This window comes from Varanus komodoensis, unplaced genomic scaffold, assembly GCF_004798865.1.
Source record: "Varanus komodoensis strain SLA01 unplaced genomic scaffold, ASM479886v1 scaffold28, whole genome shotgun sequence".
Taxonomy (NCBI): domain Eukaryota; kingdom Metazoa; phylum Chordata; class Lepidosauria; order Squamata; family Varanidae; genus Varanus; species Varanus komodoensis.
In genome coordinates, this window is record NW_025335727.1 from 3703015 (window position 1) to 3936630 (window position 233616).

General features: G+C 44.0%; 6 protein-coding genes across 12 annotated transcripts; 3 read left to right on the plus strand and 3 right to left on the minus strand.

The window, feature by feature from the left end:
- The first annotated feature begins 28438 nt into the window (after nucleotides 1-28438).
- Nucleotides 28439-80278, plus strand: PEX5L (peroxisomal biogenesis factor 5 like). 3 transcript variants are annotated; one of them, XM_044434651.1, is made up of 13 exons: nucleotides 28439-28534; nucleotides 44160-44271; nucleotides 52188-52397; nucleotides 53000-53126; nucleotides 55391-55487; nucleotides 61466-61561; nucleotides 69277-69393; nucleotides 71147-71290; nucleotides 73114-73184; nucleotides 75572-75769; nucleotides 77069-77234; nucleotides 77628-77785; nucleotides 79690-80278. In XM_044434651.1, the coding sequence occupies exons 1-13, from the start codon at nucleotides 28454-28456 to the stop codon at nucleotides 79892-79894; spliced, it is 1782 nt and encodes a 593-aa protein (XP_044290586.1). In that variant the 5' UTR covers nucleotides 28439-28453; the 3' UTR covers nucleotides 79895-80278. The 3 variants fall into 3 exon arrangements, with proteins under 3 accessions (XP_044290586.1, XP_044290587.1, XP_044290588.1); XM_044434652.1 differs by having other exon boundaries at nucleotides 28439-28522; XM_044434653.1 differs by lacking the exon at nucleotides 52188-52397 and having other exon boundaries at nucleotides 28439-28522.
- A 9484-nt stretch (nucleotides 80279-89762) lies between these two features.
- Nucleotides 89763-180531, minus strand: USP13 (ubiquitin specific peptidase 13). 2 transcript variants are annotated; one of them, XM_044434655.1, is made up of 21 exons: nucleotides 180340-180531; nucleotides 169430-169555; nucleotides 156128-156188; nucleotides 137043-137164; nucleotides 134996-135138; nucleotides 133062-133246; nucleotides 125866-125960; nucleotides 124898-125085; nucleotides 122913-122984; nucleotides 119951-120044; nucleotides 112198-112323; nucleotides 107814-107967; nucleotides 106886-107060; nucleotides 106368-106456; nucleotides 104593-104715; nucleotides 103794-103820; nucleotides 101624-101767; nucleotides 100747-100913; nucleotides 98033-98195; nucleotides 95260-95344; nucleotides 89763-94498 (listed from the first exon to the last, which is right to left on the minus strand). In XM_044434655.1, exons 1-21 carry the CDS (start codon nucleotides 180493-180495, stop codon nucleotides 94405-94407), a joined length of 2589 nt encoding a protein of 862 aa, XP_044290590.1. In that variant the 5' UTR covers nucleotides 180496-180531; the 3' UTR covers nucleotides 89763-94404. The 2 variants fall into 2 exon arrangements, with proteins under 2 accessions (XP_044290590.1, XP_044290591.1); XM_044434656.1 differs by lacking the exon at nucleotides 103794-103820.
- A 5381-nt stretch (nucleotides 180532-185912) lies between these two features.
- On the minus strand, nucleotides 185913-192166 carry NDUFB5 (NADH:ubiquinone oxidoreductase subunit B5). The gene is made up of 6 exons (XM_044434584.1): nucleotides 191955-192166; nucleotides 189713-189798; nucleotides 188722-188788; nucleotides 187881-187942; nucleotides 187254-187360; nucleotides 185913-186127 (listed from the first exon to the last, which is right to left on the minus strand). The coding sequence occupies exons 1-6, from the start codon at nucleotides 192079-192081 to the stop codon at nucleotides 186007-186009; spliced, it is 570 nt and encodes a 189-aa protein (XP_044290519.1). The 5' UTR covers nucleotides 192082-192166; the 3' UTR covers nucleotides 185913-186006.
- Nucleotides 192167-193189: 1023 nt separating this feature from the next.
- Nucleotides 193190-197567, plus strand: MRPL47 (mitochondrial ribosomal protein L47). The gene is made up of 5 exons (XM_044434400.1): nucleotides 193190-193354; nucleotides 195296-195441; nucleotides 196085-196145; nucleotides 197327-197446; nucleotides 197549-197567. The coding sequence occupies exons 1-5, from the start codon at nucleotides 193269-193271 to the stop codon at nucleotides 197565-197567; spliced, it is 432 nt and encodes a 143-aa protein (XP_044290335.1). The 5' UTR covers nucleotides 193190-193268.
- A 4383-nt stretch (nucleotides 197568-201950) lies between these two features.
- Nucleotides 201951-216790, minus strand: ACTL6A (actin like 6A). 4 transcript variants are annotated; one of them, XM_044434608.1, is made up of 14 exons: nucleotides 216725-216790; nucleotides 212533-212609; nucleotides 211436-211610; nucleotides 210916-211016; nucleotides 209827-209924; nucleotides 209201-209295; nucleotides 208225-208331; nucleotides 207231-207320; nucleotides 206753-206814; nucleotides 205607-205721; nucleotides 205235-205315; nucleotides 204979-205074; nucleotides 203919-204005; nucleotides 201951-202438 (listed from the first exon to the last, which is right to left on the minus strand). In XM_044434608.1, exons 1-14 carry the CDS (start codon nucleotides 216762-216764, stop codon nucleotides 202358-202360), a joined length of 1305 nt encoding a protein of 434 aa, XP_044290543.1. In that variant the 5' UTR covers nucleotides 216765-216790; the 3' UTR covers nucleotides 201951-202357. The 4 variants fall into 4 exon arrangements, 3 of the variants coding, with proteins under 3 accessions (XP_044290543.1, XP_044290545.1, XP_044290544.1); XM_044434610.1 differs by lacking the exon at nucleotides 216725-216790 and adding an exon at nucleotides 214927-214945; XM_044434609.1 differs by lacking the exon at nucleotides 216725-216790 and adding an exon at nucleotides 214808-214917.
- Nucleotides 216791-217028: 238 nt separating this feature from the next.
- On the plus strand, nucleotides 217029-223276 carry NIFK (nucleolar protein interacting with the FHA domain of MKI67). Its single transcript, XM_044434645.1, has 6 exons — nucleotides 217029-217212; nucleotides 219295-219423; nucleotides 220577-220685; nucleotides 221300-221511; nucleotides 221897-221974; nucleotides 222726-223276. The coding sequence occupies exons 1-6, from the start codon at nucleotides 217084-217086 to the stop codon at nucleotides 222906-222908; spliced, it is 840 nt and encodes a 279-aa protein (XP_044290580.1). The 5' UTR covers nucleotides 217029-217083; the 3' UTR covers nucleotides 222909-223276.
- Nucleotides 223277-233616: the final 10340 nt, after the last annotated feature.

Here is a 233616-nt window from a genome sequence, read left to right on the forward strand (position 1 = left end):
ACACACACACACACACACACCCTCACATAAAGAGGAGGAAAGAAAGAAGGAATTGCAGAAAGGGCAAGAATGGAGCTGCCATTCAGTGGCAGTCCCATGTCTCCTAGAAACTGCAATGAAATCTTTATGTATTTATTTAGTTATTTATTACATTTACATACCATCCATTTCTCAGACATTCTTTTTTTCCAGGGAATCTTGGGGACTGCCATTTTGTAAGAAAGGCAATTATCCCTAACAGAAAATCCTCGTCATGTTTCTTAAACTGCAGCAACCAGAATTCTTTGGGGAAGTCAGAACTGTTAAACTGGTATAAAACTATGATAAGGTTATAGCATGTAGATATTTCTTTATGCCCTAAGTGTTTCCTTCCTGATTACTTAGAAGCAACGTTAATTGCGTGCCACCATGTAGATCCACAGCATTGCTTTATTTGCTTGTTTGTGTTCTCTTGGTATTTCTCCTAGTAAACTGAACAGTCCAACAAAGCTCAGTCTTGTGACAAAACTGTCAGAGTTCGGTCACCACACTGAGCAATCAAAGATAGCGAGGGGCAAAAGTTCTACGTAAAAAAATTGCCCTGGTTCCAGTCATCTGACCATGCAATGCTAAAGGGAGATGGCATCGAACTTGGCATCCTCTCTAGAACTGACTAGCAAAGATTCCCCATCTTGCTTTAATTCTTCAGAAAATCCTTTAACTCCCTGCGGTTCTGCTGCGTTTTGCTGCTGTTGCAACCTGCTTAGAGAATTCTGGTGAAGATTAGCAATGAGAAAAGAGATAAACCATGAATGTTCCTTACGTCCCCCGGTGACTCTCCTTTCAAGATAAACGTATTTCTGATGTGGGAAGCTCAGAAGCAAGGCAAAGCAGGAAAAAAGGTGGAAAAACAGGCTGATATGCTCTGCTACTTTTCCGGCTGCTTTTCCTGGATGCGTGGGCTTGGTGCCTCTCCCATATAGTGAGTGTGGGACCGTGCCCCAGGGCTGGTGGGGCTTCTGCCTCAGACACAGAACCGGGCTCTGAGGAGAAGGTCGGGCCCAGCCTGGCTGTGCAGAGGTGGCAGCTCAGTTCTGCTTGCCCTTCCTCGCCTGGGGATCAGGGCAGACTGCAGCATCGGAAGCTGATCCAGCTAGTCCTTCTCAGCGGGAAGGCAGACGTGCCTGCGTGTCGATTGGAGGCGTTGTCCCTGGCAAGGGAGTGGCAGCAGGGTGGGGGTCCTGTAGGCACTCGCGTCTCTGGGATGCCTCCTTGGGTCGATCATCAGTGAGGGAAGGCAGGGCAGATGTGCACAGGCTGCGGAGCAAACTTTCCTGGCAGGACAAATCCTGGATAGCATTTTTGTGCTTTGTTTGTTTTCTGTACCGCCCAACAGCTGAAGCTTCCCAATGGTTCACAGCAACATATTTCAAAACGATACAAAATATACTGATTAAAGCATATGAAAGATAATTAAAGTTAGCAATGCAAAATTTAAAGCCAAGTAGAAACAGAAAAACAAAACTATGCATTTAAAAGGCCCTGTTAACCCCTGCCTAACAACCAGCAGGTCCCAGTTACTAATTAAATGCCATGCAACAGAGACAGTTTTACCTGGAGTCAAAAGGATAGTAAAGTTGGCACCAGGTGGACCTCTGTGGGAAGCTTGTTTCTTAATGAAGGGGCCACCACTCAAAAGGCTCTTCTTCTTCTTGCCATCATCCAAGCCTCCCTCAGAGGTGGCAATTGGAGAAAGGCCCAGGACTTGGTGGTATAAGCAGGTTAAAAGAAATAGTCAACACAAACCGATTTGTGCAGCCTTACCCAGTAGCAGTTTCCTTGATAAATGGTGATTGTGATCTTGCTTTTGATGTGCAATCTGTTTTTAAGCAAGTCTCCTTTTTAAACAAGTCCAGGTGAGCCTTTCGATAAGGTGGTATCGTGCCCCACTCCATGCCTTTTCATATACCCTTGGAGCAGTTCAGGTTCTGCAAGGTTGAATCCAGGTTGAGTCTCCTGAAGGAAAGTGAGTTTACAGTATGTGGCAAATACTAAGTTATGCAATGCGCTCCCCAGAGAGGTCCGCCTGGCGCCGTCGTTATTTGTTTTTCGGCGCCAGGCGAAGACCTTTTTATTCAAGCAGCATTTTAAATGATAATATTATTGAATTTTATCGGGCCAGGGTGGCTTATTTTATATTGTATATTTGTATCTTATTTTAATGTATATATTTTAAAATGTTATTTATGATGTTTTAATTTATTGTTTTAAGCCGCCCCGAGGCTTCGGCGAATGGGGCGGCATAAAAATGTTTTAATAAATAAATAAATAATAAAATAAACACATCCCAGTTTGCACTGTGCTGGCCCAGTGCAGTGGTACTTCCTATGCTAGCCTTCCCCATCTGGCACCTGCTAGACATGTTATGCTACAGCTCCCATCATCCTCAGTCATACGAGCTAATCATATTTCAGGAGATGTAGACCAGTATAGCTGGAGGGGATCAGTTCAGAGGAAGTTTGTCTAAATCCCAGTTCAGAGCCTTGAGGTATGTGCTGAAATTTTCTTTTCTTGTGCACCCTTGATCCTTCCCTGCATTATATCTCAGTGAATCTTGTCTCCTCCTTAGCTATTGGTCCTGGCCGAAGTGATTCATAGTTAGCAGAGGCATCGATAGCCAGCTGAAGCAAAATGGATTATATAAAATTAATGGAAATATGCAAATTTGCTTAATTTGTATGGGTTTTACAGTTGATAGGATTTTTTTCTTCAGGCAGAATTTGCTTTGCCTTGGCAGTGCACAATATAATTTTTTAAAGATGTTGACACAGAGAATACTCAGCCCCTCTTAGGATCTACTCATGTGAATCTAGCCTATAGCAGTGCAGCATTTTCATTATTTCAGCACCTGAAACTGTATTTCTTTGTCACTCTGCAGTGGATTAGCATGTCCTTCACAGGCAAATGATGTCTTGCTGAGAACCTAAACTGGTGCAAAGAAAAAGAAGAGCAACTATTCATCATCCATTAGAAATCAACAACACTCTCATTAGGCATATATCAAGGAACTTGTTATTTTTATTGGTAGAACAAGGACTTCAAAGGCTTGGAGTTGTTCCCCAGCAATTTCAGGCTGGCAAGAAAACAGACTTGAAAAGAACATTCTGTGATGCACAGAGAAATGAGAACAAGCACCAAAACAGCCTCAAATAAATAACTTTTTATCGTGCAAGATTAGTAACTAAAGCAGAGCATTTGGCTCTGGAAATGAACCCTCCTCCCCCTCCCCCTCCTCCTCTTCCTCTGTGTGTGACTCTTTGATATACTAACTTTGCTAGGAATTCATCAATACAGCAGTGATTTCCACAACCATGTTGCAAGGAATCCTAGAGTTACTTGGAAGATTATCACAAGTCCGTCAGCCAGAAGGATAGCAATGGTGGACTTCCTGGAAGGACGGCTGGCCCACCTGTATTTGTCTCTTCCTTTAACATGCAGCCATTGGGTGCACACGGAAAACAAGAATTTTGCTGTCTCACCAAACCACTGAGGTCTACATTGTCTGGCAGTCGTACCCTGGGTTTCCAGAAACATTTCCTCACCTTAACTGGAGATTTCAGGAACTGAACTGGGACCTTCTTAATGCAAAGCATAGGTTCAACAGGTGAACTGCGGCTCATCCCCTTTATGCATCCAATGGGTCCTTTTGTGGCATAGGCAATTTTGTGCAAGGGTTCAGTGTGGCCAGTCCCAGCAGAGCTGAGTCCACAGAAGCAAGCACATCAGCGCTCACTCTGTGTGTGTGTGTGTGTGTGTGTGTGTGTGAGAGAGAGAGAGAGAGAGAGAGAGAGAGAGAGAGAGAGTGCGTGCCACTGCTGCTGGTGGTGGTAAGACCACAGGGAAGATTTAAACCTATATACCTGGAATGAGGAAGCTGGTTTGGCCTAAGGACCAAATTCAGGTTCGAAGAAGCTCCCAGGGCTTCCAGTGTCTGGCAGGGATGAAGCCAAACAAGACAGGACTGAAAGGGAGGGGCCAAAAATAGCTCTGTCTCAGCATCAGCTCGCTCAAAGTGTTTATTGTCAGTAGCTAAGCCTTGGGTGAGGCATTTCAAACTTTCAGAATGGGAGGAAAAGCTGCACAAAATATGGGCTTATGGAAAGAAAGGGGTGGAGCCAGGGAAAGGGGTGTGGCTCTCTGGGAAAATTGAGATCCCAGGAGAACTGGATTTGACCCATGAGCTCAAGGCCCCCTGTTCTACGTAACCATACAAGGGGTCTTCAAAAACTTTCCACACTTTTATATTTTATAAATATATTTTATATATGTTTGCTGATGGCATTAAAAAGGTGATATGATGCTGGGGAAAATGCATTGCAAAGGAAGGTGACTATGTAGAAAAGTATGCAATTTGTTTTTGAAATTCTTAATAAGTAGAGTTTTTAAAAGTGCGGAAACTTTCTGAAGAACCCTTGTATTTCCATTCTGCTCAGCTGATTGTCAGGAAATGTCACAGTGACATGGAGTCATGTCTCATGACTGCAACTAGGCTCTCTCTTCCCTATCTTAATCCAGTACCAGAGAAGCTAAATAGTATCTCGAAGAGGCTGTGAATGGTCCCGAAACAAGCAGCCAGCCCAGACTCGAATTCCAGCTCCAGTGTCAGAAGACCTTGGACTTGATGTTCATTACCTATTTAAACAATGTTTATATGGTTCGATCTCATAGATCTCTAGCCCTTTCCATAAGAAATACATGAAATACAATGTGAAAATCAATATAAAATAAAGCGCATGAAAAAGGTCACAGAAACAGGAAAACACAGAAGTGCAATTACACATCTTCAAGAGGCACCTAATGTTTGTCCTGGTTTCTGCCTTTCGAAGCACAGGCAAGAGGTGATTCCACTTCATTTGATGTTACGCCTTATGAAAACAGAACGAGAGCTTCTATTGGAAAAATAGTGTGGCCTTTGCATTTTGCAAAGACACACAGAGAACAATAGGAATGGTTCAGCTTGAGGTCTCACAATGCAAGGAACAGACAGGAGTGGAGTGTCCTGTGCCTGCCCGGGTGCTAATGAACAGTTTGTGGAAAGCACTATCCGTGCTAATGGGACTAAGAATATTTCTGTGTGAACTCTGTAAGTTAAGAAGCTCTAACAATAGCATGAAGCGTATCTGGGAAAAGGGGAGAGTGGCCTTCTGGCAGATGGGAAGTGCCAGCGTCAGATGTGTCAACAAGAGAGAAAGGTAACAGAGTCTTCTTTACAGGGAGCTCCTAATTAGAAAACATGGATGTGGCAAAAGCAGGTATTGCCCCAGGGGACAGTCCCAAATACATGGATATTAGCACGAGGGTAGTAGGGACAGGTGGAGCCCTCACCTCGGATAGGTGGATGGATAGGTGGATGGGCAGAGTCATCCCCTTTGTGGCCACCAGCTCTGATCGGAGCAGAGTGCTTTGAACCTGGGTGACCGGGTTTGAAATGACGCAGAACCAAATACACACCTGCCCGGTTGTTTTCAGCACTCAGCTGAGCAGCCTGTGTGTCTCTTCAAGCCTCATCTGCATGTCACTTCCCCTCCACTGCTGCTGAGCTAACTGGTGGGAAACCGGGGGAGGTTGCAGGTTCCCATGGAGGAATAATTTGTTTTAGGAATAGCATTCAGCACCATGGATAGCTCCTCCCTCTCTATGCAATGCAGTTAACCTCAGAGGGTTTTCTCGGAGTGCCTCCACCAGGGGAGGCTCAGAAGGTGGCATGAAGGGAAAGGGACAGCTCAGTGGTGGCCCCTGGATTTCACTCATTCATTCATTCATTCATTCATATACCACCAAGTACTTCGAGGGGCTCTCTAGAGGGACTTTTCACACACCAATCAAAAAAGCCATAATACAGAAATGTAACCAATTCAGAATACTGAAATCAATTAAACACTAAAAACCATCACTACAAGTATAAATAATAATAATATTTTAGCAATGATCAAGTCCGGGTGAGACAGGCAACCATTAATAATCTGATAAATCCCTTTAAAATTGATAAAATCATCCTTAAAATTTAATTGTTAAAATGGGTGAAGAAGAGAAATGTTTTTGCCTGGTGCTGAAATGAGAGCAGAGTTGTTCTCATTCAGCTAGGTGCAGATAGAGCCTCGTTGTACTTCTTCCTTGAGCCAAGGAAGGCAAATTCTGTTTCAAGGGAAGAGTGGTAGGTGGTATTTATTTGTACCCTGATGTAAATGTATGTAGTCAGGCTTAATGTGTCTACTACTAGCCTTTGGGCAAAATTTTGGGTCTTCAGCTGGTTAGCTACCCAGAGTTGCTTCTTAACAAGGAAGAAAATTATAATTATCCGCAGTAAGTAGTTCTGTTATAACTACCTGCACTCACTTGACCAACATGAATTTGGATGAATGGGAACAATGTCTTCTGCTGTAACAGAAAGACTTTCACGCTGAAAGCACAGGACGTGGCTACCAAGATACATTAATGAGGAATCTTATTGATGCTTCATGAGTGCTTGAAGAGAAGCAGGTCTGACAACTACTGTCGCTCTGCTTAACCTCCTACACTATAGATGATTATGCTGTGAACTCTAGAGAAGATTTTGAGTTTACCTTAACTGCATCGGACAAGGCATTGCCGGATTTGCCATTCTTGCTGCAGATTCTTCTAATTAGAGACATGGTTCATTTGAAGGATTTTCCATGTACTATAATCCAATTTGGAAATACAAGCAGTATTATTTATATTCCAGGAAGGCATTGCTGTAAAGGAGCTCTTTGTTAGGTTTGATTGCTGATTGAACATGTAGCTAGCAATACAAGACTGAAGGCACTTCGGATGTGATGCGTGCATTTCTCTTCCGTGGATGTCTGTTCAATCTGTTCCTGAGACTGCAATCCTGTACATGCTTAGGGAGTTTGCCTCATTGTAGACAGTAGGATTTACTCCTATGTAAACTTGCATCAGACTTTTCCATCTGTTTCCTAGACCAGCATTCCTCAGCATGGTGCTGCAGATGTTTTGGGCTAGGCTGATGAGGCTTGAAATCCAAAAAAATTCTAGAGTTCCAGGTTGGGTCCGGCTGCCCTAGATGGTCCAGCTTTTCTAATATTTCTCTCCTTTGATGCACCTAAGGAACTGTTGACACAACTAAGCATTCAGGATGGGTCAATCACATAGGGAAGGCATCTGTCATGCTCTGAGAATTGGTGTTGTAGATGCACTTGTTCAAATAAACAACAACAAGAAAATTAAAGATCCACAATAAAGGACATCCCATCCCATCATGGAGATACACCAAACTTGTACTGAAACCTTCCTTTTGGAGCATGTTTGGATCTTGCATTTGGAATATATGGGCCATCTGTTCAAGAGACCTACTTGGTGTAAGTTTCTCATCTTGATGAGATGTTTTGAGTACAGATCACTTAAATCAGCCTTCTCCCAAATGGGTGCTCTCCACACCTGTTCACTTGCAACTCAGATGTGATTTTAATTGTGATTTTAACAGTGGTATGGAAACCACTTAAGGGTTTTTAAATATTTAGCAGTATTGAAATAGTGCAAATAGTAAAAATAAAATTTTAAAATCACATATCATTCTCAGCCAGCTTACTGTAGTCCATCAAATCTGAAGCTCCAGATTGGAGAATACCAATTTATAGGCCCCAAGGCCCCAAGTGAGTACATTCTGCTCATTATGAGTGAAGGGCCTGGCCCATGTGCTGGGGTAGATAACTTGAACACAGAACAAACTAAAGCTTGTGAAGAGGTTGGCATGACCTCCTACGTAACTGGAGTGGAGCTTAAGCATTTTCAATCAAACAATCACTGACAACAGTAACAACAACAAGATAGCATTTGGACTTACTGACATCTTGGTTTTCAGACAGTCTGTACTTCAGCCCTAAACATGGAGGGGAAAGGAAAATCTGGAGGCACACATAGAAACATAAAACAGAGAGAGTCAGAAGGGTCCTCCTAGGCCATCTAGTCTGACCCCCAGCTCCAGCTGGCTCCACTTATGATGTGCCTACCATGTGCATTTCCATCCTAGCCTTGAACACCCTCATTGATGGGGCTTCAACCACCTCCCATGGAAGCCCATTCCACGCCCTCGGGGTCCTAACCATCAGGAAGTGCTTCCTGGCATCTAAATGGAACCTTGATTCCCTGAGCTTTGCTCCTTTGGAGCACGTCCTGCCTTCCTCTGCAGGGGTGAACAGGTCTCTACCCACCTCCGTGTGACACCCCCTCACATACCTGTATGTCGCCACCATATTATTTATTTATTTATTTATTTATTTATTTAGTAAACTTCTATGCCACCCCATTCACCGAAGACTCGGGGCGGCTTACAACAATAAATAAATACATATCATCATTTAAAAACAATATAATTGGAAACACCCTGGCCAAAGATATAAAATCAATAAATAAGCTAACAATTAAAATGCCGTTTAAATAAAAAGGTCTTGGCCTGGCACCGAAAAACATATAACGACGGCGCCAGGCAGACCTTTCTGAGGAGCGCATTCCATAGATTGGGTGCCACCGCAGAGAAGGCCCTCCTCCGGATACTTCCCCTTCTAATATCCTTCATGGAGGGTTCCCAGAAAAGGGCCTCTCCCGCTTTTCTCAAGGAGCGGGAGGGCACGTATAGACATAAGCACTCCTTTAGCATATCCCTTCGGAGTCTCCTCTTCTCCAAGCTGAAGAGACCCAGTTCCCTCAGTCTCGCCTCATACGGCATCCCCTGCAAACCGGCCACCAACCTTGTGGCCCTGCGCTGCACTGACTCTAACCTGGCTATATCCTTCCTGTAATGTGGAGCCCAGAACTGAACACAATACTCCAGTTGCAGGTGCACCAGAGTAGGGCATTTAGATTCACATGCATTAATTTGGTACAGATGCACCCAGTATTCCATTCTGACACACACTAGAAACACACACTAGAAAAATATAACCATAAAGGTGTACTAGTGAGAAGCAGACTTCAGAGGGGGACTCACCTTGCAGAAATCTTGCTTGAGTTTTCATCACTTTGTAAAACCTGGTGCTTTTCCTTATTGCTATGCAAGGTTCCCCCTCCCACTTTATACTGCTAGATTAGACATTTATCATCCATTATAATCTGACTGAATAGCGCACTGCTTTCTTGAACAGAAGCAGAACCTCAGTCTGCATTATTGCGTGGCACTTCAGCCTCTTGGCTTCTTTATCCTGATTTATTTACGATGACAGAATCACCAGAAACTTTAGTATCTCCATGTTTTTATCTGATTAGCTAAAATCAGGAGTAAAGGCACATGGGTGACAGCATTGGATGGGAACTAGAGAAACGAGAATTGGTGTGATTGTCTTTTATGGAGCATTTATCCATCAGAAAAACTTCAGGAACTTTGGTGAAAAAATGGATTTAGTGGCACTTGATGGCATTCTTGGAGCTTGTGAGTTGAAGTCACTTAGCAGGGGATGCATCGGCAGGGGCAACACAGTCCTGGCACCGCTCCAGGGTCATAGCTCTGAGAAGAACACACACACTTCACATGTTGAAAGTCCCAGTTTCAATCCTTGACATTTCCAGGTAAGGCTGGAAGAGACCCATTCCTGGAACCTTGGGGAGCCGTTGCTAGGGATGAAATAAATTCATTTCAGTTCATTGTCTGCTAGAATTGATATCATCTGCACATCTTACAACCAAAAGCATCCCTGAATGGAATGCTCAATAGAGGTCTGTACAGTTTTGGACATGTAATATGACTTTTGGAAGAGGGAAGTGTTTATATTTGAGAAAGGAGCATGAAAAAACAGGTATGTTTGTCAAATGCACACAAACATGCCTTAATCAATGGGAGAAAAATGAATACTTTTCAAAGTGTGTGATTGATGTGTACATTTGAAAAAATGTTATGCAAATAGCAATATATGAAGCTCATGATCTGATATAGACATAGATCAGGACGAGCTTCAATCTGAAATTGGGAGAGCCTTTTTGAATTCAGATTTTACTGACACTCATAGTTCCAACCATTCCCAATCCCTGCAGACCACCTTTCCCAATTTTGTTTCCTCTAGATGTTTTGAGCTACAGTGCCAAACATCCCCAGCCAGCATGACCAATACCTGGGAAATATGGAGATTGTAGTTCAGAACATCTGGAAGTCACCAGATCGGGAAAGGTTGATGCAAACAGTGCAGATCCATTGCAGATTGGCTTTACCCAGTTAAGGCAAATTCTTATGTTCCTAAGCATGGCAGTTCCCGATCCTAAAATTAGGCCAGTCCTCCTCTCCTCACTTATCATCTCATAGTGTTGACTGGTACATGCATACACCACCCAAATGGGGTAAGTCTTTTTAAGGCTGTGCTAAACAATGCCTAATGTAGAGACGTTCCTTTCTTCGCACTGCGAATGAATTGCTGAGGAATCTCACTCAGGAAGCGTGTTGTAGTCAGATAGCTTGCGCAGGCTGTGTGGTTGTGTGTGCATCACTGGGTCCCCTCCTGCCAACATGCACCATTGCCCAAGTCCAAGACAACAGGTGTGTATTTTGCAACTCGTACCAGTTTGTACACATGCCTAGAGAGCACATTTGGTAAGAAACCTCAGAGTGGGGGAGTGGGTTCGAGGCCGTCCTTGGAAGACAGTTCTACACCCGACCAGGCGATCTGAGCACCACGGGTTGCAACCTGTCACCCATATTTAAAATAGAGGCCTGGTCGCATTGCCCATTTGTCCACTGGTAGCAGAGAAGAGAAGCGCTGAGAGTTGCAGAATGTTGTGCAAATGCTATCAAATCAATACCGAAATGGTGGGGCAATACAATTTTACAAGTCTCCTCCCTCACATGAAACCCCAAATTTTGCATTCAAAAAGGCATATCTCAGCACCACGGGGCTGGGAAATAAGCTGGAAAATTCATCTAGAGCTGAGGGAGGATTCTCTGCTGTCTGCGGGAAGCGTACGCTTTCCAGATTTTAAAATGCGTCCTCCAAAGCACAGCCTGGCTGGCCTTATAATCATCCAGTCACTCAGAATGATGAGCATGTGGTGGAAACCTGACTCATTCTGCAGTCCTGTGTTCCAAGAAGCTTCTGTACTTATAACAAAGGCGTTGAAAATCGCCCGTGTTCTCACCGTAACTATATGACTGAAGTAGAACATAGCTCTGTGCAGAGTGCCTGTGGGGTCCATTGAGGTGGGGGATCGGGGGACTGATTGTCAGAAGATGCTCAGCTTTACTTGTCACATTATGGTGTAACGCAGCTACAGAATTACATAGCTCAAGCGTTTCAGTTACACATAAGCTAAATTGAATTTTGCAGGATTAAGTAGTTTACTTGTCATTCTGGATTATTGTCCTGACCGTTCATATGAAATTTAATTTTGACTTGTAGTTTAAAAAAAAAACCCTAAAAGTTATATGTATCTTATTTAAATGAGAATTTTAAGAAAAATGGGGAGAGGAAGGCCTATTGGTGGTTATGCAATACTGGATTTAGTCTTGCTTACCATTGTTGAGAATGGAATTTTTAATGCACACAGAACATAGAGTATTTTGTTCAATGCACAGTTTGTCATCATCTCTGCAGAAGGCAGTTCTGGACAAACTTAGCGGCTGCATCTACATGATCCCACCTGGAAGGGCAAAAGCTCCATTGAATTCCAGGAGGAGAAGATTGCTACCTAAACTCAGCCAAATCTCTGAGCATACCATATTCCCAGGACTATGTAGATTCTACTCTGTTTAATAGAGAAGAGACAATGAATATATAAAGAAATCAATCCCATGTCTTTGTATCATGTAGTCAATAGTAGTTATTAATCCTTAGTACTGCTAAGTCCCGAATAGCTAGGTGCTATTCAAAGCAAAAATTGGGAAGGATTTGCCCATAGGTTTAGAATGCTTGTTTACATACATGAAACCATAAGTTGGGATTCTGCTAATGCAAGATAATGAAATCCTAAGGCAGAGACCACTTTACCTAAGGAAAAGATGTGCTAACATCTGGAGATTATAGGATCGGAGCCCATCTACCTGGCCTACCTTGCTGTGGGCAGGGACAGTGATGGAGAGCCATAGGATCCTGTGGACCTTGGCCTTTCCCTTCCTGACCAGCCAGGACACACCTTTCAAGATCTCTGTGAGGGGGAGCAGGAGAGGGAAGGATGCAGTTTCAGAGCCTCCTTCCCAAGGTCACAGGAGTGCCTACAGCCCCAGGAGAGAGAAGCTGACAAATGTTCTTTGAGATGTTCTCCTCTAGTTCATTGCACTGTTCTTGTAAAGTACAGTCCTATGCATGTTTAGAAAAACGGCCTGTGCCACCAGCTGGGGCATTCTGGGAGTTCTAAACATGCTCTTCTTTTGGTGCAAGCATGCCTGGGACTGTGGTCTTCGTCTCCTATGAAGTCATAGCCATAGAAAGAAAACATTGCACCCTATTACTTCTTAATAACCATCATGAACTGCCTCTTGGCATTTTTAAGAGATAGTAGATATAAAAAGAGCAATAGCAAGTGTTGAAAATTGGAAACTGGCAAAAGTTAATAGAGAGATGTATTTAATAAGAGATCACATTAGCAAAATGATCGTGTGTGTTAATTTCCACTTCCAATTAAATCAAATTGATTTAACCCTTTGAAAAATTGAGGAATTCATCTGAATTTCTCTGTGTATCACAGAGAAGCAAGAATTTCATTCCATCAGCTGCAGACTGAACGTATCTTACTGTATGAGTTACAAATTACAGTTTTGCAATGGGCAAACAATCCATTCTAAATGAATACATACAGTTGAATTTTTAATGTCTTTTTTGCTTGCTTTAAATGGTACATTTTATGGGCCTGCTTGAAATTACTTTCTCCTGAGAGGAATCTTATGGCCGCTCAATAGCATTTGGAGTGACACAGAAAGCTGCCGGTTGCCTTTTCCACACCTGTAGGCAGCTATGAGCTCCAGTTCCAGTTATGGATCTTCCTTTCCTCATCCCCTGACCCCTCACAGGGGATGCAGAAAGTTTCCCCACAAATCCGACCTCATAAAAGAAGTTGAAAAAGAAGGAAAGGGACAAATTGATGAGCGGGAAGGGGAGAGGAGAAGCCGCACTAAGAGAAATCCTCTGGCTACTTCAGGCCCCTCCTGACTCACCGAAAGGTAAATCATCTGGAGCAGTCTTCCCCAATTTCATGCTTTCCAGGCACATTTGGACTGCAACACCCAGAATTCCCAGTCAGTGGCCCTGCTGGAAGGGAATTCTGGGAGTTGTGGTCCAAATGTCTCTGAAGGCCACCAGGTTGGGGAAGGCTGGTCTAAAGAGTCTCATAGACTCATAGCCATGTTTTGTATTTTCTTTTTCTCACCCTGCCTGACTCTTGCTTGCAAGGTACAGGAAATGTGGAGGAATCCGAGGACAGATTATTCTGTCTACCAGGAGTGCAAGGCACAGGACTGCACCTTAAATGTTTCCATGGTGCCAATTGTGAGCTGCCTTGAGAAAATATTTATCTGGAAGGCCAGCATATTCTTTCCTAAATATCAATAAATTTTTTTGCATGAAACCCAAGGAGGAATTAGTTCAGGGATGTCATGCTAAGCATGTTCCTTAGTAATGATAAGAGAAGCCATTTGGAACATTAGGAATTGTGGAACGCTTCTGGTGAACTCAGCATTTGCTTTAGAAACCCCAGGAAAGAATATTGAATGTGGGAATGCTGGCCATATTTTGTATTGGAAGATCCAGATGGGGAACAACTAGCAACAGAGTGAGCTCAAGAGAGAAAGAGAGATGGATAGATCCCAGGATGCTGAACAAAGAAAGGAATAGGCATGCTGTAGGTCTGAAAACCGTGCCATGTTATTACTGCAAGGCTGAAGCAGAAAAGCCTTAACGTGTCCCGCTGCTTTTATTTCGAAGGGAGGCAACATATAATGGCTGGTTATGCACAATCCATTCTGAATAGCCTACTCAACTGGAACAGCAAGTGTTGTATCAACTGCCCAGAGGATTTGAGGTGCTGTCAATCAGATGAAGGATGGGGCACAGAGGAGCTTAACCTGCTTTCTTTTCTGGTATAAACATGCCTTAGGAAGGATTCCCTTCACATCAAGCTTTGATGAACTCACATGCAGCTTGAGTCCTAGAAACAATTATGGACGGCCTCTTTGCACTTTAGAAAAAGCTAACAAATGTGGGAATGTAACAGATCAAGAGGACACTTTGCACCTTCAAGAGGGATCTTTCATGTGAGAGTACCATCAAATGAGCAATTCCCCACCTGAGCATCTGCATCTCTAAGATGGTTGTGGTTGCAACACTTGAACCTGTGAACCTTCACTCGTAGAGTTAGAAACATAGAAACAGAGCAAGTCAAAAGGGGCCTCCCGGGCCATCTAGTCTGACCCCCGACTACAGCTGACTCTGCTCATGACATGCCTACCATGTTTTAGGAAGAAGGTTGAGCATGAATTCAAAGAGCCTCAGGCAAAGCATCTTTTGGACAGTCCTTGTAAATAAAAGGGATAATCGCCCAGTATTTTATTAACAATATTTCTATTAAGCAGACGTTTTTGATGTTGCAAAAGTTGACAGTTCACACTTGAAAAAACCAGGAGGGCTCAATTTATGTTCCTATCCTGAAGTTCCCCCACCCTGACTCAAAGCTACAGCAGTCCCTTCCTAGAAGATTCCTGAATTTCACCCAGACCCAAATCTGGGATAGAAACCCTGATGCTGGCTGGGCCCAAAACATGTATGAGGCAGGTGCAGGACCTCCCATCTTCCCGCCTTCATAAAGAGTTAGATTCTGAAAATTCTGTTGGTTTGATGGCAACAATAGACAATGAAAACGATAGACCCATCTGCTGCACCAAGGTGTGCAAGTGGAGTGACATAGAAACCTGCAGGTTACCTTTTCCACACCTGTAGGCAGCTATGAGCTCAAAGGAGAATCCAGTTATGGATCTTCCCTCCCTCATCCCCTCACTCCTCACAGGTACTGCAGGTGCCAGGTGAGCCTTTCTGGGCAGGCCATTCCCACCCGCTGAAAATACATCATACAGAGTCAGGAGACCTTGCTGAAGTGGGTGAACTGAAGTGGGTGAGCTGTGGGTGAGCTGTTTTGTGGGGCAGAGAGGTTCCCAAAACCAGAGTGACTTTTCACGAGTGGGACTCCTGCCATAGTGCCAAAACTGAGAAGACTTTCTGCTTAAGTAGCTAGCGCCTCCCTTCCTGTGACAGGGGACCAGGAGGTGGGCTACCTAAGGTAATTTTAAGGGTCTGGGTAGGTACAGGGACAAGGGGATGATCCTTCAGGTAACTTGGCCCAGAGCTGGTTTGGACTTTCAGTGGTAATACTTGCATTATGAATTAGGTACTTCAACAAACTAGAGTCCAGTGCAGTTTGCATAACGCTGGTGTAATATAGCCTAGTTACTAATAAAAACATCTCATTGCCCAGAAATTTCTGAACCGCTTTCGGAGTTCTAGCTCCATGTCTGCAGGAGCTCCGAATAATTGCATGCCCTACCTATCCCAGAGGAAAGGGACATCCTGGAGGTGGAATGTTTGGAAACCAGGACTTTTCTCTCTTTGCACTGAGTTTTCAACCATTTCCCAATGCATAAAGAAATAGCTTATCACTCCAGGAAGACCATTAGTGCAGGAGTGGAAAGTGTGCCTGAGATCCCAGAGAATCCTGATAAAAGACAAAAGCCAGTCAAGAGTATGACATTTCTCGGTGTGAAAGTTGTCCTGTATTAAGTAGCCCTGAAGATTAAAGGCAGTCTGAGATCAAAGAAAGAGAACCTGATACACATCTTTCTTTCTTTTTTATGACAGACAGACATTGATTTGTTGACTGCCAGGGTCTCTCAGCTAATAACAAGTTTTTCTTCTATTCATTACACTTCCCAGAAACTGGTATCAATTTAAGCCTATTTGGTTGAGTATCAGTATCATGTTGTTGCCTGTATCTTAGCAGTTAAAAGGACACAATACATTATTGAATAAGCTTAAAGGAGTGCAAGCCAGGTTCCTTTTAGAATGTTAATATAATCCATAGCAATGCATTTGTAAAGGTTATTTTTAAAAATTGGAGCAGAGGGGTTAATGCTGGATGCATTTCTCTACAACTTCAGTTTTAACCAAATGGCTTGGTTTGGTTTCTCCATATTAGATCTTTGTTATTTAGAGTACGCACACACTAGTAACAATCCTGAAAGCTGGTAAATATGGACTTTCCATTTAAATTTGCTTAATTTGTTCATTAAAGAATTAAGGACACAATTAAGGCAGAAAAGAATCCTCCAATTCCCAGAATGTCTCAACCATATTACTTGGTAGCAAGAATTTATCTAAAGGAACACCTGTATCCATATATCCCTACCAGACCACTCAGTTCATCAGTGGAGGCTCTCCTTCATGACCCCTCCATAGGTGAGGAGGGAGTTGGCGAGGAAAGGGGCTTCTCGGTCATCACACCTCATCTTTGGAATTCTCTTCCAAGGGAGATGCAACTGGCACCTACTGCATCTTGCTTTGGGTGGCAAGTTAAGACCTTTTATTTAATATCTTTTTAGATTGTATTATTGGTTTGCTGCTGGTTTCTTGTTTTTTGTTTTGTTTTTTTGGTTGTTGTTATTGGTCCTACTGTGTTTATTTTCCTCCTTTTCCTATTTATATGGTTGCATTTATATTGTATTTTAATCTTAAGAAGATTAAAGTCTTCAAGAGGATTCTTCTGAAAAGTAGCAAGGAAAGCAAAGATCCAGCCTGTCTTCATGAAACAGGAAAGAAAGTTGCACCCAAATGGAAGAACTGTATAGGAACGTTGGACTTAGGCGGCTGAGCTCAGTGGCAGAGAGCTTTGTGTGCAAAAGGACGCCGCTCCAATTCTTGATATCTCCAGGCAGGGCTGACTTGGTATAAGGCATCTTCCCATGTTCCTGTTTAAAATTTGGTTTTGGACGTATGTCAAGTTTAAACAAACAAGCTTAGGCCAGCTGAAAAGCAATCCTAAGGTTTTAATTATAAATGCAAACACTCATGCAAAAGCTTGTCATTTAAACTGCTATTGTGAAATAGAGACCATATCAAAGAAGAACCCAACCTCTGCTTCTTCATTTACTCACTTCCTGTAAGTGAAGCTGTCAAAACACAAGCAAACTTGACATCTTCATTATTACTTCATTCACTTGCCAGAGTAGGTGGGAAGAAAGAGCTCAGTCCTTCCCACACCCACATTTCCTCTTCCCTTCATAACTTCTTCAAAAAGCAATTTCAAATGTAGGAAAGCCCATTTTCCCATCTGCCCAGTACATTTGCACCTTTTGAAGTCCTACATGCAGTACTTCTGCTTTATGCTGCTTCAGTAGCACTAAATTTAACATGGTATCCCCATTTCTGCTTTGGTAGAGAAAGGGAAAACAGAGCCCTCTAAAGCACTCCACAATGACCTCTTGGCAAATGTCATTGTATTGTGTGGCTGTGTTATGTGCCATCAATTCATCTCGGACTTATGGCAACCCTATGAATGAAAGCTATCCAAAATGTCCTGCCATGTCAGCTCCATTCCGCTCTTCCAAGTGTGAGGCTGTTGCTTCCTTTCTGGATTCAATCCATTTCATATTTGGCCTTCCCTTTCGTCTTCTGCTTTTGACTTTCCCTAGCTCAATTGTCTTCCCCAGAGAGTCTTGCCTTCTCATGATGTGCCCAAGTATGACCGCCTCAGTTTTGTCATTTTAGCATCTAGGGAAGGCCCTGGCTTGATTTGATGGATGACCCTCTTGTTTGCCTTTCTGCTCCCCCAGGGTATTCCCAAAGCTCTCCTCAGCACCACGCTTCGAACGCATCCATTTTCTTCCCTTCATCTTCCTTCACTGTCCAACTGTAAGACTATTATAAACAGATTCAATACTTTTTCCATGCAAACAATGCACAGGTGCTCCAAGATGCTTTAGTATGATTGAGCATGCAAGCAGACATACCAATTTCTATAAAAATGTCTCAGTTTTGGCCCTTCTGGGCAGCTGTAGTAATAAAATAAGGGGCAGAACAGAACAGAGTAGGGTTGGGTTGGGTTGGGAGTTTTGAGACTAGAGCTTCAGGAATCGCACAGGTCTTCTAACCATGCCTGTAGTTCAAAAGGATTGTAAATATGCAAAAGAAATGAATAAACATTGGTTTAATGTTTTGTTTTGTTTTTTTATCCAAATGAGAGGGATTTTGCTTTTTGTGATGAAGATGTTAGATTCTGGTGATGTGGAATTTGGGTTTTGTGCTCAATCTCTGTGGTGGAGCTTGGAATGCTGGACCTGACATTCCAGCAACATTCTTAGCTAGGTCTGCACAGCGTGTGGCCCAGCAAAGGAAATGTAGCCCTCTATTCAGGTATGGTAGAGTCTTAAGATTACTGTATTCTTCTTAGTCCTTGCTGGCAGAGTATCAGTGAGGCATGCAGGGAGAAATTCATTTCAAAGTTGAACCCAGACTGACTTGACTTTGTACATTTAAATCAATACATGAACGGAATATTAGCTATCTGTTAAAATTTGTTCTTCTCTGGTACTCTGATAAAATAATATGTCCAGAAAGGGCACCCACATTTGCATCTAATATAATGCAAATGTGCCTATTTGCATTATATTAGGAAACATGCTTGCAATCAATATACTTATTAAGCAAAGTTGTATACAAAAGTTTTGGCATCAGGACAAATGTGCACAAAAAATGCAAGGATTTTTATGTGAATTTAAAATCTTGCTCTTTTTTTCCCCGAAGTTCAGGTGAACCAAATCATGAAGTGATTGGAGGACTGGAAAAATGAGAAGCTACTCATAAGAGAACCCAAAATTGGCAGATTCTTACTTCCTTAGTATCAGCCACACGACGAACTGCATCTGCATTGGCTTGACAGTCATGGGCTGCTTTAAGCAAAATATATCTTTCCCAGGATTCTTCCTGATCTAAATGCCTCTGCCTCCCTTCCAGGGAAATCTTTAAGGGGATGGGGATTCCTTACCGAAAGGGAAATGCCCATTTGACAATATTCATATTCCTCTTGGCCTTGTTTCCTGTTGACATTAAAGTGCTCAAGACTGAAGAGCATGAATATTCATGGCAATGTAAATCCTTAAAGTCAAGTCCTTGCATATTCATGTTCACCAACCGAACATTTGGAATTGCACAATGGCTGACAGGGTACATATTCTCCCTAGTTTTGAACAGAAAGGTCCCCTGCATAGCTTATGAAGACTGATTCGTGACGTTAATTTGTGCAACAAATTTGCAACAAAACAATTTGCAATTCAAATCCCTTTCTTAAAATGTGCAGATAAGATTTTCACTGTCTTTTCCTGACTGCATCAAGTGCAGTAAAGATTTTAAAACATGGATTTTAATTTAAGGACCGGTACTTCGTAGCCATTCCAGGAAGCTGTCTAGTGGCATCCAGGGCGAAAAACATTTTAGATAGGAGATATTTGGGCTCTAATCTGATCTCCAGCACTAGTGTTCATGTTGAGCCATAGTGAGGTGGGGCTTGGTGGGCGCTGGCTCCGATGTTAATGGTGTACTGACTCTAGCGTAGTGAGCAAGCTTTTTCTCCCTTTGCACAAGCCACAGATGGTTCCTTTGCAAAAGTTTGTTATTCACCAAAGTATATCTAATAAACTCAGTCACCACAGAATGAATCTTGAGCATGCACAGAGCAGTTCATTGAACCCAATCTGGCAACTACTTCCAAGAACCCTCCTTAGGAGTATGTCTCAGCCCCATTCCTGCGAGAGGCTCCTTTTGGAAGTGGGCACAACTTTTCTCTGTATGCCACCCCTCTAGTTATCTAGGCTTCCTCATCCGATGCTGAATCATGGGGTCAAGAGCCATACCGGCTTCGTCTGGCTCTGAGAACTCCCTGACAGTTGTACATCATGGATATTATTATTATTATTATTATTATTATTATTATTATTATTATTATAACATTTCTATGCCGCCCCTTGCCGAAGCCTCGGGGCGGCTTACAACACAATAAAATACATTGAAATACAATAGAACATAATAAATTACCATTAAATACAAAAATACAAAAAATACATTGAGTTAATATTCCCAAAGCTTGCCTTGGTACCTGGAGAGAGTAGCCTTGAGATAAACTCCTCTGCTTCTCCCACTTCCAAGTTGGAAGCTCAGAATTCCCAGGACTGCTCCATCTCTTCCTCTTCTTTCTCTGACTCAGATCAGAGTCCAGATTGGTGTGACCTGGGAGTGTGCACCAAGAACAAAAGTCCCTCTTATTTCCCCACAGCTGAGTTCTAATCTAAACTTTTCAGGAGCTGGCCGTGGTCCTGAACTTATTCTGGGAGTATGGAAGCAGTTAAGTGCTGTGCTTAACTCCATTAAATTCCAGACTGCAACCCAGAGTGGCTACCTCACCCCACTGACATTGGAGCTACCAGGTTTCACTAAATCTAGGGCAGAGGGAAGAAAGGAGGGGGATGTTTGAATGTTTTACTTGGTTGTCATTTGTGGCCACTGCATTCTTCTGATCTCAGAAGCATGTGAGAGCAGGCAAGCTCAGGTGCTTGAGTGCTAAATGCCTGGTAGCGATTTTATATCGTGTGACAAGTTTGCAAGTGATGAATTACTTTTGCTCAATGAGGAGAGCTCTTGTATTGTCTCAAAACCTCAAATTAATATTCTGTTGCAGTAGCTTAATTAAATTCTCATTAACCAGTGCCATATTTCTTGCAAGTACTGTGACTTGGCCTGAATTTAGTTGCAAGCTGTAATATAGAAGCAACAGCTGCTGGAAAAGTGGTGCCCTGCTTCCCCTGTCAAGTCCTGCAGGAATGTTTTAGACCAGGGTGAGCAGAGAGTAGCTAGTGATCCATGGGTGAGATGCTATGGATTTTCTGGGGTCTGGGATTCTCGCAAGAAATGCTGGAACATAATCTGAAAGGCATAGCTTATTTTCTTCATTGAGAGAGTGCGATCTTGGGAATGCTTAAGACAGATTAGTTGATTTCCCCCCTCTAACTATTAAAAAACCTTAAGTATTCCCTCTTGCTTTATAAATTCAAAATACATCAATGGACTGTGAAGATCCTAGTAAAAATAAAATAAAAATAAAGTGGGGAAGAATGAAGTCTGATGAAAACTAGTTTACATGAAGCAGGTATTTCTCTGACACTCTCCGCCTGGCCCATAAGGGGCTCTCCCCATGTCCTTCACAAAAGAAGTAGCAAACGTATTTCAGAATTACAGCATTAAGCAGCACATTATGTGTCTAATTAGGTCATTCCATTCTTGATGTGCTTCCTATCAAAAGCACTGGGAGCTCCCAACAAGTATGATGATGGTAAAATAAATGGCATGTTTTTCACACAGAATAACATACACATTTTGTACACTGTTTAAACTGGAAATGGTGTTCAGAACTTGCTCATTGGCATGTGTAGACAAATGAGTACAGGCGAGGGCTGTTTGTTCACACACCTGTGCATAAAAGCTATTGTAGTCAATGAGATTTATGTATTGGTAAAGGTATTTTGAATAGGAGAGCCATGCCTTTGCTCTCCCTGTAAAACCACACTGAAAATAAAATATCACTTTCTTAGTTTCTCAGAGCAGCCACACACCTGCTTTTTGACTTATTCTAGTGTGACACTCTGCAACACACAAAAAGACAGATGTGAGGTGGATGTTTACAGGTGTTAGATAGAACGGAATCATCATATAGTTGGAAGGGGCCAGGTCCAACCCTCTGCTCAATGCAGGACTCAAGTCTCCCATTCAAATAGTAACCAGGCCTGACCCCACTTAGCTTCGGAGATTGAACAGGCTCAGGCACTTCAGACTATATGGAAGCTATTCACATTCTTTACACTGCCATAGGGGTGGTGGGGGTGTTCTTTGAGGTTTGCCATATGGAAATCTTAATAGAATAGGTACAATATCCCACTCTGAGTGGTGGAGAGTGCCATTTAAAGACAGAAAGTCCTCAACATGAACATGCAAAGCCATCTGTTTGGTTAGTCCATGCATGCCTGTAGGCCATTCAGTTTCTGTAGACGTTATAGACAGCCGGAGACCTTACTCTGTTGGAAGACATCCAGTAATAGGAAGTCCTACCTGTGGTCTTATACTTGCAGTGGGCCACTCACACATGCAGGCCATTGCTGCATGTGGGAACCAACCCTAAGGCAAGTGGGTATGTTATACATCTGATCATTTACATTGCTTGGATGCATTTAGTATTCGTTGTACTTCTTGTGTATGTATTTGGACGAAATGTTCCAAGTGGCGCTCATCTATTGAACCAGAACAATGCCCAGTGGAAGCAATACCTTCTTGTGTCCCTCCCATGCATGCACAGGTGCGTTGAATGCACCTTACTCTCATGTGTTTGGTGTAACTTCTAAAAGGGTGCCTACTGGCTACCTCTGTTTTCACACTCTGCATTTACATCTAATACAGATGCAAAGTGCTCCGTTATGCATCCCACAGCTCCACCATAAGTTAAGTGTGGTGAATTTATACATTTTGACTGAGACTGCATAACAAAGTACATGTTCACGGGCAATTGCATTTTTCTCCTGCAATGCTCCTGGATGAGGCTTTTATTGTCACATCACCCTGCCTCTTTAATGGAATATTATTTCGGGGTCTAAATGATGATGTCTTACACTCCTAACCCTCCTGTTTTCCACACCATGTCTTCATTTTTTTCCATACTCCAGAAAATCTGTTAAGAATTAAAAGTAGAAGAGTGTCCAGTGTCTTTGGATGGTTAGCACAAAGATCATCTGGAAGTAACCAGGTGGTTGCTTAATATAAGTACTGAACCTTCCCTTTCTAAGTCTTCAAACAACAAACAACCTATGGAATTTGCTACCTGAAACACCGTGATGGCCACCAATTTGGATGGCTTTAAAAGGGGGTTAAATTAATTCATGGAGGAACAAATCACCAATGGTCACTCATCAGGATGACTGTACACTACCTCCAGTATCAGAAGCACTATGTCTGCCTACATCAGTTGCAAGAAGAATGCTGCTTCACTGATACCTTACTTGTGGGTTTCCCATGAGCTGCTAGTTGGCCGCTACATGAAAAGGATGTTGGACAAGAGGAACCATTGGTCTGACCCATCCTGTCTCTTCTTATCCACTTATGTTAAAGACGGGCTGTAATTCAACCTAATTACATCCGTACAAAACACTTCACATGCATCTAAAGTTTTTAAAAACAGCTCTCCCCTTTCACTGGTACAAAGCAATTGGAAAGAAAATAGGTTTCTAATAATGGTTATGGTCTTGAAAACCTAGTCTTTCTGTTTCAGTTGATTAAAAAGGAAAGGAAAGCCAAGGAAAAGGACAAACATACAAGAAAGTGTGCAGTAACAAGTGTTCGATTGTGTCAAATGTCAAACAATCAGGTCATAACAATTGCTCCAGAAAGATATCCCAACATCCCTGTGGCATTGCCGAGGACAGGAACTGACATTTGTGAATACTGTAGCAAGCAGTTTGATGTTGCTGGGTGTGTAGCAGGATCTGTTGTGATTTTAGCCAAAATGTAGCTTGTGAATAAGCCAATACTCACAAAATGCTGGCTATGGAGCAATGTATCAGACAACAATTATATTACAGAATCCTTTATGTCAGTACTACATCAAGCATGACAATTTCAGCTCGAAGAAGTTCGCCCTGAAATTGCTCGCATAAAAGTACTGTTGGAATTCACAAGTTTTAATGGCTCTTGTAAATCCAGTACTTTGTATGCTATGATGTTTCTGGGGTTCTCCAGCATGACCATTTTAGTCAGAGGAATAATCTTCCTGGATGAAAACAGGAACATCAGAAATGGCTCTGGGTCTTAAAATGTATTCTCTGAAAACAGAGATTACTTTTGCCCTACCTCAGTGTACAAGAAACCTTCCCCAGTCTTTTTTTATGCATGACACTGTGCATTCTGCATGTTGGTTTCAGGATCTGGTTATTGCAGATCAAATTTGTATTTGTCAAGCTCATCTACCCCGTTCTCTATGGCATCACATGTATGAAAGAAATAATTTCTCCTGCTTTGCCAAGCAGTGATGAGCTATTCATTAGGAGAAACTGGCAAGTGTAAAATTAGCCATTCCAGAAAAAAACAAAAAAACAAAAACACCTCTTTCTTGAAGTGTTGAGTGCTAGGCTACTAAAGCAGTAATAGAAACAGGAAACTAAACCCCTTGCATATTGAACACCAAAGGCACCCAGAGCAAAAGCAAATGTGATCAACACCTTCTTCCATGATTATCCACATGGAAACCATTAGTTTATAACAACATTGTAACTCTCCTCTATAGTTTATCAGTTGTGCATTTTCGAAACCTTTCACTAATGCATGACAACTTAGTGCAGAGCCTCAGCCCCACAGCTTCCACAGATAGCCAAGCCCCCTTCACCTAGACCCACTCCCTTCCCCCCAACAACAGCTGTTCTGTCACTTCCTGTATTTGTGCAGTGCTAATTTACCTCTTCCTGAATGCTCAGAAACTCTTATTGGTATTAAGAGCCATAAGCTAAAATAAGCTGCGATCTTTGGCATTTGGTCTTTGTTTACTTGTTCCCTTCTCCTCTCCTACTAATTTCTTCACATCCTGCTCAGTCTGAGCAAACCACAGGTTGCCATTGCCATCCAAATTGCCATCCACAGCTCTTCCATGATGGTTTGACTTCAGCTTCTGCTGTTGAACGCTTCTGCATGTGACATTTTTCTCTACCCATGATTGATGGCCATTGGTGGGAAATATCATTCAGGATGCTTGTAAAGGCACAGCCCATTGGCTTACATCCTAAATAGGAAGGACTCTTTCTTCCTTTTCCATGATACTAGAACTCATGGTGACACCACAGAATTGCTTGGCCCTAGGTACAAGACAGACAAAAGCATCTTAGGGAAGAGAAAACATAGTAAAACTTCACTGGAGACATGTCCCATCAGTGGAAGCTGGTAGCTTCAGGTCAGGGTATCCACCTCAGTTTTAATCTGAACTTCTAAGGACCTATCCGTGGTGCTGAACCACATGGAATCCAGAGTGGCTATACCACCCCAGTGAATTCGGAAGGATAACTGTTTCAGTTTGCATATTGGTTCAAAAGTGTAAAATGGAAAAAATTTCTTCCCCATCCCTAATTGTTACTGCTTCTATCTTGGCCTCTGTTTGAAAAACTGAAGCAAACTAAAGCAGCAGGAATTACAGGAAATGAGTGCTTTTTGCTTTGGAGTTTTGTGCTATCATGATTGCAGCCACCCGATGGATTTATTATTGAGAAATTGAGCACTAATGCAAGTATCATGACTCTTTTCAGGCAGTAGGTGAGACCTTGAAGAAAAAGTGGCTCTGGCTTCAAAAATGTGAGCTGATCTTTGCCTTGGTGGGTTTCTGCCTCCTCCGCAAGACATTTTAAAAGCACTGCATGTATCCCAATGCATCCTTTCTAGCTGACCGAGCGTGCTTCATCCCCCCATTCAGCACAAAGATTCAGCATGCTGAAGCCGCATGCAGTTCAAAAGTATGTCCCACAGAGCACCCCAGAGGATGTAGCCACAGATTTATTGGCCAACTCATAAACGGAATAAGCACATATTTGGCCGGAGACTTTTGTTATGCTTAGCAACCAGATTCTGCTTCTCATCAGATAAAGCACCACAGCCTCCTTGCGAATACTGTTTACGCCAGTGCATTTTGAAGTTTGTTGGATGTTGAAGGGGTGTAACAGGACCAGCATGCTAACATGTTATGACACTCGGTACAAGCATGCATGGTAGGGTCATTGCTGGGCACTGAATGGAAATGGATATATTGAAATGTTGCTTGGGTTGCCAGTGTCTAATTTTTAAAATCTGTTGCTCTGTGGATGCATTTTACATATGGGAAATGAAATGTTATATTTGTGTTACTGGATTCATCTTGCTCTTGATGGAGTGAAACAAGCTTGCATTTATAAACTGATATGCAGGTGTCCGTATGAAACTTTTAGGTGCTGCTGTCTCCAAGACTGAATATTTAGGCCCTCAACTGGGCCTGATACTTTTTCCACACCTTATTAAATATCTGTTATTTTTCTATACCATAACTACAGGGGTAGGAGGAGAATCTTTTGAAAAATGGTTTATAGTCTTGAAGCTGTTATTTGTCTAGAACTGTGAGGACCACTAGCAGCTCTCCAACTTTTATACAGTGCAGTACAAGCAATGTATGAATACCGTGTGACCTCGTCAAGCTTTTCATCTGCAGGGTCTATTCTGAGACCTCTCACTCTTGGTTTGAGGCGGTCACTGCCAGTTCTGACCCACAGTGTTGCAACCAAGCCCCCTGAACTGTGGGAAAATTGTTAAATCATAAAATTCTCATATTCATATCCCCATGGAGCCCTTTCTGCCTACTGGCTCTTTGACCAGCTGAGCTACTAAAGGTGCAATTCTGTGCTTGCTTACACAGAGGAAAGGCCTCTTACTCCCAGCATGCCTCAGCCTATACAGTTGGGGAATGCTGGGAATGTAGGCTTTTTTCTGTCTAAGCATACATAGGATAGTTCCTTAAGAAATTATAATGTTCAGAATTGAAGTCCACTTCTGATGTATTATTTGCTGTTGTTTCTGATCCGAAGAGCTCTTTTGATGCCTCTCATGCCTACCATCCTTAAGATGGAGACAGATGCAATTTTTAAAATATGAATGAATGAATTTTCAATATTCTTTTTGAACCTTTTAAAGAGAAGTTATATATATTTTTAAGGAACCTTTAAAAAATACGTCTTCATGCTGTGAACAGGGCTAGCTGCCACTTGGGATGTTAAAAACAGTGAGAGTTTAAGGAAACATTTGCTCTTGAGAACTTGGGACCTAGTCTTCCCTAAAGGAACTCTTCAGCTCCTGCCATCCTTAATTTTAAAATACTATTTATTTTATAATTGCTTCTTCTTCTTCTAAGGCAGTGCGTCTTCTTACTGTGCTTTGTTTATGTGTCTAAGAAAGAACTCCTTAAATCATGTAAAGAGAAGAAGCTTCTCTGAGAATAAGTGCAATTTTTCGTTCAGTCCTACTTTGACACCCTTCCCTTTTTCATCAGTATATTTACTTGCTCTTAATAGCTAAATTTGGAGGAAAGGATGAAGAACAGCAATATCCTAATGAGCAGCTTCTACCTCTAAGAAATAGGAAGAACAGGTACCTTTAATAGGTACTGTTAACCTGGAAGTAAGGCCATTGAACTCAGAAGGACTTACTCCTAGGTAAATAGGTAAAAGATTGCAGCCAAAGAGAGTCTTGGACTCACAATGCAATATACCTGATGATCTGAGTTATCGCATGATAACTTGGCTGTTTGAAGCTTTCCTCAAAGTGGAATGTGGAAACAAAGGAGATTGTGGAAACAAAGCAACAATTTGATGACATGATGAATATATTCAAGTATTCTTACAGAGTATCAGAATTCACCTCAGGTCAACCGACAATGAAAGCGTTTGTCACGTTCTTTTCCAAATTGAAGCTAGAAAAATTATTTATGCCGGGTGTTTTAACCTCTGCGACAATTAATATCACACATGGTGCCCGGTCCTACAGCTTTAGCTTCAGTGTCAAGGCCTGCTATTCAGTTAGTGAGAACATAATGCATTTATGCTCAGCTCTAGAGTACTCAAAATGCTTTATCACCTTGATATTGTTGCAGTGCTCCTAACAACCTTGTAAGGTAGGTCAGCATGTTTTCCTTGCAGCCACCTTATACAGTAGGTCAGTATTAGCACCGTATTTCATATAAGTTTAAAGAGAGTGGTATGCAATATGTAAGGCACCTAAGCTGAGGCAAGTCTCAGACTGCAGGATTCCTTGATTTGTTTGCAACATGTGCCTACAAGCCTCTTTTCTGTCTAAAGGTGCGTAAGATGATGCCTTAAGTCTGTTAGCCACTGTTTATGTTGGGTAGCCCAACTGCTCACCCTGAGAAGCCATGCCTTATAAAATGGAGGTCTAAAACGGCAGTAGTCCAAAGATGCACAAACCTGCCAGCATCCACCAGTTTGGGAAACCCTCAGGTCCCTCCAGGAAGCAACGCATCACACCGAATGGCTCCTACAACCTAAAGATGTGGCATCGGGCATCATACCCACACGTATATCTTCACCACCACTATTAACAACTGTGCAAATATGTTTGTGGAGGGGGAGAGAGGTTGGAAATGGCAGAATTTGCAGGGTGTGTTTTCAGCAACAAAACGTCACTTCCACCACTTACTTGTGTTGATTTCTAGACTGTTTTAACTGCTGCTATTAATGATGGTGCTAATGATCATGATAATAATGGTATTTCTATATCTGTCGCAGGTATACTAAGTTTCCTCCTGACACAAGTCATTGTTGATTTCGCTATTGTAGGGGAAAAGCTCTAGGGCGGCAGATAAGGCTGTTGCCATGGTGATGAAGGAGATACCGAGGGAGGAGTCGGCCGAGGAAAAGCCCCTCCTTACTATCAAATCACAGGTGGGCAGAATGGTAGGATCTAAAGGAGGAAGCTGACATATGTCAATTTTCATGGAGGCCAACCATTCGCCATTCTAGATCTCGAACATTTAATAAGGGCCTTTTGCTTTCCAATTTTGTCCCCCCGCCTCAAAAAAAAAAAAAAAAATGAGGGCAGGGGGACTACTTAATTATGGCCATTCTTCCTCCCAAATTCCATTGAGGAAGTACTAAAGGATGCCATTACTGGTCAACAATGCCACAGCTGATGCGCTTCTAGTTTTCAGAAACTGTCATCAACTTGGGCCCATAGAAAATACTTGTGCAAATATCTCCCCCCAGTTCTTTTTAATATTTGTAAATGGGTTTATATGCTGCCTCTGGGGGCACATCCCAGATGATGTGGTTTATGAAATTATACAAATGATCTATAAAATGCATTATGTTGAAAGAATCCAAATACGTTTAAAACTCGTAATCTGTGATACAAGTAATCTATCATTTGTACTTCATAAAGTCATGCCATATATCGTATTTTGGGAAATGAATATATACATGACAGATGTTCCAAATAAAATGATTTGTGGAACTACAGTGTACATATGTCAGTTACCAGCAAAGCATCAAAAACTGATTGATACTGTCAAATGTGATTCATGTTATCCGTGCAGTATATATAAATGCATATTCATTGAAAAATTGTTGTTGGTAAACCATTTGTAGCTGCCCCTTTGGTGAATGAGTCTGTCACTTGGCCAAGCACATGCAGGCAGTGCTTTGAAAATACTCAAACTGGCCCACTGTGTTTCTGTCCCTTTCTCCCGTAGCCACAGGAGCATTCGATTTGCGTCCCTTGTGCATATTCCCAGGGGTTGTTCTGTCTGTAAATGATGCATCCACATATGTAGGACTGATTCCTACCCAGCTACGCTAGGTAGCACCCAGCTGGAATGGCCACCACCAAATGATACAGCTGTGGCAATACTACTTTTAGGTTACACTCCTGCATTTTGAATATTTTGTCTATATTATAGGCAAACACATAAAGAGATAAAATGCATCTCCTGCAAATAAAGCAAAATAAAAACCAAACACAACCCCAGAACAAACAGATCTATTCTATAGAAACTAAGTGGCTTTGTTTTAGCTGTGGCCAACACAAGAGGCTTTGACCTCATTTGGAAATAACACCAAATGGGTTTTGCATTACAGAAATGGCATTGGATCCATTGTCCCCTCTGTCCATTTCCACTGCAGCCGCAGGAGATTAAAATATTTCACTTCCATTTTTAACTAACTGCAGTTTAAGGTTAGATCTGCATCCAGACAAACTGTGGTTAGAGTTAGGATTAGGGTTAGGGTTAGGTTGAAATTTTTTATTTAAATAAAAACATACTACAAAAGTTACAAAAACAACTTGATTTGGTGAAACAAGTCAACTTCTTCATGAAGAAGCACTTTGTGGAACTGATTTATAAAACAGCAGCATCAATACATAATTAAGATCAGGTAATATTTAAGATGCAGACATAATGCTGAACTGCAGTGAATTGGAAATGGAAGCAGAACCTTCTTTCCAGTTGTCCCAAAGAAGGAGAGATTCGGAATGAGCCACAGTTTAGCTTTAAGTTAAACCAGACCTTTGTTTTTAGTTGAAATGACGTGCTATGGAGAGTGTAAATTGCACTCCTAATTGGACAAAGACGCAGTCCTGTGCATGTTTAGACAGAGAACAGTTTGCAATTCCTAACCTGGCTTGGGACTTGGATAACCAGGTACTTCATTTAGTCTGTGATGCTGGCCACATAAGCATATGAAGGTGCATTATAACCAGTCAGACCACTGGGCCCTTCAGTAATCTGAGGTCTCAGGCCACCGAAGTCTTTCTCAGTCCCACTTTCCCCCTGAAATCAATTCACCTGCGGGTTTGTCTGAGGCTATTTTCATGCAAAGGATGCCTTCTGCCTCTGAAATACAGTCTCTCCCTCCATTTCTGTGGAACTAAGTTCCATTGAATTCAGTACTTAATTTCCACATTATTATATTTCTTGGGGGAACTGAATGGAACAAAAATGTTTGAAAATAACGACGGCAGTAATTCATTATGATAATCTCTGTAGTAATCACCAGTTCTCAAACCATAACACACCGACTTGCAATTGCACTCCACTGAAGCAATACGGTTCCCTTAAAAGCAAATAAATTTAGAATGCTGCTAGTACTAGTCCAGTGGTTTTATTTATTTTTCAGCTTGTGCCGTAACTGAAGTTAGATGCATTCTAAGTTGATTTCCTGACTGGGGCCCTTGATTATAATAGGAGTCAAGATCTTAAAGGTGCAATCAAATTGAGACAATCAGCCTCTGAACTTCTGATTCCCAGAATCTAGGGCCCATAGCATGGCTTGCTCTCTATACTATTCAATTTGGCAGAATCCAACAGAAACATAAAAACGGAGAAACAGAGCGAGTCAGAAGGGGCCTCCTGGGCCATCTCGTCTGACCCCCGGCTCCAGCCAGCTCCACTCATGACATGCCCACCAGGTGCATGTCCAGCCTATCTTTGAACACCCTCGCCGATGGGGCTCATGAAGAATGGTGTTCATGAGCTGACTGCACCCACCATCGGCACAATGGGAACCTGGAGAATCCTTAACCAAATGAGGCAGCTCAGCAGAGCCAGTGGAAAGGAGCTTTGCTGACCTGATCCGGTCTGGAATTGATTGCGTCCACGTGGTTCTGGGGTTGCATGAGGAAGGGCTGGCGCAGGAGGTCCCTTGAGGGCAAAAGAAATAAAGGAAGCTTAATATCTGCATAAAATACTGCCTACCATGGCCAGGATGAGTGATGCCCTCTCTGAACATCTTACTTTTGAAATTCCAAACAAATTTCCTTCTTACTTCCACAGTTCCCACTCTTCTATACAGATTAACTTCAAATAAGCATGTGCAAATCACCAGAGCCTCAAACTACCCTGTAGACAGGCGAAATTGCATGCCAAAGTCTGGATGAATTTAACCCATCAATAACTACTAATATCACGGTGGTTGTCCATTTTATTTCTAGAACACCCAGTGGTGGAAGCTCTCTGAGCAATATACAGCAATTAATAAAATACAATATAAAATACGAATTAAGAGTAAAATGTACTAAAAGTTCACCAAGTTTTGGTTCACCAAAACCAAATTTTAACAACTGAAGCAGTTCAGAGAGGTTCATTCAGTTCAGCCAGCTGAAAGCAGTGGGCAGGTAGGTGTTTGGAGCTGTGAGATTCCACAGCCGAGAAGCCATCTGAGCCTGGTGCCAAAAGGCAAGTGACATCAGTGCCAGGCAAGCCTGAGTGTGGGGATCCTTCACCCACGTCCTTTTTGCCACCTCCCTGATGAAGTCACACCTTTAAAATTCCCCTGTCAGGTTTGCAGTGCTGCATTATATATACAAAAAGCTGAAATGTCCTGTGTCCAGGGAGCTTCACGCATGACTTTTTCCTCCATGGGTTCAGCTGAGAGGTGTCTGTCTTAATGCATCATCGCATGTGAAAAATGTCTGGGTTGTGTGTGTTTCTCTCTCTGTGTGTGTACACACTTTAGAAATCCATTATAAAAATGTGACTACTCAAAAACTGATAAAAGAGACACAGGTGTGATCTTCTTACATGACGTTCCATATGGAGGAACCCATGCAGGGAAAACTTTCTGTGTGAACCAGCTCCTTTGTTTGGTATACCCGATTTGGTGTTCGCATAGACAAATTGTGACATCTGATTCATAATGTGCTTTGTGCCCCTATTTGTATTGCTTGTCTGCAACGATTCACCAGTAACTAAGTGTGCTAAAGCTTTCCAAAGTCAAATGTTGTGTGTATGTTTGTCTATGTGCACTTTTTTCTCACTGTGGTTGAGTTGGCTTCATTCTTGTTATGTACCAGTTGGCTACACAAAGCCAAGAGGAGGCAAAATCACGTGGATGAGTGAGTATTTTTAATGATCATCTCTGCATTGTGTGCACCTGTTTGGCTATATCTTATCAAGCAATCCTTCTCACTTGCATCCCTGTTGTATAAATGTCTTCCTGACTTATAAGGACTGTGTCTGTGTGCACTTTTCATTGAGAACATTTTGCCTGGCACAATAGGATACCACAGGGAAAGCAGAAGAAGCTGGAATCCATAGGTACATGCCTTCTGCTGCATGGAAGACACCCAAGACATTATCCTGTGTCAGCCTTCTATGTTTTATTGGCAATGCACATAAGCAGTGATCACATTGGTGGACTTAACCATGGAGTGACTTCCTGTGTCACTATACTTTTCTTTGGAGTTGTGGTTGATAGGGAAATAGCCACACAATCTGAAGTGGGCTGCACTTCTATACGTTGTCTCTGTGCTGTAGGAGTTTGCCACAAGGAGACTGTCTTTCATTGATCTGGCCCACAGTGATCACTGCAGCCATCGAGGATTACTGAAAAACCACGGCCAGTTACATCGAATGCTCCCACCACAGCTTCTGATGTCATCCAAACCCAGCAAAGGTGGCTTGTTGGGGTTTAACAGGCCATGGCTTCTGGATGGTCTGCTAACCTAGCAAACCACCATTTCTGGGTTCAGACCTTACCACAACCCAAAGCTGGTGAAGGCAATTTGGGAAATGAGCCACCATGCAATTGGCACATGTGAAGATGGTTAAAAACCACCACCACCACCACCACCTGTGTGGTGTGAACCCACACGTTGTGTAAATTGAGCCTTAACATGATAGAACTGGAAGGAAGGTGCTTTAGTGCAGTTCTGTGCCCAAGCCAAGATTAATCGCCAACTAGTTTCATTGTGTTGATTGTGATTTATGCATAGGATAATACTGGTAGAAAGTAATGTGATTAGGTGACAGGATCTAAACAGTAAAAAATAGTGAGGACCTAGTAAGTAATAGAATTCCAGTTCTGCCAGTTCTAGAATGGCTCCTAGCACACAACTATAAAACACAATCAAAATATAAAATAGGTCAAGTATCATCATGTGTAAGAAAGAGGAGGCAATTTAAAAAATAGCAAAGTGAGGGCCAAATGGCACATGCTTTCAAGTGAATCCTTGCATTTAACATGCAGATGTTCAAAAATGCAAGTAGATCGGCTGGAGGAGCTGAATATTAGCAGGACTGAAGAAGACAAGAAGGGGGAATTTAACCCTTTCCTCTTTTGCACCAACTTGGAGAAATCTCCTCCCTTGGAGGGACTGTTTGTATTTGCAGAGAATCCCTGATTGGTGCCAATCTGGAATTTCCCTCCCACAGAAAAGCCAATATACAACTTCAGATTCTCTGATTTTGTAGCAAATATTGTCTTTTGTGTTAAGGTCAGAGCTGTGGTTGAATCTTAGGCAGGCGTTCTCCCCCAGCACACTGGGGAGAATAAATTGGAATGTTCTCCAGGACTTGTCCAATTAACGTAAGTGGAGGGAAGCGCGAGTGGGGATGGGAGGCACTGAAGAACTCCGTCCACTTGTAGTGGGGAGGGGGCACTTGTAGTGGGCACACCTTGCCAACTTGAGTCCCCAAAATGGTGCACGTTCTGCAGCTCCTGCTTTTAAAGCAGGGTGTGATTTGTGTTTTTTTTTTCTGTAAGGGCATGAAAATCTGCACAAAATAGCCATCATTTGAAGCCATCTTTTGTGCATTTTTCTGTCTTTTAAAAAATTGTGCAAATCACAGTCCTATTTCAGAGCAGAAGACCAGGTGCATTGGCTCAAGCTGGTGTCAGGGTTGTGTAGACTGAAAGCTGGGGAGCTGAGCTGAGCCAATCTGTCAGCATCCCCCCTACAGGGTCCTTGTTCAACCCTAAGCACAACTGAGCTCTCTGAAGAGTCAAGGGTTGGGCACCTGTCAGTAGCTCACAGGAAGGGCTTGTTGACAAGGGGCATCTGGAGTGGCTTCTCCTCTGCCTCACTGCATCCTGCTTGCTCACCCACCTCTCACTCTGGCCCAGCCATCCGTGGTGCTGAGAAGGACGAGCAGAAGATGCTGATGACCTTCTGGTCTCTTCCTCTCATGCAAGTGAGTGGCAGCAATGATGAGAGAACAAGTTGAGGAGCAATAGCAGCTGGTGACAAGATTGGTGAGAAGCCACATTCACTGAGGGAGGAAGGCCAAGGGCTTCCCACAAAGTAACCTTCCTTTCATCACACTGAGGCTTTCAGGAAACATTTTCTCAGTTGGATTGTATCAGTCGACTGAGTGTCCCTTCTCTAAACCATGAAAGTAAGCATGATGTCGATTTTTTTACAAAGAGAATGAAACACAGACCTAAACACTTAAAAGCAAATTAAGAAATTAGGACCTTAATAGGGTTACATCCCAAGATTGCATTCAGATGTGATGTCGATCTAATTTTGGAGTGAGAGCAAATAAGATAACAGTAATGCTGGCTCAGAAGGCAGTTAGAGGGATTAAATATCTGATTTCATCTCTAGCTTCTTGACTGCTGCTAAGAAACCCATATGAATCCTTCTGGGCTGTAGCTCAAATAAAGACTCATTTGTGCCTTTCTTTTCAGAATCCATCTATCCCAGAGTAACCAAATGCTCTGTAAACACAAATGTTTATTCACTGCATAAAAATATTTTATAAACATATTTTCCTTACATGTGTTCATGGCCTTGTAGGTTTTTAACTGCTTTTCTAAAAATTACACCAACCAACAAACTCAGCTTCTAGTGATACAAAGGCTACAGACATATCTATTTTCTTTATACTTAAATATTCTTATCTTTGCACTTCTGTTAGGCTAAGTGGGGGAAAGTGCTGTCTTTGCTATCAGGCACATGAGAGGATTCTGTTACCAAACAGTGAGGGGTTCAAAGAACAGGATGGAGCAGCTTCCAGCCATGTGGGACATTCTGTTCAATACATTGTCCAAGTTACGGGGTTATCTTTCCTTGCAAAGGAAGGAACAATCCCCTAAGATCAGAGCCAGCTTCCTTGACAAAATACCCTGCCAATACCCCTTTCCAACTGGGTGCTTACTTGATGGCGGTGGCGGTGGCTATGAGCCACCATTTTAAATTGTGATCAGACAATGGTGAAGCTGAGCCACTTCTTGGCTTTACTTGGGAGTAAGTGCAGCCCTGAGTCGCATCATTTCCAGCATGCTCCAAGACAGGGGAATGAGCTCCCTCTGCCCAGCATTTGCTTCCCAAAATTCTGCTCTATCCCCTGCAGGGAGATTGTTTTAAAGTCCTCCCCTGGAGTCGATAGAGTTTACTCGTAGTTCTTCCTTTTAATGCCCACGTTAGGAAGAAAGAATTTCAGGAACCAAATGGATGTGAAGGCTTAATCTTCCCCTCGGTCCCAATCTCAAGCTTGAGAAGAAAGCAGAAGGATCTGGGCTGGGGGAGGCTTGGCTGCATGCTCTGCAGTTGATGGAATGTGTAGTTTGATTTTTACTCCCAGTGTCTGGACAGTGTCAGACAGGGCATCATTCCCGGGCATTGCGGGAAATTCTGAGTGGCAGCCGTTAGCCGTCTGCTTCCCAGGATGACTAGGATTGGCATTAAAGCCTGTGGGCAGTGGGTCTCAGAGGGATAATTTGTCTTTCAGAGTGTGCAAGGCAGTGGAGTGCCATCGTCTACATGCTTATCCACGATCACTTTTGGTCAAAGACTTTTGTGGTAGTTTTAAAGCAAAGGCTGTGCGCATCTGGGGAAAGAAGCCCTTTATTCCACCACCACCTCCTTTAAGCTCTGCAGTGACACCTGCCCCTCTCTGGGCCACGGCTCTCAGAGAAAATATGGGGGAAAAGAAGAGGGAGAGAAAAATAGAGTTCCTTTGCGGGGTGGCGGGCCCCTTGTTTCTTTAATGCTCAGTCCAGACAGCACCTCATATATGGTAATTGGAGTAGCCAGTCATGCAACACCAAAAAAGAGGGTGCATATTTGCAAGGTATTTGCACATGCTAATTAAAATGTATCGATGCACATTTAGACATAGCACCCATAATTTAAATGGCAGTCCAATCCATCTGGCCTTAGCGGGTAAGACTGCTCAGGTGAGCCGCGTGCTTGCTCAGTTGGCTGTCTCAGAGCAGAGTGTTGGTGGGAACTTCAGAGCTCCTGCTGGTTTCCCATCTTAGGGTTCCTTATCTTTAAAAGAGACTTGGACCAGGCACCCTTCAAATAGAGAATCCCTTCAGCTGAAGGACTGCCTTCTGTAAAGTAGGACCCTGGACAACCCCGGTGGTGACCCTGTTGCCTGACTTGTTCACCAGAAAAAAACTGAGATGTTATCAAGTTCAAATCAGGAAACAGTGTGGCATAGCATTGTCCATGCTCATGATAATAGACTTAAGACTTTAGGATGAGGAGGGCAGCCTTGGAGGGTCCAATTTGCACCCTGGAACCCACTGGGAGGGTGCAGCCATCACCCACCACTGAAATTTTGGCAGCAATTCAGCAGGAAGAAAAGTGCATGTTCATTTTAAAACAAGACACAGGAGGGACACATGCTCTGATGCAGCATCGTAATCTGGAATCCCCAAGGGAGCTCAGCTGTAGATTAACAGTGTGTTAAAGCAGCTGTTTTGCTGCCACTCCTGGGGGGTGCCAGAATTCGGTGGCAGTGTGATGGGCATTTGGGGGTGGCAGGGCAGCGAAACAGAACAAAACCAGATGGATCGGTTGCGTGCAACTCTCATGTTGCCCATGCCTACACTATAATGCTCTAACTTAGAAAAGGACCTAGTGCACGTAGTTTTCTCCATCCACGCACTGTGCAAACCTGGATAGGCCTGGGGTTGTCACTGTATGAAAGGGAATGGTAAAGCTTTTGCAGATGCAAGTGTGCATTGAAACCTTTGCACTGTGTGCTTGTGCAGATTCTCTGCATCTAGGTGAAAACATTCCAGCTCCCCTGAACCTCCCTCAACAACCGAGAGTTTTGGATTCCCAGCTCACTTGGCTTGGATCTGTTCCTTACTCATGTGCAGCCTGTTTGCTTCTGCTCCGGTTATGAATAGCACAATGGGCAAATCACACAGGAAATTCTGTCTGGTGTCAGAGCACTGCATCTCTCTGGGGGCCAATTAGCTGAAGAAACAGGAATTTGCCTGTGACAGCTCCAGCTCCTGGTGCCTATTCCCCAGGAGATGGGAGACACGGGAGGGTAGACCAGATGGGCCTGCCTGGAGTTCCACAGTAAAACCGCTTTTGCTCCGGCTCACATAGAGGCTGCACATGCAAAAGCCATGCAGCTGCTTCAGTGAAGCAACAGCTTCCACACAGCAGGATCCTGCATTGGCTGGCAAGGTCTAAATAAAGCAAATTCCATCTGTATTAGTAGCTGTTTTAGTCTGTGCGCAAAAAATCCTTGAAGGTGATCTCAGCATAGCTACCTGTGTCTGCTTTGCTGGCATGTGAGGCTGAGGTTACAGAAAGGTCCCGTCTTCCCGTTTTCGACCAGATTCTGCAACCAGGGATTGCATCTCCCTGTCATTCACATGTATTTAAATACCCAGAGTGGTGTAGTGGTTAATGTGTTGGACTGGACTCTCTAGATCTGGGCTCCAGTTCTCCCTGGGTGACTTTGGGCCGGTCACTTACTCTCAGCCTAACTCACAGGGTTGTTGCAAGGATAAAATGCAGAGGAGGAAAACTTTATAAGCCACCTTGGATTCCTTGCGAAAGGAAAAAAAGTGGAATATAAATGCAGTGCAATGATGATGATTGAAGATGATGGTGGTGATTTGGGAACAGAAAGGAAGTGCAATTTTGTGCAGAGAATTTAGATACCCAACCACAGATTCTTCAAAATATGCTCTCTTCCTGGCACAAAATTGGAAGACAGCCTTCCTGAGTGTGGCTAGAAGAGTGTCTGAAAAACCATGCTGGATTGGATCAGGTCCAGTCCGGCATTCTGCTCGCGCAGTGGCCAACCAGCTGCACCAGGACACTCACATGCAGGATGCGCCCCTCCTGCTTGTGTGTCTGATGTACTTGGCCATACAGCTTCTGACACTGAAGCACTGAGCCTCCAGGACCAATTCCTCTTTGCTAGGAGAGCCTCCTAAAGCACTGGCCATTGAGGGTACAGGATACCGTGCTATTCTTGGCATGCTCTCTTGTCAGGTATCTTGTTCATCCCCATTTAAACTTCACTGTCCCTGCAAACAGCTGTTTGGTGGCTTGTGCTGCTGGTGAGAACTATTACTATTGAATGTATTAATTCAATGATTTTCCATTTATTTATTAATAAATTGTTGTTGTTGTTGTTGTTATTTCATTTTATGCCACCCAATAAGCAGAGCCCCCTGGGCAGTTTACAACAGTTCTTGAAAGCAGTTCAATAAAATACTATAAAATGCTATAAAATCTTATCAACAATTTAAGCAGAAACATTAAGAACATGTTAAAAAGCATGCAATGAAGAAGAGCCTTGTAAAAAATTCCTGGGATGGGCAGTCCCCTCAGGCCCATTTATCCTTAAAAGCCTCAGTATAAAGGACTGCATTAATCTAGGGCTGGCAAGGTTGGTGCTGGGGGTGCATCAGTGGGAGGTCTTTCCGCAGGTGGGGGAGGGAGCCTTGGAGAAGACCTCCCTCTTGCTGCCCTCCAAGCCTCCCTTAGAGCTGGCACTTCAGACAAAACATCTGTCCAGATGTTTTGTCTTGGTAGATTGCAGTTAGGAGAGATGCTCCAATCAATATTGTGGTCCAAGCCCCGTAAGGCTTTACAGGTCAAAACCAGCACCTTGAATTGGGCTCAGGTGTATGCAGACCACCAAGGCAAGCAGGCAAGAATTAGCCTCATATGCTACTGGCCCCGGTTATTAACCTCCTGCTCCTGCTGTTACTAATCACATAGGGTGCTGAGGTCGACCTCCCTTTCCTGCACAAGTCCACCCCATCATGCTGGGAACAAATCGGTGATAGAAAAAGTAGCAGGCGGCAGGGAGACATCCAGGGAGCAGCTGGATGTGGGCCAGCTGTAGAAGCCTCCTGCATTGCTGAGCCTGTCCCAGGCAGATCTAGGAACAGATGGCTCCTAAGAGCCTTTCGCACTCTTCAGCTCTGTGATCTCCTCCAAAGTGCCCTCCTGAGTGTCTTTACTCATCCACCTTCAAACCATTACGTACTGTTCCAAATTTATCCTGTCCCATGAATGCTAAATGGTAGCGATAAATGGTGTCTCTGCTCACGCACAGACCCTGGATCTTACAGCACATTCTTTTCTAACTCAGAATTTACTGAAATGTTTTTCAGATTTTCTGAATTTTGAAAATGCTTTGGGTTAGGTAGCAACTGAAATTGCTATTGTGCCATTGGCATGACCTGTCCATGCATTAATCGCAGACTTTTAAAATAAGTACTGGATGCCTATGAGGAGCTGCCTTGTGGGAGGATATAAAGCAATGCATTTGCTGGGTGTAGTCTTTTCAAACAATGCCTTACCTGGTTGTATAATTTCATGAAAGGAAACAACTTAATCGTATAGCTGTTCTTTGATTTCTGTCGGTTAATGGGTTGAATAATAAATGGGAAATGAAGTCAACAAATCAATGAAAACATTTAAATAGATTGAGAGGCCTCATTAAATCCTGAGACTATGTTAAGGGTTCTGATACAAGCATGTAGCTTCAGGCATTCAAAGTGTTCATTTCAAAGTATTTTAATTTTTCAACTTATTTAATTTCTATATTGCCCTGTAGCTGAAGCTCTTTGAGCAGTTTACAACAATGAATGAAATGACAGAATACAACACAACACAATACAAATAAGGTAAAACAGCAATGGAAGAATAATTTAAAATTAATTTAAAATGGCTGTAAAATATAGTAAAAATAAAGTAAAAAGACCCAGCAAGAACAATCACCAGGATAATTCCCTGCGCCCCCCCCCCCCCCCCAGATAGCCAAGGAGTTCTTAAAGCCCTCCACATAGAGGGCTGTCGTGTCCTGGCAGAGAAAAGATGGCAACTTTGGCACCAGGTGGGCTGTGGCAGGGAGGTTGTTCCAAAGATGGGGGAATAGTGAAATCTTCTAGTAGTAGAAAGATTTGTTTGCATATTTGCTAGATGTATATCCCACCATTTTTCTTACAAAGAACTCAAAGCAGCTTCCATCATTCTCCTCCTGCTTCTCTCAATCTTATCAGCACAACAACAACCCTGTGAGGTAGGTTGGGCTGAGAGTCTGCATCTGGCCCAGAGGCACCCAGCTGGCTCCATGGCTGAATGCAGACTCGAACCCAGATCGCTGGAGTCCCAGTCCCTTGCTCTTAACCACTATACCAGACTGGCTCTCTTTGCATGCACAGGGCATTTCCTGACACTGAAGTGAGCGATGCACCCCCATGGCTCGGATGAGCACACACTCCTGTATATGAACCAGAGCTGCTGATTCAGAACATAGTTGCAAGACCCAGTGCTGCAAAACATTCACTATCTTAGTCCAGACTCTTTATGAATCCATAATCTGGAACTTCCCTGCTTGTCCCTTCTCCCACTTGACCTCTCTGGGTGCTCTCACATCTGAGTGACAGACGCTTTCTCCAATCCAGCACTCTCATTCCCATGGCCCATGTCCAAGTAGGTGTGAGTCTGAGGACAGTTTGAGTTTGAAAGGGATGCTGAATTTAAGAAGAGTCATGCTGGCACAGACCAAGGCCAACATAGGCTATCACTGTGTTCACACAGTGGCTAACCAGTTGCCCTTGGAAACTCCGTAAGTAGGCCATGAGTGCCAGGACACCCTTCCACCTATGTTCCACAGCGTAAGCACTCATGCTTCTGATACTGGAGGTAGCATATATCCATAAGCACTAGTAGTCATGGATAGCCCTATTCTCCAGGAATTGCCGTCCAAATTGGTGGCCATCACTGCATTTTGTGGTAATGAAGTCCGTAGTTTAACCTTGCACCATATAAAGGAGTCTTTCCTTTTATTCTTCCTGAAGCTCCTACCAATGTGCACCTCTATCCATCCATGCATCCATCTCACAACTGAGCAGAAGACAGATTGGGATTGCTTGGTAGGTCTGGGTGATTTGGAGTAGATCAGCAGGGCCTGTGACTCCCAGTTCTTCAGCAGCAACAACATGCCTTCCCTCTGCCCTTTAAATTAGGCAGCTGATATGAAGAAAGCTGCAGGGAGAAGCAGATGTGGGCTTTGGTGTGGAAGGACTGGGAGTTCGGTTCTGCTATTGGAAACAAATTCTTGATCTGAGCTGTGTGAACAGAGGTCTCCTGTCCTTTAATGCCACTTGGTGTCTGACTTCCCTGGGCTATTATTTTGCACAGGACTCCAACTGGTCAACCTTGGGAGATTTATAAAACAAGCAAGCCAACACACACGCACACAACCTGCAGGGATATCTTGCAAACCTGACATCTGTCCACCCCTGCTCTATATTTGCCAGGCAGTTCTCTCCCTTGTACCTGATAGATCTTGTCTCCACTACGCATGTGTGTTGGTCTACACAACTTTCACTGTGGCTGCTCCTAAAGCATCCTAGTAACAGTTTGATGAAGGTGCTGAGGATCTTCTGTCAGACTAGCTCCATTCACAGAGAACCGGTTCCCAGGTGTGGAATTCCAAAACTCTTGCCTCATACAGTATCGAATGCATCTTGTACATAGTCCATTGAGTACTATGTTTTCCTCCCTTCACACATCCAAGGCAACAATTTCTTTGCAAAAAGTTCTTTATTCACCAAAGTATGCCCAATAGATGCAATCCCCACTGAATATATAGAACCACATAGAACAACTTCTAGAAAGCCTCCTTGTGCTTGTCTGGGCCCAATCCATTCTAAAGAGCCTGTCTGGAAATGAGCATTCCTCTTTTCTGTCTGGCTGTCCTCTGATTGGCTGGCCCTCCTCTTCTGATGCCGTATCATGGGGTCAAGAGTTATACCAAGTGCATCTGACGCAGAGCAACTCTCCCATGCCCCACCTGGCACCTGTGCATCTGGGCTGTTCCCAGAGCCTTCTGAGCACCTGGGAGAGTGGCCGTGAGACAGTTGCCTCTGCTTCCTTCAGTCTCACGTTCCCAAAGCGCCCCCCCCCCCACACACACACACACTTCATTCCCTGATTCAGAACCCAGAACAGCATGGCCCTGGCGTGTGTACCGACAACGGCCTCCCTCATTCCCAACAGAGTCTTCCTTTAAGAAGTCCAAGCAGTGGCAGCAGCCTCCAATAAATTTAGGGTGAACATCCAGTTGTATACTAATAGTGGACTTGCTACATCTTTTTGCAGATAACCTTCGCAAGATCCATGGATAAGTGTGATATGTATTCATTTATTGAATTATGCAATCTTTTTATGACTCTGTATGTGAAGCAAAAATATAGATGGGAAAGAAAAAGACAAAAGCAGGTTGAAAGAAAGGGCATTACAGAAACAAGATGGATGAGAACATTTTACAGTGGGATTGTACAAGGATATGCCAACTGCTGGTTGGATAAATCCAGAAGGATACAGATGCAAGCCTCAGGCTTGTGGGAATGCTGCCAGCACACTCAGCCCTTGCTGTTATTGATTGCATGTGTGTGTGTGTCTTGTGCAACAAACTGTACAAATCCTATTTGTGCCATTCATAGCCTTAGCAAAGGATTACTGGAAACAGATCCCCCGTTGGTCGCAGGGAGCTGGAGTAAAGGTCATTTGCCCCCACCCCAAATAGAGCAGCTCTTCCTAGTCTTGGGTCTACATATGTTATGGACCTAAAACTCCCATTATCCCTGACCTTCAGGGACCTAATGTCCCTGTAACAGGGAATGAGCTCTGCCAAAGTTGACAGCAAAAACCATCTGCTTGGCAGAGTACATGTGCCTTAGGGTTTTTTCCCACCTGTTCAGGACTTTTGGGGTGGCATCCAGACCCCTTTGTTACATTGTTCTGCTAGAATCTTTCCTTTTCCACAGGGGTCAGTTTGCCTCCTACAGCCCCTACAGCCACTGGTGAGACTAACCCCTGTCCCTCTGCAGTGCTGGCTCATTGCCCATTAGTTGATCTCTTGGGCCACTCAAAATGTTCCTACACTACACTGGTTCAGCTTCCGCATTCATGCAGCCAAGTGGTTCCAGTGCAGGGAAGAACCACTGGATTGTCTCTGGCCCTGTATCTTCTCTTGTCTTTTCCAGCCTGAGTTGGAGGACTTCCTGAAGTTTCTCCATCTAGATCCGTTTTCCCAACTTTTTACTCCCGCATGCGTTGGACTGCAAATCTGAAAAAGACTGGGAGTGGCAGTCCAATATATCTGGGGGGAGGGCACCACGCTGGAGAAGGCTCATCCAGACCCAAGGGCCTCTTACAATCCTGACTGACCATCACCAGGCAGAAAACTGTGAATAAATACAAAGGGGCGAATGTATCACCCAGCTACTGAAGCATTGCACTGCACAGAACTGCATATGATCTCCAACTCAGATTAAGACACACCTTTTGAAAAATGAATTGAAACCTGTCCTCCAAAGGAGGAAAATTCCATGCAACACTGAAATCCAAAGTCAAGTGTAGGTATTGCTTGATAGCATATGATTCTAATGTGCTGCCTCATAGCCAATGGCTAAATCCATCCTGGTTTGCATTTTAAAAGATGTTGTTAGAGTATTTATGCACGTCAAGCCATGCAGTGACATGTGCACACACCTCCTTTTGCTTTTCTGTCACCAGCTGGTGAACGAGCAACAAGAAAGCAGACCGCTTCTGAGCCCCTCCATTGATGACTTCCTTTGCGAAACCAAATCAGAAGCCATTGCACGACCCGTGACATCCAATACAGCAGGTAATGGAATGTTCTGCTGCTTTCCCAACCAAAGTTGCTCTCCAAACTTGTCTGCTGCTTGCCAGACCCTCAGAAGCTTAGGGCAGTAATGTGTGCTGTCTGTATTCCAGTGGGATCCACTCCAAGCCCGGAAGAAGTGATGATTCCTGCAGTTATGCTAGGAATGAGCACAAATATTTCTGGAACTAGGCAGGGCACTGGACATCCCAGCAGAGAACTCTGCTGGCCAGTCCCATTCCAGAAATGAGCGTTTCTGCTCATTCCTGGGGTTGCTATAGGAAGCCATGGTTTCAGTTGCCCTAGAGGTGAGCTCCACAAGTGCAGCAGGAGTATTAGATATTGCCCTTTCTGTGTAGCTACAACTGTCTAGCAAAATCCTGATAAAATGGATGCAGATTGTTTTAATTGGGTAGGGCTAACATGGCTTAATTGGTGGTCAAACTGCCCAAACAGAGGGGAGAATGAGGCACATGTCCAGCTTCTTTTGGACTTCCTTGGAGCCCTCTTTCCCCACTTTGATCCTGACATTATTCAGCCTTTCCACCATAGTCCCCTTTCACTTGTACCTTCCTCATTTGCTTTTTTGCCTCAACAGAACTGTCTCATTTCTGGGCATTTATTTACTGAAGGCACAATCCTATGTCTGTGTACACAGGGAAATGCTGGGAATTGCTGCCAGGGGAATGCTGGGAATTGTAGGATGCTTTTGTATGTGAACATACACAGGATTGCACGCTTAGCAGGTCTACTTGCAGCCACAACATCGTCCTGCAACCTCTTACTGGTTCCTTCTTCTAAAACCTCCAATCAGCTCCCTTCTCTCCCCAGTGACGTCTTACTGCCATAGACAAATCATTATTTCCAGAAATTTTGAAAACCCATTAGCATGCAATTCAACGGCCAGTAACAACAATAGCAGCAGCAGTAGGAAGAGGAGGATTGAAGGTCAGTGTAGGCATTTCAGTGGCTTTTTGCTAACTGGTTGAGGCACGTCAGTTAAGAAGCAAGTAGTTGTCCTTAGGATGCCTTGAAGTATTGGAGTTCTGTGCCATGGAACACTTCCCGCTCCTGGAAGATCTGCTGTTGGCAGCGCTTCTGGGCCGCCTGCATCACTTGCCTGACCCAGGAGGGCTGTTCTTCTGCTGAGTAAACGGCACTGCTGCCCTCCAGAATTCAGAGTAGCCTGAGGGGAAGGGTGGCCCCTGAGCAGCACGACCTTCGGGACCGCACAGTCAGCACGCTTGCCTGGAGCTGCCTGGCTGGGCTGGCTTCTCCAGCATGCGCCACCAGGGTCACTTCTGGATGAAAGAAGGCAGGGCCGCCCCAAGATGTCTGCCTTTGTGGCGCAAAGAACCGTTCCATGCAGAGAAGCTGGCAGGACTGATGCCAGAACAGCCTCCTACTGGAGGCAGCAGGCTCAGGTAGAGGCCACAGTGCAACCGGCGCGGCACATGGGTCTTCCCTCCCAGCATCTGCTGCCTGAAGTGGCCGCCTCGCTCTGCCTAATGGTAGGGCCAGTCCCAGGAAGGCCTCTGGATGCCCCTTCTAGTTGCAGGATGCAACTTTTGCTTGCAGAATATCCTCTGTCCAATTTATTTAATGATGCAATGGACTCTCCTCCTTTGTTCCAGTGGCACTCAAGGTAGCTAATGGCACTCAAGTCAAGCTCATTGCCCAGATCCCACTACAGAGATCAGAGAGACTGTAGAGCCAGGTCCTCCAGGTGCTTTTTGAAATCCCGGAGAGCCACTGCCAGCCATTGTGGATCAGAGATCATAGAATCATACGACTGGAAGGAGCCTAGCAGGCCACTGGTCCAACCGCCTGCTAAGTGCAGGGGTCAAGTCACCCACCCAGATTTCCACCAGGTCTGACCCTGCTTAGCTTCCACGATTGGGCAGAATCAGGCTATTTGGAGCTCACTGGACCAAAGGGACGACTTGGTATGAGGCATGCTTCCTATTTCTGTAAGACAGACCCCAGCGAATCCCTTGATTGCCATCCCTTGAAGGCCTGATAGAAACGTTTTCAAGGAGGCTGCCCTATGAAAGATGTTGGTTCATAAGCAACTTCAGTCCGTTGTGATGAACCATGAACCCTCAGGCAGCCTAGCAGGGGTTTCCTTCATGTCACCCACTGCCTATGAACTGCACATGCAAGAGACCAGACCTGGGGCAAAGCATGTGCTCTGTTAATGACTGCTGGCCCCATCTGCTCTTGATCAGGTGAGACAGCAAAGGTGCGACATTATCCAGAGTGTCAAGGAAGCGGAGAGAGAGCAATCTTTCTCCCTCTCTCCCGCAGTGAAAGTCATCCCCTGAAGCTGAATGTTGAAATTTTCACCCTTCAGATAGAGGAACGGTCAACACAGCCTGTTACTTATTATTTATTGTCTTAATAAATGTTGTCCCATGCTGTCAAGTTGTCTCCCACTTATGCCAACCCTGCGAATGGATGCCCTCCAAAACGCTCCATCTTTCATAGCCCTGCTCAGCTCCCGTAGACTCAAGGCTGAGGATGTTCCATTATGGAGTCAATCCATCTCATATTTGGATGGTTCCCCAGCACTTGTTACACGATCAGAAGTGCTGCTGCAAGATGCAGTGAAGACCACCAGCTCTGAGGGCTTTAAAAGGGGATGAGACTAATGCATAGAGGAAAAGGCTATTGGTGGCCACTATTCATTATGACTCTATGCTGCTTTCTCAGGGTCATTGTCCATTGTTGCAGTCCATTAGCACATCCATGGCTGTCCCATGGCACCTTCCCGCAGTTGTCATGAGTCCATGAAATCCTGAGCCACCCCACACAGCGGGCCCTAAGTGAGGATGTCAATGTCCCTCAAGACCAACAAGACAGCCAATGTCCCTCTCCGTCTCAGCCAGGACAGCCTCTGTCAACTCAGGCGTGAGCAGTGCATCAGCAGAATCCCCACTCTGTCCTCCTGGCGGAGCACAAGATGCAAACACACTAGACCCACACTCAGACAGACAGCAAGCCTAGAGAGATAGAATCGCTGTAGGCCATAGCAAACCCCACTCCTTGGCTTTCCAAGCTGCCCTGATGTAGTACTAAGTACCCCAGTGGGCACAGATGGGAGAGGATAACTCTTCCCTATTCACCTACCCAGATCTCGGAGATACATGCCAGATTGGCCACCTCAGTCACTAAGTCACAGATAAGACAATATTCTGCACAAATCTGGCACTGGAGACTAAAGGACGGGCTGATATATTCAGCTCAGCATTCTGTTCAGTGTCTATCCAGTCCAGCACAGCTCTTCATACATTCTTAGATATTTACTCATCCTGAACAAATACGGATGTTTTGGCAGAATCGAACTTATCTGCATGATGTTAGCACACAACTAATTAAACTGCTTTCATGGCCATCGCTGGAAAAACAGACTTTTGTGCTTTTGGTGTACAGCAAATACAAAAATTCCCTTGTGAAATCTAAGCGTTCCTTTGCCATACCACTGTCTTGCCCAGTATCTGGAAGGACAACAAGGAAGGCGATGCCATAAAACATTACGACATCATCTCTCCTCTGTCAGTCCCTCCCAGTTTTTCTAACTGTTTCGGGGGTCTGGGGGGCATCTGGAAGATGACGTTTATATCCTCTTTTCTGCTTAATAACAGTCAGTGCCTTTCATGAGCTTGCTGAAATCCTCTTGTGGGCCATGTATATGCCAAGTTGGCTAAGCTGCACTGACACAGATGTTTCAAGCAGCTGAAAGTTGAACTGGGTGAAGATAAACTTGTAGCATCGGCAAAGCCATTAGGTCAGCAGCCTTTGAATGCTGCCGAGAAGAATACCGTGCAGCCTTCTTTATCTGAATGGCGCGTGCCAAGGGAGCAATGAAATCACATCAGTGGCTTTTAGCCACACCGATCTGAAGTCCTGTGTCATTGTCAGTGCTGGGAGCACAAGTTGAAGCCTGCCTGCTCAGAAGCAAAGATGCATCGGAAGCAGAAGCGAGCTTAGTGCCAGTAATTGTGCCTAGAACTGAAATATTAAAATGGTGAGCTTCATATTTATAGAGTTTATTTGCATTAGGGTGACTGGGTACGGCCCTAATTTGGATCAGGACCAAGATGCACCAAGAGGGGAGGATTATTCCTTCCTTTCACCTATTTTGCCCTGTAATTGCACACTCATTCACACGCACACACGTGCATACAGGGTGTGTGCCAAGGAGGGAGAACTCTCTATTTTGAAAGGACAAAAGAACAAAATGGTGGTGGAACAAAGCTAGAACGGAAAAGGTGAAACTGTATGTCCAAATCACTCTTGTTGGTGCTAAGGAACTTCATTTGTTCACACCTCTTTTATATGTTACTAACTTTAAAGAGTCTTAAAAAGGATGATCATCCTCACCATAATCACAGCTACTACCACCTTTATACCTTTATTTATTTATTTAAAGCTTTTATCTATCATCCCGTTACCTTCCCGCTCTTCCTTTTGAAAGAACTCAAGGTGGCTTTCACAGTCCTCCTCCTCTCCATTTTATCCTGACAACAACAACCCTGTGAGGTAGGTTAGGCTGAGAGTCTGTGACTCACGCCAAGTCACCCAGTAAACTTCATGGCCAAGTGGGGAGCAGACCTGGATCTCCTGGGTCCCAGGACTGCATGAGCCCTACATCACACCGACGCTGCACTCTTACTTAGAAATGGGCAGCTCACAACCAGCACTGTCCGTCGCCCCAGGTGTGCTGAACATTAATGTTGTGAATCCAGGTCCCCAGTCCAGCACCGCTCTCTCGGGCAGAGTCTAAACTTTGGGGGGCTGTCCATGGTGCTGAACGCTGTCCCCGGAGGAGCTTTGCAACTGTGGGCAGCCCCTTTAAAGTTCTCACTAATGCTCAGAATGGGCAAAGTACTGCACTGGCCTTGGACCCACCAGCCTCCACAGGGTCCCTCTCCACCCATTGGACGCACCTTTCCATCCGAATGGGAATTCCTTCTCCCATAGCTTGGGCCATTCATTGCTGCATCTAAGCATGGCTAGAGCTGGGGCGAGGTCTGTTGCTGCGAACCTTGGCACATTGGCTGGGATGTGTGTCCCACAGTCAGTTCGCTTCTGTTAGATATTTGTGTTTGCAGTTACTGCAGTCAGTATGACAGCAGTAAACTCCCTTCCCCCTTGGAGCTTGGAGCACCAGCCTCCACTGATGGGATCTAGAAGAACCGTGCTTGCACACCGCCACCACGGCAGTGCTCAGATCTCCCTTACTGGGCTGGGGTCCTGGAGCCATTCTACTCGAGGGATACACCAGGGACACAGAACCCCAGGTTTGGCAGCCACATCTGGTCCTCCAGGAGTCCCTGACCACCCTCTTGGGGTCCTGGCAAGGCCATGCCCCTCTACCCCTTCTTCTTTTCCCCAGCTGCTGGTATTTTGGTGGTTGCCTGGCTTTCGTGCATTTTCCTTCAGCCTCCTTAAACTTAGTTACTGACAGTAAGAATCTGAAGTTAAAACCATACTCACGTTTTTGGTATTTTAAGTCCTTTCCATGTCGCCTTTGGCCATGCCCACCTTTGGAGTGTGGTCCGGAGAGCATCACCAAAATGGTGCTTGCAGTAAAAGGGCTTCTGCACCCACAACATACAAAATGGCAAATAAAATGAATGCCCATAAATAGAAGGCAGAATTTAATGAATCCTGAAATGATTCCTGCAGAGGTTTGGCACCAAGGGCAAGGCCAGCAAACTCTGATTACACACTTTAAACCCTTCCATTAAAATAATTGGGAGTTAAGAGAGCTTTTATCTGGTGTTAGATTTTTACCAAAGATATTGGCTGTGGCTTTTCTTTTAATTAAAAAATGCATGAAGGAAGTGCAGAGAAAGTGGCAGCAAAATCCATGATGAACATGTGCATAGATTCAAACTGCTATATTCACTAATTCTGTCATTTGTGCTGGCTGATTATCTATATCTGCATCTCCTGTTAATGCACTCCATCAAAAAAACAAACAAAGAATATGCATTGGTAGATTTAATTACACATAATGTTCCCAATGCTTTTTGCTATTTTTAAATAAAACTTTGAGTTTTCCTAACACTTTATGCTGAAGTTTTCCAATTCATGCTTAAATATATTCACTCTCCTCCTAATCTGTGACATAAAATCACAAAATAATTACAAGGGAAACTGTTCAGTGTCAGGGGTTTGGTATTATGGGGAACATATTCTGTGTGTGTGTTGACATCCAGAGTTCTTTGTCCAGGTCCTCCGTCCTTTACCCAATGCCTCTTCACCTGCCCTCCTTGAGGATTTGTAAGTGAAAGGAGGTGGGGCAGGTGGCTACTAAGGACAGGGCCTTTTCGGTGGAGGCACCCTGGTTACGGAATGCTTTCCCAAGAGAGGACCACCTGGGGATTACATTGTAGAGATTTCAGTTCCAGGTGAAGACCCTTTGAGGGCAAGTTCTAGGGCTTATACGGTACTGAACAGGACTCGCATCTCCAGTGGTGGAACGCCAAAAGCTGAACCCCCATGCCCTGCCCCCTCACAGCTGATGTGGAAAGACCCGCCTTCCTCCCTGAGGTTGCAAAGCAACCATGCAGAGGAGGGCCAAAGGACATGCCAGGGGGCTGGAAGGGAAGGGGGCTGCGGCCAATGTCTTAAGCTCTGTCCCCACAGTGTCGTCATCCTCCACAGCAATGACTCTAGAAGGCCAAAACCGGCTCCCTGAGAAAATGCAGGGCACAAGGCCAGTGCACCTTTCTCTGTGCACCGGATGCTCATAAGCCCCCAGGTTTGGAGACCTGCATGCATCAGCATCTGGGGGAGAGGACTGAGTCCTTATTTTACCAGACTTTTTAGTCCTATCATTTTAAAAACTCTGCTTTTGGGTCGCTGCAATGCTTCTGGCTTTTATGCTGGATTGTGGTGCTTTAGGCTGCAAAGGAAGCTCTGCCTGCTTGAATGGTTGGTTTCCCCGTGAAAACCAAGCGGTGCCGCCCTCACTGCACTGGCATGCCTGGAGAGGGCTGTCCCACAGGACCTTGCTGAATGCATGACCCTTCACTCTCCCTGTTGTGTGTGTGCCTGGTTTTTTAAACTCTTAGACAAATATTTTATTTAAGAAATACCAGGAAACCATGATAGAGTAACAAACTGTCAATGCACAAAGCATGTTTTACATTATTCATCACAGGTTCTGTACATAATTTAGGGTTATTGCCCCTGAACCTTGCAGTGTGCATTTTAAAGTCTCGTAGTATACATTTTACAATTGCTCTTAGTTATACTAATGGAAGTGCAAGCTTTTTTCTTGTTTTTAACCAAAAGCAGCTTGAAGAGTAATGCAATAGGTGGGGGAGAGCATTAATCTTGACCCCAAACTTGGCTGGTTTCCCAAAAGCAAATTATCCTTCTGGAGCTTCTACTAGCAATAGATGAGAAACATGAATCACACATGCTGGGTGTGCATGCTTTCTCCATCATCATCATCATCATCATCATCATCATCATCATCTCTGTATGATCCCATGGCTGGAGCTCTTTGAGCACTTTATAAGTTCTTTGGGGTAGGTAAGTGAGGACCCTCACTCACCACAAACTCAGTACAAATATTTTGAGTTTGAGAAGTTTGAGATGATCTGTTTGTTTTTCCACTTGATAAATAATGTTTAAAACTGTTCTGCATTGAGCAATATCAGAGCCCTGTACAATAAATTAAAACACAAACTACAGACAGTTACCAAAATCTTGACTCTTCCCCAGCTCACCACATGTCACATCTAGTTTGGCTCATGTTTTGACAGTTTAAGTAGTTGATTTGCACTCAAGTGCAACAAGAACTCGCCCACTTTCTTTTTAAAATACTGGAAATGTGACAGAGGCATGACAAAGCTGAGTGAATTGTTACAACAGTTGCTATCATGTTGGGCCTGTGATAGTTTTGTCAACAGGGTTGGATCTCTTGGATCTGAATGAACCTGTTTCCCAAACCCAAAGCAAAGCGAAAAAGCTGGAAAACTCCACAAGAGGGGAAAGCTTAAAGGCTTCAGCCCACAGAAAGAAGGCAGACAACCCAGACCTTATCAGCGTGGATGCTGAGCAGAAAATCCACCCTATCAGAGGACCTGAGAAGTCAGCACTGGATTTAGGTACTTGCTATCTCTGATCGCTGTCTATGAGCCAATGAAAATTCCCACTTGCCTTTGCTCTGTTGCCCCTCTTATTTTTATCAGGACTTAGTGGTCTTGCTCAGCCAGGGTTGAACCTGGAGGTAAACCTGGGCTATGAAAATAAAGATATGGATGTTCCTTTAGTGCTTATTAACATGCTGAACATCTCTTACCAAAGGGAGATAGTTAATGCATTTTCCTTTTAATAGTAATGTAGGAGTTGCTTTAGCATTTTCAGAGATGGTTCTACTCTAGGCTCCATCTCCTGTGGATTAGTCACTGCATCATGGAGTCTACAAGGAGCAGAGCCTTTTCTTTTGTAGCCCCAGTGTTCTGAAACTCTCCTGAGAGGGACTTGTTCTGCTGCCTCCCTTCATACAAAATGTATGGGTAATTCTTATACATTTTCTCTGGTGCCCACTGTAACACTGCACTATGACAAGAATGCCATACAGCTTGAACTGGCTTGTTTACAGCTACTGCAATTATTTCCTCCTCACCCTTGCTTGATTCTAGAGGGAAAAGAAAATATTTCTGAATTGCACTCGTCTAGCAAGGTCATTTCCTTTCCTCCTTCTCAGTTAATATTCAGGCCCAGCTGGAAAAATGGGATGATGTCAAGTTCCGTGGAGACAGAAGCAGCAAGGGCTTCCCAGCACCTGAGAGAAAATCATCGTCCTCTAGAGCGCCATCAAAAGAATTTTTATGGTAAATTGTATTTCTTGACTTCCTGTGGGCCAGGAATTATGGGAGTTGGCAGCCCAACCCATCTAGAGGGTACCAGACTGGGCAAGACTGCTTTACAGGCGCTCCTCGCTAGGCAAGGATGTTAAAGATCACCAGGAAAGGTGTCACAGAAGCTCCTGAAGTAAACAGACAGGCATGCTGGAAGCTAAGGAAAAGCAATGCTTTTATTAGAACGGCACTGCAGAAACACACGCGTGCGTGTCAGACTGCAAGAGAGATCCCTTAACACCCTTCCAGAAATGTATGCATGTCAGAAAGCATAGTACAAAAGGGTCGCCAAACACACAGTGCTTCTCCAAATTGCTTCCTCCTGTTTTCTCTTCTAAAGAAACCTTGCCACTAAGAGCAATAAGCAGCTTATCTCAAGCACAGAGGTTACAGCGCTGAGTCGGAGCAATGGGTGCAGCATTCAGGCAAAGACAACCCTCGGGCTTCTCTTCTCTGCTCCTCCTATACTGTTTAATGCCATTCTGACCTCATGTCTTCCCTGTCACTGACTCCTGGCACTGTGAGAAGCGATGTCCAAAATGCCGAAAGCTGTAATTATGGGTTGTTTTTGCTACTACTGCTGTTGTGATGCCTGTATCTCAGCATATAGTCCGATTTGCCATTTCATAAGCAATGCAAAACAATCATCATCATATTTTTATCCCACCTGTTTTCCTCTTGAGTGCAAGAGGCCTTCCTCACAACAACCCTGTGAGGTAGGCTAGGCTGAGAGTCACTGTCGGACCCAAACTCACCCAGTGAGCTCCAGGGCTGAGTGGGGACTGGAACCCAGATCTCCTGCATCCCAGTCCAGCACTCTAACCACTACCCCAGCCTGGCTCTATGAAATAATGAGAAAGTAAACTGAGGTGCATGGGCCAAAGTGCTTTTGCGAAAATGAGTTTCCACTTTTAAGGAGGTGGTTTTAATGGGACAATCATTTTATTATTATTTCATTATGATGGTTATTGCTGTTATATTCTGTGGAACACTGCTTTGGAGAGGCCATTGGGCACCCTGAAAGGCAGAATATAAATATGGGAAGACACCAACACCCCACTCCATTTTCATGGCACAAGCCGAGGAGCCAAGGGATGCCAAATCTCCATATTAGGGGACAGACTTCTCTATCCATTTCCTTTTCTCCCACATCTATATTTTTAAAGCTGAACATCTTTCTCAATTGCTTATGAATGACACTGTGATTTTTGATAAATTCTTACAAGCTGAAATGTTCTAGCTGATTTCAAAAGGCAGTTATTTCCAGCACAAAGAACGGCATGATATACCTGCATCTTAAAGATAAGGAGCTTCTCAGAGAAAAAGAAGCAGCAACTTCAATTTGGCACTAACATGGTTAAATACAGAGGGGTTCAAACCAAGACTGTTAGCAGCAAAATAGTCCAAGGCCAGAGCCTGGATGGATAGCATTGTCCACCTCTGTTTCTCCCATATTCAGTTTTTTCCAGTTTCAAGACTGTTTTGCAAAGTTCAGAACCTTCTTGTCAAAACTACACTGACATGAAATTCTCGGGTATCCCCAGCTTGCATGCACACCTGTGAACAAGTTTCACTTCCTTGTCACGATTCAGTTTCCTGGCCAGTTCCATGTGAGCAAATATCATGTGAGAATAGTTTCCTTTCTTCCCTTGGGAGCTCTCCGTGCATACGAAGTGGAGCCTCCACATTGCAAAGCATCCCTGCGAATCTTCAAAGGCAATTGAGAGGCGCCACGCTAAGTTGTGTTTATAGTCTTTGATTCTGTCTGCATTCAGGCACCACTATTCTTGCTGCTACTGTTACCCATTCTGCAGCCACCCCCTGGCCTGGTCATTATAATCCATTGTGCTGAAAATATATGAAATGGTCTTTTTTCACTGCTTTGCACCTTACAAGAATCAGTGGAAGCCAAATGCACAGGTGCATTTCTGCTTCTGCTTCTTGGAGGATGGAAAAGGGGGATTGGTGCATCTTCCCTATCAGGAAATACATCATGATCCTCACGAATATCTGGAGCCACATGCCTGGTATCAGGAGATGCATGAATTTGCCTTTTTTGCATTGCTAGAAGTTATAGGAAGCAGAGATGCAAAGGCATGTGTGCATCTGCTATTCAGTTCTGTGTGGCTGTGTGGAGGTTCTTGAGGCCTGTGTCTTGGAAGCAGGCGAGACTCAATATATTTACATCTCAAAGAGTATTTGGTTCACTCTCTGCTGCTGTGCTGCACTCTTTGTAGGTCTGCAGAGAACAGATCCCAGGTGGAGCTGGGCAGCACCAAAACTGCACTGGAATCTGATCCAGCTTCAGATATAGAATTAGCACCTGCATCAAAGGTAAGAGATCACCTTGGCCAAGAGTCATTTGGCCAAGTGCTCTGTAAGAGACAACTGAGAATTGCCTTCCTACTCATCTGCAAAAGACAGATATCGGGCGGGGCGGGGGGGGGGGGCTGAGCAGGTCTGGCAAGGACAGGACATTCTGCAGAGTGTTCAATTCATGGGGCCGCCATAAGATGGGGAAGACTTGATGGCATGGAACAACCACATAATTTAAAGTGTGTTGAAGAGTCCATGCAGAGTTCCCTGATTCTCCAAATGTGAGATGCTGTGCTAGCATGAACTCCCTTCATTCTCCACAGCTGTTTTCCTCCCAGGAGAGTTTTGGGACAAGGAACAAGCCTTCCCAGGGAAAGAAGGAAAAGCAAAGTGCAGGTTTGTTTCTTGGTGGGGAGAGAGAGTTTTCCCATCCTTCTCAAGCCCTGCTCTCTGCTTTAGGCTGCCTCCTCATCCCTGCTCGACACCAGATTGCAACATCGGTATTTTGACAAACAGCAGCGCATTTAAAACATAGCAATGGTTGAATTGCATACAAGGCATGCTAAAAGGTCAGTTAGCCATGTCCAGTACCAGTGACATCAACATAATACCCACACTGAGCAATGCATTCAGCAGTTCCCACTAAGTGACCAAACATCTAGTCCAAATCGAAGTAGCGATGGAAGTGGAAAAATAAAGCGGACAACACTGAACTGCTCTGTGCAGCAGTCCCAGGCCAGTGGGGCAGAATATGCGATTTCCCTGTGCAGCAGGGGTGGGCGACTTCAGGGGGTCTGGGCCACCCCCCCGGCTCTCCTCCCCCCCCCCCGCCCAACACTCTGCACAGCATCACACACTCCGTAGGGCACCCACAAGAAGAATGGCTCTGTTGCCAGCAACAATCAGCAGCCAAGTGCTATGGTGCTCTGCAAGGGTCAAGTTTAGCTCATGCTGAAGTTACCTCTGGCACTTTCATGGCTTCGCAGTGCTCACGCGGCCAGGCCTGAAGAAAGGCCATATTAAAATTTCTGTTGCTGCCGCTGTGCAGCCCATGTGACCGGTGTTGCCCGGCTGACGCAAGCCAAATATTCGACTAAGGAGCCCCTCTCTCCTGTTAGATGAGCCCCCCGCCAACTCTCTCGGGCCCTAAATATAACTCCAAAAGAGAAGACATCGCAGCAACAGCAAGGTACCTCGGAGAAGCATCCTCCATTCCCCATGGCAGGGCGGCCTCGTCCGTGCTCACAGAACGTTGGACTGCAACCACAGCACAAGGGTGCCTGCCACCCCGGGAGCCCAGAGGTGGGCCTTGACACCGCTAGTGAAATCCCAGTGCAGTGCCATTGGAGGCCGCATGGGGGACAAGCGACTTCCCTTGGAACAGGGAAGGATAGTTGGAGAGCATTCCCCTGCCAGCGAAATCTGGGAGGAGACCAGGCACTGTCATGCTGCTTTTGCTGTTATTATTTGTGTGCTTCAGCTTAAGCTCCAGAAGATCATTCAAGGAAATCTTTGGCCTGTCAAGAGGAAATAGATCAACAAACAAAGCAGCGGCAGTTGGAAAAATACGAGTTATTTCTACAACACTTTCTTGTCATAAATACTCTTCCTGGCAGACATTCCAGCAGATCAATATGGCAATAAAAATACTGTGCTAAAAAGCCAAAAACCAACTCAGAGGCAGGCACATATCCAAAGTGAGGCATTTTTTAACTCCCAGTACTTAAATAAATGGTTGTGCCCCGGTGTGCGTTGGTGGCTATTAATAACAAATTCAGCCAGCTTATCTCACATATCTCCAGGAGCTTTGGGCAGTCACGGCAACGCAGCAGCTGTCTCCAGGGGATGACACTCGGTTCATTGCTCTAAAGCAGGGCTGGACAGAAAATACACTTCAACTCCCAGCATTTCTGAATATTGGCAGTACTAACAGGGGCTACTGGAAGTAGAAATCCCAAACATCTGGAGGTCCACCTTCTGGCCTGATGAAAAAGAAACTTCAAAGCTTTTTTCTGGCCAGGGTGGTATGAAAATGTATTTTGAGGTCTAAGGCTATGATCCCATGTACTCCTACTTGGGTGAAAATCTCACTGAATGCAGTGGAACTTACTGAGTAATATACAGGATTGCACTGCTAAACCTCCAAAGGCCATTCTCTCCATCTTGCCTGGCCATTCTCTCCATCTTGCCTTTCCATCCATCCATCCATCCATCCATCCTTTCTTCACCTGTTCCATATCATCAGGGAGCAAAATTATACATGGTATGCTTCCACCATACCCATGTGTAGTAGTCAGCAACACATGACAGCAATGACTGTCTCCGTTCTTTGTCCCCAGGTTCATCTGTTAAAGGATGGAGTGACTCTGAATACACATGTGGCATTTGGGTGCCAAAACTAATAAATGCTGATAGGCCTAACTTCCATGATAGGCCAAACTTCTGTCCAGGTCCAGAAACATTTCTAGGATAAAGTTATCCTTGCTAAAATGTCCACCGCTCTTTTCTTGCAAACTATACACTGCAGTGGATCAGTGCATGCATTGGATGCTTTAGATCTCAGTACTTGGCATTTTCAATTGAAAAGGTCAGGTAGTGTGACTGGGTACAAGGCACTTGTTAAAGACATAAGAAGATCTTGCTGGATCAGGCTTTTTGAAAAAAGGTGCATTCACTAAGATATGTATCTTTTGTGGGTTGAGTGGACAAAAAAGCTTTATTTAAAGAGGAAATACCTTGCCAAAAAAACAAGCAAAGCAAAGCAAAAAGCAAAACAAAGCAAAGCATTGAAACATTGTGCAGAAGTGTATATTTTCCAAAACATGCACAATTTTTATTTAATACAGCAAAATCACTAGAAAAATGAGTAAGTTTTGAAAAAATACATACAAAGGTATATACATTTTGAAAAAAGTGTACAAAAATACATATTTTCATACATACACAAAAGTACATGTCCATTTTCATGCAGTCTCCAAAAAAAATCATTCCATATCTGATGCAAAAACTGAATGTCAGACATCTAAAAAGGAAAACTCAGAACCTGAATGAAATTAAGTTCAACACATTTGCCCATCCTGAGATGGTAGTTGTAATGCAAGAACATCTGGAGGTCCAGAAGGTCTCCAACTTGGTACCCTCCGGAAGTGTTAAATGGCAACTCCCAGCATGCCGCAGCCTTTCAGGAATGACTCACCCAGCAAGTGTTTGGCCGTGCCAAATCTAAGCTGGGGACCAGCTGCCTCTTTGGGACCGTGCGTGCAGCTTACCCATATTCAAAGCAGCCAGGCTGGTTGAAGAGACTATGAAGATGGCTCTTGCCTTCTCCCTGTAAAGAAGAGCTGCCAGCCCATCCCTGTAGCTCAGAAGTCCTAATTACTGGGCTTTATTCCATGTTCTGCTGTAGAACAGAAACCAAGTTCCGAAATCAATCTGTTAGGCTCTGAGACTAACAAGTACTCCTGTTCAGATGGCCATAAAGGCAACAGGTTGTGTGCTTAGGTGGCATGGTTCAGCCACAAAACCATATGACCCTTGATCACGCCTGCTGTCATCGTGTTCAGTTCGATGGGCTGCAGGCTGAGAAATACACCCTTTGTCTCCTCTGACAACTTCTCCTTTCAGCATCACTCTACACAAGACTAGACCGCATCACACACCACCAGCACCGTGAATCACAGTAGCTTCAGCCCTTAATTCTGATGCAACGGAAATTATATCCAGTATGACGATAGCTCACTGCAAGTGAATAATCCCAAGGATAATAATAATCAAAATTTAATGCTGGAAGTTGATGCGGTTGCCGTCTGCCGTTGGGCAGACATCTGGCTAATGAGTTTAACCTCAGACAAGTGTGAGGTCAAGAGCTTTTAGGCCACTGTGTGACTTTGCCTTGCCTTGAGCAGAGACATTTCATTTTGTAACTTCAGAAGGGTTGATATTATGAAAGGGTGCTTACAAATGTGAATTCTACTTCCCCGTGGGGAGAATAACAGGAAGGAGGCTGAACCAAAGAAGGAGCCCACCGATCATTATTCATAGGCTGCCACCAGACAGATCAGCCACCTGGCATGTCTTCATGCTGGGTTCTTGGGGCCCATGAGGTCCAGTGTCCCTGCAACAACTCTTTGCAGCCATCTGTTTGTCTGCCCTTCCTGATCTGTTGATGATGATGATGCTGTTGTTTCTCATGAAACGCAAACGGCACTTTTTGACTGGGAGGCTCACATGCTGCAAAGGAACTGTCTTCTCGCAACATCTTTATTTGGGTGTGTAAGAGTGCTTTGGTGTATTTGGCCCTCATGTCTGTCTTGTCCTTAGATTTGGGGCAAATGGCTTTCCTTTTAGACTCAGCACTTGGCTTTCTGGGAAGTGAGTGTTTTGTGGTTGGCCACGCTCCCCGCAACAGTCGTTTGACGATGGGCACCCCTCTCATGGAGGTCATTGTGTGAGCACACCTGCAACATTCTTCCAAAAATCAAAATGCTTCCACCACTTTGGCTGGCAGGTCAACAGTTTGGCACGTTGCAGCCACATCTGCCAAGAACTTTGCTGGGCGCTCAACCCTGTGAAACATGGAGGCAGAAAAGAATAACATTTTCTTGTCAACTCATTTAAGAAAAGTTATTGCAGCCAACCCACAAACACGGACATAGCGCTTACCCTTTTGCAGCATCATTCTAAGTGGCCATCGTCCAATGCATCTTGGGGATGGGCTGGCTATGGAAGAATAAGCCGTGCTCAACTTCCAGGCCACTGTGGGTAGCATGAATTTGTTAAAAAAATCCATCAAAAAGTGAGAGGGGGAAGAAGAGTTACAGAAAATTGTTCAGTGTTAGGTATTTATTTTGACATGCATTTTTTCCTTTTCAGCAAGGAGTGCAATGCATTGGCTACAATTCCAGAACCCATTATGCAGTGCATTGACAAAAAATGCTTTGCATGCCCAATTGGGAATCTGCTAATCTGTGGAGTTGCTCATACAGAGTCTGGAGATGTTCTTTTAATTCCTGTTTGCTTCTACATTGCAAGATCAAAATAGTGACTTGTACAGTTTGTATGGGGGTCAACCACAATCTGGGCCAGTTTCAGGGTGGGCATAGCTGGACACCTTCCGAGGACCCACCCACAGCATACAAGTGCCCCCTGCAGTTGTGCTGTTGCATAGTTGCCTCTTGCTCCAGCCCAGACAAGTTTTGGTCGTGAGAAGGTAGACACCATTGCCTACCCAGCAAGCAAATGGCCACAGTGATGAAGAAGTTGGAAGCCGTAACAGCTGGTGGCAATGCTGGTGAGGAGAAGGTGGAGTCGGTGGGAGAGGGCCCCACTGAGGGCGACTTAGCCCAGGGCCCTGAAGGACCTGCATTGCTGTAGCAGTCAAGTGGGTTTCATGGCAAAGGCTGAAGACCAGGCAGCTGTCTGTTGCGTGCCTTTGCACATTCCATCGGGAACTGGGCTTCATTGGGGGTGGCTTCCATTGAAAGCAGCCTGTGGTCTGGACAGTCGATCTTGTCCTACTATGGGCGTGGGATTTTCTTCTCTAATATAGAACCACAGCTGCATTTTTGGCATACTGGGAACAGGTGGGTGATGTTTTTGCATTGGATATGCCCATACTAGTAGACACCTCTGATGCAACGGAGGATTCATGGGAGAAATCCACGCTCTCAGAGAATGAGGCATCTTTTCCTGAGGCATTGCAGTCAGCTTCCTTCCAAGCACTAAGTATTCTAGAATGAAGATGCGTCGGGTGGTCTCCTCTAAGGTCAGGGGATTTCACTCTCGTGTAATCTAAGATCAACCTTTGAGAGGGAGATGAGCAGGTCTACCTTACCAACTGGAAATGAGACATGTATACTAAGAACTGAGACCAAGAGTGCAATGGCAAATTCATCCAAGTGCATTCATGTAAGAGTTCACACTTCTCCCCATTGTCCGTTTCTGTGAGCATCCACCACTTACTGTATTTTATTTTATTTTATTTTATTTTATTTTAGGCGCGATCTACCAAAGAGCAACGTTGGGGCAGTGCTCTCCTCACACGAAATCATTCCTTGGAGGAAGAATTTGAAAGAGCCAAAGCTGCTGTTGAGGTATTGTTTTGATGTTTGAAGTCTGCCCAAAAATCGTCTTAGTTAAGCAATCTCCTCCTGTGACAGGCCAGTGACTTTCAGATTAACTCAGTAAATCAATTAAAAATAGAAGCTAAGATAAAGAAGCAAGAGTGAATCCACTGTAGGATTAACACATTCATATTTTAAAGGAAGCATCTCACTGGGGGTTTACTTCCGGGTAGACAAGCTTAGGGGTGTTTCCAAAGGAGAGCTCGTAACACAAATGGTGTAAAGACACAGAAGTGTTCTTGCTGCGTTGTTTGACAAATGTTTCCTGAAAGATATTCGGGCAGAATCCAACACGGCTGCTACGCTTGCATGTCGAAGGTCTGTAGCACCCTGTCCGCTGGGTTTTCCAGGTCAAGCTCGCCGTGCATCACAGCAGCTTGCACCATTGGTAAGCGTAGTCCAGCACAGTGTCAAGGGCACAAGTGAAATGGCAGCACTGGATGCTGCCCTGCATCTGCATCTGCACCCATCTATTTATTAGATTTATATCCCACCTTTTTTCTGACAAAGAACTCAAAGCGGCTGCCATCATTCTTCTCCTGCTGCTCTCCATCTTATCCCCACAACAACAACCCTGTGAGGTTGGTTGGGCTGGGAGTCTGTGCCTGGCCCAAAGTCACTCGGTTGGCTCCATGGCTGAGCAGGCACTAGAACCCAGATCGCCTGAGTGCCAGACATGTGCTGTTAACCACTACACCACACTGGCTTTCTGTATGAAAGAACCATAGAGCAAATTCAAGTCATGTAAAAGCATATTTAGGGATAAAGGCGTCTGCCTTTGTCAGTAGCTGTGATGCATACCAAGAACAGCTTTTCCGATTGCTGGAAGATGAACATTCCTAAGAATGAAAAAGCAGATGCATGAGTAGAATCAGGCTTACAAATTAGCTTCTAGATGAAGGCCATATGGATGACATTCTGAGTCAGTAGATCCATCAGTTTTCCGTTCTGTCAAGCACCTCCGTGCCTTTTGTCTGTTCAGTTGGAAGCAATTGAAAGTTGGAGAGACTTACAACGGTCCACTTCAGAGAGGTTTTGTTTTGGTTTTTCGTAAGAATTTTAGATTTGCAGTTTTAGTATCTTGTTCTCAAATCCTTGTCATTCTTCTTACCTAACACGTACAGCATAGTTCGGTTTTTGTTTCTTCCTTCAGTTATATAAATCACATTGATGGAAGCCCATCTTGCTGAAAAAGAACAGAGTTTTAAGAGCACAGTAAAGTAAACACAACAAGCTGATTTTTATATCAGGAATGCAACAAGTTGCTTTTTATATCTATCTGTATCCATGTAGATTCAACAGAACTACAGAAGACCTAATCACAGGCATGCCTCTCTCTCTTGTCATACTATCAGACACCTACACAACTGTTAGAAAATATCAATTGTCATTTAGCTTGTAAAGCAGACTCGTCAACCAGCACCTTTTGAGGGCAGCAAATTAGGAAAGGCTGCACTAAAGATTTTGATGGTATTGATGCCTCTGAAATCATATTGTAGAACTTTCTCTATGTCACAATGAATAGAGCACCAAAAAGTTGCCTGGCAACCACTGGTTGAGCTGCTTCAGCTGCCGACCAATGAGGATGCCCACAGGCCTCTGAACACAGAAGGTTATGGGAGGGGCATGAAGGTGAAGGTCCTTTGCTCCGCCCACTCTGCAAATCAGCGGTCTCACTGCAGCACCGCAGAGGGGGAAAGGCGGCGGCTGTGGCCCCAGCAGGATGAGTTGTGTTTTGAGAGCACCAGCGTCCTCCCCTCTCCACCCGAAATACCTTCTCTGAGGTTGCCCTGATGACCCTGCAGAATCAGGCAGTTCATCCATCCATCCATCCATCCATTTATTTATATAAATATGTTATATCCCGCCCTTCACAATGTCACATTGTTCTTTCTGTGCCTGCTGGAAAGGGAGGATCCAAGGCAGATCCCGGATCCGAGGCTGGAGCTGTTTTCCAGCCTCTGATCTGGGAATCCAAAAACTCCTTCGGCCCTCTAGACACTGTCTAGATCTGTTAGCCCCTGTGTGGGGCAAGACAGGTGGAAGTGAAAACACAAGAAGCTTTGGGCAAAGGAAGGCGGGAGCCAGAGCTCGAGAATGACCCAGTTCGAGGCAACTAAGAAGGCTTTGGAAGAGAGAATGGCTTCAGTTACACTTGAGGAGAAGCATTCTTGAAAATTAGCACTCTAATTTTTAATTGATTAATCAGCCTTTTTCTCCAATCAATTGCGCAGCAGGTTTTTTAAAATAAAGTTTTGCTATAAGTATCTATAAAACCTACAAGAGATAAGTAGAATCTTGTCTCTCTCTCTTTCTCCCTATCTTAGAGAAAAAGATATCTCTCTACAGGCCAGTGACTTCAGGACTGCTGTCCCATAAAAATACAAATTTGCGCATGCATAGAGGGCCATAGGATTCTTTGGAGTCCCAGCTTCAGACTCCTGTGATCTCAGAACTCGGACTCCAAAGGCCAAGTTCTCATGCTGCCCCATTGCAGTTGTTTTGGAACAACCATGTCAGCTGATGGCCACCACCTCAAGGGCCTTCTTTCCCTTCCCCTTCCCCAAGAACTTCCTCCCAAGAGATATATTTCTGGTTCTCTTTGTTGTTTTAAAGACTATATAAAATATATTTGTTTATTTTGTGTTTTAATTCAAAGGGTTTGCTTAACTATGCTGCTTCTGTTACAGGTTCAATTCTCTGTTGTTCTTAACTTTAATTTATGATTTGTGAATTTGGTGCAGTGATACAGAATCATTTGTTTGACATTCAAAGCCACCTTGGGAAGACTGTATTCTACAAAGGTGACTAAGAGATGTAGCAAAGAAACAAAAGAATTGCATTGTTTGGGATCTCCCAGGACTGTTTGCAAATATATGGAAAACGTCCATTTTTAATTTATGCGGGGCATGGTGATGTCCAGTTTAATGCAATGGTACAGCTATAGATCATTGGCTCATTTGGACAGAAGCACATCTGTGAAGTCACCAAATCATTTTTAAATGGGTTTGCCGTTCTGCATTGGGGCAACCCCACACACAGCCTACAGGCCAAAAGTTTCCCTGCCTCCACCCCCTCTGCCCACTGCTGTGCCATCAAAACTCACGGAGACAAAGAAATTACTATTTTACCAAAGATTTTCAGCAGCAAACTGCTATGGAGGCCTAGAACTGCCAACTTCTGCTTCAGTTTTTCCTGAAATCAGTTTTGTCTAAAGCAAGCAAAATTTGCTGAACAGATTTGTCATTAGACCTCCATAGAGGTTTGTCGAAAAATTGGTTGTGGGATGCCATGGTTATGCTGCTGCCACCTCTGCTGATTTCACTGGCATAGCAGAGGCAGGTCTGTGGTCCATGGGCATAACAAGAGGGGCAAACCTGGCCCCAGGACCCCCTGAAATTGCCCACTTCTGCTCTAGTATAAAAGATGTGTCTGACTTTTAGAGCAACAGAGACTTGAGTAAAGCTGTTCAACATTTCTCAAGATTTATCTTCCTGTGTTGCTGGGGTTGTTAGTCATGAGGTCACATCCGACCCATCGTGGCCCCATGGACAACGTTCCTCCAGGCCTTCCTGTCCTTCACCATCCCCCGGAGTCCACCCAACCCCACAGCCACTGCCCCAGTGACTCCATCCAGCCACCTCATCCTCTGCCGTCCCCTCCTTCTTTTGCCCTCAGTTGTTCCCAGCATCAGGATCTTCTCCAGGGAGTCCTTCCTTCTCATTAGGTGGCCAAAGTATTTGAGTTTCATCTTCAGTATCTGGCCTTCTAAAGAGCAGTCAGGGTTGATCTCCTCTAGGACTGACCGGTTTGATCTCCCTGCAGTTCAAGGGAGTCGCAGGAGTTTCCTCCAGCACTACATTTTTCTCCTGAACGAGCATCACTGCCTTTTGGCTCCGCGGAAACACAGCGCACCTTCGTGCCTCTCTCCTCACCCTGGTCAGCACCCCATGCCCATGGACCCACGCTGCCCCCACAGAACCACAGTCCTGCCTCCAGCACAATCCAGGGCTGTGATGTGTTTCCGTCGATGTGCGTTACATAATGGGGAGAGTGGCAGGATGTGCTACAGCTCCTTTTTTCTCCTTTCTTCTCATTCCCACAGAGTAAATAGACAACCTCGGCAAATTTAATGGGCACATCCTGGCTTAGTCCCGATGGGCTCCCTCATTAGGGAAAATTATACATAGTCTGCTGTTCAGAACCAGGGTGAAGGTTACTGAGACTGCATTCTCCTTGCAGATTAATGTATTGTAAACAAATGGTGCTGCCTGAATCATAAATGAAGGAATAAGGTGTTATCGAGATAATTCATGTGGAGTGCCTCAAATGTGCTGTATAAATGCTAAGTATTTATTATTATTCCATAGACCCACAATTATTTTCTAGTCTAGATTTTGCGATATTGTGTATTTTTCCCAGACTGTTTAGAAATGGGGGTGCTGAGGGCAAAGCTTTTTCTTTCTGAATAAAACTCAGGCTTCGAAGATGTATGAAATGCTTACAGCTCTCCTAGTCAATTATGAGACATACCGCTGAACTCTCTTTTCTAATGGGATCCATACTCCAAAATACTTTGCCTAAAGAGATAATTAAAACAACTTCAAATCATAGTGAGTTGGGGCAGGGAAAAAGAAGCCACGATTCACAAAGAATGGAATTAAAAGACTGCTTAGGTAAATTTTTGACTAGGGTAAAAAGTGAAAAGAAGGCATGTTGGGTGTAATTGTTGATATTTTTAAAGAGGATTTTCTTTTCTTTTGTACCTAGTTGCAGGAGAAAAAATATCCCATTAAATTATCAGTGCAGGTAGAAAGGGCGGTTGAGGGGCTGAGAATATAAGCAGATGGAGTGGTGGAGGGAGGGTTCTATAGTCCAATCTTCCTCCCTCCTTCACAATTTTTTATAGTGGAGGGGAACTCCGGTCAATGTTGCCTTCCGCTGCAACCCTTCCATATTTTTCACCATTTCACCCCTTTCTTCTCTCCCTGAAAAATCTATCAAGAAGGAAAAGGAGGAATAGCTGTACAGTGTCTTTTGATTGGGGGCGTTCAGTCCAGAAGCAGAAACACCTGGTCCCCAAGAGTTCAGGCCTCCAAAGAGCCACCTTTTGAGAAGGTGCAGCAGCTTGTGAAGCACAGAGTCCCTTGTGAGGTGTCCACATGACAGTTTTGAACAGGTTGCATATCAGGGGTGCCCTGGGCAAGCTATTGGGGGCCACAGTCCAAAATGGGCTATGCCCAGATCCGAAGGGGGGAGTTGCCATCCAGCATATCTGGAGGCTGCCAGGTTGTGGAATTAGAGAGTCCTCTCAGACCCATCACTGCTCAGCAGGGATGCTAACTTCTCAGCAAGAAGCTCTCAGCAGCCATGCCCCTGTACTGGGTAGGACTGAAGGCAAAACAGGCAGGACCAAAATTGCCAAAAAAATACCTGGGTAAAGTTTCCCTGTAAAGGTTTTATTGTAAGTATCTTAGGAAAGGTATTTCAACTTTCTAAGATGGCAGGTTTGAGTGAAAACAGCCATGCAAAAACATCTGGAGAACATCAGAAGGCCAAATTAGTACCCCAGCTGGTCTGGATTGGGCCCATGAGCCTGAGGTTCCTCACCTGTGTATTTATTTCTTAATTCTCTGAAATGGATAGCTACATCTGTACAGCCCCAGTGTTCCTGTCTGCCTTGGTTCCTTCTTTTGGCCAATTGCTCTTAAACGTTGTTAGATATATTGCCCCCAAATGTGTTTGGATAGACAACTTTTGATTCTCTGTTGTGGCCGCTGTGGATCAGGATAGCATAAAGATCTGGGAAAACCATGAGCCACCCCATCTGACCACAGTCATCAAAGAACGCAACCCTGTGGCCTCTCGACAGCCTTAATCTTCAGCTCCGAGGTTTGCCCTGCCTCCTCACAGCTGATGTTGAAAGATAATGTGCCAGCGTCCTCTTCAAGGCCAGGAACACAACCTTGGGGGATGCAAAAGGAATGCTTTGGCGGGTGGGGAGGGGGCAAGAATGAGCGGACAAGAGATGAGGTATCCTGCAACCCCCTTCCCCCCCTCATGGAGATGCTCCAGCTAGATGGGCTACAAGACAATCTAGTAAAAATGCAGAGTGAATGGACAGGGAGGTGAAGATCCCTCCCTCTCTCTCTCTCCCCCACCCACAGGAAGGCTGCAAGCTCTGCCTTCAGGAGCTAAAGGGCATCATGTGCCAAAAGAGACCTTTGAGCACCATAATGGCTAATACATTCAGCAAAAGCAAAACCTTTTGTGAACCACAGCCCACTCCACCAGGCCGTTTTAACAATGCCAAGCTCATGCGGCTACCTTTCTTTCTTAACATATGATGAGGTGGTTAAGTGTGCAGTACCTCTTGTGCACTGAAAATCCAAGAGTGCATCCCTTACCTTCTCTGAAGCAGAAGCCACCAATCTCCTGGACTCTTAAGCAGACCCAGAATTTCGCGGAATTTGCTATGAATGCAAAACTTTAATGGCTAAACAGCTGATTTTAAATATCGACCCTGCTGATTATCCTTGGAGCTTCAGCTGAAAATTTGGAACAATCATGTTTATGAATCGGCTTTTTCATTTTGCATCTGGGAAAAGCAGAATGCTGCAAACCGAAGACACAATAACTTCACATTGTTCCCCAAAGAGCATGCATAAAATTCTTATTGCTTGGGCTTTATTAAGCAAAAGCTTGGGGGCATCTACCAGTTTTACTTGAAGACGCACTCTGGCAGCTCCCAGGAAGACTGCTATTGAGCGGCAGAGTCCAAGCCAAGAACGCCCTGCGCAGCCACCTCGGGAAGCTGGATTTGGTTTAGGTGATGTCAACACGTCCCAAATGCTGAGGCTGCACCAGTACATTTCTCACTATTGCTATTGGTGTAATTCTGTATTTCAGAAATGAAAACAGCTCAAGATGCATGTATTTGTTTTATTACTATTTAAGCGACTTATAGTCCACTTGATATAAGATTTGTAAGTGATTTAGATAAGAAATGGTTAATAATTTATCCCTCACTAAGGAATAAAGTGAGATATAAATGCAATATATTATCATCATCATCATCGTCGTCAATATAGATACCAATGTAAAAAATGCAGTCAGAATGTTACAGAAACAGCAAAAAGGAACAATGCAATTATATATGGGGAAGAGCATGCATAGGGAGGGCATCTTTAAGAAGGGGCTAAAGTTCCCTCCCCCACCACCACCGCCACCACCTCCAAATTGGACTGATCTATCTGAGCAACCTGTACCATGCGAGAGCTGTGTCCCCTCTCTACCCAGAGTTGTTTTGAGCTTTGAATATGAACAACACCTGCAACATGGTTCTGTAGGTAACAGGCAAAATGTCCAGCCATTTGTTTTTGCCGAGTTTGTATCCCACCTTTCCACCAAACGATGCTCAAAGAACTGAGTGGGAGATTCTTCTGACATGCATTAGGTTATCCTGTGAGAGAAGAGCACAGTATCCCTGGGCCAGGCCCTGACAACATGAATGCCATTTAATGTCCAAGTTCTGCTCTTCTGAGAAATAGTCAAAACAGGAAATTTTGAAATTAGGAAAACTTGTCAGAAGATACAATACAGTTGAGGGAAGTTTCTCTTCCTTTTTCTTTTAATTCTGTCTTTTTACCCCTTCCTGTCTTTCTTTTGCTTTCTCTTCTCCCTAGTCAGACACAGAGTTTTGGGATAAGATGCAAGCAGAATGGGAAGAAATGGCGCGCAGAAACTGGATTTCCGAAAGCCAAGAAGCACAAGGCCAAGCAACGGTCTCCATTAATGAGAAGGTATTATGGATGCTGTGGAGAAGGGAAACTTTGGTCATAGGTCCTCATGGCTGCTGGGAGCAACAGTGGACGCTTGACTAAGAGCTTGCCCTTTCTGGTAGCTGGCAGAAGGGCTGAAAACATCTCCAGTGCCATTCCAGTTTGAGTTGGTTTGCCTAGCTGGTTTAGCCAGCAAGATTTCGCATCTCTGCACAGGATTTCAGGATGTTCTTAGAGCAGGTGTGCAAGCAAGGGCAACTGCTTGGCTACCAAGGAAATCAGTGGCCCCATGGGGCTACCCACACGCTTCTCCCATCATGTGCAGCCAGGAAAAATGCACTTTGTACCACTGCAATGTGGTGCTCCATGCCCTGCTCCCCGCCTGTTGCAGAACTAAAACTCAGAAGATGAAGAAGCAGAGGGGAAGATGCATGTGATTCCTTTAGTAGCATGTGATTCCTTTAGTAGCATGCGATTCCTTTAGTAGCATGCGATTCCAAGTAGTGATGTGTGAGGAATCGATGGGATGGGAGGTTGCAAGTCTGAGAAATCCCAAGCCATCTGCACAGAAATCCCAAGCCAGTGGACAGATCTCAGTTTTGACAATCAGCCATGGTCTGTGTGTGTGTGTGTGTGCGCGCGCGCGCATTTTTAAGCTCAGGAAATGTGTGCAGATTATATCACTCCATATTTTCATGCATTTGCTGAGCTTTTGAAAAGAAATCTAAACAAAATTGGCACTGGTAAGTTCTTTCTGAAGTATGGAATGTGGCTAGCTAAGTACAAAGTTGTGAGAAGATGAAACCGACAAGGATATTTATGAGGGGAATATGCAGTGCCTGCAGTTGCATGAGTACCTTGCAAATGATTAAAAACAGCATGGGGCCATTTACACAGATTTAAAGATTCCGAGCCCATTTGTGCAAAAGCCCCGAGCTTTACAAAACTGCCTAAATGGCACGAAAGATATGCAGAGCTCATTTCTCAGCGTGTGCAACTATTTCACACACATTTTTGGAAGCAGGAAAAATAATCCAGCATGCGTTGCTTCTTATTGCCAGATCAGAATGCTGCAGAAGTCCACTGGGCTCAAACAAAATGGGTTTCCAAACATCACGCATTCCTAGTTCCAAGTTTATCCACTCAGTGTATTAGGAGCGCGGCCAGCATGTTTGAAGAAAAGATTAGTAAGAAGAAAGTGTGTCTATTCACCAATCCCCAGAAATACTGTTGAAAATAAGCTACTATGTGACCTTATATAGATAGGAAGGTCACCAATACCTGGGTCCAGTAGAGCATCTGCCAAGGGAGCATGACCCTTGCCAAGGAACCCCTGGAGCTGCTGCTCTTCTCCTCCACGGCAACTGCTTGCTCTCCTGCCTCTCCCACTCTGGACCAGGCAATGGTGGCGGCGAGAGGAAGGAGCAGCAGAGACCACTGCCTACTTGCTCTTTGGTTCTTTCTTCGTCAAGCAAACAAGTGGTGTCAGTGACTGGAAAGAGGGTGAGGAGCAGGAGCAGCTGGTGGGGAGAAGGTCAACTTCTTAAGGAGAGGCCACTGAGGGTATGTTACCCAAAGGCCCTCAAAAACATGGAGCTGCTCATGAAACCTTCGTGTGTAAGTAGCAGATAATGGGCAATTTAATTTGAGATAGCTTGAGGTGCAGGCCTACACTTGCTTTCTTGGAACAAGGCTCAGGACTTTCTTCTAAGTAGACATGATCAGGATTGTGCCATGAAAACCCCTTGGATCTGCATCTCACTTTCTGTTTCAGGGCTATTATTTCCACACAGAAAACCCTTTCAAAGACTGGCCTGGTGCTTTCGAGGAAGGACTGAAAAAGCTGAAGGAGGGGAACTTGCCCCTCACCATCCTCTACCTGGAAGCCGCTATTCTCCAAGATCCTCATGATGCCGAGGTATCTGCCCCGATTCTTATTCTGGGACTAGGAGGCATTCACTTGATATCATTTGTGAATAACTGAGAGATAATCTTTAGTAACCCTGAGTAATTCAATACATGGTTTGTGATATTTCCAGTATAATCAAGTTGTGGGCAATGTACCATCATATTGAAAGGAAGGATTTCACAGTTTGGGATAAACCAACTTTTTGCATTCAAAGCAAAGCCTACAATATCTATTCAATAACATCACATGTTTAGCTTTGAGATATTCTTGAACTCTAGATATTCTAAGACTCAAGAATTGTGGACTTGGGTGACTCTCATATTGGCATATTTCAAGGAAACCATAATAAATACTAACCAGAGTTTGTCAGTTGGAACAGTCCACAAAGTGGTTAATAATGATTTTTAGAAAACCTGAAGCCAAGCTAGGAAGGCTGCAAGCCTGGGCCTTGCTGAAGCTCATTCTTGTCCATAAACAAGGCTTCCCCAACTGGGTGCTCTTCCAATGTGTTAGACTACAACTCCCATCATGTTAAAGCCAAGCTTAAACAGGAGTTGTAGTCCAACCCATGTAGAGTAAGATGTGAATTAGCATGATATTGGGATTGGATCAGTCAAGTCCGAATTATATATAATTCATGGGGGGGGGGGGGTTCTTAGATGTGATTTGTTACAAGGTAACAGTCAAGGTTGCAATCTTAAATGGAGAATTAGAACCCTTGCTGGTCTTCTACTCAGAATGGTCTTCAAAGTTCTTCTCTCCCATATCTGTTCCTTAGCAGTGGTAATACAGATAAGGGTTAGCTGGCTGTTGGTCAGACCTCTACTCAGCATTATAGGTTTCAGACCTGCTTCTGCTTCTGGAACAAGACTAAGTTCAGGATTCAGGAATACACAGAACTAAGCACCACTTGTAGGTTAGTTTGAAGCTGGCTCAAAATGGCATCAGCTGGAATTAAGAGTAATGAGGGTTCTACCACTCCTCCAATTTTAGATGACATTTCAGCTTGCACCAGTCCAGCTCCTGTTTGCACTGTTGTGTCTTGGATCCCTCTGCAGAATTAGGTTGATGCAGGTGGATGGGAAGGAGAGCATAAGGAGGATGTGGGTTGCAAGGATCAATGCTATATGGAGCTGGTTTGTTATGAAAGCAGTGCCAAAGTGGAAGCCCTACATCATGTTAAGCAATGGTGCAAGCTCTCTGGCTACTCATTCCATGGACATGGGGTGTAGTGACCCCATTACATTTTAGGAACTGCTGGCCAGCAGGACGAAGAGTATTTCATCAACCAAGCATTTTTGGCCTGGCCTTTCCTTTCCAGAGGTGTGTGCTGGTCCCTCTGTGCTACAGGATGAAGAATAAATTGGTTTGCCCCAAGGAAGGCTTGAAGGTTTCGGAAGCAGCACTGCAGAATGTTTGAGGACCAGGCATCACATGGTGTCAGGAGAGGGATACAACCCCTCCCCAACCTGTGGAGACCATCAAGTGGCCCTGACTCAGTGGCCAAGCATTTGCTTTACACGCAGAAGGTCCCAGACTCAATCCCTGGCACCACCAGATAGAGAGGGCTGGAAAAACTGCCTGGAACCCTGGGAGAGCCACTCCTGGCCAGCTGACTGTGCCACATGGACACTGGGCAAACTGAGTCTATGTTGCTCTGTGCCCACAATCTTGTAAGGCTCCGGGGCACTTCCTGCTCTTGCTTTTCGATTTGTTTTGTTTATGGGACTCACTGCTGTCAAAGAGTTTTGCTGAAAACTCTTTATCCAGCTGCAGGATTCGTTCTGCCAACACACAGCAGTGTAATAAACCTACCTCTAACTATGTTGCAGGCTTGGCAGTTTCTCGGGATAACACAAGCAGAGAATGAAAATGAGCAGGGAGCCATTGTCGCCCTCCAAAGGTAGGCAGTATAAACTGCAGTGGATTCCCCGTTCGGTGCTGTGCATGGGATAACTGATTGGTTGCCCTCTTGGTTCCATGAAAGATAAGGAGAGCGTCTCAATAGAAGATAAAATAAGATCCAGACATTGTTTTGGTATCTTGTCCTTTACCGCACAGGGCTGCTTTCAAGTTCCTGTTTTAGACCAGGAGGCCAGATTCATCCCAGAGCACCATTAGGCAACTAGCAGTCCTGCAAATGTTTTGACCCCATCTTTCCAGCTCACACAGCCAGTGCTAAGGAGTGATGGCAGTTGTAGCGAAAACATCTGGAAAGCCACAAGTTGCCCACACCTGACTAGATATGGGGAGAGCTGTACAGCTTGGAAACTTGCTATTTACACTGTCACTTGATCCTACCAAGGTTGGCCATACCATGAAAAATGCGAAGCAATAGCTTCAGACAGCACCTTATAATGGAGTGCCATTTTCTGCTTCATCAAAAAAAGAACAGACACGGTTTCCAGAACACTGGTTTGCATACTGAATTCTCCCTTCCAGTTCAGAAATGTCTAATGCCACCCCAATGCATGATCCAAATCATTCTGATCTTGCTGAACACCTGTTGTTATTTAACATCATGTCTTTGGATGGATTTTCAGCTCCGTGGGATGTAATGTTGTTGAGGGGGCAGAATTCCTCTCCTGGGGTGCATACAATAGAAAGATCGTGCTGCTGCATTAGTGCCTCTAACCCTGCTCTGGTGTTCTTGCTCCTGTGCAGAGCACAGGTGTGGGACCACAAGAACTAACGTCGTCCCCACTGTACACGCAGTTCTCCCTCCATCTGGCACCTGGATACACAACGCAAACATCTAGGAAGTGGGAGTTAGTGGGTACGGCTTCACACATGAAGGCTTTCATGTAACCTGCAGCACTGCACAATCTGAGTATTGCAAATACCTACACCTGGCAAATGCCTGCACTGTAAATGCAGACACTCAGGGAAGGAGCTACTTGACATATACAACATCAGGGATGGGTCTCTTTGGTGCTGCTCTACCTGCAGTGAGACTTTATATGGGAGTAAAAGCACCAAAATAAGAGCTTCCATGGTGTGTCCGGCCAAGGAAGATCTCAGAAGCTGGGTGGCGAAGAAAAATCCGATGGATTTCCACTACTCCAAGAGCATGACTTGCGTACCCACCATCTCTCCTGGCCCCTTCACATCCATAATGCAAGCTGAATGAATTATGCAGTGTATGCAAGTTGGCTTTGATTGGCATAATTGCTATGTGGTGACATTTTTTGAAAAATTGGAGCCACCTCGGTGCAGAAAGAAGAATACTTTTTCTAGCTCTCACAGCCTGCAAGATCTGATTTAGTATGTTACTGTATCAGACAGGAACAAGCAGAGCTGGCCTTGTCCAGCAAACATGAACAAGGAACTCTGCAAACAAGAGAACTCTTTGGTATTCCTGGCACTTGCACAGCTTCTAAGAGTGTATCTCTTCATTAGAAGTGCTCCTTAACTGAGATGAACTTGCTCTGACAGCCACATGTTAAGTATATGCTGATCTTTGTTGCAGTGTAATCCAGTGTAAAGCCACAATAGCAGCAGATTAACACGAATGGCTCGTGTTGTAGGCCGACACATCTGCAGGGAACCAGACTGGAGGAGGCGGCCCTGTTCTAAGCCATGGCAGACAAAATCAATCCTGATCTTGCTGCCTCAAGGGAGGTAGCAGTGTGACACGAATCCCCTCACTGCTGCTGTGCCCACTCCCTGCTGCCCACCTAGTTTCTCCTGCCTCGAGTCTACTCCCAGCCTTGGGAACCCATGAGAGGTCGGTCAAACCCTTGGAATGGCTTGGGTGACCTTGCCCAGTACACCTGCACCAGGTGCTTGGTGTCTGCCCACCATGGTAAGTGCAAGGCACCCAGCAGGTTGCCCCTAATTTCTGGCAGCCATCCTTTGCAGCAAACATCCTGGTGGAAGAACAGCTGTGGGGCCCCCAAAGCAGCCCTGGAGGTATCAAGGCTTCCTGGCTGGGGCCCTCCTGAGCTTCCTGAATGGATGGACACATGCAAGGCCAACAGCTATTATGCAAAACTCTCTGCTGGCAATCAGGGCCGGATGTCTTTGGGAACAAGAAGGAATTGTTCAGTGGTGCTTAGTGGTTAGCAATGAGGCCAAATTCCTGTACACATTTACTTAATCTCAATGAACTCCGCAGCACTTACTACCGAGCCCACATGCACAGAATTGCATCAGCAGCTAAAACCGAAAAAATTAAATACATTCCTCGGCAGGCTTTGTTTGCATCTCCAGCATTGCATTCCAATCCACAGGCCTCTTGCCCTCACACAGAGAAGAATTCAGTTAACAGGTTTCCTTTATTCTGCTCAGGTGCTTAGAGCTTCAGCCAAACAACTTGAAGGCTTTGATGGCCTTGGCTGTCAGCTTCACAAACACTGGCCATCAGCAGGAGGCCTACGGAGCCCTGAGGAGCTGGATCATGCAGAATCCCAAATACAAGTACGATGTGCGGAGCAAGAAAGGATCCCCGGCCCTTACCAGGAGAACGTCCAAGACCACAGACGAAAGGTGACAGCAGTGGTCGGCATAATGGTGTTGGGAAGCTAGACTTGGGATGGGGAAGTCTAGGGAGCAGGGGACAACAGGATGGCGTTCAAGGTGGGTGAGTGCAAGGTCTTGCACTTGGGGCATAGGAATGGGTGTCATAAGTACAGGTTGGGGGACAAGAGGCTGGAGAGCAGCGCTTGTGAAAGGGACCTTGGGGTGCTGGTTGACTGCAGGCTAAACATGAGTCAGCAGTGTGATGCGGTGGTCAAGAGGCCGAACGCCACCCTTGGTTGCATAGCCAGAAGTGTGGCTTCTAGATCGAGAGAGGTATTACTACCACTCTGTACGATTCTGGTGTGCCTGCAACTGGAGTACTGTGTTCAGTTTTGGGCCCCTCATTACAGAAAGGATATAGCCAGGTTGGAGTGAGTGCAGCGCAGGGCCACAAGGTTGGTGGCCAGTTTGCAGGGGATGCTGTATGAGGCGAGACTGAGGGAACTGGGTCTTTTCAGCCTGGAGGAGATTCCGAGGGGATCTGTTGGTGATATATAGGTATGTGAGGGGGTGTCACACGGGTGGGTAGAGATCTGTTCTCCCCTGCAGTATGTCTTGACAGTTAGGACCCCTAGGATATGGAATGGGCTTCCTCGGGAGGTGGTTGAAGCCTCATCAGTGAGAGTGTTCAAGGATAGGCTGGACATGCATATGGTAGGCATGTCATGAGCCAGCTGGAGCCAGGGGTCAGACTAGATGATCCAGGAGACCCCTTCTGACTCGCTCTGTTTGTATGTTTCTAAGTACCAGCCCTCTGAGCTCACAACTAAATCATGTGCTCTTTGAAGAATGAAAACTAGGGGTAGGCCTGTACTGCTAGTTTGCAGCATTGAAGCCTCAAATTTCAGTTTACAGTGAAGGCTTCTGGCAGAATGCAGGAACTCCGGCTGAATGCCTGTGGTTTTACCATGCACATTGTAGACATGTTGTGAGTGGAGTCGGCTGGAGCCGGGGGTCAGACTAGATGGCCTGGGAGACCCCTTCTGACTTGCTCTGTTTCTAAGTCATGTGGGTGCACCCCCTCCCAGTCTTTTGAAAGAGATATATGGTGGTGGTGGTGGGGGGGGTGTGTTGGTCGTATCACAGAGGCTAGCCGATAGATGCCCAGAAAAAGTCCGCATGTCACTTGTTCCTGCCAGATTAGTACCGTCCTGTCAGGTTGGTTTTGGCAGAGTTTGGACAGGAAGATGTAGCTTGTTTGAGGACAGGAATGTTACTTCCACTCTCAAAATATTGCACTCTCTGCACTGCTCTGCTCTCTTTCAGTTCGTTGCTGGAAGAGGTGAAGGAACTATATCTGGAAGGAGCTCACCAGAATGGTGAGATGATAGACCCGGACCTGCAAACAGGGCTAGGTGTGCTCTTCCACCTGAGCGGGGAATTCAACAGAGCCATAGATGCATTCAGTGCTGCCCTCACTGTAAGGCCAGAGGTACGTTTTACATCTGTGCATTAACGATTTGCACTCTGCTCTCCTGCACGTTCTCATTTCTTTGAAAGCTGGCCTGCATGAAGAGCCTGCCACTCCAGTGGCAGCTATTAATACTTTAAAGCCTGAAATGGAAAAGTTAATTGTGAAGAGAATCCCATTTTCAAGTAGTTTTATTTCTGTCCACTTTCTGGCCAGCCTGCAAATGAATCAAAGTAATTTTTATAGGAAGCTATCCATAACTCTCGGTCATGTTCACAAGTTCTGTGTCAGTTAATTGGGAGGACAGTGACTTTACTTTTATACCAATCATTAATCTAAAGCTGTGGGCAGAAAATAGAAGGCTGTCTGCACAAGGATTGCGCTGGTACTAGGAAACTGTCATTGTGTTGCCAGGATTATTCATTGTGGAACCGTCTAGGTGCAACTTTAGCAAATGGGGATCGAAGTGAGGAAGCTGTTGAAGCCTACACCAGAGCTTTGGAGATCCAGCCGGGCTTCATCAGGTCCAGGTACAACCTAGGAATAAGCTGCATCAACCTAGGAGCATACAGGTGAGATGGATGGCTTCAGCATTTCGGCACACAAAAAAGCCCATTCTTCCCATCATTCTGCTGTACCAGGTTGGGCATTCAGGGACTTGGATCACCAAGTGCACACTTTTCCAAGGTGGTGGACTGCACAGCCCGTCATTCCCTCTCCACATGGTCAGTACAGCTCTCCATCCCCTTGTGAGAAGATCCGAACTGTGGTTTGGAGCAGGTCGGCTAGCTTGATCCAAATGATATTCCCTGAGCATAGAGCATTGTTGTCTTTCATGCAGAGTGAATGGCGGCTGGTTAAGGACAATATTTACTCCTCTGCCTATAGCAGGTGTGCAGAACGTTTCAGTCAAAGGGCCAAATCCCATTGCACAGAAGCTCTTGAGCTGCATTCCAGTGGTGAGATGGGCTCATGACGAAAGGGATGGTGTCAAAAATTACCAGTCTAACTTGGTTTTCAGCTCCTAATAACCCGAGGCGAGGCATATCAGTTAGTTAGAATTGGGGGTGTGGAGAAATGGGGAAAAGCCATGAAGCCACCTCATAATTGGCTTAGGGATGAGTTGTGAGCATCTCAGAAATCCTGTAGGGATGGACTGGCTCTCTGGAATGCTGGATCTGCTCCGGCTTTGCTCATCTGACTTATATCCTAACTGCTGCAATGCAAGCCATTTTGCTAGTTCCCAGTTGAATGTTGTCGTTTAGTCACAAAGTTGTGCCCGACCTATCACGACCCCATGGACAACATTCCTCCAGGCTCTACTGTCCTCCATCATCCCTCGGAGTCCACCCAAACCCACACCCACTACCCCAGTCACTCCATCCAGCCACCTCATCCTCTGCTGTCCCCTTGGCTTTTGCCATCAATTGTTCCCAGCATCAGGGTCTTCTCCAGTGAGTTGTTCCTTCTCATTAGGTGGCCAAAGTATTTGGGTTTTATCTTTAGTATCTGGCCTTCTAAAGATCAGCCAGGGTTGATATCCTTTGAAATTGACAGGTTTGATGGCCATGCAGTCCAAGGGACTCACAGGAGTCTCCGCCAGCACCACAATTCAAAGGCCTCAGTTCTTCGGCGCTCAGCCTTTCTTATGGTGCAGCTTTCACAGCCATACATTGCAACTGGGAAAACCATAGCCTTGACTATATGCACTTTTTCCCAGTTGAATACTTCTTTGTAAATGAGAACATTTCTAACCCTTTTTCTGGATATTTATAAAGATGGACCTGGTGAAACAGGGCAATGTGTGTCAGAGGTTCTGAAGATTGTAGATTACGCCCCACTTCTCTCTTCTGCCAGGTTTATTTCTGTAGATAAGACCACAAGAAGGCCCTTTCCAACAGATCTCCATGACATCTGCGTTTATGCAGAGAAGGGCTTGTCGTTAACTAAATAAGGGATTGGCAAGGTTTGGCCTTCCAGATGTTTTGGCTTATAACACTTGTCAGCTCCAGGCAGCAGATCCAGTGGTAGGGTGAGATGGGAGTTGTAGGCCAAACCATCTAGAAGGCCACAACTTGCCTGTCTCCCAAAGATAAACAAATGAGAGATGATTTGCCAGTGTACTTAATGGAAGTCTGCAGGTCAGACTGTGTCTCCAGGTAGTGGTGGAACCGAGTAAACCATGAGAAGTAGAGACCATCCCATCCCCTGGGAAGAATGAGCCCCTTTCCAAACAGTTCTGGGGTGGTGGTGTCATTTTTAGTGCATGCCATTGCTCTACAAAGTCTCTACACCAATAAATGACCTGGGTTTGCTCAGTCTGATGATGGTGGGCCAACTGTGATTAATTGTTCTTAAATGCATTCCAGCTGTAATGCAGAATCCTTTGAATGCCCAGGTTTATAAATCAGGGATTCTCACATGGCAGCAGTGTTGGTCTCAATTTTTACACCCATTCTTCTCTTCCACCCCATAGAGAGGCAGTCAGCAATTTCCTCACCGCTCTCAATTTGCAAAGAAAGAGTCGAAATCAGCAACACATTCCCCACCCTGCAATTTCAGGGAATATCTGGGCAGCTCTTCGGATTGCTTTGTCTATGATGGACCAGCCAGAACTTTTTCAAGCTGCTAATGTAGGTGACCTGGATGTTCTGCTAAAAGCTTTCAGCATTGAGCCCTAAACCACACACGCATGCTTTCTTCCTCACTTGCATAGACTTATGCGCATACACACAAGCCTTCCAAAAAAAGGAAACCATCTCATTCATTCTATACAGGAATAGAAATATCTTTAACTTCCCGATTTCAACAGAGACAACTTGGACACTTTCCAGCCGAAAAGGTTCTGTGGAATTCCACTCAACCTGCAGAAGAGAAGTTAAAAAGCACAACACTGTGTAAATATTGCTTTGCTCAAATATTCACAATAGATTCCAGGGAATAACAGCTACCAACCCGCACATGGACGTTGGATGAAATCACCTCCCTTGACTGTTCCTTGGGACGCGTGCCTGTGCAAAGAACACGTTACATATGGCGAAGAGCAGACAAGTGTCTGGCAACATCCCTAAGGTAGCCTTCCTCAATGTGCTAGAAGCATTGGACTACAATAACTATCATTCCCAGCCAGCAGTACTGTGCTGGCTAGGAAAGGGGGCTGTTGCAGTCCAGTACATGTATGTGGCGTCCAAGAGCTACTGCACCTACTGCGCTTGAAACCCAGTGCAGATGATGGGCGGCTCGCCCGAAAGTCCTCTTCCCACCAACACGGCCATCGCTATGTGCATGTCAGAGTGGCTGTGCTTTCACTATCAACAGACATAGCATGCAACCATCTCGAGCCTCCCATTAAATTAACTGGATTTTTATTCTGGAGTTTGATCCTGTGAAGCCTTCCAAGGCAGAAATCTCATGAGAAGATATGCAGGTCAAATCATAGATGCGTGTGTGTGTGGCTGTGCACGTGTGTGTGCGTGCGCGTGCAGGACTGCATTGTGCAAACATACGTTGCAATTTGCACTAGAGTTTTGGGTAGGTGGGAGTAGGGCTGGCCCTAAATGGGTGTACCTCCACCCATTCCTCCTTTCCAGATTCGCGTCTTGTCTTGCAAACCCCCAAACTCACTTAACTCTGAGAGCTGGTGTTTTGCTGCGCTTTTGCTTTCGACAGTTCGGCAGGACTGTGGTGGTAGGGCCCATGTGCTGTTACCTAGCAATGCTGGAATGTACTTGAAAGCACTTCTGAGAGGTCTCCCAAAGTGGCCAGAGAGTGTTTTATGCAGTTGCTAGGCAACTGCAACATACCCTTCTCCATCACAACTAATGAACAGATCTGGCATCACCAAACAGAAGTGCCAGGGGTGTCCGGCAGCTGGCTGCACTGTGCCCTGGACAGATGTCCACTGTGCCTGCCAAACACTGTTTTGAGCAGAGCGTATGAAGGTATATGCACTTTAATCAAGCTTTTCTGCTTTTATGTCTAAGGGGAAGCATGCCGGACTTTTAAGCCTTTTTTACTTGAGTGGCAAAAGAGGCATACAGGACCAAAGAAGGACCACTTGACACAAAGCAAAGCTTTCTTCTGGGCAACTGTTTAAAAATGCAAGTGGAAGGAATCAATTGCAGTCTGGTATGGAGGGGATATTGCGTAGCTGTTAACAGGAGGCAAATGTCAGCACTGAAAGAACGTACATCTGCTCCCTTTCCCTTCCACAAGAAAATGAACAGATGGGCACTGCCCCTGCATTAGCAAATAAGGGGGGAAAGCTTCAATTTTTGAGACAAGTTGCAAAAGCCCAGCCTCAGACTTACTGGTTGATGAATATGAGTCGCAATCTGCATATTCCATTGGTGCTTCAATTGGCCAGGAAGTGGATACTTAAGCCCCATTAAAATGAATACGCAGTATCAGGTGTGAGGACAGACTGCCACTGTTGATGTCAGTGGGGCTCACTCAGGGGATCTGCCAATCCACGGCACCCCAGGGCAAAAAAGTGCCTCGAGCATCCCTTGATTCGCATTAATTTCAGTGGCAGTAAACAAGTGTGTTCTAGACGTTTAGTTGAATAGGACATAATTCTTCAAGGATCACACACTGAAGAAGGATGTCCCCTATTTCATCCAACATGGCAGAACCTCATGCGTGCAAGATGGATTATTCAGAAATTCTTATTTTTTTGATCACCCGTGGTTTTTAATTTGCTAAAACCAACTATGAGCAAGAGCAATGACCAAAAAATGGCATGTTGTGTTTCACGTACGAGAATAAAGCACAGAGGACCGGTTGCCATTCGGGAGCCAGAACCTGCGATTCCTTGCTTGTCTCTTCTGGTTTAAAGCACAGTTTGTTATGTTGCTTTGGCTTGGAACAGTCTTCAATCCCATACCAATCGTTACTTTGTTGGTATGATGAATCTCTGGATTAAGAGTTCAGACTGGACATTTCCCAAATATAAAAATGTTCTTTTAATAATCCACCAGAGCTCTACCCATTAAGTGTTGCTTTGCGGTGAAAGTTTCTTCAAACACAGCCTCTGGCTAGTGAGTCCTTTCCTCTATTTATGTAAGTGTCATTGCTTATGTGGCCAAAGGGTATCATCTGTGCACAAGTGGAAAGTTTCAGTTGGCCTGGAGCAAGTCCAAGCTTTGCAAAAGTAAAAACGTTCTGGAAGTAGGGAGAATCCCAAACAGCCCCACAAGAATGGAGCATACAGAGCATCCACTGAAAGTAAACAATCCAGTAGTCATAAGCCAAGTATCTGCACAGCCAGTAATAAACCATGGATGAAAATGTGCCAATTCATCTTGCTGCTTTCTTTCTCTTTGCATCCATTGATACCAGTTTATCAATGTGTGCTTGGTGAAAAAAGCCATCTATGTCTATGGTTTGCAAACACACACCTCTGCTGCCTCATTTATGGCTCACAAAGTCAACACGCAACAGTTCATTGACACAATAGAAAACTGTCTGGAATAGCTTGCTATGGAATGCCAAAATGGTAGATCAGGGTAGGAGAAAATGGAGGCCCACGCATGCCTGGAGCCCAAGGACACACTCCAGCAAAGCATGTTCCTGAACCAGCCCCACTGAATTGGGCAGGAGTTGTGTAAGGGCTCAGCTGTCTGGATCAAGTGGGTTTGCTACCCTGGACAAGACTGGTCTGATCTAGCATGGTTTTTTGTAGGTTGTTCAGTTGCACGCAATATTCAACCCAGCACTTTAAGTAGAACATTTCTTTTAAGAACTATAAAGAAATGTTGGGGTCAGGCGATGATTTTCATCTGGACTATGGATGGAGGGTTAATCCTTCCCCCACTGTAGTCCCAGTAAAATTGCTCCTCCACAGCTGCCCAAGAGGGCAACTCTTGCAAAATCTCCCATTCTCAGCTTTCAGAATGCATACTAAAAGGGGCACTTTTAGCATAATGTGCAGGTAATGGGTCCATCTTACTCAGGATTGTGGAAGGTGAGGAGGAATTGGACCATCGTTCTGGGCAGCAGCCAGAGCATCCTATATAGGTTCACATTAATGGATCTCAGTTATGGCTACTTCCTGCGATTTGGCAGCCTAGTTAAAAGTAGCCTCACAATATCCACAGAGCCTTCTGTTCCTATAATTTCCAAGGCTCCTTTTGATTATTTCTTTATTGAGAAGCAGGTCAATTTCATAAGCTTTGGTTTCCTTTCTTCCCACTGAAGACACAATTTCTATGGTAGCTGAAATATATAAATTGATGTTTCTCTCTCTCTCTCCTTCCCTCCCTCTCTTTCCATATATATATTAAGAGTATTTTTTTTCTAATAGTAGTAAAACTTTGCAAACTATTTGAAGAAACACATAGCCTCAGGTATCAGTATATCGCATGCAGCCATATTTAACACCTAAATGTGTGCTACCAAGTATAATGCATGGGACAAGGCAAGTCCTTTTAATTGCAAGTAGATGCTATGCATGACTTAATGGTTTCTCCAAGCATTATGAGAACAAAATCAATATGCCAAGCAGTAGTTTGCTTTCATGAGATGGCTGGGCTTTGAAAGGTACGCCAAGTTGGATAAACCATCTTAAAATAAGGGATCTGAGTTGTGTGAGTTGGTTGATATAGAAAAGTCACGCAGATGCCAAGAAATACTCCTTGGCCCTATCCTGTCATTCAGAAGAATTAGGTGAACACCTCAGGTAGCAACCTTTGGAAGCCATTAAAGGATGGCCACCCTGCCCCATTACTAGTTTCTCTGCCGTATCAAGCAGTGCCATTTTGGATTTCCCATCTCAGGCATTAAATAGTCATGACTCCACCCACATCTGCAGAATCCTTGTTTTCTGCATGGCTTAGGAACTAGAGCAGAGACTAAAACTGCAGACATTACAGAGGTTGGGGGCAAAGACTGCCAAGAAGAAAGGAACCAAAAGTGGGATACATTAGCCATTACCAGTAGGGTTGGGGCTAGCTGGACCGGCAGCCCTTTGCCGACATAGAAAGGAGTAGCTGAGGATAAAGATAAAGGCCTGAGCAAACCACATTTGAACTGACCTTTAACAGCTGCTTCTTTTGCATCTGTTTGCAGATCATGTTTATGGACCTAGGAACACAGGATGTTGTTTTATACCGAGTCGGACATTGGTCCATCTGCCCCAGTCTTCTCAGCACTGGCCAGCAGCAGCTCTCCAGGGTGTAGAGTTCTTCCAGCCCTACCTGGACATACCAGGGCTTGAAGTTAGGAGCTTTACAGGCAGGGCAGTGCTGGGCCATGGCCATGGCCATGCAAATGAAGAAGCCACTTTATACCAGGCACAGCCATTTGTCCATCTACTCAGTACTGCCTTCCCTGGTTGGCAGCAATTCTCTAGGGTCTTGGGCAAAAAGCATCTTCCATACCATTGGCCGTGTATGTGACTCTTCCACAGGGAGCTGTGGCATCTCCCTTTACTGTCACTTGCTAGTTCCTACAAACTGAACAGGCATTAAAGGCACTTCAGCAGGCAGGATTACTTGTTTTTTGCTCAGTTGGCAACCCTGACTAAGCCAAAACAATAGAAAACTGGAAACATGGTCCCACTCATGGCTGGGGCCTTTGCGAGTCCACCTACTGCTCTTTGCTATGTAAGACTATAGAACACAGAGGCCCCCAGTAAATGTCATAGACCAAGCTAGCTCCATCTGCCAGAAGGGCAGCAGGGCAAGGATATTTATATGGAACAATAACACCTGTTACATTGGTCTGTGCAAAATAGATGTTTGGCTATATGTGCTCCTCTGTAAAAGTACCTGTCTTCACACCTGCTCTCTGCTCCTCTCCTTTAAAGCAGTCATGAGCAGTACATAGATAGGGATCTTCTGGTAATTGCCTGGGTGATGTGTGCTAGGTCAGCAAGGAAATAGCCCTTCTCCACATGGCTAGATTGTATATTTCACAGCGTCCATCTTTTGGAATTTTGCATTGGATTTCCTGAAATGAAGTAACTCAGATATACATTGGTGATTGCCTATGTGGTCCGCCCCAGTGGAGAAGTTGTGGGATGCAGAGGAAAAAGCCCCTTGGTCTCTTGAGATGCCATGTTGCATCTGGCACCTGACTGCAAGTGGGTGGATCTTAGCAGTCTAGCGAGGAAAGAAATGGAAAGGAATGGAACAGTTCCACTGGGCTGAAATATGTCCACCGCTTTTTTAAAGCATTCCCTTCAGTTTAATACATGGCAGCTATTCCTTCCAAACAGTTTTCACTTTCCCGAGTGTAGAAAGAGAGCCAGCTAAAGTGTTGGACTGGTTAGATCCAGGTTCTAGTCCACACTCAACCATGAATCTCACTGGGCAACTTTGGGCCAGCCACTGACTCTCAGCCTAGCCCACCTCACAGGGTTGTTTCTGTGAGGATAAATTGGGCTGGAGGAGGACTATGTAACGCATCTTGGGTTCCTCACAAGGGGAAAAACAGGATGGATATAAACACAATGTAATAACAACAGAACAAATAGCTTGTACAGATTGAGATACACAATAATGGTGCAAGTCTTGCCATGCAGAATAAGGGCCAGCAGTTAAAATGCTTCTAAGGCTTAAGCAGAAAGCTAAAATTGTGGTAATTTTGGCCTTATGGCACATGAACCACTTGTGCATGTAAGATTACCTCTGCAATGCAGGGAAAAGAAAGCAGCATGAGGTAGGGACCAGAGCAATGTTCCTCAACCTGGTTTTCTCCAGATGGTTTGGACTACAACTCTCAAGATTCCTGATTTCTGGGAGTTGGTCCTGGCAGGCACCAACCAGGCTGGGAAACATGGGGGCCAGAGGATCTTCCAAAATGTAACAAAGCATACAAATTTCATATTCATCAATTCAGCACTACAAAGGTAGCTTGCACTGTGTTCATACCTCAGAGAGGTTGAACTTTATAGTTCCCTCCAAAGAACAGGAGGGAACAGGTCTAAAAGTTTTGATAGCAATAAGAGGTCTAGCTGTTTCACTGATCCACAACCCCACTGAGATATTTTTTTGCAGGGGGGCAATGGAACCATGAAGGTTAACCTCACTTTGAGCACATGCTGGTCGTAGGGTCAATGCTTTGAGAATTGTAGGAGAACTGGCACGTTGATCGGTTGGAGGAGGAGGGCAGGCCAGGTACAAGGTTGTGTTCTCATGCAAAAATCCACACAGCAGAAGTGCTGAGCAGCCTTCCCCAGTCTGGCGCAGTCCTAAGGCTAGTTCTGCCTGCAATGGTTGGGGCAATCGGGACTGCAATCCAAACTATCTGGAAGACATGTGGTTGGGGAAGGCTTGTCCTGGAGGCTGTGCAGATCTGTTCTGAGGAATGTGAGGGGTTGCCATGCAGGCACGGAAACATGCAGGGAGGGAAAGGGACTGCACCTGAGGGTGAGGAAATACCATTTTTAATTGGTCTGAGCGTTTCGCCAAGAGTGTGCGCGCACGTGTGTGTACATATGTGTAGACACACACATGCACATGACTCTACTGCAGAGAAGGGACTGAGGTCAAGGTGCTCAAGAGCCTCTTCAGTACTCCTTTCACTGCTGTGCGAAGGAACAAGTGTGTGAGGGCAGGTTTGTGTATTCCTGTTCATCACTGCAGCATCAAGCACTGGCTTGCCCAGGGGAAGGTTCTACCACAGATCCAACACCATGGAGAGGACTTTAGCATCATCTTGAACAAAATATTCTCTACCACCACCATTGGAGGCAGTGCAGACGCTCAGCTGCAAGTCATGGATGGACTGGAGTGGCCATGGAAAGATGCCCTTGCATGTGAATCATCTCCCAGCCCTGCAAACACAAATCCATGCTTAGAGGCTTTGAAAAGACCTTGGCCTTAATATGCTTTCTTTTCCTCTGTTTGCATAATTTTCTAGACGTTCATCATGGGTGAACTGAATGTTGCATTTTATGTTAGCAGCTTTTTAAAATACCTGTACTCTTTATCAATTGTAAATTTAGGGGAAATGTTTATAAATATACATATATATTTTATATATCAAATATAAGGTATCTATATAAAACTAAGAGCATATAGTTTTGAACAGATTCTTATGCTGCCTCTGCTACATGATATTGAAAATTTGCAGTTGAATTTAGCATTATCAAGTTTGGAGACGTCTTTAAAGCCCAAATATATTAATATGAGGAAAAAATTTGGACAGCCTCCTCCCCCCACCTGGGGTGCGCCAGATGTTTTGAACTGACCACTGAGTATACTGGCTGGGACTGCAGGAAGTTGAATTCCTCAACATCTGGAGGACACCCAGCTGAGGAAGGAGGTTTTAGGGTCTGCCCCTTTTCACCTCTCAGTGGAGGGAATTTGCGAGGTGTAGAAAACAGCCCTGCAATTACTTACAGATTACTTGAGCTAATTACTGTACCAAGGAGTAAAGGAAGGAGATCTATGAACCCCAATTGACCTTATTTTCACCTTCTATTTAAAGCAGTCGGAGGACAGTCCTCTGCTGTAAGCCATCCTTTGCTTGAGAGGCTGCCTGGCCCAGGTCAGATAAAAAGACAGAGAAGCTTGGAGAACTTCGTGGAGAAGCACTTGGATAACAGACTGAATGAGCACAGCTTTCTCCTGCTCAGAGCCTTACCCATTAGGGTGGGATATATTGCCTTTTCATGGCTGGCATCCTCAAATGGAGCACTGCATGCCTGTTTTCCTGTAATCTCAAAGCATGGCTCGAGTTGCCAGAGGGGAGCCCAATCGCCAGGTTTCTCCTGAGACAGGTCACATCTTGCATCACCTTGCTAGCAGCTCCACCTTTTCAGATGGGCGCGATCTTTCTTCCCCAGGTGGAGGCAGCATTGCCAATGCCAATTATCAAGTCGTATCTCGCAGGATCACTTCCTTTCTTGCCAGTTTGCTACAGCTCGACTTCCACAGTGCATTTTAATCTGGTCTGCATGGCAGACTATCCCTGGGTTTATATTTATCTTCAGCTTCTCCCCTTAGGGCGTTACATGCACACTTCTCAGTGCTGACTCTGCCCAGTTTCTGAACAATAACCACCAGGATTACTTGATTAGTCTCTTTTGTACCTGAAGTGGGTATTCAACACAACTTACACTTTTAACAATCAAAATGAAATATTAAAAGAAACAGGACACAGAGCACATTTAATACATACTATTTTAGCTTTAGTAGGATGGAATTACTTGCTACATGCTGCTGAAAAGAATGGTTCTTTTCAGTTTTTCCCCATTATGTATGATTTGTCTCACTCATGAACTCAAAGCCTGTGTTTTTCCTGCTCCAGTAAACTGGGACAGGGAAAATACACACAACATATTACATCACAGAAGGCATAACCAACCCTTTACACTTAGGAGGAAGAATACAACATGGGAATAACAGTTTTGGCAGTTTTCCTGCACTGAGTGGAACTGGGCAAATTTGGAGGGTGTTCCTTGCTCCTGCCTCAACCAACCTTCCCTCATGGCCTCCTCCTACACACACATATACACAAAAACATTTGCATCTACCCCTCAAGGTGCTCTTGGCATCTCATGAAGGCAATATTCAGCAGGACATGAATGTCTCACTTTGATCAGGATGGGAAGCTGTCTGCTGTTTCTGTAAGCTGGCTGGGAGTGGTGGAGGTTACAGACCCAACCATCTGGAGAAGACTATCTTAAATGTGATAAGATTAAGCATATTTTTAAAGTAAGAACAATGGAATAGCTAAATGGAGAAAGAGTTCAGAACAAGATTTTTATCAAAACTTTGTCCAAAAGCTCCTGAATCCCAAATTATAAAGTATTTGAATATATGGTTGAGGTATAATATTGACATCCTCAGTCTCTGTTAGTGCCAAAATTTGTGAAGATGAAGACAGGTATGAGAATGTCTTCACCAAATTGGAATTTTAGAATATAAAAGAGAGTGCAAGTAATATGAAGCCCAGATCTGAATGTTTACATTCATTTTCAAAGGCTCAAAGCAAACCCAGACTGGGAAAATCTCTAAGCAAATTAGGGATTTAAAGTCAGTTTCCAAACAATAAATCTTGCCTTTATATATTTAGTGCATTATGAGCTGCATATAAAAAAACCCAGTTCTATAGTTTACTGAAGATTTAAAGTGACAATTTTGTGCTCCGCTCTTTAACGTAACTTATGCTTTTAACCTGGAACTGTATGGGTATTTAGTGTGTTTAATTTATAAGGCTGATAAAATTTGCAGAGCACCACAGTAAATGTATTTTTGTACGGTAATGGAAGCATGCCTTCCTTTGATTCTTTTTCCACTTATGAAATTGTATTTATTTTCCTGTATTTATATAAAATTGTGGAATTTTTAAATATGTCTTAAAATAAACTTTTGTCTGTGGCTTCAAGTTAATTGCTAGCTGGAGATTTATCTGACCGATTTCTGCTAAGGGTAAAGAGAGGATGGAGTTTTCTTAGTCCCCGAAGCAAATTTATTTTCATTTTTTTAAAGGGGCAGGTAAGATTTGCCGCTTTCCCAAATAATGCCAGGGTTTTACAGATGATCCAAGCATGTCAATTCATTTGAAAATAGTGACCACAAAAAAGGCACTCTGAACCAATCAATGTGAGCTTTTTTTAATTTAAAACAGTTGCAACAATACCTCATTCATATCCCTTCATGTGGCAGACAATTCCTCTCCAGAACATTAAAAGTATTTCAAGTGAGCAGTGCAAAACTCATCGAAACGTCAAATGCTTCCAAGATACAGTAGCTGACTTCAAGTGGTGAGAAAGGCCTTGCATATTGATCCAATCCAGTTTGAGAAGTAGGGAAGGGGAGATCAAAAGGCACATCTAGTTCTGTAATTCTGCATAGTCATTTAATGCCCCACAATTCATATAAACTAGGAAAACTGCAACAAAAGCGGAAAACTAAAGCTGGTGATCCAGTTCGGAATACTGCAATCGGCATCTAATGCTTTTGTCTTGAGAGTGTTTAACACAACAGGCCAATTCAGATGCTTTAAAACACATCACATTCAGTGATACTGGCGTAAGTGCAGGGGGACTATTTTCAAGCCCCACAATTCACCTGTGCTGCTGCTAGGAAGTGGTGTCGGTATGACAATATGATGCGACTCCTCCCATGGGGAGGATTTTAAAGCTTCTGAATCTTCATAAACTCATGCCATGAGCTAGTAATCTCATCAGTGCACTGAATGTGGAAAAGTTCTCCTGGAGTAAGCTACATATAGAGAGCCCCAACAGGATACAACAGGAATGAAGGATTTGACTCACAGGGTGGTCCTCCAGAAAAGATGTTCATAACCATCCAAGATGTAAATTTTATGCATAGGTCTGCTCCTTGTATTACTTCAACAAATTGCCCTCAGTGTACCAAATGTCAAACCATCATTACTCGGCTTCAGTTTATCACCAATTATTATGATATGGCTGGCAAATAAGAGGAACTCCACTTTATGCAATTGATATCAATTTTCATATCCAATAAACTTCCTCTGTTAGTCAAACATTAACTATACTTTCCATTCCAACCTGGCATCAGCCATATGGAGGAGGATGATTTTTAAAAAATGGACATCAATATTTTCAAAAGTTTGGAGGGTCTTCCTCCTCAGTTTGGACATGTAAAATAATTTCCATTTTTTTTTGTCAGCAAAGTGAATATTAAGCCTGGATTGCATAGGAACCCATGAGTCAAAGACCCGTTTGCTTTGGTACAGATGGTCTAGATTGGGGGGTGGGGGGGGGGTGAAGGAACATATCTGCCAAGTCATACATGCTTCAGATGCATATATATTCCTCCAAAATGTCAGCTAAACATATGATGCTCCAAGTCCCAAAAAGTGGGCAAGCACTGGAAACCAACTATTACCAGCAGTACAGAGTGGGATAAGGCTGAATATCCTCTGTGAGTAATGGGGTACAAGGGACCCTCACCTGGAGGAAAAGGACTACCAAAATTCCCATAATAAGGAAATCCAAAGCTCAGTCTCACTCCCCCCACAAACACCCCAATTCTCCATAATCCAGAGGGAAAGAACATTCCCAAGTGTTTAAACTCAGTCTAAAGTCACTCAAAGTCTTCACAAGGAAGGTATGTTGGACCACAACTCTCATCATCCCCAGTTAGACACATCTGGAAGGCACCAGGTTGAGGATGGTTGCCCTAAGCTGTCACCTCAGATGTGTATAAGGGCGGTGCCCTCATGGTAAGCATGAATATCTTGCCCATACCTGAGCAGCAGCTGCTGCTCCCCACGCACTATGCCAGTTCAGGTGGGGAGGGAAGGCATCTTAAAGGGAAGTCTTGCCTTCATCCTCAAAACCACTAACCTTCTGTCAGCTTTATTTATGATACAGCAAGATCATGATTCAAATAATAACAGGCAAAATGGGGCTCAAGTCAAGTTCACAGGCCTTGAGTGTACCATTCTGTCCTTAAAAAATGGAATGATCCATCAATACCCCTCTGAACAGTGTTCCAATGAAGGGGGAGTTGATCACGGGAGTAACCTGTACTCTTGTAAACACCCCATTTCATTTCCACGGGGCTTTTATTCAGAACACATTCCTAATGGATTGGGTCCAAGGTTTGTCTTCAACCAGATTGTAGGCCTTACCATGGCAAGTTCATTCCACCCCATATTCAGAACAGGAAGATACACATTAATCATACTGTGGTGAAGTTTGGGATTTGGAGGAAATGTGCTTGAACAAGCAGCATCAAGAGTCACTGAATGCTGCTGTATTCTGCTTCCTACCCTGCATTCTTTATGGTACTAAATCCCAAACACCACTTAGGCAAAATGGCGCCGCAATTTGCTCTAAAACAAATGCAGAAGTCAATGCAATGAGTACATGTCTGACAAATGACCCATCACCCTTCTTTCTCTCATTCACACAGCCGTTTTAGATAGCAGCATCCTATCTTAGTTTGCTGAGATCTCACTATTTTAATCTAAATACAGGAAGGCAGCCAATCAGATCTCACCTCCTTTGAAATAGCCTTTTAGGTCAAAAGGCCATTTTGCTTCAGTTTCCAAGGCAAAACAGATCTTAGTTAAATGAAATTAACTAAGAACACGGTAAGACAAACCCAGGTTCTATTTAAACTGTCAGATGAACTTTCCTGCAAGTCGTGCGTGCAAAGCAGAGGAGTGGAGGAGAAGCCAGAAGATTTTGATTGTGTGCATAATGATTGGGAAGCTGTAATTGAAGAAAGACCCAGACAAGGCTGTGAAACAGATCAGCGTTTTAATATGCAGCAGCAGTGCTTCGGTGAAGCCACAGTGTGTGTGAGCGCATGTGTCAGAGTGGAGGCTTGGACAGAAACTGCTCCTAAGGTAAAGGCTACAGATTCACCACTGACAGTACTTTTGTACTGGAATGCATTATTTTGTCTTTTCTGGCCACCTGATTTCAGGAATCTGACTTGATACACAAGGCCTTAAGTTGCAGCTTGTTTGTCTCCAGCGATACGAACTTCAAGTAAAAATAGTAACAACTCAGACCGATCTGTGCAGGAGCTGCCTACATCTCTCTCTCGCGCGCGCGCTCTCTCTCTCTCTCTTGCGCTCTCTCATGCACACACATGCACCCACTTTATAATGGCTCCTGAACTTCTGGCAAATGGAGCTTGCCAGAAGTTCAGAAAGACAGTCGGAGAAAGTAAAAACTGGAAGGGTCTTTTGGAAAGAGTGGCCTGGGAATGGAACATCTAAACTTTATTCAGGCTTGCTTGCTAACTGCTAATGCTAGCAGTTGAATTGGCTCCATCAAGTTAATTAGACATCCCCATATTAACTTTTGTAAGTCTCTATCAAGTGATTTAACAATGGCAAGAAAAGCAGGAGAAAAAATTTTCAGGGCCTTGAATTCACATAATAATGCAGAACAAGACTGAAACCCCTCCTAAGATGTTAATAAGTTCAGAAAGACAGTGGGAAGAAGTAAAAAAAGGAAGAGGTCTTTTGGAAAGAGTGGCCTGGGAATGGAATATCAGATGACCAGCTCCTTTGCAAATACTTACAGGTCAATATGATTTTAGAAATAAAATAGAAAGATCAGTCCATCAGCATTTTTACCAAGCTATATCCTCTACTCAAGAAAAGTTTTTTAAAAATGTAACAGCCTCTGCTAGAAAGCAGGGCAGTGCATTCTTGATTGCCAGAAAGTCATTTACTCCAGGACTGTCACTGTCAATGGATTTTTTAAGTTTCTACTTAAAGGGCCATTGCCCCCCTTTTAAAAATTTGTGAGAAGTGTTCAACAGGCACTCTTGAGTGGCATACAACTGAAAAAACAAACAGGTGTAAATTCAGTTCAGGAAACATATGGCCGAAATGGCTGTCCCATTGGAAAAGCTACTGACTGGCAGCCCCCTGTGAGCTCTAATGCCCACCCAAAGCTCTTGCACATAAGAACACTGATCGTGTGATGAGAGGTGCAGATGTACGCACACATACAGGTGTGTATACAGATCCACTGAAATGAACGAAAGAAGCACTTTCTTATATGAAGTGAACCATCAGCAACTGCTGGATCAAGGCATAGAAATACAAGATATGTTTTCAAACCAATCGAAGCACCAATTGAAAAAAAGAATATCCAGGTCTTCTATTTGGCAACACTACAAGCTCCCTTAGCTTGAGTAATTAACCTTAATTTCAAGCACTGACATTCACAAAATACCTTGGGCTATTACATTCTTTTTTGTGTAGATCTATTCATTTTTTTTTCTAACCGTAGAGATACAGAGCTCACAGCTAAGCAACTTTTCATGACAGCAAAAAGATCCTTCACCAAAACTTTAATCACTTCTATTGCAGTGAACTCCCCAGCCAAGGGCAGTGGCTGGCTACCATCCCCAATTCCAGAAGATTCATTCAGGGGCTTTCAAGCTGCAAGGTACGTATGAAGTGGGTTTGGGAGCAGCCTTCTGTTCTCCAAGTACTTGTTGTAAATTCCACCAGTAATCAGAACAGTCTTACGGTCTCCACAAAATGTGTATAAATTTTGAAATCCTACGATGCACTGTGATCTAACAGAAAATCTCTCCACTAAAGTTTAAGAAGGCATCAAATGACCAATCCTGATTTAAGCTATAAATGGTACCCAAATCTCTTCCTTTTTGCTTTGCTTTTTTTGGCAGTCCAAAGGCTTTGCTCATTTGAAACAATTTTTTTGGCAGAATAAAAAGGCTTATGGCTTCTTAAGGCCAAAGAACATAGCTGAGGCCTAACTTGGTATCCTGTGGTAAAAGTAAATATACCCCAACTCCCTGGGTGGTCGCTCGGAGGCACAGACTTTAAGGTCATTGTAGATTACCCACCTGAAGAGACAGAGAGAAAAGGAAGAAAGAGACAGTGAGCCCCACAAATCTTGACCCAATGCCCAATCCTAAGGGGTACTTCAAAAGGTTGCTCCTGGTCAGAATCCTATTCTTAGCATCCTGTTTTCTGCCAGGACAATTAGCAATTCTCACTTGCATCAGCGAGAATGCTCTGGGGATACTTGCGGGTAGCTCCTGGCTTACTGTTTAGCTCTGCTTACGCAAAGGTGCCATTGTGAGAACAGACCAGCTGTGCCATCCCCACATAGAGCTCCCAGTTCTCATGGGTAGCAACGGAACAGACGGCTTCATCTTGATACTGACACTGCAGTCATTTTACAATTGGATCTCAATGCCCCATGCTGAAATCCTAAGGTTTTCTGTCCTTCATCTGCATTTTCGGAGGAGTGGAGGGGCTGAATCTGGAGACCTGCTCGCACATGTTGCACCACATCCTGTTGAGATGTGCGGGCTGCTTCTGGCCAAAGGCCAGCATGAACTCCAGTGAACATGAACAGAACTGCCTTGTAGAAAGGAGCACGGCACAGTGGAAACAGCCGAGCGCAAAAGGCAGGAGCATGAAGGGAAGAAAAGACCGTGACAGAAGGTGGCTCCTGACCATTAAAAACGCGGTCCTTGTTGCCAGTCCCGCTCATTTTAAATGAACCTCGTTCCAAGGAATGCGGTTTGGACTAAGACTCACGAACTCTGGCCAACCCATGTGCATCATGTAAAACAGAACAAACATTAATGTCACTCACCTTCCCTCCTTTTTGAGATGACAAACATAATGGCCACTCATTGTAGATGTTCCCATGTGACTGATGAACCCAAAGAGTTCATATCCTGTGCAAGGAGATGCCAGAGATAATAAGGAAGGTTGTAAGAATTGTCTTTACTAAGCCAAATCTAGAAGTCAGATTTGCCTTATACCTTATACTGATTATTCATGTGTCATATTTCCAACCTGTCCTTTCTCCAAGGAGTTCAGAGTGATATAGATTTTAGATGTATATCAGTTTTGCTCCCCCCAACCAAAAAAAACTAGATTCAGGAATAAAACAGACGTTTGTAAAATGGCACAAAATTTGCTTCTACATCGTCACATGCGATAGTGCCACACATTTTTCATCAGACTCACCCCCCACCCCCAGAAGCTGCAACTCAGCATGGCTTCCTGACAGCTATACAACCTGCAAGCACATCGTGAAATACATACATGTGCACTTGTCACAAATGTTCTACTAGCTTTGATGCTATGAAGTGTTTGCCCTGAAGTAATAACATGAAGTGTTTTGATGCTACATATGAAGGCCACATTTGTCACAGTGCTCAGGACACTTAGTTTTTACTGAACTGCTGGCAGGAGATTCTCCAAATACACTTCTATATTCTGCTTATCCACACAGTTCCTTAAAAGCCTTGTGAAAAAAAAAGATGTATGTTACCCAAGAGGTCTCTGTTATATATTCCACCATTCAGCAATCTTAATTGCTGCCTAAGAGCACCATCCTGTGGTTAGTCTTAGAGTGTTCCTACAAAGATCATAGGGAACGTTCCTAATGACCTCAGGGTAAAAACTGCAGTGGTGAGTATCACAGCAAACATGAAAATGAAGGCAAATCCTCAATGTACCCAGGCAGAATCGAGAAATGCTTGCTCTCATAGGCACCTGTATCTGCAGCTGCTTTGTGTCTAGTCAGAACAATGTCCCACCTGGTCCTCTTGCAGGCTCTCTAGAATCTCAGGTAAAATCTGCTTTGCTATGCATTACTTCTGTAATGTGCACAAAAGTTTACCTTCAAGTACTCATTCCACTGGGTGCTGCACCCAGTCCTAATCCTAATCCTATATAACTATCCTAATGTCTGAAAAGGGGCAAAACAACAGCTTCCCCCATGAGGTCCTTTAAGGCACCAACACAGAGTAATACTTTTCTAGATTGCTCTGGGGCAAACCATGTCCTGCTCAAGTGACAACTTCTGGCACTGTCTGCAGAATCCTGAAATCAGTCATGACTGCTCTTCTCTCTTTTGCATTTTCCCTAATGCAGAGTTGCACCTGAGCATGTGTATCCAGACATTTGTGCTGGTCAAAATCCATTTGTTATACCTCTTCTTATACAGCCCTGCTGTGCCAGTTTTCCAGTTGCAAGAAGGCACAGGAGGGACTGAGAAGCGAAGGCCACCTTCTCTCTGAAAATCTAAATGCCAGAATCTATTTGGATAACTACACAAGGGACACATGATGCAGGTTTCTCTTTTTTTAATTAACTTTTAGATTTTCAGGGGAAGAGAGGCCATTGCAGTACTAGCTCTAACATAAGCCATTTTTCAAAGAACATGTTGAATCACTCTCTTAAGACATGGAGATACTACAGATGGAGCATTATTATGTCTTCCACCAGCCTTTGCTCTCCTACCCTTTTCCTTTAGTGTCAAGAGTACAGAAGAGTTCTCTAGTATTCAAAAGCAAATGCACTGGTCTATGGTTTTTTAGCTGGTCATAAGAAGAGCCCTTTTGGAACAGACAAGAGACTTATCTATTTTATTTTCCTGGGCTCCAAGATCACCGCAGACGATCCTGGGGATCCTGGGGAGGAAAGCTACGGCAAATCTGGACAACATACTAAAAAACAGAGACATCACCCTGCCAACAAAAGTGTGTATAGTTGAGGCTATGGTTTTCCCAGTTGCAATGTATGGCTGTGAAAGCTGGACCATAAGGAAGGCTGAGTGCTGAAGGATTGAGGCCTTTGAATTGTGGTGCTGAGGGAGACTCCTGCGAGTCCCTTGGACCGCAAGGCGATCAAACCAATCAGTTCTAGAGATCAACCCTGACTGCTCTTTAGAAGGCCAGATAGTGAAGATGAAACTCAAATACTTTGGCCACCTAATCAGAAGGAAGGACTCCCTGAAGAAGAGCCTAATGCTGAGAACAATAGATGGCAAAAGAAGAAGGGGATGGCAGAGGATGAGGTGGCCAGATGGAGTCACAGAAGCAGTCGGCGTGGGCTTAGGTGGACTCCGGGGGAGGTGGAGGACAGGAAGGCCTGAAGGAATGTTGTCCATGGGGTCGCGATGGGTCGAACATGACTTCGCGACTAACATCAACAACAATATGGCTGCCTGCAATAGTTGCCTACTCTTATTCAAGATGGGACTAATAACCTTCTCTGACAGTTAAAACATATCATATGCAACTCTCCATAGAGTTTGGTCTGCAAGATATAAAAACTGAGTGCAAGGAGGACAGCTTTTTTGTGGCGATGCCATAAGTTCAGAATACCCTCACACGAGGGAGGCCCACCACATGGCTATCAGTTTGTAGCCATGTTCTTTTTTGTTTGCAGTTTTACTGAATTTACTTTGCCAGCAATTGTTTTAAAATTCTTTGGTAACTGAACATTTTATACATAGCTGCATGTCACTTCCACTGCAAGTCAAGAAACAATTCATAAACATAGCAAATATACTGGGGGAAATGAGTAAGATATACACAGCAACTTATGCAGAGAATCCAGCAAAAACATACGTCCAGATCCATCTTTGATCCTGGGCCCTTCTGGATCAGATTCTTCGAGGATGTTGGCGTTCATGTGGTTTTCTATGTCCATGGCATCTGTAAGAGTTTCATTCTCCTCCTCTGCCTCTGGGTGGCTGAAGATCCAATCCAATGCATGTTCCAAGTTATTATTCTGTAAGACAAAGTAGTATACAAAAATAAAACAGCTAAGAGCATCCAGCATCTCTGCCACTATCATGGTTTGCACATCTTTTAATGAGCAGAAAGAGTAAAAACAATGCAGGGAAACATGATTTGATGGTCTAGCTTCTGCTGCTGATGCAGATATTTCCACCATAGCAGAGATGGAAGTCTGATGCTCAGATAAGCCACGGTGGAAAATATTTCAGACAACGGCAAACGGCAACAGGGCATCTGTACTGCATTGCAGCAACGTGGTTGCAAGCGTCCCGTGTCTGCTTGCAGGCCTTTGCCAGGAACATATTCAACAGCTGCCCACACAGTTCAGGCAGCACGTACAAGTGACGCGCCAAGCTAATGATACACTCCCTCACCTGGGCAGGTACCACCATGCACGCTTACCTGTCTGGAGGGCAGGTGTTCCATATTTTGCTATGCTGCCATGGACAACATAAGAATGGGCACTCAGTCACTTGTGGATCAAAAGGACAGAGAGGCACTGGGACACCATGAATGCAAACTAAAGGACTTTTGCATTAGCATTTGGAAGCAACAGCCCACTTCATCCACTTATCATTTATTTGTTATTTCAGATTTTCTTTTTTAACCTACTCTTCATTCTAAGATATCAGACTGCCATACAAGAGACATAAAGGCCACCATGAAAACATAAAACAGCCTAACAATGAGAAGAAATCAGAGGTGTAAAAAGCAGAGCATCCTAAAAGCAAGTCAACACCACACTTTTAAGTGCTTGGGCAAATAGATTTTTATTCTGGTATGGAAAGAAGAGCAGCAGCAACACCGGTTTGTGTCAATGGGGAGGGAGTGTTACGAATATGCGCCGATATTTTGTTTGGACATGGTGTGACTTTAAGCTCTTTCTCTGGGTATGTAATGCTGCCACCAGGAATTTAATTCCAATTTTATTAATTAACCTCTCCCACAGTACTGCTGCCAACCCCCATATGCCCTCATGCAGCAGCTCCACAGAGGCGTGGAGAAGACAGAACCTTGCTTGACTGCACAGCATATGTATCATGGAGCTGAGCAGACCCTGCCCCACACTGCTATTTTCGCAACCACAGTAATTACTCTGCTTCCTCCTTCCATCCCACAGAGCTGTTTCAGCAAAACACCACAGCTGGCAGTATCAAGAGGCATGGAGAGATCAATGAATTGGATCACTCTCTGCCTGTCCTCCTTCCAATGGAGCCCATCCATCATGGGCAATGCAGCTGCTTCAGTGCCAGACCTGGGCCTCGGTTCACTCTGAAACAGGCCCAATTATTCCACTCCATCCAAGCTGAACTGCCACACCCTCTCCAGCCCTCATCTGCACCCAATGAGGCAGATATTTTCATGTGTGTTCCAGGCCCAAATTACTTGAGTGTTAGCATCTATAAGCCTCCCGTTCAGTCCAAAATTTCTCAGACTGCAAGCTTCTGAATTTCCTTCCCTGACACCTCGAACTGAGGATAGCTCATCCCATCAACCTGCCTGCTAGTTCAGTCATGTTCAGCCTTAGCGAGAACAGCTGTAGCCACAGATGAGCCTCCCTGAAAAATGCTTGTCTACCAGCGTGTTGGTGCCCAGTTTACCCTCTGCAGGTCAGAAGAGATTAACTGCTCCGGCTAAGGTCTGAGTTCCATTTAAGAAGCCCAGGGGGCAAGATCAGCAGCCAGCAGGCATGGATTTGTCTTCTGCAGTTCTGCCTACCTGCCACAGAGGGTCAAGCGTGAGACACAAGAGGCTAAGCCAGCACGCCATCTGGATCAGAGATGTACCCAACTGCCTAGATGCCCCCTCACAGCAAACATTCAAGGCTTTGTGTCAGATGGGGATGGGAAGAGGTTCAATGAAGTTTCCCTCCTTCTGGGCTGGAGAATTTCCCTCCAGCTCCACTGCAAACCTCCCACTATGCATGACAGACAGCGCTCCCTGCAAGTGCCTTTTCTCTTCCTCCAAGACCTGAAAATGCAAACTGCACCCTTTGCTATTCCCTAAGGAACCATCTTAGCAAGATTGCAGACCATAATTCTGCAAATCTAGTTTGAAACTGCAAACTAAGAAATATTATTTGAGGGGTAAATCGAGGCACCGTTTTGCCTGTATTTGGTTTTCCATTTTCTATGCCTGCCTCCCCATTCTTCACCACATTGTTCCCCTTTACACACATACTTTCCTTTTTTCCTATGCCCGAAATGTTCTTTTCTCCAAAAACAGCCACCTTCTCCATTTTTAAAGACATTTCCTTGACTCCCAAGAGATCCCTGTTAAGCAATATTCTGTAGCCAACCAACATTTTCTCCTGACCTATACCTATAGCAGAACACAACATCAACTTAATTCTCCACAGCAAAACTAACTCAAGGTCTTTCTTCATCAAATTTACTGCTGCTGACAAAAGGCCCTGCACTGCACTGATTAATGACGTGCATTTATTATACCAGCTTGTGAATGTCATGTCTGAGGGTCTGGAGGTGGAAAATGTCTGTATCTGTGCCATAATCAGGCCCTAAATAATTTGCTGGACAACTCACCGTGGCCCGTAGTGCCTGAAGAGCTATATTCCGCTGGAAGCCCATAGAGGCAATGATGGCAACCATCTCTTCTGGTGGCTGATTGTCCAGCCCAGCAACACCTGGTCCACCTGCCCCAGGAAAAGCAGCTCCCCCGTAACCAGGGATGGCTAATGGCTCTGCAAAATCTAGAACAGAAGTGGCATTTTCAAAACTACGAAAACAGATTGGCTTGGCATTTCTAGCCAGTGCACTTCCTTTTAGGAAATACTGTTCCTCCTATGCACACACCATTAAAAGTGGGAAGTGGCCCTTTATGTAAACAAGCACAGTGTGGCAAATTTGAGCAATGCTGATGGGAAGGAGAATGTAGCAGACTAATGTACTTGCACCAGTCTACGGGCCTCCTGTTGACAGAGATCTGTCTAGTTATCTCTGGTGAACAGAAATGTTGTCTAGGTGATCAGAAGTTTGTGAACTAGAAGGCAGAGCGCTCTCTCTCTCTCTCTCTCTTCCTCTCTCTCTCTCTCTCTCTCTCAGGGAGCAATGAATCACAAATTAGCATGTGAACTAATACATATTTGGGGGAACTGTTGGAGAGAAGCAACAAGAGAGATTTGTTTTGGTTTATCTGGTTAGCCACTGAGAAAAACAGGATGCTGGATTAGATGAGGCCTTTGGTCTGATCTAGCTGGGCTTTTACATTATAGCTGGATTTGCAAGACTGCACACTACTGTGTACATTCCACATCTCTGATAAACCAACTTAGGACTGGGTTGCACAAGAAGTGATGAAGCTGAGGCTTGTTTCTAAATTAAGCAGAAGCATGAGAAGCACAGAACTGCTCTAGCGAGCAGTAAGTTCCTTGTTGCACGCACATCCACTGGAATTACAGACCTGGTTCTTCCATGTGCGCAATGATCCAGTTGAAAGCCACCTCGGCACCCATGTTGCCAGTATAGTAGACAGCTTTTCGGCACGCTTCCAGTGGAAAACCCATCTCGGCTAGCTGCATCACGGAGGATTCATCAATGTCTGGTGCTAAGAGAGGATATTCCAAATGTGAAAGCTGTAAAAGCTTATCCTCCATCAAGGGGCAAGGCCATTTCTGTCTTCTCTGTGCAATTTACATGGAACTGAGAATCTGCATAATGCTAGTACAGATTATTGTAAAAGGTCTGGAGGCAGCATCTATTAGAGACTCAAATTAGAACAAGGTCTAATTTCAAGAGAGAGAGACTGTGCACTTGATAATTCTGTATTCTTTCCTTTGACCACTGCACAAAACAGCACTCTGTATATTGAACTGACATTCAATTTTGCACTGGCTAAAAACAGTGGAAAAACTGGATTTTAACATTAAAAGGAAGATCTGTGCAGATTCTTACAAAGGTTTAGCATTTAGTTAGTGCCAGTGTTGGTCTGAAGAATACCAAAGTGTTTAACAAACATTATTCAGAAAATTCTGGTCCCACATCACTGAAAGGCAGGCTTGACAACAGTTGTTAGCTTCTAGTTGTTCTGAGCTAAGTCCTCTGCCACTCCCCATGCAAGACAAAAAGATGGTAAAAGTAGCTACAGTGTTTTTCTAGATTTGAAGGGGTGTTTACACAACTGACAGGAGGCTAGCAAAGAATCTATCACTCAGGATTAGCAAAAAGGGGAGCTAGTGGCAACAGCCCCAGTCTTTAGATATTCAAGGTCAGACAAGCTTGCAAACAGTATTACTCATAACCCACTTAAGTCTGCAATTATGTTTCTGGACAGAATCTGTCATAGGCACAGCATTCAAAGAACCTCAGCTTTTTAAAAGTTTCTAGTCCTTATGAGCATGAAGCAAGCCTTGAATGTGTGAGCCAAGCAAGATGTTCCTCCTCCCTCCTTCCCTTTTTCTTTTGTGTCATGACTTTTACATTGTAAGTCTAGGGAAAAGGATTATCTTGTGTTTTACAAAATGAAACAAAGGGCAAAATGATGAGAGCTTTCAGTTGAGAGCTTTCAGTACAGCCCTCAAGTACAAGAAGTCCCACTCCCTGGGCATCATCCTTTAGCAATGAAATGCATAACGGTTTTGGACAAACTGGCAAACAGAATACAGAATGAAGACTGGCATGTGGTCACGAGCACAGCAGTATGTCTATGTAGACCAGACACTGCTCCCACGTCTCGTTTACGGGTTCCTGTGGGCAGCTGGCTGGCCACTGTGTGAACAGACTCTGGACGAGAGAGACTCTGTTCCAGTGCAGTTATTTTTTTAGATGAGCTGCCTTTAATGCTCTGTATCTACAAAGATGGAAGCCCCTCCCTCACACAACAGAATTTCATATGCAACAACAGCCTAACATTGATAGCAATTACCCTTGCTACTACAAAGGTGTGCATTCCAAACTGATTTGATCCCAGGACTTGTTTAAAAAAAAGGCAAAGCAGAACTATTCCAAACTACCTGAGTCAGTTCTTTCTATTCTCATCTGACATGACAGACCAGAGGTCAGAAGAGACCAGTGCACAGATAACAGGTCTGCCAATGGCTTTTAGGCCAAAATGGCTAATCAGATCCCCTACATTCCGAGGCATTATGCCTCAGAAAACTAGCTCCTGGGAAGGAAACGGTGAAGAGGGCTGTCACCACCATGCCCTGTTTGTAGGCACTCCAGGACTATTTGGCTGGTGACAATCAGAAACAAAGTACTAGTCTCTTTTTTGCTCCTCTCATGCCAATTAATCTAATATATTGCCCACTGTTGAAATAAAGAAAGATGCCAAAGAAAATAAGCATTAACAGTTTTCAAAACAACTGTGGGAAAGGAAATTATTTCAGTGCTGAAGAGCGATCTCTGATACCTCTCCATACCATTACAAGTCCTTCATATAATCAAATACACACAATGCAATGGTATGTTGGAGGACATATAAAACCACAATACAATTAAAGCCCCCAAAGAAGAGCTTCCATGCATCTCTCTGCAGACATGGCACCACCCTGGATAGCAATAAATTATGCCTCTACAGCAGCCATTTTTAAAAAATCATACATGGTACCAATAAAATGAAAAAAGATACATACGCTCCATGAAATGGTTCATCATGCCATCTGGAAGTTAAGAAAGCAAAGTGAGGGAAGGTGAAGTGAGCCCTGGAATGGCATGAGAGGGGAAGCTGGCCAGTTCTGCATGGGGTGGGAACACTGGGTCCTATTACGGCTATAGGTCTGGGTCTTCCTCACACTTTAGAGGCGCCTGCTTCCTTGAGATCTGGAGGTAGAGTCCTTTGTTTTTGGCTAAACTGCCCAGCTTGCATTACGCACAGTCTACCTTTCTCTGCCCTTTTGCCACTCTACCCCCATTGCAGCTGGTCTCCTGGGGAGCTAGATGCCCCACACATGTATCCCCTCTGAATCAGGTCACATCTCAGTCCTGACGATTCCTCTTTGTGGCACAGCAGGGCTACTACACTGTCCCTGTGGAAGCAGTCTTCCTGACCCACGGCTCCCCTTCCCTCTCGCCAGCTCCTTCTCTTACTGCCAGGCTGCCTCGGCAGAGTTCAGTTACCACCCCTGCCCCAGTGGCCCACAGAACATGCCAAACACCCCACAAAGCAAGCTTGGCAAATGAATCTATCTGTGGATACCAGAGAATCAGGTCTAGCTCCCGCTCCAGGCCAACTCTGTTATGGACCAACAAACCCCTTGTGCAATGGTTTCTGTGCAAAGGACATGCCATGGATATGTGGAAGCTGATCATCCAAGAAGATGCTCCATGCCAATGAGCACAGAGCAACAGTGAGAAAGGAAAAAAGGAAGATCAACTAACAGTTGTGGTGGAGAATGGCGGGGAGGTAGAGATCCTCGTGGTAGCAGGCAATACCTTTGGGGTCATCAGGAATGATAATGGGTGGAGAGATGTCTGGAAGCTCCTCCTCTCCTGGTTGAAGGCCTGTAGCACGGAGGTGACTGATGTCTAGAAGATCTGGCATGTCTATGGAAACATCTGCAAGCACAGCAGGGAAAATAAACCTACTGAAACATAGCAAATGCATTACAGCAGAGGAGGGCCATTTCTGGCCTGCCAAATGTTTTGGCCTAGCATTCCCATCACTCTTGGCTATGCTAGTCAGGGCTGATGGGAGTTCTAGGTTGAAGCATCTGGAAGAGGTCTGCCCCACATTACAGGTACATTAAAGGATGCTTCCATAAACCGTTGCCCACAGCCTGTGCTTTACTGCTAAACAAAAGAAGTTTGGGAAATGCCCTTTCTAGCTTTTGTCTCAGGGGATGCTGGGATTCTCCATGAGAAGAAGAGCAGTAGTGTGCAAACCTTCCTGAAAGGCAGCTTGCACAACTCTAACACTCTTCCCCACAACATATGGGTGCACTGGAGTTTCTGGTTTTTCGAAGAGGGTGTGCCCCTTCATGCGGAATGACAGCAAGGCCTAACAGGCGTGGCTTTACTACAAATCAATGGAGCGCATACCCTACAATTTGTCCCCAAAACCTTGGGCAATGCACAGAGAAGCACGGGTGCCCATGGCAAAAGGGGAATCGGGTGCACTGAATGCCTGGCTCCAACCCCCTTTAAATGCAGGCACCCCTCATTATAGCCCAGCACATACTATGGCTCAAACAGCTTCTCATATGACCAAAGCAATCTTCACATGCTGCCATCAGCATAGTTTATTTAAATAAAGAATACCCAGTTTGTGCTTTCTTAATTTTACATCTATGGCAACGAGCAGCGGTTTCCAGCAAGGACCACTCCCAGCTGGCTGTAGGGCAGCAAGATATTCACATGTAGTCTGAGTTATGGAGAAATGAAGAGATTTCAAGTGGGAGGGGGTGGATTTATGGCAGGACAAGTCCATAATGACAAGAGGAGAAAGAGATGATAAAAACTCCTCAGAGGAATGGGAAATCTAGGGCTTGTCAGCAATAATGGAAAATTGGTTGGCATGGCATCTTGAGTCACCAGCTTTTATCACTGATGAGCAAACCCTTCACTTATATTGCTGCTGATGCTCAGCATTATCCTAGATGAACACATCAAATTGCTTGACTATCATTACACAGAGGCCAACAGGGTCAGTTTCCTCCCTAATGCCAATGACAAACAAAATTCCTTTACTAGGATGCCAGTGAAAACAGAGTTTTTGGTACTTCCCTTAAAAATCGAGGGGAAGAAGGAGTAAGAAAATACTCACCATAAAATCCCCTGAAAAATAAACCCAAATGCAACAGCAAGGTTAAGAAACACCTACCAGTTTCATACACATTTTACTGTTATGGCCCCCAACCAAGGAATCATGAGAAATGTAAAGGGAACAGGGAGAATTCAGAGAATGTGATCCCACCCCTTCACAATGCTACAATTCCCATGGTTCTCTAAGGGAAAGGGGCAAGTAAACCAGAATTAAAAATAGGTTGATTACTAACACTCCCGAATCCCTAATTTTCTAGGTCACATCTGATTTGCCATTCTCTTCCTCCAAAAGGAAGGGGAAGTTCCCTGGCTGTCTGAGGATCAAGATTCTTTTCAACTAACCCCTACCCACCTAAAAAAAATTATTGGAGTACATCCCCACATAAATAAGCTTACAAAAGGACCCCAAGCAATTCAACACGGAAGAGCATATTCACGCTACATACCAAGTTTTTTGGGTATCCAGTCAAGGCCAAACGTGAACTTCTTTATCTGCATTACAAGGTACTCAGGAAACGAAGCAAAGCGAGAGGTTCTAGAGAAAAAGCAATCTTACGTGAATGAAGCTCAGCTGCTGGAACTCAAGATCAAAAGTGAACATAACCATAGTCCTTTTAAAAGATCCAAAGAACTGTCCCTCTTGGATCAGATGCAGGATCCCTCTAGCCCAGCACTGTTTCCAATACAGGCCAGCAAGTTAACAAAAACTTTTGTTAACAGCCTGGGCAGTATAAAATGAAACAAACAAACAAACAAACAAGAGCTTCTGGAAAGTACACAAGTTGCTTTATAACATAAGACCTTTTCTGTTTATATTGTCAAACTACTCAGGAGGCTGCAGAGGAATACCTTGAGAAGGCCAAGCCCCAACCTGGCCCCTGCTATGACAGATCACATTCAATGCAGTGCGCTGCTCTACTCCCTCAGCCTGTAGGGCCGTGGCTTTGCTCACCCACGTACTCACTTAACGCCAGCAGACTTGGCTTGAAGGGCACTGCTCCAGAAGTCATTCACATTCTCTGGTTCAGAAAAGGCCTGCAGGCAAGCACTAAAAGGGATCCTGGCACGTACAAGCTCTGGAGGGGGTCTCCTGGCCAGTTCTGCTTCTCTCCTCTTCAGCTCGTAAGCAATCAACTCATCTAGCCAGAAGCAGAAGCAACAATGAAGAAACACCATATTTCAAGAAGCAGATTCACGTAAAGAACCAAACCACTTGGAAAATAAGCAAACGAACAACCAAAACAAAACAAAACCCTCACCCAAAGAACTGCTGCCCCTTTAAATGCAGACACCCCACATTATAGCTCAGCACATACTATGGCTCAAACAGCTTCTGATATGACCAAAGCAATCTTCACACCTTAGCATTAATTTGTTATTTTGAAATGCAGGAATTAAAATTAAGGATGGAGCTGCTTATAAATCCATGTTTAGAGTTAACCCTGGTAATAACAATGAACTGGAAATAAGGGGAGGTGATTAACATGATGAAGAGGGGCTACAGCTGCCTCTCCATTCTATCTTGAAGCTGGATTTTATCACAAATTGCTAAGAGTCCGTTGGATTTAAACAAACTGGAAAAGAGGAATTCTTAAATTTTGCAGAAACAAGGGAACACATATCCAGCAGCCAGAGTCTTAAAGTACAACAGTGGTTTTCAGACTGTCTTCCATGGGATACTGTTACTCATCTACCCCTGTAATGCAGACACTCAGGGGAATGCGGGTTCTGTTCAAGTCAGTCAGCTGCAACATGGATGAACTATGTGGACCCCTGAATCCTCTGTGCTACTTTGCGGTTCCACGGCATATGAGGTCTGACTCTAAGGAATTTAACCCAGAATTTTATTTGAATACTATGACCACCGAGTGCCATCTCTGTGCCTGCCCTACCTTTGTTCGTTGCAGCTTCCATCGCCACAGGTAACTGCATGAGATAGTCCACCCTCTGCGTGTATCGGACCTTCCTAGATTGGCAGCACTGTGTACGCTCTTCCACCAAGAATCGGAAGACATCACTTGGGTTTTCTGAACCAATACGGTTCCTCTGGAGGGAGAGATCAGTTCCAACAACTTGGGAAATCGTGGCAACACAGGAAGCCCTAAACCATGGGGAAAGACCCCAGGCGGTATCTGCGTGAAGTTCGGAGAGGGGTGATGCCTGCTTGGGGAGGAGCTGCAAGGAAGGAGCCATGCTAAAGCAGGTCCTACACCACTGAGCTAACAAGAAGAAAGGGGCCTTAACGAGCCAGGCAATTAAAGAAAGGCCCTCTCCAATACCTTTTTATTTAAACGTCATTTTAATTGTTCGCTTATTTATTGATTTTATATCTTTGGCCAGGACGTCTCCAATTATTTTTATTTATTTATTTTTATTTATTAAAACATTTTTATGCCGCCCCATTCGCCGAAGCCTCGGGGCGGCTTACAACAAAAAATTAAAATAACATTTTAAAATATATACAGTAAAATACAAATATATAATATAAACCATACAATATAAAACAAGCCGCCCTGGCCAAATAAAATTCAATAATATTAACATTTAAAATACCGCTTAAATAAAAAGGTCTTCGCCTGGCGCCGAAAAACAAATAACGACGGCGCCAGGTGGAATTATATTGTTTTTATATGTTTAATATGTATTTATTTATTGTTGTAAGCCGCCCCAAGGCTTCGGCGAATGGGGCGGCATAGAAGTTTACTAAATAAATAAATAAAAATTCATTGCCATAGCCTTCCCCAACCTGTTCCCCTGTAGATATGCTAGGCAATGAACAGTCAGCATCCTCCGGCAAGCACTGCCACTTCCACATGCACATTAACAGTTGCGTTAAAGACTCACAGTCATCAAGATTGGAACCTGTATTTTCATCCATTCATTCAGTTCTACTTCTCTGCCACCCCATAACCCAATGGTTCTCTGGGTGGCTTATAAATAAAAATTTGCAACACAAAATAAAGTATTTGTGTCCAAAAAAAGCCCTTCACATGGGACACAAGACAGACGAAATAAAACAACTGCCATCCCCAAGGGAAATATGCAGTTCCTCAGCATCCTTTGCTTTCTTTTCAATCCCTTCAATAGTAACATTAGCACTTCAGAGCAGTGCCTGAGTCGCACTGAGCACCAACACATCAACACTTCCACAAAACATGACCATAAATAAACTTTATGCATATACTTGGATAGAAGTTAAGCACTTGAAGCCTCGTTGATTTCAACTGGATAATTACACAGTGCTTAAGTTTCCCATACTGGAAAGAACAGTAAAAAGGCTTTAAATGGGCTGGAGTCCTGCCCTGTATTCACAGCATGTTTATATAAGAATGTTACATCTTGTAAACAGCCACTTTACTTTCAACATCAGAGGCTCTCTGTGTGTATGAATGATTGCAAGAGACCGAGGTGTATTATTTATTTAAAACATTTGTATGCCACCCAGTTGAGCCACAGCACCTCTGGGTGGCTCGCAATAATGAACTCAAGTGGATTTGAATTTCTGGAAATGCAAACATTTTGTCCCGACATTTGCTCCTAATTAAAAGGACACACAACTTGTTGGTCGGTGTGTAGGCAGATCAGTTTTTAACTTCACACACAGTAAGGGGAAGGGGGTTGGATATTACTCCAGTTACTGCCATGATCAACTGCAGTTTTGAAAAATCTGCAGTTTTGAAAAATCCTGTTATTATGCATTCCTAACCGTTAAGAATTTACAAAGCTCATTTCTGAAAAAGGAAAATGCAGGGGAGCAAAATACAGAGGGGCAGAGAAGATAAGCAGCCTTATGGACCTACACATTCATAGAAGGCATGCTGCCCAGTCTAGTTAAAATTAGAGCATTTCAGGATGCAGGCCACTGGGTGCTCCCCGCATCAGTCGCCTCCTGTCTTTTTTGCACACCCAGTCTAGTCCAAAGAGGATATATACCAAATCTTTGCTTTTTTCTTGCAATGTGCAGATTAGTTCTCTCACTGCTTTTGGACACCAACTTCCAGCAGAGACTACTTGTGTTGACAGGCAACCTGGCTCTGAAATTGGGTGACAGGACCTCTTTGGTGTGATGCCTCCAACTGCAAACATTTCAGCTACCCAAAGTAGAACAAAATGTAGTATTTTGCCTCTTCTCAGTGCAAAATAGAAAGTGGAGGGGCCAAGACACGAGGGAAAAGAATCATACAGATGAATGGTCTGTTTAAAGATCCCTACATGGAAGGATACTCAGAAGAAGGATGGGTTGCTATTGTTTTTTAAAGGTGAAGGTGATGAAGTTGCTCTCAAGTTTTAATGATTATCAAATCAGGTGGAGAACGCCAAATACATCAATGTCAGTGTCACATGGGCATGTGCTTACACTTCATCTCAGTAAAATAGCATCATTTATGAAAGATGAAAAGAAGGGGGTTAGAGATCTTTCCTTATAAGGAGAGGCTAAGGTGGAGATTTTATGAGGAATACCTTAGAGATTTATAACATTATGCAAGATATGGAAGAGGAAAAAATGTGACATTTTGTCTTCTCATAAGAATATGAAAGCAGGCATGCCAGATGCCAAATCAAAGGCCTGTCTGGTCCAGTATCCAGTTACCCACAGTGGCCAAACAGATGCTTTGCAACTCCTGCAAGCTGTATATGAATGTAATAGCATCCTCCTGCCTGAGTGGTTGGATCATGGCACCTGATAACTCAGAGGCATGTAGTACTAGAACTCGAGAGTCATCCAATAGTGACCTCAATAACTGCTTTTGGAGGGCGACATGAAGCAGCACACTTTGACTAATGGTGGGTGGAGCCAGGAGACTTCTGGATTTCACTGAGCCTTGCCCACTTCCTGTCTCCCCAGCCCAGCCCAGCCCAGCCCACAATGTAAGTATTGACTGCCACCAGATTTAGGACAGATGAAAAGCAACTACCGTTTTGCACAAAACAAGAACTTATGAAATTTGTTTCCACAAGATGTGGTCGTGTTTATTAGCTTAGACAGGTTTAAAAGGTAGATTAACCAAATTCCTGGAGGAGGAATTCTTCCTGCAGCTACTAACCAAGACTACAAAATGTAGCATCCAGGCTCAGAGCGTTAGGCAGTGGAGAGGGCTGCTATGTTTATTCTGCACTTGTGACTTTTCTGGAGGCAACTGCTGAAAGCTGGGCTGCTTAGATCCATTCATACTCTTATTATAAAAACTCTGCTGAACTTATTAGGACTCAGGAACATAACTGACCCAAAGAAGGCACTGAGATGGGCTAGGAATAGGCTCACGTTTTCTATGCCAACTTCCATCCCTCTATAAAGCAGGAACACTTAATATTTTAAGAGCAACCCATTAGCTAGTTTTGTGAATGAACAACTCTGGGACCACAGAGAGCAGATACTTAGATCTTTTGCCTGTGATGATCTTAGCCTTTGGTATCCATAACTATGATATATCTTCATACTACTGGATGCTTGCATGTCTCAGCTGGCAGTGCAGGCTCCAGGTTTTGGAGGAACTTTGGGGGTAAGGCTTGAAAACCTTTCTTAATGGGATCCCTCCCTGTTCACTGCCGCTGTCACCAGATGCTGCTTCTCTCATCTCTGCTACCATGTGCTTGTTTGACAAGCAGAGAGGCAGTGAGGAGGCAGGCCTGTGGCACCTGCTGGTCAGCCTTCTCACCTCCACCATTGTCAGGGTCAGAGTGGGAGGCCAGTAAATAAGAAGGCTGCTATGGTGGAAGAGAAGCAAGTCCAGGAGGCCTCCTGCTAGGATGCGGGCTCTGAGCAAGCGCCCAGGCACATTGACTGAGTACCACTGCTAGTTATTTTGAAGTATTATGCACTACATGCACGATTTGCCATCAAAGTCCATGCAACACGCCTTATTAAATAAGCAATCTCCTTCATCAATATGGAAAATTCAGTTATCAGACTCTTGCATTGATTTTCGTTCAATTTAGGCCATGACATTATAAAGGTAAAATATGATGATGCACTCAAGACTGTTCATCCAATTGATTTCTTCTTTTAAAAATGGATTGATTTAGTTAAGTTGGTCACTTGAAATGAGTCCAGCTAAATCGGCAGTGTTTTCTTGGTAAGGCTTAAAAGGTTTTTTCCTTTTCCTCTGTCTCCCCTGCTTCCAAATTTTCATTATAAGCCTGAAGAGTCAACGACACATCTTTCTTACTTAGGTACAACTGTAAAGGAATTGTTGAAACTACACTGACATGCAAAGAAAAGAATGGCAAACTTCTGCTTGTTTCCTAATGTAAAAGAAGGCAGAATGCTCTGCTCACCTCTATTAAGTTTATAAGGTGCAAGAAGAACTCTTGTGCATCTTGTTGCCGATTGGAGGAGAATTCAGGGTGCCCTTTGCTGACAAAGGCTTTGAACATGCGAGGAGAAATACCATTGTGCTGCGGCTAAAGACAGAAGCGAGAAGAAAATAGGTCAAATGCGTATGGTAATAAACGTTGGTTTCATTTCTATACCAGCCACTAGCCAAGCTCTCTGGGAGGCTCACAACACAATGGATGCAACCAGACAAATGTCTATTATCGTGGCCCTTTCCTCAATTTTCCCAGTAACCTTAAAAAGGGTCCTACTGTTCCCTTTTTATTAAGTTTGGGGGTACAAGGAGACAGAAGATCTGTCTGGCTGAGCTTGTATGACATAACTATCCATTATGGGTTGCTGCCTTCATGGGCTATTATGTTGTGTGAACCTGGACCAATTTTCCCAAGGCGGCTTGTTCCTGGGTAACAAACCACACCATGGGTTGTTTCAGGGATTGTTATATACACGAAAGCTTTTCGTGATGTCTGGGCCAGGGCATTGTGGAGACAGAGAACCAGCTACTGAGCCACTTGCAAGAGAGGCAAAGAGCCATGGGTGTCCTTTCCCAGGCAACCACCAGTGCCAGCTGCCCCAAAGGTACCAAAGCCGCACTTGGTGGCAGCTAGCACCAGTTCCTCATGAACATCCCTCCCAAAATTGCCTAGTCCATTCCTTGCAACAATACATCATTCACACCAGAACATCATTCACACCAGAACATCATTCATGCCAGATATACATAAGCACAGAGAACACCTTTGCCTGTGCATTCATTCATTGTGACAGTGTGGGAACATGTCCTGCAGAGAATTTACACAGAGGCTCTCAAGACTGAGGTTCACACCTGTGCAATATTTAGGGGGGTCCAAACTACACTTGAATTTAACTGAAATTCCAGTGCTCCTTTCCCACCACAATCCACACTACAAAAAGCCGTACTGAGTAGCACTTTGTTTTTCAGTGCAAATTACAATCGCAGGCCCTCCCCTGCTGTGGTCAGGGCCACAGCATAGGCGCGTGTGTTAAAAGTTGCCCCGCTCTTCATATTTGGGTCCAGATCAGAAGCCCATGTTGGAAGACTGCCCTGCACTCCAGGCAGTGAATATGTGTGCAAGGCACTGTACAACCTCCATCAACCCTTCTTTTTTTCCTACCATTCTCCTTCTCAATTTTCGGTCACAACCCCCAGTGAGGTGGCTGCAAGCACCGCATTTTGGTAAAGTTTGCTCTAAGGAACTTCTTCCTGATGCCAAACTAATCTACTGCACTGCAGATTACAGGGTGTATTTATACACACAGTGGGAGAAAATTCTGGGCATGCTTTCCACATCAACTGTTGCAAAACACTTTCGCTAAAAATAAGCTGGGCCAGATCATTCAATCTCTCAAGTGAATGCTTTAGACAGAAGGCACCCAGTGATGTCCAATGGTGGATGGATTCCAAAGATGCAAGAAATTAAAAGGCACAGCAGCTCTCTACACAGCATGTTACTGAGGGTAATGGGACCATTACCCATATAACAAACAAGTGTGCCTGTGCACAAGTCAGGCAAAACATTCTTTACGCAAATTTGCCCAAGATAAGACCGGAAGCAAAACCAAAGTAAATCATCCTTATTATTCTTGTTTCACAAGGGGAGAACTAAAGGTGAAAACTGATCACCTGATGGGTTTCCTGGATGAGCAGGACTTGAACCTTCCATGATCAGTAAGAAAGCTCCAGAGGGGTAAAGACAGACGGTTGCCAAAGCCTTTTGACAAGCAAGGGCCCTCACTGTGATGACAGGAGGCTGGACAAAAGTCAAAGAGGAGGCTGGACAACAGAAGTACCTTTGCTGTCAAGAAGCAAAAGCACCTTTGCTCTCCCTACATCTCAATCAGGTTTGCCCAGAGTGTTATTCTGAATTGATGCAGAATAAAAAGAGGGTATTTCTGTTCAGGTAGCCCAAGGGTTGAGAGGTACAATACTGCTTGTGGGCCCAACAAATATGAAAAATGAAGCTCCTGTTTAAGAGATGGACAGTAAAAAAGAAGCAGCGGCAGTGTGGCTTGTTTTGCTTCCAGAAATAATCTGAGCAGAGGCCACTGGGCTCCACAGCATGGCCCTCATTGGTTAAGAGCCTCTTGCCCTGCTCAGCCCACTCCTCGAAAACCCCAAATCAGTACTGCAGATTTTCCAAGTGTAAATAATTTGCCCAACGACTGCATCACTCACTGGCTTCCAGGCTATGCTCCAAAATGTTCTAAAATTTATTTGCTAACTGGGCTATTGCAAACACAGTCCAGATTCAACTCAGATTAGCAGCGGCAAAAATGGTTCTGCGTATCTGTTACATTTGCATACGGTCCAATAGCCAAAGATCTCTGGATGATTCCCAAAATAAAACACAAAGCCATATAGAATGCAAATATTACAAAACATACTATAAACATCTAAAAGGTTAACACAGAATAAAACAAATGTAAAATCCAGCGGCAGTGTGAAATCTAAAAAAGTACTAATGTATGAATGCAACTAAAACACCTGGGAGAATGGGAAGATCTTAATAGTCAAAGGGCTACAGCATAGCTGCCATGCAAGCCCTTGTGGGGAGTGAGTTCCACAACTGGAGGGCCACCACTGAAAAGACCCTTTCCTTTGTAGCCCCACACTTCACTGCATTTGCCGGGGCCACTCAGAGGAAGGCCTAGGAAGAACATGTTCAGGTCTGAGAAAGTATAAGGACTATACTTCAAGAAGCCTGACTCAGAACTCCGAATAGTAGCCCTTCACACAAATTCCAGAAACAGTCTGGAAGCCAGTGCAGGTTACGAAGCACTAGCATAGAATGATCCCATTCCTGTTAGCATTCTTGCTGCCACAGTTTGCACCAGCTGAAGTTTCTGAAACCATTTCAAGGCCTTCCCCATTTCTGCTGCCTTAAATTGAAGTAATCCAAACAAGATAATTCTAGAGCAAGTAGCTAGGCTATTTCTGCCCAGGCCAGGTCACAGTTGGTGCAGCAGCCAAGGCTGATCAAAAGTGCGCCGTGTCATGCAGTCCACTTGTGTCTCCCATGATGATGCTGGATCTGAGAGCACCCCCAGACCACCAACCTGATCCTTTCAGGAGAGTGGAGAGTGCAGAGTGCCTACAAGCAAAGCAGACAACTTAGGAGGAAAACCGAACTCCATCGTATCTGGACTGACTCTCCATTTACTGGTGGTGGAAAGTGACTGTATTCAGGACGGTCACCACCACGGCACATTAAAGCCCATTTAATTCAGGAGCTCACCCGTTATGCTTGGAAAGAACTCTGTGGGCCACGCTGGGTGTGCCGGTACGGCAGCAGATCCTGCAATCAACAGAAAGCTGTTCGCGCTTTCCTCCCTCAAGTTGTGGGAGGCTCCCAGCCACAGCAAAGATCCAGCACTACTATATGTTCAAAAAGTGTCTAAGTAATTCTGATCATTCCACATGTCTGTGTGGATGAATTCCTGGGACTCCAACTCCTAAGGGACAGCAACTGGCTTCCACCTGGTTAGGTAGAACGCTGACAGTCAAAGAAATGGAAAGGGGAGACACATGGGCTGAGGTAGTTTCTGAGCCTTTGCCCAGCTCCCTGGGAGACAGCAGCCATCTTTCAGTTCAATGTCGACTATATAATTATTGTGAAAACAAATGCAGTTCTAAACACAAGACACAACTAGACTTTTAGCACAGCAAGCAAAAGCTGTCTGCCTGTGTACACCAGTCCCTTGCGGGCTTGGGCAGGAGGGAGTTCCTGTATTTATCTTGCTTGAGGGATCCTGCAGTCAGATCATCTGCCTCTGAGTGAACAGAACGCCAGACTAGATGGACCATTAGTCTAATCCAGAATGGCTTTCCTTAGGCTTGTAAAGAGCACGTATGTCTCTTTAGCATCCTCCAGATGTACTTGGGGGACGCCAACATGAGGACAACTCCTTTCATAGATCTGTAACAGTGAAAGAGGATGTCAGTTCAGCTTCTCCCACTCTACCTGCCATCCATGCCACCATCATTTTGTGTGTGAGTGTGTATGAAAAGAGGAATACAGCTTTGTTTCGCTAGGCACAAATGGAGGATGGCATGTGGATAGCAGGCAGAGAGAGGGCAAAGAAAGAATGGTGGACAGGGCAAAGAAAGCTCTCCCCGGCTGGCTCCTGGCCTAGTCTGAGCCAGTCGCCCTTTATATGCTGGCAGAGGGACCTGACTGGCTCTCCATACAACTAACTTGTGCTAGTCATGTGGGTAAGCTTCAGTTCTCTCATCTTATCAGAGCCATCTTCTTGAGCAATCATTATCTATAAACTAGGACTATCAACTGATTAAAGGATTATTCAAAATTAATTCATTAGTGTGGCAATTGATCAATTATATTTAAATATCAGTATAATTGATTTATAATTATGCATATAGCAAAGCATCCACAGAAGACCTTTTTGACGTACTAAGAAAAGCCTGTGGCATTTTATAATTTAAGGAAGGAAGGAAGGAAGGAAGGAAGGAAGGAAGGAAGGAAGGAAGGACGGAAGGAAGGAAGGACAGACTGCTACTTCCCATTATTAAAAGGAAATACTACCTACAAAATGTGATCTTGAACCTTCCATTACAGAAGCCACACAATAGAAGCCAAATAAGCTCCAGAAAGACAGACAGACAGACAGAGCATCTTTTAAAATTACAATTAAAATCTGCTTTATTTGACTAAAGCCAGTCTTGGCCAATCACTCAACTCAGAAATTAGCTGAAACTGTTAATGGTTAAATTTGCAACCCTACTCTAAATATACCCCTCTGTTTACCCCAAGCAGTTCTTCCAGGAATTAAAATTCTTCTCCAGCTACAGCATCTCCTGTATCTATTACACACTGACCTTTCCTTTCCAAATTCACCACTTTAGAGGGAGAGGCCAGAAGTGGGGTAGAAGGTCTCTTTTAGGACTTCCCACATTTTAGGAAGATAAAAGATCTGCTGTGACACTAATGCTAACTAGACACGAGCTGAACTGTGTCAGACAGTGTCCTAGTAAACCAAGCTTATATAGTAGAGCAGACATAAATATCCTTTTCTCCTCTAGCCAGACAAAAGTATATATTCTTCATAATAGCTTAAAAAATTGCTTCCAAAACACAAGCTCTCCCCACCAAAGGAAAAACAAAGAAGGCTATGCCTCAGCCTTCCAGAGATACCAAAAAGAAGCCTGTACCAGACCCCTTGGCATGGTTCTAAAATGTTCCAGTATTATTAATGTATTACATTTATAAATACAATAAAGACCTAAGGGCACCTTTCTTTCAGTGTGAAACTCACAGTGGCTATGTGGTCCCCAAGTGATTTCCCCTCCAAACACAGACCAGCCCTAAACTCGCTTAGCTTCAGCAAGGTGGCTGCCTGAAGCACCTTCACAGCATTATACACTGTTTCTGTGTAAACTTGCTCTGCTCAGGACTTGGCAGCTCTTTAGATACATCATCAACAGCTGTTTCCACATTTTCTACCTTCAAGGAATTCTTTCCACACTGAGCCTTCTGCTGAGGAATCTCCACAGATTTGCTATGGTCTGCCTATGACCCACCAGCAGGCTTCAGGTGAGCAGCCAGTTGGCCACTGTGGGAGCGGAATACTGGATTCAATGGACACTTGGTCTGAAAAGGATGGCTATCCTTACGTTCTTATCTCTACAGCTTGTTCAAGAAGGCATGCTCGATTCAAGCAGTGTGCAAACCAGGCCTGTTGGGGCTCATCTCTAACCAGCTTGAGTGAGAGTCAAACGAAATGAGACTTTGGAGATCTGTGAGTGGATCTCCCAACACTTCCATTCTTTACTTGAAGGAGCTCCAGTTTCAACTAGAGCAGTGGTACCAGAGGTAAGAGTGGGGAAAACCCATTCCCGCTCATGCCATTTTGCTGATCTAAATGGTTCCCTTTTTGAAACTGCTATTAGTCCCATGGCAAGTATTAATCTGCTACATGACTAATAGCAGCCTCCAGCAAGCAAGGCAGAGGACTTCCAAGATGGAGATGTCTTGGTGCCGCCGATGAACAAGCATTGCTCAACTATTCGGCATTTCCCCCCAAAAATGACTTTGTTTCCTGGTAAAAAAAAAAGACAGAAGCAGCACTGAAAAATGACAGAGGGTTACAAATGGAAGTCAACATCTGGGCCTCCTGTAAATTCCATGAATGAGGCAGAAGAAATTGCACAATCCAAGTCTCATCTGGAAACACTAGCAAAATGGTATGGAGAGTGAAAGGACTAATGTTCATCCCTCAGTGCCTTACTCTAACCAAAACTGGAGCTCTAGATTTAAGGAAAATCACAGAAGTGGCAACCAGGGATCTTCCATGTTGTGTGTCTTTTGGCCATGAAAGTGAATTCTAGTAGGCCATGATTGTGGATGAACACTGTAAGGAAAGACCACCCTAACTTCACTGACCTTCTCGGGGCCGGAGGGACCTCCTGATAATTATCTGAGATTTCCTCAGTCAAGTTGGAAAGGGCTCTGCTATGCTCTGGCCTCACGGTTAAGCTGCAGTTTTCTATGCTCCCCTGCTCTCCCCTCCCCAGTCATGGTTGTGAACCTGCAAGGAGGATATCAGCAGCTACTACTTCCATTTTTAACTAACTGCAGTTTAGTGTTAAATCCAAATCCAAATGTGGTTACTGCTAATTCCACTTTGTTGGAACAATTGGAACTTATGGAGCTGTTGTTTTAATAAACCATACCTAACATTAACCACAGTTTAGGGCTCGGAGGCAATTCAACTCTCGGTAATTGAAAATGGAAATGTAAGTGTCCAATATCTCCTTTGTTGCAATGCTAGAGGAGAAGAGAGTGAAGGCATGAGCTCAAGGGTTATTCACATACTGCTAAACAACATTTTAGTGTTTTGTCTGATTCAAACCACCTGGTTTGCACATAACAATAACTCAAAGTGTTAATGAACCCAGTTTACCCATGATTTGTCTGAAAGTAATAGCACAAAACACAGGTTGTTTTTTTAATAGCTGAGTTGATTCCCTGCTCCTTCTTTTACTCCCTCCCTGTATCCCAAAGGCCTTTGCAGCACTGTCGTACTGCTGAATGGCTGATTTTGTTACCACTCCTGGCCACCTCCTGGCAAAACAATCCCTGATCAACCCATGGTTCTAGATAGAAATGTAACATGAACCCACAGTTAAAACAACCCAGAGTTCACAACAACAAATCATGGGTTCTTTTTCTCAGTTGTTTGTGAACCCATAGTTAACCAGTAGTTTTACGTTCACACATCACAATAACCCAGGATTCAGTAACCTATACTCAACCCATAGTCTAGGTTGCAGTTACATGTGAATATATGTGTTTAGCATGACATATATCTAACAACAAAAGGAAAAAACTTACCCATATGGTTTAAAAGCAGATCAAAATCTGAACCCTTAAAATAGAGCCACATGAAGGCATCCCACAAGGCCTTCCCAAGCCTCCTGTCTTACTGCTGTACTTGGATTACAGTGGCAGTTGACTAGAACTCTTCACTGGGGAGCCTAAAGGCATAGGCAGAGGTTTCCACAAGAGAGGCCCACTTCACCATTTTGCAGAACATGTGTCACAACAGATGCAATTTTCCAAAAGACAATCATCTTGATAAAACATCACAGGTATGGTCCTTTACAATTGTTCTCCTTCTACCTACTTCTCATGCTGCACATGCTGGGTCAAATACCTTGTGTTCTTCTTTCATCACCTGTTCAATGAGCTCGGATTTCACTGGTGGTTTAGAATACTGGCCTGAAAGAAGGCCATGTCCCAATTTAGCCCTGTAGTAGAGGGTGAGGGGGAATGAAGAAAGTGAGAGAAAGCAAACAAACCATGTCCCACCAGGTTAAGAGAAGGGAAAAAAAATCCAGCAGGCTATGGTTAGATCAACCTGCCTGTTAACTCACAGTCCCCATCACCACTGTGCTTCAAATAAGCTTCCCCCTCCACCTTTGACATCCTTATTTTGGGCAATATCAGTTTAAAACATCCAGACATCCTTTCTGGGGGTAACTAATATAATGTTTTATTTATTATCAACAATAATTACAACATTCCAGGGAAGTCTAGTGCAGGTTCCTGAGCTCAGAGTCACCTAATTTACATCCTTACTTATAATTTATTCATATTGTTGTCCTTAATACCAAGAATACTTCGTATATTTAATAAGAAGAAAGGACGGGCAACTTTGATTAGCATAGGCCCAGGCTGTGGCCCTCAGCCTTTCAAATGCCCTCTGAGAGTGACTAGTTCAGGCCTTCAGCAGAGTGATCCACTGCACCCCTGGCAGCTTGCTGGGCAGGAAGGGAAAGGACAGAAGGAGAGATGACGGGACAGAAGGAGAGATGACGGGGCTGGCCAGACCAGCTCCTTGATAGGCAAGAGGTCTCGCCATGGCTGTTTTAGACGCTTCCAGGAAATCCACCTTGGAAGCAACTCTCCAAACAGAAGGGGTTCTATGTAGTTTAGCATTTAGTGGGAAAAATGCTGCACTGCAGGGTGATGCACTACTGGAAGTATAGAGGTTATGATGTTACAGGAGATCCGGGTTGTAATTCCCACCTGGCCATGAAGCTTGGTTGGTGACTTTGGGCCCTCACCCTACCCTACCTCACGGCATCGTTGTTGTGAAGAGAAACATGGGGAGGGATTGTATAAGCTGCCTTGTTCCTTACAGGAAAAAGGATAGGATATACATATAATAAAGAAGAAAAGAGAAAGAAATCCCGGGGAATTGCCTCATGCCATTTTATTTCTCAGGAAGAAATGCTAAGAAATAAATTAACTCTGACCAGAGATGGTTAAAATGTTCTGAATTCACACATGAGCAATACCTGTATTGCCAAAACCTTAGGCTGGTAGCCATACAAGTTAAGTTGGCCAGGCCAAGCAGAAAATCAGCGATAGCAAAATGTTACAACGGATATATTTCCAGGATCAAACACAGCATATGCCTCAGAACACCAGTTGCTGAAGAACAACCCAAAAGGAGGCTATTGGCCTTTTCTCCTTGCTTGTGAGCCTCCCATGGGCATCTGGCAGGCCAAAATCAAAAACCAGATACTCAGCTAGGCAGTCCATAAGTCTGATCCAACAAAGCTTTTCTTGGGCTCTAACCAAAATTAACCTTCCAAGAAGGATCAAAGCCAAAGACAGGTGCTTCAGCAAGATAACCATGAATGAGCATTAAAGACACTGAGAAGTCCAGCAGAACCAAGAGGAATACACTGCCCTTCCAGTTCCCAGTGTCAACTGTCTACCAAGATGACTAAAGCATTCTCTGATAACCAAACCGGAAGTCACGTTGAAATAAGTTGATCTAGATAATTTGACTCATTCTCGAAACTGAGAAGCTACTCCGCGCTCCATTACCTCACCCCAGAATAGAATTTGGAGACTGGCTGGCTATTTTCAGGAAAGGTCGTTTTGGTTTGGTTTTTAAATAAAGTTCTTACCATTGTCACTTTTTGGCAACCTGAAATCAAACTTCACTATAAAGGGTTATTTACCACTACCTTTACCCACTCAGCCAGTCACTACCTGCCCCACCTCGGCTACCTGTTCTCAGGCTGTACAAACTGAAAAGTATCCATTGTGTATGGACAAGCAGGACCAAAGTTACATCCACCAGACCTGTATCTCCTATGGCATCCAAGCCGACTCAGATACAAGTATTTTTACCTTCAGAATGTCATGGAAGTTGGTCACAATGGCTATTGAGCAGTCCATCTTTTCTTCTCACAGGCTAGAGTATAAGAGACCTCTGACCACCTAAAAAACCCTTTGCTGGACAATTCTGCATGGCTGCAGCGGTGGCAAAAAAGTACAGTTTCTTTACCACCTCGTTGCCATGGGGAAGGCTTTACAGCTTTGTTCTCTTATTGACTCTTACATGAGACCAGTTTCCTATATCCTTGACCCAGTTGTCATTTGAGAAAATCAAGTCAAATTCAGATTCATTGCTCAGCCAATACATTACAAGGATCAGATAAAACACAATCACATACAACCAGAAGTTTTCAAACCTAAGTATGAATCAAATCAAAACAGCACATTACACCAATTACTGGCACAGTAGCATTAAGCCAGGATTCCAAGCCATGCTGCAACCATGGCTTATGATGCTGTCTAGTCGTAGGAGAGACAAGGGAGCACACCTGCTTCATTCATCATAAGCCTTCCTCATTCTCTTAGGCGTCCCACGTCTTTTAAAGTCCTTTAAAGTAGTTCTAAATATCTTAGGGTATTCACATTTTATTTTTCTTGTTCTCACAATGTGGTTTAACCTTGTATGTCTGGCATTGTATTTTATGCTGTGTCAGCACATTTATTAGTTTTACATGGTTGATTTTAGGGTGGTATTATTTCTAATATTCTCATTTTCTGTAAAATACCCAATTTTTCTGATGAGGATTTTGATAATTTCAATACATAAATAAATTCACTATGAATTTACTGTGTTGGTCAAACTAATTGCCAAACTAATTACAAAAGGAAATCTATCATTTATCTCATCTTCAAACCAAAAGAGAAAACCAATTTTTGTCAGGGTGCATCATAAAGGCTACCAAAAAAGCGAATAATATAGGCAGTTCACCCATTCAGGAAAATCTGAATTAACCCCTGGATAATATAAACTGTTCACTTACATCTGTGTGTTGAAATCTTGTGTTGGGTCCAAAGGGGAGTAGTCAAATATTCTCGGAAGGTTTCCCACGTACCTAGCCAGAGGAAATGGCAGGGGAAAAGATAAAACGTTCAAAGATTATGGACTGCTTCACATTGAAGTCTTTTGCTGAGGAAAGCTATCTTGAGACACCACCAATTGCATCTTGCAGTTGGCAGAACAAATGCCAGAACAGTCTCCTACACTGGCCAGGTGATCCCAAAGGATGTCCTTAGCCCAGCTTGGAATAAGCAGCTTTTCAGTGATGAGGAAGTCAGAGCAGATTGGTGTCTTGTTCTGGTCACCACACCTAAACTAGGTTTCTGTAGACCTGGAAAAGTTGCAGAAAGGGCAACCAAAATGATCAAGGAGCCTCTTAAAAGGAAAGGTTATGGTTTTGGGGAATATTTAGCTTAGAAAGTATGTGAATAAGAAGAGGTGAAGTAAAGAAGTTCAAAATTATGTGTTTAGGAATTGGATAGGGAGGCCTTTTTCTCCCATAATACTAGAATCTGAGGTCATTCCATACATCTGATTGGCGAGAAACTTGAGGACAGCTAAAAAGAAGTATTTTTCATGCACTGTACAGTTCAACTTTGGAATTCACCTCCACAAGAGGTAATAATGGTCACCAATCTGGCTTGCTTTAAAAAGGAACTGGACATACTGATAGAGGTGAAGGCTACTCACCCTGGTGTCTAAATGCTACCCCCAGCAGCAGATGCAGTATGTCTTGCCTGATCCTGCCTCATCTTGGCAGCTAAGCAGGGTCATGCCTGATTGAAATCTGGATGGGTGACTTAATGTTGTGAACCACCCAGAGAGCTTTGGCAATGGGCAGTATAGAAATGTAATGAATAATAGTGAGAAGAAAAAATCCAGTTGCTGGGGAACATGGGTGGGAGGTTGCTGTTGCAATCATATTCCACCTGTGGGCTTCTTGTGGACAACCAGTTGGCCACTGAGTTAGCAGAATGCTGGATGAGATGGTCTCTTGGACTGAACCAAGTGGCCCTTTCATGCTCCTACATTCTCACATCTTTTTGGTTTTGTGTTACTGTTGGCTATATAATATATTTTAACAATCTGTCTTACTATTTCTATTTTCTATCATCAACTATTTCTATTTTTAGCCATCTGCTGGGTGCTCCAGGTGCAATAATAAAAAAGCAACATGCAAATAATAAATTACTATTTCTTCTTCTTATGAGTTCTCAGAGAGTAGCACTCACAGCAGGAAGGGACTGTGTGAGACATTTGGAAGTGATGTGTAACAGTAGGACACTGGAAGCAAACTAATTGCAGGAAAATAGCCGTTGGGGATTCACTTTTGTTCAGTCTCTGCCCTGCTGAAGGATGGAGCAGCTCACCTGGAGCAGCCACACAGACCCTGTTGCCAGGCCAGAGAGTGGAGATAACACTTGGCAAGGGGTTAAAACAAAGCTTTTCATATCCATTTACTCCAAACAAGAGATTATCAGGGGATTCACAATGCTGCACACAGGAAATCTCAGCATGGTTATCCACTGAACAGAGAGCTGGCACAGAGTTGCCAAGGTGAAGGGAGAAGAAAGTGCCCCAGGAAGGTAGAATTAGTGTAGAAGAAAAGCTCACTTAAATATAAAAATAAAAATCTGCTTGAGGATGTACCTATTGGGGTCACAAGCAACATGCTTTTAAATGTACACCAAAAAAAGTAAAGTAAGAGCACAACAAATGCCTATTTTTCAACAGATAGGAATACTTATCAGAGTCCCAGTTAACAGCACAAACTCAATGAATTTCCCAGCATGTATGAACCTCCCCTTCATCCTATGTTTTTTTAAGAAAGCAAGTGAAATGCTACTCATAACTGAGTGAACAGAAATCCAAACACCAGTCTGCCCTCTTGCAGGCAAACAACTACCAAGTAAACGTACATGAAGACTTTGCAGTGATCCGCAACAAGTCCCCCCGGAAATAACTTACGCTCGCTGGAATTCAGGGATGCTGAAAATTGCCTGCAGGACAGTGTTGACATAGGAGCTATTCCCCAGATTTTTCATGCCAGTGTATCCTGGACCATACATTGGCTTTAGCTTCATGCCAGATTCCTGGATCACTTCCCATTCAGAGACTCGGGGTTTGATATCATTATCCCTCAGGCCATTCTCTATCTGAACGCAAGAGAGACTTTTAAGAAGAAGCATTTTTCCCTTTCCTTTCCTTTTTATTTGTTTGTTTGTTTTCAATTTGTATGCCATCCCATTAGCCATAGGCTCTCTGGGCCATAAAATCCATAATGTACGAACATAATATACAAGACAATATCCAACACAGCAAAATTCACAGTTCACAATAAAACCGATAAACAATAAAAATCCATGAGAAAAAGCTACTGAAATTAAGTAAAACAAAATAAGGAAGATAAAACATATAAATAAGATAAATATTTAAAGACCCTTTCAGAGCCAAGGACATGTTTAAAAAGTGGGGAAAAGAAGAAATCTTTTCTGATCATGACAATAGCATTCTCGGATGAAATAACATCCTTCAGCATGAAAAGAGCTCATTTTCCACTTCTCCAGATATAGATGTGGTGATGTCTCCCCCTGCTGAATCATCCAAGCAGCTGTCATCAGCAAACTGCGATCACAGCTCGAATCAGGCTGTACGGTTGTAGCACAAAAGGATGCTTTGAGAGGAGGCCTTTACTGTGCAAATGCCCTTCCCTGCTCACACAATGCGGGGAGGTGAAGCCCCTTCTAGCTAAGGCATTTGCCTGTTGCCTCTCTCTGCCATCATCCACTCCCACTTAATCCAAACCAAGCACCCAGTGAACTTTCCCAACTTTCAAGGTATTTACTCAGGAGTAGGGAGACACTGAGACACTCCCAGTCTCTGCTGGGCAAGCAGTCAGCCCTTCTTCCTTTCCCTCCCTCCATGCAATCACTTACTACATGCATTTGAAGCATATCTATTCCAAAATGTGCTAAGTGTTTGGCTATGTGAGGGTCCAAAACCGCCTCCTCTTCATCAAAGGAATAGACATCTGCAAAAATAAAAACAGAAGAAGAACTTCAAGAATGGTTAGCAATCACTATTATGTAATAAGACTAGCTATGGCGTACATTTTCATTGCTCACATGGAAGCCCAGTTATTAAGAAAATACAGTGATTCCGTAGAATTTGTTTGTTACCAAATTACAAGGCGTCATGGGCAACTGGGAGATACCGACTCTACGATACCATTCAGACATTACAGTTGTGAGGAGAGCCATTACCCTGGACAGAGCAGGGATGAGTGGGAGCTATGGACACACAAAACCGGCCTCAACCTCACAGCAAAGTCAGTAGGAGGGTTGTGGCTCAGCAACACGCTTTGTACACAGAAGGTCTCAGTTCAGTCTCTGAAATCTGAAGTTGAAAGGATCAGAGAGCACATGATGTGAAAGCACTGGGGAGCCAGAGCTGCTCAGAGTAATCAGTACCGGGATGCATGAACCGAAGGTTTGGGTAAGCACACTCTGGACTACAGAAGTAAAACTACCAGAAATTTTGAAAGTTCTTTTTACTCTGGAGGGATGTCACCATTTTTAATAGCAATCTGGGAAAATGTTCAAAAGTATGCAATATTTATTTAGGATTCTTTACTGATCTGAAGTCACTTTGTTACTTTAGAAACCTAAAATCTATTATGTATGACTTAGGTTGCTCATAAAATTACTATTACAATTAAAATAGCCTAAAAGTAAACTTGATCAGTAAATTTGCACTACTGCCTGATTAAACCATGCTGTTAAATATATTTTATTATTATTACATTTATGCATGCTGGTTTTATGAGCAAACAAAATTTTACGCAATAATTTTATTTTATGCCTGGAAAGTAGGCATAATTCAGCAAGTCACAGAATCTTATGAATCATGATAGAAGCCAGAAGAAGCAAGAAGAGTTGAAGGCAAAGGAAAACTGATGTTCAGCATCTGTTTCTGTTTGTGAGGAACTGGCTAGAATGGGGTTTAAAAGTAAGTGGTCCAAAGCAAAAGCTACTGAGAGCTTATTTAGATATTTAGAAATACTCTCTTAACTGTAAGGAATGGTAAGCAACCTCAGACTATTATCTTCAGAGTGACTTTTTATCCCTATTTGCAAATAATTCCTTTTAATAGGCATCTTATTTTTTGTTCATTTTAAGAACAGATTCATTTTTTCAACTGGTGGTGTTGGGTGTTACTCCCATCAAACACCAGAAGAACCATAGGCTACAGAGTTTCTCTTAGGAATAAGCAGAGATACAGAACCTCACAGACCTATTCGACATCCTCAGGTCAGATATCCTTGGGTTCCTTCACGGAGGATCTCGGAGGTTTCTAGTCCCTGCTCCCTGGAGGAATTCCCTCACCTCCAACACGGGAGACTCCTCCTCCTCCTCTTTCTCCTAAATGCAGCTGAGAGTGGTGAGGAGACATCTTGGATGGGGACTACACCTGAATGGTACAAGGCTCCCACTGCACCCTCCTAAAACCTGCTTCTTGATGTTGGAGAAATGGAAATGGGGGAAGGTAGCAAGTACCCCCTTCCCGCCATGTGAAGGAAGGGAAAACCTAGATATTGAAATAGGACCACTATGTTGCCCAAAGTCAGTTGTCTCCTAGAGTCTCGCCTCTTAATGAATGTATTACCAACTGTTAATGATAGTGTTTTGCATGAAGAAATTTAGTTATTTTTCCATTCTGTTTAAAAAAAATAATAATACTAATGATGATTCTCAGAGGATCAGTTTCCCAAGGAAACCTAAATTTAAATGAATTTTAGATCTCTTGTGGTATTTTATATGTAGTTGCTGTCATTAATGACTCACATTGTGAGTCCATTTGTTCAAATTGCAGAATACCAATGTTTTATTATCTATATAAAGATATTATCCCCCCCTTTAATTTTTGGCCTCTTAATTTCTGCCCCGCAAAATCAGCAGTAATATTTCCGTTTGTCAGTTTATGGTTTATCAGCACTTCACTCCAGTTCATTAATTAATGCAGTTTGATAAGAACGTTTACAATCGCTTTAAGGAAGATGTTTTGCTTGATGCCGGAATGACCTCTTTCAGTTATGCTGCCAAAGACTTATCAAGCCCAACATTCTTCTGCCAGTATCTGCCAATGATGACCCCACTGGCATTCATGAAAACACAGTGTGCCCTTCTGCTGGCATTCAATGTTAAGGCAGCCTCTGTTTCTCAGTACATGTTATTGTTCCCCTCTATAAACATGAGCTCAGAGAACTCTCATACTTTTCCAGTTGAGTCACACAATGCAGCTTGACACCTGGAAAAAGTTTCTGTGTTCATCAGAGTGGCCTTACATGGGCTTGAGGGCCATTCTCTTCATCAGTAATGCATGCCTGATTAGAGAGAAGCAAGCAAATAAGGATCACAGACTTTGGTGCCTTTAAAAAATTAAAAAGGGTGACAAGAATCCTAATCCCTGTTATTTGTTATATACACACACGCACGCGCACACCCATGGACACGCACACATGCACACACACACGCCATCTTTGTTCCAAAGGCTCCAAGGACCCCAAGACACTGTATATGACCCTACTTCTCGCCAAGTTATCTTCCTAACACCCATGTGAGGTTGATTGGTCTGAGACTCAGTGACCCAACCAACTATGCCACGCTATAACAGATCCCTAACACAGCAATACAGACTTATTTTATTCTTACACTGCATTTATATCACTCTTTTTTTCTTCTTACAAGGAACCCAAGGGAACTACATAGCTCCATTTTATCCTCACAACAACAACCTTGTATGGAAGATTGGGCTAAGAGGCTGTGATTGGCCCAAAGTCACCCAGTGTTGCAAACTGCCCAGTGTATTTAGTTTCTGGGCAGTTTGCAACACTTTTAACCAACACTTAAAAGCCACTTGTCTCTTCGGGGATCTAGCTAAGGTGACTGTGTAAGTCTCAACCTTTATCTACCACAGTCTTCCCCAACCTGCCACCTCTTATTACACGAGATCATAATTCTCCAAGCTGAAACAGCTTAATCTAGGGACACTTCAGTGCAAATCCTGGTTCAGTCAAGACACTTAACTGAGTGAACTTGGGCTAGTCATCTTCTCTGGGTTCAACTTACCCCACGGGGCTTTTGGGGGAAAGCGAGCAGGAATCCTGAGTGAGCCATACTGAGCTTCTTTGGAGGAAGAGCTCAGTGCAAGCGCAGCTAACAGAGTTGTGACTCTTTGGGCTATAAGTGTCACTTGATTTGAGTAATACAACCCAGTTTTAAAATCACAGTTGACAGATTGGCTGCCCAGTTAAGCAATGAAACTGAACACAGGCAAAGAAGAGCTCGCTCCCATGAAAACTACACAAGAGATGTACCAACTTCTTCTTCAGATGAAACAGTTAAGAACAAATCTGAATTTCCAACCCTGCTGACTGCAAACTTGTTTCACAGTTTATTTTTGAAGTCCTTTTGCCACCCAATTAGTCCTAAATTAGCTGAAACAGAACATATTAAGGAGAAGCAAAATGCTCCCTATTACCATGTGAAGGGATGAAATATAATGCATGGGCTGCTGTCTTGGAGGGAACAGGATTACAGAGAGATATATCACTGCTGCTGCTTTCCCCACCTTGCTTACAGGGTTGTTTAAGGTGTCGTCGTTAACATATTAATCCCTGAATGGCTTGGGACCAAGTTACTGTAGGAAGTGTCTCGCTCCACATGTCCCTGCCTGATCTTTGCAATCATCAGAGAAAGCACTGCTGAGGATACAGCATACTCCTGAGCTTTGCTGGACATTAGAGAAGCCCCCACCCCCAGTTCTGATGTTTACATATCTTTTCAAAATCCATTTCAGTCATCGAGAAATTGGGCAGCCATCTGAGTGGGATGGTGTGAACTGGTGTCCTGCAACAGCAGGAGGTTGGACCTGTTGGCCTTCCTGGCCCTTTCCAATGCTGCTATTCTATGATTCTGTGACCTCTTCACCCGGGCTTTTCCCTGAAGTAGAACCAGGCAGTTATAGCCTGTAGTACACACTAGACTGTGGAGCTTTATTGATGATTAACGTGTCTTTGTAACTGTGTGGTTTAATTGCTTTATTGCTCTTTTGATGGCAAGTGAGCTGTATGTTCATCCCTTGGAAAACTCTGAGAAAAAAGGCAGGTTGCTTACCTGTAACTGTCGTTCTTCAAGCGGTCATTTGTGCATTTACATCTATGGACTTTATGGAAGTGTTTGTCTCCAGTCTAGACCAGTAAGTGTGATTGCACAGAGAACATGAAGAACTGTATGATTCCAGGTAAGAAACCAAGAAAGTAAGGCTGAACTAGAAGGTTTGTAAAAGTAACGCTTGGAATGCTATCTGTAGGCATTAATGGAAAAACACTCTTCTTTTATTAAGCATTTAAAACCCATACTTTTACAGCAAGTCCCAGTCCAATCTGTTGTTCTCCTGAATAGCCTGCTTTGGCTCCCGTGGGGCATAGGTGACCTCAGGGCAGGTTCTCTGATCAGCTCCTAGCCAAATGGACACTCTCCAGAGCAGTATGACCCCAGGAGATCACTATGGCTACAGGAGCCTCACCAGCTTCTCTTACGCTAATAAATTTATTCCCTGTGTGCTCGATGCACAACCATCAACAATGACAGAGGCCACTCTGCCCTTTTCAGTTGCAGCCAGGGCTTCCAATGATTTATTAGCTTCCAGACACAACACTAACTCTACAGTAGAAGTATGAGACATGGAGGGACAGTACTTAGCTGCTGGCCAGCTCAGCCAGAGGGCCCTTGGGAGCTGCGTGACAAATGCCACAGTACTAAAGGGACCCGCAAAGCCTTTTGTTCTAAATTTGCAGCATTGCAAGGATGTGGCAGGCTTGAGATGATCACCAAATCTGTCTGGGCAAAGCAGTGCTGTCCAAAGAATTAAAATCAGCCCTTCAAACAGACTGCTGATGTCAGCTGTACATCTGTGCTCTGCAGAACTCCTTTTCTAGAATGCTTATCCCTGACATGCTAGCTTACTCTTTGCATGATCTGCAGTGGGTGAGGAAACACAGAAACAGAGCAAGTCTGAAGGGGTCCCCCAGGCCATCTAGTCTGACCCCGGGCTCCAGTTGGCTCCACTCATGACATGCCCACCATGTGCATGTCCAAGACAGGAAGCATCCGGTCATATGATGGTACCCTTAGCTACCATCTGAAATATTACAGACACAGTTTTGCCCCTCCACAAGAACTGGAGTTGTGTATCTCTATGAAGTGGTAATCTCCACCCATCTGAGGTAACAGTCTTGCTGACTCTATGACCTGTTATCTCAGGATGAAGCTTGTGATGTTCCCAACGTTTGGAGAATTGCAATTCATTTCAGTTCCATTCCCTTCGCTGGACCACTTGTCAAAATGTTAAAGGAAGTTCAAAGGGGTTTTCTTCCAAGATTAATTAATCACATAAGGATCCTCCTCAAGAACAGAAATGCAAGACCCCATAAACGAATTGAAACAGGACAAATAATCTATGAAATACCATATTTTTCTGACTATAAGATGCCCCCATGTATAGGACGCCCCCCACTTTTACTGAGCAAGCTGCTGCTGCGTGTGCGTGCCCACCGCCTCCCTGTATGCGCATGTCCGCACCTGCCCCCCCCCCCTCCCCCCCCCACCCCCCCCCCCCCCCCCCCCCCCCCCCCCCCCCCGATTGTGCCAGTCTTCCCCCCCCCCCAGCACGCCCACGGTTCTCCTCTCGGCCCCCCATGTATAAGACACCCCTCCATTTTTAGGTAAATATTTTAAAGAAAAAGTATAATTATATACACGGAAAAATACGGTAGCTTGCAACGCAGTTACAGGACACAGCCTAATCCCAACCCCATGTATAGTGGAAGGGAGAGATACCACACTTCTTTCCTTGCCTTAGCTGCAGGTAGCACTGACTTACATCCTATTCAGTTGTTCTATACAGCAAAGATATGCTGAAGCCAAGCAGGCAAAATGGAGCAGGGGTGATGGGATGTACCTTATCCATAGAGGAGGGAGCGATTTAAGGCCCTAGATTGCAGGAGGAAACAAAGGCCCATCTCCAAATATCTGCTGCTCTTTTCATTCACAACGAAAGGGTGATGAACATCCATTATCGGAGAAGTAAAAAAAGGAATGGAAATGGCCAACCAAGACAGAAAAGGTGGAGAAGGGGAGCAGAGGACGTACAGAGAATTCAAAATTCCCTGCTCACATTTTGATCCAAGACACCTGCCCTTTGGCAGCTCACCTCAGGTCCCAATCTGCAAAACCTTTCAACCTCAGGTCCCAATCTGCAAAATGGAAATACTAAGTGCCCAACTTCTGTTTTTGTCTCAGGGGAAAAACAAAATGGGGGAAGAAGCATTTTTACAAATGTTAACCGTTATTGGCATAAACATCAGGAAAAAACCCATCTATTTTAGTTAAAGCATTTACAGCCAACTTTTCAAAGCATATAAAACTCCCAAAGCAAAGGAAGAAGAAACTGAATTGCTGGGAGAAAAGTGACATGGCACAAAAAAAGAAGGCATACCAACATGCCTGGCAAGAGGAGCTGGCACCGGTTTTGCTGGACACCTTAGTTTCCGTCACTTTCCACCTTAATTTGTGCTGCAACTGATGGACATCACATTTCAAATATTAAGTTAGCTGCTGATTGTCCCATATCCCAATGATTCTAGCTAAGTTTCCACTTTTTTAAAAAGGCTTGAACACAAATTGACCCACAGATACATTTAAATAAAGCTTCTATTTCCAAAGAATTCCAAATACATCAATCATTTCTTTCTAATGTTGCAAAACTACTAGGGGGAGATAATTTTTGACAGCAGAGCCACCAACCAGTCAATACAGCACACAGGCAAATTTTGCTTCCAAGCCCCAGAATTGGGTTTTCTTAGTTCAGCCTTAGAAGAAAAGATACATTACAATATGACAGGTGTGTTTCCAGGGAACCTTTGCTTTTAGCTGCACATGTATACATTCAAAGCACCATCTCTGCAGCTTCTTTTTCAAAATATGCAACTACCCTTTAAAGGTCAGAAAAAAGCAGGACTTGATTTAAGAAACAGGGGAAAATTCAGTAAAGATATACAGCTTTGACTAACCTGCACCATCAGGAGTAATTGTTCCAAGCTTCACTGCTAGGGGATAGCCCATCTCCTTGTAGTGTTCCAGTGCATGCCCATTTCCTCCACTGCCATCAAAGAACCACTTTCCACACAATACAGACCCATCTGTAAGGTTCAGCCAAAGATTTTCCCGCAGGTCACACTTTGAGCATTTCCAGCCGCTAAAAATCCAGAAACAACCAGAGTTACATTGGTAGCACCAGCTAGGAATTCTAGGTTTCACTCCAAGAAGCAATCAAGAGACCCGCATTAGATTAGCCATGAAATACTCCGTGACAACTACAAAGGGTTCACCACTTTCTTCTACCATTTTTTAGATCTTATCCTATCACTCCTCCAAATCTGCCATACTTTATTAAGAATTATTTTCAAGTTTTCAACAACACAGAGAGCACTTATTAACAAAGCAGCATAAGCAAACAAGCAAATGAAACAAATCCCAAAGCCATTAGACATTGGCTCCAAGGAACTTAGAATGTACATTTTAGTGGTGTGGGAGACAAGAGAGAGAGAATGGGGGAAGAGAGGGGTCTGGGTAAAGAGGGAGGAACCAGAATGCCCTTCTCTCTTGTGTATTCATTGCAGAACATTTTGTTTTATGCACATGTAAAATAAAGTGAAGAATGCTAGCCTGCTGACAATCTAAAATATTTGTTACATGTTATAAAACCATATAATGGACTGCAGTGTTCTTTAGAACCATTTAATTAGCTTTAAAGTACGTTGTAAGAGGCAGGTAATGAATTAATGCAGTATTAATGGTTTTGATAGAAGCATAAATAGCCGAAGCAGAGACAGGAATAAGAGGAAGGACAAGCAAGATGATTTGACAAACAGGATGACTGAAATTAAAGTGATGGGTTACATATGTACATGTTTTAATGGAAGGAGACCTCTGTGCCAAAAATTATGTGTGTGTTAAATGGCTGGAGAGAGCTAGAGGGTATTTAGCCCCCACTGTTCCCTTCCCCTGCCTGCTGTGCACAAGTCAGCTGCTGGTGGAAAGGAGGCGGCAGAGATGAACAGAACAGGAGAAAAACAAAGGCGGAAGCTCAGCACTGGGCTGACACCATGTGACCTTTCGAGTAGGGGCTGTCCTGACATGTTGGACTACAGTTCTCATTATCCCTAACTATTGGCCATACTAGGTAGGAATTGTAGGGAATGTAATCCAATTCATCTGGAGGGGTACTCATTTAATGGAAAAGCCAGGATTTCTTAGGAAAGAAGGCACCAAGGTGGAAAAGGTTAACAGGCAGAGACCCTGCCCAGCCCTGCTTCCTAGGGCCATTTTAAGTGGAGTTGTTGCCAGGAAATGAGCCCTTCAACATGCAAAACATGGGCTCTCCAGGCCCTCTGGTCCATGCCTACTCTCAAACCAATACCGACAAACTCAGGACACTCAACCAGACTGGGAGATATTCATGGGATGCAAGGTAAGCCCATTGCGCAGGAACCTCAGCAATGCACTAGGAAAGTGAGTGGGTTATCCAGCTTCTCTTCCACAGCAAATTTTGCAATTCAGACCCAGCTGGAGAAGGAGGCAGGGGTGTAGCAGCAAGGAACCCATAGAAAACTGTCCGCAGTGGAGCAGCTGACAGAGCATCAGATTCCCTAAAGAAAGGTGTGCCCTCTGAATCCTTTGATTCCCTCACTCCAAATATTTAATTTATTTATTTAATTCTGTTTCTATGCCGCCCCATAACCCCAAAGTTTTACAATGTTAACTTTTTGGGACAGGTGTTTATACTGCTTTTATAACCCACCTATTTTCTTTTTGTGCGGATGCTTGTTGCCATCATACCATGAATGCCTGCTTCCCAAAGGCATGGGGCCGGCTAACAGAGGGCAGAAGACGCTGGATTCCCAGCCTCATCTAGCCAGGCAAGCGTGAACCATGGCAGCCTCACCTTGGTGGAATTCTGACTCCATTGTCCATTTGTACAAGAGTGTTGGCATGTTTGGAGACTTGCAGCTCTTCTTCCCATGAGTCTGGATCTTGCTTTCTGTACGGAGATTTCGAACTGAGCACTGCATCACAAGCTATTGTAACCTAGAAGCGGGCAGGAAGGATAGGTCACACTGAACATGAGAGGTAACATAAATGATATGTGTTACCATGATTTCTAACCAATAGCACCTATAGTACTCACACTTTTATATGCCCTTTTAGAATGTCCCAGGTGATTTAGGTACATTGTCTCAGTGTCCTATTCCAGAGCCCTGCAAGTTAGACCAATCATATTCCCATACTGGAAATTGTGAAGCTGTCATGGAATTAAGGCTGAAAGACATGGCTTACCTAAGGCCACCTAAAGCTGAGGTTTCCAATGTGATCTGTCGGCATATGTCTGGGTGGCTGCCTGGCTCCCCACACCCCCGTCCTAATTTTTATTTTATATCTAAAATTTGCATTAACTGGAGGACTGGTGTGCTGCAAAGGAGTGGCTGGGTTCCAAAGAGGGCTTTATGTGTTGGAACTCAGTTCCCATTACTACCATGTACTTAGGTTCATATGCAAGTTACTTTTCTTTTCATCTCACCAGCTTTCCTTCTGAGAAATGTGTGTTTTGTGAACCACCACGTCTACTATGGCAACCTTTTATGAACGGACAAACAAGGGGAAGTCATGTTTTGTTAGAGCACACACAACCCTCTCAACATGCCAATGTGCCACTGACACCCAAAAGTTAGGGAGTTCAAGTGGGAGGTGAGATTTAGATCACAGACTCAATCACTCACAACACCGAATCTGAGCCACTGCACCAGCAGCAGGCAAAAGGCAGACTGGGATCTTCTGGTAGATCTTCAGGTGACTTGGAGCAGGTTTCTGACTTCCAACTGTTTAACAATAGCAAAACGTAAAAATCCTTCTCCCTGTTCAGGCTGAAGAAATGAAGAATGCAGGGGGAAAGGCTGCTAACGGAAACCAATTCCTGGGCTTACATGTGCTCAAAATCACACTACACTATACCAGCTCTGGCAACTGCAACTAGCTGTGCCTGTGCACTCTGGCCCTGGCAGGAGAAGAGCTCTTAGCAAATGCTGCAGCATTAAGCATCCTGTGAACGGTTTTTGAAAAGTTCAGCAAAACCCTTCCATGCATGCCGCCTTTTGTGACAAAGGTTAATAGTTCAGGAGCATCTATGGTCTGCACTCTACAAATGTTTTACTCCACAAAAATATAAAGGATCTGCTTTATATATCTAGAGTGTTTCTAGCCAGAGGGCTTTTAGTGCTACCAATCAAAAGGCATTGTGCTGCTATTCCATCTTTCTTTCGTTTAATGGACTGAAGATAGACATGGTGAGGAAACACATGAAGATTGCAAATGGAAGATGTTGATGTCAGGAGCTCCCCATAAAAATCCACGCACATGGCCTGGTAATTGAACAACAGAAGCCTTGTCTAGACACACTCCTAGTCAGACTAACGGTTCAGTGAGCTCAGTATGACCTAGTTTAACTCGCAGGAGCTCTCCAAGACCTTTCCCGGTCATGCTACCCGAATCCACAAAAGTGAATACAGATGTAAAAGAAAAAGGGAACACCTAGTACACTCCTCACACTTGAACATTTTTAGTCCAAGACAGCAAGGTACATATAGGATCTGCCTTGCAAAATTAGCATTTATCATACCTGATATACCAAAAGCAACACTCAGAAGCAAATTCAAGTCATTGTACTTAGGCACCCTGGGCTCCAATCCCAAGACCACTCATTTACTTCCAGGTAAAAATGCACAGGACGTAGCATTGTGTCCAGAGCACTCTATAATGCTCATTCATCCTCACGGCAAAGCTGAGTGATTTAATCATCAGTACAGAAACGTGTCTTTAAAAGTATCTTTCCACTATGCTAAAATCCTCAAGAAGCCGTTTCAACATACATCACCAAAAATAAATCTAAACAACACATTTTTCCCTTTAAACACACTCCATCACACTCACTTACTTACCAATGCTGGTAATTCTTCTATGTTGGGTAGAGGAATTTCATAGTGGTCTGGGAATATAACGAGTTTAGCTTCATCCTCATATTCATAATCATCATTGTTTAAATCACCATTGGATTCTAAATCTGCAAGAAAGGGGTGGGGAAACCAAATAGAGCTTTAAGAAGAGAAAAAATAAGAGCTGTATCTTCATCAGCCATGCTCTCAGATAGGGATGGAAAAATCCCAGGCATGTGGTAGGATGCCCAGAGGGATGCCTTGTGCTAATGAATCCAAAATACTTGTTCAGCCCTGTAAAGAAGTGGTACCCAAATTTAATTCTGGCTCTTTCAAGAATGAGGATAACATTCACAGTGTTAGAATTTCCAAGTCCTCCCAACCGAGTAGCTTCAGCATTCAGCTCACTTGCAGTTATGCAGCTGAAGCGTGAAAATGCACTCATTGATTTTCTTCTTCAAACTCAATGGGGACAGATATAAGCCCTGGTTCTAAACACCTCATAGTTTGCCTGCCTGTGATTTTAAAAATTCGTGACAGAGTTTACTTTTTCTCAGCTATAACTGTGGTGAATGACAAAAGATTTAAGAATGTGGTTTGAGAGAGGTTTCATTTCTCATGGTGAATACATACATATTTCTTTTGTTCCACTGTGAACTCCTGGCAAATAGGTTTTATAGGGTTTGGAAACACAAAGTCCTGCAAAACCCATTTAACAGTGCAGAAAGTGGGATAAAGGTAAAAGGTTTCCCCTTGACATTAAGTTCAGTCATGCCTGACTTTAGGGGGCGGTGCTCATCTCCGTTTCCTAGCCAAGGGAGCCAGCGTTTGTCCGCAGACAGTCTCCGTGGTCATGTGGCCGGCATGACTAAACACTGAAGTACACAGGACACTGTTACCTGCCCACCAAAGTGGTACCTTTTTATCTACTTGCATTTGCATGCTTTCGAATTGCAAGGTTGGCAGGAGCTGGGACGGAGCAACGGGAACTCACCCCGTTGTGCAGATTCGAACCAGCGACCTTTCGAGCAGCACAGCAGTTTAAACCACTGCGCCACCTGCAGTCCCTGAAAGTGGGATACAGGTACCCATATAAAGGAACATTTTCTTTTTCAAACTCTATTTCAGCTTTCTGGGAAAAGCAACAAACTCCTACCATCAATTCTACCAAAGATCAATATAACACAAGCTTGTGAGAAAATTAATAGCTATGCAGAAAACTGGCAGTCTTTCCAAGTCCTCTGATTAGAGTAACTTCTGCTAGAATTTGGGACAAACTATTGCCCTTAAGAAAGGCACACACATACCAAACCCAAGGTAACTTAAGGAAAAAATAGTGTTTTGAGAGGGAGAAGGTCATCTTATTAGTGAAGGAAGTTATTTATTCATTACACTCATATCCTGTCTTTTCTCCGAAACAGCATCTATCCCATCACCTCATTTTAAACACAGAAGAGCCTTGTGTAGGTGGGGTTGAGTATGTGCGACTGGCCCAAGGTAACCCACTAAACTTCATGATTGCGAATTTCAATTTGACACCTACTCAGTCATAAACCAACACACTAATAACTACACTGGCCCTCAAAATCAATTTGCACATGATAACCAAATATAGCTTCCCCTTCTTCCCTGGCACTCAGTGGAAAACACTCCTGCCTGCATACAGAGCAGAGTTCCTAGTTTTCATGCAGGCCCTCTTAGGTTCAATTTCTGGAATCTCCAGGCAGGGCAGGGAAGGTTCCTGCCTGGAAGAGCCACTGCCAGTCAGTGCCTACAATACTAGACTCGATGGACCAATCAGCTGACTCAGTACAAGGTGGCTTCCTATGTGGGGAAACAGCCATAACAACTGGGCTGTACTGGAATCCTCTTGTAACTGGTTCTGCTATCACAGAGGCTGAAACAACATCAACCGACATGGTGCAAAAAAGTGTGGTTCTCTCCCGGTTCACACAGAGATTTCCCCCGGCATTACCAGACACATAAGGAATTTCATGGAGGGAAACAGCCAGTCTACATGTGTGAACTGGATAGAAAATGACATTCTTGTATTCTCAAGAGCATGCCACCGCAAGACCTTCCCTATATTGTTAAGTAATTCAATCTATTCATTTATCCATCCAAAGGTAACAAGATATTTAATATACAGCCAACAAAACAAACAAATACGATGCGTGGTAAAACCGATTCTCCCTCTCCTCAAAAACTCAAGACTCTAGTGAAAACTTTACATAAATGAAGTAGTTAGTTTTGAGGGAGGAGTTTTCTCAGATGCTAGCATGCCTGAGAGATATATTCCCATGACTGAAATCCCAGACTGGTAGGCAGTCTGCCTCATATTCCTAGATGTACTGAAGTGAGCAATTACTTCTTTTGGGGCAGAAAAAATGTACTCTGCAATTGCTCCATAATTTCACCTGTTCCAAGGCTCAGTATTGCCACTGCGATGAGATATGCAGGGAATAAGCCCTGGTGAGACTGGACAAAAATTGCTGGCAGCACCCAGTGCTTTCACAGTGCTAATGTCATTGAACTAGTGTAAAGGCACAGGGAGATAGCAGTGATCCATCAGCACATTTTTGCCAGAATAACCTTTTTTTCTTTGCCTAGTACGCTCGAATAACATTGCCCCGGGTCTGCTATGGAGAAAGAATCAGCAATACTCTCATTATATAAATCTTAATGTTGCAATGCTGCCCTTTGAGAGGTAGAGCCCTCAAAGGCAGATTAGAAATATGTTAGATAAAATATTCTTTATAGTCTTTGGGCATCCCTCTCAGTACAGACAGCACCATCTAGACTGATTCTGCAATCCACACACAATTCCATCACACAAACTGCTAGATATCTGCGGCCACATTTCAGCCATGTAGAGTGCTGGAAGTCAAAGCACTGAATTGGATACATGCAGATACACACACACACTTACACTGAACAACATCCTTTTGAACTCAGGCTTAAGGTATGATGTTACACATATTTGCAGACCTTTCATGTATCACCCTACCTTGACAGAGATGGTAACTGTTACTGACACTTTGGCAAGCTCCCATGTCAATATTTGCATGGTATGGGGTCACCTGTGAAATTAGGCCAGAAACTTCAATTCGTTCAAACTAGGGTGACGAGACTGGTGACTGGGACTGGCCAACATGATCATAACCTACCAGTTTTTCCCCAACTGCACTAATTGAATGGGGCCTGGAAACAGGATGACAAAGTGCTGTTTTAAACCTTTCAAGCTCTAAAGGGCTTAGGGCCAGGCTACTTGAAGGACTTTTCTTCCCATATTCCTCTACTCAAACAGTCTTGGTTATTGGGAAGTTTAAAATTATAATGAATAAATGCATACATAAATATTTAAGATAAACTTTGTTGCTGTTGTTAGTTGCGAAGTCATGTCCGACCCATCACGACTCCATGGACAACCTTCCTCCAGGCCTTCCTGTCCTCTACCATCCCCTGGAGTCCACCTAAGCTCACGCCGACTGCTTCTGTGACTCCATCTAGCCACCTCATTTTCTGCCGTCCCCTTCTTCTTTTGCCATCTATTGTTCCCAGCATTAGGCTCTTCTCCAGGGAGTCCTTCCTTCTCATTAGGTGGCCAAAGTATCTGAGTTTCATCTTCAGTATCTCGCCTTCTAAAGAGCAGTCAGGGTTGATCTCCTCTAGGACTGACCGGTTTGATCGCCTTGCGGTCCAAGGGACTCGCAGGAGTCTCCTCTAGCACCGCAATTCAAAAGCCTCAATTCTTCAGTGCTCGGCCTTCCTTATGGTCCAGCTTTCACAGCCATACATTGCAACTGGGAAAACCATAGCCTTGACTATACGCACTTTTGTTGGCAGGGTGATGGCTCTGCTTTTTAGTATGCTGTCTAGATTTGCCATAGCTTTCCTTCCCAGGAGCAAGCATCTTTTAATTTCTTGGCTGCAGTCCCCATCTGCGGTGATCTTGGAGCCCAGGAAAATAAACTCTGTCACTACCTCCATTTCTTCCCCATCTATTTGCCAGGAAGTGAGAGGACCAGATGCCATGATCTTGGTTTTCTTAATGTTGAGTTTCAAGCCAACTTTTGCGCTCTCCTCCTTCACCCGCATCAAGAGGCTCTTTAGTTCCTCTTCACTTTCTGCCATGAGAGTGGTATCATCTGCATATCTGAGCTTGTTGATATTTCTCCCAGCAATCTTAATTCCAACTGGTGATTCATCTAGCCCCGCCTTTCTCATGATGTGCTCTGCATGTAAATTAAATAGGCAGGGCGACAGTAGTATACAGCCTTGCCGAACTCCTTTCTCAATTTTGAACCAATCAGTGGTTCCGTGTCCAGTTCTCACTGTTACTTCTTGACCCGCATATAGGTTTCTCAAGAGACAAATAAGATGGTCTGGAACTGAAGAGCCAGTGTGGTGTAGTGGTTAAGAGCATGGGACTGGGACTCAGAGGACCTGGGTTCTAGTCCCCGCTCAGCCATGGAGCCAACTGGGTGACTTTAGGCCAGTCACAGACTCTCAGCCCAACCTACCTCACAGGGTTGTTGTGGGGATAAGATGGAGGAGGAGAGATTATGTAAGCTGCCTTGAGCCCTTTGTAGGAAAAAGGCAGGATATAAATCGCAATATGAATGAATGAATGAACGAACAAACGAACGAACGAACTCCCATCTCTTTAAGAACTTGCCACAATTTGTTGTGATCCACACAATCAAAGGCTTTAGCATAGCCAATGAAGCAGAAGTAGATGTTTTTCTGGAACTCCCTAGCTTTCTCCATGATCCAGCGTATGTTGGCAATTTGATCTCTAGTTCCTCTCCCTCTTCAAAATCCTGCCTGTACTTCTGGTTGTTCTCGGTCCACATACTGCTGGAGCCTAGCTTGTAGGATTTTGAGCATAACTTTGCTAGCATGTGAAATGAGTGCAACGGTGCAGTAGTTTGAACATTCTTTGGCATTGCCCTTCTTTGGGATCGGAATGTAAACTGACCTTTTCCAATCCTGTGGCGACTGTTGAGTTTTCCAAATTTGCTGGCATATTGAGTGTAGCACTTTTACTGCATCGTCTTTTAAGATTATGAATAGCTCAGCTGGAATACTGTCACCTCCACTAGCTTTATTGTTGCTCAGACTTCCTAAGGCCCATTTGACTTCACATTCCAGGATGTCTGGCTCGAGATCAGTGACCACCCCATTGTAGTTATCAGGGACGTTAAGCTCTTTCTTGTATAGTTATTCCGTGTAGTCTTGCCACCTCTTCTTAATCTCTTCTGCCTCTGTTAGGTCCCTGCCATTTTGGTCCTTTATCATGCCCATCATTGCATGAAATGTTCCCTTCATATCTCCAATTTTCTTGAAGAGATCTCTGGTCCTCCCTATTCTATTGTTTTCTTCTATTTCTTTGCACTGTTCATTTAAGAAAGCATTCTTATCTCTTCTAGCTATTCTCTGGAATTCTGCATTCAATTGGATGTATCTTTCTCTTTCGCCCTTGCCTTTCGCTTCTCTTCTTTCCTCAGCTATTTGTAAAGCCTCCTCAGACAGCCATTTTGCTTTCTTGCATTTCTTTTTCTTTGGGATGGTTTTAGTTGCTACCTCTTGTACAATGTCGCAAACCTCCGTCCAGAGTTCTCCAGGCACTCGTCTATCAGATCTAATTCCTTAAATCTATTTGTCACCTCTACTGTATATTCATCAGGGATATGATTTAGGTCATACCTGAGTGGCCTAGTGCTTTTCCCTACTTTCTTCAGTTTAAGCCTAAATGTTGCAACGAGAAGCTCATGATCTGAGCCACAGTCAGCTCCTGGTCTAGTTTTTACTGACTGTATAAAGCTTCTCCATCTTTGGTTGCAGAGCACATAGTCAATCTGATTTCTGTGTTGACCATCTGGTGATGTCCATGTGTAGAGTCATCTCTTGGGTTGTTGGAAAAGAGCGTTTGTCATATTCTCTTGACAAAATTCTACCAGCCTGTGCCCTGCTGCATTTTGTACTCCAAGGCCAAACTTGCCTGTAATTCCAGTTATCTTTTGGCTTCCTACTTTAGCATTCCAATCCCCCAGGATGATAAGGACATCATCTTTGCGTGTTAATTCTAGAAGGTGTTGTAGGCCTTCATAGAACTGGTCAAGCCTTTCAGCCTCTTCAGCACCAGTGGTTGAGGCATAGACTTGGACTACTGTGATGTTGAATGGTTTGCCTTGGATTCGAACTGAGATCATTCTGTCATTTTGGAGATTGTATCCCAGTACTGCGTTTCCTACTCTTTTATTGACTATGAAGGCTACTCCATTTCTTCTGAGGGATTCTTGCCTGCAGTAGTATACCGGATGCTCATCTGAATTAAATTTACCTATTCCTGTCCATTTTAGTTCACTGATTCCCAAGATGTCGATGTTCAGTCTTGTCATCTCTTGTTTGACCACATCCAACTTGCCTTGATTCAGAGATCTTACATTCCAGGTTCCTATGGAGTATAGTTCTTTACAGCATTGGACTCTCCTTTCACCACCAGATACATCCGCAACTGAGTGTCCTTTCGGCTTTGACCCAGTCGCTTCATTCTTTCTGGTGCTACTAGTACTAGCCCTCCGCTCTTCCCCAGTAGCATATTGGACACCTTCCGACCTGAGGGGCTCATCTTCCGGCGTCATATCTTTTTGCCTTTTGGTACTGTCCATGGGGTTTTCATGGCAAAGATACTGGAGTGGGTTGCCATTTTCTTCTCCAGTGGATCATGTTTTGTCAGAGCTCTCTGCTATGACCTGTTTCTTGGGTGGCCCTGCATGGCATAGCTCATAGCTTCACTGAGCTACGCAAGCCCCTTCGCCATGACAAGGCAGTGATCCATGAAGGTAAGCTATATGCTGCTAATTTCCCTATTGGGACAATGATTTTTTTAGACAATAGCGCAAAGGTATAGACCCCTTTGTTTGCTTTCCACACATTAGGTTTGCACTGTCATGAAAAGGAGGTTTATACTGCATTGGAAAAGGAGAAAGGAAATAACGGAATATCAAAGATGTAAACACAGAAATTAAAAAAAAAATCTAAAGACAATGACAGCATTCTTATTAGATCTTTCAAAGCTGCTCAAGATTAGAAGTTTAACAGTGGTCCACAAAGCTTTGGAGAAGGAATATAATTCTCTGCAGGTGATACAGCAGCAAATTTCAGGACACAAAGGGAAGAAAAGGATGACACTGTTCCATGATTTACTCAGGTGGCCAGTAGTTGTTCTTTAATTGCACTTGCTAAAAGGATGGTGTAAATTGATGTCTGATGGCCTTAATGGCTCCTTCCAGCTCTATGATTCTACATCGTTGACATGACATACCCATTAAGTAAATATTGGTGAAATGTAGTTACATTCCTTATGGAAACAAAGGAACTTCCACCCACTTCACATCAGAAAACTTTGCAATAAAGAAATGGTAATTATTTTGTTGGCAACAACTAGGAAGTGAACTGGTGGTGAAATATTCTATGATTTTAGTTAGCCAACTAATTCCTTGAATTATCTGATAATGATAATGGGCTCAGTCTTCAATTATCAAGAAGTATTTCAGTTATTTCACAACTAATGGTGCTTTGTCCGCTCTGACCATTTATAAGTCAAAAGGTCTGATAAGTACTAGATATGAAATTGGATTCAAGTCTTTGTTCAGAACAAATGGCAGCTTTCTAGACTGGGTGGCCTTGGATAAGCCATTTTCTTTCTATTCTCAGAATGAAAATAATTTTTCATACAAAGTTCTTTCCAGAAATGAAGGAAAATTCTATAATAGTTAACACCTAAATGTACTATGGAAATAATTTTTTCCAATACTTTGTATCATCCAGAAAGGTACAGAACGTTTTTCTTTGCACTGCACAATGCAGTATCAATTTATCTTTCAAACAAGCCTGTTAAAACAGGGGTGAATTTCAGGGATGGAGATAGTGAAACTCTTCTGAAAAGCATCTATTAAATTACTGCTTACCAAGCCATCAAAGAATGCACACAGATAAGGAAATCACAAGAGAATCTTCAGTTATTATTGGAAAAACAGCTTGGGGCACTAATGCCAACTACACAGAAATGCCTGACCCAGAAGTCTGATTTAGAAGCCCTTTCTCCTATTCCCAAATACCTACAAACTATGCATGGTGACAGAAAGACATGCACACACTTTGAACATGCTTGGAGGAAGTACCACCTCACATTAACCTGGCATGAGTATGCTTTGATTTTAGCATGCTTTCTGAAATATACATCTTGTGCAGAGGGCTAATTTCTTTATAACCACAAAAGGACACCAAGTAATGTACACTCCATATGATCATAAATAACTATATAAATGCGAAATATTTCATAAAACACCTTGTTTTATGTCACACTGCTAATGACATCAGAGATAGATAGGCAATCATGTCCTTTTCTAAATTACTAGATAGGACATCTCAATATTTTAGCACCTAGGCTGTGAAATCCTTTGGGTTCTCAGGTGCTCATGCTTCCTCAAACAAACACAGGCTAATTACTTAATAAAATTAACTTTTTTAATATATCTGACAGAGGAGGGGCACTGAGTCCTGGCTGGAAATTCCCCACTGAGCCAGGTGAACTTTTCCAGTTTGCACATAGACAGAAAAGAGAACCGAGGAAACTGTTATGTCCCACATATCTTAAAGGGTGGAAAATGAGTACCTTTCTCTAAAAATACTGGCAGATACAAATTGGAGAATCCTCTGGAAGCTAGAGTAGGACAAGAAGCTATTCTGATAAAAGTCTTGTGCCAGAATCACAAGAGCCTCTGTTCTGCTTTAGAGGAAGCTGCAGCTGCTATGACCTAAGCCAGGTTTATTAAGAGGGGTTTGAAAGAGCTGATGTGAAGAGCAGTTTATTTCCCTTCTAAGGGGCTGGAAGCTCTTGGAGGTTCAGTCAGAACTGCAGTTAAAAACGGTACTGCCATCAGAGGAGACACACCAAAGGTCACAACCACGACACTGGAAAGATGAACAAGATGACAGCGGGCACAGCAAAATAAGCACTCGTGTAAGCCCGGAGGGCAGGGTAAGGAAAGGAGGCGAGAAGATGGACTGAGAAGCTGTTATTTTTGGGCAAGCAGTCAGTAGGGTCTATTTCCTTCAGATACCATCTGGTCAAGTTCAACGAGCATCATGGAGGATGACAAACGTTTGGCCACTCGCTGGCTGGCTGACTGAAAAGAGCAGCTGAGGCCTGGCTGAAGGCAGACAAGCAAGCCATAAGCTAACACACTGGAGGAGAAATAAATGAGAGGATTGCTTGACTAGACATGTCCAGATCAGATTTAGATGTTACCAACTGAATGTGCTAATAATAGCTGGAGAATCGGATCCCAGGCTAGGCTCCCAAAGAGGATGCCTGCTGCGTTCAAGGAATGGAGATAAAAGGAAAATCCTCAAACACAAAAGTGTGGCTTGCAGATTCTGGCATTTGGGGTCCCAGTTGTGGTTTTCCTTGTACCAAATACCATCCTGTTCTAGGACATTATCATTTACATCCCACCTTTCCTAGAGATATTGTTCAAATATGGTGCGCCATATAAATCTAATACATACATGGTATGCATGTAAATCTAATATATACATGGTTCTTGCCACCCTGTGTTGACATAACAACTCTGTGAGGTAGAATAAACCAAGGAAGAGGGATGGCCCCAAAATGAGCTTCATGGCTGAGTGAGGATTTGAGCCTGGATCTTTCCAGTCTTATTATTTGTTTTACAGATTTTTCTACTTAAAAGTAGCCAAAGCAGCATACAAAATAAAAGATAATTTAAAAGTACATTCAAATTCATATATGCTCACACAAAAACCCTGATCCAAATAACTTAGTATTTATTTTGCACTGTGAAAGCCAGTGTGGCACACTGCTTGGAGTGTTTGATGGGGACTCAGGAAAGCTGAGTTTCCCCCACACAGTTTCTCAGTCACTGGGTGACTTCAGGCCAGTCACTGCCACTCAGCCTAACCTACCTCACAGGGTTGTTGTGAAGATGGAGAGGAGAACACTTTGGGTTACTTGCAAGAGGAAACAAGGCAGGGTATCAATGTAATTTAATAATAGTAGTAAAGATAACACAGTCTTAATAAATCAAACTCTAATTAAAAGAAACAGCAATCAAACCTTGAGACATCAGTCATATACAAACATATCCAGCTGTCAATGAAAATCTGGAATAGCTATTTTTAAGCCCCCTCCCCAAAAAAAACCTGAGAGATCACCTGGTGAAGCTGGCACATAGTTATGGTAAAAATGATTAGGATACCATAAGCTTTGCTCAAAGAGCAGAAGCTATACATTAAGTGTTGCTATTATTGCTACTGCTATTCAGGGATTCTGCCTACTTGATCAATCTAACATGCAATATGCAGCTATAATCCATACTGGCAAATGAATCAAGGTTATAAAAATAGTCATGAATAATATATGCACTCTGGGCCCATTATCTGCCTGTTTGGAAAAACAATTTTACAGGGCAATTTGGACTTTATGATGCATCTTACCAGAATCTGCTACATTTTTAATTGTGGAATGGGTCACTTTAGTCAGAGCCCTGTAGTACTATTTTACAAAAAGAAATAATGAGCAACAGTGAGTGCCTTACAGATCCAAAATAAATTTGCAACAGGGGGAGAAAATCTTAGAAATGTTCCTAGAGCATTCACTCTCATTCATGGAATATTATAGCGGAATTTATTGTTCTTCCAGAATGTGAAATCCTCCATTTTTAACTCTCCTGTATCTCCTCCCTTTCTTTCCACACATGCACGCACACACACACAAATCAGCTGAGCAGAGAAAGATGGAGTGCCGCATAATGCCTTGTGATGGCTATAACTAGAAGCCATCTGCCATGAAACACACATAGTCACATTTGATTACTGCATCGTTTTTGCAGCCCAATTCTCAGACCTTACTTCATGCACCTTGAAAGAGAACCTGTGAAAGAGCCAGGGCATCTCTGTCTCCCAATTCAGCAATGGGGAAAAAGAGGCTTTGTACATTGGGGCATGTCACCTCCAACATATCTATGACTGAGTCAATATGTGAGACTAAGATTTGCCAGGGCAGAGGGACCATTTCATGCGACAAAGGCAGCATATGGTGTGTGCAGGAAATGCCCACACACGCTGGCAGACAGTGTGTTCATCAACCCCATGCACAGGGTTCAGTGAAACATCCCCTGCACGGATGCACCATGAGGGCAATCTAGTTGTACTAACACAGCCCAGCTTGAATGGGGTTGAAGTTGGTGGATATAGGATTTTTAAAGTGCTTTTTCTTTGACTACCCTGACCCCTCAAGGGTTGTCAAAATATGAAAAGGAAGGATATAGCCAGGTTAGAGTCAGTGCAGCGTAGGTCCACAAGGTTGGTGGCCGGTTTGCAGGGGATGGGGTATGAGGCGAGACTGAGGGAACTGGGTCTCTTCAGCCGGGAGAAGAGGAGATTCAGAGGGGATCTGTTGGCGAAATACAGTTATGTGAGTGGGTGTCACATGGAGGTGGGTAGAGACCTGTCCTCCCCTGCAGAGGAGGGCAGGATGTGCTCCAACAGAGCAAAGCTCAGGGAACCAAGGTCAATTTAGATGCCAGGAAGTACTGCCTGACAGTTAGGACCCTGAGGGTATGGAATGGGCTTCCACGGGAGGTGGTTGAGGCCCCATCGGTGCGGGTGTTCAAGGACAGGCTACACTTGCACATTGTGGGCATGTCATGAACGGAGCCGGCTGGAGCCGGGGGTCAGACCAGATGGCCCGGGAGACCCCTTCTGACTCACTCTGTTTCTAAGTTTCTATGAACCCAACTCATAGAATCACAGAATAGGAGAGGTAGAAGAGGTCAGAGGGTCATCAGGTTTAACCCCCTGCTAAGTGCAGAACTCACAATTAAACCATCCCTCTCAAATGGCTGTCCAACTGCATTTGTCCACACTTGAATGTCTCCAGTGTGGGAAAGCCCACAACCTCCTTAGGTCATTGGTTCCATTGTTGTACTGCTCTAGCAGTCAGGAAAATGTTCCTGATACCTAGCCAGAATCTGGCTTTCTGTAACTTGAGCCCATTATTCCATGTCCTGTTGTCTAACTCATTAACTACAGAACTGATCAGAACACTAAACACTGTCTTCCATCCTAAACCCTTGTGGCACATGTTGCATTAAACCCCTAAAATCAACTCAAACCATCCTGGTTATAAAATCTAATCAATAAATCACGCTGATTAATTTAATTGGTTTAAAACTTGAATAATTGTTGAAAAAGAGAAAGTTCAGGTTAATCACGTAACACTTTTTAAAAACTGATTATTTTCAACAAAATTACTGATAATAATGGAAAATGGGAGAAGCCCTTTTAGAAGAGGCACCTTCCCTTCTCACTGACTCAGGAGAAAATGCCTTCTCCAGGATGGTACCTCCCACAATATGCATATGCACTACCTAGAAACAAAGAAAGTTAATTTCAATAACATGGAAATTAATTCAATTAATTTTCTTTTGATTAGATTCCTTCTATCAGGTGACACCTCCAAAACACTATATTTAGTAAAGAAAATAAAATGTTTTCATAAGCTTTCAAACAACAGTAGAGTTTTTAAGAAGTTAAAGCAATCTCTCTCAGCCTTGAAGCTGCTCTTTTACTTTTAGCTCATGACAACTGACAAAGTCAGAAGATAACTTTAAAGTCACAGTCATCAGCTGTGACTTTCCAGTGGTTTGGAGTAGAAAAGTACTCTCTACTGCCCCAATATGATGTTTGAAAAACAAAACCCTGTCTTCTTTTCTATTCTGCCTTTCATTCTACCCTGTTGATTTGCGTAAGGATATCAATTAAGGAAGTTTCTAATACAGAAGGGAGTGGAAAGAGTTTTATGCGTTAACAAGTTTATACCTCAAAGAGCATTAAAAGTGAGAATGCAACAAATGTTCACCTGGGATCAACAGCCTCCATTTGGGGGTACCTTCTGATACAGGATTAAGTAATGCTGAATCTAATCCACACTGCCCTCTGTACTAGTGAACGAGTTTCTGTTTTACTCACATGTATGCATGGATTTAATAGATGTATATCCTGCCTTTTTTTCTTACTAAGAACTCAAAGCAGTTTACAACATTCTCTGCCTGCTGCTTTCAATATTATCCTTACAACAACAGCCCTGTGAGGTATTTGGGTCTGAGAATCTGGCCCAAAGTCACCCAGTTGGCTCCATGGTTGGATGGGGACTAGAACCCAGATCTCCTAAGTCCCAGTCCTGTGCTCTTAACAACTACACCACACTGACTTTCTCATGCATGTTGAGATTATTTCAGTTATCGTTAGCCCTTACTCTCAAACATCACAAATCTTGCAAACATCTCTGGAATCCTATGTTTATGCACATGGAAATGGAGGACTAAGGAAGATCCTTATATAAATTGTTGCTCTCACCTTAAAAACAGCTGTGTTTTTAACATTAGAAAGATCCCTAATGTGAAGAACTCCTGCTTCAAAATCACCAGTCTTAATCCCCACAAAATTAGCTTTCCCAAGGGTTCTTCAATTCACTTATATTCATCATACTGTCTCCTCCTGAGAACTGTCCAGGTTTTATGGAGATGCATACTAGATGACCCCTTCATGATGCTTGCTCCTTGGGAGGAAAGCTATGGCAAATCTGGACAGCATACTAAAAAACAGAGACATCACCCTGCCAACAAAAGTGTGTATAGTCAAGGCCATGGTTTTCCCAGTTGCAATGTATGGCTGTGAAAGTTGGACCATAAGGAAGGCTGAGCGCCAAAAAACTGAGGCCTTTGAATTGTGGTACTGGAGGAGACTCCTGCGAGTACCTTGGACCGCAAGGCAATCAAACTGGTCAGTCCTAGAGGAGATCAACCCTGACTGCTCTTTAGAAGGCCAGGTACTAAAGATGAAACTCAAATACTTTGGCCACCTAATGAGAAGGAAGGACTCCCTGGAGAAGAGCCTAATGCTGGGAACAATAAATGGCAAAAGAAGAAGAGGACGGCAGAGAATGAGGTGGCTAGATGGAGTCACTGAAGCAGTCAACATTTATTTTATTTATTTTATTTTTCGATTTATATCCTGCCTTTTTCCTACAAAGGGCTCAAGGCAGCTTACATCATTCTCCTCCTCCATCTTATCCCTACAACAGCCCTGTGGGGTAGGTTGGGCTGAGAGTCTGTGACTGGCCCAAAGTCACCCAGTTGGACATGAGCATAAATGGACTCGGGGATGGTGGAGGACAGGAAGGCCTGGAGGAATGTTGTCCATGAGGCTGCGATGGGATGGAGGCGATTAGCAACAACAACAATACTAAATGAGTTGGAGAGGCCTCTGTAACAGAGGTAAAGCCCCTCTCTGGCCATTTCGTTTCAGGTAGGATTCCATAGCAAGAGGATTCCATAGCATTCCCTTTGAGGGAATGTTCCTCCAATGCAGGCACTGACAAACTGCAGATACTCAACCCCAAAGTCGGATAATTCATTCTTTAATACTCACAGCTGAGTGACTTGATGAATGGAAAAGTCTGTTTTCTTATTCACACAGAACCAAAACAGACAATACTTTAAATGGGTGCCTATCACCTGTCTTCTTTTCAATTTTAGTATGCAAGCAAGAAAAAAGACATGGCTGCTAGACAGACATTTAACTGTTTGTTTTGGCATTGGAGAGAACAAAATGGGGATCTGAATCCATGTTTAGAAAGCAGCACTTTGTGAAATGGAAATACAGATGACTGCTGTGGGAAGAGGATGGCTACACAATCTTCGGACCTACTACTGCTCTTTAAGAAGCATGGATGGAAATGATAAGTTGATGAAAGTGTACTAAAGAGTAACTAACCTATATTGCAGGGATGGCCAAACTGAGGGTCATGAGCCACATGCAGCTCTCTGGGTTTATTTTGCAGCTTGAAGAGGTGCCAAAAAGTCTATAGTATAGTAGGTCCCTAGAAGTTTCTGGCATGAAGTGGGGAAGGGACAGGACAGGATGCGCCTGATCAGACAAGGCACACAATTAAGGCCAAGGCTAGGGTGTGAAATTGAGCTGCTTCCTTTGCAGGCCCTGCTGGAGCTGAAGGGACCACACGGCAGCTGCACTTCAGGGAGGATCGGGTCCCTTGCCAAAACTTTTGGCACAGCAGCTGGCAAGGAGATTTCCAGCTGCTTCTGTTGCTGGGCAATGTCTTGCATCCAAGCTCCCAAAGCAGCAGAGCACGGCCACTCAAGTTTCCGCTGATATTCTGTTCCAAAAAGAAAACAGAAAGGCCTAACTCCGAAAGGTTTTTAGTCATTTCATCTTGAAAGTATAGTGGTGTCCTAACAGAAGTTTATTCAGCAGTAAGTCCTACTATGCTCAGCAGAGCTTACTCCTAGGTAACTCTACGCAGGGTTGCATTAACTGAAATACATGTTAATCAATGAGTCATGTGATTTTGTCAGAAATTTTCAATGACTCATAGCCAAGATGGAGACTCACAAGACCCAGCCTGATAATTGTAGCAATGTCTGTCTAGTCATTCATAAATAAATAAATACTTGTTCATGTCTTGTGGCTCTCAAACATCTGACATTGACCATATGTAAATTCTCAATTTTTGCTCAAACTCTAGCTCTCAATTCCTTTGAGCAAGTCTGGCCATCCCTGCTATATTAGGTGAACTGAGGTTTAGAATGACCAGATATACATATAAAAAGGAAGACCCTTCCATACTTTGCTTGCAATTCCTCCCTCTTCCTCAAAAGTTTCAGCTGCTTTGTCTTTGCTCACAAACTGCTTTAGTTATGCTCAGACCTCCCCCCTTCCCCCCCAGAATTCAAGCCAAAAGGGAGTGGGGGCTGAGAAGGATTTAACAGACTGCGCAGGTTTCTTAGATAGAATGCATACTTCAATAAAAAAAATATCCTACAACTCCCAGCATTCCCCAGCCAGTAATGGCTGGCTTGGGTTGTGCCTTTAGTCACATTCCATAGATCAAAGTCTCTCAAATTGAGGACTAAGCAATTGTTCAGATTCAGCCAGGAGAAAAAGGAGTGGGGGAATTAATCCCTCCAGTACAGAGTGCACAAACAGCTGAACAGCAACTTAGGCCTCTGTTATTTTCTCTGCAGTGCACACGAACCATAGGAATGAAGGAGTCTGTCCAAAAACAATAAAGCAAAGCAAGAACAATGTGACCCTAATGTGTCATCTTCTCTACATAAGAGCAGCCATCTCCAAGGGGAAAAAACCCCTAGTCATTGGAAGAATCCATTTAAATCAGACACATTAAAAAGAAATTAAGGAAGGCTTCACAAAGAGCAAGGGAAAGGCAGTTGAGGCACAGCCAATTCATCCATTGGATTAAGGAAGAATTGGTCCCTGATGGCAACCCTAAAGGTTGTGCCAAGCCCAAAGCCTGCCAGACACTTCCTGATACTGTTGGGAAAATTTGGGTAAATCCTGTCTGAAAAGCTTTTGTGTGTGCTTTTGAATTTTGGTTTCAAATCCTGTCTTCCTTCTCAAAAACCAAACTGTCACTGTTTAAAATGGCGCGCCCCCCCCTCCTTTCTCTCACCTTTAGCTGTGGGCTACAGTAGACAGGCCATTCAGTCCAAATATACATTGTAAATAGTCATTGTTGGAATTCAGTTTTACAAGGAAGTATCTTCCTAGCCCAGAGGCTCCATGTGCCCTGGCCAATTCAGAATGTCTAGAGTCTAGATAAGAGTCTTGAGCTTATCATGCAGTTTCTCAGTAGCTTAAATTTACATGTCTTAAGCAGACCTGGAGATGGGTTCAAGCTACTGAACTAAAGTGTCAGTACAGGCAATTAGAAATATTGTAATCTTATTGTTGCTGTGTGATTGACTGACATTTATTTATCTGTTCTATATGTGATGACCTCAGAATCTTATTGTAATCTCTACATTCTGTCATCAATTACCCTGTACCTGAATGTGACTGGGAGTGTATAAAAACTCTCTAGTTGTGTTGAAGCTTTGCAGCAGAGTTCATCTCTGCCTGTCCGATAATGCATGCATTATCGTGAGAGTACCGCGGGAACCTTGGGGTAAATACAATAAAGCCTCAGATGGTCTGGACGCTTGGTCTTTCCCACGAACCCGAGTTTTATTTCCCTCTTCTCAAATTGAGATTCCAGGATTCTAACAATACTGTTCGGCTGTCCTTGATTATGCTGCTGACTGCCAGGCCGCATTTTGCATCTCGGTCAGCCATTTTGCCAGCTCCAGGGAAGAAGTAAGCCCAGTTCTAGTTGCTAGGCAACCACAGGGCCACTTCTCAATCAAAAGCGGAATCTCAGAAAAGGAGAGGCACATTTATTTTATGCATTTATTATGTTTATAACCCCCCTTTCCATAAGGAAGCCAAGGTGACTTCCATAAAACTCCTCCTCTCTATTTTACCCTCACAAAAAGCCTGTAAAGTAGGTTAGGCTGAGAATCAACGACTGGTCCAAATATATTTCTATTCTGCCTTTTTACCTGCAAGGAACCCAAGGCAGCTTGCATAACCCTCTTAACCCCTCTCCATTATATCCTCACAACAACCCTGTTGAGTAAGCTAGTTTGTTAGTGAATGGCTCAAAGTCACCCAACCACACTTCATGGCTAAACAGAGACGAGAACCCAGATTTCTTGAGCCCCAGTCTAACATGTTAACCACTATGCTACACAGGCTCATGACCACATTGGGCTTTGAGTGGATGAAAATTAAGCCTACCTTTTCATTTGCAATGGGAGAAGTTGCAGTCACCATTTATTTGAATCTGATCTTAAACTGCTCCTGATCCTGTTTTACTATTCTATTATTCCTTATTTGGGATAATTTTTATAATGCCTTTTGTATTTTGTTTTAATTTTGAATCATCTCATAAGACTGAAATTAGGCAAGAATAGACATGCACTAAAATATTTAAATGGAGATACAGAGGAAGATTCTATTCAAGGCACACAAAAATGTACTGTTAGTCTCCTTCCAGTAGTTACCACATGAAGCGTCTTTCACAAATCTTAACACTAGTTTTGGATATACTCCTGCGGGCTCAGTTGCACAATAAAGACATGCAGAGATGATTTTTTTGGTTCGTAAAGGGGGGAGGGGGGAATTTAACAACCTGGGAGACACCTGATTTTTTTTTAAACATTACTCCATCTCTCTCAAGCACTCTGCTCTCATGTTTTTGCATTAGAGATCTACAGACATACACAAAACCTCCCAAATTGACTCATTTGTTCAAATCAGTGTGTACTGTTCACCTTCTCTCAATTTCCCAGCCCATACACTGCTTGTTTCCAACGCTCCCTTGGCTGATCGTAGCCCATATTCTCCAGAGGTTGGGATTTTCCTCATCCTACAAATACCTGATTGTTCCAACACTTTTATCTTTTAAAAGGAAAAACAGTCCAACCAGAGAAAGGATTAACCCTAAAATATATATTCCCATGCACAAATATGCACATACATACACAACTAAGGTAACAGTCTGGGCTTAGATGTAAGACCCACTGATTTTAACAAGGGTCAAGGCACGGATAAACCAGATACAGGCTCACATCCGAAGCAAGCCGCAATACATTCCTAAAATAAAACAGCAAGCCTTTTGATAGAAAGCCTTGTGAATTCATGAATACTTCGGAGAGAATAAGAGCCTTGTGGTTAGGATAGCAGAGGGCAACTCAAGAGTCAGGAATTCAGTGTCAAACTTCCGCTCTGACCTTGGGGCCTAAATCTTTCTGCTCATTTTCGTTTCTTAAGACCCTCAGTAGCACAAAGAAAGGCTTCAAGGTTCAATTTATTAATGCATGCAAAGAGTTATTAGTGCACAGATGGGTGCAGAGAGAAAGGGAAGACAGTATTCCAAAGAATTTTGCAAGGCATTATGGGAATCCCTCTATGGGTTGCAAGCTTATAATGGGGATTCATTTTTTTAAAAAAATTAAAAGAGCCCTCTTTCCCAGCAGCTAAATAAATTATATTTTATCTGTGTAAGAGAAAATTCAAACAAAAAATACATGCACCTGGGTTAGTTAGAAGAAGGTTGTGAAAATGGCTCTTTACAATACCTAAAAATAGCTTGGTGTTTCTCCTTTTTGGTAAAGCTCCACCAGATGCCCCTGTTACCTTCTGGAAAGAAAGAAAAAGGGGAGAGATAAAAAAGAAGCAGCAGAAGAAGAAAGGTTAAAAATCTAGCTTATATCAGTAGAAGAAAAAAACTATTCTCATGTGCTCAGAAAAAATAAGGGCCCAACATAGAATTAGCCTGGGTGTGGATACTCTGGTATAAAATGTCTGTTGTTGTACCCAGTGTATGGCTCAAGAACTGGTTTCTATGCCACCTCCCAAGGTTATTAAAATGCAAATTTAACGTGTTAATAATAATATCATCATTAATCTTATTGGAAAGTACAACAGGCAATGATATTTTCAGTGGTGTAGAGATGCAAAGGCGTTTTGGGCTTTAACAGTTAATAAGAAAAGGTAATTTCAGCAGCTGCAGGATCTCGCAACCTTGTCCAAAAAGTTGCTCTTCTTTTCACCCGCTTATAAAGTACAGTGGTACCTTGGCTCACAAACTTAATCCGTTCCAGGACTCTGGTCATGACCCAAATTGGTCGTGAGCCAAGTCAAATTTCCCTATAAGGGTCAATGTAAATAAGGTTAATCTGTTCTGCAACTATTTTTTTACTCACAAAAAATGTGAAGCTAAGTGACAAAGAACAACAAAGATCGTGGCCATCTCCCCCCCCCCCCAGCGATCGAGGGGGAGGTGGGCGTGGGCATGCAGGAGGAGGCAGGTGCAGGTGCACTCAGGCAGGGAACACGGGCGCAATCGCAGCCATCTTCCCCCGCACACACGTGCCTGTGCAGGGAAGGTGGGTGCGCTTGTGATCGTCACCCGATGCAGAGTTTGCAGCCTGCAGCAAAATGTTTATGAAATTTCTGTTCGCGACCCGATTCGGTTATGAACAGGAGTTGAGGCATTCGTGAGCCAAGGTACCACTGTACCTTTTTCTCCTTTGTAACTCATTCCTCTAGACATTTCCCAGAACATACCAGAAAACACTGATGCAATAAACACCACAGTTGCTGACTATAGGGTTCATTCTGGGGAATTCACAGAGCGGACTACAGACCAACCTTCCCTAACCTTCTGCCTCCATGGTGGCGGGGAATGATGGGAGTTGAATCCCAACATATCTGTGGAGCACAAGGTTGAGGAACGTCAGACATTGTAATTGGTTTAGTATTTATTTTCCCCAAGAAATCATAGTAAGCTTAGTTCTCTGAGAGAAGCTAGAGCTCTCTAATAGATAACATTTAGTACTCTCACTGAACAATGTACTGTGAGTGAAATCTATGACAAGATGAACTGGTATAAAATGTATATTTCTAATTCTGATACAGTGGCTCTTGTCAGGCATCATAAACTCAAGTGTTCATTATAATCTTCCAGAAGTTCAGAAGGGTTGAGATCTATACCATCTAGCAAATCAGGTCTGACAGACATGATTGCAAATAGTACATTTTCAAAAGAAAAATATCCACACAAAACCAGCAACAGCCAAACTAGAATCTACAATGTTTGGCACTGAAAGATCCCCCAACCCACCTTTAGCAACTAAATCTGCAATGCTGTATTCCTAGTCAACAAAGTGAAATTCTGTTTTAGGACCTTGTGCACCATTGTGATTAGCAAAAGCCTGAGGTTTAAAGCACGGGTAGGCAACATGGAGTCCTCCAAATATTTTTCATTCCAAAGAACTTGAACAGTTACACAAAAACAATATATATGTTGATGTGAATGGTGGAGAGAGAAGAATAGTACAAAAATCTGCTCTAAGAGGTGACCTACTAAAACACTATTCAGTCGAATAGGTAATAACACAATGAGAAAGGTGCTCCAGTCCCACCCCATCCTTCACTGAATCACCTGCTACTTGTTGAAGGCCACCGTCTTTAGCTTTGGAGGCTCTCCACAAAAGCCAAGCACCAGAAAAGAAAACAGACACTTTTGACTAATATACAATACTCAAAAGTATGGGACTACAAAGTCGACACCTTTGGAAAATTAGGACCTAAAGGTTCAAATTAACCAGAAACGTTCCATAATGCATTGAAATAATTTGGAAGAAATCACTGAAAAGTTGCAGAACAGGCAATGTAAAATCTGTAAATTCTGCATGAAAAAAGACTGCATTTTGGATTTCACTTATGGATAAAACTGAGGCTGCAAATTGGTCTGCCTTCCCCATATTTTTCATGCTATAGGATACTGTTTACTGACTGATATCTTTATTGAAGTAATATTCCATGTGTAAAAAATACTCAACTTCCCCATTATCTGTCAACACAGTTCTTTGCAAATACATCAGGTTTAAGGGTTTGGTTTGATTTTTATGAGGGTTACTAACAACCATCATGGCTAAATTTTTTGCAAAGAATACTAGTTCTTTCTAAAGATGTTATCAAACACTTTATACAATTAAAGTGAAACCTATCACCTGAACTTATCACCATGGTTAACAAGCAACCTGGGGTTACAGTTATCCCAAAAATGCTAACTTGTTTAATCCTGGGCACCTCATCTTTTGATCCCCGGGCCCATGGGGATGCTTCCATACAGAGGCTCTTATTGTCCACTGTCTCCTGCCTCATTCACAGGTTTTCACAGGAGGTCCAAATGATGTCGTGCTCCATTTGTAACCTCCCTTGTTTCCAGACCACCATCTTTTTTCCTTGCCACACAAAATCTGTCAAGTAGGAAAAGACAACACAGATGTAACATATCTTTTTCTTAGTAGCTCCTGAAGCCCTCTGTCTGGAAGCACCCTAAACTGAAGATTTGTTTGCCAAGATACTGAGGATTGCCATCCTGTTATAGGGCTACCATGAAACAGCAACTCCCCAAAAGAGAATTCCAGGTACATATTATTCCAGTTATTATAAAGGCTGACCAGAAAGCATTATACTAATGCACGGCTTTTATACAAATGTAATAAAATAAATAAAATAAAATAACTTAGCAACTCACCTGTGTAATTCCCAGATACAGAATTTTGTGAGGGATTATTGTTGCTAACTTCCCTTCAACTATTTTCACTGTCACTTATGCCGAGATAAAAAAGAGGAGTCAAGAGCCCCCATGTATTGATGAGTCGCTTCAGCCTACAATTCACCTTGTGAATATGTAAGCAAACCTATTGGGATTGCTGGATGAGGACACCTGCTTCACATGTAGGCCTAAATTGAACATGGGACCTGTGCAAGCATACATGTCCCACCTCCAAGTGCCCTACACAGCCAGCTAGTTCAGACACCTTTGCGCATTGACATCTTTTCCTGACTGCAAGAAGCGGCGTATGTTTGCAAACAAGCCGCTCAAGAGTCTCCATCAGTCCCAGCCCACATGTGCTTATTTTTGGCCTGTGCGCACAAAGATGTCTCCCATCTCAAATGGCAGAAGCACCGTGGCCTCAACACTATGGTAACAAAAGGACAGTGTTTTTTCTGCACCGTACGAAGTGGCCCTCAACACCTGACACATGTTCAGAAGGTTTTTCTGAAAAACAGTTGATGGCATTAGCAGACGCTGAGAATGGGAATGCTAGTTCCAGACAATATGCAGCACTTCAGATGATACAAACTCATTGTGAGGCAGACTGTAACCCCAGTTACTTTTCTCTAGTTTATCTAGAGGAAAGAAAAAGCCCATAAAAGTGACAGTTTATCAAGACAGGAAAAAAGCCAATAAGAGATGCAAATGTTTTTCATTCTTTCAGATAGATAATGGTTTAGAAACAAAGAAACACAGTTCTGTTATTCTACACAAATTCATTTGACAGAGATCTCCATTTATGGCCCATTTCTAAACCATGAACTTTTCTACCACCAAGGCTCACAAGCCTATTAAACATACTTGTGAAAAGCACGCAATTTATATACATCTGATATTTATTTCAAGTGGTGGATTAGAGCCTTAATGGGGAAAGTGCAATGTGCAAACAGCTCTCTTCCAGTGGCCTTTGGGTAGCAGAGAAGAACACAACTCACAACAGCTGAACCAACTCTGACCTAACATTACTGGGACCGAGGTTGCATTAGTCTCCATTGCCCAAGAGGGCTGAAGGGCATGCACATGATCTTGGGAGTTCCTGCGGCCATGTCAACAGTCCACAAGCCAAGTGAGTTGGTACATATCTTCAATACCCTTCTACAACCTGCTGGAAAGATTTCCATGAAACAGGAAGGACCAGTGCCAAACTCTAAAGCAGCACTGTAAATATTTATCTGGGGAACTGGTTGCCCAACTCTTGCTTGGCATGCCAGCGCTACCGCGTTTCTCCTCCCAACCTACTCCCCCCACCCAAAGCATACACTAAAAAAAAAAAAAAAGCCAAGCCTGTCAAAATCAGGATCAACAGCACCTTGTAACATAGCTCTGTATTTCCAAAAGTACAGGAGACTAACAGCTACTCCATTTCTGTGCAATCAGGGCAGGAAGTTGCTCCAGTGCTGCTCTCCCTTCTCCAAAGGAAAAAGAGTACAGAGCTGTTAGTTAGTTCTCTTTCCTCTGCCCTTAATATGACACCTGGCCTTTGTGATCAAGAAACATAGTCGTTCTTTGTTAAGCAGTATGGAAAGGGACTCCCAAGAGAATCCCTACAACAGTAACAGAAGCAATTTTAGGACTAGAAGGCTGAGAAAGAAGGATGGACATGCCAGTGAAAATAGCCACTAAGCTGCTTATCTAAGGCTAATTCCAACTGCAAGAGGGTGAATATACAGTCTAGCATACCAAATGATTCTGAGGTGCTCTTAGCAAGATTGAATTTGCATAGCCAGCAGAACAGGTGATAAAACATGCAACAGGTACGTTAGCACAGGTTCACATATTCTCAAAGAAATAACTGCAGCTGGTACTGAATGAAGCAAGCATATAAAAGTGGTAGAGGTTCTTGACCTGCAGTCATTTATTAGCAGTAACTGGAACTTACTCTAGACAAATAACAGTACAATAACAATAACAGACAATGACAGTAACCACACTGGGAGTATTAATAAGCTACTCTGTTTCAGCCATCCATTAAAACTTAGCATATGAATTCGCCACTCTATATCAAAGACCTTTCCTTCACCCATTCAGTCTGGACATAAGAACACAGGGGAGCCATCTAGCCAACATTCCAGAGTGGCCAGTCAGCCACCACAAGCAAGACATGAGGGTAACAGGACCTCCCACCCATATTCCTCAGCAACTGCTTCTGATATTGGAGATAGTATCAGGACTAGCAGTGACTGATAAGGCTTCTCCTCCATGAATGTTTCCAGTCTCCCAACAGAGGCATCCAAATTGATGGCCATCACTACATCTTTTGGTTATGAGTTCCATTATTTCACTATTGGCTGTGTAACAAAATAGTCCCCTTGATGTGTCCTGAAACATCCATCTAGCAGCTTCATGAGGTGCCCGCTTTGGGTTCTAGCATAAGAGAGGGAGAGAAAACCCTCTTTCTCCATGTGATGCATAATGATGCACAGAACCCAATCATTTATGTGGCAGAAGAGAGAGATGATCTCCCACTCAACCTTCCTAATGCAGAATAAGAGGATGGGAACATGCTGAGATAGTCCTTAAAATTAAAAGGGGTGTTCATCCTCCTGCTTTAAAGCATGAGTTTAAAGTTGGATGCCTCCAGAGGTTTCAGATTGAAGCTTCCCTAATTTCTGCCTCCTTCTGCTGGGGCTTAAAGGAGCTGTAGGCCAATCATTTGGAAGAAGCACGATTACCTTCTCCTGGTCTAAAGGATCCCATGAGAGTGGACTAAGCTCAGGATGACGTGCACCAACCTCAACCCTGGATCCCACTCCTTTTAGGATCCAGGCTGAAGTTTAACTCCTGATTCTGAGGAAATCTGAGCTCATACCTAGTCACTGCTCTCCTCTCTAGCCATTTGGATGGGCTGAGGGCGAGGGTCATGTTTAAAGAAATGCATATAGCAGACACCTGCTCTGCATACATCAGAAACCTGCAGACAGCCTCTTTATGTATGTATGTATGTATGTATGTATTTAACAGTTTTATATAGCATCAAATCATTACAAAATCTCAAGACGGTTTACATGGAAAAAGACCCATGCTTTGATACATAGTGCATGTATATGTGGCATATCACAACTGAGAACTGCGGGGAAGGGAGATTTCACATCTCCAAATCTGACTGGATTTTTAAAAAAATCAAAGATGGCCTTTCAGCTAAAATATTTATTTATTCAATGTATACCTAATGGGCAGATGCCCTCAGGGGGGTCTACAATCTTTATTAAACAAAGCAAAATTCTAAAAGAGCAACCAAACAATAAAAACAACAAATGACATTATCTCTCTGGGAAGATCATTCCACAGATAGGGGGCCACTGCAGAGAAGTCTCTTTCCCTGTGAGTCACTCACTGAAAGATGCTTTTAGAGAACAGATAGGAATGTACGTGAAAATGACAGGGCGCCATCAGACCACCCCACAACACTAGGCTTAGCATCCTTCCAGGCTGTGAACAAATGATTCCATGTGGCATTAATCAGCAAAGACAGTAATAACTGCAGCAACTCTGCCTTTGGTCCCAAGAAGAACTGCCAGTTTGGCCCAACACGTCTCAACCCCGTCTTGTATTCTTAGGCCAACAGGGCTGGAGCATGAAGCAGCCACAGGAAGATCACAGATATGCAGAGGGCCGGCCCAGAGCAGGAGGAAGAAGGGTGAATGTCCTTTGTCTTAATCGGCAAGCGAGAATGACCATGGGGACACAAGGCCCCATCAGCTCTCATGCTCACTGTTTGACACTCCTTCCTCTACCACTGTAAGGCAACAGGAGAAAAGATGGCTAACTGCAGAATGTACAGAGAGAAAGGGAAAAGGGGGGCATGTCCATCCACTCCTCCCCGCACAGTGAAAAAATAAGAGGAAATAAGAACAGTTGAGTTATTCCAATTATCCAATGCAGCATCATTTTAAAAACAACACTACATGGGCATTTTCTTAATGTCAGCTCTATGTGTTTCTGTGTGTGTGTTTTCAATAAAAGCGTGGATAAGGATGGAAATGCAGGATCCAAGCAGAGAGTGCTGAAACAAGCGTAAGATGATAGTGGAAACGCTGGGCAAAGACCCCAGAAGAAACTAGCAGGAAGTTTCTGGTCTGTTGGTCAGGCAAGGACTATAGAAGTATTTACGGGGAGGTATTTTTACCTAGCCAGCCAGCCGAGAGGCCTCTTACCCACCATCTATAAATAAAATAAAGTGAATATTAACCTTGGTATTCTTTCGGATCATCTCTGTGAGTTGGGAATTGAAGTCACGATGCTGCAGTGCTAGGGACAGTTCTAGAAAGGCGCACAGGCACACAGATGTGCCATGGCATCTTACCAAGGATGATTTGGGGTGCCACATGGTGTCATCTTGTCCCCTGTGATATTTAACATTGCCATAAAGCCGCTGGGGACAGTCATTCGCAGATTTGGGACAAAGTGACCCAGAGCTGACAATACCCAGGCCTACTTCTCTACAGCCTCTGAATCCAGAGAGGTCACACACTTTCTGAACCAGTGCATGGATGCAGTGATGGTTTGGGTTAGGGCCAACAAACTGAGATTGAAATTTAGCAAGACAGAGAAGGATGTTCCCAGGAACAGGAGCTGCCTGATTTACCTGTTCCAGATGGGCTTGTGCTCCTTGAGAAACGAAAAGAATGTAGTTTAGGGGTGTTCTTGCATTCATCACTGCCATTAGAGGCCCAGCTGGCTAGTGTGATAAGGAATGCCTATTACCAATTCTGGTTGGTATATCAACTCTGCCCTTCCCTGGACAGAAGCAGTTGGTCACTGTAATATATGCATCATGTTTAGATTACTGAATGTACTTTATATGGGGCTACCCTCATGCTTGATATGGAAGCAGAGTGGGGCACCTGGCCATGCACAGATTCCACTAGTGCTGAAGCAACTTCACTGGCTACCTATGAGCTACAGAGCCATGTACAAGCTCTTATGACTATCATGTAAAGACCTGAGCAGCTTGAGACCAGGTCACCTGGCAGATCACCTTCCCCAATATAGACCTGTGAGATCCTTAAGCTTCTTGGAAAAGGTCCTGTTGTACCACAATTTACAGATTATGGAGGCAGGACTTCTCTGTAGTGGCACCCACTTGATGGAATGACTCCACTCCAACATCAGGAAGCACAGCTACTGTACCATGCCAACTACAGACCCATTTCTTGGCCCCAGAAGTAAAAATGACAAAATTGAGGCTGTCATAGTTTGGGCACATCATGAGGAGGCCAAACTCCCTGGAGAAGGTAATCATGCTAGGAAAAGTTGAAGGCCAAAGGAGGAGGAGGAGGAGGCGAGGAAGACCAAATATGAGGTAGATGGACTCCATGAGGGAAACCACAGCCTTGAATTTACAAGAGCTGAGCAGGGCTGTCATGCATAAGACATTTTTGGAGGAATTTCATTCACAAAGTTGCCCTAAACTGAAGACAGCTTGATGGAACATAACAACTCTTGATCCAGGCCTTCCCTTTGGGAGTATGCGGCACTGGTTCTACTGCTTTTATCAATGTTTTATGCAAATGTTTTAGTGATTATACCTTATAATTGTGTTTTAATGTATATTGTAATGTGTTTTAATGTAATAAAATTCTCTATTAAACTGCTGGGACATGTTTTCAAACAGATAAGTCTATTAAATAAAACTGCAATGAGAATTGTCATTCATGTCTGGGCCTACAAGTGGCATGACCATAACAAGCTGTTATGCACCATTAAGACCTTAGAAGAGCTGCTTCTATGCTAAGCAAATAATACTGCAGCTCAGATGGACCAGCAGTCCAACTTAATAAAAAGCAGCTTCATCTGCTCACAGATAACCAAAAAGGTACCAACTTTTATGGATCTCTGATTAGAATACTATCAGCATTTCCATTGTCTCTCATTTGGATGCACCCAGCAAAAAGTGACTGTTTCCCCTCCTCCGGAGTCTACCATTTTTTGCAGCTGCTTTTAAGAAAAGAATCCAAATTTCTCTGCATGTTAACTGTAAGCATATTTCACTAAGCACAGAATTTAGTAGCTGGCAGAGAACTGAACACCAAGACTCTCAACTTCCCTTTTAAATCAAGTTACAAGCACTTATGATAGCAGAGATACTGCTGAAAACTGTGAGCAGCATTTCATGCCATCTCAAAATCTTGAGGGTAGGCAGCAGGACCTTCAGTATTCAGAAAAGAAGGACTTCTCTCTACTTTAGGGAGGAGAACAGGTGACCTCGCAGATGTTGTTAGCCTGCAATTTCCATTAGTGCTACCCAGGGCTTTTTTTGTCATAGAACGCACCAGAATGGCGTTCTGGCACCATTTTTTCCAATGGATTTTACGAAGTGATTTTGAATCGCCTGTCGGCGTAGCAGGTCAGCGGCAAACATCATTAACGTAGTGCCTGCGGGCTGCTTTTGTGTCCGTGCCGCCCGGCTTGGGACGCTGCTCGGCCTGGGAATGGTGTGCGCCTGAGTGCTTACTGCCAGCGGCGACGTGAGTTCCGGCACCTTTTTTTTTTTTTTTTTAACAAAAAAAGCACTGGTCGTAACCCACCATAATCAATGGGAAGAGACAATGGGAGTTACTGCCTCATTCCTATTGCACTTCCTTAGAAACAGTAATAACAAATCACGCAGGAACAAGGTCCGCTCCAACCCAATGCTTACGTATATTGCAAAGGAAACCCTTGGGGTAGGTGTGATATGTGCCCTCTAACCATGACCCGACATGGCCCAGCCCTGACAGATTTAGCAAGTGTCTGGCCACAAGCCCACAAAAAGGAAGGCAAGCATTTCTTAGCTGGCCAGGGATGCCTCTTCTATTTTTATCTGCCATGGCTAATAATGTCTATTATTTAGCTTCATAATTTGGGGGCTCATTTTTAAGGCATCCAAGCAAGGGCTTGCCAGCATATCTTAATAAAGGAACACTCATTGCTTTTGATATAAGTCACAGCAAGAAAGCAAATATTATATCTTCTGTACATCACAGAACTTGCAGATAATTGTAATATGTCAGAATCTTAACCTGCAGCAAACTTTGCTGCAAGTAGGATTGATATTTTCTATAAAATACGTGGCACTTTCAAAAGCCTTTTTAGAGGTCTCACTCAAAAAATAAGTGTAGCATTGTAACCAGTAACTCTGCTAGGACTGGACTTTGGGGCTCAAGTCCAGGGACCAAAACAATTGCTAGACGATACCATGAGGAAGATGATCGGAGAGGAGCCGGCTGGTGCCGGAGGTCAGACTAGATGGCCCGGGAGACCCCTTCTGACTTGCTCTGTTTCTATGTTTCTATGATGAGAAAGCAGAAAAAGGTGAGGAGTCACATACAGGGCTGGTGCCCATCATTAGCCAACACCCTTTTTCCTTTCCAGATGTTTCATCAAGCAGGTTCACCATGCAGCAAGTGGACACAGCTGGTGTGTCAATGGGGGGATTCTTTTCTGGGCACCACAACCAGCTGACCAAACGTTGAAGAAAAAAGGGACCCATTCCAATGAGCAGGCATGAGAGTGGGGTGACCAGGGCACCTGGGAAGAACTGGAGGGCGAGGTGGGGAGGAATAAATGAGACCTCGGAAGGAAGTAAAGAAGAACAAGATATAATCAGGTCAGAGGAAAACAGAGATATGAATAGAACAAAAAGTTAAATCAAAAGGAGTGACACTTCCTTTAGGAATGACTCTTTCAGAAGGACCTCATTCCCAGGTCTCAATGGGCAAGTAGGTATATATGGCAAAAGCCGATCCTTCAAGTAACCAGAACCTAAGCTATTCAGTGCTTTATCTGTTAAAACAAGCACTTTAAATTGGTTCTGGGTTTCAACGGGCAAACTGCGTTACTTAAATAGAATAGCCCTTATACGGGATCACATACTGATACCCATCACCAGATCCGCAGCCCTATTTGGGATCAGTTGAAGTCTCAGGACTGTCTTCAAAGGCAGCCCTACATAACACACATTACAATAATCCAGTCAGGGTGTTACCAGCACATGAATAATTGTGGTCAGGCTCTGTCCATCCAGATAAGGCCGTCATTGTTGTATTTGCCACAGATGAAAGAAGGCAATCCTGGCCACTGGTTCACCTGGAACTATAATTATAGTTTTGGGTCCAGGAGCACCTCCAAGATGCAGGCCCTGTCCTTCACGGGAAGTGCAACCTGTCAGACAGATCGTCAACCGACAGCACTTCCATCTTGTCTGGGCTGAGTTTCAGTGTGTTGGCCCTCATCCAGTCCATTACTGAACTCAGTCACCAGTCCAACACAGACTGCCTGGATTTGACGCAAAGAGGAGGTAGAGCTGAATGTTGTCAGCATATTATTGAAACCTCAGCCCAAACCCCCAGATGACCTCTCCCAGTGGTTTCACGCAGATGTGCAAAAGCATCGGAGATAGTCTAGTGCCATATGGAACCCCATGACTTGACTGCCATTACTGTTCTTTGCGGCTTTCCAGAACGCAGTTTGAAAACCAGTGTACTAAATGCACTCACAAAGCAAAATCATCAAACACAGTTCATCTCTCAACCAAATAATCCTGTTACATCTTTTTACTGCTTCCACCCCCTTAGTTTTACCACAAATAGAAAAGGGAAGGCCTGAAAAAAACAGGGAAGAAATTATAGTCTGTGTTCCCCACCCTGACCTTTCATATTTTTTCAAAATATTGAACAATTTTGGGTTAGGAAACATTTTCTTTTAGCATGATGAATAAAATGTTTAAGATGAGTTATTCACACATTACTACCTGGCCTTCAACCTTCCAAAATGATTTTGAAAAACAACATCAGAAGATGTTTTATAAGAAGACCAAAGATGTAAATAACTGGAAATTTTAAAGCCAAAGCAGAGAATTGTTTTAATCCTCACTTTCCATATTATTTCTTCCAATCTTTATTAAAATGATTATTCCAATGTATTTTGACAGAAAGGCATTTAGCGAATGCTTCACTATATTTATGGATGCTTCATTTCGCAACATGCGACTGAAGGCATCAATTCATGTGTGAAGAAAATACGGATTCTTGACAAGTCAAGATTTTTTATAAAGTCCTGAGTTCCCGGGCTTGTTCTGCCTAGATGCAGTCAGCCAATGTAGTTCTAAACCCACTGGGTATTATCCTGCCACTGTAACACATGTGACAACACAGCCTATTGTTTCTTTTAAACACACTCACACACACCCCTCTTTGAGGCTTGAGACTATGGTATACAGTGCCACTGTTTTTCTTTTTCCCAGTTAAACCTCCCCGTCACAGACTGCTGCCTTATTTATAGAACCATAAACTTTAGCCTCCAAAATAAACCCTCCATATGTACTTTTCAGCTTCTAGAAGAAAATCTGAATTCTAGTTTCTATGGTGTAGTGATGGTATTAATACCATTAACAGAGACAACTTTTCAAAATTAGCAAAAGTTAAGATATTTATTAAGACAAATTATTTACAAAGGGGCTAAAAGGACACTCTTCAAATAATAGGTTGAGATTCCATAAAGTTCTTACATTATTTTTGATTACCCTTCCTAATATATAAGAGAGCCTTCCCCAGCTAAGTATTTTTTCAGAAGCTTTTGCTTTAAACTAGTTTCCCCTAAATTGTATCCCTACCAGTTCCTCATAAACAGGAACAGATGCTGGGCACCAGTTTTCTCTGCCTCCAGCCCTTCCTGTTTCTTCTGACTTCCAGGAAGATTCGGCTGTTTCAGAAATATCTTTCTGAAGTTCCCTCAAGTCAGGCATAAAACAGAAAGCTATTGTGCATAATTTGATTTACTCATCAAATTATTAAGTTTAGTATATCAAATTTAAAGTATACTTTATTCAGACAGTAATTTTAAGTTTACAGAGTTGACTTTCAAATATTTTAATTGAAATGACACGTTGATGAGCAAACCAAGTTATGAATAAAACTCCTGAAGCAACAAAGTGACCAGATCTACAAAGAGGGCTGAAAATTGTGTTCCATATTTTCCCTAGAATTTTTTTCCATGCCTCCTCAGAAAAATGCAGGCTTTTCCCTGGCTTCAACAGTGCCAGTTTTATATCTCTAGCCACATACCTCATCTGACAACAAAACTAACGACATTCAGGGGCATGGGCATTGCACTGTATGTGAAGGGAGGAATTACTGTTGGTAGCAATTTCACGATGCACACACCTGAACCACAAAACACACCCATAAGGCCATTCATCACTTACATTTCAGAGAAGGAGCAAGTCATTTTCATACAATCCCCAAAGCACCTGGCCTACAGCAGTACTCACCTCCTTCACGTGCCGTTTTAAATGCATGTACACACACTGTCCCGTCTTCCGATAATGCCTTTCCACATGTTCCCTTCCAAATCCAAGGAAAGTGTTCATGCAAACATAAAGGCCGCCTTCAGAATCCTGAAGAGAAGCAAGCAGAACAGTTCTATGTCAGACAAACCTAACAGAATCCCCCAACGTAGCACGTTAGCCAAGAGCTTTGGCTGTTGGGAGTATAGAAAAACAGTAATAATTAATAAGGATACTAAGCAATCTATGCAAACCCAGCCAGAGAGAGATGAGAATTACAAGCTGAAAGCCTCTGAAGATGCAAGGCTTCCTTTCGGGGAATGTGATGCAGAACAGTAGGTTTCCCTGGACAGGACTGTCTTCCTTCTCACCTTATCTACAAAGCTCCTGTACCTGCCCAGTGATCCCTCCTTCTAAAGCAGAGGTGGGCAACTCATGACCTCCAGATGTTAAACTGCAACTCCTATCAACTCTAGGTTGTTTATTTATTATATTTATATTCCACTCTTTTCCTCTCGCAGGGACCTTAAGGCAGTTTACACTGTCCTCTTCCTCCTCTCTACTTTATCCTACCCTTTTATCTTCCCCCTTCTATTTTTATCCTCACAACAACCCTGTGGGGTAGGTTAGGCTGAGTCTTAGACCCAAAATCACCCACTGAGTTTCATGGCCAAGTGGAGACTAGAACCTGGGTCTCCTGAGTCCCAGTCTAACACCCTAACTGGGTCTGTATGGTGGGGGAAGAGAACTGCAGACCAACAACATATAGAAGACCACAAGGTATCACCTCTGTCCTAAAAGAAATAAAACCCAAGTAGGTTGTTACATGATGCTAAGAAAAATAGGGTACATATCATAATAGCAGATTAGGCATATTAAATGTTGTGTGTACCAGTGATTTTTCTGTTCTTCATGTCCCTGTGCATAAAGTACCTTTACTATAAAGCTTTGCTAGAATGCAGAAATCAATCAGTCATCTTAATAAATACAGCAAAGAAGCATCACTTGATTCATGGAAGCCAGCCAAGTTACATTAAAGGCCAACAGTTCAGGATGCAAGGAGTGATGCTGCTTGGTCCATGAAAATGGAACATCTAATATCTGACAAAACATACAAGCAAGGCAATCAGACACAAGCTTAAGTATAACACGGCTATTAAATTTGGCAGAAATATGGTCACAGCATCAAACACAAGGAAGAATATTAGGCAGTTCAAGTAACTAGAAACACAGCTATTACGAGATGAGGCTTCTTTTGACTGCAACTGCACATTAGCAAAATCTACTGCATTTGTAGGGGCAGGACCTGCAGAAAGACCAAGTTTTATATATTTGACAAAACAAAAGGCTCTTTCCAGTTTATAGTGAAAAAGACAGTGCAAACGCAAGGGCTAAATGCAGACTGCAAAAAACTACATTTAAAAGGTGTGAAAGATTGATAACTGTTTAATTCTGGAAGCATCCTTCCCCCTCCCCTTTCCTTAAGAGTCTGCCCCTCAAAAACACAAATTGCTCAAAATTATGTTGTCCAATAGAGATCAGGCATCAAGAAGGTCTGAAGGAAAAATAAAATCATTTGAAAAGGACACTGTGTTCCCTCTTCTAGAATTCCATCAAAAATGAAAGCCTCAGTAACTTTCTAGATCAACCTTCTTAACCTAGTTCCCTCCAGATGTTTCGGACTACAATACCATGCATTTCTAACCACTGACTACATTTGCTGTTTTTACACTGTTTTACTTGTGTTTATAACTTCTTGTTGTTAAGTGCTGTCCAGTTGTCTCTAAGTTAGGGCGATCCTATGAATGAAAGCCCTCCAGAAGGCCCTACCCAGGACTGTGAGGCTGTGACTTCCTTGACTGGAGTCAATCCATCTCATACTGATCTTCCATTTCTACTGCTGCCTTCAACTTTCCCAGGCAAGATGGCCTTCTCCGGGGAGTTTTGCCTTCTCATGACCAATCTGAAGTACGGCAGCCTCAGTTTTGTCATTTTTGCTTCTAGGGAAAGATCTGGCTTGAGTTGATCTCGTAGGTCCCACTTACACTGTATGTTATTATTTTGCATAAATCATGGTTAACCTTCCAGAGAGCTTCCACTATTGGATGGTGAAACAAACAACAGCAGCAACACTGGATAAGTAAAGACACCCACCAGTGAATAGGCCTCTCCCCTTTACCATCCATGCACTAGTGATCTATCGTTGATTACAGAAATTAAATGCCAACCGATGTCTGTAGCAAACTCCTTGAAGGAGTCCCTTGAAGCTCCTTTTCCACTTCATCAGTACAACCTGCCATTCACCTGCCCAAGCAACCATGACAGGGGTGAAGGAGCAGCACAAGGTGCACTGCCACAGGTGTGCTACCTGTCTAGCACAGGCAGTGTTGATCATCAGGTTGAGGAGCAGTGACTCACTGCTGGTATCTTGCTGGAGGGCTCTCCAACACACTTGCTGCAGGTCAAGGTATTCCAGTTATGAAACTCCCCAAACTTTGTGGTTCAGGAAAGGAGCAAAGCTTATAAAATCCTCACACCCCTTCCCCTGCTGTCTTCTTCCTTCTCTACCAGATGTTTGGTTCCATTTTAGTTGCCTCTGTGTTGAAAGACACACTGCCCATCCTATTTTCTTATGCAGAAGGGGCCCTGTATCCGCGGGGGAGAGGTTCTATGCTCCCCCAGCTGATGCCTCAAACCCTGGATAGTAGCAAACACTATATACAGGGGTGTCCGAACCGAGCCTGAAGAGCCACATACGGCCCTTTGAGTTTATTTTGCAGTTCACGGCTTGCCACTCGCTACTCGCCACCCATCCTGGTACCCGTGGGCATCTGCTTGCAGTTCTCAAACATCTAATATTTACCATATGTGGCTGTTCCATTGAGCAGGTCTATCCAGCCCTGAAATACACCCTACAGTCGGCCCTCCACATTTGCGGGGATTAGGGGAATCCCCGCAAATGTGGAAAAACCACAAATATTGCTAGACCCTATCCAGAGTGCTTCTACGCCGCCCTGTGTTAGTCGGGCAGGTGTGGGGGGCCACAGTGCTCCAGGCTGGCCACAGCTGGCCAGGTGTGCTCAGCCAGGAAGGGGAGTGTTCCCCACACAGCTACCTGTGGCGAGACACAGCGCTGTCCATGGGGCCCACTACCTCTCCCTGGAATTTTCCTTTTCTTTTGGAGGGGGGAGGAACCGTGGCAACTGAAACAGCAGATACGGGGGTTTTACTGTATACAAATATAGCCCAAAGATTTAGTCCCATTTACTTATTAGATTTCTTTCCCTCCTTGCTCCAATAAACTCGAAGCGACTGACATCATTCTCCTCCTGCTGCTCTCAATCTTATCTGTACAACAACCCTGTGAGGTAGGTTGGACTGAAAGTCAGTGCCTGGCCCAAAGTCACCCAGCTGGCTCCATGACCAAGCGGGGTCTAGAACCCAGGCTGCCTGCGTCCCAGACCTGCGCTTGTAACCACTATGCCACACTGGCTCATTCACATTTAAGTGACGAGGGATTCAGGGGACGTTGTCTTTCTCAGCACAGTGTTAGTGCCCTACTATTCATTTAGTAATGGAGGAGTTCCCTCCAGCTGGCCTACCTTATTTAAATCTATTAAATCGTTTGGGAATTTTCGTTGGCCGTTCTAATCAGTGAGGTTCCCTGTTCATCCAGGACTGCTGCTGGGTGACACTTGAGATCTGAAGAGTGTGGGTTATAAAAATAACCTGTCTTCCAACGAGAGATGACAAACACCAGGCAGCCAAGTCACTTTTGAAACCCAGATGGATTTGTGATCAAAATGTAGAAACGCAACAGAAAAGCAGCAACTGAACATCTCGAAGCAGAAGTTCCCTGAAATGTGTCCTTGACACAAAATAGGCAAACCAAAAATAAATGTTTATTGGCAAAAGCACTTAAAGGAGAGGCAGTGAGTCCTTCCATTACATTTTTCACTTTACAAGAGCATTGACTGTGCTCTCACAGCAGTTTCACATTTATTATTATTATTATTATTATTATTATTATTCATTTGCTTTTTACTTGTATATGCCACCTTTCTCCCAGTGCTTTACAATTTAGAATAACAACTTACAATCTAATAAGCATGATCCAGACATAAGAGAAAAATGGAAAGGCAGGAAGAAGAAAATAAGCAAATTCAGGTATCTAAATCATGATTGTGAACTGGTTACTGATGGAGAAAGTGTTGGGAGGAGAACAATCAAACAGCAGTCAACCAAACAGCCAAACTGAGGAAAGGGGGTTAATTTATTAATTCAATGGATTTATAGCCTGCCTTTCTACCAAAAATGGTGTTCAACTCACCAAACAATAACGCTGGTGAAAAGAAACTCTTAGATAAAATAATATAACTATTATTATCAAATATGGATTTGATAATATAAAATCAAATAAAAAGACAAAATCTATATGGCAGGAACCTATTGCAGAGCACAAAGGGGAGTTAGCAGGTATAAGAGCAGCCAGGAAGGACCAGAAATGCTAATTTCCAGAGTGTGCCAGGTCAGCAGAAGTCACAGAAGAGAGGTCTGCTGGTCTATCCTAATCCACCAGTTTCTAGGATTATTTTAAGAACTGATAATTTCCTAAGATTGGGAGAACAGCCATGAAGGATCAGAGCATTGGTTCATCCTGTCCAGCAGGCAGTCCACATGGTGGCAACCCAGATCTTCCTGAACAAAAATGCCTTTGCCTCTTCCCCCAGATGCCTCCAGGTGAAATGTTCTGGGAAAAAAGAAGCGAAATTACCAGCCAAGTCATCCCAAATCTCAGCTGGTGAAAGTTTTTTTTTCGGTCATGGCAAATCAGCCTGTGCTCACAGGTATGGCCAGATGTTCTCACATAAGATATCACGACTAAGTGTGGGGCAATTATTCATTTGATTGCTACCCTGCCCCACAGATGAAACTCTCAGAGCAGTTCTCAGGAAAACAATCCAATATATAAACTTTTTTTAAAAAATTGTCCCTGTACTGTCCATTTCCCTCTGACCCAGTCATTTTAAATAAGGTTAACCAAGTCTCTCAGTCATACCTCTATAGATTATAGCTGTGCCAAGTCCAGTGACTATGCAATCACAAGTAAGGCCCTTTGATGGCTCCTGTCTACTTTGCAATGTGCATCACGTCCCACCTGCCTAGGTAGGGACAAAAGAAACACTCCTTCTATCCCCTAGTCTTGAGTTTTTTGGACAAGAAAACATTTTTTGTGTTCAGATTTAAAGTTCTGGCTTTAGCTGCCTTCTGACCAGCACAAGCAACTTCTATGACAGTCTTCCCCAACCTGGTGCCCTTTAGACGCATTGGACTACAACTTCCATGTTCTAGGAAATGGGGGTAAAAAGATGATGTTACTTTTGGACTAGTGCCCATGTACATGGTTTTGCTTCCCACCTACTTAATTTGCACAGTTGTAAAGAAAACATCTATGCCATAGATTCTATGTCATCTATTAGAAAAAGAAAAAGAGACTTTTCTGGCACTTTCTTCTCACAACAAAGCAGACTCCATAACATTGCCTTTCGAACCGCTTATCACTCAGGATAATAGCAGTGAGAGGGGTGAAGCTTTAGAACAAATCTAAGCTGGTTTAAATTGCTTGCAAGATTAGCCATGTTAAATCCACATAGTCATCTTCTCCTATCATCCTGTCAGAAGGACAGAGTCACAGTTTCTCCTCTCAGGGTTAAACTAAGACAAATGCAGGTTTGGCTCTTGGGAGAGTAGTCTGGTGTAAGAGATTTAGAAATGTAGCAAGTGTAAATGTGCAGGAGAGGGGAGCATGGGAGTTTCTACTGCCATCACTTTCTCCTCCTCCAAAACTGCTTTCCCCAGGTGTTTCTGCCCCAGAGTTGCTCTGCAACCAGAAAAAAACAGCCAGGAGAAACACAGCCGAGCAGATATAACTGGCAGGGGGGAAACACAGGTGGGAAGACGTTTTCAACTCATCCTTACAGCCCCTGCTCATTCATACTGTGCTCTAAGTTGCCCACTGAGCCACGCTGCCTAAGGAATCCAGAGCCCAATTCATGTTATGTCACTGTCACCACTGGCTGCATGAAAACAAACCCCAACCATAGCCCTAATTCAGATTCCCATCACTTACTGCAAGTTGAAGTTATTGAAGTCTTTCTGCATCACCCTTCCCCAATAGTTCCAGACAAGTTGGACTAAAGCTCCCATCATCCCCATCCAATGGCCAACACACCCAGAGCATGTCACCTTGCGGAAAGGTACCTCACTTTGGAATTGAAAGATTAGTGGAAATGCCTGAACTTGACTGCTGTCAACGTTCACATGAAAACACCTATATCTGAGATGCATTTTGTGAATCTTCAAAACTCAAAAGAGATTCATCAGTGAATACTGTTGTTGGCATCAATTAACACTCCTTAGTGCACACTCTAAAAGTGGGGCAAATATGCATTTACTTGCGAGTGCATGCCAAATTATCGTTACTTTCTGTGCTGACTAACAGCCATTGTAATTGCAGTTATGGTTTTGTTCCTTAAATTACTGTTTGTGTATATGCTTTTTAACCTTTGTTTAATTTCAACCTGTTAACTGTCCAGAGAGCCTTGGCTATTGAGTGGTATAGAAATGAATTAAATTACTTCATGTAGAATTATTGGTCCTCACAGGTGACCAACCCACCTGGGCAAAAGGAGGAGGAAGAGGTGCAGATGCCATGACTCATTTGCTCTCTGGTTCTCTGCCTGTCATGCAAGCAAACAGGAGCAATGACAAGGAAGAGGGAGAGAAGGACCAGCTGGACACAACGGGGATGAAAAGGAAGTTTCACTAAGGAGGGGGCCCACTGAGGGTGCCTTGCCCAACGACCCGCCAACACCTGGGCCCAGTCAGTGGTGTTTTGAGCTGCCACTGGAATTTACCACAATGCCTCAGAGCAACAGGACATCAAAGCATTGTGGGAAATTAAAGTGATGGCTCCGGCCCTGCTGTCCATCACCACCAGGTAAGCATGCCAGATTCCATCACCTTAAGGGCATCAGAGGATCCTCCTCAACTTGGAGATGACCAATCATGCTTCAGTAACACATACAAAAACCATATGAAACTACAAATGCTGAAACAGGCTCACTTCTTAATACACTAGAGTTATCGGTGTAGGGCAATAATCCAGACCCACTGTTGAGAACTAGGGTTCCTCCTTTCACACATTCAAAGCCACTCCCCTTTCTTGCAAAACCTTTATTGACCAAAGCATTTTCCAGAAGTACAAACACCTAGAAGGGATCCCTGAGCATGCAGAGTGGTTCACTGAATCCAGTGGTTCAGAGTGGTTCACTGAATCCAATCTAACTTTACTTCTAGGAACTCTCCTTATATGTTTGGGCCCCGACCTTTTGGGAGGAGACTTCCGGAAATGAGCACACTCCTCTCCGCCAGTCGTCTAATTGGGCCACCTTCCTCTCCTGACATCACATTATGGGGTTGAGAGCTGTACCGACCTCATCTGTCTTGGAGACACTCCCCTGTTCCAGGCCTCCTCCCAATAACCATACACCTTGGTCATTCCTGGAGGCTGCCTGCACACCTGGGGAGCCTGGCCTTGAGATAAGTGCCTCTGATTCTCTCATCTCAACGTCAGGAATTGGCCCATGTTCCAAGGTCACCTCCAGCTCTTCCTCCTCTCAATCCCAATCAGCAGGCCTTGGGAATGCGTACCAAGAGCAACTGCCTTTCTCACTCCCAACACCCATTCTAAAGGAGTATCTTTACTGCATCCTTTTTCCATCCCCTGAACAATCAGCCCACAACATCACTGGAACACCAGTGTGTAGTGTGTTGCCATCATGCACCTTGTTTACAAAATGAATCAGAGCAGCACGTGCTTTTGCTAGGGCAAGAAAATGTCACTGGCCTGTTTTAATGATGCTGTAAGCTTCCCTCTTGCATATTCAAAATCACTAGCTCAGTTTAGAAGCATGAGATCAGGAAAAAGCATATACAGCAAGGCAGGTAAAGAATTCACGCATGCACCTCTTTAGCCAGTCTAAATTACAGTCTATTAAAATGCGCTGAAGTCAACAAAAAAGAGAGTCATTCTTCCAGACGAAGATGTTACTTTATGGAGCAATGAAACAAGAACTTCCAACTGAAGAATAATAGCTTCTTTTCTATGTTAATTGTGCCATGGGATAACTTCCTTGAATTAAGGAATGCAATGGCTTGTCTTACAGGTAACTACAGCCCATGAAATGGTCCAGATGAACCCAGTAAGCTACATGCTCACATGTATTCATCCACATCCATAAATCTGGATTTCCAAGTAAGAATGGGAACACCACAATTTGGAGGGCGCAAAGACTTGAAACACCTGATTTTACACAGGAGGAAACCTGTTCACATCCACTTGGCTGTCTTTGGTTTCAGCTGCCCAGGAAAAGTAAAGCCAGTTCAAGCTAATTTTAGAAAGAGAATTTGCACCTTTGTCCCTACAACCCTATGCCACTTGGATATAGCAATGTGCTGAATCCTGGGGGTGGGGAGGAGTGTCAGGAAATCCCAGCTGGCAGTTGTACATTGTCCCCTCCCAAAATACAAACACTTCTGTGTTGCTAAATGCAGCAGCTCCTGATCTTCACTCACACACACACAGACCCCTCCAAGAAGCCTGGAAGCAGTTCTGCCCCTAGAAAACAGGGTAGGAGCTTCTGTCCAGCTTTGAGAAGAGTGTCTGAATGGTTTCTAGCATGCTGGTGTTTCCAGCAAAAAGTGCACTCGCAGGCAGTCGTCATGTGCAAAGCCCTCCATGTAGATGTGCACGCCATTTTCAGCAGAAAAGAAGGATTTTCCACCAAAGACTCTCTCATCTAACACTTTAATCACTGCACTGGACTGAAAGCTCGGAAGACTCAGGTTCGAATCCCCACCCCACCATGAAGGGCAACTGGGTGACTTTGGGCCAGTCACTGCCTCTCCACCTAAGCTACCTCACAGGGTTGTTGTGAAAATGAAGAGGAGGCGCATGCAATGTAGCAGCAGCAAGCACTGCAGAAGAGGCAGCGGAAGAAAATAACTTGGACAAAGAGGACAGGGGGAGTTTAAAGAAGTCTAGGACAAGCAGGCGGGAAAGGCATTCCAGGATATATATCTGAAAAGTCACTAGCTTCAGCTGCTCCCAGACCATGAGAGATGAGCCACACTGGTCCCGGCACCGGTAAGCTCAAGACTGTAATAGCAACATGCCCTGCGTGGGACTATCTTTGGGCTTGGTCCGGAAGTTGCAGCTGGTGTGCCCTCGACCAGCAGCACACAGCGGAGTTTGCAGTTTTACGATAAATTCATTCTGCCTCATATGCATTTATCATTACAGTTTATCACAGTTGTCATGCCACTGCATTTTATGCTCACCTGTGTGGAAAGCAGAATATAAATTCAGAAAAATGAACCAACAGTATGGAATAAGTCAGGGGAGGGCACCATAAGCCCAATAACATGTTAATGACCTACCAAAACAAAGCAAGTTCACAGTCCTACGGCACAAAAAAACACTGATCATGACCACTCCCCTGAGGTTTGTTCATTGGCACCGGTAGTAGATAATTTTCTTTAGGAAATCTTTTTGTTGCTGCTTTTGGTAAATAATTAAGAGTCAGAAATCCTTGGTGATCTACTGTGAATCAGCCAGAGATCAATCTGTGGATCCTGATCTACTTTCTGTCTCCTGCAACAGAAGCGTTTCTGTCTGAACAGCCTCTACCTTGTGGCAACCACGAGATCTAACAGGGGGCCCTATTCCACTGGGGCAGCCTAGATGCTGGCACCAGGGGAAGGGGCCACGCTAAGGAGTGGGGGACACTTCTGGCATCCAGGGAGAGGCTAAAAGGTCCTATTTGCAACCTTGCAAAAGTTCCAAAGCTGGTGGTCTGTGTGGGTGATGAGAGGTGCAAGAAAGGAGTGATTTGAGAGTGGCATTAAGGACCAAATGAGAAGTTGGGATATAATGTATGGTGGCCGGAGGCATGTGGGCTGAGAATGATGGATATTGAAGTCCAGCACATCTAGAGAGTACCAAGTTTGGGGTGGCTGGTTCAGGGCTCAGGAAGCTATAAAAAGGAAGGGTTTCTAGGACGGAATCCTATTGATTCTGATAGGGTACAGCAGGTTGAAGAATTCTCCTCTAAGGTCCCGAGGAGTGGAGAGGCTCCCAAAGAGCAGGGAAGCACAAAATCCAGGGGTAAAGTGGCAGACTCCTGTGGGAAGGCTATAGTTGGAGAGAACTAACCAGGCACAGCATGCAGAGTTTTGGAGAGGAAGCACCGCAAAGGCTGAGGACTCAGAACATTCCCCGTGGGTGGGGAGGTAGGATCCATGCGGCAGGCAGAGAAAAGAGACCTGCCCAGGCCCAGTAGGCAGGATGAGGACCCCAGTGGTAGCACCCCCAAAACTTGGAGAACAACGAGAAGTCATCCTACGGCCCTGTGTACAGACTCCAAGGGGTACAGCCTAGAGGCTGGGCAGCGATGGAGGCCCTGGTGGGGAGAGGCAGCCTGTGAAGCAGAAACACCGAGCGATGGGACGAAAACATCCTCTTGGGTTCTGGCTACCGTTGGGAGCCGGAGGGGATCCTCAAAGGGGGCAGCGTGGCTGCTTCTCTAGTCCTGGGGGGCAAGAGCACCCCCCGGGGCTGGGGGAGCGCCGGCAGCATCCCTCGCGGGCTGCGGGGGCAGCCTGTGGGAAGGGGGCGCCGGCGGGGGGGGGCGCATGCCAAGCGGCGCGGGGCACCCCGCAAGGCCGCGCGGGCGATCGGGGAGCAGCCTGCGGAGGCCGGATCGGGTCTTTCTGGCCGGGGAGGGCGGCTTCCAAGCTGCGAGCCGGCCAGCAGGCGAGCGGTAGCCACTTACGGGCGAGTCGTAGGAGAAGGCACACTCGGTCTTGTAGACGCGGTCGCCGGTCTTGGGCACCCGGATGGTGGGCATGTAAGGGACCAGGAGCTCGCCCACGTCTCCCGCGTCCATCGGCGCCGGCCGGCCGTTCCCGAACAGCGCGGCCCGCTCCATGCTGCGCTCCGCGCCTCGGGCCGGTCGGGCAGAGCGGCGGCGGCGGCGCTCTCGGCCCCCCGGCGGGCTCGCGGGGAGGGACGGTGGGCGGGCGGGCGAGGGAGCTCCGCCGAGCCGGCCCGCCTGAGGGGAGGAGAGATGCTATTTTTACTCCAATGGCGGCCGGCCCGCACCGGCGGCGGCGGCGGCAGCAGCTGCTAAGAAAAAGAGCCCCCGCCCCAGGGATCTCTTCCCCGAGAAGTGCCGGGGCTCAGCGCCATGCGCCCAGGCATTTGTTGGGAATTCCGCCTCCCGAATCCGAAAGAGGACGGGCCTTTCTGCCCATGCTCAGAGACACCTGCCTTTTTTCAAGGCGTGCTGCATCTTTCCATGCTCCACCATGGCGGGTTGAAAGCGCGGTCAGGGATGCGGGTGGGAGGGGAGAGAGGGGAAAGGGATCCAAGATGGGAGCTCGCGGGGCCAAAGGGGACGGCCGCGGTTAGGGCGGTGGGCTTTGGAGAAGGAGGGTTCCAGGGTTGGGGAAGGAGTTGGTGAAAGACGACGAGGGCGAATAGGTTGTCGGAATCGGGTCTCCCGACAAGGGGGAGGAAGGATAAGGGAAAGATGAAGCCAGAGTCCAACGCTTTGATAAGAGAAATGGTGGTTGGGGCCGTTTTTCCGATGTTTATTTTTTAAAGTCTTAGTCAGATTTTAGGATCCAACACAGTAAGACTTGCAGTAATGTCACTCCTAGACATCCTAGTCATCAATAGCAAGCCTAATTATGGGACCTTTTGTCAAGCTTTTGTTGTAAGCCACCCCGAGGCTTCGGCGAATGGGGTGGCATAAAAATGTTTTAATAAATAAAAATAAATAAAAGCTGTAGGAAATAATACACACATGCACACAGTGTGGCAACCAAAAATTAAAGCTAGCACACTCATCTGGAAGAAAATCCCACTGCACTCAATTACTTCTGCATCCCCAAATACTTCTGAATTCAATTACTTCTGAGTAGACATGCCTAGGATTTCACTGCTAATGCAGCTTTTTATTTATTATTTTTATACCATGTGTTGTGCGTCTCATCACTTTGAAGTACTGCATATGTGTTTGCTTGACTTGTACCCAAGGGAGTGTCCATGGTCTTTCTCCCCTCCTTTTTATCCTCATAACAACCCTGTGAAGTGGTCTTTGACTGACTCAAAATCAGCCAGTGGGCTTCTTAGCATGTGCAGACTAGAACCTCAATCTTAGGTCCCAGTCGAACCTTTTTAAGTGTTATACCATACTGGCTCTTATCCAGCACTGTTCAGTCAATGCTGGTTAATTCTTCACCAATTATCATTACTATTATTACTTTTATTTCTTTACTTCCTAATAGCTGAAACTCTCTGGGCAGTTTACAGCAAGAACAATATGTAAACTGTTTCCCTGAAAAAGCATTGTACTTTTCAGCAAACATCCCAGGAGACAGAACTGGAAAGTTTCTATGTATGCAATGCATCCTACGAAGCTGGTTTCTTGAGCAGGAGATTCCTGTGGTCCTTTTTCAACAGGAATATTCATTTTGCATGAGGAACACAAGAAATCCCCGATGAATCAGAATAAAGGCCTCTCCAGTCCAGTACACTGTTTACCCAATGGCTAACTGGGTGCCTTGTTAGGAATTGGGTAGCTAGTATATACCACATACTGGAGAACAAGAGCAAATCACCAGCAACTAGGGGGTTTACTCTGCTGTAGTGAATAGCTGCTCTCATCACATACTCTACTACACTACTGTGTCCCCAGACAGGCAATTCAGGCACCCAACACAAAATGTATCTTCAGGTAATTTCAAGGCAAAACTGCCTGGTCCTTTTGCAGCTGACACACACAAGTCTCCACTGCAGAGCAGCTGGGACCAACCTCAAGAATTTTCAAAGGAAGAAAATGGTGGCCAATAGGTTACCTGTAATTGCAAGCATGTTTTTGTGTTCCTTGATTGCCCAGGTCTTGGGAGTTCATCTGGAGCAGCAAGTATAGCACACACTGTATGCCTGCAGGTAATCATTTTAGTGCATCTGGACCTGTTCAGTAAAACTCCTTCCCACTTCAATTATATAGGTGACAAAGTTAACCTGAATCAGCACTGTACACAACGGGGCAGGTCATTGCAATAGGTTCCCAGACAGATTTGTTTAGTCGCATAGTTGTGCCCAACCCATCACGACCCCATGGACAACATTCCTCCAGGCTCTCCTGTCCACCATCCCTTGGAGTCCACCCAAGCCCACACCCACTGCCCCAGTGACTCCATCTAGCCATCTCATCCTGTGCTGTCCCATTCTTTCGCTGTCAATCATTCCCAGCATCAGGGTTCTCAGATAGATACTAATCTACTAATGAGACTTAAACAAGGACAGGATCAGTGCAGCATTTTTCCTCTGCATATATGTATATTATGTTTATTTTATTTACATCTCAGTATCTTGCAAGTGTTGTTCTTACTGGTTTTCACAGTGCTTGAAGATGCATCCTAGAAGAACCAAACAAGCCCACAGATTCACAGCTATATATGATGCAACCAAAATATGTGTGCATTTCAGAGTATTTAAAGGATTTATATTTGCATTTACCATTTGAACTTACAAGAACTGCAACTAGGTAACTTTAGAACCCAGAATGTAAATATCTTAAAGGGGCAGGAGAAGTTTTAGATGGCCAAGCACAAAACTAACATAAATCTCCTCCTGTCTCCTTTGCATATTCAACACATTCAATTCATGGCACCCTAAGAAAGGGAGCAATGCTAGATCAGATGAAGGTTCCATCTAGTCCAGCAATTTGTTCTTACCATGGCTAACCAGTGGTCCCTGAGAAGCCCGGAAGCAGGACATGAATAAGACAGCACCCTCCCATCCAAGTTCTCCAGCAAACAGTGGACATTGGCCTCTGATGCTGAATGCCTGTATTGGTACAAGAGTAAATTTAGTTTGCTCCTGATGCTGAGATTTTCTTGGGAATGAACAACATTTTGTTGTGGGGAAGGATACTATATTTTCAGAAGTTAGCCAGGTGAGCATCCATAACCATACACATGCTCAGCCTGCTGCCTCCTAATCCTAAAATGTTGAAGAAAAGATGCTGCAACAAGATACATCAACCCCAGAGGGCTGCTGGCCCAGATGCTGATACCACATCTGTTGCCCACTGCGTGGTCATTCAGTGGGATCCTTGAACAGTACGGACCTGTGCTTTGGCCCTGAAGTCCAGCACAGCCGCTGCCAGTGCAGCAGGCTAGGGCAGGAGATAACATTTGCCCAGGGTCACCTGGCTAGGTAAACACCTGAACCTAGGTTCCCGGGACAAAACCAAACGCTGTACACACCACACAGGCTTTCCATCTATCTCTGCTCCTTTGACTGGAGTATATTGTTTTCACATATGATTATCTACACAAGCGGAAGGATAGGTGTAGAAAAGTGGCAACAAAAGCCAAGGTACAGGTAATTAGGGAGAAACAACTGCAGCAGAATTTGGAGGAGAGATGCTAAAGGGAGAGATGCCACAACTGGGGGAGCTGGCATCAGAGCTGGCACTCAGCCACATGAAGACAGTCACATGTAGCTCTTGGAATCAGGCACTCTGGCCACTTTTGCAAGGTAGGGATAGTCAGACAAGAAATTCGAGCAATTGCCCAGGCTCTGAGCTTCAATTGGAAGCTTCTCTCCTTGTTTTCTACAAAAAGTGGTGTGTGGAGAGGGGTTGTTTTGTTTTCCTCAAATGGGTAAAGTGTATATTACAAATGGGGATTTTTTTTAAAAAAGCATTAAAATGCATATTTCCTCCATAATGTATGAAAATGTGCATTTTTAAATCTTTTAATGAATGTACGTCTTAGTGTGAATGCAAGCTCAGAAATTTGTGAGCATTTTTGGAGGATGTGTTTGTCTTCTTGAACTCAAGTAATTTTCAAATATAAAATTATCAATTCTACTGCAAAATCCTGAGGATGTGCTGCCCTCTAGTGGTTCTATCCATGGCTTTAAATGTGCCAGTTATGACAACCGCTAAATTCTAAACACAGAAGCAAGCAAAAAGTGTGATGTGGAGTCAGTCTGCACATTACACGGAATGAAGCAGAATTCTTGACTGTAGAACTGTGGATTTATTTTTGAATGCTGCCCCTCACTAAAAATAAAAACAAAAACCCTGAAACCTTCTTGAAAATAGTAAACTAACACAGTAAAGGATTTAATGTAGACTTCTTTGCACTTATATTCCGTGCAGCCAGGTTATATCCAGTCATATAGCACAGCATTCACATAATTGCATATTATGTGCTCTCTGGAGAGGTGCGCCTGGCGCCGAGCCTATATTCTTTTTGGCGCCAGGTTACAACCATTTTATTTAACTGTTATTTTAAAAACTAATTTAAAATTTTAATGTTTAATCATTGCTTTTATTTAACTAACTTACTTGTATTTTTTCCTGGTAATTTGTTATTTAGTACTGTTTCATTGTGTTGTTTTAATGATTGTAAGCCATGAGATGCCATGCATAAGGGACAGCATACAAAAGTTTTAAATAAATCAAGCAAGCAAGCAAGCATCCCCATGCCCGCAATGTACAATTTAGGACATTTAGGAATTCTACTGCATCAATCTGATATTCAGGACTGACTGTGGTAGCTTATTTAGTCAAAACACTCACAAAGAGATAGAAAAGTACAAAAAAAGTTCTTTAGAAAAGCCGTAAGGGGGCCTTCTTCCCCACCAAAAAGCCTCCAATGAGTGGATATAACATGGTGATGGACTGGAGGTGGGTAGAATGGAGAGTGGATTGGCGTAGCTGGAATCCTGAATGGGGAGCCCTCCCTGATGCCACACTTTGTCACAGGTCCCACTTGTATAAACCAGGGCTTTTTTTGTCATAGAATGCACTGGAACGGCATTCCGGCACCTTTTTTCCAATTGATTTTACGAAGTGATTTTGAATCGTAGCAGATCAGCAGCAAACATCATTAACATAGTGCCTGCAAGCTGCTTTTGTGTCTGCTATCTGATAGTGAGATAATGAGGGTGCTGCTCGGCTTGGGATTGGTGTGTGTGGTCGCGCACTTACTGCCGACAAAAAAAGAACTGGTATAAACTAACAGTAAACTCAGGTGCTGAGTTATGACAGCTGATTAGCTAAATTGGAGGTACCATTTTGAACCATTTCCAGATGGTAAAACGTTACATATATACATATTAAGGTTTTCCAGCCACATTTCAATGTCTCCCCATAATACTTTTTTTTTAAGGCTAGGACTTGTACCAAACCAATTGCAGTTGTAATCTTATATCCACTTATCTGGGTGTAAGCCCCATGCACAGTAAGGGGGTTTACTTTTCTTAAAGTAGGCATGCACCCAATTGTACCAAAAATTGAGAAGCATATGAACTGGAAGGTTACAGATCTGGAATTTTTATTTATCAGAGAGATACATATACGCATATTTTACATAATCCAGCAGTGCTCACTTGCTACAGTAGCATCACAAACCTAGTTGTCAGGTGTTGATTTAGGAGAATTATCAATAAGGCTCACGCTTGTGGTTGGCCAGAAGTACCACGGCCCATCCCCCTTATCGCGCATCAGTCGACGTACTTCCTTCTCTTGCTTCCTGGAAAAGGAAATGAGAAGTCAGGAGAAGGAGGAGGAGAAACAGGATCTCAAGCAAGGATTGCACAGTGTTCTTCACAGCTGAAGAGAACCAGCCTGGCTACATTTCAAACAGCAGACTAAGTGCTTGATGGACCAGCTGATAAGCTGAGAGTGAGGCCCATCTGAACTTAGCACGTTGTGCTCATACTTCCAATAGTCCAAATTCAGTTTAGGCCAGGTCACGATACCAAAGTCCTCACCACAGGCCCCATAGATGTAGGTGGGCTACTCCAGGGGTTCCGGGGGCTGTTACTGCCCCCACTCATGGCCACACTCATGCCACCTCCACTGACACCTCCCCCCAAAAAACTATTGAAGTTTGAATCAGGGGGAGATCGGCAGAAGTGCATTCCTAAAGCCATCTTGGCCTAAGCCAGGTTTTCCCAATCCAAAGCTTTTCAGATGTTTTGGACTACTATTCCCATCAGTTTGCTGAGGTTGAGGAAAGCTGGCCATGGGAAACTGAAATTCATACTCAGTCTACAGTGACTCCAGACACAGAGACCAGCCTCAAAGCACAGAGCCAAGCCAAACCAACGTTAGCACTTCCAGCTTCCATATGGCCCAAGTGACAAACCAAACTCAGTTTGGGCGAAAGCAGGCACATGTTACAGAATATGAGAACGCACGGATATGACTCTGAAGGTTCACAGGCTGCTTTTAACCTGAGCAAGTTGTTCAAAGAGGAGCACTCCGAGCAAGTGAGGAAAGTCCAAATTCAGAGATTTTCTATAGGTTATATTAGTCAAGCATCGGTTGAGAGGGCTTTAGCTACGACAGGACTGTGCTATCTCAGAGCAGGGGACTAGACCTGATGATCTGTCAGATATCACGTCAACCCTAGAATCTGAAAGTAGTTTGCAGTCAATGGCTGCACATCTAAAGGATAATTAAAATGGAATAGGTGGAATATGCTTCTGGAATATATGATAGCAGTGTGACTGTTTAAAACTGTATTAAAAGACCAGAAGAAAACAAAACACTCATTATTTGGAAGCCAAAGGCCAAGATGGGGATGAAAACCAAAATGTTTCTAATTAACTGTAACAAATCTATTTTTCAAGAATGACTGTAAATTCTCCTACCTTAATATAATTTTTTCTTGTTCCATATGCAGAAATGCCATCATCTTTTCATAGTCCTTTTGAGGTGGGTCAAAGATGTAGCGTGCAATCCACCTGCTTATAGGATGCTGGAGAAGGAAAAAAGCAAGGTGTTACTAAGGAACGGCTGTGTTGCACTTGTAGCAGGACACTTGGGAGTGGAGTACTGGGCTCACACAACTGCACGAAACCTTGCATCTGCTCAGGGAATGAAATGGTCAGAGTGAAAAGCTTCCTGGCCAGATTCAGGCAGAAGAGAAGAAACAGTGAAGTCTCCAGTCCGGGTAGGATTAACATGCCTTCCCTACCCTCCCAAACTGCCCCAGCCAGACAAGCCAAAAAGCCGGTTTAGCAAAACTACAGGACAGCAGGACAAGGAGGTAAAGATTCACCTGATGACTGTAGGCATTCGCATTTAGTCCTCTGAGACTATTAGTGTGGAATACTAGTTAAATACACAAATAAATTTAGGGGCTTGGAGGTATCACAACACTTCCATTACATTACACTTCCAGTTGCTCAGTCTCCCACTCAGTTAAAATTCTGAGCACTCTCTCCACGAGACTGATTAACAATAATCTGTATTTATTCCCTGAGCCATATACTCACCTTATAGTATTCCCAGGGCTCTGGTTCATAATCTTCTGGTATTTCAGCCAGTTCGGCTTCACCTGGTGGAAGGCAAAGAAGTGAAATTGAAGTGCCACAGAACTCTAATACTGTATTTTTGAAAAGAACCAAATCTCAGCTTATGTTCATAGTCACAACATGTTATTTTCAAGTGATGCCCCATCCAATGCAAGTTTACTCAGCAGTAGATCCTGCCATGTTCAATGTGATTGACATGCAACCAATGCCTGCACAGCACAGCAAGGTCCTTTAAAAATAAGCAGGAAATGCCAGAAATCAAGCACACCTTCTACTTCATATAACACAGAACAAATTTGCAATTTTGCAGTTTCATTGAAATAGGCCCAGTTTTTCTTGTTTGGACATGCTCTTCACTTTCTCTCTCTACTCTCTAGTAGCTGCTTTATTATCCTGGACCAGCAAACAAAACTAAATTCAAAATAGCTTTTCAAAAGAGATGCCATTACTTGTTTATTTTATTTCTACATTTCTATGCCGCCCCATTCGCCGAAGCCTCGGGGCGGCTCACAACATTAAGTTAAAATACAAACATTAAGTTAAAACATTAACTTAACATAACATTAAGTTAAAATGTTTGTAAAATACAAACATTAAGTTAAAATACAAAAAATAACAATATAAAATAAGTTGCCCTGGCCAGAAAAAATCAAATAATATTAACAATTAAAATGACGCTTAAATAAAAGGGTCTTCGCCTGGCACCGAAAAACAAATAAAGACGGCACCAGGCGGATGATCTTTACTTGAAGAATTCTTAATACTTCAAAACATGTAGATCCCAACCTGCAAAAATACTCACCAATAAAGACATTAACACATGTTATAAGTACGGCTACCGGGATTCCAGTTAGCAAAATATAGAACCTCTGTTTAAGAAAGTAAAAGGGGGAGAAATCAAGACTGTGATGTGGCAAAATACATAGTACCTTATTATCAAGTCCCCAAAATGTTAGAACTTTTCCTTATATGAATATTACAATCTGGACTATGATGAGTTTCCCCACTCCTGGGCAGACTCCAAAAGCCCTGAATTTTCAGATAATACTGCTGGAACTGTTGAATTAGATGTGTGGAAAAAAGAGCAGTATAAATTACTCTCTCCAAAAGATCTTTTGACCTGTCTATTGCAAGCCAAGCATTCAAAGAAGCAGTAAAGTACCCATAGAAACATATAGTTTGAAAAAGCAAATTCCATCTATTGTTTTTGCTGAAACAAGACCAACTACTGAAAAGACAAGCATCTTTTTTATAATGAACAGTGGCTCTTTCCCTTGTTCAATAAAAAGCTGCCACAAAAAGAACCTTCAGAGGTGTCTTTGCCACAAACACATTTGAAGGGGTCTTTTTTGTTTGTTTCTTTGTTTGGATCCCAGGCTAGATGTTTTAACCCTGATCCTATTGTTCTGCTGGTGGAATTCACAAATGGTAGCCTTGCATTGCTGCTGGACACAAAGCCAATTCAGCCATAAACAAGAAATACCATCCTAATCCTGTGCTCTGACCCCAGCGTAACAAACTCACGTTGAGCTAAGGACCTCATGCTGAATATGCAGCATCTAATGAGCGTGATCAGATTTAGGAAACGTCACGGCAACATCCTCTAACCTGCTGCCCAAGGAAGTGATGGACCACAACTTCAGGTGTGGGAGTTGTAGGCCAACACTTCTGAAGGGCACCAGGATGGGTAGGGTGCCTTATATGTGCAGACTGTTAGATATAGTCAAGATGTCTTGCACAATCTTGGGGCCTGGTACAATTCATCCCACCCTCCCAAGAGAATGTAAACTTACCAGCAAGCTCAGAAATCGATTCTCATAAAAGCGGCTTGGCCTGATGATAAACATCGGCTTCCCACCACTGCCATGGCGTACTGGAGCTGCAAAGTTAAGGCAATATTTTGCTACAAACCTCTTTTTGCAACCCATTTAGCAAATGCTCTGTGACTGAATTCTCATTTATCTTTACAGCATCTCCATGCAGCCTTTTCACAAATGGGAAAGTGATACTGAGAGATAGCAACCTCTCTGGCAAAGGCAGTTTCCTTAATTTTTTTTTTTTTATGATCAACACCACAATCCATTACATTTAAGATCACAGAGCATCCAGGAACTCAGAGCATTCTGTGAAAAATGGCTATAGCTTAGTGGCTTGGATATAGAAGGTTACAGGATCAATTTCCTGGCAGGGCTGGCAAAGCAAACAAGCTGCTGTGGCAGCAATGAGGAAAGGGGACTGCAAACATCACTGAAATCCAGGTATTCTGCCCTGTGGACCTTCCTCTGAAAGCTAGAGATCGGTACTGACCTGCAAGGTTACTCAATATTATGGAAATCCCTTCCTTACAATTGTTCTGTGCAATCTAAGGCTAAGCACTTGGCACTAAAGACAAATCCTAGCTGACACACACTGTTATCAGTGCCAGGCAGGCTGAAATAAATAGTCATGAGAGTGCAGCCAGGCACGTTTTGCCATATTTATTAGCTGAACATAACCTGTCTTTCCAAACAGTTGTCCAAAGGTTCATGCAACAGCTCAAAACCATACAGTTATCCATAAAACCACCAAAATCACATCCAGTAAAAACAATTATAACCAGTCCAATTCAGAAAGATATATTTTTTAAAGCTCAAGCTTATGCATGTTTAGACATACGAAGCTCCTGCAAAGTTCAACATTCCCAATGGTGCTGAAACTTGTAGGACTTTTGTCTAAAGATGCATAGAATGACAGTCTTACTCTACAACACAGTGCACCTTAATCAGTAATCAGCTAAAAACAGCGTAGTGGGAACAATTCAACCTTTAATTCAACTGAAAATGGTTTAGTAAAAAATCCAAGCCCTAAAGCCTTCCATTGTGAGAAGCCATTTGTGGATTAAAGGCTGTCTCACCATCCCAGTTCAACTTAGCCATCAGCTCCTAGTTTCCTCTCTAATCAGCCACACTGCGTGCCTTCCAAATGTTAGACTTTGTCAGAATGATGGGAGTTGCAGTCCAACACATTTATAGGGCACCAAGTCAGGCTACTAGCTTGACTAAATCTAGTACATCCCTTGCTTTTCATTACTGCATAGCAGTATCCTAAAGCAACAGCCCTGAAATAAGACACAGTTTGCAAGAGCGATGCATCATGCATCCAACTGCACTGCAAGTCCTCAGCTCCTGCAGTAAAGAGGGTGGCCACCTCTTGTTGCCACCAGGCTCCAGTGCTTTTTCTTCATCACAGCTGCATAGCAAGCAGAAATCCAGCAGATGCTCTTCCAGGCATGGAGAGGAGTCAAAGAGGGCCCCCACTCCGTGTTCAATCCCTGCTTTTCATGCAGAAGAGCCTGGCTTCAACTCCTGGTACCTCCAGGAAGAGCAAGAAAAACTCACGCCTGAAACCTTGGAAAGCCATTGGTGCCAATAAGCGCCAACAATACTGGGCTAGACGGACCAAGTCTGGTTTCCTGTATCCCTGCTGCGATGTCAAGTTACCTGGGGATCGGTTAACCTTATTCTTTTAATCACCCCGCCGGATTCACAGTATTGACTATCAAGCAGCGGGGAAAGGCTGTTGGTGGGCATCTTGAACATGGAACAGGACATTCGTTGTCCCACATTAATTAATTACCGTGCAGTGCGAGGTAGATTTGGGTCACAGCGTTTCATGCCTGGGCCATGGGGAGGGGCAACTGGTGGGTGCCAGCACAGGGCAGAGCATTTTACTCTTCGGAGGGACCGTAACTCCGTCGCAGAGCACGTGCTTTGCATGGAGCCGGTCCGAGGTTTGATCCCCGCCATCTCCGGGTGAGGCTGAAAAGAATCCTGCCTGACACCTTGGAGAGGCAGAATTAGCAGTACGGCGTGAGATGGGCCCGGAGTCAAGCATGGTATAAGGCAGCTCCCGATGTTCCTGTGGGCGCTTCACCTGCCGAACTTCCGCCTGTGCCAATAAGAAAAGCAGCCCTGTCTGGTCGCGCTCAAGGTCAACCGGTGCGGAAACCGCGAGGCTTGTCCTCACCAACCCCCGCGCCGTCCCGCAGGCCCCTACCGATGGCTCCAGAGCGGCCGGCGGCCCGCTGCAACAGCGGGAAGCAGCCCCCGAGCGTGGGACCCGACAAGGTCCGCCGCGTCCCCAGAGCGGCGGCTGCCCGAAGCAGGACGCTCATGGCCGCCATGTCCGAGGCTGGAAAGCTCCTGCGGCAGAACGTCGCAAAGAGTACGACTAAAGCCGCGTCCCCGCCATCTTTGCAATGGGCACTGCTTTCCTAATGCAGCCGGGCACCGAGTCTACAGGCAGGAGTTCTAGTCTAGACTACACCCCGTAGGAGCAGTTTCCGGGTTTCGATTTATGTTCTCCCCTTTGAGGAAAAATTGGAGATGCTCATAGAAATGAAAGGAGAAATGCAAGGTTTTAAGCATAGACTTATACTTCTAATTGACAATATTAATAGTGGATTGCATTGCACGGCTGTTTTCAGGCCCCTCTGCAGCCACAATTCCTCACGCCCACCTGTTGATGTGAAGATATTGAATCGGATCTGCACTGGACTTCGTGTTGGTAAGGTGTCTTCTGAACGTGTGAAATCTTGGCAAAATACTTTTCTTTTTCTTCCCTTTTTTTTGATAAGTTTTATTCTTAATATTCTTAATAAACCTAACCCCCCCCCCCAAAAAAACAACATGAATCATCAAGAACATCGGATCTGCTGCGTCAGCCCCCAACATTTTTTCCTTTTTATGTTAGGCTATAAACATATTTGAATCTATGCATAGTCCCGTTTCTCTAGCCAATAATAAAAAGAGTCCCAGGTTTGACAGAAGTCTTTATCTTCTTTTTCCTTCGGAGACAACGAAAAATACATTTTCTATTCTACTTTGGGGCAGAAAAGGCGGAAGCACCAACTGTTTTATTACGGTAAAATCCGCGTTCTTCACTTATTTGTTTCACTGTTGGTGCCACTGCTTCTCGTTTCTCTTCTTCTGGAGATTAGGCATCATCATGGTACTACAAGCGGAGATTTTAAAAAGCCCTTCGGGTATATAGCATTTTCTGCATCCCGACAAGATGGGCTATTCTATATTCTTATCTCTACTGTAGAAGGGCCGGCTGAGTGAGAAGCATTGTGAGAAACGAAACCTCTATGGTTATTGTCGAAGTTACACTTCCAGTCTCAAATTCAACGGGGAAGAGTACCGTCTCGCTTCTACTGCGAGTTATGACAGAGGGTTCAACAGCATAGAGTTCCATGTCCTAGAGCAGCCCCACATGATGTTCGAAGAGCATCCCAGCCAATAGCCTCTTGCACCGCCCTCCCTCGACAGGGTCAAGGATTGCAGAGCACTGTGGGATACAGAAGGTGCCATGGCGGCGCTTTGCCGGGCACTCTCGAATATCTTGAGGCTGCCGGAAGGAGCGGCTTGGGGCCGGTCGGCGGCCTCGTCCTCGAGGTCTGCAAGCGCTACGCGTCCACGGAGACAGGGGGTGCTCCCTGAGGGGTTGAAGGGGAGGGGATGAAAGAGGGGGTCGTCTCCGCCCCCGGAACGGGAGGCGAGGACTCCTGGGCTGCACGGGGTAAACCTCCCTCAGGCGAGAAGCTGTGCTGGCCGCGATTCCCTCTCCGGCCCGCCGGTGTGCGGTAGAGCGACCCTTCTCTTGCGCGTGGTGCGCAGGCCGTCGCGGCCTCTCCCGGTCTCTGGAGACTCGGACCCATGCAGAGCTTCTTCAGGCGCCGTTTGAAAAATGGAGAAAAACTCGCTCGCGTGAGCAAGCCCAGTGCAACAGAAAGGAAAGAGCTATTATACTTTCAATAGGTGTGCAGAAAAGGAAAGCTTATGGCAGGTCGCAGGAGGCTCGTTTGGCCCATGCCAAACACCGCCCCCACTTTTGCAGTTTTTATTTATTATATTTATGATCCACCTTTTTTCCTTCCAAAGAAATTTAAAGGAGCTTACATAATATTCCTGCTTCCCTCAGTCTTATCCTCACAACAACAACCCTGTGAGGTAGAAGCTGTGACTGGCCCAAAGGCACCCAGTGAGTGGGGACCAGAATCCAAAACGCCTAACACTCGAACAGTCTTAACTGCTACACCACACTGGTTGTCTAGTTGTTCAGAACTACAAGAGCCCCGACTATCCGAATTTCTACATGCATCAAAAAGCAGTGAGGAATAGTATGCCATCCATGTGTAGATGATCATGTGATGCAGTGATTGCACATACCTGTTCAATATGTAGCGGGCCTTTAGAGCTGTTCCATGGGTTTTTGTAATGTTTCTATACTGATGTTATCATGTGCAGAGTGCAATGCATTATTGCGCTTCCTCCTCCTCCTCCTCCTCCTCCTCCTCCTCCTCCTCTAGAGCCATTAGAATAACAAGCACCAATTAGTAGACAATTTTATGGATTTATCTGCTGGTCATCTTTTATTTGTAGAGAATATTCTTGTCTACAAAATACTGCATAAGCTCACTAAAAGGAAGTCAACTAACTATCTTTTGGGCATCATTTGGAAGACCAGGATATTTGTGAAATGCAATCCAACTATGCTTACTTTAAAGTAAAACATACTGCTCTCAGCCATATTCATTTGTAAGAAGGTGTTCATTTGTAAGAAGGTGTATGATTGCAGCATTCTCTCTGGAAAATAAGGGTTGCAGAGTGTAGACCATGGGTCCTCCAATTATGGCCCATAAGCCGGATCCGGCCCGCCATGTCCATTTCCGGCCCACCTTTTAATTATGTGAGCCCGGGGTGGCCGGTCCCGTGCCTGCCACCACCACCTTGCCTCGCCTCGCCTCACCTCACCGTGCCTGCGCCCGCCACACCTGCCGCCTTGTCATGTGCTCAACTGCACCTGTCTTTCAACTGGCCTCCTGTTGAAAAAGTTTGAGGACCCCTGGTATAGACCTGCCTTCACCAACTTGTGGCCTTCCGGATGTTTCAGATCTCAACTCCCATCAGACTGAGGATGGCCAATAGTCAGAAATACTGAACTTGTAGTCCAAAGCTTTTGGAGAGCATCCAGTTTGGGAAGGCTGATGTAGTTCATCTGTAGACTTTAACTTTCTAGAGTGGTTGATATTTTTATGCAACATCATAATCCAAGGTCTCTTGAGTATCTACTGAAGTATTTGCTTTACCACAGGGGGGGGGGGATTGATATTCTGCAGAAACACCCTAAAACACCTTAAAGTGTTCGGTTTTAACTAGAAAAATAAATTAACACAGCTTGGTAGACAAATATTGGCCTTTGACTTGTTAAAAGAAAATCACTTAATGAAAGCCTTGTGAAAGGCCAATAAGCTGCACTGGTATGGCTGAATGCTTTTTTAAAAATACATCTTTACAATTTTGTGTTTTACATGTAATTATGTTATTGTCATTAAGATTACTCCTCAGTGACACACACCAGAGTGCAACAAATGTACCAGTACTCCCTCCCTGTACGTTACTTCATACCTCTTTGCCTCGAAATGGATTAGAAGAATTTTTTGATGATCCTCAAAACTGGGGAAAGACAGAAGTCAAATCTGGTAAGGTAGTCTGAATCTGATCATTTTTATTGGCCATGTGGCTCTCACTGTGTGAATCCTGCAGGACTATTAGTGCAGAATAAAGGTTAATAAATAAACATGCAAGGTAGGCACTGTTGTGAGCAGTTCAGTAACAGTGCATTATATGCTAGATTGGGTGTTTCCCATCCAACTTCAAATCATTTTGCCCCTCCCTGTTGCCCACCTACCTTTTTTCCTGTCCAACTTCTCATAAAGCCTCTGTTTTTGACAGTTTGATAACTTCAGCTGACTGTGTTTGTGTTTGGGGATATTTCCTTTTAAGCAGTGTGTTAAAATTTTCTTGCATTTAATTTTGCTTGTTTTTCTATAGCAAGAGTTGACAGCACCAGACTGTTTTATTGGGAATGTAACCCATATGGTTGTGCTGTAAAGCACAATCCAGTCTGAATTTTATGCAAGTGCAGAGTACAGGTATTTACCATATCGTAGATCTCATAGAGCACAATATACATGGAAAAATCTTCAAACAGCTCTGCAAATAATTGCTTTCCCCATAACCTTGGTATGGAAAATGAATGGCTGTTTTCCTTAAAAAAAAAAAATACATTCGAGGTCTCCAGAAAGGTGCTCACACTTCTGGTGTGCTTTGTGGCTTCCACAGGGGATTCCTGGACTGTAGAACAGCTCCGAGGCAAGAGCAGTGAAGATTTGCACAAACTCTGGTGAGCGTCTTCGTGTTCCTTTAAGATGACATGCTTGTCTATGAATATCTGTTTCAAGAGCTGCTTGTGCTTGGTGAAATACTATTTTGTACTACATTGTTTTGACTCAGTCAACATTTTGCTACTGACTGGGCTGAGCTCTTGTGATTGCCCAGAAGTTTCAGTTGTGTAAGGAACTAAAGGTTATAGTGCAGCTTCTGTGGGGGAAGAGTACATTACTGCTTTGGCGAGGGAGCAAAGAGTTGAAGGGAAGGATGCTGAGAAGATGGTGGATTGAGTAAATAAAGGAAACCTAAGTGGAAAATAAGGCATGAGACAAGGAAGACAGGAAATTGAGATGGAGCTAATGAGGGAGGGGTTGGATGCTGTGGGATGTGTGACAGTCCTGTGACCCTCTGGATTATCCTTCTCTCAGCCTGGGCCCCTAAAGCTCCCAGCATTCCTAACCACTGGCCATGTTGGCTGGGACAGATGGGAACTGATGTCCGTACCATCTGGAAGGCACCAGGTTGTGGGAAGTCTGCTCTGGATTGTTCAGTTCCAATTCCCTTTGGCCCTGCTAGCATAGTTAGTGGCCAAGGTTTATGGGGAGTTACATCTGTGGGGGCATAAAATCCATATCCCCATTGTGGGAAGTGATATGTGTTAAGGATAGGGTGGCTAAAAGGAAGCAGCATCAAAATAGGCAGAGACCTGAAAAGCAGGAATCTGACAGAAATTATGGATGAAGACATAACATTGAAGAAAGGAGACAAAAGGAAAACTACAGGCAGGGTTTAAGAGGTGGGTGGGACTGAAAACTGGGTAGGAAGGCAAAAGAGGAAGCCAAGGTGAGCAGAGGGCAAGTAGACCTGAACCTTAGACCTAAGAGGTGCGTTCTGTTGAGTGCAGCTTTGAGTTCGTGTTGTGATTTGTTGACCCTCGGAAGTCAAGATTTGGGGGGGGCCGGGTGTTGGCAAGGCAAAATTGTATATTGCTGTGAACATGCCAGAATGATTATGTTCCTGCAAACACCTGCCAATTAAGCCTACACATCAGGCAGCCTTTTGTTTGACTTGTTACATTGAAAAAGAGGCTCTCCTCTTTTCTTACGTGTAACCAAGATGTAGCTCATTGAAGATGCTCCACAGTGCGTCCAGCTAGCAATGGAAAGTTTCTTACCTAGATGTTCTGTAATTTAGGTTTGTACTGTTAAAAGAACGAAACATGCTTTTAACGTTGGAACAAGAAGCAAAGCGGCAGAGACTACCTATGCCAAGCCCAGAACGCTTAGATAAGGTAACTTATTGCTTAGATGACTGGCAATCATATTTTCTTTTGAAGATTACAGTACTAGTTTTCCACTATAGTAACCGAAGGAGGGAGTTTCTCCTGAGCTCAATCTCTTTCGCGTGCCATGGCAGCTGCAGCTTCAAAACTTAACTTTTGTACTCTTTAGGTAAAAAAATCCATGGAAAGAATGGACCTTGTCGTTCAAGAAAGGGAAGACGCTTTGCGGCTCTTACAGACGGGCCAAGAGAAGGAGAGACCAGGAGAATGGCGATATGATTTCTTGGGCCGTCCTTTTTGGTATGTTGCGGTTTCAGAACTGTAGCACATTTGTGTCCTTAGCCCAGTTTTATGGTTCTATGAGAAAGCAGGTATGGAAGCCTGTTTCTCACTCTTATACTAGAACCAGGCTCACCCCAGAGATGATTGATGGGAGATTTAGGATAGATAAAAGGAGATGGTCTGTTGCAATTGGTAGCAACCCATGCAGCTGATGACTATTGGGTGCTGTTATGTCTGCATGGACAGGAGGAGAAATGAGGATTTAGGAGATACTTTTGTAGGAAGCATGAAAAAGAAACTGAGTATTCTTTAGTGTGCTTTCAGACAGAAGGGAGGCCTATGTGGTGTGAAAGAACATATGTTTGAGGGGTGATCCACAGTGAGAGATGGATGAGTTTACCCACAGCAAGGAAAAGAGGACCGGTTTACATTCTGTGCAGTTTCCGTGAACAATGAAATCTGGTTTCAAAGGAGCAGAATATGCTGGTGCTGAGACCCCACCTCTGCCTTGTGCTGTCTTTTGGGCTTGCCATTGTCTTGCCTGCACTTGTGGAGATAACAAAAAAGGGATCAAGTGGTGATGGTACTGCTACAACTTCCTGGAACACACCCACCCATCTAAGCGTCTGCTCAGCAGGTGCTGCATTTGCCTGGTCAGAACTGATCAACTTCTGCTACAGCTATGTAGTCAAAAAATGCTTGTGTGTATTTGAAAGCCTAAAATGTTGGAATATTTCTCCCTAAAATGTTGGAATGTAGCCTGTTTTTTTCCCCAGCAGTGAGAGAAGGCTAGTAACCTTGAATTGAATGGAAAGTTGTCTAGCTCTTTTTTTTATAAATGCTCAAAACAGTCTCAGTTGTGATATGGCTTCTCTTTGCTAAATACAGATAACAAGTCTGTAATTGCTGTGTCACTGGCAGGTACACTTTCAGGGAATGGCCAATCCCCTGGCACTTGAACGCACGGCACAAAAGGAAACGATTTTTCTATTTGCCACATGTTGAACATTTTAAGAGGTAAGAGCAGTTTTTAGAACACAATCTTCTGATCTGCTTCACGCCTTTTTCACTGAGAGAGAACCAGTGGTTTCTGCACTCATTTGTAACTTGGTTGGTTCCCTCCTGCAGGCTCAAATTTGAAAAATATTTACGAATTGAAAACAGGAAGAAAGTCTTGCAGAAGAAGAAAGAGAAACAATTAATGGAAAAATTTCCTCATCTTGCTAAGCAGTCTAACAGTTAAGGTGGATTTGGAAGTGTTACTCATCTAAGACCAGCAGACTAACAGTCTGCCATTCAGGGGAGATATGGCGTAAAAACTCTTTGTGCTGTCATTGGATATAAGTGTACAAAGACTTACCATGATGCTTCAAAAAATTCTTACCACAATAAAGTTGCTTCACCCCTGTTGTGGAATATTGTTCATTCAGACATATTTCTATTACAAAATCATTTAGCTGTGTGTATTCTACAGTCCTATGATTGTACCCATACCTACATTTATAGGATGTGTTTAGCATACTTAATTTTGCAGTATACCTGACACCACCTTAAGAGGCCTCCCAGTAGGTAGTGTGCAAACTTGTGGCTTCTGATGTTGTCTGGAAGGCTGAACCCCTACACAGCTCCCCACTCGTGGAAAGAAACCATGCCAGGTGCCTATCCGAAATGCAACTGGGATTGATACAGGACTTAGCATTAGACCCACCTTATCAGCTGCCCGCCCTTCCTGATACTTCAGCTAGATGGCTGAAAATGGCCATTTAGACAAAATGCAAAGCACAGAGCTTATATTCACCTGTACCAGAAGACACAGGATTACACCCTATGCCAGTAGGGGTGAACCTATCCATGCCAGGTCGCCCCAGTATCGCCCAATGAGCCGAGCATCGGATAACAACGTACAACGGAGCCATGCACTTGCACGGAAAGTAGTAATGGTGCCAGGCGATGATATCACAAGCAGTGACTCATTAGCCGCTACTTGTCCAAGCTTTCGCATGGCCAGTCGGTGCACTGCCAAGCACGCGCATATATATGTGTGTGTGTGTGTGCGCGCGCGCACGGATTGGTTGTGGGCTTTTTTTCCTAAAGTAAAACATCAGTTTCCAGGTTCTATTGCACTATTGGCACGTAACGATACATAAGTGGATTTTGGGTTGTGGTTTGGACACACAATCTCTAGAAGGTTCACTAACACAGGGTTAGGGTTAGAAAACTGAGGTGTCCTGGCATGGTTTTCATAGTTGGAAAGTGTTTAGAATGGGCAGAAATGAAGAGCCATGCAGGAAAAACTACTCAAGGAAGGCTTTTTCAAAATAGCTCCTTTCAATGGTATTTTACCTCTATATTAGGGTTAGGGGTGTATGCCAGGTTAGGGTTCAGGTTAGAGAAAGGAGGTGTCCTGGCATGGTTTTGATGGTTGGAACGTGTTTAGGATGGGCAGAAATGATGAGCTGTGCAGAAAAAGGCACTCAAGGAAGGCTTTTTCAAAATCACCCCTTTCAATGGAATTTCACCTCTATATTAGGGTGAAGGGTGTGCACCAGGGTAGGGTTAGGGTTAGAGAAACGATGTGTCCTGACATGGTTTTGATGTTTGGAACGTGTTTGGAATGCGCAGAAATGATGAGCTGTGCAGGAAAAGCTACTCAAGGAAGGCTGTTTCATAATCCCCCCTTTAAATAGAATTTCACCTCTATATTAGGGTTAGGGGTGTGTACCAGGGTAGGGTTAGGGTTAGAGAAACGATGTGTCCTGACATGGTTTTGATGGTTGGAACTTGTTTGGAATGTGCAGAAATGATGAGCTGTGCAGAAAGAGCTAGTCAAGGAAGGTTTTTCCAAAATAGCCCCCTTAAATGGCATTTTAGCCCTATATTAGGGTTCGGGGTGTGCACCAGGGTAGGGTTAAGGTTGGAAAAACGGTGTGCCCTGGCATGCTTTTTATGGTTGGAGCATGCTTAGAATGGGCAGAATTGATGAGCTGTACAGGAAAAGCTACTCAAGGAAGGATTTTTCAAAATCGCCCCTTTCAATGGTATTTTACCTCTTCATTGGGGTCAGGGGTGTGGACCAGGGTAGGGTTAGGGTTGGAAAAATGGGGTGTCCTGGTATGGTTTTGATGGTTGGAACATGTTTACAATGGGCAGAAATGATGAGCTGTGCAGAAAAAGCTACTCGAGATCTTTTCAAAATCACCCTTTCAATGGTAGTTTACCTCCATATTAGGGTCTGGGCTATGCACCAGGGTCGGCTTAGGCTTGGAAAAACGAGGTGTCCTGGCCTGATTTTTATTGTTGGAATGTGTTTAGAATGCGCAGAAATGATTAGCTGCGCAGAAAAAGCTTCTCAAGGAAGATTTTCAAAATTAGCTCGTTCAGTGTTATTTTACCAATGGTTTTTTTTACCGACCTTTGCATTAGATCAATATTTTAATATGTTTTAAAGTAACTGTGTGATGATGTATTTATATTTTATATGATATTCAGCCAGCGTGGAATAGCTAACGTATTATAGTTTGAAATAACCTAAGGTTTCCTGAGACGATAGTAATGGATGGCATACAAATTTGATAAAGAAATAAAGAAACAAATACCCCTCTATTAGTGTTAGAGGTGTGCACCAAAGTAGTGTTAGGCCAGTAGGGGTGAATATAGGGTACACCTGCCACAGCAGAGCCCTGTCAGTACGCGAGCCAAGTCACCCGCGCATCACTCCATCTCCCGAACATCGGATAATAGGGCACATAGGTGCCATGCGCATGCTCAGAATGGAGTTGTGGGCCAGATGTTGATGTCATGAGCTGTGACTCATTAACCACAACTATTCTGAGCTTTCGCATGAACGGTCTTTACACTAGCAAGGGGAAAGGGTGGGGGGGGGAGTAGGGGGAGCAGGAGTGTGTGTGTGTGTGTGTGTGTGTGTACGTTGCTTGGTCTGGCAAATATATATTGCTTGGTCTGGCTGTGAGGTCTTTTTTCTAAACTAAACCTCAGTTTTTAGATTCTATTGTAGTGTTGGCACTTTGTGATAAATAAATGGGTTTTGGTTACAGTTTGGGCACTTGGTCTCTAAAAGGTTCGCCATCACTGCCCTACGCCATCTGTTTTACCTTTTCCCTTGACAGAGTGAGATGTGCATGTCTGAATGAATAGATTACTGGAAATTCATCATAAATTAATGCAGCTTGTGGCATTGCTCAATTGCAGAATAAAGCCTACTTCAATGACTACCATGAAACCAAGGAGCCTCTATGACAAACTAGAGGAATTTATTAAGGCCAACGTAACAAGGAAGACTAGTCTGAAAGTAGACACATTTCTTAGAAATGTCATTGAAAGGCAAGAAATTACATCCATAGATTGTAGCTTTGTCACCTTCTAGGAAAAAAGGTTTTTGCAGAAAATAGATATTTATACAAAATCATAAAAAAGTTTGTATAAGAGTTATTGCATTTTACAACGGATGCAGGCACCCATTTGTCATGAAAGAACCAGTTTGGCCTTTTAAAATAGTACCTATAGTTTGTTTAAAATTGAAATTAAAGAATGCACAAAAAGTATGTTTCCTACAAAAGAGACAAAACTTCCATTCCTGAGTATGCTAAAGCTATTGAATATTAAAAGTGCTGGGGAAGGCAGAATTTCTTAGAGCACAAAAGTTATGGGCATTTCCTTTCGACACACTGCTTTCCTCCCTCTTCATATTCTTGCTTGGAGATCCACATCTGTTGGAAAGTACCCTGAAAAATAAATCCAGCAATGGTCATTACATCTCAAAAAGATTGTAGAGCTGTAAGAAGGTGCGGAAAAGACAGCCAAAATTACTGGGAAATGTAATAACTCTCCTATGAGGGAATATTATAACTGAGGCTTTTTAGTTTAGGAAGAGGCATCGAACAAGATGATCCATGACAAACTATGAAGTTAAGGCATGGTGCGCAGAACATGGGGCAGCTTTTCTTCCTCATAATTCTAGAACCCAATGGGGTCATCTAATGAAGCTAGTAAGTGGGAACCATAATCACAGGATTTGGTGACAAGCAGCAATTTACATACATTTAGAAGGGACAAGACAAATTTACGAAGCCTACCAACGGCAGCTATTTATGGGTACCTCCAGGATCAACAGTAACATGCTGCCATCTTTCAACATCTGGAGCACAACTCTTGCCCTCTCCTTTTTGTGGACTTTCCATGATTATCTGGTTAGTCACTGAGGAAACAGGCAACTAGAATGCACAGGTTTTGGGGCTGATCCAGCCAGATACTTAGGTTCTCACTCTATCTTTTAAATGCCAGAAAGCAGCAGGAGAGGCAGATTAAAGAACTGTAATAAACCTGAGTCATTGCTCAAAATGCCCTCTTCATAACTCTGACTTTTATATACTGGTGCCAACCATGTATTTTGGACTATAACTACCATAAGTCCCAACCAACTTGGTTTCTGTCAAGGCTGCACTTCAAAACATCCGGGAGGCATGAGGTTGTCTACCCCCAATGAATTTTCTAACCACTTCTCTGATGCAACCTACTTTTTAAACAAAGCTACCATTGTTATTCACACTGCGTCCCACAAAATTTCTGATTTCATCCTGAAAAGCCTTACATCTACATGGCACAGGATGTAATTTAATGAAGCAGTGGTGCTAGAGCAGGAGGAAAGGTATGGGCAAAGGAGAGTAACAGGCATGCTTTGGTGGGCAAATGAATTGCAGAGGCCACACAAAAGAGGCAGATTAGGAGACTGGTCAATTACATCTGCAAAGACCAGTTGTAGACAACTGTTCATAGTGAGGATTCTTCGCTACATTTCCCAGGAAGATGTGACTGTTCACTGCAGAAGCAGGAAACGCTGGCCTTGGAGAGGAACTAGCAGAGTCGTTCTTATGCTTCTTAGTAGATAGAGATGAAAGTAGTGACTGGCTGTGAATGAGTCATTAGAGAGTGATGAGGAGGGAAAACGAAGAAGTTCAGAGCTGTATTAGACAACCATGATTCCTCATCAAAAGGCTATTATGAAACCCATTCCTTTGGCACTTTTCAGTGGAGGAACTGCTTTACTGCTGCTCTTGTATGTACACTGCTCCATCAAATTTCTCCCCTTTATCGAATTCTCCTGTCTGAACCAAATTCTTGCAGGTAACCCAAATGCTTCTCTGAACACCTGGCTCCACTTCACACCACATGCACATACAGTGCCAAACCTGTCAGGGTACTAACCAGAGAAGCCAAAATGGAACCTCCAATCCAGGAACTAAACCTTCGCTCCACAGTTGTATTGTTTGCTATCAGCTTTAGCCGCATGCTCTGAAACCAGAAAAGAGTTCTGATGAGGAGGGGGCAAGAAGGGGCCACAGCAAATTCCTGAGATGACTGACAGAAGCATTTGCTTAAAGACAGGTTTCTTTTTTCAGTTACTAAAATTTATATTCTTTTTTCTGCAAGAGCATAGGCTTGCACCCATACAGTACAAGCAAGAGTCTCCTTCCCACACCCACCCACTAGCATGCACAGACCTTTTGGTAAGAGGTATAAGCAAGAGTATATGAAATCCCAAAACCGAGTGAAGAAAACTAAAATGCTGATCAGAAACCCTGCAGGGGTTCAAATGTGGTAATAATTCAGTGAGCCAATGAAGCTGGAATAGACTAAGAAATGTCCAAGAGTTTGCATGCATCTAGGAGGATTATTTCTCTCTTTAAATAGCAGTAGCCCCACCTCCACCAACACTGCGTTTCAAATAATTTGCACCCTTCACTTTCGGAAGCAGTTTGCTATGTGGCTCCTGTTTGCAAGACAGGAGTCGGGAAGGCACTCCTGGATGCAAAACCTCCTTGGGCACACAGAACTAACATGATTTGGATGGCAATTATGATCCTTAATGGACAACTCATACCAGTGTGCCAAGTGCCTGGTCTGTAAGATGTTCCTAAATTAGTTTCCTGGTTTGGACTTCACAAGGAAGCTGATTTAAGAAACCAGGAAGGATCATCTGACGTCAGGAGTGCAAGAGGAAAAGAGATGCGAGTGCTGCAGCCCTGCTTCGTTGGACTAAGACTGCATTACTTCAAAACCCAGTCCATGTTCGAAAGGACACTGCAGTCTCTCCCACACGCCAGTGTGCTGCACACCTGCATATAGGGTCTTGCGGTTCATAGGTGCATCACTGACAAACGAGTGAATCTTAAATATGTGTTTAGCAAGCGCACTTTTCTAACAGTCGAATATATTTGCATTTGAGAAGTACAAGCAAAGCGTTGCTACCGAGCCCCAAACTTACTGGAGGGGTTTTTTGAGAGAGTTCCCTATTCAGTCTGTCCGTAAAGCTCTGTAGTAGTGTATTGCCTCCTGCTACGATGACACTACCGTAGAGGCCCTGGAGAAGGAAGACACAATCCACACAGTCCATTACAAGTGTACTGGGAGAATCAGGCCACCAACTTCTGAAGAGCCACAAGCTGCTCTTCTCAGATTCAGCAATGGGAAAAGACTCTCCCCAACTCTGCTCCGTTACACTCATCGCCCCTAATACCTACTGGCCTGATGTCTATGTCGCACATCCCAACACTTGTGGTGACCACATGACTCACACCAAGCATTGTGTTGCCAGATAAACCCTGGAGGAGGGGGAAAGAACATGTGTTAATGCATGGCGCACAGCAATAGAGCTCTTCTGGAGACTGCAACTTGGCTCCCAGAGGCAGCTGGGAAATCTCCCTTCATCAGTTCCTATTTGCTTCCATAATATAGTGAAGAATGCAGTCCCATGCCTGTTTACATAGGAAAAAGTCCTACAACTTCAAGGACGCTTCAAACATGGCTGCCTTTTGTGGTTCAAACAAACATAAGATTGCACGGTGAGTGTGGGATACAAAGGACACTTTGTGTACCACCTGACTTAGTCTTACCTTTACATTAGAAGGGTCAAACAAGCCTTCAGGAATTTTTAGTCGCTCAGCACCAAAGTCACAGTTGTAACCGTTGGGGAACTCATAGTGTACAGTTGGCATCTGTGCAGCCACCCTGAAAGCAGAAATCACTCATTTTTACAAGGAAAAGAAAAACGCTACTCTGGCATAAACTTTCACAGACATGGTCCACTTCATCAGATGCATTCATTTTCAGCAGGTACTAGAGAGTCGTTACACATCTCCTTCTCGTTTCTCATGTACAAAAGGTGAACTGCGTTTCTTATCCTGAGAAATAATGGCTTGGCAAGCACCACCCAGAGAGCTCCGAGGTGCTGAAGGGAGTGCCTAGCTTGCCCAATACTACCGTCTTCCTCTTAAAATGGAAAGGTGCGGGGCAGACATACCCTTACTCCACGCTGAGCGAGGCCTCAAAGGCTGGCAAACATGCCATCCAGGAGTTCCAGCAACACAGAGACGCTCTGGAACACATGCTCAGGAAGTTAATTTAGTAAGTGTTCTTTCTTTACTCTGTGCCCCGAAGTCCAAAATAGAGGCTTCCACCATATTAGTGAACTGAGAGCTTGGCTGGTTCAGAGCTGATTTCAGCTGCTGTAATAGATGCACTCTCTTATATATTTGTAATATTTTTATATTGCCCTCAGCAAAGTGATGTTCCCTTAAATTGCTTCAAAGGCTGGGCAGCCCAGCCAGAAAGGCAACTTTATGCTCAAAATAAATGGCCCCTCTCGGTCAAGCTTGCACTCAACACATGTGAGGGCCACTTGTGAATCATGAGCATGTAAATCTAAACAGCAGTTAATAGCAATTATCCTTAGTTAAAGGAAGCCAGCTTTATAAACTAAGGTTTGACGTTACCTTCAGTTGGGAGAAACAAGCTAAATTTTAACCACAGTTTGTTCTGATCTGGGCAACACAGCCAGTTATGGCTAATCAAAAATAAGGCAAAAGCTTCCAAGCTGCTTTTTGTAACTGTACTGCATAAGCAGGGGGCAAACAACACACAGGCCTGGGAGAAGGCTAGGGTCATGCTTGGAATATTAAGCTGTGATTTGACCTCATATCCAAATTCTTCCAAAATCTCAGACTAAATTCATTTCATCGTTTAAATTCAGAGAGACATACTGTTCATCGTATGTGGAATCAGACACTTGTAGGACAGAAGCTTGGAAGTCCTGAATTACGCACTGTGAAAAGAAAGATATGTTTGTAAAAACAGGGATCTGATACTTCCTATTCCAAACATTTTGTTACCTTTAGGACATCTAACTGGACACCATGATTCCACTGCCAGCAATAGCAGATGGAACACCCAATTGGAAAAGAGTAGCAAAACAACTATCAAAACAACCACCACCATTTAGGGTGTACCTTGTTGACTGTACATAGTGAGAGTCTTATTTAAGCCAAGTGGAACTACCCATTAAAGTAGGAACTCACTGCCTTAGGGATATATGTTAACATTAAATGGGGTGGGCGATGGGTGTCCCTATTCCATACCCAAATCCTTCATGATTTCAAATCAAACACCTTTGTACCACCACTTGTTGCAAGAAATACTTCCATAATTAATTCCTTTGTAGGCCCAAGTGAATAAACTCACATTGCACATATAATTGTGCCAAGTCCTTGTGACCTGTGGCAGTTTCTCTTTTCTTTTCCAATTTGCTGGAGAACCCTCACGAACAGCTTCCTGGAAGAGCAAATCAAGGTCATTCCACCGTTTCCACACCCAAACAATTATATCAGGGGTAAGGAACCTCCTTCAGCCTAACAGCCAAATTCAGTTTTGCAGAAGGCCTTGGGGGCTCCGTTCCACTGAAAGGCAAGGCTGAAGGCAAAGGAGCGGAGCCAAAAATACAAAAATGCCAGCACATCTTGTCATAAAGCATTGCCAGTAACTAAGTCTTTTAGAAAGAGTGACAGTGCTGCCCGAAGGCCATGAAACCACCAAAGGGTTGGCGGTTGCGGCAAGGGACATAAGGAAGGGGTGGGGGAATCAAGCAGCCCCCCTCCCCGGGTCCTCAGAATCAAGAGAGTCAGATCAAAGGCCCACCAAGCACTATCAGCCATGACAGGCAGTGTACCTTGAGCCCAACAGCCCAAGGAGGCATTTCAACCATTTAGCCAAGGCTTGGCTCACAGCCACGCAAGCTCTTCTCACTTAGCATCCATACAAGATGTACAAGATCCCATGCTGGATCAGGAGAAGGTCCATCATTCTGTTCTCACAGTGGCCAACTAGAAGTCTGTGAGCAGGACAGGAGTGCAACAGCAGTGCGCTGCTCTCGCCCTGCAGTAAGTGGCCGCAAGAGGCATATTGCCTCGGATATCAAAGGAATATGTAGCCATTCAAAGGATGGGTGGCTTCTAGCTGGAAGCCAGGTTCCGGCTGACCATCGGGAAGATCTTTCTGCTAGAGCAATACAACAATGGAAGCAATGACCCAGGGCAGTCGTGGGTTCTCCAGAGCCATCTGAGAGGGGTGCTTTAACTTGGGAGTCCTGCACTGAATAGGTAACTGGACTTGACTGTCTTCTTGACCCCCAAACAGACATCCAGCCGCCGTATTATAGCCCCATTTATTCTACTCTTACCTTTGATGCAATCATATATGGAGGAATTATCTCTATGTTCATTTCCTGAAAGAGCTCCCGGCACTGCATGGAAATGAAATCCCCTGCCAGAGGTGACTTCACAATGCCTGCAAAAGCAGAATGCAAGTGAGCCTTCCAAAAAGTTTACAAGCCCCCCAAAACATATTTGGCACCCAGGTACGGTTTCCCTTTACACATCAACCAGGCTATCGGCTTAGCATCGGGCTAGCCTGCTTCTGCATTCTCAAGGGACACTTTATTCAGACAGTAGGCAGAATGTACCTTTTTCCCCGCACACTGACTCCATTTCTCACAACCAGCCTGGCTGCCTAATACAGCTGGTGCTCTCTAGCCCTAATGGCTTCACAGTCAACAAAGAAGGTGCGCTCAGGTTTGGCCATGGCATCATGTACATATCCAAAAAGAGATGTTACACTTAAGTACACGATTTCTCCATTTTATAACTATTTAAAGACAGTTCTCTCAGAAGAATAATTGGGAGGAACTGAAAGTTTTGTTACTGAATACCAACTGAAATTTGGAAAAGCCAACAGGAGCCAGATTAAATTGCTTCTGTTTAACAAATAAGCCACATTTTATATAAGCAATAACTACATATGCATTTACACACTGATTTGTGTGCTGCCTTTTAAGGCATCATCCTTGCAAGACAGCTAATAATGTAAATGATTTAAAATTTAATGCAACTTAAAACCAAAACACTCAAATTACAGCAGAACAAATGGGAACTATTTAACAGAGGAAAACAAATTATTTCAAAATACAAATCAGTCTATGCTCTAAGATAAATACAAATAAGCCTCCCAGATAGTTACTTCTGAATGGGCAGGATTAAAATTGCAATGTTAGTTGATTTAATCTTGTGTTGCAAAAAGGAAGTCTCCGGTTTGCTTTAAACATATTTTCTTCATGGGACTTCCCACATTCCCATCAGTGCTTTTGGAAGAATTCTTACCTTGCTGGAGCACGTAGCCATCGTGCACAGGGATTGCAGTGGTGTGTGTCGCTCCGCTATCCAAGATCAAGCCTGTGGATCTGCCGTTAGCAAAGCTAGTTGAAGAGGTTATGGAAGACAATGGGATTTGCACAGGACAGCAATGCAAGAGCGTACGCTGCAGTTTATTCTGCTTTTTCAAAGTGGGTTTACAGCTGAAGCGTGCTATGCTGCTGTGTAATTGCCTGCAGCTTTTGGGAGAGGGAGCTTAAAAGCCAACTAAGCTAAGGCTGCAATTCTACCCACACTTACTCAAGGGAAAGTCCTACTGTAGCAAGGCTTCCAAGCACACATATATACCAGGAGTGCCAAATTTCAGTCCTGCTCTCCCAATCCTCTCACCCCACCTGTTTCCCCAAATCATCAACTAGGTGGTTTCCTAGTTTTTGTACTGATTCTTCTCTATTTGTACTTTATACAAACTTAATCCTGTTTTTCCACTTCTGGATGAGAGAATATAACTATTTTCCTGTCTTTAAAACTAGTGTAGCAATAGCCATAAAAACCTTCATTTTAGGCTTGATTTGCTTTTTTAAAAGAAGCAACATTATAGTATGTGCAGTTATTCATTAACATTTTTGGGATACGCTGTAAGTACTGCAGTTTTGCACAAGAAGAAAGCAGGGATATTGTAATGCTCAAACATCAATTCTGTCAGTTTTTCACGCTTCGCTCTGGTGTTCCACTAAAAGAGCAAAAAGATAAGATTAAAAATACTTCCTCACTGACAAGCTAAAGAGAAATACATCCCACTCAAAATATTCACAGCAGGAAAAAAGCTTCAGGAAAGTCTGGGTTACTTCCTGTTTTAAAAAGGCAGCGGTTGTTCATCTCCTGGACCTGGCAGAGACAAACATTGGCTGCCTGCAAGCTACGGTTTGCCAATTGGAAACCAGTCTGTTCAATCTGAAATGCATGCTGTGTTCCACTCCTTCCCTAGAATAACTTTCTCCCTTCTCTTCAGATTAAAGTACTGCCTTATATTATATGTGGACCCATGAAAAATGTGGTTCTCTTCTAAATCACAAATTAAACGCATTGTTTGCAGTGGTTTTGCAAGCTGCCATTACTAGGGAACCTGGTTTACACTGGTGCATGCTTAAACACAAAGAGAATGACAGGAAGAAAGCATGAAAAAGTTAATGGCAAGAGGAAATGCACCTTCTCAAGGTTAAAGGCAGCAATGAAGCAACTGTCTGAGGTGCCCAAATCCCAGGTGTATGTGACAGAGTTGTGTTTGTCTTGAAAAGAAATCTAATCTGTGCTTTTTAATAGAGAAGCAGCCAAGCTGCTCAGTCACCTGGGCAAGATCCTGGCACTGCAGGAAATGCAAAAAGGGAAGGGGGGGCCGTTTGCCCTAAGAACATTATAACAGCTGAACAAAGAACACAAGTAAATGGCAATTTGTATCGATGAACAACTGTGTTAAACTAACCATGACAATTACCAAATAAAGTAGAACACAGATGTGAAGCAATCACTGGAACAAATACAAGCACGGAAAGAAACAGGGTCCCAAATATGCCAGTAGTGGTGTTTTTCCAGGCTCCTTGCTTTAAGTTATTCAGTCTTCCCACACCAAATGTTTCCATTTCACAATTTTTAAACTGCCAGATATCTATGCATTCAAACTTCATCAGTTAGTTCTGACGCAAATAAAAAGGATTTTTACTCACTGGTGCTTCAGACATTAGAACAGGATGCAAAGCAGCTTCTGATTTAATGTGCATCTTGTAGGTGTGATCCAAAATTGCTTGGAAGCCATCCCAGTCTTCAACTGCAACAACATGAAACATGGTTACTGCTAAACATAGTTAAGCATTATCTCTGTCCTGGGCCACTGTCCCCCAGAAGAAGCAACTAGGCAGCACAGGGATATACTTTTCAGACATGCAACCATTTAAACACATATATCTGTACCAAAACTTTAAACAAAAGGTTAATGAATTTCTTCTCACAAACCACAGAACAAGCAACATATGTTGCAACTCATGAATAACAGAAGATAAAAATTAAAATCTACAGTTCTTTTAAAAACTAGCAAATTTTAACATCCTGGTCAAGACATTAGCACCAAATTATTTTCACCCCCAGACTAAAAGTGTCACAAGGAGGACAGAACTCTCTCTTTCTGTCGTCTCTGAAATCAACAACCAGGATTTAAGGATGAAGAAAAAATAATGCAGAACACCATACTCATTCCATTTTTCAAAGGTGAAATAGCCTCCATGTTCTCTCTTGGAACTCGCAAAGCATTTGTGTCTATGTAGTAAGTTGGGCCTCCTTGTTTGCTTTTATCACCATCAATCTCCATCATGGAACTTCCATCATCCCGGTCCAGTACCACACCAATGGCAGTGGGAAAGTCAACCTACAGCAGAAAGAAAACATACAAGGAGGTTAGGTGATGCCTATCTGTTTTGCACCTTCTTAGCAAGCCTGACAGTTACAAAAAAGACAACAAAGTATCACCAGTGCCTCAAATTTCTATGAATTGTTCTAAGAATCAAATCTCTCATCTATTTCATATGGGGGAAAGAAAAACAGCCAAGCATTGGGGCAGGGGCCAGTTTGGATGCATCAGATGCTGCATAATTATGACTCATCCAGATCCCAGGTACGTTATTTTCACAAACAATTGTCTCCATGAACATCATAGGAATTTATTGCACTCCATTTTTCAAGCCAATCTGTCTCTGAAATTGCATTTTTATGGAGCCATTTACACTTAAATTGTAAAATTAAGAATCAGGTAAAAATGAAGTCTTGATACTTACTAGCTTGGGCATCAAAACAATTTGAGAAACCAAAGTCTTAGAGTTGTCCTGAGCCATGACCTAGTGCCTTTGGGCCTTCGCTTCGAAACATTTTCCACTCAGTTCACATCTAGCCTTCCTTTTTGGAAAGCCAAACTATTAGGTGCCTCTAGGGATGGGGCACATCATGGGTAGGGCACCGATTCAAAAGGGAGGGAATGATGAAGGCTACTAAAATGAAGACTGGGGGCTGGAAGGAAATTAATCTGTAAACAGCAAAGTCTGAAATTATGGTATGGGAAGGAAAATCAGATATTCTGAGACCCTCTCCTTGGCACCTGTCTTAGCTAACTAGCTTTGCTAGCACAAAGGTTGTGCAAACCAGACCATGTTACAATTTACTGGGTGGCTGTAAAGTGCACAAAAGGTCTCCAGCTCACTGCAATATAGAGTTCTGGTGCAATACACAACAGTCTCCAGAGTTCCTTAAGAAACGTAAACCTCTTGACCAATTTCATATCTCACTTTTATTCTTACCTTTGGGCAGTCCTCCCCAGCATAGCCAGCTCTCACGGTATAGGAGCCAATATCAAACACCAGTGCACCAACCTCATCTGCAAGCACAGATTTACTGCATGAGTAACCTTAAAAAGAAATCTAAACCATATGATACACAAGATGCATTTTCTGGTATGGGGTTATAATACAGGGCAAAATCAACTGCCACTCAAGAAAAAATGACAGATTCCAACAATGCTGGCTGGGACATTCTGGGAGCAAGAGGCTTTTTTTCTTTGCAAACTGACACTGTGCCACTAGTAAGTTTCACAGACTTGCTTCCAATTATTCATACATAGAACTTGTTTGCAAACATTCTGCAGGGTTCTGTAGATATTTGTCATTCCATCTCACATGTGGCTTCAGGAATGTAGACTACAGAACATAAGAAGCTTTTAACTCAGTGATAACAACCACGTGAAAAGCTCCAGATTCAACCATGAATTCATTTGGGTCAGTCATAAACACTTAGCTTAACCTACCCCACAAGAGTGTTGAGGATAAAAGGGAAGGAGAACTTTGTAAGCCACCTTAGGTTCCCTGCAAGAGGAGAGTATAAATGTAATGTTGTAATAATAAATTGCAAAAAGAGACAATCAAAGGCTATTGTTTATGACTGTATGTTGCTTCCTGTATTAGAGGCAGCACACCTACATTCACTATTCAGTAAGCCACATAAACAAGAGAGTTCTGTCGTATTCTCATCCTTCTTGTGGGTTTCCCACAGCCAGCTCCTTGGTCACTGTGTGCACAAAATATTCAGCTAGTCTGGCCTGAACCAGCACAGCTCTTACAATCTTAGGGATTTCCCAACTAAAGCTCTTTTTTTGTATTTCTGCAAAACTTGGGGTCTCTGCTGATACCTCCCTCTTGTATGTGCAGGAGCTGTTGTGGCTACAGAAGGAGTGACATTCAGATAATTCAGTCTACTTTTAGTATACAGCATGACCAAAAAGTCACAAACATAAGGAACTCATCAAGATTCTGTGTTACTTGTCAGGGACCAGGATTAGAAACCTGGGATGGAGGCTGGGGAAGCAATCACTTCCATTTAAACTACCAGGAAGTGGCAGAGGGGCACCATGGCAGAGAACAGCACAGGGCACCTTCAACTAGGCGATTTCTCTGAGAAAGAAAATACAACCAGCACTTCAGATCCATGCTAGCATCCCATATGCAAGGAAGGCAGAACACTTTGTGTATTAAATCCATCACTGCATTTGAGATCTTTGCATTGTTGCTAGAGATTTATTTAGCAAGTTTATATTCTGCCTTTTTTTTCTTAGGAAGAACTCAAAGCAGCTTACATCATTCTCCACCTGTTCTCAATCTTTTCTGCACAACAACAGCCCTGTGAGGTAGGTTAGAATGAGAGTGTGACTGGCCCACAGTCACTTAATAGGATCCACAGCTGAGTAGGGACTAGAACCCAGGTTGCCTGAGTCCCAGCCCCATTCTCAACCAGTACACCACACTGGTTCTCAAAAAAATGTTTTGCTTTTGCTTCAATTTCATACTGTAGTTGTAAAGAACTTTTACAGCATATTTTTGTTACACTTTATGATTTTAACTGTAATGAACTGCTGGATTGTTGGGCAGTACAGAAATGTTACCAAGTAATCAATCAGCCCAAGAGCAACCGCATCCATAAATCTGATTTTTTATTTTTTAAACTTTACTTAAGGAAAAATGGGATGGGAGGCGGTAATTTTATAATATACAAAAGACAAATTACACAGCACTGCAAGAAGGCCGAGTGTTTCGTTGCCTCCACTCTGCTTTGCAGCTCTGCAATTAGTAATTGCACTGTAACTTTGTCATTTGAATTATTGATTAAGCATCTTTTGAGTTGGCAGAGTTTGAGGTTGTTGAAAAAGTCACAAAAATTAGTACTGCTGCTATCAAAACCTAAACCCCACAAAATCACTCTGCAATAAACCATAAATATGTGATGCACATTAGTGTAAGAAAACCATTTTTGTAAACATGCATCCATGTGTCTTAGACACCTGACCAGGCTTCAGATGCACCCTGCACAGCGCTCCGCTCACACTGACCCGATGCGAGTTTTCCCCGCGCGGGGAGAAGTTGCACCGAGCGGAATTCTCCCGGCCGGGCACGTCTTAAAGGGACAGGAGCCCTTTTCAGGGTCATTCAGAGCCGCTCCCCCGCCCACAGGAGTGCGAGCCGGCAGAAGGCACGACCCTCTCGGTCTGAAGCAGGGAAGCCCGTCCCTTCTTCCCCGGGAGCTCACCTCCTCCGTACACGCCGCCGCTCATGGCCGCTGCCGACGCCTCTCCTGACCGGCGCCAAGAAAATAAAAGAGGCTCCAAGCGCCCGACTAGCTGAGGCCCAACAGCCCGCTCGACCTACCTTGCTCTTACCCGCCCCTCGTTCGCCCAAGCCAATCGGGAGCGAGGCCGCCTTTTGCAGGCCGCCTCTCCCGGCGCAGAAAGAAGAGCGAGCCAATCGTGGACGCCGCTCTCGAGGACGGGACGATGATAGGCTTCTTCTTGGCCCGCTCCGAAGTCGTGGTAGGTCGCGCAGCTCCTAGCGGGTCTCTCCATCCTTCTCCCTCCCCGCCCCCACTCCCCAGATCGCGCTTGGAAGACACGAAGTTTGGTTGCAGTTTACGGAGGCCCCCGGGGAGGCGGGGCCGGAGACTCGTCCGGGGAAGGACATGAGTCTAAGCACTTTGAACGCCGGAGTATGTCCAATATATTCCATAAGACTTACTCCTCGAGACCGTGAAGATTCTTATTGCACTTTCAAGACGAAACAGTTCATTCATTCTGGCATAAACTTTCATGGACGCTTCCCACTTCATCAGATGCAACCCCAGTTCCTGCAAGTGTGCAGTCTTGCAGCGTGTTTATTCGAAAGTAAATTCCACTGCGTTTAAAGGGATTTCCAGATGTTTTGGAGTGCAGTTCTCATAACCCCATAGGCAGGAGCTGCAATCCTCGACACAGTAACTGAGAATTAACCCCAACGACACTTTTGAGTGCTAGGCACACCCAAAAGTCTTGAAATCATCGCAGCCAGGTCAAAACGTAGAAACAGATCATAACCCTACAATCAGCAGCTGTACAGGAGTTAGAAACCAGCACATGTGGAGGTTAGGGGGCTCCAGGTTGGGGGAGGCTGCAAAGACCTACTGGAGGAAAATGGTGTGGGGAGGAAAGTATAGATAAAATTGTTATGGGAACATATTGCCTCCTGCTGATTGGTGGCAGATTCTGGACAGGTAGAAGGAAATTTTCCCTGCAGCACACAGTTAAACTGTGGAATTCACTTCCATGAGATGTACTGATGCCACTAATTTGGACAGTTTTAAAAGGGGATTGGTCAAATTCATGGAGGATGAGGCTATCAGTGGTAACCAGACCTGATAGCTATATGCTACCTCCAGTATCAGAGACAATACACCGATCTACACCAGCTGCTGGGGGACATGGGTGAGAGGGTGCTGCTGCACGTAAGTCCTGCATGTGGGTTTCTCAAGGGCAGCTGGCTGGGAACTGTGTGAGCAAAATCTTGGACTAGATGGACTCTTCGTCTGATCTAGCAAGACTCTTCTGTTGGGCACAAATGGCCTTACCAGTAATCAAAGAAAGGATTGCATGGTTTAAAAAACAGATTGTTCCATGTTGTTGTTGTTATTACCAAAGGGACTCCACATTACAGATGGCCTAGAAATAATTTTAGGTAGACTGACTTTCTAATTAGAGAAGTCACACTAGGAAGACATGTGCAACTCTGGATGAATTTGGCTACCATCCTATATTTATTGCCCAGTGCTTTTTCTGGCTTGTCGTGAATCATAAGATTTCTGGGCACTGAAATAGGCAACCAGATCCTATGCATATTTGCAAGGATGCAAATTCCGTGTAGTGGTTAGAGTGTTAGGCTTGGGCTCAATCCATATGCAGCTCATAGGTGACTTTGAGCCAGTCACTAATTGTCATCCTAATTTACCTTATACAGTTTTTGTAAGGGTGTACGAGGGGCGTTCAATATATTCTCGGTATCAGCATGAAGAAAAAAAAGAGATTATAAATGTAGTAACGAAATAAAGTCCTATGCATGTTTATACAGAAAAAACAACTTGCTGTAACATAGTTGGTATTGTAGGGCTTGTCTAAAACCCTAAGACTGCCATCATACTTACCTAGGAGTAAGCTCCATTGAACATCTGAATAGAGATGCATAGAATTGCAATGCAAAAGTGCATAGGACGGCAACCTGAGAGTGCTATCCTATCACATCTAACTGAGGGTTAACCCCAACGACCGCTTGTGGGCATTTAACACACGCAACAGCGTCGAAACGCTTTACGCACCGTCGCAACCTGGTCAAGCTGTAAAAGAAACCTGCTCTTTCGTCCTCCAAGCAACAGGGGCCGCTGCTGTTCCTGGAATCTTCCGCTCTTTCACCGGGCCTAACCGGAAGTGACGCACACTGCTGGCCGTGTTAGCACGCGCACGGCGCGTCCAGGGTAGCGCACGGTCTCTCCTCGCTCGGAGCTCGATGGCGGCGTCGGGTGCGGAGACGACGAGGCCCAAAGCGACGCCATCGGCGCCGCTCCTTTCTCTGGAGCCGGAGCGGCAGCGCGAGTTCCAGGACCAGGTGCAGCGCGTGCGCAAGGCGACCGCTAAGGTGAGCTCGGGAGCGGAGCGGGGCGGCGGCGGCCCCGAGGGAGGCGCGGCGCGCGGGGGCCGAGCGCTCTGCTCTCCCCGCACTCGCGGAAATGCGGCGCGCCTGTTGCCTCGGCGGCCGCGTCTGCTTTGCCCATCTCGTCCCCCCAGAGAGGTGTTAGACAGCACCTCCCATCATCCTTGCCAAGGAGTGGTGGGAGCTGCAGCCCAGCCTTGGGTCAGGCAGAGGCTACTTTAAAAGTGCCCTTGGATGAGGTGGTAGAGTCCTGAACTGTCAGAATGGGCTGTACCACATCAGACTGCCGACGAATGGTGTTCTTTCTGAATATTTAGCTACTTTTAAAAACTTCGAAACATTCTGCACAGCTCAAGGTAAGAGCTTCTTCTTTTTCCTTGCTGTGCATAGTTTTTGGTTGTTCGTTAACAGGGATTTGGTTCGCACGACACTCTAAGCCACCTGGGCATGTAAGGTGAAACGACCCAGCATAGTGTCCCAACCAGGGTGCCCTTTCTCGCAGGGGGCGGGGGGATGGGGATATATAAACCCAGGTGCTGGGTTTATAAGCCACTGTGCAGAGTCATGCTTTAAGACATTCTTTGTCTTAAAAGCATCCTTCAAAAATGCTATGGAGCTGCTTCATAAGAACAAAAAGGCTTGATGCTGTGAGCTGCTGCTAATGACAGCTGGTCTCAAGAAGCACTTGTTAGAGGCTCGCTGCACCTGCTGAGGGGCAAGTCACAGTCGGCTCAGCCCACCCCAGAGCAGGCCAAAAAGAGCAAGGCTCACCCCGCACCACAACTGCCACCTAAGCAGAACTTTGGAGAGCCAGCAAGATGCAGTTTGTGCCTCCATCTAGGGCAGCTACCACTACTGGGAGAGAGGAGCTGCTTCTTGCAAGTGGCTCCTTCCTGCTGGGATCGGTGGCAGCAGGACCAAGCAGGAAGAACACTTAGTGCACCCTCCTCTAGAGGAGAACAAGCGCGACACAGTAAGGCTTTCCCTAGGCCATGCTGCTGCTGAACTATTTCAGTGCTGGCTGGGAGTGCTGCTGCAGCTGATCTCAGGGCACCACTGCTTGTGAGGTCTACTTAGGAGTCAAAGTGAGGGCTGTCAGCCATCCGTGCTCCCCTTCATGTTCCTGCTGAGACACCTGCAAGAGAACCAAGGGAGGAGGAGGGACTTCAGGACTCCTGCTGTGCCCGGTCATTTGTCTGGTACATCAGGAGAGCTTGGAGAAGCAGCAGCATGGGGTGGGTTGTAAGCCACCATTTGCTTGAACTGCCTTGCCAACCTGCCCCGGGAGGTTTAAATGCATGAAGCACTGAAAAGTGACACCCCATTCTGCCACTTCCACATTTGGTCACCTTATTTGACTGTGAATGTAGACCTCTCGACTCGGCAGGCCAGGCGCAAATGAAGGCAATGGTCTCTTGTCTCGTGAGCCTGACCATAGTGCCTTCCTCTGCTTTAAAAAAGTTCAGATCTGCTATCACATTCTTGGGGTGGTAGCCATGAGGTTGGATTTTGGTTAAAATGTGCTGTGTAGTTTGGTGCTTTAGCTTAGAATTCTGCACTGAGCTTTATTTGCCCCTTCAGGCTCTACTATTTGATGGTCCTGTGAAATGGGAAGCTTTTCTTTATGTTTTCCTGAGTGTAAGTTTATCTAGCAGGTGTTTCCATCATACCTGTGAAATAAAAACAGAATGTGTGCATTCTTGGCATCTTCCTTCAAAAAGTGGAGAATCATGGCCAATGTTGAGGGCATGGGCCAGACTGCTTCCCTCCCACAGCGGCACCAATGAGAAACATTACTGCGAAAGTAACTTCCATGCAATGGACTTACATATCTCATCCCATGTCATGCACTTCCTTCTGCATCCATTGAAAGGGCAGAGATCATACTGTCCTTGTGCTACTCTTCAGTCATCCATCTCACACATTCTTGTAGGGCCACAGGAGACAAGTCTCTGCTGCCATAGTAACACATGGAATCTCTGAACAAGTTGCTCCATTCTCATGAGTCTGTCAGCAAGGGCAAAAAGAGGGTGCCACTTTAAACTTCTGTATCATTTTATATTACAGAATGAGAAGCTGAAGCCTGGTGTTATATATTTGGGTCATATTCCAAAAGGTCTTCATGAACCACAGCTCAGAGAATACTTTAGTCAGTTTGGGACAGTCACAAGGCTTCGACTTTCAAGGAGTAAAAAGGTAATGCTTTGAATTGTTGGATTTCCTAATACAGTGGCGCCTCAGCTCATGAACGCCTCAGTTCATGACCAAATTGGATTGTGAACAAAAATTTCATAAACATTTTGACTCAGGTCGTGAACTCCGCATTGGGTGGAGACCACGATCACGGCCATCTCCCCCCTCCCCAAGTGGGGAGATGGCTGCGATCGTACAGAGGGCAGAGGGGGGGCAGATGGCTGAGATCACGTCCATCTTTTCTGCATGAGCGCAACCGTGATCTCAGCCATCTCCCCCCCCCCCAGCATGATTGCACCTGTCTTCTCCCTGAGTGTGGCTGCAATCGCTCCCGTCCCTGCCGCCCCCCCCCCAGCGCACCGGGATGATGGGCACGATCGCGGTCATGCTGGGGGGGCAGGGAGATGGCCACGCTCGGGGTGGGTGTGGGGAGATGGCCGTGATCTTTGTTGTTCTTTGTCACTTTGCTTCACATTTTTCTGACTAAAAAAGAAATAGTTACAGAACGGATTAACCTTATTTACATTGAACCTTATGGGGAAATTTAACTTGGCTCATGACCAATTTGGGTCACGACCAGAGTCCTGGAACGGATTAAGTTTGTGAGCCAAGGTGTCACTGTACTTTGAAGGCAGTGTTTTTAATTGATATTTATTCATAGGCTTACTCCACTTCAAAGTTGTATTTGGTTCCTTTCCATATATTTTTCAAGCTCTAGTTAGTTAATTTGCTTATGCTGGCTTTCAGGGTTGTCTTCATGAATGCAGTGTAGGCTGCAATTGTATCTTCGGTACCCGTAAGCCTCTGAACACCCCGCCTTGCTCACCTCTCCTTTGCATTTCTGCATTTTGTTGTGCTAAAACCTGACATTACAATGGAATTCATTGGCACTGTTATCACCTGCCGCACACACTACCCTCAACACTGGGAAGTGCAAACTATTTTTATTGTGGCACAAACGTTAAGTAAACACAGCCAAAGAAGTACTTGTGGGTTGCATAAGTAAGTGTTCACCACCCACCCCAGTCAATAGTTTGTGGAAGCTTTCTTGGCTGCAATTAACCTCTGTGAGTTTTGTAGGGCAAGTCCCTATCAGCATTGCATATCCTTCAACAACAACAACAACAAAATTCAGTTCTACATTTTTCTTTAACAGACCGGAGGCAGTAAAGGTTATGCATTTCTGGAATTTGAGTGTGATGAGGTTGCTAAGATCGTCGCAGACACCATGAACAACTATCTCTTTGGTGAACGACTTCTGAAATGTGAGTGCACAAGTGTTGGTTGCTGAAGTGGAAGCTTGAATATGACAGTTCCACAGCAACTCCTCTTATTTCTCAGGATTGGCTGTGCTGCTTAGGGATGGTGGGACTTGCAGTCTACTAACATCAGTAAAGGGCATGGGTTGCCCACTTCTGCTCCAGAATTCAAGTCCAGAATTGGGATTGTTTAGTACTTTGGAAATTCTCTCCAGAGATTTGCTCAGACTTTGCTCCTTTTCAGATGTTTTAATTGTCTCCCCTTTTCCTAGTCTCTGCTTTCCATTCAGTACTTGCATGTGCCTTTTCTAGCATATCTGCATTAAGGTCTGAGCTATAGTAATGTTCCCAAGAATATTGCTTGCTTGGGAGTCTAAGCCAAACTCTCAGTGGCATAAAATTGCTTACTGCATAGTAGGACTTTATTTCCTATGCTTGACACACTTGTGTGTTAGAATGCAGCAAATGCACCTATAGCAGTGTGTTGGACACCTTCTGTAATATAGTGTATTGAATTTGCCATCAAAGTGCACTCCTGTAATCGGGGTATACACGTTCTACAAAGCAGTGTATCCATTTTTCATGGCTTCACATACATTTTTATGGTATCGTTCCAACAGGCCAGTTTATGCCACCTGAAAAAGTGCATGACAATCTCTTCAAAGGCTGTGACAAAGTATTCAGGAAGCCATCCTATCCAGCAGTGAAGCGCTATAATCGGAGGCGAACAACCAAAGAGAAAGCTAAGATGACACAGCGATTGTTGAAGAAGGAAAGGCTGCTACGGAAAAGACTGGCAGAAAAGGGAATAGATTACGATTTTCCTGGCTTTGTAAGTTATTGTCCTCTTTTCTGGGTGATATTCGGGAGGAGCAAGAGGAAAAATGAGATACAGATTTGGTTATCAAGTCATACACTATGTGCAACTTAAATGCCTTAAAAAGGAACTAAGATATATGCCTTAATAAGGAATTAAGTCACTGAAGGGTCATTTCACATGCCAGATGGAGGCCAGCCTCTGTACCATGTGTATTGTCAACGGCTTCCCCAAGGGTTAGGAATGTGATGCATGACTGGCTGGGACATGCTGGGAGTTGTAGTTTTTTCCTTCTAAACTTGAATAGAATTGCTTCCTTAGTGTTACTATTTTAAATCTGGTTGTCCAGAAAGGCAAGATGCAAAGGGACTGTGTTAATGCTAAAACACTCTTTCCATAGGCTGCTCAGATACCTCTAACAAAGATGAAGAAGCTTTCACAATCAGACTCCAGCATGAATGTGTCTGTGAGCAGTGAGGTAAGGTTTAGGTTGTTGATTTCCTGGAAAGGTACTAGTAGGAAAAGGTCTAGGTTTTGATGCTTTCTGAAATATTGTTATTACCCATCTGGGTGCCCGAGAGAATGATGCATTGTGGAAAGGGGTGTCTATATAGGAGCAATATTATCTAGATTAATGGATTGGGTATTAAAGTGTTAAATATTTTGTGTATAGGATGGGGTATAAATGTTTTAATTAATTAAATTTGTTTGAGTGAATGGTCTTCAGGAGGTCTTGTAGGAAGGTCCACTTAAAGTGACACCTTGGTATAATTTTTGTACCTTGACTGCATTCATGAGTCACTGTTACTGTGACTTCAGCAAACCTGCTTATCTCACTTCATTTTATTATAGTGTTCCCTTCGTCCTCTTCCTGCTCCTCCATCCCTAGATTTTAGGTCTCACTCTTATTGATTTATTGATGCTGATAAATGGAACTCTGTATTGTAATTTTACCATTAACAATTCTCCTAATGGCAATTCTCTGCCTAGAAAATAATTGAAAATGGGCCACTGAACTCTATCCTGAGTTGTCAGAATAGGAGCAAGTGAGGTACTTTTCCAATTGCAACTATACCAATTTTTTTCTTAGTAATTATTTCAGCTTCTTGTACCTACATCTTAATAATTAGGAGCAATCCTGCATATTTTATTTATTTTATTTATACTTCCATCTATATGCCGCCTACTACCAAAGTCTCAAGAGTGTCATGTTTATTCGTCCTGTCCAGGATCTTACTCCAGTGTGTACACCAACAGTGCTTGAACGCAGAAAATCTGAGCCAGAAGACAATGAAGACAAAGAAATAAGTTTCAAACTACCACCTGCAAGTAAAAAGATTGCTGGGCGAAAAGCCAAAACAGCAAAGTTGCAGAGAAAAACAACTGGCAAGAAACAGAAAATTAAAACTTAAGCATTCCTTTACCCAAAGACACTTTGAACATTTTGGATTTTCCAGCAGCTCTGCTTTTTCAAGAGGGAAAGTCTTACGAGGTTTCACTACACGGTTACCATCACTTTGCTATCAAATACGTATCTCATCAGAAAACAAGCCACAATTCCAGTACTGCAAGAAGAACTATTTTTGAGGGCTGTCACTTTGGAAGTATTTTTGCCTTATACAAAAAAAGCTGAATTGTGCTACAGATGTCTTCAGAAAAAAGTTGCGCAATGAGTAAACCTGATCGTGGAATAGGATGTTGCAACACAGAATGTTGTGGAATTCTTAATCTTTTCTTTAGCTATAACTTAAATTCAAAATAAATTTTAAATGAACATGGACTATTGGTGTTATTGAATACAGTAGTGGCAACCCTTCATGTGTGTCACAAATCAGATTTAAAGTGTTTGATTAATGGTAGTTCTAGTGTGCATTGCAGTACGAAAGCAGCTCTGCTTTCAGTCATGCCTGCCATCGTGTTTGATGAGCTTAGGTGCAGGCTGCAGCACCATGTTAGGCGTTCAGGCATAGTCTCCTCCCAATCCAGCTGTCTCACTAAGCCCTGCTGCAGGCAGGGGGAGCCACTGGCACATAGAAAACTATGCTTCCTGTGTGAGCCATCTCCCTCCCCAAAGTCCCACTAAAAAGGTAAAGGTGAAGGTTTCCCCTTGACTTTAAGTCCAGTCATGTCTGACTCTAGGGGGCAGTGCTCATCTCCATTTCCTAGCCGAGGCCACTTAGGCATGACTAAACACCGAAGTGCACGGAACGCTGTTACCTTCCCACCAAAGTGCTCCCTTTTCATCTACTTGCATTTGCATGCTTTGGAACTGCAAGGTTGACAGGAGCTGGGATGGAGCAACGGGAGCTCACCCTGTTGTGCAGATTTGAACTGGTGACCTTTCGATCAGCCCAGCAGCACAGCTGTTTAAACCACTGTGCCACCTGCTTGCAGGCTAATGAGGAGAAGAATCCCCTCTGTTACCCCGACCCACTGACAGCAGGGGCCATGAGTGACTCATGAGAGTTTCATTGAGTAGGGTCACTTTGGTGCACATGGAGAGACCAAGGATGCAGTGAAGCCACCTCAGTTCCTTAATTCCGTCACCTTCTGATGGAAGCATGAAGGGGACTGAGCTGGTTTGCTCTTCTGTTGCCTGGGCTTTCCGCAGCTTCGGGAAGCCTAGTGGGGCAGGGCTTCTCCACCTGGACGCGCCCCCGACATCCAGCTCACAGGCCGGTCTGGCAGGTAACCCAGATCCCCACTCCATCCTGCTATTTAGGGCTGTGCCACAATTTGCCACGTGTGGCTTAGTACTCAAAACAGAGAAATTCATTAACAAATGTTACAAAGTACCCCTTTCAACGTCTTTTTTGTTTGGTCCCTCGTTAACATTTGTAAATCACAGATCTTGCTCCTTGTTTTCTGATTTTAGTGTTAGACTTCCCATTTAAAGCCAGATGGAAGGAAAAATTAAAAGTTTTGGTAATTTTTAATTTCTGTCTAGAGATACCATTTCAGAAAGGCAGGGGAAGCTTCAGGATAGCTTGTAGTTTGGCTGCTACTATCTCCTCCCCACCCCTAAAGCAACCCCTTTCTTCATCTCTGTGGTTGCTTTTCCAACCGTGGAGCCATTGCTGCAGTTTTTCTGGCTCCAGCCACAGGTGGTGGGGACTGAAGCAGCAATTCTGAGGCTGGAGCGCTGTCCTAAAACCTCAGCACGGTTTTGGAGCTATCTTGTAGGGGGGAGGGGAGCAATTAGGTAAATGAATCAGTCACAGACTCTGACCAACCCTACCTCACAGGGTTGTTCTAGGGATAAGATTTAGAACAGGAAGAGGAGAATGATATAAGCTGCTTTGAGTTTGCTTTAAGAAAAAGGGATATAAATCCAATAAATACTTCTTTGACGGGTAGGCAACCTGATGCATGCCTGATCATTGACTGCAACTCCTATCAGCCCCAGCCAACATGGCCAGTGGTAAAAATGTGTGGAATTGGAAACATCTGAATGGAATCGGATTGTTCACCCCTAATCCCAAGTCTTATGAGGCAACTTCAAAGAGACCTTTTTCTGGCCTCTATATCTTAGGATTTCTCAGTTGAGGAAGGACCTTCCCCCCCCCCCCACATTAGAAGCAACTTCGTTTTGATTCCCCACCACCACCTGTCACATTCTCGATAAAGCTCAGTCAGGCAGAAAAGGACAGGGAAAATAAATCTTTGCACTATTTTTCTCTCCTGTTTGATCTTTTAAGACAGCTTTTTCTGGCTTTTCTAAAATTTTGGCTCATCACCAACACCTGGATTTCTTCATTATAGAATAGAAGCTTTTCTTTGTATTCCACTCTCTTCTTCCCCCTCTCTCCAGGTTTTCCCCTCCGTGCAGCATCGCTTTATTTACTTGTTTACATAGATGCATTCCCAGTGCTTGTATACTGTGCTATACCTAGGCAAAGAGCCACAACGGTGAACAGTAAAAATCTAAAAAAGAGAAAAGATTAAAAACAGGATTACATTAAAACCATAACTAGTCAGCAGAAAAAGCTTCCTGGAGCAAGGATGTCTTCAGCAGTTGCCAAAAGCTGCATGCTGTTGATGTCTGCCTGGCCTCCAGGAGCAGGGAGTTCAAGAGAATGGGGCTACCACCCTGAAGGCCCTTCTCCAGGTGGGCTCCAGTCAGGCCAGAGTTCTGCGCAAGAACACAATCAGAATATCCTCCGATGCCCACAGTGATCAGGTCCCCAAAACACCTTTTCTTTCCACCTTTAGGTCTCAGGATCCCAAATCCCCGAAACATTTAAACATGGAACCAAGATTTAGGTTGGATGCCAGGAAGTACTTCCTGATGGTTAGGACCCCAAGGGTATGGAATGGGCTTCCACGGGAGGTGGTTGAAGCCTCAATGGTGAGGGTGTTTAAGGACAGGCTGGACATGCACATGGTAGGCATGTCATGAGTGGAGCTGGCTGGAGGCAGGGGTCAGACTAGATGGCCCAGGAGCCCCCTCCTGACTCGCTCTGTTTCTATGTTTCTATATTAAAGGGTTACTTGATCTATTTGTGACAATTTTTTTCAGAGGAAAGAAAAAGACACACTAACTATAAACTTTGACTGGAATTCATGCTTTGATTAAACCTAAAATATTGCAAAAAAGCATTTTTTTAAAAAATATGAATTAATAAGAAGTGGCAGAGTTGTACATAATGATGTGTGAAGAGAAGAGGCTGGTTTGGGGTTATAAATGTTTGTGCACTCCATAATTCACCTTCAACACTAGGGAGCAGGTTTCTGCAGTAGCTCAAAAGACAGGACTTTCTCCTGCTGTCATGAATGGAGCTTCTGCTCTCAAACTTGGAGGTTGAAGCAACAACAGACCCACAAGAAGAAACTGGAAAAAAGAACTGGTTTCTGTGTGAGAGAGAAAGAAAAAATGAAAATAATTTTGGAAGGTAGGAATGGATTGCTCAGGTTGCAGTCCTAAGCGTGTAATCATGAGATCTGCTCATGATTACACACTTGACAAATCCAATACAAGTGACAAATCCAACATATGGCCTTTTTCGGTAGCAGTAACATCCCTATATCTATAGCCCTAAATCTTTTTTACTGCAAAAACCTGACAAAGTTGGTTCATTTCTGAATAGAAAGCACCGTTTTTACTTCCCCCAAGATGCGGAAACTTTTGGAGTGATAATTCCTTGGAATGAATCATGATGGGTTAAGTGTGAGAGCAGCGGGTCCAACAGCTCCCACAAAACTCTTGCCTGCTTGGCCCTTCCAAAAAATAAATATAATAGTAGTTTGAAGAAAACCCTTGGTAAATCTTAGGGCCCTCTTCTTTCTTCGCTCTTCTAGCTAGCCACTAACCTTACCCTTTCTTTTCCTCCTATCCAACTTGCCTTGCTATTTCTCCCTGCCAGGTCCTAACCTTTTTTTAATTAGCTTCTGGTTCATTAACCAGCCTCTCCATAGCAGCCCTTATGTGACTAGCCGCTTCCTCTGAAGCTGCCATTTTGTGGAGGGGCCCACAGCAGTTTCTCACATGCCTGCCGACAAGATTGGAGGACCCTGGTTAAGTGTATAATTTCAAAGTAGATGGTCTATGTGAGTCAAGGCAATCTTTTCCTTTTGTGTTGGAAAAGAAACATCTGCAATCCTAAAAGTCTTTGCCCCTCCCCACAGTCCTTTTAATTTTCAGTTTCAGGGCACCCCCACCCTTAGTGCAGGAATGGCTACAAATTTAAAGGCTCCAGGCATCCTGGGTGAGTCACACTGGCTGTTGGCTCCACCATGACCTTTGTCTAGACAGCTGTTTTGGGTGACCTAGATTGAGTGCGAGGGAGGGAAGGAGGGAGGCTGGATGCTGATAGGAACTGGCATGCATCCTCAACTCTAGCCTCTTGCCTTTCCCGCTCCTGGCATGTCCTGTTTTCTCCTCTCCAAGGCCATTTGTGTCTGGAAACTGTTTTTAGGGTGGGAATCCATTGGACTATCTCTCCGGACTCTGGTCCAACTTGATGCAGCCATGGGTCTGAGTTCCTGGAAGCACAGCCTGTGTTTGAGCTGTGCTCACCGGGAATAAAACCCCATGCGAACAGTGCACAAGCAGTGTTCCTCTTCTGCCCCATATGGTTGCTGTTGCATGCGAGGTGGAAGAAGGTTCCTAGTCACACAGCCTTCACTCTGCAAGCATCTGCAGACTTTCTCTTGGCTCAGTTTGCTTTCTAAGAGTAGGGTGAACAAGTCTGTCAACACTAAGGGACAGATTCTATGGAGCTTCAAAGGAAGCCTATGTTAGAGTCCCAGCTCTGGGAGCACAGGGCCCTGCATATGGCACTCTGAAAAATCCTATGGACTCCCCAGCAACATTGGGAAGCCATAGGATAGTGCTCCAGTTGATAGGTATAATAAGTTCAAGGGAGAGGGGGTCATTTTTCTCCTAAGAGTAAATACTCTCTGATCACATGAAGCCTATCCCTCATCAGCTGACATGGCAAGTCTTTTTTCTTCTTCTTATTGTGAAAACATTTGCATGAGGCTGATGGAAAGAAAGCACATGAGGGTAACTTTGCCTATTCAGTAAATTACACCATTACTGAGTTTATTTTACAGCCAAAAGTAGAATGCATTAATTGGAAATGAAGATACTTGGTCACGGGGACAACAATTATTATTATGGCATTTGTGAGTTGCCCTATAGCTGGAGCTCCCATATATAATAAAATATATCAGATTTTTAGAATAAATTTTAGAATAAAATATAAATAAAAGTGATGTAATAAAAGCTTGCATAATAGAAACAAATGCCAATAATAAAGCAGACAAAAATAACTGAACAGGTAATAAAAGCAGCAACAACATGAATTTAATACAACTTCAAAAGGAAACATTAATAGAAAAGCAGCTAAAACATGGGAAAGGACCATTTGGAAACACAGATTTGGGATATCAAAATGATTAGATTGCTTCCATAATAGAAATCAAAACATCAGTGGATACACAGTCCACAGAAGTCTGGAAACATCTTTACATCTCCTACAGAAAGCCCAAGATGTTACCATTTTTATACTAGCCAGCAAATGTGGTAGAAAGGTGAAGTCTGTGTGCCTCTTCTGCTGGTCTGACCCTGCCTGGCACTGGTAAATTTGGGGGATTTGCAAGAACACTTAACTACATAACTGAAAATTCCACCATGGTGCAACTTCACAGCTGAATTTACACAGAAGCAGAATATAGTCCCAGGACAACATCACCTGCATTGTGGTTAACAACCTCCCCAAATTTCAGCTGTTTCCATACATCAGACCAATACCCTACCGATGTTTTGGACTATACCTCCTATCATCCCCAGCCAGCATGACTAATTGTCAGGGTTTATGGGAGTTCTAGTCCAAAACATCTAGAAAGTACTGGTTTGATTATCTGTGTTCTAGACCTATTTGTGAAAAAATTAGGGGGAGGTTGTTATTGGAATAATCCAGTCTTTTCCAACCTGGCAGAGGTGGGCAACTTCAAGAAAGGTGCCTAGGCCTTCCCAGGATTTCAGTGGCAAAATGTTACCTCTGTAGCTGTGGCCAACCACCTCTTTTTGCTCACTGCAGCAGCACAATCAAGGTACGGAGACGCGGGCCAAACCAGAAGCCAGCACGTTACCCACCCAAGCTTTGCTGTTGCACTGCAAGGACTAAAGCTACAGTCACTTACACTGGAGTGAATGCACTGATTTAGTTGGGCCGACTTTGGCGTGAATAGCTAAGGCTTGTTTCTTAAGTGGCTTGCAAGCTTTTAGTGCAAGAATTAATGTTCGGTGCTGATGTGCGCAGCTCACACGAGGACCTCCATTTCATTTCTCAGCAAAGATTTAATAGCAGAAGAAGGGAAGTCATGAGTTCCCGTTTCATCACAGGCTTGATTTATCTCTAAAAAATATACTAGAGCACATCATTCAGTGTGATGTGGTTATCTATAATTGAAACAGTACGAAGCTTCCCAAACAGCTCAGCTGACTCAAGTGCAATGAAATGCATTTTGTTTTAGTGCATTTGCAAAACTGCCAAAACCTGGGCAATGTTTTCCCCTGTTTCTTTTTATCAGCACATTAGCGTCATCAGCAGCTACATGCTGCATATGCCGTCTGGCTGCAAAAGGGAGAGCCCTGTTGCCCACCGTTAAAGAATTCTTCCTTGTTATTTTGGGAAATAAGAGATATTTTCAGAAGTCTCTATTTTAAGAATCATGAAAAAGCACACGATCAGCAGGAGCTATATTTTAAAGCCCAAATACAGACAAGAGTGGCAGTAAAGGAGAGTATTCTGATACTGGTAATACCAAGACACGAAATGAAGGTGCTTCAAGTGGACTATGCTTTGGACAATTGGCAAAATTCCTTATCTTTCCTTCAGTACCTTCTCTAAAGCCTCCTTTATGAATATTTTGTTGATGCTTATTTTATTTGAGCTCAACAGGGCACGTAGTTCATACCAATTTTGTTGGGCAAGTGGCCTCTTCTGCTTGGGAAAAGTTGATTTAACACTTTCAGGGCAATCCAAGAGACACAGAAATGCTTGTTTGTAGAAGGAGGCAGGTTGGCAGAGTTTGTGTCAGGGGACTCTGCTGACCCAACCTCCTTCCAGAAGTTTTTCTGCTCATGTCAGGGGTTTCCATAGGACATGCTGAATCTCCCTTGTGTAAGTGGTGGGATCCACTTGTGCAATGGAATCAGCAGGACCTACTATTTCTGGGGGAGAAAAAGAATTGGGGGGGTGCACATTTCTGCCCTTTGAACTCCACCTTTCCAAAAATGGCACCCAACATAGCAACTATATTTAAATATAATAAGTCTGTTAAAAGGCAGGACATAGGTCAACTAAAAATTGTCCAGGTGATGGACAATCCATCCCACAATTGATGCTTTCATAATCAGCTGAAAGAACGGAGTCAAGCTCTTCTTTTTAGGTCCCAATGTATGTCTGTTCTTCCTTCTTGTAGGTAAACGCCGGCAACAGAAACAACGTACAAACAACTACAGCTATAACACAGTCTGACCAACTCTAAGCTGCAGAAAGACAAAGGAAAGAAATTCCAGGGCCTCCTTAAAGGCTTGGCAGGCTCCCAATGGCAATCTAGTCCAGAGCTGTGGGGCCACTGCAAAGGAAGACTCCGTTTATGGCAAGTGTGAGCTCTCAGAAGGTTTGCATCTGACTTGCTCAACTTCCTTGGGTTCCTGGAGGAATCACTGCTGCTATCTCCTGTCTGAGATGGGAGTCAACAGAGGGGTGAAGGCAGCACGGGACGCGGCTGGCCCTGGGGTGGGTGGCTGCTTTACCAAGCCACGGCTGAGCCATCCTTTCTGCACCTCCCCGCTGCCAATGGAGTGACGAGAAGCGTTCAAAGGCGCTGTGAACTGTACGCCTCTCTCAGCAAGAAAATTGGGTGAGGTGAAGGCACCCAGTGATGGTAGCCACACTCACCGATGCCGCCCAGCACACAAAGGCCTGGTGGAAGGGAGTTTGGCTCCCTCCATTAATCTGGGTCTGCATCCCTGATTGATGGAATCCCTGATGGGCCAGTGGCAGCCACATTTGGCAGGGGTTGTCACACAATCATAAGCTGTGCAGTGGGTCGCCTCCCACAGCACAAGTGGCACATTTCACCTGAGCCTTCACAGCTGCTCCAATTTGTATCACACGGTCAACTTCCTTTCGACCTTGGGAAGGAAGGAAGTGGTCCCCCATCCAGCTACAGGCCCATGCCTTTCCAGCTTAGCAAAGGCGACTCGACATGCTAGCTGGATGCATAGCCACAGAGGCAGGTCTTCTGCCCTTCCAAGTTGGGTTCCAGATACAGGAGATCCGGCAGAACAGTAACAGCAGCCTTGGGAGGTGAAGGCTCACCCAACCATCACTCCGTTGACATTCCTTCCTGTTACTAAAAGGACTGTATCAGAATCACTGAGCCTGCACAATTTGTGAGCACCCAAGCTGAATGCAGGAGCTCTGGAAAAGGGGAAGTACCACACATGCACGCACACACTAAGGGAAAAGAGGACCCGGATCTGCATAACATTTGCATGTATTCACTGCTTAGAAAAACGCTAACCTCTCACCACGGTGGGGACATCTGCTCAAGGTCCTTGTTCCGCCTTCCAGTGGTTCTTTAACCTGGGTTTGGATTTGGTAGCTCTGCAAATCAGGGAATCCTTCCAAATGTCCCTTGAGGATGCATGGCCAGAGAAGGCATGATAAACCTTCACTTTTTGCAGCCTGCCTAAAAGGGCAAAAATACAGAGAACCCAGCATTTAGCCGACTTCAGGACACAACTGAAGGGATCCTTTTGGCTCAGCTAGTCTGTGAATGCCTGCCATTGATTTCTTTTTCTCCATGTCTCCCTACTCCTTATCAGATTTGGAGTTTTGTGTGTGTGTGAACACAAATAAGAAAGAGAGAAAATATCCACAGCCTCATAAAAGGCATAACAGGGACCCGGAGTTTTTGGTGTGTGTGTGTGTGTTTTAAAACGTGGAAAAATCAGACAACTCTGCCACATTAGCTTATGACTATTCAGGCAACAGTTTTTCAAGAAGAGTTAAGTGTTACGACATGATGTCTGCGTTATTAACCGAAGGTCCATTTTGCTGCACTTAAATGTTTGATGATCTTTTCCCACCTTGCTTTTGGACAATAACGAAAAGCCATTAGGCTTTATTAGTAGTGTGTATTATTTCCTCTGCATATTTGCAGGAATTGAAGGTCCCTCAGACTCATTTGAAGCCTCATAGCGTGCACAGGAGCTCAGGTTCTTAGCACTATCTATAATTCATGGTGCTTTTCCCTGCTTTCTTGACGTCAACGGCATTGTGGCTGTTGCTGGGGAAATCGCCAATCATCTCTAATGAGCAGCCATATTGCATAGAATGGCAGAGTTTTCTGGGTTCTTCAGCAGGCAGGACCGGAATGGGCAAAATGTGGTAAGGAGGAAAGTAGTCATTTCCATGGGGTCTTAAAATCCTGTCTCAGATTTTTAGAAATTCAAATCAAATTAAATTCTGGTCTTAAAATCCTGCCTCAGATTTTTTTAAAAAAATCAATTTAAATTAAATTCTGGTTCTTTTGATTAAAATGTTCTTTAAGAGACTTCTTCCTTTGAAAATGCAATCATGATTATAGTCGTCTTGCAGTGAGGGAGTGCCACAATTAGAACTGAAATAGACTTAGGCTGCATTTGCATGTTATGGCAACCCAGACTGCTGGCTCACTGAAGCTTGTTCTCTTACTCTGTCCCCTCAGTCTTCCTGCTAGTCTCTCAGGGAACTTGGTGGCTGAGCCATCTTCCTGCTCCCGCTTCTCTGATCCTGACCCCTTTTGTAATGATTGAAACCTCCTCCTCTTTTTCCCTTTGAGATTGCTTCTCATGATCACTAAAGTGACAGCTCCTCCAGGATGCCCAGGTGGCCCCTAGGAGCATCTGCCACTGATTTGCCACCTATTTTTAATTTGTGTGCCAGAAATCTCCTCAAGCATTTTCAATATTTTTGTTGTTGTTGTTGGCAGTTCAGAGGTGCACAGGTGCACAGCTCCGACTACCCAAAATGCAAAGTCCTGCCTGGTGAGTGTCTTGGTAAGCAGCTGCAAGCACCATCCACGAACACTTACAAAGCCAGGCTCCAAATATGTGCCTTGCTTTTACCGGACAGCTGGACATGACCTGTCAAACTGGAAGCAAAGACGTGAGAAGATTTTTAATTCTGAAAAGTGGCAGTGACTCCCATCATCCCCTTTGCAATGAGATCTTCTAGGACTGTCGATCAGCAGTTTCTGGTGTCTTCCACCTTTTCCACCCTTTCCTGAACCCACTCCATTTATGGGAGCATTTAGTTTTGAAAGCTGTTAATTAATTATCCTGGTAGCTCTGTTGCTGCCATTGCTCCTACTAAAAGATGCCCTGGAGATGCTCTCACAGGCCATGTCACTATTGCTGTTTATGAAGAAACTTACCTCTGAATGGCACAACTGAGCTGTAAAACTTTGCTGTAATATCTGTTTGAAAGCAGTGAACTTTCCAAGTGATTGCTGGAACTGTCCGTTTAACACAAGGATGGGGAATGTGTGGCCCTCCAGATGTTGTAGACTACAACTCCCATCATTGGCTATACTGGCTACACTTCCAGGACACCCACA

Bases quoted from the DNA above. Each gene is read 5' to 3' on its own strand.
- ACTL6A (XM_044434608.1), bottom strand. From the start codon at position 216,764: ATGCATCTCTATTCAGATGTTCAATGGAGCTTACTCCTAG. The intron at 212,610-216,724 runs GTAAGTATGATG...CTGTGCTTGCAG, and splicing joins TCAATGGAGCTTACTCCTAG to ATGAGGTTGGTGCACTGGTG. The intron at 209,296-209,826 runs GTATCCCAAAAA...CTCTTCAACTAG, and splicing joins AAAACTGCAGTACTTACAGC to CTTTGCTAACGGCAGATCCA.
- PEX5L (XM_044434651.1), top strand. From the start codon at position 28,454: ATGGTGATGAAGGAGATACCGAGGGAGGAGTCGGCCGAGGAAAAGCCC. The intron at 73,185-75,571 runs GTAGGCAGTATA...TATTCTGCTCAG, and splicing joins GCCATTGTCGCCCTCCAAAG to GTGCTTAGAGCTTCAGCCAA. The intron at 77,235-77,627 runs GTACGTTTTACA...TTGTGTTGCCAG, and splicing joins CCCTCACTGTAAGGCCAGAG to GATTATTCATTGTGGAACCG.
- NDUFB5 (XM_044434584.1), bottom strand. From the start codon at position 192,081: ATGGCGGCCATGAGCGTCCTGCTTCGGGCAGCCGCCGCTCTGGGGACG. The intron at 187,361-187,880 runs GTGAGTATATGG...TTCCTTCTCCAG, and splicing joins AGCCCTGGGAATACTATAAG to CATCCTATAAGCAGGTGGAT. The intron at 186,128-187,253 runs GTAGGAGAATTT...TTCCTTTTCCAG, and splicing joins CAAGAAAAAATTATATTAAG to GAAGCAAGAGAAGGAAGTAC.
- MRPL47 (XM_044434400.1), top strand. From the start codon at position 193,269: ATGGCGGCGCTTTGCCGGGCACTCTCGAATATCTTGAGGCTGCCGGAA. The intron at 195,442-196,084 runs GTAAGGTAGTCT...TGGCTTCCACAG, and splicing joins AAAGACAGAAGTCAAATCTG to GGGATTCCTGGACTGTAGAA. The intron at 196,146-197,326 runs GTGAGCGTCTTC...TCTGTAATTTAG, and splicing joins GAAGATTTGCACAAACTCTG to GTTTGTACTGTTAAAAGAAC.
- NIFK (XM_044434645.1), top strand. From the start codon at position 217,084: ATGGCGGCGTCGGGTGCGGAGACGACGAGGCCCAAAGCGACGCCATCG. The intron at 221,512-221,896 runs GTAAGTTATTGT...CTCTTTCCATAG, and splicing joins ATTACGATTTTCCTGGCTTT to GCTGCTCAGATACCTCTAAC. The intron at 221,975-222,725 runs GTAAGGTTTAGG...CGTCCTGTCCAG, and splicing joins ATGTGTCTGTGAGCAGTGAG to GATCTTACTCCAGTGTGTAC.
- USP13 (XM_044434655.1), bottom strand. From the start codon at position 180,495: ATGGAGCGGGCCGCGCTGTTCGGGAACGGCCGGCCGGCGCCGATGGAC. The intron at 137,165-156,127 runs GTATTGTAAAGA...CCTTTCTTGCAG, and splicing joins AAACACCAAGCTATTTTTAG to ATTTAGAATCCAATGGTGAT. The intron at 112,324-119,950 runs GTATTTGACCCA...TTCTGTCTTTAG, and splicing joins TGATGAAAGAAGAACACAAG to CCGCAGCACAATGGTATTTC.